This window comes from Larimichthys crocea, chromosome VIII (assembly GCF_000972845.2).
Source record: "Larimichthys crocea isolate SSNF chromosome VIII, L_crocea_2.0, whole genome shotgun sequence".
In the NCBI taxonomy this organism is placed as follows: Eukaryota; Metazoa; Chordata; class Actinopteri; family Sciaenidae; genus Larimichthys; species Larimichthys crocea.
In genome coordinates, this window is record NC_040018.1 from 25,653,784 (window position 1) to 25,942,141 (window position 288,358).

At 39.2% G+C, this 288,358-nt stretch overlaps 4 protein-coding genes and 1 long non-coding RNA gene across 8 annotated transcripts; all 5 read right to left on the minus strand.

Moving 5' to 3' along the window:
* Window positions 1–39,703: 39,703 nt before the first annotated feature.
* cdh8 (cadherin 8) lies at window positions 39,704–125,510 on the minus strand. Of its 4 annotated transcripts, none has more exons than XM_019254043.2 (12): window positions 124,914–125,510; window positions 122,326–122,851; window positions 91,233–91,527; window positions 68,173–68,292; window positions 62,768–62,935; window positions 62,319–62,506; window positions 55,690–55,937; window positions 49,142–49,278; window positions 46,686–46,807; window positions 45,832–45,949; window positions 42,337–42,588; window positions 39,704–42,157 (listed from the first exon to the last, which is right to left on the minus strand). In XM_019254043.2, exons 2-12 carry the CDS (start codon window positions 122,581–122,583, stop codon window positions 41,670–41,672), a joined length of 2,394 nt encoding a protein of 797 aa, XP_019109588.1. In that variant the 5' UTR covers window positions 122,584–122,851; window positions 124,914–125,510; the 3' UTR covers window positions 39,704–41,669. The 4 variants fall into 4 exon arrangements, with proteins under 4 accessions (XP_019109588.1, XP_010730276.1, XP_019109589.1 ...); XM_010731974.3 differs by having other exon boundaries at window positions 39,704–42,163; window positions 124,914–125,504; XM_019254044.2 differs by lacking the exons at window positions 91,233–91,527; window positions 122,326–122,851; window positions 124,914–125,510 and adding an exon at window positions 88,438–88,652 and having other exon boundaries at window positions 39,704–42,163.
* Window positions 125,511–132,031: 6,521 nt separating this feature from the next.
* Window positions 132,032–159,669, minus strand: LOC113746383 (uncharacterized). The gene is made up of 3 exons (XR_003462823.1): window positions 159,572–159,669; window positions 132,461–132,586; window positions 132,032–132,135 (listed from the first exon to the last, which is right to left on the minus strand). It is a non-coding gene; the product is annotated as an uncharacterized LOC113746383 (long non-coding RNA).
* A 111,629-nt stretch (window positions 159,670–271,298) lies between these two features.
* On the minus strand, window positions 271,299–277,087 carry LOC104920137 (kelch-like protein 23). The gene is made up of 7 exons (XM_010732308.3): window positions 277,083–277,087; window positions 276,602–276,853; window positions 274,906–275,163; window positions 273,972–274,541; window positions 273,046–273,182; window positions 272,106–272,258; window positions 271,299–271,905 (listed from the first exon to the last, which is right to left on the minus strand). The coding sequence occupies exons 1-7, from the start codon at window positions 277,085–277,087 to the stop codon at window positions 271,592–271,594; spliced, it is 1,689 nt and encodes a 562-aa protein (XP_010730610.3). The 3' UTR covers window positions 271,299–271,591.
* A 6,333-nt stretch (window positions 277,088–283,420) lies between these two features.
* On the minus strand, window positions 283,421–285,762 carry phospho2 (phosphatase, orphan 2). The gene is made up of 4 exons (XM_027281544.1): window positions 285,691–285,762; window positions 285,131–285,208; window positions 284,541–284,635; window positions 283,421–284,441 (listed from the first exon to the last, which is right to left on the minus strand). Exons 2-4 carry the CDS (start codon window positions 285,199–285,201, stop codon window positions 283,876–283,878), a joined length of 732 nt encoding a protein of 243 aa, XP_027137345.1. The 5' UTR covers window positions 285,202–285,208; window positions 285,691–285,762; the 3' UTR covers window positions 283,421–283,875.
* Window positions 285,763–287,481: 1,719 nt separating this feature from the next.
* LOC113746305 (synapse-associated protein 1-like) lies at window positions 287,482–288,345 on the minus strand. The gene is made up of 3 exons (XM_027281359.1): window positions 288,157–288,345; window positions 287,735–287,853; window positions 287,482–287,550 (listed from the first exon to the last, which is right to left on the minus strand). Exons 1-3 carry the CDS (start codon window positions 288,293–288,295, stop codon window positions 287,482–287,484), a joined length of 327 nt encoding a protein of 108 aa, XP_027137160.1. The 5' UTR covers window positions 288,296–288,345.
* Between the last annotated feature and the right edge of the window lie 13 nt (window positions 288,346–288,358).

Below are 288,358 nucleotides of genomic sequence, written 5' to 3' on the forward strand. Positions count from 1 at the left end.
TGTGATTTAATCACATTTTGTGAAAGTCAGGTTTGCAATCTTCAGGAGAATCCGTTTTGCCCCCTATGTTCAATAACTCCATATAATTTCATTTTGGCAGAGTTGACAATAATGCATCAGCAGCTTTGGACAAATTATTGATTCTCGACTCAGTATGCATTAAATTCACGGTAACTGTGTGACAGAAGGCATAATTCAATTCTCTTTGCACAGAGAGCTCTTTAGTCATGACTATACGGCCTCGGAATGGCAATGCACGCGGCTACGTTATTATACCTATCAAGCACACTAATGATCTATCTCAGGGGCACAGGTACAGCCCAGTAATTTATGGGAGCTGGCAGAATTCTACAGGTTAATGCCCTCCATCAAATGTCCACAGAGAAATATACAACACAGCACCCTGTATGCACATGTGACTTTGTGCTCCTCTCTAAACAAAACTGTATCATGGCATTTTGCCTGATTGCCACTTGTGTTATCTTTTTTTTTTCTTGAAATACCACATGCCACTTGACAGGAGAGCAAATGACATGTTGATGGGGGCTGAGTGTTCCTGTCAGTTCGTTGTTGGTTTCTTAGTGTGAAATGAAAGATCCGTTTTGGGAGACAGCTTAGGTGTGGTAGCTATCACAATAACCTTGCCACTCCCCGTACACCCCCCCCCCCCCCCCCCCCCCCCCCCCCCCCCACTACAACCCATCCCCCTCCACCTCTCGTTAATTCTTCTCGCTGCGGTACGGTTGAATGGACAAAATCCCTGGACAGATTGATACATCGTGCTTGCCAGAGTGACGTGAAAAGAGCGCCCCCCCTCCCCACCCTGCTTTATGCTGTCACCACCATTACCTTACCCTCCTTCCTCCTCTCCACCCTCCCATCCCTATGAGCTGCTGAGGTGACAGGTCATAAATCCCTGCAGACATGGGCGTAGAGGGGTTTCTGAGGGTGGGGGTGGGGGGGGTCGGTAGCTGCAACACAAACCTGAAGGAGATTTCTCCTCATGCATAGAAAGCTGTTTCCCCCTCACCGACAATGTCTCCCTCAGGGATGCTACTGCCAACTCACTGCATGCAAAGTAGTCTCTCTCTCTCTCCGTCACCCTCTCTCTCTCTCTCTCTCTCTCTTCCTTTCGCTCCCTCAATCTTTCCCTCTCTGTGCAAATGGGGTACGGGTCTTGGGGAACTTTGTGGCGCGGGATAAAAGGCAGGGAGCGGCGTCTCACAGAATTCGCCACCCTCCCTATCATCCAGATGATCCTGAATGCCAATTACCCTCCCCAGCTCTGCAGGGAGCAGCCTGTCACTCAGGATGCGGCTCGTGTGTGTCGGGCATTGAGGAGCCAGGCGCTAAGAGTTTGCCGCTGGAGGAGTCAAAAGCTACAATATACTGTTTGTTGCTGGACAGATGCAGGACAACTCATAACACACTACCAGCATGCTCACATAGAGAGGACACACAAGCATATCAGCGATGCCTAACATAGACAGGCTACATCAGCTGGTCAGGGAGGAATTTTTGCTTTGAGTCTGGATCCAGTGGTGACATCTAAACCTGTTTCTTTGGGAGAGCCCAATAAAATCCATACAACTAGAAAAGCAAGAACAGAAAAAGAGTTTTTAAATGTTGGACTGTTACAAAATAATGGGTTGGGATAAGCATAACTAAAATGAAGTTATCCAAATGTATTGTGGTTATACGTTTAAAGTTTGATATACTACAGCACACACACATAATCAAGAATAGCAAGGAGTGAATTTTGAATAAATTAACAAAAAAAGGCCCGTTGCTGATCTAATTTATATTTTTATATAGGCCTAAGCAATGGGTCGACAATATTACCTCAGAAGGTCAGCAGTTAACTAAGTGGTAGGCCAGAGATCTGAATGTCATGTCTTAGGCTAATTACTGTATATAACATACTGCACCTATCCTAATGCAATAAATCTACATTCATCATTTTAACACATGGGTAAAATGTGTCTTTATTATATTACCCTTTCTCCTCTCTTGCTTTTTTCACTTCACGTCAGTCTAGTGTTATGTAACCATTAGCCAATAAGATTATCTGAATGTATGCAGGTCTGTCTCTCAAGAATGATGAACTATAACTTCAACTGCAGAATAAGGACATAAAAGAAAACAGACAGATATACAATGCCATCCTAAGATGCTTTAATCTTTAAGTTATGGAATGTCACGGCAACATATAAAAGAATGAAAAAAAAGGATCATTAGGAATCAACATCAAAAAGTGATTCTTTCTTTTTGACCTGACAGGCCTTAACGTTGACATTTCCTTACCTAAACCGCTGTTAGGACAGCCTGCATTATCTCTCCCTCATCATTTTTTCAACCATATTTTGATGATTCAAACAGCACTGCGCTATCGGTCATTCTTGTGAGCAGATGCTGCCCAGATCCCTTCATGTATTGCCATTTCGTCTTTATTGCCAGCCGGCTTATCCGGCACTGATGGAATTGTTAAAAAGCAGATATGAGCAGAATCTAGGAGGACCAGCCTTTGTCAGAGCATGCGTTCCCATCAGATGAGAGCATGACGATAAGAATCTGAGCAACGCCTGCAGGTCGTGTCACTCTATGCATAACAATCTACGGCTGTGTGGCTGAAAGAAAAACACTTTGAGACAGCAGAGAAGGGGCTGTTATGGCAATGAATATGTATAAGATGTCTTGAATCTTCTTTTTTGACAAACTTGATTGATCAATATTGCATACCCCTCAGTTTCAAACAAAGAGGCAAATCAAGATTTTCTTCATACTTTCTGAAGCTATTTAAAGGTTGCTAAGGTATTCATGCGTGTCTGTGTATGTACCGTTTTAAGATCAAAGAATAGATAGTAAACACATTTCATATATAAAATGAATACCCAACTTACATGTTATTTAATATCTTATATCATCTAAATACATCTAAAAATCCATTTCTTTTGTCCAAAGACCTGTCTAGGGTGTACCCTGTCTATTGCCCAATTTCAGTTGGGATTGGCTCCAGCCCTCATATGGCTCCCAAAGGAAATGTGGTTATTGATAATGGATGGATTGGTTAAAGCACATCACTTAATGATTAAACCACATGGAACAACTGTGGAGCCCAGAACGGACAAATGAAATACCAGCTCTAGTTAGAGCATGTTGTGTTTTCACAGGTTTTGCTGCCAAGTGTCTCATATATACTTGATAGGGGAGGGTGAAGCGAGGGTATTTTGGTTGCAATCTGCAGCCACACATTTGGTCCTTTAAATCTTATAGAAAAATACAGACATGGCATAAAAATAACAGTTTCAAAACACACAATAAATATTGGTCAAACATGCAAGTTTACACGTTTTTGCTTTTAAGACGTTATGAATAAAAAAAATAGCACTCCTAATGTTTTTTGCTTCAGTTAATGCTACAATAAATGTATTTTTGGCCATTTGGGGACAGTTGAAACAAGCTGGAACTACAACATTAAAATATTGTTGCCTCTGGTTTGCTTTCCACCAGCTCCTTAAGGAAATATCTGACTCTACAGCTGCCAAATGCTCCACTATGTTTAGCAATCCCCAGCTATGTCTGTCTGCTGTTTGGGGTTTTTAGCTCAGTTGCCTGTTGTGGCTGAAAAAAGCGCTGATGACACCAATGAGAGTGAACCAGAACAGTAACGTTTCAGGCTGTAAAACCAAAACAATTAGCTGAAAAATGCTATGAAGCTCCACAGAGAGTAACTGCAGAGTTGGCTGATAATTCTCTGTGGGTTCATCACTAGGAGTGACCCATTTTCATGTACAAATAATCCATTCATTTAATATAAAAATATGAACTACGGCTGCTTTAACTTCTTGACTTCAGACTGTTTTACTTCAGTCATTGCTCATCTTTGACCTATAATTCTCAAGGTTAACAACAAGAGAACTATTTTCCCTCTCTCACTTTCTCAACTCAGAAATAGCACCAAAAAAACTACTTGTCAGTTTTAGTAGGAGGTGGGCCTGATGTGGGAATCTGAGTGGCTTATCGCACCTCTGCTGTTTAATTAGGAAAATATAAGCATTAACTTAAAACTGAATGAATAATTAATTAACTTTTCTTTTGTTCATAAAATTCACGATTAATTTATTTTAACCCTGTCTGGATATGATGCTCTCACATTGTAAATTAGGTTTTGCTGTCATCAATTGCTCTATTTTGCCAAGAAAGACATAATAGTGTACAGAAGTAAGAAAATCACTGCTGTAATTTAACATATATATCAAAATACATCACATTATCAATTCAAAAAATCAATCAATGAACCAAACAGTGAATCCAAGCATGTCATTTTTTTTGCAAAACAAGAAGGCACAAGAAAAAGTTTGGGGAAATATGAAACAGCATTGCTTAAAGCTTCTACAGGTTTTGGATTCCTCTCCACATACCTTTGCTGTTGAACATTTTGAAACACAAGTAATGTCATTCTGACCTTTGGGTTTTGCCATCGCCTCTCCATTCTCCTGCACATGCAGGCAGAACTCCGTCTGGGAGGAGAATACAAGCTGGCATGCCAAACACCCTACACAAAACAGGGTTTTAATGGCGCAACAGGACGTACACAAGTGATCAATAGAGACAGTTGCATGTAAAGGTCAGGCGGGGCTGTTGGTAAACACTGCAGTGAAACTTGTGATGAGCCTTGACTTTGCCTCTTGATCAGCACCCAGCACTCGCCTGGTGTATTGTGCCTGGGGAGCAGTTTGGAGCATTGCTGGATAGTTGTTGGCTCTTCGGTAGCGCTTGATTGGAGCATGACTGCAGGGCAGACAGAGGCAATGCCAGGAAATAAAGACAAGATTGATTAGTTTTACTTTGACACACCTCCAGCAAACCCCCACACCACCCACGCCTCCACTGCCAGAACAACAGCCAGCCTGAGTGGACACACACACACGGATAAATAGACAGTGATGTGCTGGTAGACAGAAAGGTGTGTGAACTGGATCTGTCTTTATAACGTGTGATTCTAATGTTTTTGATTCTACCCTGGTAGGAAAAAAATTAAATCTAATGCTTGTGTGTAATAAAAAAAATATTAGTAAAATAAAATAAATTATGAAGAAACTGAAGGATCATTGTTTAGAACTCCGACAGGGGGTTTCTGATCAAAACCAGTATGACTGGTAGGAGTAGTTGGGTTTGGTCAAATATGTGCTTCTCTGATACATCCAACAGTGATCACTCACTGAAGTACACTTTAACATTAATTCAGCAGGGTAAGACGTTAAAGCATTGGAGGTCAGCAAAACTATGATTTTTAATTTTCTGTTAAGTGGCTCTTTAATGACATATTGCAAGTAGTGACTTTAGTGTCCAAAATGAAGGACTTCAGGATTTCAGGATTTCAGGATTTCCTGCGTCACACTATCCATTTTTACTCACTGAGGTACTCTTCCTAGTCTTCTGAATGAGAAGCAATGCAAAGCTTTTGTCTTTGAACAAAATTTGCCACAATCAACGGTTCTCACTGCATGAGTCAAATATCTATATATGTCAGCAACAGTGTGGTAATGATTTTATTTATTAAGTTTATTTGATTTGACTCAACAGGATTAATTCTGGTTTAGTTTACAGACAGAATAACATCATGAGGCTCCTTGCAAATAGAAGGAGCTCCAGAGTACACTGCAAACATTGCAAGGAGAACATGCATCATCAAGCTTATACACTTCATCCACACCTCAGAGACTGCAGCCTGACAGCCTGTAACACACACGTTAGTTGGACAGTAACAGCCAACCTGTCCGTGTAAACACATGAATGCATGTGGCAATGAGCATTTTGTCAAGCTGTTTATTCTTTTCCTTCCTTGTCAAGGTGCCGTGTGCCGTGAGGCAGCCTGCTGCAGACAAGGCAGGCATGCACTGGCTGGTCCTATGTGCTTTTCAACATGGCAATGCCACACACAGGTTAATATGATAGTCTCCTGCCTTATCTAATGTGACGAGGGGCCTTTCTTGGCTGTGCCACAAAGCTGCTTTGAAGCATCTGTCAATGCCCTCCCCTGGATAAATGTCGTGTGTGGAATATCTCAGGTGGCAGCTGCACCATTGCAATTGCAACGGCAGGAAGCCAGAAAACAGCCCAAAGCCTTACACTCCTACACTATTGGGACAAGGGAGGAGGTTTCTTTATTTTTCCGTCTCTCTCAACCTCTTCTCTCTCTCTCTCTCTCTCTCTCTCTCTCTCTCTCTCTTTCTTTTTTAGAACAATCTGCAAGGTCACACATCAACAAAGTGACAAGAAAAAAATAAATAAATAAAAGGTTTATTTAAACTCTATTTCTCTCAGAGACAAAAGCATGTAGTGGACCTATTCCTATATTGCTGCTTTACATTTTTCCATCCATTTATTACTTTCTATTTTTATCTGGAAAAAGGGATGTTTGTGTCTACAAAACACGATGATTCGCCATTTGCAGATATTCTACCAAGCATCTGTCTCAGACATTTATAAGAGGCCATTTTATTCACAGGGCCATTCACATAATGTCCTTTTAAATGGAGAAAGCCCTCTGATACCAATGGTCGGCAAGCCTCTCATTGAAGCTCACTGAGCCTTGTATATTCATTGTAATCTTTGTTACCTGCCATTAGACTGAGGTGGTGAAATGGAGGAAGCCTTGAGATACTAATCTGATTGTCTTGGTGCTGCATTCAAACAGAGACTTCTTTTGCAGCTTGACAACATTCACTTAGAGAGCTTTTAATGTTTCTATCGTCACATACTTAAATGGAGTACATCATTTATGTCCTAAGCCCTGAATGACACACTGTTTGTCACCAAAAAGAAAGCAGCATTACCTCTATTAATATCAATAATAAAGTTTTTTAAAACCTGTAATGTGGCCATGGCTTATGTGGCCATTATGTCTTCATAATGAAGCTCATAAGCGCCAACTGATCATTCCTCAGTGAAGGCGATGCCATCTTTCATGGAAAGAAACTACTTCAAAACTATTTTTGCATTGCATCTTTCCAAAATGAACACATTTTTTCAAATCATCATCAATCATCATAAGGCAGGTCAGATTAAGATTAACATAACTAACATTATGACAATAACATATAACATATCAGAGTAATGTAGCCATACACTGGGCCGTTGTTATAGCCAGACAGTTTCAGCAGAGCAAGTAGAGAGCCGTGAAATTATTTCAGCTCAGTGTGAATGTAGATTGCTGTTGTTCTACTTATCCAGGGAGGATGGAGAAGCCTTTCCACTCCAGTAAAGGCTTGGATAATTGGAGTTTTGTATTAAGATTGACACCAGATGAAAGTTGGTTATTAACACAGGGTGAAGCGTGGCAGATTGTTTATTAGAATCCTGTCACTATTTACAACCCAAAATGGCAGTGCCTTGACATTGAGAGTTCAATTGAAAATGCGGTATCAAATTGATATTCTGGCAAAGGCGAGTTTTCGCTGTGGACTTTGTAAGTTTGAGTCAGTTGACTGAAATTCAGACAGGAAACAAAGTGTTACAAGTGTGACTCAAAGTGTACAATAAACACTATAAGATATCCGTTGTCAAAATCAAATAGCTATAATTTACCACAACAGGAGCTGCTGCGTCGTTGATTTGTGAAGAAAATATTTTGTATTGTGAATATTTGCCTTCCGAATTTCAAATTCAATCAAGGAGGTGGAACAGAGATAAATCAACTGCAGTCACAAACAAATAGCACTGACATTTACAGTAAGATGAAGCTAAAATTTATACTAGTATCAGAACTGGGACTGAAAATACATTTAAAAATACGCATACCAATTATTTTGCAGAAAATGTGAAATAGGACAAAAAAATATATATTACCTCTTCATTTTTAGGCTTTTTTTCAGCAGGCCCTTTTTCATGGATTAGGCATAATGTCATTGGAAGAAGAACAAAAAAAAAAACAATTTCCCTTTCCATTAAACACTTAAAGGTTTCAGTCTTCAGGCTTGTAAACTTCAGTAGAGAAAAAGGGGTGATAGTTCTGAGAATAGAACCAAACTTCCCTTTGCAATCCGACGCTTTTAGTATATCGCTGTTAAAAGGACACTCCACATTCAGATTTTTTTTCACTGTGCACAAAATCACATAAATTCTTGTTGGCATATTGATGTGAATACAGGAAGATTCATATTGTGTTTTTAAAAAAAAGTAGAATAAAAATGTGGTTTAAACATTTTTTCCTTGCCCTTCCATATCAGTGATAAGCAAGATGCTAAAATATTGTTTATGTTCACAAACCCCGTCAGTGTACGTTGCTGATATGCTGTGTAGTGGTCAATCAGTCTCCCCCATATCACCTGCCCCCAGAATTGCAAACAAAGCTCTGTTAAACCAGCACCAAACATGAGAGTCCTGTCTGTCAAAGTGGAGCCCTAAACAAAATTACTCTTCAGATTTATACAAATCACATGGGTGCAATATTTTTCATTGAAAGTGGTGAATATGCTAAAGGATGAGAGTTTCTCACACTGAAAAAACAAACAGGACAGTGGAGCTTTTCAAATCACAAATACATGCTGTTTGGTTGTTGGGAGATATAGTATACTATATATATGCATGCATGTATGTGCACACCTATATTTACTGTATTCAGACATATACTGTATATACTTATACAATGTGAAAGCATTTGCATGTGAGCAGGGTCTTGTTTCAAACTTTTTTTTTTTTCTTTTTACATCTCAGCACTGTCTCACCCAACTCAAGATCCTTTGCAAAGCTCAAAGCTGTCCTTGGTGTGGGGGTGTAGGGATGGAGTTGGTGATGGCGTGTATGTGTGTGTGTGTGTCAGTGTGTGTGTAAGGCAGGTGGTGTCTGGCTTAGCGGCTGAGTGTGTCTGCTTTACCCTCCCAGTAAGTCAACGTGCAGCGATCTGCCATAGGTAAGCCAAGTCTGACTCAATCTCTTTCACTTGCACCGGTACTGACTTCTTTTCTTATTCTTAATCTCTTTTTCTCCTTCACACACTCACGCACACACACACACACACTGACACAGGCAAGTGAAAATGTTAGAACAACCTTATCTGAAGCACACCAGCCTCATAAAAAGCGCCACGACATGCCTAATGAATCTGCATGGATTTTGCGAATCAGAATCCGCTCCTACAGTATGAAATCACTTGATGTGTTTTGTATTTGCTCTGTTAAATCTTCAGCAGCTTCCTGACTTCAGCCTAGGAGCTTCAGTTTCTAGTAACTGATAATGACATGAAGCTTGAGGCTTTGGCACAGCAAACATGAGACCAAATTGGCTTATCTATCATGCTACACAATAAAGATTTACAAAAAAAAAAAAGTGCAATGTTCTGCATCCCTCCACCCTCCACCCTGCTGTCTCTTTTTTTCCCTTCTTCACAATATATAGCCTGATTTCCTCTGATGACTGGTGAAAAGAAATGGGAGCATTGCTAAATTATGCACTATGGGGATATCTACTTTCCTGTTTTCTCATAAGATAACGGGTTGTTGTTCCATCCTTTGTTATGGACTGTGCGTGCCCATGGGATGATTAGTAGAACAAAGGATGGGAGAAAGCAGACCTGCTTGTAGTTCAAAACAAGTTCTTCATGCCTTTGAAGATGCACATTTACTTCAGGCAAAAGTGGGTTTGGAAGAGATGTGCATGCTGTCAGACATGCATAAACACACACACACACACACACACACACACACACACACACTTACATTCCTATACCCAGAGCAGAGTGATAGCCAAGACCTTTGACCAGTTTGATCCCGAACCTGCTGCCTGGTGACATCCACGTGCAATTAAGAAAGCGCTTGAAAGTGAACAGATAGTGTGCACCCTCAAGGTGAAGGTTATGAGAGCGCTGTTTAGCAAAGATATTTGATCCATTATACATTGTTTGTGTCTACAGCTGGTACAACGAGAATAATAAATATTGTATTAGCTGTGGGACCTACATCTCCGTCTCCCAGACAAGTTCATAACATTCTCGGCAGGGAAGGGCGGGACCTCCTGTGGCTTTTTTTTCAATCCTCTTCTGTTCTTTTCCCTCCTGCTCACTGAGATCGCTTACAGAAAAGACTACATTACAACATGCAACATGTGCACCACAGCCAGGCGATCGTTGCATATTTCATTCGGCCAATGAGCAACCGGAACACCTGCATCAGCAGCTTGTTAAAAATGGCGATCACTTTGTCACAAATCAAACTGCTGTTACTCGCGTCGTCTCTCAATCCCTCTGAGATTTTGATGTTTGCTATTTAGACTGTTGGCTGTGTTAAAGTGTGAGGTATGTACTGTATGCTGGCAATTCCCTGCTTATATTGGGGGCTGACAAATGTAATTAATACACCCAAAAAAAATGCAATATTGTAGATAGTAAAATCACACTTACCCACCACTTTATTTGTGAAACTGGGTTCACACCCCTCATAAATCTGCATGACATAACTCTACAGTACAAATCACACTTCTGCCTCTTTAATCTGACACTTAAAAAGTGTTACATTAAGTTTTATAAATTGACATTTAGTTTGAATTCAGCAAATATAATCCCTACCCTGGGTGAACAGATGAGTGAGAACCTCAGTATAATTGACTGCAATGTTGCTCTGCTATTTCCTCCCAAAGTAGATTTTTTGTGGCTCAAGCATCTGACCAAAACTCTGGAGAGCGACGGCTTCACCACAGCCTGTCAGTCAGTCTGTACATTAACTGCTATTGGCTGGAGGGATAGACAGAGAAAGATGGATTACACCTCTACTATCCTTCAAACTTACTCTCTGTGGCTTTGAGGTAAAAGCATCAGGTTAAGCTGTTATGCACGTGTAATTGATTTTTTTTTTTTTCATGTTGCTGTAATTCACAGTGATGATCATCACGGTTTTACTGTGCTTACTATCACAGCATTTATTATTCATCATTAATGCAGTAGTGGCTGTGCATATGTCCAGCTGTCTCCGTACATCTGTTGTTAGACGCAGTTCCTACATATGGTGGATCCTACACCATGCTTGTCATGCATACTGCCTTGTTTATCGTGGACTGCTATGCCATGACAAAGGTGTTGACATTCCTCTGCACTGTTTTCTCACAAAAACTCCTATCAACTTTAAAATGAACCAAAAGACAGAGCACTGACAAAAAACATTTTTTACATTTTTTTTTACTATTTTGCAAAGAAATGTAAGAGTGTAAAGGCTATGATGACAATGAGATGAGAAATGAGAAATATCTTACAAAAAAAACGTTGATATACTGCACACAAATCAAAGAGAAAGTGCAGATATAAACCATAAAACAATGACACTAGGGACCAAATTGTAATCATTAGCTGAGCAATGGTTATTTATGAAAAACATTTTGTCTCTACATCACCACTTTCCCCTTTTATTGAGGAGGTGGACCATGTGACCTTGATACAGTAATTGGTCAGCAATGATTCATTAAAAAAAACAAAAAACAAACAAATTAGACACTGGGGTAATTACTTCTTTAAAATGACTAGCTTCACATTATTAGTGAAGAAGATTGAAGACAACTCTCATGAACCTGAAGCTTGGAGTCAATAGCTTGTATTACCAAAGAATGTAGGCAAGGGGAAACAGCTAATATATAGTTCACTATAGTTCACAACTAAATTACAATCATGAAAGGGACAAACGAAAAAAAATGGCTCTTTAAATTAATTTTGTAATGGTAAATTGGTCAGTTTTGAAAAGAACTGCAAATGTCGTTTTGCCTGCAAAATCACAAAATCACAAAACACAAGGCAATGACAAATAATAATAATAATAATAATAACAATAATAATCATAATAATAATAATAATAATTTTACATTTTTTATTTAGGTTGCAGAATTTGTTGTGTACGGTCTTTATTTAGAGATAAGAAAATCCATAGAAAAGCAGTAGATTTGATTAAATTCAACGTATCTAACCATAAGTGCAAAAATCAGAGGAAGTGCAGCATAATGTACATATGTAGGGCGATATATAACTAACGAGGTGATAACCGCCAACTTATCACCTCGGTGTAGAGTTTAGCAAGGTAACAGCTGATGGGAAAAAGCTGTTGCTGAGCCTGCTGGTTTTGGAATGGAGAATCCTGTTGCAACTCCCAGATGGAAGGAGGGCAAACAGTTTGTGACCTGGGTGAAAGGTAATACCCTTCACAGACACTGCTTGTGTTTAGGGAGCAGAGAACCGGTAGTGAGCCGGGCAGTTTTAATTGCGCTCTGCAGTTCTTCCGAGACAGAGCAGTTGCCATACCAGACTGTGATGGGTAAGTTGGTAAGAATGCTCTTGATGGTGCAGTGGCAGAATTTTATCAAAATCCAAGGAGACAGATGGACCTTATTGAATCTACTCCTCTTCTGGAGGTAGTCAGGTTGAAGTGTACCCAGTGTAGATGATAATCAAGGTTTGAGACAGGACCTGCCTTTCAAACCACTGAGTGCAACACAGCAAAGGTGTGTCTAGGCACCAATAAGATGGATGTGGTTTTGAAGCATATGGGGACATCTGCTTGGGGCCAGTGACAGGTTGAAGATGTCAGTCAGGACAGGCCAGGACCAGCACAGGCGCTGAGCATGCATGCAGAGATCCCATCAGGTCCAGCAGCCTTATGTGCATTAGTTGTGCTCAGTGCAGCTCCCAAGTTGGTAGGGGAGAGTAGTGTGCATGGTTGGTGGTCTGCAAAGAGCACAGCCTTGGTAACAGTGAGCATAAAAGCTGTTAAGCTGGGGAGGAGGCATTGCTGTTGCCATTTGGTGGCACCAGGTTACGGAATAGTTGTTGAAATGCTCATCAATCCTTAGTCTGTGGCTGTGCCTGGTCCTCCTGAAGCCCATCTTCAGCTTAGTCCTGGATGTACTGGAAGCTTGCATGTCACCTGATCTGACATTGGTGTTATGTGCCTTAAGCAGTAGGCCGACATCTTGGTTCATTCATAGCTTCCGATTTGGGAACAGTGTGATCTTTTTAAGCAGTTGTACTGTTGATGTTAATGTTGATGCTTATGTAGTCCAGAACAAAGACGGCGTAGGAATCAACGTCAGTGTGGAAGTCCAGGGTGGCCTGAGTGGCAAACACACTCCTGTCTGTGTTTTTAAACCGGTGCTGCTCCCTTTGGCTACACTTTAACAGTTCTCACAGAGGGTTTAACACATTTGATGAGTGGTGTGTATTTAGGGAGTAGGAACAAAGAGAGGTGGTTCGACTGTGAGGCAGGAGACATGGTGGTAGAATTTGGGGAGTGCAGTTTTCAAGCTGGTGTGGTTGAAGTTACCTGCAACTATAAAGGCTACCACAGATTGTGTGGTTTGTTTGCTAATGGCAGCGTGTAGTTCTTACATGGCGAGTTTAGCATTAACATTCAGTCACAATAGTAGACGTAAACTCTCTGGGCAGATAGAAAGGTTTCCACTTAACCACAGGAACTCTTCTTCTGTCCACCCAGGGGACACAGCGCTTCCGTAAGCTCAATAGTGCTTTTGGGAATGCCACTGTTTTGCCATGTCTCTATGAAAATCTCATGTTAATTCGTTTGTGGGAGATGATCCTCAGCCGCAGCTCATCCATTTTGTTCACCGGAGACTGAACCTTAAGGGAAATTCTGGGTAGAGATAAGGAGTTAGCTTTAACTTAACCATTAGTCCTTCTTTCTTCCATTGCCTTTGTTTTCATGATCACAACGCCACCTGTGAGCACTTTTGGCTGGGTTGGCAACCTCCAAAGCCTCAGCGATCTCTGGCATGCAACTAAATCATTGATAAAAGTGTCCAGGTCATGAGATCTAATGTCCAAATGTCCATGTTTACTGTAGAAGACATATGCAAGCCTGTTCTGAATAAAAAGGCTTTGAACAAAATGGCAGATAACTACTAATTTGAGAGACACGTGTTGCATTGTACACCATCAGAGTGAACCAACAGTGCTGTATTTATGTATGACATTATTTTGCTAGCATAACGTTTCATATGAATGTCATATATAGGACTTTTTTTTTTTCCCTTTTTTTTCCTTTGGCCAAACTACAGCTTCTGTCCGGGGTCATGTTCATGTTTCAATATCCAAGAGAAAATCCAGGAATATGGTATTTACCTGTGGTCCTCAACTATATAAGATAAGTAAAATGTAATTTCCCTGTGCAAATATGTGTGAAATTAAATACACAAAAAAAGACAGCTTTACAGGCCCTGGATTTATCCTGACCATATTTACTTAGTATTTTATTGCATGTTCAGTTTAAGAGAGAGAAATATCACAAATGAGTTTATGACATTTCATGTCTGGGTGGTTCTGCATTTCTGTCAGGAGTCAGCTGAGAAGGAGATATGGAGTAAGTAGTTCTCTATTGGTAGTGATAGACCACTCTATCAACAGGCTGAAGGAGAGTTGTGATTGAAACAAGCCACATATTCCCTTAAACTACATTTTTATATCAATGATAAGTTGTAGATGATAAAGAGGTTGGTGTATCGTGTTTAAATCTCATCAGAGGTCGGGCATGGAGTTTTCAGAGGAGCAGTCCCCTGTATACATCACAAGTCGAGCCACTTACATGCCAACTTCTGCTGGTTTCCAATCCATTTTGAGAGTTAGTCACATTTCCAAGTCTGGATCATATTTTTCTGCCCTGGGACGTTGCCAGCTACAATCAAACTGCCTTGAACTTTAACCAGTCCAACCATTTTCATAAGCTCCATTTTCTATCTGAGGTGGCAAGAGCACATTTATCACTTGAACCGTCCAGAAGTGTTTTTTTTTTGTATTTTATTTATTTTTTTCTTAACAAAAAGCCAGCTTGCATAGCCAATTCAACATCTTGAGTGTAACTGGCACCCGATTTTCAACTCTCATATGCTGAAGTCATCCTGTGGGTGGTTAAACATGAGGAAATGTAAATCACTGGCTCCAATAAATACAAGTAGTTAAATGCTGCATAAATGGCACATGGTGCTAGGCAAGCCTTCGAAATAAATCAAACAATTGCCTGAAGTGGTGAACGAAATCAATATACTACTGAAGAATCTTCCAAATTACAAGCCACTCACTTTTTTCTACCAAAGCATTGCTGTCCAAAGCTTGAAATAGTGCTTTTAAGATATGTCCTTTTACTTTTCTTAAGGCTATTGGACAAATAAAAAAAACGTATATCCTTCAACAGCATGACACTGAAGAAAGGATGTGCTATACAGCTCCAATAAGGAGACAGCTTAATACGTATTTCATTGGCAGCTATGTATCTCTTCCCCGACACAACTAAATTTAAAAAAAAAAAATTGATATCATACATCTGCACTTCCTAGAGTAATGCAGTGCAATAAACAGTGATTATAGGCCCAATTTCCTCTGGGAACCCCATGTAGTGCTGTGAATATACAATCCACTTGATTGATCAGTCTGAACGAAAGGAAAAACTAATCAAACGGTGAATAATGCAGAATAAGTCCCTGATGGAGCCATCAATTGAATCATTTTGTGTACTTCCTAACATGCCTGCCTTTATAGCACACACTTCTTCATGTGGGCTGCTCAGAGAAGGATCTGATGCAATAAATTTATTCAGCTACAATCCTTCTATTACTTCACACAATAGCTGTTTCACTTTGAAAATCAATTTCAAGCAACTCAATTCTAAAAAGTTTCACCTTAGGTACCACAGAACAGATCTAAAAAAAAATACTGGGCAGCCAGGACATGTTACAATAAATAAAATAAATCTGCATTATGTTAATATAGATCCACCTGAGTTAGAAGTTAGAACCTAGGTGGCCAGACTGACAAATGTTTCCATACAGAGCATGAAAGGTCACTGGATGTTTGATTATAAAAAATGACATGAATCATATATTGTGTCGTTCACAGTCAAGAGATCAGAGACAGTTTTGTTGCCCTGCTGGATCTATTTGTTACGATGTTCCCAGATATGGCCATATTCTATTAATTATAACGTAGCATTAATTGCTGAGTGAAAAATGTCATCATATCTGATAGAAACAATGGCCAGAGAGAAACTGTTTTTGTTTCAAGTCAGAGTTAAACCGCAGTTAGAGTTAATATATTATGTAATTATATAATCATAATTATGAGAGTGGTTTAATCCAGAACCTTCAGATTTCTTTGGATCAATCAAAGTAGGTGTGACAATATGGAGTGATATAGAGCAGGACAGCTGGCCTCAGCCCACAGCTCTCTCACAGTTTTTGACATTTTCACATACATTTTTACATGTATCATACATTTTGTAAGTAAGCCTTTCTGCTCTTACACAGACATCCATTGTATGCCTGTTCATCCTGGTAGAGGGATCTCTCTTCAGTTGCACTTCCTGAGGTTTCTTCCTTCCCTCCTCCCTTCTTCATTTTCTAAGAGAGTTTTTTTCTTACCCAATTCAAGGGAGATAGAGAGATAGAGACAGAGAGAGACAGAGAGAGAGACAGACAGAGAGACAGAGATTAATAATAGAAAACACACCTCTCACCCATGATGGTGTTTTGCAAGCTACAATGACCCACAAGATGATTGTGAATTTCTATGATGTGCCAGGTGAGCAAGTTGCATAAAAATCAAATTTAAGTGGGTGTATGTGTACACCCCTGAGATCAAGACTTTATACTGTTATACATTTGGCATATAACAGTATAAAACTGAACAAGTAACACATGGACAAAGGGGTTATAAAAGCTAGAGAAAGAAAAGGTCTCCATTTGGATTCAAACCAATAAATTTGCCAGTCAAGGCCAGCGGCTTCAAGCAATGAGGGTGCCCCAAATTTCGTTCTTGGCACCAGAATGTTAATGCTAACATCCCTATGGTTTATGATAGTGCTGCAGTATCATGTACAGCAGACGAAATACAGAAGATACAAGAGAGAAGATTGTCGGGCCAATCCTTTTGCAACATTCTGAGTGTAAGGTGAGAAATGAGCCAAACTCTCATAAACTGGTCGCCCTTCAAGGCAGATCTACACTCGTAAAGCTGTTAAGTAAAATCCCCCAAATCCCCCCACAACAGTAACAATAAAACCAGACCTACTTGCTGTGATCGAAAAACCTCTATTTTGTCCGACATCAGAATGTCAATAAGAGGACATCATCAGCAAACTAATACATCAGTGTAAGTGAAAAATGATTCCGGGAGAAGATGTTTAGCAATTTTTATGTGTGTATATGTGAGTGAGTGATTGAGACTGGAAGAGAGACAGAGTGAAGAGAATGGGAGGAGAAAAGAGTATGGAAAGGAAAGCAATTTGTACATCTCCGCCCACAGCGCTGCCAGCTCTGTGATGTGAGGGTCAGAGTGTGACTAACCTACTAGCACTGGCTGGGCTGCCCTTTCTGTCTCGCTGCACCTGTTTCACCACATTAAACACTTCAGATGTTCCTCAGGGTCCCAGCTCCACACTGTTCTGTATACTCATAAACACAGACTTGAAACAATGCTCATACACACATATGCACACTTACACCAAAACACACACACGCACACAAATGTAGGGCTACTATAAAATGGAGTGAGAATGAAGGTCGAGAATAATAAAGATGATGTATTGAGTAAAGGTTACCCTGTCTCTAAGATGCTAATTGTTCTGTCAACAGTATTCATTTGCCAGGACTCCCAAAGGGCATGCATCCATTTTGTTTGTTCCAAGCAGATGGGTTCTGTGTATGCCTGTGTGTGTGTCTATGTGTAACAATGGTAACTCCATGATGATATGTGATTTTATTTATGCATATGTTGTGTGTTTGTCTTCGTGATGTGCACACATTAGCATGTGTCTCTGTGTACCAAAGAATGCAAGTTTAAATTAACAGCCGAAGATGTATGCATACGTCCATTTGCACAGCGTAGAAAGAATGAACTCACTCAACTATGAATAATATGTCTTGATGGTTTTATCAGGGGCATGTCTAAGTTTTGAAGACACTGAAGGATTGTTACCTGTAAATCAGTCCAACAAATGATTCTAAGTCTCAACAAAATGGAACGCTTAGCTTCAAAAAGAGAAGATTTATCGTAGAGGTTGTTCACTAAATTGTACAGGTGATCACGAGTGTTGAAGGGGAGCGGTAGGACCCCAACATGGGGAGGGCCTTAAACAAATCCTACAATTTTTTAACTATTCTGTTATCATAGTGAAAAGTGCTATAATCAGAAAAGAGGTATGAATAATGGAAGGTCTGCATACTGTAGTATCCATTCCTGCAGTGGAGTGGACAAAATCATTAGTTTCCAAAACCTGTAACTGAGATGATGCTAATATTGAGGACTTCAGGGGAACTGTCATGTAATATATAATACATAAATAAATAAAGAGAAAATCAGTGCATACAAATGAAACCAAACACTGAGAAAGCATTTGTTTTCTAAACACGAATTGTTGGTGATATTTCAGCAGAAAATAGTTCGTGCTGTTACATGAAGCAGCACTGCCCTCGATTCCAGAAATTATGGCAGATCATGTGGGAAGAAATGCCAATCATGCATCATACTTTAAACCATGTGTTCATATAGTAGGATAAGCCTACTGTAAACTGTATACTGTAGTGGAGTGGGAATTAAACATATGTAGAGTAGAGAACATCATTTATAAAGATGCATGAACTTAGTTTTAATAATTGCATGATTAATGCTGATTTTATTCCCTTTTTGACTTTTATGATTATGTCACATCTGTTGATGATGGGGTAAGTGATTCTATTGTAGAAAAATACAGTACCCTGACAAACACCGTAATATAGTGTGACACACCAAGAAATATAATGTTAGTTATGTTGTGGGTTTGTAAACTGTTGCTAAACTTGTTAATGGTCAGTTAACAAGAAACTTTGATCAGAGGTTGCACACCAATTAGTCAATAATTATTATCAATATTAATGCGAGTTAGGTGTATGAGCAGGTGTAGTGTTAAGTAAAACTACAATCGTCAGGTGTGTTGCACTAACAAGCAACATCTGACCCTAACACTTTGAAAATAGAACATTTCTAGATACATGTAGGGGCATGTGTGGTGCTGTGGCGTGTAGTGTGTGAGTATCAGTACAGGTTAAGTGGAGCTGATGGCAGCAGGCTATCTGTATATGTTGTTTTTATAGGCTACGTGTGATTTTATTTAAAGAAAGATTATTTTCTGATTTTAACTCACTCACTAGTTTGTTCCACAAAGATTGAGATTTATAGAACACAATCCTGCGCTGCATGACTTTATACATCTGATGAAAAGTGAGTTTTAGTCTGAGCCCACACATGCATCTGTGTAAGTTGTGAGCAAATAACTGTATAGCACTAAATGAATAACTCCTTTTCACCACACTCATCATACTCAGGTTTAAGAATGTTACTATTCAATACTTAATTTTGCATGTTATTGGTTTGCCTGTTCTCGAGAGGACTGTCTGAGAGATCTTGATTGTTTGACTTGGTCATATAACAAAAAATAATTATTGACTTAATTGTTATTTTTGAAGTCGCTGTCCCAGCATAAACAAGAACAAAACCAACTCAAACCATTGTTCTTTATCTCCATCACCACAGCTTTCACTTCACTATTTCTCTCTTGTAACCAACTCAAACCATTGTTCTTTATCTCCATCACCACAGCTTTCACTTCACTATTTCTCTCTTGTAAATGTTAAGCCAGCCATCATCGTGACTTTCTTGCACTGCACTTCGCAAAGATCACCTGTCAATCAAGTCGAGTGTGATGTCTTACCGCTTGGAGCTTTTTGTGTGTTTATTCAAATTGGCTATCACTGCTCACATTAACCAACTATTTCCTCTTCAGACTATTACAAATATATCCAAAAAAATGTATTTTCATTGATAAAAGTTTGACAAAATCTGCATGCCCTCTACATGTACTGTAGGACCATATACATCTCATACATACGCATAAGAAAAGCGTTGAGATGAATGACAGTAAGACATAAGGTTGAGTCTTCAATTTGGCGGTCATATGTTCAGAGGCAGGGATGGAAGTAATGGATCTAGGAACAGAAGGTTAGTCCCTTTGCCACAGGCTTGCTTTCAGTTAAGAGACCACTCTGTCAGAGTGTGGCCGGTAATGAGGGGCACACAGCGACACAGCTCACACTTAACACTGTACAGTCTTAAGGTTAAATGATATGACAGTCTCTAACTAAGTCTTTTTTGCCTTAAAGGTCAGCTGAATATTTTATTGCCAGCCAGGCCTGGCAGTGTATTGAAATGGTAATGTAAATACCACTACAGGGCAGCTTCAGTGAGGGAGGTCCCCTGAAAGGTCAGTCCCCCCACTGCGCCCTCATATTCATACACAGACATGTACACACATACACTGGTACAGAAACACTCACAATAACACATTGATTCACTACATGTTGATGAGGCACAAAAGAAATATTCTAACACACACACACACAAAGTGTAAGGGTACACACAAATACATGAGTCCATGTGTTTTTGTCCTTGTACATTTTTATTAGTTTCCCCCTTTTCATTTCTATTACAATCTGTGTTAAACTTCAGTGCACTGATTCATTTCGTTGCATCATTAGAGCACAAGACAATTTCCTGCGCAGAGTCCAGGCATGGACATGAAATGGAAATCAAAATGACAATGACTCTGATTGGCTTCTGTAAAAGATGTAAGCTTAAGGGCAGTTTCTGAGGTTGTGTCTAGTGAGACTTTTTTTTTTTCCTTTATTGCAGGATGTGTGGGTCAGAAAGTAATCTAGAAATGCACATTTCATTGCAGTGGATTGACGATTTCACGGTTAGACAGAGCAAGCAGAAGATAATGCAAATACTGGCTCAAATGACTTGGTAGTAGGTGTTTCTGTACCGTTACATTGCATCTAATAGGTGGAGATGCTTGATTGTACTGGTAAATTAACTCTGACAGTTGGAAATGATGATGGGTTCTTAATATTGAAGGAACAAGCCACAGTGGGCTGGTAACTAAAACAGTGAAGTTAATACATATAAGGGCTGCATCCCATTGAGATGTGCAGATTCCAGGACAATGGTTTTGCCTTGGCTGGTTCGCTGTCATACTGGAACTTGCAAATGTCTTTAGTTACACCTATGCTTTTTCTGTTATATCCTCTTTTCAAAAGGTATATTGTACTGCAGGTGCTGCATGCCTCCAGTACACCAGCATCATTAATAATTAACAAATAATATAATTTTATATTACCTTCTTTGTCAGTATTCACACACATGTTCCCCCAAGTCTTTGTCTGCCTTTGTCAAAGAAATTGAACAGCTAAACAAGTATTGCCATCCATGTTACTGGAGCCAGTGGGCTGGTGTTTTGAAGTTACAGTTGCCATCTCGTTATTTGGCCTTCATACTTCATACCAGTGAATCATCATCTATACAGAAATGCAGGAATAGCTAATGGCATGCAGTCTATAAGGAGAATGTCAAGTGCCAGTGCATAGTTTGATTTCTGTCGGATTCAAGCTGTGTTCATTGAATTTACTGATCAGTTATATTCCCTAGGTGTAAAGATATGCTCCATATTCATGGATGTCTCCACAAGGAACGTTATGTTAATTATTTCTGATCTGGTCCAGGTAGGATTCTTATCTTGGCTTTGCAAGATGATTTGATACGTGTATCTGAAATTGTCTACATAAGTGCATAATTCATGTTTTGGCATTGTGATTTTGTTTTGCCTGTGCAGGTTCCTAAGACCACAGGTTCACCTTTGATGGAGCCAGTGGGCTTCCGCAGGGGGTTGGATCGTTAACTAGCCTCTGGAGGGTCTGTCGATGTTGTCACTGCAAACTGAGCCCCTTCAGTAAGGAAACCCATGAGGGGCTCCTAATCTGACCTCAGACATGAGTTTGATGCACAGGATGTATCAAAACCTTTTTGTCAATCAGTATTGTTCTATGCAAACTTTGTGAAGGATACATGGCTTCAGTGGAAAGGTGAGACGTTTTTTTTTTCCCTCTTTGTACTACAGATGGGGTAGTTTGAAGCCTCTGATGTTTTGAGGAAGTGCATGGTTAATATTAAACGTTAATTTGTTATAGCTTTAAAGCGGTCTGTTTTATTAAACCGGTTTTGTGTGCACTGTCTGTCAGTGGTTATTTATAGGCTCAGTGTCTTGTGCTGCTCATCAAGGTAGGTGTTGATTTGTGTGTCACATTGGAGTGTGTCCCCCCTGTTAGGCTTACAGCTTTTTCCCTTTGGGATCTGCTGGTGTGTCTCTATAGTGTGGGTTGACAGCGGTGAGAGCAGTTGTCTCGGGAGCACGTCCATGGTTGTTGGTGGCGTTGCCAGATGTGGTTGCGTCACCATACCAGTGGGTTTTAGTGCATAAGTACCCGCCGCCAGATTCCCTGAAGACTAGGGTTGAGTTGAGCGAGGTTAGTAAAGGTCAGGCAGTTTGGTTAGGAGGGGGGAACACAAATACCTGGTACTGTAGGCTGAGTGTTTACCCTTGGCACACTAGCTGCACTTGCTTTGGTGTGCAGCACATGCTTTGTTAGAGTACCTAGTTTCCTGTGGGAAATTGAGTATGTGTAAGTGGAATGAAAATAAATGAGTAATGTGACAACTGGGTAAATAGGTCACTTGTCCTTTATTTTTCTCTTCTCAACTAGTATTTGTCTTGTGTGTTGGTGATTGTATTTTAGCTTTGATATGTACATTTATCAGTGGTTACAAAAATGTACTACATATTACAATTACAAAATCAAGGCACATTTGTCGGTATCATACAAGAGCTGTTTTCAGTTATATTCTCACTCAATTACAACATTACATTGTATTTTTTTATTCACTAAAAGTTGACAGGGAGAGTAAAAATATATATATATAATTTGTTATTTCATACTGATAGCAATGACTGAGCGTTTAGAGATTATTAATTACTTGAGAAAATGTAATCAATATTCTGCAACCTCCTTTTAGGTTACTTCTATTCTATTCTCTAACTTCTATTCATGTAGGTTTGAAATAAAGCAAGAGTTGAAGTAAGACAAAGAACATCCTGGAAGCATGGATCAAGTTCATCGGAAATCAGACTCGCATTGGACAAGAAAAACTTCTGTGTGGCTCTATTCATTCATAAGGCATTTGATACTGTGGATCACAATCTTGTTATAAATTTTCTTCAAGAATGGCATCTTCAAACAAGCTGTCCCTTGGTTTGCTGATAATTTGGCAAGTAGGACACAATGTGTTCAGATGGCTGGAGTTAGTTCCACTTTTCTTGAGGTCACAAAAGGTGTACCTCAAGGCTCAGTCTTAGGACCCATTTTGTTCACAATTAATTTTTTTGATCTGTGTGCAAACATGTCAAATGCATCATACCATCTTTATGCGGATGATACTGTAATTTCCTGCTGCTCACATTCTATTGCTCAGGCATTTGAATTTTTGCAGTCCGCCTTTGATGCAGTGCAGATTCGCCTGGAGAAACTGAAACTGGTTTGGATTGCTCATAAATCCAAACTAATGATTTTTTCAAATTCATCTGTTCACTTGGAGAATATCCCCTCATCACTGTGAACTGTATGCAAAAGCTGGCATGCCTTCCGTTAATATAAGACGCTATACACACTGGATAACTCTAGTTTATAAGGCTCTTCTTGGCTTGGTTCCCACATTTATGCACTTTTCTTCTGAGAACTGCAAGCCGTTATGCCCTACGATCAAATGACATTCTGCATTTTTCTGCTCCTTGTGTTTGAACATAAACGGGTAAAAAAGTATTCAGTTTCTCTGCTCCCTCTGCTTGGACTGCCCTCCAATCTGAACATGAAAATGTCAGAACTTGTTTCACTGGAAGCATTCCACTCTAGTTTAAGAAAGCGACAATGAAAATCTTTTGAACAGTGCCTATAGTATGTTCTTAAATTGTTACTGTACATAAAACTTCTGCACTTTATTTGCCTATTTCCTCACATCTTAATATTTTAATATTTTAATGTTTGATTTTTACTGATTGTTTGTTGTTGTTGTTCGTCTGTCTTGATCATTATGGCGTGTGCTACTGCCTTTCTTGGCCAGGTCACCCTCGTGAAAGATGTCTTCATCTCAATGGGTTTTTATCTGGTTAAATAAAGGTTGCAATGATAATGGATCAAGTTCGTCAAAAATCACATCTGGTGGTCTTACAGTTCCTGTGGCAGTGATGAAACGGTGATGCCTGTTTTCTGGCTCAGAGTGACTTCAAGTAACATCTTTGTGTTATTTGGTAAATATCTAAACATTGTGCTATGAAATTTTTTTAATTTTTTTTAATAACAAATGAGACAAACAGACCTCCTGCATCATATGTCGTGTTAAAGCACACATTAAAGCACACATAGACACAAGATAGAGTGGCAAATTCAAGAGTACTTTACTATTATCATGTGAGTCCGAAGATGTGGGAGCGAAAATACATTGTGGGGTCACTTTGTTTTTCCTTATGGGGATACTTGTCACTTTAGTCAAATGTCCATATTTCTTCTACCCAAGGTAAGAAAAAAAAATCAAATCACTGGGTTATCAAAGCAATATATGAGCCAACGAGTCAGGACATCAGAAAATACCTCATGGAGCATGTCTTCCAGTGTAGACACGGCATTCAGCAAATAACAGATGATCAGCAGCTTGGCATCCATCCACCAGCAAACATACCAATCCATATCACTCCCACTCCAAAGCCAGACAAAGAATCATTGGTGACACAACATACATTACATTTCGAAAGCCAAGTTTCATCATTTGGTGTGAACAATGTTTTTTGAGGTACTGTTTCAGATTTTTATTTGTATATTGTTTTGTCATATTAATTTTGTCCAGATCTAATTTAGAGAAGTCTTCAAGGAGCTGTGTGTTACTCTGGCAGTTCTTCTGTATACTAAAGGTACATAAAGATGTCCTCTTGCCTCCACGGTGAAAGGTATTTCATTGCTGCTGTCATAATTACTAATTTTTTTTTCTTTTCTTTTTTTCTTTCATAAACCACCTTTACCCCAGTTCAAATGGCGGATCTCTGGCGTAATATGCCATGCGTGGCCAAGTTGGACTCCTTGAATACTGAAATTCTACAGCTGAGACAATGTAGTACCAAAGGAAAGAGCTCTCTGAAGGCAAGGTAAAGCAGTGAGATTGCTCACTATAGCGTACACTTAAACAGATATTGATTTTCTTTTTTTTTTTTTAGGTGGGCCTTTTTTACGTGGCTAAAATAAATTTTTTCTGCTGACCTTGTCCACAGCAGTGCTTTGCTATACTTCTGTGCCCAGACTTCTGTCTGCTTCTCCAAACTGGGGACACACTGACTACTGTATGCACAGTGTGTCATACGACCTCTCTTCAATAAATTAACTATCCCCGCATTTATGAATTCAGTTATATCATATTTAGAGATATACATGCTATTGATATGCAAACAAGACACACAAATTATTACATTTTCAACAAAGCTCTACAGTGTTATATCTTTTTTTCTATAACTGCATGATATGCAACTCTGAGTGTGTGATATGTGGGTAGTGAGTAAGTAGTGGACAGTAACGTGGTCGTTTTGTGGACAGACAGGGAATCATTAAAGTTTTACAGTCACACTTTAATCCTCTGAAAATGTAAGCCCACCCGCTCCCATTGCACTCAACACTCCCCCACACACAGTGCTCTCCATTCTCCATCCCTCTCTTCATCCCTCACCTCCCTCCATTTGATTTTGTCTGGGGTCAGCAAAGCTTCCTTTGCTCTCTTCCTCATGGATGGATTCCAGGCTGAGTTTCCACATATGCTAGGTGGTAGGGAAAGTTGCTGACGCTTGTGTAACAATGTGGAGCCCTGTAGAGCACATCTGTGATTTCAGCCCTCACTGAGACCATGCAGCGCAGCAGAAATTAACCTACTCTTGTACACACTGGTGGAAAGCTACAATACAAAGTCAGTTTTTCACAAATACCACCATGTTTTTCTTTATTTTATTGTTGATTTTTGTTAAAGCTGCTCTCATGTAAAACTGCACCAATTGCACCCCCCCATAACACTGCAGATTTGGTTTATTTCTCACAATGAATCTCTGATGTCATATTTCTTTCACCTTAAAGAACCGATGAATTACGTATTAAAAGGGAAGAAGATGAACTCACAGAGATTTACCACCTGACTTTACAGTTCCCCACAGATCTATAGCATGGGTAGCACCAGGGGCTGGCCCCACATCTTTAGTGTTCACTGTGCATGGTATTTTTTGTACTAAACCAAGATGATAGCTGCTTAGGAACAAAGGTGTTTCAATATGGAATAGATGAACCAAAGCGCCAACAAAACAAAACAAAAAAAAAGATCCCCTCCAGTCTAGTCTTTTTCTCTAAGCTCATCTTATAAAGAGGGTTTCCAATGGCCAGCTAGGTTGCGAAATGAAGCAAGTATACACAACACATGACAACTATGTTTACTTAGAAGTGAGTTGTAAAAAACATAAGAAAAATGGTGACTTTTCCATGGTATTAGTTGGCGTTGGAGTATAAATACCAAAGCAAGTCCTGGCCAGTAAAATGTTCTTGAAAGCTGAATAACATAACAGACGCTACCTTACCATGATAATGATTGTTCGGATTTTTTTTTTCTGAAGTTACAGCAGGCTACATCTATCCTGCTCAGCTTTCTCTAAAGTCTTTCAAGTCTTGTTTTCAAGTCCTTCAGCTCATGTTTTGGTTTTATATCCCATATATGTACTTACTATGTGTACTATGTACTACCAGACCAAACCAGGGCTGGTTTATTGGTGGACAAAAACTTTGTTTTGCTATGTTCACCAAGTAGCAGTTACAGTGGCTTTAAAGTTTAAATTCCTTTCTGCTATTTGAGCTAGTTGCTCGCTAGTTTGTCTGTCTGTAATATGGTGCTGGACAGGCAGTGTACATTGATTTATCAGTGTTTTTTTTTTTTTGTTTTGTTTATTTTTTTTTGCTAAAAAAAAGCTACTTTCTACAAATGACAGCTGAGTTTTTAGGATAAAAAAACAAAACACAGTGGTAAAAGGCGCTAATGCGCGTCATAGACCTTTAAAGGGTTCCAGAGTTGGGTGCTAAAACATTGATCGTGCAAAAAAAAAAAAAAAAATCCATTAGAAAAATAATTGTTATAATTTAATTTGACATAGAGCTCCTAAGTGATTCCCAATCAGACTGGAAACAAAACAGCACCAAGCCATCTTTTCAGCCGTTGCTCCTAACAGCAGCTCTGTGGCCACACATATTTAGATCAATAAGACAAATAGGGATGGTCTGAAAACAAAGAGTGTGCCGCCCAAGAACTCCATGAACCTATTTATAACTGAGGCTTTGTCCATCGGAATAATGATCCCACAGCAAGGCTGAGACATCTCCTCAGGCCGGGATCCATATCCCTGTTAAGGCTGCCATCGCTGCAGCCAAACAGATGCCAGGAGCAAGAAAATAACCCCTGGCTGTGGCCTCTGTCATGTCTTACACATTATTCAAACATGCACGGTGGGCGTCATCAATTTTCTCAGACCTGAGACCTAAGAGGTTGTTTGTTAGTTTGAAATCCCAAAACTTGACTTCATCAAACCTGATAGATGGAACATGTGAGTAAAGACAGTTATTTGGCTATTGTGGAAATAAATACCAAATATCTAATTCATGCAGGCTAAGTAAAGTGAAAAAGAAATATAGAGGAATGGCTCAATGCAAATGTTTCATTCATGCACAGAGTAATGTGGTTTTCGGGGAGGACGAAGCACTTAAATATTAGTAAATTTAATAAATGGTCTCATCTACTGTGGTCCCTATGAGAAACCAAACACAGACAATTAAATTACATACTGTAGGTTTTTCTCTTTATTTCCTTAATGTGGACCTCTAATGGAATTACTTCACTAAGAGCAGGATTTCCATTTATCATTTGAAATTCAGATGGGTGCATTGTGGGGAAACTTGCTGACAAAATTGAAACACATAAAAGTGAAACACAAGGCTGTTTCACCCCATTTAATTAGAGACAGCAGAGGAGGACAGAAAGATAGAGAAGTCATAAAGACATTCGGAGGGTGCTTACAGAGAAATATTAATAATCACAGTTTTTTTTTCTCTACAATTCTGTAGAAAATTAAGACTAAATAGCCTGCTTGATTTCTGTTATGTCGCTATCTTTTATGTCGGGGCAAACACACACTGGTGGATAAAGCTATTGGATTTATAATGCATCAAGCTAATATACTTGCACAGTCTAATCATTAAAGCCAAGGCCGAAGCTTTGACATATTGATCATGCAAGGATTGTTCAGGGTTAATGTGTCTCATTTTCCTCTCTCTCTACACAAGTACATTTTATCAGACTATTAGACTTTTACTATTAGTTTATTCCAATGATCTTTTTTCTGTATAATGATCTGTATACAAATAATAGTGGGGGAGGTGGGGTTAGCAAAATTAGATGGTAATGTGTTTTTATAGTTTGTATTAATCTGTATGGATTTATTTTACACTTTACACTATAGCTTTAGTCTTGGTCTGACCGCTAATGCTAGCCAATAGTTGCCCTCGCTTTCTGTATCTTAACATAACTATGAGTCTGTCAAATGCATCATCTAAGGCTAGCCTATAATATATTTTGTGTTCATTTCAACCCCACTTGTTCTTGCTTCAGCACTGAACATATTACAGTGCTGAAGCCCCTCAGTAAAGACAAAGCTGTTGCCTGTGCCCCGTTTGCTTGTTCAGTGACAGTGGTAATAACTGCTCATTTAGTAGCTATTGGTACAAAAATAAGAAAGCGTGCATCCTGTTTGCCAAGCTGGAAAGCTTGGCAAACAGGATGCACCATTTGTTATTTCAACCATAATTTTGCCATTTCTTATCCCATTCCCAATGTTTGATTTTGCTATGTAAACATCATTGTTCCACTAAAATAGCTAAAACAGTCAGCTTGCAAGGGTGATGGAGTTTTTAGAAAGTCAAACATAATTTAGTAGAAAGAAAAAATGTGAGAATGACATATTTTTCTTCAGTGGTAAAGACCACTATAGATGCAAGCTCGCCATTTTCTAAATGAACACTCTTTGGTGGGTTCTAATGATACTTCACATAAAATACACTAGACCTTTAAAATGCACATATATGCATTTAGCATAACATGTAAAATGATCATGTTCTGAAAGGTATGGAGAGCAATATACAGCGACTGAAGCATTTTGCACACTTAGTCAATCAGCGGACACTCACTTCAGTTCTGCTCTGTCGATTGGCGCACCAATTCATGGCACATTCTGCAGTCATCTAAGTAATCGGTTAGTACTTCCACCCTCCACACACTCCCAGAACTGCGTTTAGAGAATGTGCCATTTAGACCTAGAAGAACACAATTAAAATTTAAATGTGAAGCTAAACTCTTTGCCTTTTCTTATGTGTCACTTACCCTTGCGCAATGATCACAGTGATGAATGTTATAATTCTGTGTCTTCAAGCTGTGCCTTTAAGCATTGGAAAAATCATGGGATACTTGAGATTTTTTCTGAAAAGCAATCAAACTGCAATCACCACAGCTTCATGACATGTTATTGGCGTCAGGGTAGTGTTACACTTTTCACTTTCACTTTATATTCAGCCCATTAGAGATGATAATTTCTTTCCGAATGCACAAACTAAGATGTTTTGCCCACTTCAGGCACAGATTTACTTCATTTTGAACGGAAAAAAATGAAAAATCATGAAAGAAAATTGATATGGGCTTTTTCTGAAACAGGAAATTCATATACTGTAGATACAAAACATGTCGATGTCTATGGCTTCTAATGTTTACGAAAATATCTAAAGGCCACTTCCATCAACTCATTTATGAAAACATGTTGTGTTTTCGTTACTTTAGAATGAGCCCTTTATATCTGGGAGGGGGCTCATCAAGCTACAATGGACAAACCAAATATTAGCTCTAGAGAGGGCCTGTCACATTTTAATGAGTTTTGCTGCCACTATACATTCTCCTTTGCTTGGAAAGGGAGGATAAGGCAAGGGGTTTCAGTTGGTTTTGGTTATAATTTGTAATTTCAACATCTTAAGGCCACTAAATCCTTGTTACAACAAATCTCATGCAGGGAAAAGGTAGTAGGCTATCGGTAACATAAAACCAGGTGTACTTGGTAAAACAAAGTTATTTAATGTCAGGAGTTAGGATGAATAATACAAATAAAAGAGGTGAGGCAAGGGAAGAATAAAGGCAAGCAGATGCTCCCCAAACCAAATAAATAAATATAACCAAAAGAGTACGCCATACAAATCAGTTAAAGAGTCTCCCTAAACCTAGTGCTTCTAAACAGAATGATTTTAATGTGTTTATTAACTACATTTTACCCAGTACCCAGGCAAGCACCGCCAGGAATTTTGGGCCCCATGACCCCATCTCTAGGACCTAACTATCCCATCATAAGCTTTACATAACTAATACTAATTAAAGGCTTGCAACTGTTTTGCGTGTTGTAGTTGTTATTTACTGCTAGTGATTTGTACATGCATACAAGTCTGCATACAGTATGCAGTGCAGTTCACTATTTGATGCGAGATTAAAAGCCACCATAAAAATGTGCTAAAGGACATTTTTTATTTAACTTTTACTGCCCAAAACATGTAAAAACAAAGAGAAAATTAATTTAATTATTATATTTGATATATATATATATACTCAGTGATGATGGTTTAATAATTTTATATTGGTGTTTACCTATACCTTTACCTGGTATTTAATTCTGTATCCTATGTTAGGTGGCACTTATTTATGTCCACTGTGGGTACACACTGTGTGATGTTTTTATAAGGCCACTTCCTTTTTGTTTATGTTTTAGTCAATGCTGTGTCTGCAGTAGAAGAAACAGGAGCAGGTCTAGCAAGATTGTTTTCTATCAGTATTCACATTTACTGTGTTGCTTTTGGTTTGGTTATATCTGCATTATCCACTCTGATCAAACCATTGAATGCATAAACATGAAGTCATAAAAGGAGGTGACATGATATGAGCTATTAATCGACATAGATACAAATTTAAGCAACCACTTCTATGTATGTGAAAACTATAACCAAGGTTAAGCTTAGGGTAGAAAAAATAATGTTGATCAATACTGTGATGAAATGAATAGATGCTGGTGCTGAATTCCTTCAGGCTACAGAAAACACCTATACCTGCATTCAGCTATGATGGTCACTAATTCCTGCACTGGCACCAAATGTCCTGGCTGGCTCTTTGCCCAAAACAGAATCGCTGATGCAGAAGAGATGTGAATGTGACTTTTAGAAGATGAAGGGTTTTCTGGCTAAGGGTACAGAAGCAGCCATCAATAACTGCATGGTACTATAGCAGCATGTTAACTATTCCATTTAATATTAGCTTTGTTTCCACAATGACCCTTTTATTCATATTTATTTATCATCCTCATACTAATGTGTAAATCTAAACTAAATAAAAGTAACATCCACAATATTAAAATTACTGAAACGGTTTATGTTCGTGTACAAGTTGAGCATCCATTATTTTTCCCAAAAAAAATGAGTTGCTTCTTTTTAACTCCTTCAACTTGACTTTATCTTTTAGAAATAAAGAGCAAAGTGCAGAATGTGTTACAGAAGAACCCGGTTTATCACCCCAAAAGGCGTCATGTTTATACTGGATGATTACCATCACACTGCACTCATAACAGCATGCCAAATGGGCATCTGTTGAGTGGGAGCCCCACCTCTAGAAGTTTAGAGGGGCCAGTGAGCCTTTATGACAGCCTTGAACTATAAAGCAGAGAGCATGTTTTATTCAGATTTCAGACCGAGGTGGAATCGGGTTCCCTTCACTTCCATCTGCAGCTGAGAGATAGCCAGGGATTGATGCACAATCAAGGGAGGAGGGTTTCAATGTAGTGAAAATCATTTCTCTCTCCTTTTTTCCCCTTTTCTTCATGTGTGTTGCTCTCAAAAATCAGCAAGGTTCATGTAGTTTTCTGCTGCTTGTCTGCCTATCTGTACCTCTCTTTCACTCTTTTACACATACACCACTGCAGACAGTTCAGGCTGACTTGGGGAAAAGGGTCTGTGAATGCACGCTGCTCATGTTGAAAGAAAAATAAATCTAGAGTGTCTACTACCTGAGAGAGAGAAAGAAAGGGACTGCTGATAGTGGTAGGTGGAGTAAGAAAAAAGGAGGAATGAAAAAAAATGAGAGGAAAGAAGAAAAAGGGGAAAAGGGTTTTGAGCGAAGAGGAGAGGAGTGCCGCTATCCCCAGGGATATAATTAGGTCTAAGAGGGCTAATCATTGGACATAAAATACAACCTCTCTTCCTGTATTAACACATAACCTCTTCCCTTCACTGCCAGGGGGGATGGAGGACCCCATAATCATTTATCTGGTGTCACATCACTTCCAAAGACCCTGTGCAGAGGGTTGGGACAAGGCGCTTTGAGGCAAAAATCATCTGCATCAAAAGCTTCCAAAGAATCAAACGCATTTCCATGGGTATGCGTGACTGAAGTGCTCTTTCTTCCCCAGCTGGGTGGGTTGGAGGGGTGGGGAAAGTGTGAAGAAGACAGGAAGGATAAAGAGGAATCCTATAGTCTGGCAAATTAATCTGCTTCATATGTTCTGTCTTCCTCTGAATGAGTATTTTATATCTGGCTGCCGGTTTGGTTGCTGTGCTTCCCTGCTGTTCCGTTGCGTGGTAGGTATCAGCCATTTGCCAGCTCACCGGGGTGTCTTTAGATCTGTCTCCCAGTGGCCATATTGGAAAATAAATGATCTTGGGGTGAGAACATATTTGTAATGATTTAAACATGCAGCGGTTATAAAAGATTCAAACACATTTATTTATTTTTTTTTAACTTTCAGTCTGTTTCATCAATTCAAGGTTGTTTGAGGAAATTAATTGATTTTAATGATGCATGGAGATGAGTCAATAATGAAACACGCTGCTGTTGACCTGAATACTGTATGCTGTCAGGGTCAATATAGCAAAGAAAATGTAAACTTGACAGAAATTCAGCTCAACCAGCATTCAGTGTCTCTGGACAGCAACGTTTGGCCTACAATAACCTTAGCCCTATTCACTTCTTCCTCCACTATCTCTCTGTGTCTGCTTCATTCTTTCCTTCAAATACTCTTTCTGGCTATGCTTCCTGATATCTCACCTACCGTTCACGCGGTGTCCCTTGGCCCCCGTCGTGTCTTTCTTTCTCCTTCTCGTAAAATACAATATTTATCTCAGTCTGTTTGAGTTCACTCACCCTTATCATTGGGTGAGCTCCCCCTGGCTCCGAGGTGGATTAGTCTAGGACTCATTGACATTACATTGGTCATGAAATATGCATATCACGATCAAAGGTGATGGCAGGAGAGACAGCATCTCTACAAGAGCTCAAAACCTGGAGTTGGGGTGCTCCTTGAAACCATAAGTGTCGATGGATCACGTTGTGCAAAGCTTCAGTGTTACAAATAAATTACTTAAATAAAACATTTGAGTGGATGGTTGTGTGCGGGCTCATGTGTGTGAAGGAGGAGAGAGAGACAATGGATGTATCTATTTCCCACGCACATGTGCATAACACTTTGGTTTGGGTACTTTGATTTTGATTTGAATTTAATGGTATTGATCGTTTATAACAGAGCTCAGCTGGAGGTTAGTTCTAGTCATCTTTTTTTACCTGAGGCTTTGGATGTTGAACCCTGCCAACTCTTTCATTTCCCACATCAAAAACATCTCACAGGATGAATAATACATTTGGGAGGGTATTAGGTTTAAACCAACAGGATTACAACCCAAGGAACGTGAATAGATGCATAAAGCCTGTGAAAATAGTCTGTACAATATAGTATACATGTTCAATCAAAGATCTGACATTTACCTTGATTCATAGTTCCATAAATAAAATATAATGTTTAGGGATTAAGAGTCAGGTATACACGTGGTGCATTGCTATTTGAATGGCGGATTTGGCAAGTTAAAGAAGTGAACGGTTTCCTGAGTCATACCTACAATAGAGGATGCTGGGGATGCATGAATAGGATGATGCTGGGATGACCCACTTGCAAAGAACTGCAGCACAGGAGTGAATTTGACAGCAACAGGGAGGGACAGCTCACATTAGTCTCCAAATCATCTGACTGGATTTCACAGATATGTGTTACAGCCTGTCAGGATAAACAACGTTTACGGCGGCACTCATCTACAATGAGGGGCAAGTATGTGGTCCCTGTCCAGTGCTCTGTCTCCTCTGTCCCATCTACATCTCCGTTTGACTGCATAAGAGAAAATGTACCGATATTTACCTGAGGAGGAGAAGCACTGCACTGTGTGTGTAACAAGTATAGTGTACAAAATGTGTGGCCTTGAAATAGTGTAAAAAAAGACCAGAGTCATGCTACTGGTGTCGCTAAAAACAGTCTAGCTTTCAACAACAGAACCAATATGACGCTTTATTGTGTGCTTCATTCTTGGGTATTGACACTGTTGTTCATCAACACCCATGTAGACTGTCTAAAACAGCTCTTATTGTTCTGTTAGTCTTGTTTAAATTCAGAAAGTGTCACATAATTTGCCATACAGACAAGGCCTTTTGATATATTTTGCTTTGATTTGTCTACACTTCCCTACTTAGGAACTATTGCCTGATCTAGCAAACTTTACCAATCTGTCACATAAGTAAGTTAAACTAAAATAAAATAAAAAAACAGCTTTATATAGTCTAATCTTGCATCTTTATTATGTATAGATTAGTTGCTTTTTTGTGTTTTGTGTTTTGTTTTCCTTCCAGTAAAGTTTCAGAAAAGCATTGTTACTTCATCACTGCTTTACCATCATTAACGTTAATATCATTAATGTTCCTTGTTAACATATGTATTGTATTTAATAGGAAAGGGTTAACATATAAGCATAAAACTGATTGCATACCAACATGCATGCATCATCAAAACTACCAGACAGCATGAGTTCAGACGGCAATTATAAAAGCCTCCATGCCACAGTATCGCCATAGTGATAAAGTAAAGCAAGCATTTATTTACACACCCAAGGCCATTATGATATACTGTCTCAGGTTTGTGAGTGGATAATGGACATAAAACAGTTGGCCTGCTGGTTGTAAACTGAGCTTCACATTAATACAATATTGCAGTTAGATTGAAACAGTTAAATTGAAACAAGTATTAGTCTATTTAAGATGGGAAACCTGGGTCCTGGATAGAGATATATAAGATAATAGAACAATATAGAGAGATAATTAGATATATATATATATAAAATATATATATATAGATATCTTATATTATATATTATAATATATATATATATATATAAGGATGTTTTTTCTGGTCACTACATATTTAGCACAAGCATTTATTTGTATATCATTACACTGCAGTGCCTAGCACATTAAACATTTTTGAAACCCCATAGATTGGGTATTTTAACATATATTTAATTATTATTTATTATTATTATTATTATATATATAATATATTTCAGTATAAAGCCTCTTATTTTTAAGGAGTTATCTCTGAAATGAAAATGAAAAAAAGAAACTCACGATGTTGCTATAAAATAACCAGCCATAATAACTTCCAGCAGTGTAGTGTCAAACAAAGATAATCCAAACACAGCCCCATGCATCTGCTCATGAGACACGCTCTGTAGTCCAGCAGGGCCAGGCTTCCTTCATCCCATGAGCAGCTGTGAAGAGGCCGGCTGGCTCAGGAACTGATTTAGGTCCCAGCAGTTATTTGGCTGAAGCCAAGACAGCGGTGCACCGTAGAAACGGCAGGACAGTTATGGTGCAATTCTGCTGGCTGTGCTATCCACCAACAGAGGTGCTAATTAATGCTAATTGCAAGGGGGGGTCAATTATACACTCCATGGTGCATGATTAGGACCACCGTGTTAGCGACCAATGAATCAAAACAACAGCCATCCACTCCTCGGCTCAAACCAAAACACAAAAAACATATTGATGTTGAATTAAAGGTGCAATAACAGGGATTTGCTCTTCTCCTATACACAAAATTAACATAATATGTTTCCAGGGAGAGGATATAGTTGTAACTCAAAACCAATAATTTAACAATTACTTGGATTTGTGCACAGATTTCTGGCTTTTAAAACTTACTTTCTTGCCTTTACTGTATTGTGTTTTGGAACAATAACTTCACACCCACGGCGACACCAAGACAGTGATGTTCCTACTGGCCCCCACCCACCTGCACTGCTGCTGCTCAGCAGCTGAGGATGCTGAGGCAAAGATTCAGTATACACATACTGTACATTGTCTTTTTACTAGACACTTCTTTTGGACACATTGCATTATAAAAACATGACATTATGTCATTTTAATTACCAGCTGCGATAGGTTAAGCAAGCAATATGAGCCGAGGGAAGTTCCTACTTCAGTTTAACTGGATGTCAGAGTTTGCTGAATTAACTTTGGCCACGTAGTTCTTCATGTCAACAAAACTTTGAGAACTGCTAGCAGAATGAATTAGACCAGCAGCTGCGACCATATGGTGTTTACGTGGTTTGGCGGTTCAGTGACCAATGCTGAAAACACAAGATTGGTTACACCATTAGTGTGATTCTTTTCCAGTACAGAACATTTAATGGGCCCCAAAATTCTTTGTCCACTTTGGAAACTAACTTTGAGACAGGCCGCCTTTAATCTTTGATGATTTTCATTATTCTTTGTTTAGACCAGTCCACTTGCTCCACTTCATATAGCTCTACCTGATCGCACTGTTTACTTTGATTTTTCTTTTGTAGTGATGTTGTGGAACATTTCTCGCAGCAACCTCAGAAGATGAAAGTGGACTAAATTAGATATGTAAACACTGTTTGATGGAACTTAATTAAAAAGTTACAGTTAAGGTTATTCTGCCTGAATAAGTTCAATCATAATGAGAGAATAAATTCATATAATAAAGAAATTGGTTTATTTGTGAATTCTCTTGGGACTTTGTTATTGAGAGGAAAGGTAAGAAAACTATTTCTATAAGAGAAGTTGCACAGGTCTTCTTTTTAATACTGGTATGTATGTGTTTGCAGATGCTAATGAACTAGTTCTAGCTAATACAAAGCCTTTTAGAATAGTGCTGTGAATTAGATTACAGATATTAATTATAGTCATTTCTAAACACAGAAAAACCAAAGTGGGATATGCTGTATTACATTTCCCTAAAGGCAAAAGAAGGACCCAGATTGTGCTTCATTTGGAGATACAGACACTGTATCTCCACAATCAGTGACAATTGGCTCTTATAGCCGTGTCATAATCGCAGGATATCCATCAAGGATGTCAAGAATTATGCACCTTCTACAGTAAAAATGGTGAAGATTTGCCAAAAAATTGAAATCGAATGGGATATAGTCCAATGACCTCAAAAAAAAAGTGTGTGCTAATGGGGCAAGGAAGCCAGATTTTTGTTAATAGCTTTTGCTTCTTTTTATAGACATTTGAAAGAAACTTTTTTTTCATCCGGACCTACTGACACTGCATGCGCAAACTTCCTTTTTTTAAGATAAAACATTGGTCCCATTTATTGTCAATACAAATCTTAGCACTCAGCTGTCAGCTGTACTGTAGTTGATAAGGAATAAACAGCCGCAGCAGCCCAGGGTTCGAACCTGTGGCCATTTACTGCATGTCATTCCCCCTCTCTCTCTGCACTTTCCTGTCACTCTTCTTCTGCTACTATACAAAAACAAACAAACAAAAAATAATAATCTTGAGCTCTTATTTGCACATTTGCATACAGTCAACAGAAATCGAAAGACAATACTTTTGTTTTGGGGGCGTCCAGACTTGTTAAAATCTGTGTCAGTGTGCACTTCTTAGTTGCCAAGCTGACTCATCCACATATGCTTACTTGGTTTTAACAAAATATACTTGAAAAAATTCTCTCATGTGTAGTCTGCTGTGTGCTTGATAGCTACATGAAGCGGTCAGGTTAGAAAGGCTCTACAATGCAGAGAATTATAGGAGCAGGGATCAGTGAGGGCCCACTGCTCATTTTTGACTTAGGGCACCCTATAGGGGTTAATCCAACTATGAAAACATTACTATGGTAAAAAAAAAATATATATATATATATATATAAATAAAACATGTTATCCATATTGCAGAATCCAGAACAGAAAGTCATTTTTTTAATTTGTATGCACCGAACTTCATTTGTAATTGAGGGCATCTCTGCCAGGCAACAGTAATTACAGTTTCTACACCACACAAGTTGGAGCCACAGGCCTGCCTTATAAAATCTGGCACATATCAGCAGGGAACAACAAGTGCAAGGTTGTCACCCGAGGGACACTTCCATTACGTGACAAAAGTGAGAAGATAATTTGATTTACTGTTTAGTTAGGCAACCTCTGTCAGACCTGCAGCCATACACAGCAGTGGGGGTGCATGAAGATTGACTACAAATGAGTCTGCTGACCTGCCAGGGTGGCACATTCCCAAAAACAATTTGTGCTATCATTTAGTGAGAGATATTAGTTGGTAAAATGTGTTCCATGGCTGATTTTTGACTAATGGATCAGGTGTATAAAGATAGCAGTCTCTAGGTTTAACATCACTTCCAATTCCAGAGGGAAAAGGCATCTGAAACATCAACACCACCATGGCAAGTTTGGAAAAGGTAGATTTATGTTGCAATGTGGAATCAGATGATAAGACGACTGATTTTTGACATCACCTCATCTTTGAGACTTGTGTCCCTATTGTTATAAAGACAAGAACATTATCAAGTTTTCTGTCTTCATCTTGTGTGTGTCCCATAAGCTCTATAGGAGAAGGTGCAAGTGGATTCGTGTGATTTTGTGTCTTTGAGTTCAGTGAGGCACAGCGGTTAATTGATACGATCAAAAGCTTCTGTTATTTAGGAGAAACCTCAATATCAGATAAAGCTGAACAAAAGTATAATCTTTCAACGAGATTAACAAAGAGGAGACAATGTTCAAAGAAAAAAAAAAGAATAAGACAAGAAGATTGGAAATTGCGTTACATCTAATCTCCTTTGCTCTTTAAAAAATGAAAAATTTAAATAAACAAAACACAAATAGCACGGATAGATCAGTGTTACTGTAACACAACACCACAATTTACACCCTGGACTAATTAATATAATGAAGGCCTTTCTTATCCAAAACTTTTATCTCCCTGGGTACATAGTCTCTGAGATAGAAATAACAAACCAGGATTAATACACAATGGTCTCCAAGCATTATCCACCCATTACTTTGATGAGATATAATTAATGTTTTATTAATCTGATTATACAGTATGTTAAAAAAAAAGGTTTTAGAATTAGCGTTATTATTCTATACTGTCTTGAATGGTGACAAATTAGGTGACAAGAATACACACCACATTTAAAGTGTGCTGATTTTAGCCTTGATTCCCTTCATTGTGTCCACAGCACTGTCAGCTTATACCAATTTAAAAGTTTCATTGTCCAAACTTTATAATGTCAAAGTGATAAAGTACATCCTTTAGACTATTAAGAGTATTTCTGAGCAAGCAAAACAGCTACTTTTTTTTAAAGATTTTCTTTTTTTTTTGGTGACACATAAGCTACCTGAAGCATTTTTAGAGACTCGGCACAGCCGTCCTATTATTTTGAAGAAGGGTCCGGTTGTTCTTCCTGCTCTTAGATTCTGTTGTTGGACATTATTATATGATGTTCCAGGTTTTCAAGGAGATATTTTGTGATGAAATATTGCAATATGTTTATTTGGTGCATCCACTTTCGTCAAACTTTCCCTTTTCCATGAGAAGAAATAGACCACCAAACACCAAAATACAACCAGGAATTGATTGCAGGGTACATTGTTACACTACACATTTTTTTAGAAGACATTATACATTTTTTTTTTTACAGGCTAAGCAGTACTAGTCATGACAGGTAAAATGACACTCTGCAAAATTGATAGACTGCCCCTTTAACAGTTGACTTCTGATTGTCCATGTCCTCTCATCCACATAAGAAAACCACACACATTCAGCGATATTTATAAAAATATATTTCACAAAGTAGGAAACAATACAGGGTATCTTAGATTACAGTACAGGGAGTAAATAATTGAACATACACATTTATAAGCATTAAAGCACAGTAGAAAATATGATCTGCATGTGGGACTATTCCATATATATTGTTTAGTCTACCGAGAACTGCCATAATACTGTATCAGTACAAACTGAGTATGCACGCAGCTGTAGTGCCATTGAAATTCTCATTATGTGCAAGAGCTAACGTGCAGAGACAAAACCTACCACCTCATTGAAAGCTAATGACATTAGCAATAACTCTATGTACAGTACAAGTCTTTTTTTTTATTGATATCATACAGTGTAAGCAGAATATGCACATGGTCTGGATTTGTGTCTTCATTTTTCTCGGGCTATTGCGACCTGATGTTCCTAAATGAGATTTGATGTTTGGAGGGAGTCACATACTCATATAACAATTGGACTATTGTGCTCAGACACTCACTGGCTGTGCCTCAGAATATATTATGAGATATATTTTACACAGAATTAACATGTGTCAGAAAGGTCTCATTCCTGCAGTCCCAATTAATCAGATCATCTGTTTTGTAAGACTAACTTAGAGCTCTTGTCTGCCTGCTTACATCTAGTCTATATTATCAACTGCAATATTCATGATATGGTTTGGCTGTTATGAAATAGTGTTCAAGTGGTTGAAAAAACAGCTGAATGTGAAATAATCTAAACACACTCACTTCAAATTGTCAGCACAGAAAAAAAATTATTCAGGAACAGAAATACAAAAACTCATAGAACAATAATGAAGAATCAACACGTCTCTTGTCAAAAAACAGTAGATTACAATTGTATTTAACGTTGCTTCTGTAAAAAGAAGGCCTCAGAGTTTCTACATTTCTCTTTTTTGTCTTCACGTCAGTCTTTTATAGGCTAGTAACACTTGTGACCCACACCTGTAGCGTGTAAATACAAAGAGTTGTATAAAGCAAGCCTTTCTGGGCTTTAGATAGTTTATAAATGTGGCCACCAGAGAAGATATCAAATGATAACAAATTCACCTTAAAGCCAATCCTGGTTTGTCTTTTTGCTTTTTTTTTTTTCGAATCATACATACATTCATCATAGTAATGTAGACCATGTATTGCTTTTTCATTTTGTTTCAGATCACCGATCAGCTTGGTGGCTTAGGGAGACATGAAACAAGAGTCCCTCTGCAGCTTCTGCTGTCCAGCTTGCTGTCCATGGTGCATGGAGTATGGTGTCCGCTCAAGCTTCAGAAAACCCAACGATACTCATTATTTCCATTCACTGGGCAGCTACCAGCAATCCCAGGGTTTTTCTGCTACTGGCAGTCACAGCAAATGACTAACACCCAAAATACTGCTAGACACTCCACAACGGAATCTAAGTTACACTCCACAAGAATCATAGATCTCCTAATAAAGACATTGTTTGGCTCAACAATTACAATGCGCTTGACATAGTGGATGACGACCGCTAAACCTCACTCTAAGAAGAATACAAAAAAGTGGCCTCCCTTGTTATTAACTGTTTTTTTTTTTCTTTTTAAACACCTGTTTCTAAAAGCCAGCAAACCTCCTAGCGTTTAATACACAAATATGTGGACAGAAAAAAAATCGGAAAGGTCTTTTTTCTAACAAGCCAAAGGTCAGGTCTCGCGGTCGCTCTCACCCACAGAGTAGAGCTCCCCAAGTCTTCTGAAGCGTGGACCCCACTCTCTGAGATAGTCATAGTTCTGGTCCGAGTCTGACGATGCCGTCTCCAGTGAGCTGAGGGAGCCAGCAATGGATCCCCGGCCCTCGTATCCATAGATCTGGATGGAGTCGTAAGGCGGCGCTGTGGGATCATTGTCTGCCTCATGGAGCCGTACGTTGATAAATTCATCCACGTCCACACCATTCGGCCCAGAGTGTTGGCCCGCCCGGGGCATAAACTGCAGGTCAGGCTTGATGTCCTTACGTGGCAGGTAACCATTGATGCCATCTGGATTCTGCAGCGTTGCAATGTCGAAAGCTTCTGTGTCCTCCTCACCGCCTCCTTCATCATCGTAACGAATAATATTTTCCCTCACATCTTCGTCATCCTTTATAATCAGGGGCTCATTCTTGTGTCTCCTCAGGGTCACAAATAGTACTACTATTACTGTCGGAAAGAAAGAAGAAAAGAAAGAAAGAAAAAAAGAGGAACAAGTCTAGGTCAAGCTTTGACAAGTGGAATTTCTGAAAGTATAAGCAGATCATGGTCAGATTTCCTTAAGTTTTTTCATCTAAAGTCTATGGTAATGATGTTAAACTACAAAAAAAGAAATACCTCACCTAACAGCAGTATAATGCAGGCCAGGATGGCAATAAGAGCTCCCATACTGAGGCCAATAGGTAAAACGTAGGCCTCCACGTTGCAGGACTGGACAATACCGTCCTTACTGCATCCACAGACTCGGATGGTCAAGGTGTTCGTGCTGCTCATCGGTGGATTCCCATTGTCTGTCACAATGATTGGCAGGAAGTACATCTCCTGTTTCTGTCGTCTGAAGGTATCATGCTTGGCTAGAACACTGATTGAATTATCTGTGAGACAGAGGTAAAGCCAGAGATGAATTTTTTTGCGAGAAAGTGTGAAAAACTGATTATTATTTATAGTGGCAACAGACTGAAGTTCTATTATTAAATTGTGTGAAGAGCAGTGCAGCATGAGCGTAAACTAATTTCACATCAATCGTCACTAGGCTTTCTAGCACTCTGACGTGGATGAATTTCAGCCACCTTCCTTTTTCTCGACAGTCCAATTTCTGGAATTCTGAAGGAAGGAAAGCCCGAGATTGCTGTACTCCTTTGAAAGCTGAGGAAATGAAGGGACCACGGCAGGCGGCAGTGACTTAGAAGATGGCACATGTCGACCCAGAAAGGTGCCAGCTGCTCTTTGATGACACTTCTGTGAAGCTGTCTGCTCATTAGCTGGCTCTCCTTAGCCTACTCACATTATCAAACACTTGCATTCCCATAAGAATCTACTCCTGCTGATCTTATGGAAAATGTACAAGATTTCTGATAGTCTAACCTTTGCCTCTCTTCTTCTGCACTGGAAAGCGAGGGAAAATATAACTGGTTATGCACTTTTTGGAGAGACAGCCATGTTGAAACATTCACATTGACGGAGCAAACTTGATCAAAAGATGGAATGTTTCATGATAGAATTATTTGCTTTGCACGATCTGTAATTGATGTGAACATATGCTCATATGTTCAGATATATTTTCTTATGAGTGCTGCCACAAAGTGGTAGGCCATGCTTTGTGAGCACAAAAATGTCCTATTTCATTTGGATCATTCCCAGTGCATAGTGAGTATATAAGTATTTTCTGTGCTGTAGTAATATTTTATGGCTAGTCCTCATATACAGGTCATTGTCATCTTCTAGGAAACTATTAATGGTAAGAATAGAGCTAAGTATTTCAGCCCATCCACAAGAAAATGACAACTGTGCAAATAACCTTCAAAAGGACTGAATTTACTGTTACAAAAAAAAAGCGCTTTTTATTATGTTTTATATATTAGAGCATATCGAAAGTGTTTCATCTAACTACTGATCTTAAGAAAAACAGGACATATCGAAATTTTGATCATCACCATAACAAAATCACTTTTAATAACTTTTGGAGGTCCAAATGACAGCAGTGGCAGCATAAGTGACAACAACTTTCTCACTCAGATTAACACCAGTCACATAGTGTCTGTGACAATACCTGTACAATAACCATGTGTCTCAGGGACTCATAACATAGTATTTGCATTAATTATTTGTAGATTGTAGATTAATGAATGTTCCTACTGTTTTGCTTTAGATATATACCCGGAATATCACTTAAGAGCTCTAGGGACATTTGGCAGGTAGGTTTTTAGGCTGTTCAGTGTGAAAGTCATGGTACAACAAAAAACATGACTCTATGATTGTTGGAGCAGAAGGGTATTAGCTACAAAGCTACAGCCAGTTGGGTTATGTGTCTGTAGCTGATTTTAGGTTGTGATGTGGTTGTTGACTGATTATTAGCCAGTGTCGCTGTCACCCAATAATTGAACAATGACAGGTACTGCCACAGGATGTGACAGAAAAAAACGTGAGCCCACAAGTACCAGTATGGGATAATGCTACAGGCTGAAACATGTAACATTGGTATTAGTAGCAAGGAGTCTTAAATTCAATGAACAGATCAGTAATATCAGGTATGAAGCTATTAAGATTTTGCTTAGATTAGCCACCACAAGTTACTGGTCATACTACACCAAGTTAGACTATGACTGTATTGAATTGAGCAAGGGCTCATTTTATTATCCATGTATGAGTTACCTTTACATTTGTAAGAGAAGGTCTGAATAATAATGTAATTAAAAAGTTAAGCATGGAGTTTGAATTTGATTGTCGGCAGTACGGTGAATGCATGTTGTCTCACTGACAATGGGATGCTCTGCTCTGTTGCAACCCTGCCTCCTGAACAGTTGTCAGAGTGCTCCATATCTTGTATACAGCTGGCCGGAGCCTTAGCCATTTTCCACAGTGTGGACAACCCCTAACCTCTTCACTGTTCAATCCCTACAATTAGACTCATCATCACAAACAAAAGCAGCACACAGAGGCTCAGAGGAGCCTGACGCTCTTCAGTGAAGTGTCTCCCACAGCTGCCGATTCAGATAGAAATAGTCACTGAAGTGCTGGGGGATATGCTGCGATGGGCTTCTTTCCTCTGTTCGAAATTAGCAATACCATAGATAAGTGATTGGTGTGGTATGTAATATATAGAGTTGAGCCACAACACATATTTACTTTGCTTTTAGGGCAGTGAGAAAAATACTGTCTTTGTTATTTGGACTAACGCAGAGCTGTGTTTATAGTTGTGTGACATTTTTAATAGGGTTCCATCTGTTAAGTCATATTAAAAAACTATTACATCTCCTTTTAACAAAAAGGCCAGGGTTCAGGAATCTGTATGTTTTATACACATCGATGTTGATCTGCAATTAGGATGAGTATTTTGCATTTTTGACTTTTAATCTTATGACAGGATTTCTGCACATATGATAGGATAAATATAATCTTTATACCTTTTAGTTATTGCTCAATGTGTCAAAAGAGATATGAATATAATTAGCCAAGGCAATTTTCTCACTGAATGAACACTAGCATCTTGTGTCCCTGCCTGCTAAGGTACTTATTCAAAAGCAAAATGTTTTTATTTTTGCCAAAAGATGGCTCGTCCGTTTGATGACCTGATTTTTATGGACTCCGTTAGAAAGAGGTTGTAGTAAGTTAGCCTGCAGCCTCTACATCGCAACAGAAGGCTAGTACCATATGAAGATTTTTTGCCCCAAGCTGAAAACATTACACAATGTCATCATGAACACAGCCTGTTCAGAGCCATCCATGGATGCAGGAGAGGAGGAATGGAATAAAGACAGCAAAAACTGGCAAATAAACCAATCAGAGTATTTAGCAAATAAATGTAGTACCATCTGCCACGTGGTAACAGCTCCTAAGAAGTCACCCTACATTGAGCTGCAAGACTAGCAGGAAAAGCCATTTGGATCCCATTCATTTAGTTTCCCTCAAAACGCACTGGGGAGTAAAAAGAAGCTGGTGTCCAGACAATTTCACATCTGCTAATTGTGAGCTACACTGATCCACCAGATTTCATCTCGAGTACGGATAACATGCCGCGGGTTAGAGATTAGACTGGAAAGCCATTGGAGAAATTTACAGAAACTTCAGTCATTCTGCCACAGAAGACTAACTTATCTGTGATTTATTTTGTTACTCACCTTGGTTGTTTTTGATGGTAAAATTGGGATTGTTGAGCATCTCTGGAACTAGACGATAGTCAAAGTAGTGGCCCTGGATTGGGTCGTCTTTGTCCACTGCGCTGACAGTCTGGATCACCTGTGTTGAAAACAGAGAGACAAGAAGATACAGAGGAGGGCTCAAAGCCATTAGAGGCGGCAGCCTATTCATTACCCTGTTTTTGCCGCTGCAGATTGCCTCAGTCTAATACTGACTGGATCACACCTGATGAAATATATGCCCTATTCATTCCTGGATTTTGAGATTATTATCAATGAGGTCCTGTCTAGTCTGGCACACTTTCAGGCTCCTGGCTCTATCTGTTAATCTGTCATCATAGGTCTTATCGTGCTGTATGTCTTTATGATTGATTGGAAATTAGAATTCAAGCCCTGCAGGACGGTTTCCCTTTTTTCAGTTCCCCCCTTCTTTCCCTTCCTTTCAATAAAGCTCCCTATTGTACATATGCAGGTCCCCTGAATGAGGTCGATTGATGAGAAGGAGAATGCTAAGTACTTGTCCAGAATTTTTGGCTGGGGGAAGCATTATGCCATCTGGAGGAAGACGTGAAAGACAGTCTTGAATTATGATCCACTCTGATCAATCCTGACTGCTCTCATTTCCCCTTTGCTCCGCACACACAGTGTCAAGGGAGGACTGTTGCAGGGAGAAAGGACCATACTCCCACCTCTGTAGTTTCCCAGTGAAATAAATAGGCTATAATTCACCGTGGCCAATCATTACAGGGGAGGAGAGAGAAAGAGAAAGAAAGGGAGAGAGAAAGAGAGAGAAAGATACATCACTGGTTTGATGAATGAGCCACTTCTTTCTTTACCTGTCCAGGTTTTCCATTTTCACACAAGAAGGCCTCGTACTCGGTGGCAAATTCAGGGGCATTGTCATTAATGTCCATTACTCTGATGGCAACAATTGCTCGCGATATCTGACTGTGGTTTCCTATAAGATAGATAGATAGATAGATAGATAGATAGATAGATAGATAGATAGATAGATAGATAGATAGATAGATAGATAGATAGATAGATAGATAGATAGATAAAATAAAGAGAAAAGAGGAGATAAATGAGAAAAGACAAAATGGAAAACTGAGACAAAAATGGTCACATGTGAAATCCCAGGTAAATTCTGTGACCTAGTTTTAATTTCCTTTATTTTCCATCTTTATTTCTCCCTTCATTTCCTGAGCTGATGGGAGGACAGATGATAAGCCACATCAATCTATATTTCAGCTGGTATCAGTGATGCAAAACAGGATTCTAGGCAACAGAGAAAGAAAAAAAAGAAAAAGCCCATTCAAAGTGCTTTTGAAAATCCCCTGTACACTGTAATGTTTAAAACATGAGGGTTAAAACATGCATATTAATGAGTCACTGGTAACTGAAGTCTAAAAAGACAATAAAAGGCAGTTTAATTGGATTAGATTTTGATTGGAATTATTCATCACTGGTAATTGACAGTCCCTTTCGAGAGTCCCCGTAAACGGTTGTATTTATTAATCAGCAGTGCAAATGCCAACTTTTAAAGCAATTATCTATTAATGTGGGTGCAGATGACTGTGTCACAGTGGTCAATGACACTGGTGTGCGTTGTTTTTTTATTTTATTTGTCCATTTATTTTTTTGAGGCGATGCAGTTTATTATAAAATGAATGAAGGCAACAGAAAATGCATCGTCTTGATGTTTTGGACATAAATCTATATTTCCCGAGCAGTGAGTTCTTAGCCAATCGCAAGTGGCAAGACTTAGATTTTAAATCATATTTTATCCACAGTGCCAAAAGTCTGACATGGTTGGTTTGAACCTGTGTTTAAAGCTCGTCTGACTTTTGCTGAACGGTGGCCACTACAATTACAAGATGATGGCAAATTGAATGAAAATAAAATATATATTGGCATGAAAATGTTATAGGATTACTTCCACAGGAAAATATTTGTGTCCTAGTTTCTCTAATTTAATTTAATTTTAATTAAATATGAACATAAGAGCACCGGACAGAACACCAGACGAGCTAAGAGATGAGTTGAAAAAGAGGTAAGCAGTGAGGAGAGTGGGAATTGACAGTCTGATAGACAGTGATAGATGGATTAGGGCAGAGGGAGACAGAACCCCCTCCTCCCATTACAAAAGTGACTTTCCCCCAGCAGCAGTCAGGGAATAGAATCTGATTAGTCAGATGTCAACTGGTGCGAGGCGGCAGAACGCGCCTCCGTTTGGGTGGCAAATGGCATCGGGATAGAACTGGGAACACATCTCTTCCTCTTCACGCCAGAGAAGACACCGGCTTCTCCTCCCCATCCGTGAAGAATAGCAAAACTGCCATATTTATTTTGGCAAATTCCTATTAGGTGTTCTCAGAGATGCCACTATCTCAAGCCACAGTTACTTTGCCAAGAGGCATGAAGATGTGCTTTAAATGTATGGGTGCAAAAAAATGACAAGGCAACCAGCTTATCAAATGAGACACATTCAATTCCTCCAAAGGGCTGCTACGATGGTGGGATTTATCTGTACTACATGGCCAAAACATTATGACAGCGCTTTGGTTTTCATTTATTCTGACAATTAATGTGTGTTTCCTTTGATTAAGGAAAGAAAGGGACAGATAGAGGATGAGACAGAGAGAGAAGGCAAGAGAGATTGGAAGAGGACAGGGAAAAAGTTACAAGCTGTGTCAATTTCTATTCCAGTAGCTTTAAGGGGTACATTAGGCTTTATCACAACATACAGCCCCCCTGAAACAATCTGTATGCAAATAAAGCCTTACATATGGTTTGAGCTGTTTGTAGCTCTGCCGGCAAGATTTTCTACGTAGTCAGTGAGTTTTGCGGTTCGCAGATGTTCTTTAATCTGTAATGGATGCTGGCGTTGGAGCAATCCACTCTGGAGCATGTCTTTAAAACTGTTTATTTGATACGTCTTAATGTTCTTGCACTTCCACAAATTGACTACTGAGCTGTTTAATTCAATCAAAACTCAGCAAATCAACGTATTAAATGCCTCTGTGGATTCAAATGCTAATTGTTTGTGCCATATTCTGGGAGCAATTAAAAGACATGGTTTACAAAGCGGTATACTGTTCAGCAGTGGTTTGTGTGTAGCAGGTCAGTGATTCCTTTGGCAAAAACAACTCACAAAGTCACTCTGAAAAAGAAGATATTGTACGTGCCTTGCTGAAATTCTCAGTTTGTAAAACTTTTCATGCCAATGAATGTCTAATTATAGGAACAATGTTCACAGCAGGGGTGAACAGAGTCAGGAGAGGTTACTTACTGACTTCTGTGGCAGTGACTGTGATGTTGTGCCACATGTCCGTCTCCCGGTCGAGTGGCTTGGCTAGTGTGATCTTCCCATCATCCACATTGATGTTGAACTGCCTCTCCAGGTCTGTGTGCCGATCGATGAAGTACCTGCAAAGAGAATCGATTATCAGAGTTTTGAGCCGAAACTCTTTGCAGTCCCTTGGGTGTTGTGGCTAGCAGGGCCTTATCCATCAAGAGAAACCTGTAGATTAATGCACATAAAAAATAAAAAATAAATGAAGGAAATCAATAATTATATGGGAAATAATTGGAGCCTTCACATGAGCAGCAGGGACCCTAATAAGGTCAGAGAAGCCCTCCCTCTGATCACAGTGATGCCTCCCTGCTGCAACAAAGACCATTAGTACATGTTGTGTCAGGGTAAGAGAGGGGGTCTTGATAACTCAGTTCGCTATCTGTCAACACTCAATGGCTCCCAAAAGCTATGCATTAATGACTTAGGACAATATTGTGCCCTAACAGCACAGGGGATAGGAGGAAACCAACCATGAGCCCGTTATGTATGACCATGTCTGATCTTATGCAAAATGATAGTACCAGTATTAGCTTTGTGTCAATAACGCAGCGCACTTCCTAAACTACTCAAACACTGTTTCAAAGAACAACTTCTCTTCTCCTAATTCTATTTCTCTGTGACCCCGCCTGTGACATACTGACTTTCTGAGTACAGTCTCAAAAATACAGTGGCAAGACATAAAACTCTCCAGAAAAAAAAAAAAAAAAACTCCAGTAGTGGGTATGAAATTGGAATGCACATAAAAGAGAATTTTCCGATGCCACTCGAAGCTGTGAAATCGCTCTTTCATGTTGCAACGTGCAGAGCGCCAATTCTGGGGACAAGCCCACACAAAACAGACTAAAAAAGAATCTGTCATTATGGGTCATCTTTGGTTTCACACGTTTCATTTGCCATTATGTGTGACTATCATAAACATCCTACTCATCCAAAACACAAGAACGCAGGGATTCACGTGAGCTAACTACAGCGTGTGCGGCGGCACAAGGGTTTCGATACCTCCAGGACAAATTGTCCTTGTTCCTTTCCTTCTCACTCTCACATCTTCCCTCACAATCTATTTGCTCACTGTACTTTTTTTTTCTTCTCCATCCAGCTGGGTCTCAAGCTCTTTCTAAATCCAATCCCCCTATCTAATTCTTTGCAGACCCCTTCCCCCACATAGACATCCCTCGACCACCAGACGCCCTGCTCACCCTGTCTCCCTTCCTTCCTAACCCCGGGTCTTGTACCATCTCACAGTGGAACCGCTCATCCCTATCAGTCTAGACCTGTTGGCAGGAGCCCTACAGTGTTTAGACACAAGAGAAAGGGAGGAAAGAACAGATACATAGGGATGGATAGAGAAATAGAGAAAGCGCATCAGGGAAAGACAAAGTCACAACAACAATTTATATGAAGGAGGATGCGGCTTATACAAGAATGGTAGGAAATTAAATAAATAAACCACTGGCCCAGATTCCAATTGTTGGGGAGATGTACCGAGCCGTGACATTTCCATTTTTGAGATGAAATGGTGTAAAATCCTCTAGACGCCGGGCTGGGAGAGGTCCATGCGGACCCCCAACACCCCCGCATCCAACCCCCCTTTCTCTTTCTCTCTTGGCCTGCAGACGCAGAGCACTTTCAAGACAGGCAGACAGCAGTAAGCCACCTGGGAGCAGCCTCTCTCCTGCAGACTGAGTGGATCCCAGTCAAACTCTGACAGCCTCACGTGGAAGCGAGGAGACAGACCCTGAAATGTTCTGCCACCTGTCACTCAAACTGACAACGTGATGTGAAAAGAATTAAAAGCAAATAAAAAATGATATCCAGTGTGATACGTGCGTAGTTTTCCTGAGTGTGATGTTAGAATGTGTGTGAATGCGCGCACCTATGACTGCGTGTGTGTGTGTATCGTCTCGTTTCAGCTTTGGTTTACTCTTCACAGGCCTTTAAACTGTGTTGGGCTGACCCCAGTCTAACAGTTAAACATCACGTAGACGCTGTTTGTGAAGCATTTTTACAACTGATGCAGCAGACATATAAAACTCAATCTCAATATAAAACAATATGCTAATCAAAATACGTCAGTGTGACAGAAGCTGTGCGTGGGAAAAAAAAAAAAAAAACTGCAATCAGTGAGATCATTATTCTTTTCTCCATTCATTTATGGTCCTTTTGTGCATTTCTTACAGATCACCTGTCAATCAAACAGTATGGCCAGGACGTCTTCTCTGTTAGACTTGCCTGTGGGTGGTTATCTTTTGTCTCTGTAGCCCCGTTGACTATCATTCCTCATGCTAACTACCCAGCGATCTTTCTTTTCCATTACATAATGTGTGTCAAATGATTTTCTCCAGGAAAGATGTACTAGACACTGCTCAGCAAGGGTAAAAGCTTTCATCAGGCCTAAATGTACAATAATAGCTCGTTAGTGTAAATGCTATCGTGCTACATCAGCCGGCAACAAGTAGCAACACAGAGTCCTATTATGAAAATTTTAAATTTAATCTTAAAATGAACAGTAAAATATTAAATTACCTTTTTTTTTTACTTATGTTGAAACCTCAGTGGAAGCACATAATGAACCAAGCTGGGAACACAACAACAAATTCACTGTGGCAGTCCACAACATCTGCTACCAGGTAACCTTGAGCATTTATCATGTTCCTGTAGAATAAGTGAATGACATGTTGCAAACTGACAATGATGGGACTTAACGAAAAAGCACTGAATTAACAAAGAAATCCTCTGTGACCTCTTGTGATATGGATTAATGTCAACAAGAGACACTACAGCCCACGTTAGTGTATTCAACATCAACTTAAAATTGCCATAATAAATTGCTGGAGTACCACTTTGATAAAAAAAAAAAAAAAATTGTCCCTGACAGAAAGTGTATGTTATTATTAATATAATATGAAAAGACATTACTTCACATAAGCTATTGGTCATACTAGATGAGCTGTGTCTTTGTTTTTTAAAGAGGAAATTCATTTGTTGTGTTGTCCTTTCAAAAATACAGTTTCACTTTAAATTTGGTTATTTAAGAATAATTTATTATTTAAAAATAATGTAATGTCAGCACTGCATTTGTCAACTTGTATTAGACATATAAATATACAGTGTATGTCATGAGTTAATGACAGAAGCCTAAAGGTTAAACAGCCAAGGAAAGGTTTCTGCAGATGAATGTGTGTTCTTTTTTTACACCTGCGTGCATATTAGATGTGGTGTGTATTTTGTTCTCTCTGTTACTCTGTTAGAGTGTGAATGTGTGTGAATGTGACTGAGTGCCTTTACAAGTTGGAGGGAGAAGAGGTGAAAAGATCAAGAACAAATGCATTTCTTTTTTTTCTTTTTTTCCTACACAGAACAAAATGCCTATGTGACATTCCTCCTTGTTATTAGGTCAGTAATTCCTCTGGGAGGATCACAGATGTAGAACTAATTTTTCCTGTCCCCTGCATGCTGACCGGTTGTGTTTTAACACTTTATTTTATTCGGGCTGGCTCTCAGGCTCTCTTTACCTGGGAGGTGATTTTCCTGGAGAGTCCAAAATAAATAATAAATTACAAATATATTGCAAGTGAAAAAAAAAAAGTCCTGAGCAATAAGCCGTATTAAATTTCCATCCATTTGAAAACCACCTCCTTTCCATGACTGCTTGTATTACCATATGCAGCATGTCTGCTGTCAGGTGTGCTAAAACAACATATGGGAGCCTGCAGAAAGAAACAACCTTTACAGAATTGCATTATGTTCCTGCAATTCCCCTCAACAATACAATAAAAAAAAGAAGAAAAGAAAAGGGAGAATGAAGACAAGGATTTTAACCACACCTGTTTAAAATCAGATTTTGGCAATGTCACAGTACTATTATTTTGGAGTGAAATACAGCCATGCCTGCTCATGTCATACAGCCATAGTGATGGCCAGATGTCACATTGCTTTTTATTTGTGATCAGTCAGGTAGAAAACGACAGAGCACAGGCTCCAGAGCGAAGCAATACTGAGGGAGTATTTCATGGAGTGCACCTGAAATGTTGTTGGTTGGATGCATTAAGTACAGCTAAGGGGTTGTTTGTCTCCTGAGAGCAGAGGACATGGCAACCCACCAGAGCACTCGCCCCGAGTGGTTTAGACTCAGACTGGTTTTGTCTGGTCCAGCTGGAGGGGGGATTGAGACGGAGAGCGATTCTAATCAAAGGGGTCGACTGGAGAGCTTGTTTAGGTGGTGGTCAGGACAAAGTCCACATTAATTCTGCTATTACTGCTGCCACTCCTCCAGTATAGATCCACTTTCAATGACTGCAGCTTTCTTTTAGGGCACTCACTTTCTTACCAACTGTTGAAGGAGAACATTAAAGAATAAAAGAAGAGATTTGTCGGCTGCTAATGAGTATTATTTACGGGTAATTCAAGTGTAAAGATCAACAAGCTGCATGTGTCCTCATTCACTATTGTTTTCACTATTGCAGCAGTGTATACACTGCAAACTTTGGCTAATTGTCTAATGAGGTCTTTGTCCAGATTATCACTAAGAAGATACTTAGGATCTTGTCAGATGTATTTTCGAAGCTGCAGCTTTTATCAGGCCAAAGCTCAAAGTTACAGGCTGATACAAACCCTAGCTGGAAGTAAAATCAAATGGTTTTCTTGTGAGGGTGATGCATCATATGAAGCCCTTAATGACAAAAGTTTGTCTCATCTCATTCCCCACAAAGAAAACACTTGACATCTGTGAGAGATCACACTCATCTTGAAAATTTACAGGGGGGATAAAAATTGTACATTTGGACTTCAAAGAAAATCACATGGTAAGGTACAAGTTGAAACAAAATGCAAACTAGGGAGAAAATGTCTGTGTGTGTGTGTAATCTTTGAGCACTGATTTCCAATCCTGATGATCAGCGGCTTTACAGGAGTTGGCAGATGATTAATGCAACACTGTTACTACTGTTACTCTCTCAAAATAAAATGAAATGTTTGGAAATGATCTTTATTAAAAAAATTCTAACAGCTCTTTAAAGCATAAAGAGCTCTATTCTACTTCCCTCTACTCTCTACTCTACTATTGTACGTCCCTGCAGTGGCTTTTTATTCTTTATTCTTTTTGGGGGGGATGGGGTGAGGGGGGTCTGACAGTCACACAAAGCCCTTGAGCAACAATCCATCCTGAAAATAACACCTCCACAAAATTGTAAAATTAGTGATTAAAAGCATAATGAACAGTGTGAGTGTAAGTGAATGACCTCAGGACAGATTTTAAAAAAAAATAAATAATAAAAAAAGAAAGAGAAATAGACTGCACAAAAAGACAAATGACCCTATGCATAAAAATGACAGTCTATGACTCAATTTGCACTTGTATCTTGCTCAAAACATTTAACTAGTGCCAAGACAGGGTGTTGATATCTGGACAGCTTCATGACATCAAATAAGAGAGATCATGTCAGCAGGGTTCTGCCATTTGCATGCACACTCATTCAGTCACTTTTTTTTTTCCAATAAAGATGCACTGAAGGAGGCAGATAACTAGGAAGCAAACAAAGATAACTGAATATGCATATAACAAAACATTTTTTAATTTTAATGATGACTTTTATAAATTTGAGATGTAAAAAAAACAAAACAAAACAGTAATTTACCAAACTGGTCTCACTAACTTTGACTCTTTGCTTCCTCTAACACAGACTTGTTTAACACACAGAGGAAGCACCATGACACAAAATAAGGACAGCGAGAGGCAAAAAGATACTATTATACATAAAATATACTTCTTTTTTTTTTTTTTTTTTTTACCAGGGGAGGGACATCACGCAACCTCAGGGCTCAATTCCTTTTGGCAATCTCATCACTAAACATGAGGATGCCACCAGAAAAGGGGGAGAAAAAAAAGAAAAGAGTAAAATAAACCAGCCCTGCTCTATAGCCTCAGCCAATCTATGAAACCCAGCCTGCTCTCTGCTCGTCATGCAATTACACACAACCTGTTGAGTGTTGTCCCGGGAATGCGGTCAGCAAGTCACTAGAGAATTAATGAAATGCCAAGATGGAGGGAGAGAAATTGCCTGTATAACCTATCCTCAAGGTGCCCTTGTGGTATTTCCAAGAATAAGTCACACAAGAGGAGAATATAGCAGGACTGGTCACACATTGAAAAAGAAAGTTGTGCTGCCTTCAACTCATAATCTACTTCTTTTTTTTTTTGTACATCTGTGGAAATGAGCGCTTCCTCACTGCTAATGGCACTACCAGAGACTCCAAAGGTCACATACATGAAGAGGTTTAATTGCATGCCTCAATGTCAAGGTTTTTATTAAAACAACTCATTATGGCCTGAAAAGGCTCATTTGTTAACCTATTCTCTCCATCAGCTTTTTTTTTCTTTTTCAAGTTTTGTTACTGTATTTCTCTGTTCAGTCATGGCATTTGGTTAAGAACTAAAGTTTCAGGCTTATTTTTAAAAGCTCTGTTCACTTTATTCACTTTCTTACCTGACAAGGCTCCCAGAAGAGTCCGGATCCCTGGCGGTGACTGTCCCTATGACCGTGTTAATGGGAGCGTTCTCATTCACTTCCAGAAAGTACATGGGTTTGGAGAAAACAGGAGGTTCATCAGAATCTTCTACCACGATCTTTACTGTAGCTGTGTCCTTGAAGGGTCCATTGCTGCCCGGCTCAAAGCGAGTGTTTGTGGCTTCAACTTTCAAGGTGTAGGCTCTCTTGCTCTCATAGTCTATGGGCTGTAAACAGGAAGGGAGGACACAAAAAGAGGGAAATCATGCCCTTATGCTCAACAATGTTTATCTGACAACTATAGGCCTACTTTTCAGATTAATGTCCACAGTGGAATCTTGCTGAATTTCTCAAACCAGTCAAAGAATTAGGCCAATATACATTTTTCAACACGCTTTGTTACAGAGAATCTTCTAGAACGATCGCTTCCCTACCTAAACAGAATATTTTATGATATAAGCTATTACTATGGGATAAAATGAGTAACTCCTAGTAACTAATGACTCAATATACTGTAGTTGGGTACAGAAATGGCTGTACAAATGTGTGGGACACATGAATTATAGTTGTTAGTCATCAAGGGGTTAAAAAAGTCAGACAGCTGAAAGCATGTGTTACAAATAATGTGGGTGCAACAGGGAGGGTGTAATGAAAGTGTCATTATAGAGAGTGTATAGAATACAGTGTTTCTGGATTGTGACCCATACTACAAGTAGAGATTTTGGCTTTCTGCTGCTTAGATTCTTTCTTTTTTTTTCTGTATTACTTGGCTAAAATGAAAAAAATATAATTTTAACAGTTAAACCTGTAAACATTTGTTTTGTGATATTGCTACTTACGCACATTTGGCCCCAAATTAACAAGTATTTTTTTTCACTACTGTTAAAATTAGCTTTTTTACTCAAAGGACCAGTGTGTAGGACTTAGTGGCATCTAGCGGTGCAGTCCTCCTGTTCCAAGTTTGAGGGCACAAACTACATTGCCGAAAAACACAAATGACCCTATCCTATAAGAATCAGTGTTTTTTTCTCAGTTCTGGGCAACTGCAGAAACACATACACAAACACAAACACACACACAAGAGGACATTTATCAATATGAAAGGCTTATTCTAAGGTAACAAATGCATAACAATTCTCATTTTTAGGTGATTATACACATAATTATGCATATTTAATTCCATTTCTGCCATATTCTGCAAATTCCACACTGGACCTTTCTACAATATGATCATGATTTTAACATCATATGCATCTTAACCAGTATGAAAGAATTGGCATTTACAGGGATTCACATTTTTCTAATTTTAAAGGTCCAGTGTGTAAGATTTAGAAGTATATATTCGCAGGAATGGAATATAATATTCATTAGTATGTTTTCTTTAGTGTATAATCACCTGAATATAGAATTGTTGTGTTTTCGTTGTCTCAAAATTAACCCTTTATATCTACAGTGAGAGCGGGTCCTCTTCCATGGAGTCCGCCATGTTGATTTTTGCCATTTTTCTACAGTAGCCCAGAACAGACAAACTAATCACTAATCTTGCTTTATTTGTTATGTTTGCAACTTCACTGCTGGATGCCACTAAGTCCTACACACTGGACCTTTAAAGAAGATGATTTGTGTAAGATTTCAATATATCTAACTTTGATGCCAACATGCTGCTACACCATCCCCACCCCTGCACAGACCCAACCGGGGGGAACAATGTATGAGATGAGGCGAGTGAGCCTCCATACTGTAAACTATGTTTAGCTTTATCAACTAAAAAGAATCACATCATTATAATCATTTAAAAGAAGATGCAATCCCAAACTTACACACACAGGAGGCTTTAATCTCAAGAGATGGAGTTTGTGAGTGGCTGTGATAATGCCTATATGCTATTTGTTTATTACAGCAAACAGAATTTATTTGATCCTCATTTTGATCTAAATCAATGTTATTGTGATTTTCAGTTTTGGAAATATTTATCGTCTTTATCGGCATGAAATGACATAAATCTCTCTGCTAATGCTTTCAGTGACAGCAGATTATTGGAGCTTTTATGCTGCTACCTCAACCAGATCACATAAAATAGATGAGAACAGGTGCTTATTCAAGACTATCAACAAAAAGCATAATTTTCCAACAAGAAATAAAAATATTTCGTAGAGAACATATCACTGTGTGACTGACATATCTGTTTAATTACTATTTTCAATTGCTGTACAGAATTTCCATTACAGATGGCTCATCATTAATATTTAAAAGACAGAGGAGAGTCACAATTTTACTCTCTTGGCATCTCCGAGGACATCCCAGACTGTCACAATTTCATTCTGAATCACCTCTGGTCGCTCTCATACTACTAGAATAATGGGATCAAGTCACTTCCACGCTCCATAACCAGGATTTATAGGGAAATCAAAACTGGGCCTTGCCGCTTGAGGGGATAGGAGCTGGCTTGGGGAGAGAGGAGTACTAAGAAGAGGGATATGAACAAAACGAGAAATGTATTCAGTTAGTGAAAGCGGGAGAGAGTGAGAGGAATAGTCCCTTAGGTCAGACAGGACCAGTGCTGAGTGCTCAGGGGGGAAGAGAGGGCAGGAGGGTGGGGGGTCGTCTGGGGGTCCAGCTGTGAGACAGTAGCAGCAGCCAGGGGGACGTGGGAGGCGACCCATGGCTTTGACTTCCACACTGCTATATTCCTGGCATCAGGGCACAAGCAGACAGACCGAAGCCCCTGAAGCCTCTCCAAGCCCCAGTCCTCCATGGTGAAGCTATTTGGAACACTTTCATTATTAACCTCCCCTCCTTCTTCTCCTCCTCCCCCTCCCTCTTTTCTTCACTCCTGACACCCAACCTCCACCCCGATTCCTCCTCTCCTCTCTCTCTCTCTCTCTCTCTCTCTCTCTCTCTGATCCTGCAGTCTGTGCTGACAAAGTAAATGGTGTGGCAGGACCTCAAGCCAATGGATTACACTTAAATTCAGATGGTAGTGGAGAGTAAGCATGTTATTGTGGCTAGAGAGTCAAAATGATTATATGAAAATGCAGAGATGGGAATTAATATTGAATTATCGTTTTAAAGTAATTTATTGGTACAATCATTGTTTTTTACTGGTTGGTGTCCAAAAATGTGAATCTAACTGGAACTATATTTTTTAGGCATGTTGTTTCAATTTTTATTTTCACACAAATGCTGGTGACTAATGACTACAGTCAAATCTGAATATTGTAATTCTAGCCATTCCACTGGCAAATGGTATGAACCAACACTGGGTATGGCATACTGGAAATTGTACAAAATTCCATTTTAAAAATTAAAACTGCATAGTCTCATAAAAACTAAGAGATGTTTGTTATCGGGGCAGGATAATCAGCTATAACCACAACACTTGATGGAAGTCCAACATTCACTCTACTTTTATCTTTATTTTGTCCTGAGACAAAATCACTTTCGAGCTGCTAAATGAAAGGCTGTGAGCCGTAAATAAATAGTTAGACTACGCTAAAATGCTCCATAGCTGAGGGAAAATTTAGAGGTGAATGCTAAATCCCTGTGGTCACAATGAGCTCAGTAATTTGATATTTCTTAATTATAATATATATATATATATTATTATATATATAGAGTATATATATATCTATATTATATATATTATATATTATATCTATCTCTATATCTATATATATATAATAAAGTTTTGTGAGTTTTTTTTGCTAGTTGTATTTCACCTTTAAGTAGTATAGAACATATATTACATATATATTTTAGCACTCCATATTTAATACATCCAGGAAAATTGGCTCAGATTGCTTTGCTCCTACCTTAATAACACATTTCAGTATCATTCCCACTTGGCAGTGTGCAGAAACAATTCATTGTATTTGTTCCAAGTGTCATAACATAGGGAGAGGAAAGGGGAGAGAATACCCATGGAATTAGAAAACAAGTCATATTTTGACCTGTTCAAATTATTAATTCAATGAATGCACATAGTGCTTTGACTGAATATTCCAGGGAGAGCCACTCAGATTTTTATCAGTATGCATGGCACTGCTGTTGTACAGCTAAGGTTGATTGTTAACAGATTCATGAATGCAAAAGGAAAACAGTAGAGCTATTTTCAAGACATTTTGGAGCCAAGGTTGCATAGCAAGTTTCCAGTCTTATATGATCTCAGTAAACAATATGGCTTAACTGAATGAGACTAAATTTCTAAATGGGGGACAACAGACTCATTGCTCAGCAACAAAGAAGCATTCTCGTTTCCCCTGTGTTAAAAGCCCCTCACCGTTGTGTCCCAGCCCACAACCATGCTGTGTCATTTTTTCGGTTTCTCTCAAGCGTTAGCATCAAATCAGTATGTACACACAGGCCATTTAGAGACTTCAAAGTTCAGCGTTGGCTGCAGGGGTGAAAGCTCAGCATCCCACTAACATCCCTCGACAGGCCTGGGGGCTGGCAGATAAAAAGCTTAAAACCCAAACAGCAAAGCATCTCTCCCCTGTTTGTGCCTCTCCAGCCTCAGTTAGATCAATGTGTTTTAACCTTGCCGCAAAGGATCTTTAATAATTCCAATTCCACGTTATATGGTGTATAGACACGTACAACTGTCGACAGGGACAGGGTGTGTTGGGGAAAGAGTTACTGAATCTTCTCTCCTGTCACCCTCGTTGGAGGATAACACTGGCGAGGATGCTGAACAAAAGAGCAAAACATAACAATTGTTCCTTTTAACGCATCTCAACTTGAGACGCTGTCGTCTGGAGGGATGCAAAAACACTAAGTGTGCAAATGCCTTGCTACTTTCCCAACATGTTATCATCTATCCTGCTTTAGTAATGTAGGCAACCAACTCAGAGCTACAGAGAGAGAGCTAAGCAGACATGGGAAGAGCGAGTCTCTCCGCGGGACATGGAAGTGGAGGTTGCCTAAAAGACTAACACATCTGACATTTGCTTTGTCAACTGTTAGAGATTTTATGACTTTCTGTCAAGTTTGTTCTCCAGCACTGATGTTTTCTTTAGTGGCAGTGAATAGTAGTCCCGACAGATTGCCTTAGCTCTTATACATTCCACCTCCCACACAGTTCATTGTTCACACTTTGACAAAGTCACACCACACGTCCTTGGGGTAATGTCATTTTACCTCACAACACAATGGCCCTCTACAATTGAGTGATGTATAGCTTCTCTCTACAGACACTGTACCCACCATGACTCAAGACTTAAGAATGCCCATCCATCAGTCAAGTGTATGATTTAATATATGCAAACATTCCCAGCCAAGCAGAGCATTTACAGACTTATATAGAATACATGCATGTATAAGCATGTGATTTGGTATCTTTGATGTGTGCAAATTTCTGTTTTATTTTCCACAAATGTCCTTGAGATACGGCTATGTCTAACCTTGCTTGCAGGACACAATGTTATTAAAATGCATTGCTGTTTTCAAGTGAAAGTTTCACACACTTCCATATTGAGCAAAATATGGGATTTGGTGCTCTAAATGACTACAGGCAAGCAATGGTATACAGGATCAAACCTCTGGAGATTTTATCCTGGAGGAAATATTCATACTGCGTTTGTACTGCATATCTACAAACATATTACATTGTGTGAAAATCACTGAGATCCTGGGATAATATCAGCAGCAAAGGACAAGGCCCCTGTTATACTTTCGAATTAGCTGATGAATGCAATGCTACTGATGCAAACACATTGTACCCTGCTATTATACGCTAATGTTTGCCTCAAGGTTAGAAATTCAGGTTTTGTGATCGGAACGTGGCTAGCTTGCTTTCCTCAGGACCATACACCTGGGAACATCTTGATGAACAAGTTTAATGAGCATTGTCTTTTCTTTTTGTGAACGACCACTGTTCCCTTGAGCAAGGCAATTAACCAGCAACTGCTTCACTGAAGTTACCTTGGGGCCAGCAGCTCTAACATGTTGATGTGTTAGAATTGCAAAGAACAACAGGCAACTTTAGATTCAGCCCATCTGTTCTTATAGTGATGGTAATGTGGGTATCAGCAAAACTGAATTTAACCAAAGTTACAATGAGGGCTGAAACAATTTACAATGTGTAACAATTTGCCTTGAGCTGAGACAGCTACATCTAAATGGGCAAGACTGTAAAGTGAAAATAAGATTATCTTTTCTATAAAAAACAAAAAAGGATTTCAGATCTCTTAGTTTCTTCTGCAGAATTTTTTACATTTGCTTTTTCAGCAACAATAGAAAACTCATACTTATGAATAAAAATCAGTTATTTGAATATTGTTACCTTCGTAGATATTTTAAATGGAATAAAAGTAGGTTTCAGCAATATATCATGATATATCAAAATTTCTGCTTATGTTTAGAATGAATATGACTTTTAGGGCTCAGACCAGCCAGGATAACTGTACGGCTATTCTTCATCACCACCATCACCAAGGACAAGATGACTTCTGTTTCATTCTCCTTTCTGGACATACTTTGGTAAGTAAGTTTAAAAGTTTTTCTTTAATTAATTTCTAAAACTAACTACCTTTCTCCATGTAGCTCTTGCAGCCTGAATAAGACATTCAACTAACGGTCACTGTATTAGCCATTTTCATATTCTGCATTACCTTTTTCAGTCGAAGAATTCCTTCTTGTGTCTGCGCGTCTGTAATAATCTCAAACATGCCTTGGTCATCTCCCTCCACAATGCTGTATGTTGACTTGGAATTCTCACCGATGTCTCTATCATTTGCTTTCACCTTGCCACCCATTTTCTCTGTCGGTAAGTCTTCAGGGATCACAAACTCATACAAACCTGGGGAGAGGGGAACAGACATTGCCTTTTCTAGCCATTTTCAGAAATGTTGATCAAATTAGACAAAATTATGTAAGAATATTACACTACTACATCATCATTATACATTACTGCGGTTAGAGGAATTGGTTTCCAAGAAGCTTGTTTGATGAAATTTACAAAATAACTTTTTTTTTTCCCAATTATGGCCAATCAGAGCAGCAGTAATTTGTTTCTCTTCCTAATTTGATTTGGGATATTTAAGGTGGTGACGTTACTCACTTTTAGAGAACTTTGGTGGATTGTCGTTGATGTCCGTGAGGGTGACGGTGACAGTCGTAGTTCCAGACAAGCCCCCCATGTGACCTCCCATGTCCTTAGCCTGAATGACCACCAGGTACTCCTCTCTCATCTCCCGATCCATCCCATGGAGAGCAACTTTTATGGTCGCTGGAGGTGGAAACAGTTCATAACACATTAATGCAATTATAAACATGACTGATATACTCTGCACATCATTTTAATGATGCTCATGCAACTATGCACAGGCAAGCACAAGTGAGGCATACTGTAACCTTCACATCCACCTTACTCCTATTATTTTAGACCATGACTTTACAAATCAAGGTCTCCATACCAACCACAGGTAAAACATTTTATGCAGGTTCATTCTATTAAAAAGTATGGTCTGTTTTAGCATGGCAAGGTGGTCATGATTGAGCCTGCCCCAGCACTGAAAATCAGCTGTATTTGTTTTCAAATGTGTTGTTCCGTAGTCTGCAGTCATTTGTATTCTGATTGAGTGTGAATTATGCTGTCTGTCTTGTATAATCTTGAATATTGTATGCAGAATGGACCTTATTGACTCTGCCACAGCGCTGAATATAAAAAGGGCTCAGCACTGGCATATACGGATAATCCACTCAGGAAACAGAGGCCTGCAGGATCATCAAATGAATATAAAACCCCTCATAAAAGCCAGGCTTTGGCGTGACACCCTGCCGTGGTCCTGAGCTGCTTCAGACAATGAGAATATGCTTGGCTATGATGAAAAATGTGGGAGGGGTTAGGATGTTGTCTGTGCCTGCATTTTCTATCCTTGAGATAGATTTTCCTTAGAGATGCAGCACAATTTCAGGGTCAGCTTCGCTTTTGGAGGTCACGCACAACACTGATGATCCAAACAATCAGAGGATGTGATGGAGAAGAGTTATTTTAAACAAAATAGCTACCTCTCATGTGAGACTGCATTGGAAAAAGAAGCAATAACCTTGTTCATATAATTTATATATCTTAAATAGATGTTGGGGCCAGTGGTATAACATTGTGAATGTAGTACTGTAATAGATCCCAGAACACAATAACCTATTTTATAAATGAATGTCCTCGTTTAAAGATCTTTCAAAAAGCTACAGAGTGTTAACACAAGATAGTCCGTCATATTTTTTATTTGACCTATTTTACTACTAATACTGCTACTACCAAGCATAATTATGATTATAATACAGACAATTAATAACACAGATAGCCAATTTTACAGAGAATCTGAAGGTGTTCTCAGAGAGGAGAAAGAAGAGAGGTTTTCTAAGCACTCTTAAGCAGGGCCAGGAGAAATGGAATATTAAAAAAACATTATTTAGTCAGGCATAATAGTTCCCAGGTTTAAGGAAATATAAAGCAAAACAGTTATTAATTGAAGCAGCACATAGCTATGAGATGTAGTGTATCATCTCACTTGTCTTTGACAGAACATACAATCAGTATCAAAAAAAGACAAACGACTTTGTTTCTCTTATTCTAATATTTGCTCTGCTTGTGTAATTGATCAACTTTATGCATGCGCGTGAGCAACATTAATAGTCTACATATACTTATAAGCAGTAAAAATGTGCAACAAGTCTAATTTTAGCACAAGCTCTGGCATCAACAAGGTAGGCCTACCTATCCTCTAGTCAGTCAAACAATGAATCCATATATAAAAAGAGCAACACAAACAAGTCACTCATACTCCCTCTTCCATGCATGCCCCCACACACACACACGCACACACACACACACACACACGCACACACACACACACACACACACACAAACATAATTCAGTCATCCTGCTAGAAGCAACACTCTCATCTCTGTTGATCATCGTTAATTATTCAAATTAATTCCTAATCACTGAAAAGGGAGGATAGACAAACACTCATTTCCATAGATATTTGCTTCAACTTTTTTTCTTTTTTCACCGACCATTAACCAAGTGATGAATTGGGGCATGATGTTTATTTATTTATTGAATGCTTTTCACTTCCAATATGACGTTGTAAGTGTCAAATGCATTCTAATGGTTGTTTTCCCCTTACCTTTTATTTTTCATTAACATTCATTAAAACATCTGGCTCACTTGAATGAGCCATCTGCATGTGCTCTGCAATCAGACAAAGCATGAATGCTAATCCTTAAATTGTCCGTTCCGTGGGTTTTCTATAGCCACGTTCCGGCTGCAGATGCTTCACGATTGTTCGCGCCTATAGCGGTAAGGATGAGCCCAATTTCTATGTGTCGAACTCAGTGTTCATCCTAATTATGTACATAAATTTTGAGACTTCTTTTTTTTTTTTTACGCTTGTTTATTGTTTGCTGTTTTCCAAATAGTGAGCAGTCGATTTCCATCTCATTTCTTATTAATGTAATTTCGCCATTATTTAATCATATTGCTTACAGACACATGTTAAAAAGTCAGCTGAAAAAAGCAATTAAAGATCCAATCTGGAATCTGTTTTGAGATATCTTTATGCATGATGACCCTGCTGAAGAGTTTGCCTTGTGAAAGGAAGAAGTAATTATCATTATTGTTATTATTATTATTATTATTTCGAATTCATAACACAGTGTTACACAGCAGCATATGAGAACTGGCCCATTTAGTATTTAGGACGTCCAATCACACAACTCAGCAATGCCCAGCTCTGCTCATATGAATTTTATAATTTGGTAGTTTTAATAATGAAATTCATGCAGCCCATTGTTGAACCATACAGTATATCATTAATGATTAGTTGACCCAGCTTAAACTAGGACAAGCATGGTAGAGAAAGCATTGCATTCGTCTTGACGTATCCCACTGATACAGACAAACTTTTGTCCTCACTAACCTGAAGCCTTGTCTATACTTCCTGTTGTGAAAGGCTAGATGCGTATCAGTCTTACTAGGCACTGTCATGACTGCAAGTAATATTGTGTGTGTATTATACTTTCTTTTTGTGATGTCATTAACTGTTGTCTGACAAGCCTGACAAAGATCTGAGATCAAAATGTTACCTTATTAAATTTATCGGGAGTCACTGACACAATGTGCTGATCTTATTTCTGTTCAGCATATGAGCCGTGCAGCTGTTTCCTTTCTGTTTTAACTTATTCAAATGTTTGCCTTACCATTTGGCTGCATTATGTCATGTTTCTAATTAAAACTATACTCTCCTCATTTTGGTTGTAATGCTCCCAGAAATACACATTTTAATAATAAACACGCATACTGTTCGTGTTTTCAAACATAAGTCTGCGTGAGTGTGCAGCTGTAGAAAGAAAGGGAGCCAGTCTGCGAGCCTGTGAGTGTGAGTTAACAGCAGACTCATGCAGTGATAATCTACAAGCATAAAAAAACAGATGGGCTGAGTTACCTGCAGTCCTGTTGTTACACAACTTTTAAACAACAACCAACATTGTCAGCTCGCTCGTAGCATGCATTTGCTAATGTTGTCCCTGATGGGCTTGCTGAAAAGAGGTGGTTACATAATAATGTAGGTATTTATACCATACAGCGGTGAACACACTCGCTAACATAGTTGCCTGTGGTCTTCTGATTTTAGTTTTTCTCCTGTAAATACTTTTTTTTTTTTTGTCCTCTCAGAAACTGCATGCATCTTTCCTTGTATGTGAACACCTACTTGGCAGTGGACCAGATTCTTTAGCCTAATGCACAGCAACAGAGTGAGATCACCTCAGGTAGGCCAGCAGGTGGGGAAGCTATTGCATTTCCACCTGCTGGAACCTGTACAACCTGTAACACCTGGCAGCGGTGTAACTGTACATTACAAAATCCAGCCACTCATTTACTGCTGCCACCTCTGTCTTTTTTTTTTTCAGTCTCATTCAAATGTGCATTATCGGCAGCACAGAGAGCTCTGCTGCCAAAATTCAAGCAACATTATAAATGTATTCAAATTGCCTTAAATCTATACATATTACTAAAATATTAATGAACTGTAGTAAAAAAAAAATGATCAGACTTCACGGCCAAAAGGAACGACTGATTTCATAAATCAGTTTTTTTTAATCGATTAGAGGAGATCTTCAAATTAATAATTATCTATTTAATTTTTTTTTTTTTTTATCATCTACATAACTGTCAATCTCTCTGACTTCAATTTTGGTTTGTATATAATTTCTGTCCAAATAACAGTTTAGATTTTTAAATGGATTATTCTGTTCAAGAAGTCATACAAATAGCTCAAGGCATGAATGAAAACGTATCTGTCTGCCTGAAATTATTAAAATCCACAAGTTTGAGGAGGGCAGAGACTTTTTAGAAATCCTTGATACTTCAGATGACTAAGAATAGTTTGGGTCAGCATCTGTCAACATTTGTAATACTACCATAATAACTACTGTGACAAAATGACACTAATAAGATATGAACTATTGTTTGAGTGAATGTTAAAGTATTTATCTCAATAATACAAACTTGTATCAGAATTTTCCACTCATACAACTGACTATGCTTTCCATTCCACTGCATACAGCTTATTCAAAAGTGGCCGCAGCAATCAACAATCAGTTGCTTGTGGGGGTCTGATAGTTTAGATAGTTTGGTCCTGACAGCTTGCATGCTTGAGGTCAGACCTCGCAGTAAATATTTGCACCATTCATGTACAATAAGTTGACCCTCCTAAAGTCAGCTTATTCTTAACAGTCAGTTGGATGTACAGTATTTACCCTGAGATAAGCCACAACTTGACCCAGGGTAACCTTGTAAGCTCATTTATCTAAGCTGAAGGAGGTGATGAAAAAGGACAGAGGTTTAAATACTAAAGAGGTTCTGGTCTGATGTACCTGCCCCGGCCTAGAAGAAAAAAGACTATTGAAATAATCCTCAGATGTAATCATTGTCTCACTGTAAAGACTTTATTTCTTTCCTTTTTTGTCCCATTCTGGGCGTGGCATTCATTCATTACATTCTGTAATACATTATGCTCTCCATTGGTTAGAAACAGACAAAGGATTTGCACGCCGTATTAATAGCACCCATTAAATTTAATGAAGCAATGTTTCGATCTCACAGAAATCTTCGTCAGGCTTTGTCAGGCAAACAATGAATAACGGCACAAAGAGCTTTGGTGTCCTCCTTTTGTGTCCCCCTCTTTTAAAGTCATAGTGATCACACTGGACCTCTGTATTAGTGTGTGTATAGTATTTAGTATGCCATTTAGAGTGAAATACTTGGCCCTCCTGCACAGGTGACTCTTGAATCCAAGGTGTCAAACATGCTTCGAAATGGCCTCCATTATGTGCTGCTATGTCTTCTGTAATCAAATTTTAGTTGGAGGGAAACAACCCTGACAACGTTTGTGCCCACAGAACAGAGATTACCGGTAAGATTAGAATTGTAAAACACAGCACAGAACTGCACTTACCTGAGTTGGGGTCTATGGAGAAATATGGTTGTCCCTCCAGTATGCTGTAGACTAGTTTAGCGCTGTTCCCGTACACTGGATCATCAGCATCTGTAGCTGTTACCCGGGTAACTGGGGTACCTGTGGGGCACAAAGACAGCGTTATGAACTATAACTCTATAGGCAATCATCACTACATAGCTGTGAACTGACTTCTGGAAGTGCTGAGCCAATCAGGATGAGACAGTTTAACCCAATGTGGGGTTGATTTGTTCAAAAATACGATCCCGTCTGTATCGGATGTTCACAACACATTGCCATATGTGTTTTTTTCTGAAATAGCAGCAGCATACATGACACCTGACTTATTTTTTTTTCCCCCTGTATTTTTAATTGAATAGGTAAGAAACTGTATTTGACATATTAAGATGTGGAGGGCTAAACATCAGCAGAATTTTGTGGTTCACTTGTTTTTAAAATAAAGTTTCTCCCTAGCTACAGCCTCCCTCTAATATCTCATAATAATATACCACTTGAATTGGTGCAATTTAATAATAAAAAAAATTTGATGCATAAAGAATTTCACATGGTGTACTAACTCTCACAATTTCCACCAAATTTCAACATAGATATTATGGCAAAAATAGAATAATAGTCTCAAACACTGCAGCCACGCTATTTTTGAACGAACTGTCACTCAGCAAATGAGCTGGGCACAGGCGGCAGTTCTGTGAAATACAAAGGTGGAAATAAAAAAAATAAATCTTGTAGGAGACAAATTTAAAAAAAAAAAATCCTTCAATGTTTTTCAACAAATTTCACACTCCCCTCCCTCCAGCACACAACCGTGCCTCGATAATCTCTTGTACAGTCTTAACCACAATGAAATAAACAAATACTTCTTTAGCTTGACATCAAAACAACATATCTGAATGAGCGTGTGTGTACTGCGCTACCCCATGCACATAATTTGTGTGTACGGTTCTGGCGTCAAAGTGTCAATTACTTGAGGCAAATGTGACATGACTTCAGATGAAATATGGTATAATGGGTGTTTGGACTAACTGAGCAAAACCAGTCATGTCAGCGTTGATTAGTCATTTAGCCTCTTGTAATGCTAGCTTCTGCTGGACATATTAGCTAGTGTGCAAATCAACATGACAGTGATGGATGTGTCGCATACGTATTGTAACACAGCAGAGTAAGTAACTGTATCACCATTCTAATGGGCGTGTGTGCATACTTTATACTATTGTGTCCTCAAAAACTCTAGTATATGATCCAAAAGTTTTGCTGCATTAAGCTTGAAAAAACTCAAACTGTTAAAGGTTATAAGATACCTGAATGTATGTCTTTGAGCTTTTGAGCAAAATTCGACAAAAGCCTCAGAAAGAAAAACACTTTACCTTCTGAGAAGAGTTTGCTCAATTAAAAGTTTGGCTATAGGATAATGTAACTGTTGGCACTAATCCGGTATTATGCCTTTAACACTAGAGCAATTAGCTATTACCTTCACCCCAACAATACTCAATGTAGCAGAAATGTGTCTCTTTATTAAACCAACTCTCTGAGGTTTGCAGAAAATGTATGCAAGGTCCTTCATCAATATATCAGCTAAATGCTCAGGGCAAATCAGACAATTCAATCAACCATTCAGGGCTCTATTATGGGGTGGTGACCCCTGCTGTTGTGGCAGTGGCCTTCCGGTGGGATTTCGGTCTGTGGGCTAGGTTTGGTGATTGGGGCACCTGAGCCCATTGCCCTGAGATTATAAAGGATGATTCATTGTCTCTCTCCCTCTCCAGCAGACGTTCGTGGAGTGGTGTGGCAGCTGCAGGGTTAACCCTTATTTTCCTTTTTAGTTAAATGCACTTGACAACACACATTCACCACATTTTACACACATGCACACCCTACACCACTGATAACTACTGACGTCCACATCCCATTTGTAACATTTGTTCTATTTTCCGTTGCTTTATGTTAAATAAAAACAACTGTGCAACTCCGGTTCTATCATGGCCCAAAGATCCAGGTTGTGACAAAACTGAATATAAACAGACTTATTCATCTATTTTAATTCACAGTGACCCAGCTCTTTATCAGTCTCACTATGAGGGAGGGTATATGAGAGAAGGAGGCAGAGAAAATAAGCTGACAGTGAGCAACACACTGGCAGGAAGCTACAGATGGTATGGTAATTGTTTCTGTGAAAGATGTTTAGAGGTGTTCTGACAACAAAGAGAGACGTCCCTCGTCGCCGACGGCACAGGTCCTGCCACAGGCACCTATGTCTGTCCGATGCTGACAAAAAGCTTGAAGTAAAGACCTGTGCCAAGTATGTGTTTTGGCTTCGATATTGTGATTCAGAGGTTTCAGTCTTTAATTAAAACATGAAAATAAAAAGTGCCAGATGTGTTGGAAACAGTCCCTGCCTAGTCTGTAGTGTGTAACCCATAAGTCAGCCATATATGCTGTTGATGTATAGTCTTTTGCTGTCTCTACAAACGCTGAAATAACCCCAGGCTGATCTGCTGACCAATGCACTGGACCAATGCAGTTGCATCTAACCTACAAGAAGTTAAAAAAGCAAACCCCTGGGAATACAAATGTTGTCTCCAAACCAAAGCATCCCAGTGTGACCGCTGCAAAACAGAAAGGGCTTTTCATAAATTGCACTATGAAGACATGTTTTTCAGACCCATGTGGTACAGTTTTTTTAACTTATCTGTGTCTTTATGACGCCAGCTACATGTGTCAACCATTGATTAATAGTCAACGCAGTGTCTACGGTCTTGTGACAGCGAAACAAAGCAAAAAGCCACCTTTGCACTCTAACTGGAGTAGCAGTTTCACTGTTGCAACCCAATTATTTCACACTGAGAGAGCCTCAAGTGGTCCTCTGAGACAGAGGTGTTCCAGTAATTCATTGTCTTATGATGACCCATGCTGTTGTGTTGCCAAAGCTTACCTTGTAAATTTCAAACTGCTTGTTACACCCCATGCCTTTTGCAGTGTTTAGATCACAGCAGATCAATGAGCTCTCTCCGTATTTCTGCTTGCTGTGATAACAGTGGCAAAAAAACAGCATGTTAGAACTTGATGTCAGCTGCTGATAGACTTGGAATTTTCTCTACTTGAATCCACTTAAGTGCCACTCGGGTCACTTAATCTCAATTTGCATGGAATAAATAGTGAGCATGTTATTCTAGTCATCACATTTCAGTAGCTATTTATACCGTATATCATAAGCTGCATGTTTGCTGCTGAAAATATCACATTACTTTCAATCTACACACCATATAGGATGACACCTCAGTATGACATTATCCATGCGTGCTCACCAGAGTTCTGCCTACCATGGCATAATGCAAAAAGATTCCCACAAACATGTTAAATTATATAATAAAAATAATAAAATATCAAATAAATTGGTTGACAGAATAAAGGGAAATATAATTATAGAAATTGTGTCCCAAATGTGTGGAATAATCCAAATTGTTGCACTCATGCAGCACATTATATCCTGTATGCCGTACTGTAGGTGTTTGCCAATTATCAAATGAATAAAATGAGAGACAGCTAAGGAAATTGCACCTCCTTTTTTTTCACAGATACAGAGCCTTATCTGCCTTAAAGTTAAATTACTAGCACTATAGAGGGAGAAGGCAGTCATCTACACATCCCTAATTATGAAAAGTACCTTCGCACTTCTAAAAGGTGTCTGACTATTGCAAACAGGCTTTATAAATTCAGTTACACTATGGACTGAAGTGGAGGGTAGGAAAAAATCTTCATAAAAACAGTGGAACCGGTGAAGCATGAAATAGCTCCCTCTTTCTTTCCCTCCCACAGGGGTAAAATGCTCCTCACCACCCCTGATAAAAAAATGAGGGATTAGGAAAGCTAGTGTTTTGGTCCTGTTTCAAATCAGCGCAGATTAGCTTGTCCTTCCCCTTGATAATGCACAGAAATTTCAGGGACACTGCAGAAATGGATGCAGCTGTAGGCCGGGCAATGGGTACAGAAACTCAATTGTAGGAGGAATATTGTCTCTGGCTTTTATTCGAAGCCTGTAAGCATTGTGGCGATTACAATAATAGCAACACAATACCGATAAACTTCTAGGGATGAAAAAGCTGAATGGTTGCTAAAAACAAAAACCATGCAGGGAGGAATTAGGTATGTAAAAAAGCTTACAGAATACAGAGTGGTGTTTTGTGCAGTCCACAGCTTTTGTATCTTTTTTTGCCTGAAAAATGTTACTTCCATTCTTGGTCAGACCTGTTAGAGATGTGCAAGTAGGTGCAATCATGCTATTTCCTGTCTAAATGGATTAGTCTCACTTCTCTCCTGCTGTCTAGCAGATGTCCAGACACTGAAAGATTGCATATGACCTGGGAAAGCAAATCCCCCTCTGTTGGTTTGGGCAGTAGCCCACAGAGTGACACGCATTAAACATGTATGAAAATACAGCTTGCTTTTACGGTTGTTTTCACACACTAAGTGTAATCTCATTAATCACGCCCTGTAGTTCACAGGATTTAATACCACACCAATAATATAAACACACATCATTTCCAAAGGATGCCATTACTGTATATGAGGCATTTCCATCAAATTTACAGCTGTTGTTTTTTGTTTGAAGGGCCTATGGTTTCTAGAATAAAGACACGGGGGTCTTGCCTTTCCGTTTTATCAGCCGACAGAAATAATAGGGCACACACTTCCTATTTACTCTGTACACTGGCCCCGTGATAGGAAATCAATAGGAATCTTCCTTGAACCAGAGAGGGGATAAATTGGGAGATGCAGCCCGATGTGACACACAATGGCTGCAGAAGGACATTGCAGCTTATTTCTCAAACACATTATCTCACAACACAGCTTCATCTGTATAGCCTTCTTATTTCCTTAGAAGTATTGCAAGGATAATCAAACAGTGGAAGGTCATAAAGATGTAGCTTTGAGACATCGTGTGATGCTCATTTGCAGACACGTACTGTAGGCTGGGTGGCACGCGGCAGGAACGGAAGTGAATTTACAAACGCTGTTCTTGTCTACAGCCTTATCTGCAAACAGAATTTTTTTTAGATTTGTCAGGAGTATCTCTGACATTTAAATAAAGTCAGTTGACATACAGCAAAGTGTCCAAAATATAAAATTTTAAGATGATGTTAGTACCTTTAAAAAAATGCTGCTTGATGAAAATGAAATGAAAATAAGGAAGACTATTTTCAAAGTAACACATTTGTTTGGAACCATGTGGGATGGGCCCCCACACACAATTAAGTGTCTTAGAAACTGTATGAAATAAAACACCAAACTACTGTACAAAGAAATATTATGCAAAGTTACAGCTCACTTTGTGAGTTCTTCTGCAAAGTGCAAAAACCCTGTGTTGAACAAAACTATTACAAAGTCTTCATTACAATGTTTGTATGCATGGAGGTTCTATTTTCCAGTTGATCTAACAAGCACATGAGCTGCCCCCCCCCCTTTTTCCCAGAATTCATCCTCAGCATGCTTAGTACAACTCAGCAATCCGCACAGCAGGGAAGCACTCTCAGCTCAAGTACCATCATACCTATAATCACTCAGAAAATGTGTCATTACAGTTCATTTACTATTGCTGAAATGCTAGACTTCTCCTTCATACCCATCCATACAACAAGAATGGCAGCTGTGTAACATCTCAGCTCTGCTCAACTTGGACCAGCTCAGAAGCGTGAAGGGTAGAAGACAGGGGGCATTCATATGTATGCAGGCACTGAGCCATAGAGAGGGGATATCACTGAGGCATGGGGAGAGCTGTGGGCTGCATGAGGCGTGGGGCTAACAGTGCCCTGCTGTGAGCCCTACCCGGGTAAAACAATACTGTTTATGTCTGACTGGCTTTACACCATGGGGGTCGAAAGAGAGAGGGAGAAACGCAGGGATAAATAAAGAAAAGGGGCATAGGGGCAGTAGTGTTCATAACAGCAATAGTTTTTGGTGGTTTATTGCAACACTATGCACAAAGCAAATATTAGAAAAGAGGTGTTTTTCATGAGCACATCATACCCTTTAAGCTGGTTAGCCGGAGGGCTCTTCTGTACTCTTTGGATGTGCTTAGGGACTTTCTGCGTGAGCTGGTCTTGTAGGGTTCCTCCACCCTCCTGCTGGCAGGCAGCTGGTAAACAGGGTGGATAGTGGGAGCCATGTAATGATTATTGGACTGCAGGGGGACTGCCTAATGGCAGAGGCACAACCTAAACCGGTGTAGTCCAATTCATGTAGCAGCACCATGATGATGTCTAATAGAAGATAGCAGGAAAACACAGAAATATGTCATTGCCAAAAGTAACCATTGCGGAGGTCTAAAGCTCCTAATCAATACCAACTCTGGAACATTTAGCAGCTAAAGAGAGGACTTGGTGGAGACCAAAACAGAGTGAAGGGTGAGTATTTAGGAGTTACTTTAAACACTCCTAATAGGTTATAACATGGTTCTGTGTCTGCTGCATATTTAAAAAGGCAACTCTTTGACTGCTACAGGTTTGCCAGAAACACTTTTTGACAAAGCTTTTTACTCAGCCCACATGTGGTCCAAGAAATGAATGCATGCCGGTTTAAAAAGTAATGCACAATATCAATCCATAAAGTTACAAAATAAATTTGAATGTGATATTAGCAGAGCTAAAACCTTAGTCTGAACAATGTGTATGTAATTCACAAAACAATATTTCTCATTCCTGTCTGACCTATTTACTCCTAAAAGGTCATGTCACGGACTAGGTACCGTTGCAATGGTGTTAGACAGTAGCTTGATAATAAACAAGCAAGAGCTTGTGAACCTGTTAACATGTAAGTACTAACAAACCATGCAATTATGATGCATACCTGTTTTTAATTGTTTAATTGAACATTGTATTGTTCATGTTTGTTTTGTTTTTTTTTGTTCCCTTACATAATACATAAAATGTCTGTTTATTTCACAAAATTATCAGATTTTTTTGTTTGCCTACAGTCATTTCAAAATCTGTTGTAAGCTGTCTGAAATGCGGAAAGACTGCTGAGCCTCTAACTGGCATTATAATGTTTCATGCACTCAGGTAAATTTGACATTGTGCTGGAAAATCTTCACAGTCAATGCATTTTCCCCTCACTTGCTGGCAGTGTTAATTTAATTACTATCAACACAAATAGACTTCTTGACTTTGATAGAAATAAATGCGCAATGTGAAAAACGCTGTCTATTATTTATAAATTGCAAACCTCAGAATGCATTCATTGGCCCATTAGACAATTGTTCAACAAAGCTATGTAATAAATGATGTTAACTTCATGCTTATTGTAGCTGCTTCCCTGTCATTTAGAAAAAAAAGAGACAGCAGTCAGGCTGTCTGTTGGTCAGTGAATATTTTTCTGGCCTTGTGACTGTCTATTTTCTTGCAACCTAATGTAATGAACCCAAGCATAGTGAAATGTAATAATGCATCCCATGGCAATGACTGTTTAAATGAGTCCAGCTTTCACTTAGACACTGCTCACCCCACCTCCCGTTTTACTAGGTCTGAAAGATGGCATGCCAAACCCTTTTTCTAAAATGGCTGGTCGGTGGTGCTGGACTGTCCCCTGATAGCGCCATTGTGGTGACAGGAAAGTGATTATGTATTGATCATGATCACGTAGACACTGGTGCAGCTCTCTCTCTCTCTCTCTCTGTCTGTGGGCAGAGAGGATAATAGCTCATGATCAGACAGGGAGACTGACAGCCCATCTCTCCAGGCAGTGCCACCAGCACTATTTTTGGACAGTACTACCTATTTGATTGAAATGCATGTGCACGGATGGGGAATAACGCAAGAATTAAGAGGCGATTAGCTCTGTGAGGCAGAGTATTGTCAAATACAAAGTGTAGCGCTGTGCTGTAGTGTGGCAGGCCAAAGCTCTTGATAACACAGAAATGGTTGTAACGAGGTGGAGAAAACAAGCGTGTCGAGGCATCCTTTCATCCATCCATCCATCCCCGTCCGTCTACTCTCTCAGAGGAAAAGATGACATACTTGGAGCACTGCCAGTTGATTTTCCTACAGTAGTCAAAGCCAGTTTTAGATTCCTGGGCTGCAGATGGGCATTTATGGCAACACTACAGATGGGCATTAAGGGAAACCCTTAATCAAATAAGCATGCTCATAAACAACTGGCATGTGTGAACTTTTTGCCATTGCCAGTGTAGCTTCCCAGCCCTTCATTTGTTTCCATTCCCACCAAGCACTCACATGATCTACAGCACGGGCCATAACTAAAAGTGGTGTTGCTCCTCTACCAGGATGTTTTATATTTATATCAGGAAGATGTAAGTATTTCAGATTGCAGGGAGGCACAGTAAATAATTGCATGGCAGGAAAAAACATGGTCTTCCCAAGCCCATCAGTCTTCATAACAGGACTAATGTATACTCATGGTAAACTGCGTGTTTCAGCAGGACCGCAGAACGCAGCTGAGGAACAGGGCAAATGAATGAGGAACACCATGCTGAGGCTGAAAAGATCAGGATATATGTGTTTGTACCAGGCCCGAACACACTTTTCAAAATTAGACTTGGCCAAACACAACATGGGCCAGAGGAAGGGGCCTTACGACAGAAAATATCTATTATATATATATATCATATTATATCTATATATATATATATATTATATATCTATTCATATAATATATATATATATATATATCTTGAAGATAAGATATGGTAGTCAGATTGTTCCCCAGAGCCGATGATGGATAAGGGACGCTGCACTTTTGAAAAGTAAGGGGACCGTCACACTTAAGCACTTACATTGTCATTGTTGTAGTACAATTACTAGTCTTCTATAAGACAGAGAGGGAGTCATCACAGAGAAACTGGGGACAGTGTTTGTGTGTTCGTGTGCTTGTCTATGTGTGTGTGCATACAATATGTGTCTGTGTGTGAACATGACATCCCTATTTCAAGGAGTCAGCTACTGAGTCTGCCGTCTTGACAAGCCGTTTACAGGAACGCCAGGAACAAAATAATTAAGAGGGTCCTTTGTTCCCCACTGATGGCCGTGACATATGCTGCCATTTTAAAGGGTTGTGTCATTGATTCACTTTAATTAGCTCATAGGAAATGTGTGCAACATGTAGATAGAGTTCAGGACTGAAAGTCGAGGACGGAAAATTGGGCACTTCACATGTTTAATTGCTCCCAAGGCATTTACTGTGGCAAGGTAATAACAAAGAATAAGGCAAAGTATATTGTCTAATGAACAACTTTATCATGGGTAAATGAACAAAATGTTGCTTAATTTGAAAACTCTGCCACAGGGGCGAGGGTGTTTAATGTGAATTATGCCTCCTCAATAAAAAATAAAAAAAAAAGGAAAAAAGAAGAGAGAGAAAAAAAAACAAGTTCCAGCATAATGCAAAACTGTGGTGGGAAATGAACTTGTGGTTAATATTTTTGCCACACTACATCAGCACTTACTTACAGAGTGCTAAACCAGAGATCAAAGTTATTATCTAATACCAGAATTGAATTTCTTATGTACACACACTTGCCAAAATGCCCTTAACGAGGCATGTAGCCCAAACCGGTTCCAGCTGAGCTGCTCAGTGGCCAACAGCAGACAACTCCCATTTTTCTGCGTGAGTGCCAAGGTACTGTACACTATGAAATAACCCAACTACACTCATATATGAAGAGATATATAACAAGACAGGAGTTAGGATGAATGGATTGATATCCAATAAAACCAAAACATGTCCTGCAGACTCCTACTTCCTACTGCAGTCTTGTTTAACTACAAACTTTGCAATTTGCCAGCTGGTCTATCAAGTTCAAGCTTCTCAAAGCAGGTTAGCAGCAAATGTCCTCAGTATGAAATCCTCCTGCAAACCATTATGCCACATCAATATGGAGAAAAAGAACAAAAGATATGAAACTTCACTTAAAACCCAGACAAGAAAAAAGAAAAAACAGCACTGACAGGGAGGAAGCTCTACCAATTTAAGTCAGGGAAACGACACTACCAATTTATCAAAAATCAACTAAGAGATATTTTTTTGCCACGGTGAGTTCATTTTCCATTGTTAGCTTGTGATTATTTTTAGGCTTTTTGTGAGTTGTTGGGTCCTAGATGAACACAAAATAATCTGCCAAAGCTAGAACAGTTTCAGATTTCTGATTTTTTGTAGGCCCTCTTATCGCTAGTTTAAAATATTCAGGGTTCATTTATTAAAGTTCCATCCAATTAATTGAGTGAAAACTGTTGGTGTGTTGTTTTTGCTCATACAGTCCTGATGAAGCAGATTATATTTTAGCATTAAATTCACTGTATATTGTTGCTTATTTCATCCTAAATATTGAATGTAATTGTAAAACACTTGAAATAAACAAAAACGTTGACAACATACAACCCATGACAACCCAAGTATGTGTCTAAAAATGTGAATAAAATAAAAAAAAAAAAATCAAAAGAAAATGTCTAAATTGGCTAAATAAGTACATTTTAACTTGCACTAATGCATTACAACTTGTTGAAAAATAAAAATCTTGATCCACAGTCCCTTCTAAATACATAGACTGAGTTTAAATGTAACACTCAGGGGTGTTTTTTAGCTATCTGTTACAGAAAAACTAAATTTTCTTTAGGCGCAGTGTGAACATTCACATTCTTTCAGAGTGTGCTATTTTCATATTCTGGGGGCAGCACCAACACTGAGGATGACGTTGCATTAAAAACAAAGGACAGAGTTGGAGAGAAGTGTTGCCATCCCTCCCTCAGCAACGACTCCCCCAGGCTGCCGCAGTGCAAGAACATGTTCTCAGTCAATTACAGATTTTCTATTCTTACAGCTTGCAGGGCTAAAATTTAAGAAAAAAAAAAAAACAAAGAAAGAAAAAACAACAACCCAAAGCCTCCAAATTACAGTGTTAGCACACAGCCTGTTGCCCGCAACCCCAACAATTGGCCCATCTAAAGGCAACCTGTGACAGAGGTCCTCCACCTCCCACACAACTGCATTAAGGCACAGGACTCCACTGGATCCAGCCACGCCATTTGTTTTAGCACCAGAGCACCTTCTAAGTAATACACTCTGTCATCTGACAGCTGTCCTGGAGCGAGAAGGGTTAAAGCGTTTTCCCAGGGGAATGTCGAAATGTACTACGTGACTGGTGACTTAATGTCTTCGTCAGCCGGTGAGAGCGGTGCTATGCTGCCGTCTGACAAGCAATCCATCACAGAGAACACACAGACAGAAAGCCGCATGCTGCCACATAAAGTGTCTGTACGACAGACATGCTAAAATACACGCCAGCCAAGGCACACCGAGACACACACATGCACGTGTACCTCAACGGAGACAGACACACATTGGTGCACTTGTTAACATGCTGACAGTTATACAACACAGGAAGACAGACAGAGGCACCAAATACTGAGCAAACACCTAACCTACGCCTAAACTCTCAAAGTAGGTGTCCAACAGAAAGAAGAAAAAAAATGGAGGGAGAAAAATGACTGAGGAGGAGGAGAGCGACAGAAATGGTGGAATGTGGATTTACACCCCTAGTAATCCCAAGGTTTGTTTACACTCCCAGAAGTGAAGTGAAATTTTAAAGGGCTATCTCTGTAGCGTGCTGGAGAGCAGATTCACCCAATTACACAGCAGCCCCCAGTGTGACATAGTAAACCTGCTGTAGGATCGACTGTGTGTGTGTGTTTGTGCACGTGGCTTTGTGCGTATGTGTGTGCACACCAGACTGTGACTGTGGTAAAACCACAAACTGACTAAATCCATACTGCAGCGTTGAGAGCAATACAACTGCAGATGCTCCAATACACAAACAGTCAGAGCAAAAGAAAGCTGTGTGATGCCACAAATCAGTCGCCTGCATGACAGCAAGACGGGAGGGTAAAACACACACACACACACACACACAGCCGGACCTGAACTTGGTATCAGTCTGCAATAAAACACAATAATAACAGAACATTTAAAGTAATACCTGGAAGGGAAATGAGAAAATAAATAAATAATTAAAAGGTTAAAAAACTAAATTACAAGCAGGTCCATTCATTCTGATGACAAAATAAAAGCAGTAAAAAGCATGGCAGACAAGTCTTCTTCTTTTTTTTTTTCTTCCCTTTCTTTTTTTCTTTTTTGTTCATTGTATCAGACAGCTGAGGCGTGGCAGTAACTGTGCGAGCCAGGCGAGGGCTTTAGTTAATGGGGACAGACATGAAGAGAAGGGCCCTCGTCTGTACTGGAGATTTGATCCTTTCGTCTTATCAGCTTCTTTTTCAAATGACCTTGCTGTACGGACTTTGATGCCTCTCCCCTTTATTCTCTGCCAGTGATTGGATGGGCCTTTCTTCTCTCAAATCTCTGCCACCTTGATGAATGTGTTCCACCCCCATTTATGTTGTATTGACCAATCCCCTTCAGCTACAGTGTGGCACATGAATTTTAGCTGTAGCCACTTGGATATGTACTCACACACACAATCGCACATAAAAACAGCTAATAAAGATAATTGCCTTGTTTTTGTTTCACTGTCATTTTCAGTTTCGCTTGAAGTTAAATTAAGCCTACACAAAACTTTAAAGAGTGTTATTATGTCTTCCAGTGGGATGCAATCACTGCTTTTAATTTTAGGTACTGAGTGCTGGGTGCCTGCAGGGTCAAAATAGCTATGGTTGGTACCTCAGACAATTAATAATGCAGACATGGAGGGATAAGAGTACAGGGGATCCTGTGCTTGCTGTTCAACACTGTAAAATCACCTGAAGCATGAAAAGGAAGCACAGTCTCCATCACACACACACGCACACACACACACATTTATGTTGACTTTTGGCTGCAGAGCCAGAGAAAAAAAGTTCTTGCTTTTTTGAAAAAAGCAAAGCGTAAGTGGGAATGACGGGCCGCACGATACAAGATACAGCGAGAAGGAGACGCAGAGGAGCAAAGAGGGATGAATGCAGAGCAGGGAAAGTGCACAGAGGGAAAAAAAAGGCCCTACAACACAACATTAAATATCCACAACTCTCTTCTTGAATAATTAATAGGTGAGCAGTGGCTGTGTACTGAAGAATGTGTATGAGAAAGCGTCCTGGCATCTTAACAGATATGAGTAAGCATTTGCCAAGTCAGAGGTGTGAACTGAAGCCCTCCTCATTTTGTCGGTTATATGGAGACAGGACATCCCACTCACCAGCCTGACTTCAAACAGCCCCTTGTCACTTCTGGCTGATATGTAACACAGCTGATAAGGACACACACTCACACACACACACACACACACACACACACACACACACAGGCCCACACACAGGAAAGTTAGAGTACTTCCACAAATCTTTGAAATGGAACTTTTTTCATGTAACACAATTGCATAATAAGATGTGTCTTAATCGTCAGAAATAAGGCCATCCATAAGCTCTAATATAACAGAGCTATGATGGGTACTCACAAATAAATGAAGATCAACAGCAAATTATTTATTTTTTTTGTTGCTGTTGTTTTTTAAAGTCCTCCATCTAACATCGTAAAGACAGACATGCTGTTAAGCAGAAGAGGAGTGAGAAAGTGCAGCGAATGATCTGTGGAATAGGGGGCCAATAGGCAATTAGTGAGTAAGTGTCTGACAGAGTGAGTGAGAAAATGTATGTTTGAGCTGAGCTACACCAGATCTGCCTCCAGTAAGATGTGATATGTACCTAACAGCCTAATCAATGCAGCTGGTGGTGTCTGTGGCAAACATCACTGATCTCACAGACAGGTGAGGTCGCGGTAAAGCACTTTAATGACACGTTAGACTATAACAACACAGCGGTTGAGCTCACTCATGCTGTCACATGAATATTTTGACTTTTTTTGTCATCTGCATGTCAAAAAATGTCATTGGCGTCACAGGTTTGAAACCAGTTTGATGGAGCAATTAATTACATGTGAATCTACGGGACACATCTTTGGCTGTGAATGGTTATATGTTGTATAAAGCAATAACATACTCAAGGCCATGTTATACTATGTGGTACTGGTGTATTGGGGGTCATAGGGTCACAGGCTGAAGGCCAGCTGCTGTAGATCAGTGCAAGTACTGTAAATACCACACCTGTGTTACTGATATTTTTTGCTGTTGAGAGGCTTGTAAAAAGCTTTATTTATAGCACACAAACAAGAGGAAGTTACATAAAATAGGTTAAATCCTTTAAAGATGGATGAAAAAATAAAAAATAAAATGTCCCAACCTCCTCCACACAACAACACTGTTCTGCTCTGTGTGTACTTACATGTGCAGCCGCATCCACTCTTGCTTCCAATGCAGAATCAGAAGAGCTCTCAGTCCAGGCAGACTGTAAGCTGGTGGTCAGTGCAAAACACAGGATGTGCTTTTTGACAACAGGTTGACTTTAGGGGTCAAAAATGAAGACCACTGAATTTATTAACTGAAGTAGCAAAAGCTCAATTGAATAGCACTCCATTAATAGTAGGGCTGCATGTTAGAAGGTGAGAACACACAACGTGTGAAAACCGTTTTATAATGTCTTCCGCGGCTGTGGAGGAGTTTGGAAAGCTTGAGAAAATCCTCTGCCTATAGGCATCGAGACTAACATTTCGATTTTTTTAGCATAAAGCCTGCATTACTGGGAGTGATGTTCAAAAGATGTGGGCATTTTCCAGGCAAGTGTGTGCAAAGAAAGACCGAGTTGTATTATGGGGAATTTGGGAGTGTTTTTTGGCCAGATGAGGGACAAAAAAAGATTTATTTTTTTGTCCCCAGCTTTATGGGATACAATGCCACATTGTTGCGGTGGTCTGTTACAATGAAAAGTACTTGTAATAAATGTCCCCTTCACGGCGTGAAATTATTCTTTCATTTTGCTCAGGCTGTCTCTGTTACTGCTACTTACAATGGCAGATCAGAAGCACACAGATATGAATCAAAGCCAATGGATGACAAAGGCTTCAGGACACATTTTGGCCTAGTAGAAACCCAGTGATGGTACAGCTGGGGCTTTTTTCATTATTGATTAATATGCTAATTACCCTTTCAAATAATTAATTTATAAATCAATATTTTTTCGCTTGAAAAATGATTAAAACAATTCATCTTTATCATATTATTTGCTGGTTCATTTTCTGCCAATCCAACAAACAGTCCAACTGCAAAACTGTTCAAACTTTGACTTATTTTCAGAAAGTAGCTTCCTCAAACATTCACTCACTCACTCACTCACTCACAGTAAGCCTATCTGCCCACCAATGGCCATGAGATGGAATTACAGTGTCTTCATCTAACACACTGAACGGGGATCAGTCCCTCTCCTCCCCTGCAGTACTGCTTAAGGGAGGATGCTGTGTCCTTGTTTTCACTCTCAGATTGATTAACTGACCTTGACACAGTGATCAGCAGCGTGTGACGGTATGACAGCGAAATATGAGTCTTACATGGATTCCAGGGCTGCAAAAACTTTCATTACAAACATTTAAATTAAACATGAAAATTATCCAGGACTCGTGACAGGTTACATATTTTTAACAAAAAAAGTATTTTCATGTATTAATTCTAACTTTTGAAGTCTTAGAAAAATTTTTTTTATTAAATCAATTCAGCCAAATGCATTTCATTTTTAACCTTTGCATCGCTCGTGCCCCATTGTACAACTGCTGACCCTGTTGCATGAAATCCATTTAATCACATCCACTCAGCACGACAACACAGAGGGTGGCATTTGTGACAGTCTCGGCTATTCACATCCTTCTCTCCCTCATCATTACAAATACGGGCACACAGCAGCTTGCACACATGCTCTGACACACAAACGCAACATGAACTGTGTTATTTAGTTCTTTCATTTTACATTTCTCTTCTCTTAGTACTTCATGGGCACAGCAAAAAAAAAAAGAAAAAAGAAAGAAACAACTTTGTTTGAGAAACGGCACTGTGGCTAAGGAGAAGGCTGCCTTTTGTCCTTAGTCTCATTGAGAGTCTTTTGCTATTCATCGGGGCAAGGCAGCCAAGCCAGCAAGGGAGGCAATCTTATGCAGATCACATTGAAGGGCTTCATTACCTAGGAGCCAGCTACTTTTTGTTCTCCCTCAAGGGAAGAATGAGAGAGAGAGAGAGCATTAGCTTAGCAAAAGAGAAGATGGGCGAGTAAAAAGCAGAGGAGAGCGAGGGGGAAGGAAGGAGTACAGGGAAGGAGAAAAAAAAAAGTGTGTGCACGGGAGAAAGAGAAGGAGTGAGTTACAAAGAGAGTACGTCTCTGTGGGCTACACAGGGGAGCGGGGACAAATTACACCTGAACAGCATCTTTACAACTGCATGGTGGCTTTATGCTAACACAGAAAAGGTACATGTTTTAGTGTACATGTGCACTCATATTGTGTGTGTGTGTGTGTGTGTGTGTGTGTGATCTGTGTGTGTACATGAGATACACATTGGAGTTAGTGCGCAGTGTGTGTATATATGCCTGCCTGCATGCTCCAGAAAAAAAAAAAAAAAATTCCCCAGGAGGCTCTAAAGGGCTTATATTACTGTATCTGGACCAATGACTGATGATGCTGCATACATAATTCAGAGGTACATTGGATAATAAATAACATTTGATGAATTAGTAATACACATTCGTGTGTGATATTGAGCAGCTGTGACTGTGCGTGTGTGTTTGTTTTGATGTGTTGTTGTTGTTTTTTTTGTTTTTTTTTACTCAACACGTGTTAGCTGGGGAATATCTGACGTGCCCTTTTTTCTTATATAGGCTATGTAATGGCGAAACAAAGAGATGCTGAATTAGCAATGACTCTATTAGCTGCTGGTTGCAGTGACATGCAGACACAGTGAAAAAAAATGGATCTATAAAAAAAAAAAAAAGGGCGGGAGTTACTGGGTTATTGACAGGTGACAAATATAACATATGAATTAAGCCAGGAAATAAACCCGCATACAGTACACAGAAAATCGCACATACACACAAAGGGAAGCACAAGTGCAGATGCTTTTGCCAAATGAGGTGAGATAGATAGGAAGAGCAGGTTATTTACAGAGAAACTCCAGCATGTCAGTTAAATCCTTTCTGCCTCGGAGGTCTGTCCTATCCCCATTTAGCACGGCCACAGAAAAGGGCAGGCTGGCACGCACGGTGTCTGGCAGTTAGACAGGCCTGAGAGAGTCAGTGCCTTGGCCAGGTTCATTGCTTTGACCCTTTCTCACCCTAGCTCAGCCTGTGAGCCGCCCACCACCATCACCACAGCCCTGGTCTGCCACGTCCCTAACCAGCCCAAGAGCGTGCTCGTCAGATGTGCCCCGGCCCAGCACTGGCCCAGCTCTGGCCCAGCTGCCCACTATGTTAAAGGGCCAGGGGCCCCCTGCCACTCAGTCCATCTGCCAAGCTGCAGACCAGAGTCTAGGATCAGAGAAGAGAGAGACACAAACACCAGACACCCTCGCTTTTAGCTCTGTGCTCAAAGCTCAACAGAGAAATGCCAGATAAAAGATGCACTATAAATGTGCTTCTTTTACTTATGTGGGTTGCTGTGACCCTGAAATACTGCTAGGGTTTATTCAAGTTAAACTGTGTTTAATGCATTCAGAGTCAAGACCAAGATATGTTCAAGATTTACTGTGAGATCAGCATGGTACAATAATAGTTATCGTATAGTATATCGGGAGGGGGATTTTTATAGAACATCTGGTCCAAGCGGAGCATGAAATGTTTGCAAAATAGCTCAGCTTTCTCTGTATTGATCTGTGAGATGCCAATGTGTACAAGATAGATAGATAGATAGATAGATAGATAGATAGATAGATAGATAGATAGATAGATAGATAGATAGATAGATAGATAGATAGATAGATAGATGGATAGATGGATAGATGGATAGATTGATAGATGGATAGATGGATAGATCGATCAATAGAAACAGATGCTTAGATGAAGCATGTTTAACAATGTTATCCTTCATGCATGATTATATATCAGTCCATCACTTATAAATATGTGTATTAAATCGTGTGCGATCACAGTCAGCTTTCTGCTGTATGTTGGGAAGTCTGAGATGATCAGCTCTGATAAAGGTCTGCATCTTGCTCATTTCCATACGTCTCCCCTTGATCAAGTCTGCTCATTTATCGTCCAAATCTGTGATGACAAGCCTTTACTTATTTTCCCAGCTGCCGGTGGTGATGAGAGCGTAATCAGAAACATCATTAAAGCCCCACATAGACGGCTGTGCCTGTTAGTCCTGTTACCCACACCCATAATAACTCTGAAAATGCAAATCAACTCCAGGTAATCTATTAATGTCACTTCAATTTTATGTCTGCGCTCCAATTTGGCAGATCCTGACATATTTGGCGAGGATCCGTGCTTCCGTACAGGTATTCATTTTGCTGGGGTTTCAGAGAGCACGGCCCGCGCGAAGAGGAGATGGGCCATCTGTCTACGCACCCGTTTATTAATTGCCCTGATAATGAAGCACACTCACAGCCTCACAACACTCACAACACTCCTGGGGCATCTCTCGCATGAGTTCCATCCGGCAAAACAACTTTCAGCAAGTTTGTTTCGCAGTGTAGCAATTATTGTCATTCACACCCCCCTTAGCGCAGGGAGGATGGTCTAGCGACCTCCTTCTAATTACCTGAAGCGTTACTTCAAGCAGACTTTGTAATTTCCAACTACATCACAACCCCCTTGTTAGCTGCAGAAGGGTAACAGAGCCTCATAATTCCAGCATATGGTCGACAGACATACGGGGGGAATTTGTCAGCTTGTACTGGCCTTAAAGTCGAAGACCCCATTAACAGGAAAACAGGATACTAATCCTATGAGATCTGTGCAATCCGTGGAAATGAATTATAATTCTCATCATGGCTAGCTTGTACAAATAAGCAATAAACTCAATTTTAATTGAAGTGACAGTGAAATATAATTACCTAATGAATATGAAACTATGAATATAGCATAGATATGGAAAGGTGGAGTATATCAAATATTAATTAGATTAAATGAATTGATAATGATTCTAATTTTTATCCTTCAATTAAAAGAAAAGATCACATGGGCCTTTACTAGCCTGCAGATTAGAAGCAGAGGAAATTACACAACCTGTGGATTTGTAAAACACATAAAACAAAATCAATTAGATCATCTAAAATAATGCCATATGCGGATAAAGCTGCACTAATTAATGTTTTTCATATTAACATTGGATCAAATGAGTAGGCTAGGTGTAATGTGAAAACAGAGCTCCAACTCTGTAGTTCCCCACATAACCCTGTCTCCAAGGAATTATATTTAAATACGACTTTGCAACAGTAAACACGCTTTGGAAAGGCTAATATGAGTGTATAGTTAATATCTCAGTCATGTAATGAAAATGTTACATCCAAAAATAACATGGTTAACTGAGGTTTGACAATTATTGACAAGCAGTCTGCATATTCATCAGTTTCCAGTGTCTCCCTAAGTGTACATTTCCATTTTGTTGCGCTGGACATTTCTATTTGCAGCCAGTTCCTTTGTGGCATGTAGGTGTTTTCTTTCTCAAAGTTGCAGTGTGTTGAGCTACAAACAGACCTTTAGTTGCTCAGGGAGGGGGGTTGTGCAAAAAGACTAAAAAGAGTTGAAATTAAAGAGGAAATTTGACATTTGCCACGTTGTCAGAGTCACAACTCATAATCACTGTTAATGTTATTGCAAGTCTGCTGAATGTGTAAACATGCCACTGTTTGCTTACCGTAGTAACTCCATAAGTTAATACCTTCATGCTGTGTTAGATTGCTTTATGAAAATGGCCCCCCAAAAAAAAATTTTCAATTCATGTAGCTACTATTGATGCAACATGGGTGTTAGGCAGAACAAGTCTTCATCCAGTCTGCATGTGGAAGTCTTCTTTAAAAAGATACTGAACCCCAAATTGCTCCCGAAATGTGCCATCAGTGTGTGTGTGTGTGTGTGTGTGTGTGTGAATGAGCATTAGTTATTTTCTGATGAGCAGTTGGCACCCTGTATGGAAGCCTCTTCCATCAGCATATGAATGTGTGTGTGGGTGAATGTGACATGCAGTGTAAAGTGCTTTGAGTGGTCGGGAGACTAGAAAAGTACTATATAAATGCAAGTCCATTTATCATTTACCAAGTTACTAAAAAGTTGACATTTTAGAGATGCATTTTTCCCCCTTGACAACACCATATATTTATATATACCCCACATAGTAATTCAAGCACAGCGGTCACAAAGTCTCCACTGACAACAGACTTACCCCAGCTCCTTACACTAATGAGATCCAACTGGCCGTCTCTCCTGCAGCACAGCCACCACCTTTGCTCCCCGCTCCCTCTCACTGTTGCACTGTACTTTGAGAGACGATCCACTAAACAATTAAAATGGTAGTCACCTCCATTCTCAGCCATTCAGGAAAATGAAAGTCACAGAAAAGTCACAGAAAGCCACACATCTTATCCGACTGGTCCTTTTAAAGGAAGAACAAAAGGTCTTCCTCCTTCATTTCCCATTAACCTCTATGCTCCTCCGCACACAGGAAACATGGCGACCCCAGTGGCCCATGTCACATATCTCATCCGGCTGTGTGGGCCGCTTCCTATGGGGGATGGTGACATTCAATGAGGGGGTTTTCTATCTGGCCACAGTCCTTGACAGATAAAAGGTGGGTGTTGATATTTGTCTCTGGTCCCACTGATACGCTGTGGATACACTCTTGATAAGCGAGAAGCCGGTAGGACATTGATGAAGTCTGGAGCGGAACTGACAACCTCTCTAAGTGGATAACGTTGTCAAGAGAACCAGCCTGGTATGGCCCGGATTAGATTTTTGATTATTCAATGCAGGTGGCTTCTCGCTAAGCTGAGCTACATCAGCACACTCAGCATTGTCTGGACTCAATACCTGATAATGCAGCATCTCTTAACATGTGCCATAATTACACTTTAATGCTTCCCAGTTTCATGTTGTGGTGGAGATTTGCTCATATGCAGCATCCATTTATTCTCTACTCCCTTTCCTGTGGACTTTATTAGTTATCCACTGCTCAGCACACTTTCAGTAATCCTCTGAGTCCTGCACAAATTCTCATTTCGGCACGATAAAGATGAAACACCACTGTAAAGAAACCGGTGATTTATGAATATGAGGCGAGAGAGATGAATGACTTATTGTTTGTTTGTCCGGAGTGTCTGAGTCTTGCCGCAGCACATGAAAACTTAACAAGAGGGAAGCTAGTAGCTGAAAGGAAAGCCTTTCAAGCAAACAACTGAGCATTCGTGAATGTTTAATTAATCAGTAGTGACAAAAGGGAACAACAATCAACAAAGAGATGCCGATTTCCATTTCTTATGCATTATTCCCACTGGCAAATCACAGAGTGCTGTCAACTACCACTTTGCTCTCTACCCCGTCACTAAGGCTGTCCCTGCACTGCACCGCACTGACAAACCCCTTGGAGAGCTCCAGTACATTTCAACTGAGATCCAAAACAATGAGCAGCAGGGATCAAGTAACGGAGTTCAGACAACAAGTTCACTGTTATTCTGTGTTTACATGGATTCTTTTGCATTGTGTTTTGTTCCTTTTTGCTGCCACCACAGCAGCAGCAGCAAATCTGAATCAGCCACAACGATCATGAGAAGATGAAGCAAAATCACTGTTACGTCAAAGAACTGACGAAAAGGCTCCTGCAGATGGGATTTACCGAGCAGATTCCATTACATACCTAACACCATCTGCCCTAGCATGTTATGTCAGCTTTGTGACAGGTAACAAGAGGAAGCTCGATGAGGAAACACAATAACAAGCGCATACCGCCCAACAACAGACCTCAGCACCCTCGCTGAACTCCTCCAATGTCAAAACGGCATAAAGACACACTCTGATCTCTTTCCTGCTACTGATAGAAACATTTTCTACAAGACTCCAGCTGCTCTGGGGTCAGTGGTGAGGCTCCCCTGAAGAAAAAAAAAAAAAAAAAAGCACAGTGTACAGGCTTCTGTCAATCCTATATGAGCTACATGAGCAATACATTTGAGAAGAATTATGTGATCATCATGCAGTGGTCATTTAAATGCATTGACAGAGTAAGAATGTGAATATATGAATACATTACCATAAGGTGAAATGGAAAGTGTTTGCAGTGGTTTACTAGTTTGTGGTATATTCTAGAATGCCTGTGGCATCAATGTGTTGTCAAGCAAAGTGACAGTGTGATGCTAACAGTTTTATGCTTTTATTTGGCTTCCTCTGTGAACACTTGAGTGTTTAATTAAAAACTAACAATGCACACACAAACTAATTTGTTAAGAAGTGGGGAAAAAAAAGAGCAATTCATAACCATTGTGATACAAAATAAGGTAATTTACACATATTCCCAAATGCTCCACATCAAAAAGGTAGTGTGGCCCCTGATCTACGTGGATATATATATATTATATATATATATCTATATATATTATATATATATATATTATATTATTTATTTATTTATTTATTTATTTTTTTTTTTTTTTATTATTTTTTTTTTTTCTATGCTTGCCAGAAGTGTGAGTGCTGTATCTACATATGCTGATGTTGCTGTAGCATTTCTAAAATGTGCTAATAGTGCTTTTTCAAGTTGTGGGTGCAATAGTTTTAGTACGACATTCCCTGCCATGATCTGGTGAGTTGTTTCGTTTTATGATATAAGACTGGCTTACGTTTTGCATTTAAGTACTTGGACTTCTTTGTTAGTAGATGTACTGTAGAGGATGCAACATCAACATCACACCGCCCACTTAAGAGTATGTTGACACTGACGCCAGTTGTTCAGTTTCAGCACCGTGCTATGGGTGAAGTCCTAGTGATTTGATTTATCATTCTTGTATTTTCATTTGCCAAGATACTCATTGCAAGCATGTAAATAGGCGCACTCATTTCCTCTGGTTCTTATTCAGTCATTATTTTTATGCAATAGCCCATTAGAGATCAGCCATCTCTGAAATATCACACACTGATTAGGCTGCTGTGTGCGGTGGAGAACAGAATGGAAGTCTGGCTATTGTGACTCACCAACAGCAGACATTTCTGGAACGGAGGCTCGGTACGGGCCCTCAATGAACTGCGGTGGATTGTCGTTAATGTCCTGGACTTTGATGATGAACTCGGACGGTGGCTCCAAGGGCTCGTCTGTGTCGGCATTAACAACCTGGGCTGTTAGTGTGTACTCTGCCTTCTCCTCCCGGTCCAGCCTCTTCATGGCGTGGATGTCTCCTGTTAACTCGTTGATAGCGAAGATGGTGCCTGCCCCCTCACCTGCTAGGACGTACTTTATGTTCTTGCCGCCCACATCCAAGTCTGTGTGTAGCTGCAATCAGAAGAAAAAGGAAAATAATAGATAAAGTTAAAAGGAGCAGTGGAGTTTTCAGTTTGGCCCCACTGTGTATACAGAGACAGGGGGCACTAATGAATGCAAGCTGATATGCTCAGCAGATTCCAGAAGTTCTCGCCATGTAAATGCAGATAAGTGTACAGCATAACTGTAATGTGTTGTTTTTGTTACGGCAACTAGTGTAGCAGGGATACTAAACGTGGCTCAACATAGCCTACACTTTGCTAAATGAGGCCCACTGGGGACAATAACTAGCAAGTAGCACAGGAAATGGACCTTAGCCTACATTGTTCCTCGTTATACATTGCAAATATATCATACAAACACACGTTGTGGGGGATATTGCTCCCTACAGTCTAAAATTCAGAGAAATGAAGAAGCGTATTCCATAACACTGCAAGAATAGAAAAATATCAGAATCCATAAAAAATTAAAGAGGAAACTCTGCACACGATGATTCATGCTCACAAATAACTAGGCCCAAAGTTATTGGACGATCCTGAATGTTCCTCATTATTTTTGTAATTACGGTTTCATTAACTCACTAAAGCTGCATTACGTGCTAGGCTGAGTGGTTGGCTCCCACTCTCCGCACGGGCTGAGTATAACTAATGACTCTGACAATGCTACATAAGGCTGTTGAAACATCTGAGGACATAAGAACAGGCAAAACCGTCTGCAGTTTTTAGTTAAAAAGGTAAGTTTGAAGGGCCGGAGACAACGGTCCGTAAAGAAAGAGGTCAGAGAAAAGGAGAAAGACCGGGGCTTTGACACGAGGGAAGCAGAGAACTTTGGTTTTATCCACATAAACAGAAAGAGCATTTATTTTTCTGTAAGTCACCTTTCATATAAGCCTCTTGATCCCAAAGGTGAGTGACTTCCAGCGGGGAGGAAAGAGGTACTGAATAGAACATTTGCAAATCCAACAATGTTCAGTTTCGCTCTGATACGGCTGGCAGGGCTCTTCTTTTCAGTTTGTATTACTATTAATATACATGCCTCTCAAAAACACACGACCACACACACATGCACACACAACCAGGCATGCTTCAAAACATCTGTATTCAGCAGCTTTAATTTCATTTCCTGCCATAGTGTTTCAACAGAGAGTCCTGTGGGACAGTGGTTAGGGTGCACAATAGCAAGGTAAAAATCTGTCTGTGAAAAACCTGACCTCTAAACCCCCCGCAATGTTTTTATAAGCCGGCTTTTATGCATATACTGTCTCGGAGGTGTTGTTTGCAGACACTGACAAAGCACATTCGCTTAAATTGTCACACCTTGCACTTTTGTTTTCCTAATTGTGCCATCATTTCACATGAATGATGTAGCTCATTAACACAAATGCCTCGCAACATCCTGCACACTGAGAAACTCTTTAAATGAGCTAAAATTAATGATGGTCTGTCACTGTTTTGTTTTTTTTATCCTATGTGTGATTTCTTGCATGTAGTGGTATGCCTGCAGCTCAGCATATATGACTGCATGTGTCTATAGTTACCTCACTGGGGTGCAAATGGACTATTTTAGCTTGCATATTGGTTTTGCTTATGACACATATCATACATATTTTCATGATTTAATCCTAGTGTGCTTGGCAATGACACGCCACTTGGCACTAATACTATCAGATGAGGTCACACAAGTACACATGAATGCACAGATTATGTAGAAACAAGTCTAAATCTGTTCAAGCTTCAAGTTTTAAGTCATTCAGGGAAAGTTTGAACATTTCCACAGAAACTATGCAAACTTAGCTCACTGATGAAGTCATGTGACACACTCAAACACAGTACAGACAAGTAAGTAGACGTTAAACATGGTTTTGCCAACAGCTATTTCCAAGGTCATGGATAAACTATCAAACACTATTATGTTAATCAAGTGACATAACTATATAAAAGCATGTAAATGCTGAATGGGATTGCATTTGCCTAACACCCAGAGTGCACTTTTGAGATTAAATGGAATTTAGATTTGGGTTTGTTGCCATTGCTGATTATTTGGCATTCAATTTGTGATATCATCTTAATGTTTATTGAGCGTGACAAAAGTGAAGCAATAAAAAATGACAAAAACAGATAACAGACAGTACAAAAATAAACAACAGATAATTCAAAAACAGGTTCAAGAAGTAAGTTATGTAGTAGATATCACTCACAGCTACTCTCAGATCCTCAGGATCTGTACAGGCAATCACCAAAAGTTTATGGCCTGTACTTTGGAACAACTGCAAGACTTGTGCCACATTTATTACTATGTGTAGCTGTCTGGGTAGCATAGGCCAGTTAAAAAACATTACAGGTGCAAGGATAAATCATCTACTTGACATACTGTAAATGGCACACTGTGCTTTCTCTTGGGAAAAAAAAACACACAATCATCATTTTACTAGAAACTTGACTTTACATTTCTTTAAAGTTGCAATGGCTGTAGCCATCTGCAGTCCTCACTGAAGTCTCCTCTAAATGCCATGGCTGTCAACTTCTTAGACAGCCTTCACACTGGAGTGCACAATCGGTCATCAAGGATGACAATTACTGAAGTGGGGGGAGGGGTTTGTCACAGGTCCCTGTCATTAACAGAGTTGTCTGGACAACAAAAAGAGCACCCACAATCAGTGATATGGACTGTTTCATTCAGGAAACAAGTGGATAATGGATAAAGACATACTGTAGTTATGATGAATTTGTGTTACAGTGCAGAGTGCAGTCAAAAAACACCAGTACAGTATTCTGAACACAGGATGAATTTGGTTTAGACACAGATCATTTGCACACACACACACCCACACACAACACACACACACACACATTATATATATTATATATAATATATAATATATATATATATATATATATATATATATAATATATTATATATATATATATATATATAAATCTACATTGTTTCCTTAAATAATACTGAAATATATTACAGCCATTGCGTGTAGTTTCATTCTTATGACCAAAGTAAACAGTGTAATTGTATTAGTGTATTCATGTAAAGACAATAATGCAGTGTGTGTATACAGACTGGAAAAGTTATTACTCCTGCCTTGGTCGCTGTGCTCAAGCTGTTGAAAAGACAGACATCCATATATATTGAAGCTGCAGTTCAGAATGATAAAGAAAGCCTTGGCTCACTGAAGAAATACAGTTGTGCACACACACACACATCCATGTGCACACCTCCATTTGCCAACCACAACTCCCAATCAGGGGCTGCATGGGACTGCTTATCCTGTCAGCAGAGGAGGAAATATGTCAGTCCTTGCTCAAGATGAGCTTTTACTGCAATCACTTGAACAATCACTGTGTCCTAATGAGGAAGATTCTACAGATTCTACCTCCACCCCCAACCCCCCCGCCCCCGCCTCGAGCCTGGATTCCACATACTTAAGTGTAGCCCTACAGAGGGAACTAATGATTTTGCTCCTTGTCAGGGTAAATGGTAGATAGGACATGTGCTCCTCCTCTATATGTAACCAGTAGGACCGGAAAAGAGCAGGGAGAAGAGCAGGAGGGAGGAGATGCTGTCACTGTGATGCAACTTGTCAGCTACTGTCTGCTAGAACAGACTGCACACAGTACGTCGGACTACCTTCTCCAGATTCTACTTCAGTTAGTCCTTGGTAAAGGTCAGAGATTACTTCTTTTGCTGGATTTACAGTTACACATATATGTACACAATTTATCAGGGAAGACATAATCAGATAAGTACACTTGCCGTGACAGGAATGCAAAAATACTCCTGCAATCCTGCATTATGCACTTCAAGCATCAACCGCCTGGAAACAAATACTAATTAATAGTTCAAGAAAAATGGCCCCTGCGAATTATGTGTTATTATATATGACATCATTAGATTGTTACGGATGATGCAACATTGCACAAGTAGCATTGTATTTTGCTTGTTTAGACTATCTTATGTACAGTATAGAAGAAAGAAGAAAAACATTTGGATACATTTCATGATTTCATTCTTCTTTTTCTCTTCTATTCAATTCTAAAGCAACATTCAAAGTTAACTTGGAAGTCTGGGGGGGGTGAACTACACACCTGCTTCTATGCTCATAAGTGTTCACAAGCCAGATAGATTGGGAACGGCTGGTTTAATCCCTTGTATTCATAAGCTTGTTATATATTTTTGATGTAAAAAACTTGTTACTAATTACAGAAATGTAATATTCAAGATACTATTTGAGTTATGTATATTAGTTGGAACAAAATGTAGCATTTCTATGTTATTTAATGTAGCAAATTATGTAAAATGACATCAGGCTTCATGAAAACGTGCTGTATAATGCAGTGCTGTGTTGACTCTAGATGTCATGTTAGTTGTCATCATGCCTGATAAAGATGATGAGCTTGTTCAACGAAGGCTGCACAACCAGCCCAGGTGACCACACTGTAGTAGATAGATACTTCATTAAATATGTAGTAGATTGCATGTTGTTATGTAAAATGTATGGGAACCCCAAGGCCATGCACTGTGTGAACTAGTTTACATAGCACCTTTTGTTACAACCAGATGTTAACCCTTTTCTGTTCTGTTCATTCGGTTATTATGGCCCTGCTCTCCTCATCTAGAGATGATGTGACCCAGTCTCACAGGGTGAATCTAAAGAATTCATTGAACAGGCCTTCATGCTGCAATGAGGGATCAACAGAGGGTAATTCATTGCCAAACTGGTAAAATTAGAGCTACCATTTTTCCCCATCTGTACAGCCTTGGGCAACTGTAGCCTAAATAGTTACTCCAGATAGACTATGCTCAAACATGTCTGGAAATTAATTGTAGCTTCCTCCCATTTGTTGAATTTTGACTCTGTTAATTACACCTACATGAATAATCTGTAATTCTAAATATTGCAATAACATTTTGAATGTACGGAGCAGATGGTGCAATACATGATATATGATTCACTTAGCTATTCTTGGGAACGTTTTCCCTCCAGTCGGTCTCATGGCACGTAGCGTTTTATCAAATTGGACAGAAAAGTTCCCTTCTGGTGTGAACCACAACAGACTTCAAACCATATAGTGAACATGTATGGTGCAGGGACATTGGAAATTAACCACTTGGGTAACACTCTTTATGAAGACCACATCTTCAAATTTTAGGGAAAATGAGTGCAAATGCTGAAGAAAATAATTTTATCAATATATATAACATATAGAAATCTAATTTCCCATGCACATCCTTCTTATTGCCTGCCAGTCAAAACATCATTCATCGCTTAAACAGTCATTAATGACCAGATAAAGCACTGTGCCTGCCACACAACTGCTGCACAGTTTCCCACATATTGTTAGCACTAACTCAAATAAATGTACACATTTTTAAATAAGAATTATGACAGCGGACAAACAAAAGCACACACAATGTCTGAGGATTGAAAAACAAATGTAATTATTACTGAATTAATATGGAAGCAACCGTGTGCAGCCACTGTAAGTTACACCAATTATAACCCCCTCTTCATTCACATGCACACCTACACACACACAGACATTCAATTTTACTTGCACTGTAAAAATTACAATTTAAATATAGGTTATTTGAACTGGACAAAGAAGGTATTGTTAAAGTACATACTACCCATATTTTAAAGGCATATTTTAGTATTGTTAAATGAATGAATTATGAATTTGCTTGTGTTTATGCAAATCAAACATAATTAAAAAGTAAGCTGTATTTTCTATCTAAACATTTAACTTGTGTTTTTGAAAATGATATTGAACACATTACAAGGCAAAACTGTTATTGAGAGAACAATGGTCTCTTCTTATTGTTTAATTCATTTTGTAGAAACAGCTTTAACCACACCAAAGTTTGCTGTGCTGCTGGATGTCAATGATACTAATTATTTAATTTATTTTATTATTAAATATAAATGATTGAATATTAACATGTTGGCAGTTGTTTTTCAGTTGTAAAAATGTCAATTTTGTAAACACAAACTAATTATTCAATGTAGAGATAAAGCACAACACACACAAAAAATTTAAAAAAATAAATATAGGGAAAATGTTAGAAATTGACTGTTACAGTTGGTACAACAATTGTTTTTGCAGCAACTGTCTTTGACTGTAATCAAGTCTGATGTTTTTCACATGTTCACCATGATAGAGTTGGTTGAACTCATTGTCTTAGCTTTTCCGTGCTGACTATTAGTCTTACAGTGTATATTGGATTAGATATTAGAGTTTTCCTAATTTAAATGCAACAAAATACATCACACTTTACTCAGCACTAATGATGAAATGTTACCATGAAGCATGCATTTTATAGATACATCAATATGTACTTCATTTTTCATAGCGCACACAATGATATCTCAGGATATTGCATGGACTACTATGGCATACTGTGAGGCCTTACATTGACTGTTGAAGTGTGTGTATAGGTGAGTACAGGAAGTCACAAGGTATTATAAACCCCATCAGTCAACCTCTACTATATCAAGTCGAGAGCATCCATTAGACACTTGAATGTATAATTCAGTATAAGGCACATCTGTAATGTTTTATGACTGTTGATATGGTGCATAAGCCATAAAATATTATTAATGCATTATAACTCATTGTAAATGCCCCCATAACATAGTGTAGATGTGGTCTTCATTCAAAGTGTTAACAAAGTCTCATTTCAGGAATACTGTAGTCTGAAATGTTGTACGCTTCCTGAACACAAATGAGGCCAGATTGTTAAGTGTTGAATAAATGGCTTACTGTTACTGTTGGGAACAGATCTTTACCTATAACTCAGTTAGAATAAAACTATTTCAATGTTTGGTCATCTATTGTTGTTCTCTTGCATTGGTCACAAGGGATTAAAATCCATGGGGATTTGTGGGTATCTCTTACAACAGAACAGTAATCAATATTGCTCTTCTGAGAGGTCAAATGGAGTATTCAGGGAGGCCAAAAAGGGGAAAGAATGCCTTGCATGTTTCCCTGTTCATTTATTATCACTGCAGACACTCTTCCTTGATTGAGACAATGGAGAAGAGATGGTGTCATGACCCACATACAAGCAAGGTGATGCTTTGTAATTGAAGGCAGCTCCACTCAGAAGAGGTACAGTGATTACAATCAGTAGAGAGACTCCTAGTGTTATACCTACTCCATACAGCTATTTTTTTTTCTTTTATTGGTCAAAGAACTGAATCATTGGTAAGCTTTCACCTTCTGCTTTTATTGTGTTTTATTTTCCTCTTGGACAATCATGAATTAATGAGACAAAAAACCCAAGACAATTTGTACTGGATTTGTGTGCAATCTGTACCAAGGTCAATCAGGGCTAATGTGTTCTGTGTCCATCCCTGCACTTTGAGCAATGGCACATGTGTTGCATTCACTGCCACCGGCGTATTATTGCTTCTGGAGAATAAGTCAAAGTCAAAGCAGCTACCTTTAATACAAGAGGGCAGCACAATTAGATTTAGCCACCCGTGAAAAGCCTTTTGTTTGTGAATGTGGATGCATGGGAGGATGCATTTTAATCATAGGAGGGTACAGTGTCACCAAAGAGAGAGAATGGGAAAATAAAAACAATTCTGCATAATACATCCAGGCTGCCGGCAACAACAGCTCTCACTTCAAGAATGACCTATTGTATGTAAGCAATCTTCAGTATAGATTTTTACCGCCTGCTCATTACATCCTGTTGTTAGAACAAGAGAGCATTAGATAAGTCTGTTCATTGTTGTGTGCCTGATGCAACCGTCAATGCCATAAAACAAAGGTGTAAAAAAAACAAAAACAGGACAGCATAAAGCATTTGTCCAATTCATGGCAGCTCTACATGTGTCCTCTGAAGTACTCAGACTGCAGATAAAATTAAGCCGGAAAGCAAAACCTGTGATTTGAACAAAACAAATAAATAAACAAAAAAGAAAGAAAGAAATGTTCTAAACAATATAGAGACAGAGCAGAACAACAGAAAAAGTGTAAATGAGCTCAGCTACGGGGGCTGTGGCGCACATGCTGAGTGTTAAATAGAGGGAGATTTTTTAGCATTAACCTCGACTACTGTCATTACCCTACCTGTGGGCCCAAAACTCATCGGTATACACAGCATGTCGAAGGTGGGTGGCTGTGGAGGAGCGCAAAACAAAACAAGCTTAATCAAGGAGCACAACAGTTTTCCCTTTCTTCTGTGCGGCTGACCTAATCAAATCAAGGAATGAGATTGATTTCACGAGGTGCAGATGGATCCCGTAGCAAGTCTAATTCAATGTGCCGGCTCTCCACTATGATGTGTGTTTTCTCGGTCCAGATGGTGCAGCTTGGGTTTGTAATTCATATTTCAGCATTTTAACCCCCCCACCTCCTCCTCCTCCTCCCTCCCTCCCTCCCTCCCTCCCCCTCCCTCCTTCTTTCACTCTCTCACAGGTTTTTTTTTTTTTTTTTTCCTTTGCTCATAGTTTAACAACTGACTAAATGAGAGTTGATATGGACAAGTATCACAAACTCATCTGTCAACCATGTGATCCTGTGATCTTGTTAAATGTCACAAACAACACATGCTGACTACTGAGTTTCATGGTGGAGATGTTGTAGTTCATATTTAGCAGTATTTAATACAGCAATGGAAATGGAAATGTATTCTACAATTAAGGGGACTGTATGAAAATAATTTTGATGGGGGTTTGGTACCTTGGTATTTTTATCTAGGCATATCTGAGAATGTCTGTTATTTTTGTCTGGTCCTAATATATATTTTATTGCAGCCTCCCCTTGCAATATCATTAAAAGTTAGACAAATAGTAAAAAAAGACAACTTTCCACTGCTTCATAAAGGTGAACTTTGCTTTATGCACAGGACAACAGTTCAGTCTATCAGAGTTTTATCAGTGTTTACATTGATATTGTATATTAAAAGCACTATTAAGAGAATTTGTTTTAAAATCAGGGTACAAACAAGTTCAAATACAGCCCGTTTATACTTTTCCAGATGTCGGGGGAGGGTTCAAAAAAAGGGGTTTCTTTTTTTTGGGTTTTACTAAAATAAAGACACAGAAGTTATGTATCAAGATATAGAAGTTAAAAAAAAAGTTTAAAAAATATAATTTTACTACTTTCTTTGCTGTTGAAGTGATTTAAATGATAAATCAATATATATATATAAATAATATTAAGTGAAAGAAAAGATTACTGCCATGATAGAAAATTAGTGAAACAACCTGACAAACCTTTTCCTCTCTCTCTCTCTCTCTCTCTCTCTCTTTTATTACTTTTTTGCATTTCTATCAGCATGTTTCGAGAGATGTTTCATATATATATATATATATTATAATATTATATATATTATATATATATATATGTTGCACAAATTTCCATAATTGGAAGAAATGCTGTGCCATAGTTTTGGGCTTATTCCTGCGGAAAAATGCAGATGTACTCCACAGTGCCTGTTCAAGCTGTCAAAGTCATTGTTCTCAACCTGAGAAGCCTTACAAATTAGCCAGTTTCAATGCCAACTGCCACAGCTGGAAAGGCATGCATTGCTGGTGTTAAAATTCTGCAGGTATAGAGTACGTTTTCTGTATGGGGACTTGAATAATGGGCCCTGGCAGCTTTTGCTAAGCACTTTTGTTTGCCTTATAGCAAATCGCTACAGAAGGCACGTTCTCTGAACACCACTGCAGGCTACAGTAATAATATAGTTATTATATCAATTGTTAGTGTGCAATAAATGCAGGCGATCAGTCAAATCCTTATACCTTAGCATGCCAAAACTTGCACCATGATATTAGTAAAGCTGATTTATTAGCAAGTTATAGGGCAAGACCAATTGCTGCCAAAAAGGATCATGACCTGTATGTGTAAAATATCGAAGAATAGTACTGATCTCATATCCAGGAGAATCAATATCTCGTCTACGTTTTTCTGACAAGGTTTTTTTTTTTTTTTTGCACATTGATAGGCTATCTTATGCCAGTGTTCAAACTGACAAAGACAGACACACACAGGCTTACCCATATCTGCTTTAGTTTTTCCGCATTCAAAGCCAACATATCTCTCCATGGGATACGGCTTTTAATAGGCAGGTATTGGAAAGCAGTATTTGCACAGGCGTAAGAACAAAAGGCAGTATAAATGAGTGCTTCATTGGCTATATTAATAATCATCTGTGCCTTCTCCTTTGAGAGGCCTGTGATATTGAGTATCATTAGACATGCAAATAACAGCTCCATTTTCCCATCCCTGGGATTAGGAAGGAAAGAGAGAAAAATGAAGAAGAGGCATGGCTGTGGCAGAAACAATTAAGCCATCCTCTTCGCGGAAGCACTTGGCAGCCAGCTTCAGACTGGTAAGGGGGGACAGGAGGGGTCCTTTGGCTAGGCAGCAACGTCAACACGCTTGTCTGAGTGAATGTGCAATTGCGCAGAGCATCGCTTTAAGATGTCAGATCACCTTGGAGTGGACGGCAGCTACAAGCGCAAGCACTCTTTCTGTGCGTCATGATGCCACTATAAGTGTTTCACACTCTGTCTGGAACACGGACCCAGAGAGAGAGACAGAGAGGGTGGAGGGAGGGAGGAAGAGAGGAAGAACAAAGGAGCAAGGAGCGGAGAAAAAGTAGACCAGAGAGAGGAGACAGTCATCTCTGTTGTTTTATGCAGCGGACAGTGATGACACGTTCCTTTTATCCCTACACTCACCCCACACGGGCGAACATCGAGTGCATTACCACGTCGCTCAGAAACAAAATTCCCCAGCCTTCCTCCGCGACATTAGACAAATATCCAAGGCCTCTCTCAGTTACATAATCATATCCTTTGGCTACAAGGCAAACCTTTACATCCCATTGCACCACTTCAATAGAACAAAACCAAGAATCAGCAAGAGAAATGATACCAAAGCCATCCTGGAATGCTGCACTTGAGAAGAAGTACAACTAAATATTTTCATACACTAAAGTAAAAGTAATTTACTCTTCCCCTCAGTGCATGGGAAGGGGGAGTGGGCATGGAAATTGCCTCTCATAACCCATTTCCCTGATTCCCTTGTTACCTTCACTTCATTTTCAAGTTATCTTCATCTTTACACTTCTTGCTATCACATAACAAAGCTACCAGAGCTGGAAAAAAATCAATCTTTGTCTGTTAAAAGGTTACCTAAAGAAAAGTAAGAAAGCAGGTTAGGCCTAGAGGGTATTATAGCTGTAAGATCCAGCGGCTGAATTAAAGGTGCTTTTTTAAGACCAGTAAAAAACAGGTAGTTTCTCTGTGTCAGTCTATAAAAGAGAGAAGAAAAAATCATTAAACATGCCAGATCTCAATAAGAGACTGGGGATAAAAGCGCACAACCCACTGAGCTCAGTCCATCAACCTGGAGACGAAGACAAGACAGTGAGTCTAAAAGTAAGAAAGTCAAAAGTGACTCCCTGAAATGCTCACGTCTCCTCACATCTCTCTCTCTTTTTTCACTCTCTTCTCCTCTTTATCGCTCTCTTCCTCCTCTCCTGCTCTCGCTCTGTGTCTTTTCTGGAATCGCCCGTCGGTAATGTCAACAGAGATTTCACGGCACAGTGCCGGTGCATCAGCCGGGCTCACATTTCCCCTACCTGTGATTTACATCAGAGAAGAGACTCATGGGGGATTTTCCATGCCAGCGAAGGGAGGGGAGTACCGATGGTTGTGGTGGAGGTGGAGGTGGCTGGGTGGTGGTGGTGGTGGTGATGGTGGCTAGTACCCTGGGGCTTGACACACTGAGGGACTCTAACAATGGTGGCACAGACCACCCAGCTGAGAGATGCTTTTACGGCAAAGAAAACCTGCATGACTGCATTCAGGCCCCATTCCTTAAATGTCACCATCCTCCTTATACAGCATACAGGTCTGAGGTATTTCCAGCATTATTTGAGCAGCCTGCATGTTTGCATGTCCATACTATAACATGTACTGATGTTGCAATATGTGGTATGTGTGCTTATATTTTGACCATGCATACATGCATGCATACACACACACACACACACACACAAACCAGTCAGTTTTATTCCCATTTCATTATGGTGAAAACCTTCAGAAACGCATCATGATCAAAATTGTAATCATAATGGATGGATCATAATTAAAATGGAAATCAAAAAGGCAATTAAATACCACACATTCACAGTTTTTTGCTTTATTTTGGCGTTTTGAATAATAACTTACACTTAACCCACCTTATGAGTTAGTAAATTGCATGTGCAGTCACTTTATCACACTACCTTCTGATCCTGGTCCAATTTTGAATCGTATGATGCAACAGAATTAATTCTCCTTCTTCCAGAGAAATTCTGTCTATGTGACCAAAAATTTAATAAAATGTTTCACGGACATACAAATAGGAGTTTGTGAAGGGAATGTGTCAGAGCTAAAATGTGATGTTAAGCTGTTCTTTAAAAAAATATCACACAAGCTGCATCATAAGCTGTTGTTACAAGGCAGTCGTTTTGGTCTAAGGGGAGCCTCTATCACATACCTGAAGTGTCAAGGACCAGCTAATATCTATTTTATCAGCCTGATAGAGCTTTGATTACATTTTGAATCCCAACATGCGTGCTGTCTGTGCATGTGAAGTGTTTCACACATTCTACCAAGAGACGGGGACACAGTTTAGTGAGATGTGTTGCAATGGTTGTCATGTCCACAGCTAATGAGTTGGGACACAGCCTTAGTACGACATGCCATTTGTCTCCCATAATAAGACGTGAGAGCTCTCAGACATTTGAAGGAAGTCAGCATCGCAAAACGACTCCTTCCTGGAAAGACAAGCAGTAAAGCTTGCCAGGAAGGCTTTTTTTTGTGTGTGTGTGTGTGTGTGTGTGTGTGTGTGTGTGTGTGTGTGTGTGTGTGTGTGTGTGTGTGTGTGCCTGAATGAGAGTGTGCATGCTTGCCTCGCTTACTGGCTTGTGTGTGTGTGCGCAACAGATATATGTGTGCATCCCTGCTTGCTAAAAGGTGTGGAAAACACAGGCTGTAGTGTGTTTGTGTTGTGTGCCTGCATATGTGTGTGTTTTGTGCATGAGTGTGTGTTGGTGCTTGTGCGCATTTGTGTGTCCCGGTACAAATGCCCCCTCCCTATTACAGCTGACTAGTAGATGGATGCTGGCTGTCACACCTGCCTGACTTTGTTCCTGCCAGATGCGGTGGGGTCACAGGGAAAGCGCCCAAACAGTCATCAATCTCAACCATTGTCCAACATTCTTTCGGCTCCGGCAACAGCTTCCAATATCCATTTAGTCTTTCCAGATGCTGGCAAAAATGCTTACATACACAGAAACAGGGTGGCCAAACCTATTGACCTGTCTTGTCAGTACGGGTGGATGAAAAAACAAAGGACGTCATAGGAGCAAGAATAATCTCTAAGAGCTTGTGGAAAATAAAAGTTTAACTTTACATTTACTATGTGAGGTCGTCACCGTCATTAGACTGGCAGTAATAGAAATTGAATTTGGTGAGTTCCCAAATGGTTCTGTCAAGTGCAATGCTGTGAGCAAGCGCTGGTATACTCCCTGCAACCTCAGGTCTTTTCATTTAATAACATCAAAGCCAAATGGAAGCGCTTGGGAGTCACTTTGGGAAGAGTGGAGGGGAAACTGGAAGGTCTAAAGGACTCATGTATAAAACAAAACCAATTGTTTGATATTGCCAACCAGTTTCAGGTAAATTTGGAAGGAGGTGAATATAGCTGTGTTAAAAGTTTGGCCACATATCCAAAAGCGAAATAATGTGCACCGTTTTGGTCACAAACACACCATTTTGCCTTTGTGTACGCACCCAACTCAATTACATTTGAAATACTCTCTTGGCCTTACACTAGCGCAACACAGAGAAGCCAGAAAAGTAATTTCCATCATTCTGGCTCGTGCAGAGTTTTGCAGTTCCCTTGATAGGAAGCAGCACTTGAGCAGCCAATCCGCTAATGCGAGGGAGGCAAATGGCGATAGAAAGTATAAACTAGACAAATAAATTTTATCTTTGAGTTTTTGTTTGATACTTTTCCCAAAAAAAGCAAAAAAAGGGGAAGAAAGACGTTTGAGTGAAATATTTACAGCGCGTAACGTAAAGACGAAGAAGCAAACACTGAAAAAACACAAGCTACAGTTAAGTCTTTAAGCATGAACAGTAATTCATGTTGTGCTTATACTTTGTTGGTCAACTGCTATTGCTATAGGTCAGACTGTCATATTCCTGAAAGATGTTTTCTTAGAGCAGCACATCATTTTTTTTTTTTTTTTTGACATAGCGTAGTTACCCAGGGTGCTAAAACGCTCTACAAGCAATAATGGTGTGAAAATCCAGCTCTCCCTGCACTGCCTGCTTCTCTCTGTCTTCCTCTCAGCAGTGTTTCTCATGGTGTCTTTTCTACATTTTCACTCCTCAGCTCTTTCTCTTCCCTTTTAATTCTCCCTCTCCTCTCCTCTCCTCTCCTATCCTCTTCTCTGGGCCTCCTGAGGGTTGGGAAATAATGTACACAAACATAACAGGCGGACTGGATAAGCACTCATGTTGTTTACGGGAGGAAAGTGGAAAGAGAAGGGAGAGAGATAGAGATGCGGGAAGGGGGAGAAATCATCACAGCGTGTGTTTCCATTCCTGCACCCACTTTAATTGTGAAGAAATCAGAAAGTTGGGAGAATTCCCCGCAGTATGCAGATGCACTTTGATGCTGTCACTCACACGGTGTGAGGCTTTTGATTAGGCCTTGTCTGTGCACTGGAGGCTCATGACCACACTTGGCAAGCAGAAGCCATTAAAATCCCAGCAACTCTGGCTCCCCCCTCAGTCTCTCTGTCTCTCTTTGTCTTTCTCCTTCTCCCAACTGGGTCACCCACTGAGAGAGACTTGATAGTGAAGGTAACACTATTAATAAGTAGTGCTTGTAGTGCAAGAATGTAAATGTAACTAAGTACATTTACTGTACTGTAAGTATTTACAATTTGTGCCACTTTATCCACTCCACTACATTTATTTACTAAATTAAAAATCTAAAACGCATCATATGTTTCTAAAATATAGTGCAAAGTTACAAATGAAACCTATACTTAAGTACAATTCACTACCATGCCTCTGAATATATATATATATATATATATATATATATATATATAATATATCTATATATATAAAACAAATGTCCCTTGTAGCTTCAGTTCTTGCCTGATGAACATCGAATTTAGACATTTTCTTCAGTATGAGAAAGAGTTACTGCACGTGTCAATTGTTCAGGTGGAGAACGCAGCCTACTCAGTGACTTCATGTGAGTATGAACTCCCTGTTTAGGTCACCTAAAGCATTAGAGTTGTAAGAAATACATATTTATCTTTAATGTAATTAGGAAAAAGATAAAACTGATTTTCTTATTTGCTTTGTTTTAGGAATGTGTTATTTGACAGCACTAAGACTCAGAATGTCCTTTAAATGTAGTGGTACTAAGGCTCTCTGCCCTATACGTTGATATACTGCTATAATATTTGTTTGTGTCTTGTTTTTTAGTAGGTTTTGTGCTTCACCTAGTTATCTGCAATCCCATGCAGTGACTATGCCAGAGGCCTGTACAAAAGGTGTGTAAAGGCATCTCAGGGTTCAACAGGTTGAAAAAACGTTTGCGTATTACCATCGTCGAACATTTGGGAAGCGACAGCAAGTGCGAAGCAAAGATACAGTGTCCATGTGCGACAGACAGACAGTGAACCAGAGACAGAGTGACACTTACGGATAGGATGACACTTCCACTCTGCCGCCCACTCCCCTGCACGACCACACTTCCTCTCTGCCTTGCCGAGTCCCGGGGACATCTTCCATGCACGCTGGGTGTCACAGCAGACGGATGACTAGCTTCAGCAGCACCGTGCCATTTCCCCTTTTCACACTAAACTGTCCCCCCCCCCCCCCCACACCTCCTCCACGCCATCCCGGCCTGCCGGGCCTTACTGTTTCTTGGCCCAGACTGAGATTCACGCACTCATAGACAAAAAGGGACACGCACACAATTTCATACATGCTCACTCACACAAGTGAAAAAACATCCATGCCTCTCTCTATCTTTCTGTCTGTGATTTACACCCAGTAGGAAGCTGCGTGGCCAGTCATAACCAACCCACTAACCGGCTCTAGGAGCTGCTTCTGCTAGCCTGAGTGAGTAACTCCACCAGATTCACACGCTAAAGGCCACACAGCCCGAATGGCTGAAAACAACAGAAGACTTTTATCGTCACTATTGGATTATAAACTTTGGTGTGATAGACGATTTGAAGAGCGATGTCTTCTGTGAATGAATGCAACAGACAAGACATTCTGTCATGTATGCACACATGCCCTTAAGCTGTGTGCCCAAGCAGCTCCCACTACTAGTAATTATTAGGACAGTTGCAACCACTGCCAGGAAATTATCGTAAGCAGCCTAAACTGCCTTCCAATGACTGGAGAATGAAATTGAGAAAAAAACAAAATCAAGCATAGAACAAACACTACCCCCAAGACAGCACACAACAAATGGAATATTCAAGAGAGGAGAAAACTATGGAAAGGGCTAACGGAAAAGCCCAGAGAATTTACCCATATGAAAGCAGCAAACTCTTACAAATCAAAATCTGCCAATGATTTGTTCTTGTTCAGACTTGTGGAGGGGACAGAGAGGCTTGTTTGTGCCCCCAGTCAGAGTTCAGAGGGTTCTGAAATTAAGCCTGTGACAAAACATGCACAGTTATGGTACTGTAAAGAGGGGATCTAGCAGAACTGCAGAGCACCATTTATTCTTATCAATACTTGCGCATTAGACTTCATTTGTAAAACCGCATTAGCGCCTCTGGTGAGATCTACTACTGTGTCTCTTCTTTAAATCTTTCATGAATCTCAGAGCATCCCTTCTTCCACAAGCGTCATCACAGAGAGCCACACTTTTCAATTTCTGGAGTGAGAAAAGGACAGGGGGTAAAAAGCCTCTTCCAGTATTACATCTTTTCTACTTTATTACCAGTCTTCTGGGAAAATGGGGGCAGCTTTGCAGCCTGGCTATCTGTTTACATTTTCTTTACAAGACTATATTGGAATTATAATTGTGTTCTATGGCGCCTTCTTTTGGTGCCTTGCTCTGTTTAAAGGTCCTGTGGACCTGGGGAGATGAAGAAAAATGGACCCCTTTTGAGGGATTCGATTACTGAGGAAGAAAATGCAGCTGCACACTGGCCCTTTTTTTTTTCTTTTCCCCTTTCTGTTTTCCTCCAGGTGCCAATCTCTCAGGATGCTCGATATTAGAGCTGCAATGGCACTGAGGCAAACACAAACAGCATCAAAGCATTGGGAAATAATTTCTTTCCACAATTAAGATGGGTACACACAGAAGGAAATACAGTTGCGAGATAGGGCATTGTGAATAATATAATTAAATTCATGTGACTGACCTCTTATCCTGCTGGAGTGATACTAATTGTTTTATTGACTTTGGTGGCTCTGGGTGTTCTGTTTGTTTTTTTCCCCCTCAAGGTTACCAGAAGTCACAGTGTTGAAGTGCCACATCTTGATTGCTTTGACTTGTAGTGCTTTGACTTGTTTGCCTTCAAGTTGAAATAGCTGTGCTGAAAATTGGTCTTATAAGTATATATACAAAACATGAATCCAGCCTTTGATTTATAATTACACAGAGAGTCTCTTGTGTTAAAACAAATCCCAGCCATAATTTAACATGATGTCCATCTAAGTATTACCTTTTCCACTTGGGGGTACTGTACTGAATTACTGTTGTTTTAATGATTTATCATCAACTCTAAATGTAACGACACTGTGAGAAATTAACTTGTTTCCAAAATATTTTTCAACTCTTTCCTTAAAAAGGATTTATCACTGCTCACGACACACAATGTGACACAGAGGTTATACAAACAGAGCATAAATATTGCATCACAACTGCTGATATTCCTGTAGCTCAACTACATTGTGTAGTGCAGTGGGGTGAGACAGTGAATTTGTATCTTTAATAATGTTTGGAATTAATTCAAATGCAAAGCCACAAGCCCAGAGTGCAACCACAGGTGATGATGAAGAGCAGGCAGTGAGAACAGCCGTGATGAGTGCAAGCCTCCATAACTCATGTCCATTTAACTGATGATTTCTAATTTTATTATTGTTATTCCTATTGTTTTGCTACCATTTCAATGAGATGGGTTTGCCATTTCATACAACAATTTCCTGTGTAATATAATTCTATCAATAAGTAATTACTTGCTTGGCAAATTGCTGTGCAAAATGTTCATCGGAGGGGAGAAGATCCATATCAATTGTTCATTTGCATAATGCAAATGAATCAACAGAGAGGAGGGGGTGGGGGGGGGACAACAACTTTGCTGTCATTGCTGACAGTTGGATACCAGCACTGCTGCTGGAAAAGCATAAGTGCCATTACTACGGTGCAGCACAAAGGTCTACAGCATTTTGCTGGTAGGAGCAGGAAAGTAAACAGAGCCCAAGCCTCAAGCTGATGGAATGATTTTTTGCTGCTGTTTTTTTTTTTTTACTTTTTTACTTTTTTCAAGATACAATTTCAACTGGTGGGAGAAAAAAAAATGGAACCAATATTTGACAAGTGGGTGGGCGAGTGAGCAGTTGTCCATTTGTTGGAGCTCAGGCATTAGCAGAGGATGAGCTCCCTGCCACTCCATTAGGCTTTCCCCTGATAGAGTAACACCATTTTAGCCCCCTGTTTACTTAATATGCAGGATCCGGCCCCGTCTATTTGCTTCTAATCAACTGATAAGACGAAAGGCCTTTTCTAAGGCCCCTGGAGGATGAAAACCAAACTACTAATGGTCATTAGTAGCAATTATGTTCCGTAACTGGCACCCCCCTCTCTGCTTTTGCTGTATTGGCTGCTTAGGGCGCATGTGGATCCGCTGTGCACCCTGAACGCAACTCCGGAGCTTTTCACGATTCACTTTGACCATCTGATGCTGACCACGGCTCATATTTGATGATGGATATGTTTAGTTTCCTGTCTGATTTCCTGCTGCGATCGGGATAAATTGCTATTTGAGCTCACGTGTGCACAATACAGCGTGTGTGCGTGCGTGTGTGTCCGTTTGAAAGCATTGTTACATTGTCTTAATTTCTGTATGACTCAAAAAAAAAAAAAAAAGCCTTCTTCTTTCCTGCACTCTGAGAGCATCAATAACACAGCGCTCCAACTTTACTGTAATTGCAGTGCTGCCAAAGGCATCTTGAGGACACCACATGAAGCTATAGTGTGTCCATCCCGGCATGCAGCAGCACCTCCCAATTAGCTAACTCAGCTCCTTTGCAAACGGGTTCAAGAGACTTGTGATTTTTATGCAAAACCACCAAGATCAAACGGCCTCTGCCCTAATCCCCGGAGTCGAACCTGGGGAGTGTGATCCTTATCGACAAATGTTGAGGCGCTGCAGAGTAGGATCCCATTACATATGCACAGAGACCTTTTTGACATGCGTTTTCCCTCCGAACCAGTGATGCAACAAAGACAAGAATCCTGCTCCCATTTTTGCATTGTAAATGTTAGCACGCATATCCTGTGCAAAGATCCTGCTCAAGAAACCTGATCCCAATTCCTTCTTGATCTGATGTGGTATTTGTTGAAGTAATTTAGTGCACTCAGATATCCGCTCTTTTAAATCCCTTCATGCTTTTTTTCATCTACGTGTTGGACTGGATATGATCCATTTATGAATCCCCTGAGATCACTTCTAAGAAGCTTTCTAAGTAAATAGGTATTATGGATATTATGACTATTGTTGAGCTAAATTGACATGGACGTAACATCACACACTCCATCCTTTGTCTTTATCAGATGTGTGTGAGCAGCAGCATGTGCTATGAGGACTGATAGTGTAGGATTCAGCTGTGTAAACAGGTCAACAGAAGAGCCTTGCATACACCACGACACACACACACAGCACTCAGCGATGACGAGGAAGGCCATTGTCAGAAAACTAATAAAGAGGCAGTGTGTTTCTGCCGTGCGGTAATTACACAACCCAGGATATCAGCTCGATATTTTTAAAAAAAAACATCTGGCATCAACAAAGAAGAAAAGGTCATCAAGACAGATACGACATTAGCATTTTGACTGCACACACAATGTGTGGACAAATGGGTGCACGCTCACGGACTGACACACATGCATGTGTGTGTGTTTGTGTATGAGAGTACATGTGCACAGGTACACAGACAAACCAAAAAGATAATGTCATGTTCTCTTATCTGGCTACTCAATGAGACACATAGACATTGTGTGTTTGTGTTTGCATGTGCATCTGTGTTTATGTGCCTGTGTGTTACTGTGTGCAGAAAGAGACACTGATAAACATGCCACATCTTGGCAAGTGGTGATTCAAGCGGGCGCCGGCTTCTGTAAACACTGGGAGTGCAGCACAGATTGAGATGAAGGGAAATGAGGACCTGTGTGACTGTTTCCATCCAGATGGAGGCTACAATGGTTTGGGGGTTGGCCCAGGTCGTTTCCCCCCTATGACAAACCATTCAAAGATCTTTGGAGCCATTAAAATATTGCTGCCTCACCACAGCTGCTCCTCGTCTTCATCAGCTAACAGCAGCAACGCGGCTTCATGACGCAGATAAAGCACAGAAAGTAACATAAAAGGGCACTGTGCCATTTGGCAGAGTGTTCCTCTTCTTAGAGGCGAGGAGAGTCATCTCATGAGACTTGCAGTGGGGTTTCCCTCCAAGACACAGCTCCTTGATTTTTCTTTTTTTGTGTGGGGGGGGGGGTGATTTTCAAAGTATCTTTACACTTCTTGTTCATTATTTAACGGCATTCTTAATCACACAAATGAATAACAAATCAAGCTTTTGTCTTGATTTTAACTGTCCTTCAGGCAGCTTTTACTAACACATTAAAAAAACAACAACTAAAAAAACCTTTAATTAATAAAATCAGCACAGTGGTTCTATGTGGACTTTTCCTGTGTCTGCCCACAGACATGCAGGTTAACTGGTGAACTGGAAATTTTAAATTGCTTGCAGGTGTGAATGATAGTGTGAACATGTGTTAGCCCCATGATAGCATGGCAGCCTGTAAGGGTATACCCTCTTGCCCAGTGCATGCTGGGATAGGTGCCAGCCCCCTGTGACCCTGCAGGAAAAGCAGAATAAGTTTAGAAAATGAATAGCTCCTTTTACAACAAAGCAATACTTAGAATTATTGAAATGCCTTATAATATTTAAAGTTGAAGTGAAGTTAAAATCACTACATACTGTAGATTATGTTTTTTTTTTTCTCTTTTGCTCTTAAAACTTCCAAAAAAGAGAAAATGTACATTTGATTTATTAGAAGAATAAGAGTGCCCTTGACAGTAGTGTTCTGCAGTGGGTGTGAATTTTTGGTCCTGACTGACATTGGTACAATAATTTGTTCGCTGCAAATTCAAATAATTTGAAAAATTAGTGAATTAGTAAAAATAATTTGTTATCTCACATAATTTCCAATGGCCCTAAACTGTTTGCTGTTGTCTCAGTCCCATCTATAATTTCTGTATGTTACTCCATGTAATGATGCAATCACTGCTGAGGTTAAAGGACTTCTTGTTGCTGGTTATTTGTCACTACCACAACTAAACCCATAAAAAGAAATAGTGAACACTAAACTAAACCTCTTCCTTTGCATTATGTGGGATGAACTCTACCATCGAGTGGGAATCATGGCTAATGCTAGCAAGTGGAATACAAACTTAAATGTACCATATTTGCAAGATGAAAAAAAAGAAAAATGTATCTTCAATCAACATTGTAGAGAGTATTATTTTCTCCAGTTTGCGTCTTGATAGCTCTGAAATCAGTCATTGGAGCTTTAGGCATGATTTCCACACATATTCATACAAATCATTGATCTCATCCCAAAAAATATGCTAAAAAGCTGCAGTGCTGAGGTTACAGGTTTATGCTATAGTTGAATTTTAACAGTCCGGACATTGGTTATCACCACTTTGAGTAGAATACAAATTTGACCATATCCTCCAAAATGTTACATTTAATAAAATGACAGATCGCTTGTAGTAATATATGAGGAATATGCAAAGATGCTGCACTATCATCATAGTGTACATTTCTGTACTCTAAAAGGTACTCTGCATGGTTTAATCTTGTATGACATCATGATCAAATCATAAGCAATCAACCTACACAACCATACTACATTCAAACACTGATAACTTAACTAAATGTTCACTCTTCTCCAACATTACACCAGTCCAGTCTTTCATCAAACTCCTCTGCGATGATGTTACACTAATTGGATGTTCTATTATTCATAATAGCAGAAGTTTTTCTTGGAACTCTGCCTTTCATTAAAACACAATAGAGAAAACCGGGTGTTAGCAAAGATTTGTTCATATTTCATCAGATAGACCATCAGTGCATGTCCAATCCACAAGCACAACAACAGTCAGTTGTGGCTAGGATAAAGGCAATTAGCCAGACTTCGATAACAGACGGCCTCTACCCCCTAAAAGCTTTTCACATGTTTCTGGCATCCTCTGTTCAGTGTCCCTCAACACCTCATTTCATTGCCATCAAGAGAGGAGAGAGCAGCTGAGAGAGGCGACGTTAACATGGCATGTTACTCATTGTGCACGCGCTGGCAGACAATGCACATACGCCAGGATTCTTTGAGAATAATTTCAACATCCTGCACACTCGGCCCTGATTCCCATTAAGCATTCATGATTCATCTGGATTTTATATTATAACGTTTTGAATTTTTCATGCATGTAAGAAGCCCCCCCCCCCTCCACTTCCCACCCCCCTTTCTGATCCGGCTGTAAAAAAAAAAAAAAAAAAAAAAGAGGAATTAATCAAACATTGGAGGAGGAAAGAAAAAAAAATCCAAAGTGTCACTTTCACACACACAAAGGAGCGCATGTTTCCATCATCACCACCTGCTTGTGACATCCAGGGTATTTTTTTTCTTGTAGTCAGTTCATTTGTAATGCTCAGGCTAGATGTATCACATACACCTTGGAGACACAAACACAAGGAAGAGGCATTATTAGAAAGATACAGGTGTCCTCACAGGTAGGGTGTAAGTAAGGTTGGAGAATAAAGTACGGGGTGTGTGTGGGTGCTGCCCTTTTACGTTCCCGCCTCTCCTCCCGTGGCTATTATTTCATCTTTTTGTTCTTTCTGCAGAAGGGATCATTAAACCGAAATAATTCATTTGTGAGAAAGGTCAAAGCCACAGTCTGTTGGCACCCAGATACCAGAGTTAGGAGTGGTTGCACTGAGAAAGAGAGAAGAGTAAAGGATGGAACCATTGATTCTTCTTGTGTGTGTGTGTGTGTTTTTTTATTGTCAACTCAATGATTGAGGTGAGCAACCCCCTGCCTTCTGCTCAGCAGTGATGATAATCATCATCTTTAATACCTGTTATAGGTGAAGACACTGATCTTCAAGTAAATGTCATATCCACTGTTTACTGAGGCCGCTTTGTTGTTATTATGTTGTATGAGGCGGTTGGGAAATATAGAGAGGCGCCTGAGAAGGACTGAGAAGAGAAAGCAAGGAGGCGGAGGAAGAGGGTTGAGGACTGTCATCTTTTAAGTGCCAGAAATAGGCACTCACTCCCCCCACTGATCCAAAACTCCCTCCCCATTGTCTCTCCTCCTCAAGCCCACGTGTGCTCCAAGCTAACCGTGAAGCCAAATGCACATACAGTCGCACAATAACAACATCCATTCTTAACAAGATTACTCCGGCAGTCCCAGTTTGGCTGATGGGACGTGTATGGGAGCAGAGGCGCAGGGATAAGCTGCCTGCAGCAGCCTGCAGCATTTCACATACGCTGGGCTCTATCCATAGGAAAGGAGATGACTGGGGAGTTGAGCCAAACATCGAGCCCACAAGAGCACGCTGGCACAGGGAGCAGGAATCTTTAGCTGCTACTGCTGCTGTGGCTTATACCAACAACTACGATGTCAGAGGCAAGGGCCAATTAGCAGGTTTCAGATAATCATAATCTTTTACATTTGAATAATCAGATTTGAATAATTGTAACCTCATTTATTGCTACTGATGCTTGGCCGGTCTTTCGACTGGGAAAAACAGTCCAGATTCATCAGAACGCATGATGTCCAACATCAGGCTCGAAAATATTGCCTTAATTTAGTTGTCTTGCTGCCTATTTAAAATATGATTATTCACGGGTCTGTGTTTTGTCTCAGAAATCAACAATCCTTTAAATGTCAGTACAAGACAAAGGCCAAGATACTTAAGCCTGTTAAATTGCAAATGCATCTCTTGATGCTTTGATGGAGATATAATCCAAACAAAGCAAAATCCCCTGTTTTATAAAGAAACTAGACTAATTTAGCCATAGCAGCACCCGGGGCAAGCGTCTGAGGTGAACTGCTTTAATTCCTATAAATTAGTTAGAGCAAAGTTCGAGGCAGAGTGCCAGATGATTTAGCCTGCTAAGCGCTCCACCTCCGCACAGCCAACCCAGGCCAAGCCCGGTGAGCCAGGGAGTGTGAGGGAGGCAGGAGGAGAGGAGAGAAAAAGGGAAAGAAAGCAGTTAAATCGGAGCAGGGGCGGAAGGAGAGTTGTGCTTAATGAGAGGAGAGGGCTTTTCAGGATTTCCAATGGAAGAGTTTGACACCGTTGACTGACAAACACTGACATGGGAAAGAGCTAATCGCAGCATCGCAGTCCACGGTGAAACCATAAAGGGGCCATTTGCTATGAATTAGCAGTGATGTAGAAGCTCAGGAAAGTGGCCCCCGCGTGAGCTACTCACTGTACAACATGGATTTAATCACGCTGAGCCACAGATGTGAGTGATAGCAGCAAGCTTGTTATTTTGCTCAGGGACTCTGAAGCTGTGTGAATGGATGTGCTTTCATGTAAAATTATAATTGCAGCTGATGCATGTACACAAGAGAGCTTCCAGGGATCACGGACGGGACGCGTCATCTGCCTCCTCACGATACACTGAGCTGAGACATGATTTCTGCTCCCTTATGAAAATACACGGGGGAAATACAGTAAATGATTTAATGCACAGCGGTCGCCAGGTACATATGAGAAGAAGATGGATGTGTATGCTACATGTTTATATGAGTGGGTGTGTTCAGACAGACACACAGAGGGAAACAAGTGACTTTCAAAAAAAATAAAATAAAATAAAACATCTGCCAATGATAAAATCTGAACATTCACTACAGTACTTCTATTAAATGATCACTGACAGGCAGGTAAAAACAAAATGACTTGGCAATAACATTTAAGATACAAGCAACAATAATACATTTCCTGGAAAAGTAATAATGCCAGTGAGGATGAGGTGACCTGTAAATTTGAAATACCACATATTTCAGTTTTTGCAATTTCGGCTCAAATCATATATAGAGCAATTTGGAGAGGAATCTGTCATAAATATGACTGCGTGGACAACCCAGCCAATGTTTACACAGATACACCAGCTATAAAGCTTCACAGACACACCGTATTTACTGTTACACACATAACCCGCATGTCTAAATATACTCCATTCAAGCCTGTGTCCAATCATCTCATTTTAGTCTATAACACTCCCGAATGGACTACTGTACGACACACACGTGCACATACACATACGCAGCTTGTAAATGGGAACCAGGATGACAACACAGAGCCATAGACAACCTGTCAAGCTCTTCGAGGGCAGCACTAATGTGATCCCACAGCTCTATCAGAGCCACCGCTGGGCCCAGTGTTTTATTACAGACCGGGAGGGACAGACAGAGGGAGAGATTGGAAAGGAAGAGGGAGACTGTGACCATGGCCCATTGATATAATGGCCCTGCCGGCATTAGTGATATACTGTACAGGTGAGCCTCTGGGAAAGAGAGGTGTGTGGTAACAAAGGAGGGAAAGGAGGTAGAAGCAGAGGACAGAGGGATGTTAGCATGTTTTTTTTTTCTTTGTTTTTTTTTTTGTTTTTTTCTAAACTACACGAGAGGAGGCAATGGAGATCTAAGGGCTGAGAGACAGAGGAGCTACTGCTAGACTGCAGCTCAATACGGATCTTTGCAGTGCTGCCTGAAGAGAGATTACAGAGCTGTATTCCAGGAGCTGTTGTGGGTGTGAGAAACCAAATGGAATGAAATTAAGTCCAACAAACATTGATGGGTTTTCCTTTCCTGGACAGCTTTTTGATACAACCCTCTCACTATGGCTCCGGAACCTGTGTCTAATTTGGGCTATATTTCAGAATTTATTATATCCGAGCCAGTGCTTATAATTTATCTGTCAAATTGGCCATCAATCACTGGCAATAATTTAGCTAATATTCACGTTAACTCCCACTCCACGTCCATCAATCAAAGGCAGAGCCAGATATCCGCTCAATTGCTGCAGCTGAAGTAAATGCAGATTAAGATGGGGGGATCCCTGCTAATCAGAGGACACGTTGGCACGACGAGTCAAGACCAACCTTTGATCTGCTGTAAACCAGCAGCAGTAGGGCGGCTGGCAGGAGTCTCAGGATGTAGCTTACTGTAGCTTTGGTGATGTCAGGCAGCAGAGTGACAACACTCAGAGAATTTTTTAACAATATCATTGAACCACACCCCATCAGCCCCGGAGGCAAGCTTACTTGGGCTCAAGAGTCACTCTCTCCATAATCACCCCGTCACACAGCGAGAGACAGACAGAGAGCGAGAGAGAGAGTGGGGCGGAGGTGGAGGTAGGGGCCAGATGAGAGGCAATCTAGCCGAGCAGAAGTTGTGCGCATCAGTATTTATAGACTGATGTCCCACATCTTGTACTAGCAGACCAAAGTGCAGAAAGCCACAAAAGCAACAAAAAGGTCTGAATTGAATTTGGAAAAAAGACTTTCCCAGAAAAAAAAGATGGTTTATTCAGGTCCACTTCGAGGTGGTAAACAGACAAAATAAAAGAACTCCAATCTTAACTTATATCATAGTGAGATAATCAGATACACCATTCAGTAAATAAATACATATGGGGGGCACCTGCTTTTTCCAAAGAACACACAGAAGCAGTGCATCCAAATTGTTCTCTCTTATCAGCTTCACCTGAATGTACCTCTGAAGGGGAAAACAAGAACAAAGGATCGTATCAATTCAGACAAGTCAGTAGAAGAAAATGGTCTTCTTTTTTTTTTGGGGGGGGGGCACAGCAAATATCACATATACTACAGAATATCATTTCTAGCTTCGAGCAAACACCCTGCAGATTACACCACCAATCTGATACTACTGTGGTCCTTCTTGTTGGGAATCCTGTCAAACAGCTTGTTTGGAAGAACGAAGCTTGTGTTTCTTTTTTCCCCACAGCACATACACACACAAAGACAAAGACTTTTTTTCTCTCTCTCTCCTTCCGGACATATCAGTTTCCTTTGGTGAATCAATAATCAAAGGCTCTTTTTTTTTTCTTTTTCCTTTTCTGTATCACTGTCAGCCCTTGCAATCTTGCTGTTCAGCCTGAATTGATGAATATTAATGGTTGATTATCAATTCTCTTTGTGCAACAACACATACAATGCTGTGCCGGATAAAAGTGTTGGACAATGGGATGAGGGATCAGTCAATTTACTACATCTGCACTACAATTCAGCCTGAAATCCATCATTATCAGTCCTCACACACCATATGCTAAATGATCGCTGGGAAGTAAAAGGAGTCTGGAGAAGTTACTTCTGAGGCTGTGAGACAATTCCAGCGCTAACTGCCATCAATCTGCCTCACACCACAAAGAAAACACATTCTGATCTCTCTTTGGTGCAAACACAGCAATTTGTTCACTGTTTGTCTTTTGTTCTAAGACAACATTTTGCCTTTAATGGCCTGATGTAAATGAGCTGCGTCTGTGTATGTTTGAATAATTGAAACAGCTTTGATTGAAGAGGCAGACCGCTTGGAAATCTTGGCTGATTTTGCAGAAGGTTTGGACGGGCTTCATGCCAAATTGAAGAAAGGTCTTCAACAAGAGCACGGCGACCATATATTCTACAAGACTCTCATTTTATTTTAAAACCCAGGCTACACTTTTTCATTATGGTTGTGCAATGGTAAATCAAGAGCTACTTTGCCTAAAATTACCCTCTGCTTGCCTTACAATGGTCTACATGAGAGTCTTTACACATTGAAGTGGAGTGGTATCTCCCACTCGTCATCAACAATGCGCAAACGTCCCCAGCTCAATCCGCGTGAGTGATATGCTCAAACCTATCTACCTTCACACTCCATTTGCCTATTTCTATTCTTAATGATGGGTTATTTCTGAACGGTCCCTGGCTCATGATGAGTAATCCTAAAATCCCTTCCAACACCATGTTCGTTTTAAGCTACAGCCGAGCAACAAGCTTTCACAGCTGTCTCCCCTGCTTCACTTTAACAGGTACTGCATGTCTGCTTCCCCGACGCCAACGGGACTGACGGGGGTTGACGAGCACGCCGCTCAGTGAATCACAATGTCAAGAAACGACGCGCTGAAGAAGAACAGCAAAAGGGAAGGGTGCTGTCACGCCTTGTGGCCGTCCTTCTCACTCTTCCACACCTCCGCCTCCCCTAACCCTTCTCCCCCCGCTTTCCTGCATTTATGCTAATAGTCTCTGCTGAGAGAGAACACAGAGAATGACATGCCGCTAAAAATCGATGGCACAATCTCTCTCTGTCCCTCACACAAACACTATCTCTCACTCTCGTTGTTCATGTAGTTGAGGGGAGCCCGGTCGCAGACAAAGATTGGGGATGCACGTATAATTAAACCTCAGAGTACACCAGCACAAGCAAACCACGGGATGGAGAGAGTCCAATCTTGGCTTGGACTTCCTTGATAATAGGCCCACAATCACAGACACAGACAGCCTCGCACACAGCGAAGGAAATTGTGCAAAATACACAGAGAGCTGTATGACCCACTTGAATCACACCACCCACCCATTTGATTCATTTTTTAATTAAGTGTGAGAAACACAGAGAAAGGGGAAGAAAAGGAGACACGGGGACTGAGAGGAAGAAAGATTTATAGTCTTAAACCAATACAGTGCCATCTTGGTTTAACATAGGACTTATCTTAGCTCTGCCAGGCACACTCACGAGCACTTAACCTTGCAATGAACGCAACCCATCATCATCGCCTCGCAAAAGGCAAGCGGAGTTCTTCTTCACCGAGTTGCCCCCCTACTCAGCACCCAATCCTTGCTTGTCCTTCAGCAGGAATATGTGGGTACCTATGACTAACCTATCCTACAGTCAGGTTTCTTGCAAAGCTTTAACTGAGGCCTTGAAAGAAAGCATCCTTCCTCCATGAACTGGAAAACAACTTTCTTGTGCCACCAATCCTTGACAATCTCAAGAACATTTCACACTGGGGCCAGAGGCACCCAGCACGGTATTCCACACAAGAGTGTGTGTCAGGCTAGAATTATGAATCACAGCTCTGTTATCCATGTTTGACATTATTAGATGAAATCTTGGGCTTGTGTTTGTTTTTGTTTTTTTTGTGTCTTTTTTTAAGAAACAGATTAATTGTCTGTAAATATATAACAGTTTGCCAGATGATATCATATCTTCGATGCTCAGTATCCTAATTCCTAGCTCACGTATGGTCACCGTGGCCCTGGTGAGTGTTTGTTTGTTTCAGAATTCTGATGAGCAGCCACTGTCAAATCCAGCAGAGGCTGCCTAATTGACTCGCTTGAAAAATTAATGCATCACTTAACAGCATTTTTGTGTTCGTATCGTATTTAGCAAACACAGGTGCAAATCCCGCATGGTGGCAAATGTTTAATTGATGCAGCCATATGACAATGCTTGGGGATAGAATAATAAAACAAAACAAAACAAAAAAAAAAAACAAGAGGAAGTAAAAGTATTAAAAGTATTTACTTAGACCACAGATGACTAATTTTTCTTGTGCAACCAGCTTTTTTATTTTAATGCAACCAGACGTCATGGCCTGAAGGGTTGAAAAGATAAAATTCAATGTACTACAACAGCAATATGTCATAAACAAGAAAGTCAGACCCACCAATTATCAAATATTAGGCACAAAACATTGTTTGCAGAAGCTATTACTGAACAAGATCAAATATTATGCTTGATGGCCTGCATTCCTGCCCATGCCAGAGTGGCTGGGTGATATTCTGGGGGAGGGACGTGAGCGGTTGCCAGGCTGACTCTCCCCAGGTGAGTCCCAGCAATGAGCTGTGAACAAGCTGCTTTGGCCAGGCTGGCCAGCAGCCTTCCCCTCCCTTGAAACCTGCCTGACACAGGCCAGGGAGCAGGTGGCCCTTAGCCGCAGGATTAGCCTGCAGTTCTGTTCATTACAGAGCCACAACGGAAAAACTAACCATAACTAAAATAAGCATCTCTTATCCATGTTATGAACAATTTGTAAACCTTGACTTGGCAAGAAAAAAAAAAGCGTGTGAAGGGTAAAAAGGAGAGACATGCATCTGTATCTTGCATGGAAGATTGTAACTGTAAGTACACACATAACAATCTGTGTGACTGCTACACAATGTCTTGGATTTCAAGGACATCCAACACAGCAAAAAATGTTTCCACCATTATTTAATGGGAGTTTAATTATTTCCAAAAGCATTTCGCCTTCGCCTCTCTCTCTCTCTCTTGTCCCCATATCTCTGCTTCCCCTTGACAACCAAAACCCTCCCACTGCCCATGGGAAGACGAAAAAATGGAGGGAGCATTCAAATGGCCGAATTAATGTTTCCACACGATAAGCAAGCTTAATATAATGCTGACAATCACAGCACTCACCCTGCCAACTAGAATTGGATCGGGTCCAGAAAATTCCTCCAGCACAAACATTTGATTCCAAACCCATCCTCTCTTGGCGCGGCTCAGTAATCTTTGTCCTTCGCCAAGACCGCTCGCCACCACTGCAGACCCACCAGTTTGTGTACTTTTGGACTGGCCTATGATAGGAGTCATAGACACGCAGGGAACACAAGTAATCCACACCAGCAGCAAGGACATCCACAGATCCACAAGCATCTCCTCGGACCGCTTTGGCATCCTGTCGTTGTGTGTTTTGTTTGTTTGTTTGCTTGTTTGTTTTACGAGACTTTTCTCTCTCGGTCTCTCGTCTCCAACTCCACTATTTAGATCAACAGCTCCTTCTTAGATAACAAGAAAAGGTTACTTGTGTCCTCTTTGAACGGTAGAGCTTGCATTCATGGTGTGATAAAGGTCACTTGCATGGTTTGGCATGCCTCCATAGCAGTTGGTGAGGGGGTGAGGCGCTCAGCACAGCATCCATTTGGCGTTATTCCGAGGGGGAGACCTAGGAGGGAGCAATCACAGTTTGTTAGTTTTCTTTTAGTCTTGTGAGAAGTTGTCACAAGGTGGGAAAGAAAGAGGAAGGCAGGAATATGAAAGAAAGGTTAAATAAACATTTGGATAAATCAGTGGAGACGGCCAGGATGAGAGACAAAATACATCTGCCTCTAAGGAAAACAAAAAGACAAAAGAAAAAGGATTAAAAAACAGGAATAAAGGAATAAACAAGGATTAAAATTCTCATTTTAGTTTAAGAAGCAAGATGGCACTTCATCATAAAAAAAGATCTATCTGTGGTCACCATGGCCCTTTATTGCATTCATGTTATCCTACAACAATTGAAATAACAAATGGGTATGTCTGTACTCTAAGGCTATTCAGCCCACAACATCAGATTGCTTTGCTTTAATCTGTTGTTCTGCGGATTATCCTGGAAAGATTTTGACCAATTACATGTTGCTTATGATTAATGTTTTCATGATACATTCTGGGTGAAATATTGTTACATGCTTCAATAAAATTCCTTAAACATCCATGCGTGCAATAGTGTCAGCTTTGGATAGAGAGTGTGGCTGCAAGTGAGATCGCTCTACAATGTCAACAGCGCTGTAGCTCACTGATATAATACTAATCCAGATGAGATCATTGTAAAGGTATTTAATAACACATTTAATCTTTGAATCGAGTATGTTGTATTACATCTGGACTGCTGTTTTCTGATAAGTAACTTTTTCTTTAGCAGACTAATCAAATACAAATAACCAAATTAAAAAACAACAGAGTGACATGACTGTAAAATAAGATAAAAGGGCTCAGCCTGATGTAAATTTTGCCCCTTTAATCCAAAAAACAGCTTTAACATTCACTGAATCAGCTCAGTCGTTTCAGTGTACAGCACACCAATGTGCATTATTCACCAAAATGCAAAACCAGAGAGGTGAAAAAAAAAAAGCCCAGACACAAAGGGCTGAGCTTTGGCTTGTCCTCAGCGAAAACGGATGCAGGTGGACATGCTATCACAGCACAGTGTCAGTGTTAGTTCTGGTAAGTTTTACTCCACACAGTATGTCACTGCGGACATGTGCTGCTGCGTGGTTCCAGCTATGCAATTCCAAGGACAATAAGCTGTAATGTAATTCACCTTAAGCCAACTGCAATATCATGAAGTGTGGAGTGAACCGAGTTACTGTGACATTGTCTAACTACAAGCACTATAAAACCCAGAGATTAAAAGATGCAGGGGCATGTTAATTAAAACAAGAGAAGAGAGGTGAAAGAAGATGAAGAGAATGTAAAGCTGGTAAAATACAAATTTAGAGATATTTTTTTGATTTAAACGAGTAAAACCTGACATGAAAATGTGTTTCTCTCTCTCTTTTTAGTGCATTTAAGTCACTGTGATGCGTGACTAAGCAGGCAGTTTCAGCACCACGGGGATAGGACAGCTCCCCGCCAGAAAGCAGCCGGTCCAGACAGCTGAGCCGAAAACAGAGCGCCGGCAGCGGAGGAGCTGTCCAAGGTACACAGAGAGAATATATTTTTGCAATTTCTATACACAGGATAGAAAAAAATAAATAAATGAATGAAACCAGAAATCAACCCACAAAGTTTGAAGCTTCTAATTTCCTTTTACGCCCCTGCAATAGTCTGCAGCACATACCCCGATTACCCAAAATTCACCCTCTTTCTCTCTCTGAAGTTTTATGCTTTGAGGAGACATTGTTTCCAACCAGTCCTCCTCTGTGCAGTAAATGTGGCACCAGAGCGCATAAGCAGTTTAAATTCAAGGGGAAACTAATCATATTCAGGCAGCATATGTGCGCCTTGTACCGCGACAGATGCAAGTGAAATGTGAATAAAGAAGGTAGCCTAAGTTGCAGACCTTTCTGTAGACTTGCTCTGTCGCTGTCATTCTCGCTCCTGTAAATTTGCCGGGGAAAACGTTCCGTATCCCCGCGATGGAGGAAGGAAGCTTTGCCAAGTCCTGTAAAAGCCCTTTACTAAAGACTAATGTAAAGCAGTAATACCTGTTAGGTTTATATAGCATGGTGGAGGGCTGTACTTACTCGTGAGACTTGCATCCTTTCCTCCTGCTGCATCATTTCACCGTTGTTGTTTCCCCCTCTCCTTCAAAATACGCAAAAGAAAGTCCAATGCCTTTCATGCGAGGCGGTGGGAAATTAACAGAAACGCGGAGAGGCGAGAGGCTAGAAATCCTTCCTGCAGTTTGTCAAGGCGGAGTGACAGTGTTGGGGTTTTTGTAGTTAAGAGCTCCGACAGGCTTGCTGGCCGACTGGAAAAGTGAGGAGGAGATGGAGGAGAGATGCACGGTGGCGAAGAGAGCCTCCCCTCCGCGCCGCTCATTGGGTTGATGAGGAGCCGGGTCAACAGGCGCACAAATGAACGCGTGCCGCTCTTCCCAGGCACGGACGCGCAGAGATTATCGTTTCAAATTGCCGACTATAGCTGTGGCTCCTATATAGGTGTGCGTGCTGCTATTTTTTTTTATTATTTCATCACTGTATTTTTTTTAATCCTCTGTTTTTCCTCTGTATTACAACTCTTTGTTGAGGCAACGGCACATGAGTTCGCTCTCACTTCTTTCTGTAATTAAATAGGCCGTGCGATCAGTGAAACGAAACCGAGGCTGCTCATTTACGCTGTCATTTGATAGGGTAAAGAAATGGACAGATGGACACACGCACACTCTGGCCCTGTTGTCACAACAGAAAGTAAAACCAGTCATGTCTTACTACATTTCCTAGCCCTCACACTGACAGGTTTATGGTTTGCTGTATTTGTATTCTTGACACATTAATGTGGAGGAAGGAAAAAAAAAAAAGAAAACTAAAGCCGAGACCATTAAAAGACAAGGAGGTGGTAAAGTGTTACACAGGTCTTATTAAGACTGTTAGTGAAAAGGTCATGCTCATCATTGCATAGCTGAATGTGAGTGCTTGTGTGTGAGAGCAGGAGAGTGTATGAGTGACAGTAGAAGGGCCCCATGTTGCTGTCCACAGAGAGAGCCCTCTAGTGTTTGCCTGGCTACTTGTCAGCAACCAGGTAGGCCTTGAGGGAGCAGGGTTTATTAGCGTAGCAGGAGAGGATGGTCAGTATACTGTCTGACACACGCATGATTGAAAATTTTCAGCAGTGAGATTGAAACTTGAGGAGTGAAAGTTTGTTTGCAACCACAACATGTTATTGTACCTCACCACCCCTACACGGCAGAGCTGTTCCTCTCTTAGGCATTGCCTGTTGGAGGCCTTTTGACCCATGTGCCAGGGATCCCAATTAGCAAAGACATCAAGTCTACCATTATTTTTTTCTGTACCATTTAATTTCCCTCCTACTCATGCTTTGATGTTGCAGCTGCGTTTCAGATGGGAATTCTCCAATCATCTTTTTTAAAAGCTTCTGCTGCATAATACATTAGACTGTAAATGTTGAGCCATGTTTCTCTTGCTCGATGGGAATGAGGATTTCATTGACGGACACTTTGAGCTCATGTGTGGATGGAGTTAAATATATAAAAAAAAAAAACCTGCTTAGGGGGCTGATCGTTTAACATCACTGTAAATGTTTAAGTTAATAAACAGCGAAAAAGCACATGCCAGTAACTGAACCTGTCGACGCGGTGCAATTATGTTTAAGATGCCGTCACATATGCACTGTCTAAATTACTGATGCTGAATACAACAATACTCTTAGAAGACCATGCATTAATGTTATTTATGGCATGTTCTTTCAAGTAAAAGTTCCACTGACATCAGATGAATCTGAAAATAACTAATCATTCAAAATCACCTTATGTGAGCGGAGTTTGGAGCAAATGAAAAGGTTCCAGCTTTAAATTAGTGATTAATTCCACCGACATGGCCCTTGCCAATGATCAAAATATCAGATGGCTTTGAAAAAGGCAAAGTAAGTGAAGGGGAAATGGTCTTTAGAATCCAAGAATCCTCAATCGATCATTAGTTACTGCTTTGTCAGTGGTATTAATCACAGAGCTGTTGCAGTGTGCGCCACAGACTTCAACATCTGAAACTCCGCACAACAAGTCCCCATCACAGGGATTGTTGCTGTATGAAGGTTGTGTTTCTTGATTGAGATTTTCTTGTATGTTATTTGCTATTTTTTCAAGCACAAGCATGTCCACTCTCAGGGTATTTCCAGTTGCAAGTATATGCCTGTTAAAGCAGATGCAAATGTCATCAAAGACACATTTTTGCAATTATATCCCCACCACCACTACCACCACTATCGCCCCCACACTCTAATTTGGCCAGTTTTTCAACTCAACTCAACTCAACACTATCACCTATTTTGATGAGCAGCCTACTTTGAAAATGCATCCAGCCTGAGATAACCGGCAGCCGGAAACCATACGTTTAGCTTGATGTTCCTTCTTTACTTTGATTTACTTTTCCTTTATAGCTGTCGTTGCTGGTAAGCCCCCCTGCTGTGTGCCCACTAGCCTCATCCTGACAGCTACAATTGGCTTGTGACTGGCCAAGCTCATCTATGGCAAAGGCTGGAAAATATGTTCCTCTTTGGAAAGATGCCTTCAAGAGAAAACTGTAATGACGAGAAAAAACAACCTTATTTTTACACTTTCGTGATCATGGTCATGCAAATGATGAATCTTCTCAAGGTGGTCAATTCAGGTCAAACAAAGCATAAAACAGTTTGTCTCCTCCACCTTGACTATTGTAATAGACTGTGGTTTAAATTAAAGCAATGTTTAGATTTTTATTTTGATTTTTTTAAGTAGGGATGTATTTGTTACCTGCAGTAGACCACAGGCTCCCAGTTTGGAGAAGGAGACAGGAGTCATGGCATAGAAGTAGAGCAAAGCACTGCTGTGGACAAGGTCAACAGAAAAACAGGAAAAAAAGTAGTAATAAAATAATATAATCAGTGTATGCTATAGTGAGCATTTTATCACCACTTCACCTTGACGTCAGATCTGTGCTGTAATGCATTGTGCACAACACAGGTGTAGAAATATGTTAATCCTACAGCTGAGACAATGTAGCGCCAAGAGAACGGGCTGTCTGACAGCATAGTAAAATAGTGACAATATGCACTATATGTACACTTAAACAGATATTGATTTTTTTTTTTTTTTTTTAGGTGAGCCTTTTTGTTACGGGCCTTGGTGTGTGTGTGGCTTGTTGTCTTTTGTTTCTCTTTGTTTTAAGGTATCGCCCTTTCTCTCTCCTCCACAATCAGCTGATTAACTGATTAACAGCTGGAGGCTATAAACTCCTACCGGGTGTTTCAGTGGTGGTGTGGTCCTGCAGCCAGTGGTTCGTTGTGCACGGTGTAATCGTTTCTGGCCGGCATCGCTTTGTTGGAGGAAGCCTTCTACTTATGTTGTATGAGTTTTTGTTGCTGAATAAATCCCTGCGATTGCAGACGGTCCTTGGTTCATCCTTTTGTTTGTGGTCTTTACTTCAATTGTTACCTCCCTATGTTCGCCTAGTTCAATATCTGCCCTGTCGGGGTCATAACACTTTTTTATGTGGTTAAACCACATTATTGTGCTGATCCTGTCCACAGGACTTTGCTGTACGTACTTACCGTGGCAAGACTGTTTGGTTCTCCAAACTGCATGCTGACCACAATCTACTATATGTCGGTAATACAATTCCTACCCATAAGTTCCTCATACAAACCCACTTCAAAAAACCCAAACCATCCTGTTAAGCCAGGTAACTGAATGAGTATATCTACATGCAGTGCTTTACAATTACTAAGCACAACTCCACAGTGTTTACAATTTGGCTCTACTATATATCAGTGTGTAGTTGATCTTATATACAGTAGGTCCAGGGGAATATTTAATCACATGCTTTTTAGCATTGTTTTTTCAGTGACATATTCAAATGTTTTGTAGTTTACAATTACATAAAACAGAGAAACATGGTAAATCCTTGCACAGGACAAAAAAGAGAAAGACAGAAAATCAATATTATATTATTCTGGCCAAAAACAATACAAATGATGAATCAGTCATCATAAGTGTTGCTAATTTGTTTTCTGTCAAATGACTAATTCCTTTCAGCATCTAAAATGAGTTTTACACAGTTTCATTACTTCTCTCTTAGAAGCAAAGTAGGAAGTAGCATGACATTGTTATGATGAGTTAGTTTTAGTTGTCTATATGTCTACATAGCAAATTATTCAGCCATATACGTGGCATATCAGATAATGCTCAGCATTACACCTTGCAGTTATTGAGGCATTAAAACACTGATGGTGACTGAACACATTCTGAATGGACCTGGGTCATATATCAAACTCATCTGGTACCACTTTACTGTTAAAAGAAATCTCACACTGCAGTTTTAAAGGAAGTGGGACCACTGGGACCAATGCTCATTCATTTCTTCCTCCCAGGATTTCCCAGCTGATCAAGAGATTGAAACTGCTGCCGTTTCCCTCCAGTTACAAATGTGTATCACTCATGTTTGGGTTACTGTTTGGGTCAACGGGAGAAGGATTACAAAGACATTATCAGTTTCAATACAGTTCAGGGGTTAGTGTGGTGTGGGAGATGAAAGTGGGGGGCAATAGCTCTGTGTTTAAATTAAACAAATTGTCTCTTCCGTCTCCCTCCTCCTCCTCACCCCCCTGTCTTGGTCAATAAAACATTTAAATAGAATATCAGTAAAAGAGCTCTATTCAATAGGCATATGCCTGGTAAACATAAAAGGCTTGGAAATACTCATTGTTCTTCACTGTCAAGTGATGCCCTCTACATTTTGACAGTATAATAGTAACAGCACAATTGAGTACCCTGGCTGGTTCCTTCCATTCAGCTCCTTCAAAACCGCTGTGGCTGATTTCAGGCATGTTTTTTAATTCTTCTTTGAGCTACTGTGAATTGTTTAAAATGTCAATATATGCAAATCACTCCTGACCTCCTTTGAATCATAATAAGGCAGCATAAAATCAAACTCAATTCAAATTTAATATGAGAAAAATTAGGGAAAAAATATAGTTTCTGCCTAAACACTTTGAGTATTCCTGTTCAGACAATATGCAAAGAGCACAAGCAATCTGTCTTTGACGCCTGCCTTTAAGCAAGCCGAAATATAAGTACAGCATGTGGCACATTAGCATTCCTAAAAGTCACACTTTAATTGGTTGCAGATTGAAGTTAATTGATTTAGCTGATAGTTTTAAATCTCCTGAAGATAATTAAGTGCAGTGTTGAGAATTCTGATATGTTGACATTTTGAGAATGAACAACCTGTAACGTGTGGGTACAACATAACGTTAACTAACATCTTAATCATGCAAATTGAAAAACACGGCAGATTTAATTATCACCGGTCGAATCATTGGTCCTCATTAATTACATTGGGCTTATTTATTCACATTCACATATCTATTCCACTTACTTTCCCAATTATGCAGGACAGTCCTCAGACCCCTGCTGATATAACAAACAGTAATTCCATTCCTGCTTCATTAGGGCATGCATGTAATAAGACGCTGAGGGGATGGAGGGACAAATGAGTATCCAAGGTTGAAGATGTGCAGCAACAAGAATCCAGAGCATCAGAAATCATTATTATACTTTCTTACATATCATACTTACATATTTATATACACTGACTCTACTGTAGGGATAATGAAATGTGTGGCAAGGAGCCTCATCTTATATCTCCAGTGACACACACGAATTAACAATGCACAATGCACACAGCTCATCCATAATATTAGAGTATTGTTTATTGTGTGCGTGATTATTCTGTTTATTTCTGTTTGCAAGTTGACTCAACAGTTGTAGTTCACATACGGAAAAAATTAATTGACTGAACTTAATTTAACACTTTAGATCAGCAGATGTTGAACTATCTAAAGCATAAACTAGACTAATTAATGAACAGTTTCAAGTTATATTTGTCAGAAGACAGAAAACAGTTCCTGGAAACTAAAAAAAAGAAAATATTTAAAAGTAGTAGTAGTGTAGTGTTTAAGGAATCAGACTTGAATTGGGGTTTTACTTCCAATTCAATTGAAAATGGATCTGAATATCTTCGATAAAGACTTCATTAATGTAAATCACCTAAAATGTCTTCATGACAAATAACTCCGTGCCTTCATAACATCCTAAATAATTCAAACTTTGAAAAAAGTCACATCAAAATGACAATCACATTTTGACTGTAACATAACCATAGCCAAATAAAATGGCATATAAATGACCCAAAGTACAGATGACATGTATAGAGATGTCATTAATTTACAAAGTATTAGACCAACTGAATATTTAACCTGAGGAAAAGTCGATATGATTCATCATCTTAGGACCATGAATGTATAACATGTGACAGCAATCTATCTGTGGATCAGCTGCCACCCCAGAACCACCACACTGTTTTTAATCGATGGGATGGTGTTATACTGTTTTCAAAAGCCTTAGTTTTAAAGCTACTGTGCACTTGTAAAAGCATATACGCAAATCAAAAAGTGATGCAAATAGATGCATTGTTATATCACTGTACCAAAACCAGAGTTATTGTAACTTGCAGAGGACTGTGAGAATTGTTAAATACAGTAAAGGACACAGTTTTGCTTGTGGTTTAAACTTTAGTTTGACAATGTTTCCATTCCTCTATTTATGTTCACTGGGCACTAAAGTATTGTTATGGTTATGGATATGGTTACCCTAAAGTAAGATATCTCCGTAGGTGCTTAAAATTGTTCAAAATTGGTGTCTATGACAGCAAATGTTTGGTAATTATGTACAGTTCTGTGAATAAGATATCCAGACAGTACCTGTAAGTTGAAATGGACATACCCATTAGTATACACTGATTTGATTAAAGGTGAGTTTGTTTTAGTAAAACTGCAGTTTTTTTCAAACAGTTCTTTATAGAAACTTGCAAGAGAAAGTCACACCAGAACTTTTCATGAACTAGCTATATTTATTAACACCAGGCGGTCTCTCCATTTCCATCAGCCTCTCTGACAGTCATAATGCTTTATGAGGATGGGGATACAATAGCAAAACTGAATGTGGCAAAAAAGGAAGCAATTTGACATTAATCTAGTGTAATGTGAGACAAGTGCTAGCAGAAGAGTCCTATGATGAGATGAAGACAGACATCAATAGACATTGATGGTTGTAATGAATAGACAGAGTGCTGCGGTAATGACACTTTACCTTTAATAGTGCTCATTAAGAAGACTAGCCACTTGGTTAACGAGGATGAGAAATGAGCGCCGCCATTTGTCGTCAGGCCATAGACAGAGGAAGGGTCTTCTGAGCTGATGGAATGTAAAAAAAATAATAATAATATATATATTTTTTAAAAACTATAATATCTGGAAGGTTCTTGTAGTCAAGTGTAAGCCCAGAGGTTTAGAAAATTTTCAATGAGGATGAAACCTGACCTCATAAATGTGGGTCTCATTTGGAAAACATTACATTACATTACTGTAACACAATGTGTAACTCCAAAAATATAAACAGTAAGCAAAAGCGTTTTCAACCCAGATCTTACTGATGTTTTTTATGATTTTTTGTCTAATTTATAAAAGCATACAGGACAATCTAACTGACAGCTGCAGAATAAAAAAGAAGCCAACTAACCTCAATGTGAGGTCAGTGAGAAGCTGCAGCCTGTTCTTGTTCTCAGATCATCGTTTTGCCATGTTCCTTTAGCATCTGTATGAGATGTACTGGCCTGTCAGAAAGCCTTGAGGAAGTCAGGATAGTCTGCATAGAGAAGGAAGGAGGTTGGGGTGAATAGATGTGTCCAACAAACACAAGACTTTCACCCAGGAGACAGCTGTAAACCAAAAAGTCAACGTCCACTTATTTAATAATAATACAATAATAATTTATCACATATGTAACATAACCTAACTGATGTACCTAACATACCTGTATGATACTATGATTATGGTACATGTAATCATGTTTTGCTAAATTTACCTAAACCAAAGGACACTAAAAGGGACAGCGTGCACCTGTATGCAAATGAGAATGGGTCCATCATTACTACAACTATTAGTTGTCCTTTGCACAGGTTGACCTTTTTTTAAGGTCACAAATGGAAAATGCATAATGTTCTTTCAAGTCTTGGTTATATGCAATAAATGACCATTAACAGATGAACTGCTTTTTAACAAAACATAAATATACATGTACAAATATTCTCCCAGAAACACCTTTAATCTTGAAGACAGGACAGATACCTTAGCAAAGAGGCAAAAACAACAGCAATGTATACTTAAATTAAGCGTCTCCATGTGCCTTTACTCAAGTCAATACAATGGATGCAATTAGTTAGCGATACAGTTGTACATGCTCCCTGTTGGTTGTGTGGAGAAATTGCTGAAGTCAAGGGTCAATGGTGAGGTCAGGAGGGAAGTAGGTGTTCAGAAGCCTCTGATGTCTTATGCTGTAATATTTATTGATGCTTGGCCAAGGAGAATGAGAGACACTCTCAAAGTATATCAGAAGTGTCTGAGTCAGTCTTACATTCTGCACAACTCATCCTGGTGGATAGACTTTAAACCCCAAGATAACACCACAAATACTATACACCCAGAATTTAGTCAAAGAAAATGTTTTTATTCATGCAGGTGTTATTGTCAGTATATTCTAGTCTGGAGACACAGATGTCTGTTTACGTAGATTGGACTGTCAATGGCAAGCTATCTATTATGACTAAGAACCCTGGCCAGCACAGTGTTGAGATAGACTGGCACCTACTGTTCCCAAACAAAGCCAAACAACTAATACTGCTGAGGACCTCTAGGCCCACACATAACCTTGTGTAACCTAAGGATAGAAAATTGCTCCAGCACAGTGAGTATGAAACACAAAAACTGAAGATCTCCATGAATGTTCCTCTTAACATGACGGATCAATATCTTGTTTGACCACAGAAAATTGTATTTAGAGTTCACATGTTAGCCCTAATGGACCAGATGATTCATCATGATTCACTGTAATGATGAACTCTATGTCTGTAATACCATATCGGTCTAGAAAGCACTTATCCTGGTGCCCTGTCAGATAACTCAGATAATTAAGATACGGGTCCTGTGTGATCTGTGTACATTTTTGCACTAAACCTCTCTCAAATTGGGCAATGTATGAAGTTCATTTATCATTCATAACTCATTAAAAGTTACTTCAGACTTCAATCTTTCTCACATGTGTGCACATATCTGCCAACTAAAGCCACATAGGGAAAAACAGCACATCCCATTTGTCTCTCAGTCCTGGTTTTAACTGCATCAAGCACTACAAGACTGTTAGATAACAAAATTAAAAGCAGCTATAATCAGTAGTTTCATAATGAAAATGTACTGTATCAAATGACAATGATAAAACAATGTGACAATATGAGAGGGGCTTCTTGTACTTATGAACCTACAGACAGTTATTACATGAATCTGCAGCCCCCCATGGCACAGAGCTTTATAATGAGTCTCTCCCACAATTACACTATTTTTATTCACTCTCACAGCTCTCATAGTGCCAGTTTTTGCAGCAGCAGGCGGCTGCATTCAGCGAAATCTCTAAAAGCATTTTATTTTATGATTAATAATGACTATGACTTATTTACTTCTCATTTATAGTGATAATACCTAATTTCAGTTTCAAATTAGGTTTCTTTTTGTACCAGTTTTTGTAGGTTTTGTAGGCAGTTAAAGAAGCATGTTAATTTGTAACTACAACCCATAAATAAAAGCTCATGTGACTATATCAATGCCTATAAATACACTATATATTCTGAGTAAAGATGTTTTGATTTAAGTGTCTATACATCTCTTGTGGATACTTGGCAGTACACTCTGCATTTGAAGATGGACTTGAAATGGCTTGCAGCTTGGCAACTAGGGGACTACCTAATTCTTTTTTTCTTGCACCAAGACAAGATCTCTGAGGAATTTCCAGTTTCTAATTAATAATTGGTATATGTGGCTGACGCTCTGTGAGATTATTTGAAGTCATTAGAAAACACCCCCTTTCACTGAATCTAGGAGAGAAAGAAGGGGACCAGCAATCCTGCAGGGATTGCAATGCCGCACCAAAAGTGTTTTGTTGAGGAAATTTAATTGCGGCATCTACAAACTTGTTCCTATGAGTATTACAAAATAATGACTCTGTTCTAACATGAAATTAAAAGCAAAAATGTGTTTTTTTTCTTCAGGCTGGAATAATCTTAATGGAAAAATATTAACACTAACACCCTAAGTTCTGTTGTTCTCAGTGACTTACTTCATTGTTTGATGATAAATTGCCACTTGTCCCGACTCTCAATCAAATTCCCTCTGTGTTTGGTTTTCCATATCTTGTAGCTTCCACAGTCCAAAAAAGCTTTTCCCTTGGTGCTGCGTACAGAAAGTTCCCTTTGTTCTCGATAAAATTAACCAAAACAGACAGCCAAGTGTGAAGTACTGTTTGATGACAAACACTGGGAAATACTGGGAAATACTGTATCATGACAAATTAGCAGACGGCGCAATGTGCAACAGCTTTTAGACCACGTCTAAGAAAAAGGCAAAAAAATTATATGTAAAAGGAGAACAAAGAGCCATTAATATCAAAGATGATGTGTCGAGAGTAGCAATAGAGAAGAAAGGTACTTCAGGAAAGGAGCGTATGGAAAGAGCTTGCGGAGAATGGAAAGCACCAGGGCAAACACATCTAGGTTATTGATTTATTGGGGGTATAGTCTTAGAGACGGGTGCAGGATTGATCAAATGGAAGGTTATCCTTACTCACAGAGGCAAGCTGTTTGCCAATATCCATCACTGGAAACTCAAAATGGCTCAAAGGATCCTTGACATTCCCCAACACTGCAGAGGAAGGATCTGGCCAGGTTAGGAGATTCTCTGTCTGAGGAAGTTGTTTTAGTCTCCATAACCAATGGAAGGCTGTACAGGATCCTTCATGCAGATAAAACCAAGTGGCAGTGTCTTTTTATCAGAGAGCAAAGACAGAAGGAGATTTATTGTTTTGTTGTCAGGAAATGTGTTGTATTATTTAATATCTGCATATCTATCAACCTATATCCATCTACTTTTCTATCAACAACTGGTTGTTGGTACATTGTCAAGTGATAAATCTTACAATACTTCTTTCCAAAACAAGGAAATACTTCAGTTGAAGTGTTCATGTCATTGTTGTACTATCACTATCACATCCATTCATTGAGCAACCCCTAAAACAGTTTGGAGCCCCCCATGGGGAGGTCCACTTCCTGCTTTGAAAACCTCTGATCAAGGTTATTTATCCAGTTAGTCAACTGGAATCTAATGTGGTACTTGCCTAGTCTACTAGTCCTTTGTGGACCAAACCAGGTAGACAACAAATACCAGTTACTGTCAGGTACTGTGCAGGATGAAACGTGTGGTTTTGTAGAGGTAGTAGTATATGTAGAGACATTAAGTTGATGCATGCACTGTACACAACATTTTGACCCTAACTCTGAGAACAAGTGAAGGAGAAAACCAACAAAACAATGTTTTAGTGCCATAACTCTGAGAGCGCTTTGTGCATATCCGCTATATCTTCAACCTGCCCAGACTGCTCTGGGAAGTTATGGCCTGTTGAGCATCTATTAATTTGCATCTGCACTCGTGTTGACAAGAATCACCACCAGGTTTACTGCCCTGATTGTTTCATCTGTCGGGGCATGGGAGTAAAATGAGACACAATTAATTCCTGTGAACCAAAATCCACCCTGTCCATTAATCTTGTAATTGTAACAGAACACAGCAGTGGAGGCAGCGGTGGCAGCTTGTCAAGTGGGGAATGTGAGGTGAAGGAGATCCAGTCATCCTATAGATTGACTCTGAAAGCTTTAACACGGCAGTGATCTTTTTAAAAATGTTTAGTCCATGTCTTATGTTTTTTTTTTTTTTTAAGATTCATAGAGCTGAAAGCAGCAGTACATGAATTAATGTACATAGACTTCACATGTATTCTACAAATGCACTTAAAGGCTTCCTACAACCAGGTCTAATGACTATTATTCTTTTATTATTAATGGTATCCAATTGATTTTTATCATTATTATTATTTTCATTTTGTATGTAAAATGCATCAAATCATCGCACACATGCTTATTCTTACGAGATAGTGAAAAGACAGAGATTGACTATGATAAGATAGGGAAACACTGTAAATCCTCACAGTGGAGATAATGGAGCCAACAAATGTTTGGTATTTTGTATGTAATAATTCACTGCACTTTAGCATTTATAGGCATATTATGTAAAGGTTTACTGTTTATGCACATGTAAAAATCAATCATAGGCAGCTTAAAAGGTAAGCTCCTGAAGACATGTTCAGTTTGTGGAGATTGCTCAGCTGTCATGGAGAGTGTTCACTATTTTAATAATACATATAAAAGATACTATATACTGTATATCATATTCATATAAAACATTAAGACCTAATTTATATGAACAGTTAGCAGTGCTATGATATTATTAAGCATGTATTATCTGTCTATGCACCAGATTCAGAGGTTTGACAGAAAAGAGGAGTGAAATGTATCACTGATTAAGGGATTATTAAAATAGTTAGCTAAATGATTAATCAGCTAATTGCGGGCGCTGTTAAATGGAGCTGTCATAATTACAAAAACACATTTATGATGTAATGCTGCATAAACTGTATAGACATGACATCTAATACAAGTATAAGACAAGTACACAGGCCACCACTGTTAAAGGCAAATAACACCTGTGTTGTATGCAATGTAAAGATTTTAAATCATTTGTGAGCGATGTAGTTAGTCCAACCCGTGTCATTTCCTCTTTTCTTGCAACTGCAAAAACAGAATACTATTGTAAGTAGCAGTCTGTAAAGGTTCTTGGTCGTCCAGGTCATCTTTCTTCAAGAAGAGTAGAATCTGGGGTAAGTGGACTTGTTTGTATATCCGTGATGATGTTTTTACTTCTAATCCAAGAGGCTTCTTCAGTTATGACTGCTTGGTGGGGAAACCCAGGTATTTAGTCTTGCTAGGTTGATAAGCAGGTCATTGATTCCACTTGGTTCGTAGCATGTAGTACATACTCTATACAATTAGTATGTAAAATGTGCTATGCATGAACTCCATGTTGCCAATGAAAATAAATCACTAATGCAAAATAGTTGCACATGAATAGGATAAAACTGTTGGCCACGACCTCTGTTCATCACCCAGAATATAACTTCTGTTTCTAGAAGGACACGCTGTGATTGAGTCTTTTTATATGTAATTTTCCAATGCTATGAGCACCACAAACAAAACTCCAGTCACCTCCATTGTTTTGGGGTGGAGGAATAAATCTCAGAGACAAAATCTCAGCGCACCTAACCATAATCATCTGCATGGGTAGATACTGCAAAAGGTGATAAAATATGTTGTTGTTGTTTTTTTGTTGTTTTTTCAGATTTGATTGATATGACCCCTAAAAGAGACAGTAGTGACACATTAAAATTGAGAGCTTACAACCAATGACAATGACATCACAACCAAGGGTGCTAGGTTCAAAAACAATCGTAGATGAGTCTCATGATTATATTCTATATTTTGAGATATTAAAAACATTTTCTTGCCTACAGAAAAAGCTTTATAAACACGAGGGTGCATATTTGATTGCTTTGTTGTCATTCATTTTAGTAATCTTTGACTTGTTATATATGCTTTACCTGTGTATGCTGCATTTGATGAAATTATAATGTCTCTTTACCCTGAATCTCTCAAAGAGAAGCGCCAGGTGTTTCACAGATAGTGTGATTTGTCATCTGGTATGTTCTGTTGGTGTGTAGGCCGCTATGTCATCGGAAAAGTCCCACAGTTTCCACTGCAGGCGCTTGTGTCACGCTCATCACGTTTGACAGCTGTTCAAACTTCACCACATCTGCTTATTTGGATGAGAAGTCTGCTGCTATCATTAGCACATTCACAACATTGCCATATTGCCCTTTTTTGCATCTGTTCTCAGAAGTAAACTGTAACTGATGGTATTATCTAAAACCGTGATTCAATAATCTGGCTAATCCTTTGGGACTTCTTAGTACTGGGTGTTGTACTGAACACTTGCTGTGCTCTTGGAAAAGTAAGGAGCCTTAGAGTCAAGAGTTGAAATTATGGTGTGCAGGATTAAGCTATTTTTGGGATTAGGAATATTTAATTTTGAAAATTAATGAACAGACTTTGCAGAGTTTTATGCTGGTTTACAGATAATGAACACAATATTTAAACCATGAATGATTATGGACTGAAATATATGATTTTATCAAAAGAAAATCTCCAGACTATTCCCATTAAACACAAACAGCAGTGTTGCAGTGTGACTGTGATTAAAATGCATGCTTGTTTAGGGGATGCTCTGGATTGGAAGGCTCCATTGTATTTGGAGTGAGGCTATGTTTAGACTGGAGGAACACTAAGGTCATAAGAAGCTTTGGGGTGAAAAAAAAAACACATATACCACCTCCTACCCTCCATCCCTTATTCCTTCACACTTTACTGCAAACCCTGCCATTTCAGAGATTTATAAATAGTATTAAGCCTGTTCTTGGCTCTCTTGTCGTTATGGGCCGCTCAGTTTGAGTGGCGGTTGTCACAGACAATTTCTATCATACTTTTATAGAAAAAGGCTGTTCACCGAGGAGTAGAAAATTCCCTTTGAGGAGGCAAAGTCTTAGTTGGGAGAAAATTGAGCACAACAAATGCTGATCTATTTTGGCAAGTAATTGTAAAAAAGCATAAATATTCCAATGTTGCAAAGGTCGCTGAAGTTTTCAGGTAAACACAAGCAAATGATTTCAACTGGTAAGATAACAGCGGAGTATGATTTGATAACCTGCAGCCATTGTAACCTACTTTATATTCCTTTACATCTCATGATTTATGCATTTGCAGGTGGTTACTCTCGCAAAGACGGCAGGAAAAAAAAAATCCTGGATTATATAATCAAACCTATAGTATATTTTCATCATTAGCTGGAAGTCAGTCTGAATCATTTTTATATTTTACCTCTAATTATGCTGAAAATTCAGAAGGAGTGACTGGAATCAAGCCTGGCTCATGTATCAATAAAAAAATATGGCTATACACATCATGTACCTAATTGCTAGAGAGGTAAAACAAATTCAAAACAAAGCTGTAATGTATATTTAATTGCTCTGTTGGAAGGGTTTAGGCAGAAACTCAATGCACAATCTGACAGGCATCGGGGAATATCAGAATGGCAAATCCCTTTTAGACTCAGAACTGGGAGAAATAAATGATGTAATTGGCAGAAAATGTCTGCGGTGTGAAGGCTTGTGTTTTGCAGAAGTTCTCCATTCGTTCTGACAGAGGAGTCAAATTTATACATATACTGCAACAACTAAGAAATAGCCCTGGCTCTGGGAAGGTTGCATGGAGCTCTGCTGTTCGCGAAGCTCTTTGCCCTCAGGTCCATGAGATACCCTGAGATCTAACACTAAAGACACCTACTCCGCTCCTATACTTTTCAACTGTGTTTGCCTGCAGTCAAAACACACATTATTTCACTGCTTACATTATTCAACATCGCATACTTCAGCAATGGAACAAGTACAAGAATATTATACTCCAATAAAAGTATTACTTTTAATAAAACTCTGAAAATGAAATGAAATGAGACATTTAAACAGAGATTCTTGATGCAGCAAACATTATTAAGCCATATGAATTAAATAGCTTGATACTTCTTATGGAAGTAACAGCGGAAACCCATCACACAGAGATGTATAACATAATAATACACACCAGTGTGACTCCACAGTGACTGCAGTCACAAACAAACATACTATATACAGTATCAGAAAAGGAAGTAACTGCACAGTTTAACACACGCACGCACACACACACACACACACACACACACACACACACACACACACACACACACACACACACATACACACACACACACACACACACACACACACACTCACACACACACAATATATTGTTGCTAGGCAACATAGTGTTTGCGGATACTCTTATCTGTACAGCAAGTTACAACAATAAGTAATATTGTTATTATACTCACCTGCAGCAAGTTTTTTTTTGTCCCACTTAAACAGACCACTTAACCTCGTGAGAGTTGAATGAGGCTTTACAGTCACAATGTGCCAGGGAAAAAAAGAGCAGAAAGGCCTTACAAACCTCACTGAAGATAAAAGGAGGACCCAGTATGAGCATTTTAGCATTTAGCATTGAGCCAGATCGAGCGTGCACCTAATGGTCTCTCAACATTATGGGTGTGTTTGATTTGGGTCATTTAGTTCTCACCAGGCGGTGTATTAAGTCAATGATTAATTATATGATAGGTGCAGCTATGCTGATGTGCAACATTGCTAACCATAACCCATAATGACAACATCCTCATTTTTTGTTGTTGTATTGTTGTGCATTGATTAAACTGTTCACTAACTAAAAGCCCTGGCCCAGGTGCCCTGACTGCGCTCCCCATACCCCCCGGACTCTCGGCCAGTGAACATTCACATTTAGAACATGTATCTGTTACAGAGTGTCTCCTCTCTGGACATGGAGCTTTCTGGACTCCTACAGTTTCTTCTCTGCTGCAACTGTTGATTTTCTCACATACTCACTGACTTTTTCATCTAACTTTTTTTTTTTTACTCTCTAAAGGATGTGACTTGAAAAGTGGCAAAGTACAATACTTGTTATAAAAAGTAGATTAGTGTATTACAGGCCCTGTTAATCAACCTGTAGTTTCTAAATATTTAAGATGATGTTAATGTGATGACATTACATGTTGTCTATGACCCGACTTCAAACGAAGGATTTGATGTTAGCATCTTTCCCAATTTAGGATAATTTCAGTGGCCAAGAGTTTCTTGGGTTGACTACAGCCATAAAAAAAATAAAAAAAAAATAAAAAAACTCTGCCTGTGCCCTTTTGACATAGACTTCATCTGAAGTCAGAACTCCCTCCAAGCTATGAAGCTCAAACAAACAAAAACAATTTTCCAAACAAGAATGACTATCTAACTATCCACTTATCATGCAAAGTCAATTTTAAATGTGTGATAGTTTAATTTAATTGCCATTCAAATGGAATATCTTAAAAAGGATTTGACAGCTCTTGACATTTTAGTGTTCTGCCCATGTTGTTGGTGTTCAACAAGTGGTGACAAATCAATGGCACCAGCTCAAAACCTATTTGCAGCTTTCTTTACACAGGTCTGTTTCCTACTGTGTCAAAACAACAAGAGCAGGAAAATACTAAAAATATGTTGACAAGGCCAGCTGCCTACGCAGCCTCTGGACAAAAAATAAATAAATAAATAATAATAAGAAGAAGAAGAAGAAGGAAAAAAAACTCATCTTCACCTCCCACCAGCCCATTGGAGTCTGACCCCCCCCCCCCACCATCCTCCATTTGGATCACTTGCTCCTTGTTAAAAGGACCCAGCCCTGGACGGAGCGGGGGTGGTGATACCCCTAATGAAGATGAATATTCAGCTGCTTTAGAAAGGCTCCTGGAAGGCTGCCCGGCCTGCACTCGCTGTTCCAGTCAAATTGGCGGCACGGTGAGGGAGAAAGGGAGGGGTCCTTATGCACTGGACTGAAAAGGGGAAGTTTGGTGGAGGGGGCCAGTGGAGATGATCGGGGTGGCAGACAGGCAGAGGAGACATGCGTGCTTCTCTGGCAAATGATAAAAACTGTGTTTGCATACACACAAGCATACACATACATGTAGACACATAGCACAGTCCACATATCTCAGGATGAAAGCTACATACCTACAATTGTTGACTGTTCAACACCTTTAATTCAAGATTACTTGTTGGATTGTGCATTAATCTTTGGAAAAGTTATTGCTTAAAGACATGTTTTTCCAATACTGCGACTTTCCATTTGTTACCTTAAGGCAACGCTGTACTGTACAGTTAGGTTTGTTGTTAGGATAATACAGTGCTCAGTGCCGGAGGTATATGATGATAAGCCTGGTCAATGTGTTTTCTGTCTATATGTATAAATATACTCCCTTTGCAACAATAGACAGAGGCACAAGTTATGGCCTAAAGGGGCAAAAAGACAGGATTACAATCAGGTTTGAGAGGCAGTTCTGTAGGTTTTACCAGTCTACAGCCAACACACAGAAACCACACATTCTTGGTCTTCATAGAATTAGACCAAGAACATTCTATCAAGAATGATACATATTTATTCACAAACAAGTGAAATAATCCTGACATTTTACCCATATTCCATGCACTGTACATTATTTGTGTAGGTGCATGTCAGAGATGATTATTGGAGAACATACAAATATATTTTATTTCTTAAGCTGGAATTAAGTGGGTGGCACGGTGGTGCAGTGGTTAACACTGACGCCTCACAGCAACACGGTTCTGGGTTTGGATAAGCGGTTCTGGAAAAAAAAAATTAAAAAATGATTTGAATTACGATACCGTGGGCTGCAAATAAACATGAATATCGTTCACATATGTTTTTATTTTACACTTCAATGAATTGGATGTATGTCGTAGAAATTCAAAGCAGTATCATATAGCGAACCATAGTATGAAATAAATGCAGGAAATGAAAGACACTGACACACTGACAAACTTTCAGTAAAGAAACCGATATCAACAATCAGATATAATAAAGGCTTTGAAGAGATGCTTTGGTAGAAGATCACTTGTGGCAGTAAGCTAAAAACTACAAAAGAATACAAAAAGAGAAAGAAAAAAAGAAAGAATGAAAAAAATAATTCCTGCTGGATTAACCAATCAGCTTTCCAGATGTAAAGTATACATTGATGATGTATACATTGGTCCAAACTATATGTCGCTGACATTTTGCAGTCCACTGCAACCCATAACATTCTCTGCATAGTTTTCCAATGCTTTCATGTATCTGCCTGATGAGATTCCACACAGAAAGACATTTAATGTTTTAATAAATGTCTCTAATGAATACGTTGCTGTTTTTTATACTTTCATTATGGCACATTGTTGGTCTGAGACAAAAATAAAAATAAAAACGTATACTATTGGGAGTAAATTATCAGCAAACATGGTGTTGGAAATCAATCTCCCCTTCTTTTTTACTATTGTTTGTATGTTTTGTCACTGTCCTGTGAAAACCAAATATGTCCACTTTTGATGATTTTTTTACCTTTTTTTGCATAAAGAGCGTGCGTATTCTCCTTATCTACAGTCGGCATTAGAATCCTATTGACCAATGAAAATATGTCTTGTTACATCATGTACGTAGGATAGAAAGAAGAAGGAAAGATTTGGATAAATAATGTTTTGAGTTTTGATTCACAAATAAACACTAAGCTCTGTGATCTATCTGAAACAAGTCAGATTGATTATGTTGATTTCAATCAACATCAATTATTCAAGATATAAAAAATAGCTTTGATAAGGCTAGTGTGCCATTTGGAAACATGTAGGACAGCTTTGCTATTGATAGTTTATCAACTGAGGTTGATATATGCATAGCTGCTTTGGGTCACAATCCACGTAAATCACGTAAAATAATGAACTATATAGGAAAATGGTTCACTTATAACTTCGTAAGCATACATTTCTATTTTTGATGCTGAATGTGTCTACATGTTTTTTCATCCTCCTGAAAAAAAGATTTTTGGGCAAACATTGTTTTCATCGAACAGATATTTTGTTTCACACAGACCTCGATTACAATAAACTGTGACCAACAGCATGGCTTTGGAGTACAAAAAAAAAAAGTAATCTGAGTATGTAAAAAGGCTATTTATATTTTCAGTGGGAAAATGCTGAACATAATTTCTAGGTGAATGTTCATGTGGCTGTGTTTAAAAGCCCAGTGCTGTGCCACGTGCTGTCACGGTTCAGGCTACCTTTGGCCGAGGCTGCGAGCACACTCTTGTTGCCAGGTGGAGAGGGGAGATGGAGAGAGCCGCCGGCCATTAGCGGAGTTGGCTATTGGAAGTGAAAAGAGAAGAAATGTGGGGCAGCTTTGCCACCCGTTTGAAGTACGGACAGCTTGTTTGTGAAGTGGAGGCTGAGCGCTTGGCTTTCATGTCCTGCTCTCATGTGACCTGGGGAGACCTCAACTTCATAAACCATATTGACTATATTGCCCGAAAAAAAAAAAAAAAAACACTGACACAATCTATTCCAGCATTTATGGGGCTCGGAAGCCTGAAGCTTTATGAAGTAAGATGAATGAAAGAGCGCTGGGAGTTTCAAGGCCAGCCCATGACACATCTTAGAAACAGACAAATATTGAAATGTTCTTGAGTATTGACTCATTACCTGAGGAATAGTAAGAGGTTTAAGGGAATGATGTGACAGCTAATTTCAAGCTGCATAATAGTACCAACGATGTGACATTTGTTCACGATTCTTTTAACGATACTGTCACACTCCATCAGTATTCGCTCTGTGATCCTGTAAACGATTGTGTGATTAAACATGAATTAAAAGTGAAACCATGAAATTGCAAGTCCCCTCACCATCTTCTCTAAAGTTGAAAATCTTGTGCTCTTAACGGGAGTTTTTGACACAACTGCTGATCCAGCTCTCAGGGATGAGGGCTTGAGAGACTTAGACGTTTTTTTGTCGTCTCTGCATTTCTTGGGAGGGAATTGGCAGATTATTTGGTCAACCTCGATCAGTTCCACCACAGCTTAGGGGGATACATGCTCGCTGACTAATATTGCCCGGAAATCCATCAAAGTCAGAGGGCTTGTCCCCCTTTTAAAACTTGTGTGTTCCAATCAAGCGCTCAGCAAGTCAAAGCAAACACAAACAGAGGCCATACTCTGCTTGCAACTGATGCTGACAGATCCCGATGAAAATAAATTATGGTGTCTCTGAGCATGAAAGTACCTACTGTAATGTCGAATGAGACGACACTTAACTTTAATCTTCAAAGCTCCTATAACTTGATGCAGGTTTATTTGCTGGTTTAATATCCCAAAAATAAAATGTTGGGATGTTTTGACACTTGCAGTGGTTTTGATGTAGGTTACGTAAGTATGCAATCATGTGTCCCATAAATGTAGGTGCAATTCTGGAGAAGCGATTGCAGGAAGGAAAACAGTATTTCCATTCATTCATCCACTAACATGTAGGGTCACTTAGAGACAGGACAATGGCTCTGATGCATGCCATTAAATCCATTTTAAGGAGCAGGTAGAGCTGTGGAGGTGGATGATGTCACTGTCCTACATTGCTTGCAAAGTTATAAGCAGGCTCAGAATGAAAACGTTCTTACATCATGACTTTCAACCATATCTGAAAAACTGTAACAATACCTCTGTCCTTTTTTCTTACACTTACACTCCTGAAATATAATAAGAATGTTTGGGATTTTTTTTTCTCCATCTAACAAGCAAAGAAAGAAAGTTCACCAGACTTTTAGGTGAGCTTTAATTTGACAAAGCCTGTGGTTAAAAATAAAAGATCCTTTGTAAGAGGATGAATTGTAATGGGAAGGTTTTTTATTTTTAATATTTTTTTTTCTAAAACTCAAATAAATTTAAGTTTGAAGCAGAAATGATGAGTCAAGGTAAAATGCACTGTATTACAGATCTTTGCATTCACACATCTCAGATACATTAACTATTCTCTTTTTCACCTCTAACCATTACAGATATCAGTACTCTGCTTTGTTCGGCAGACTGCTTAACACACAAGCACAGGTGTGCAGAAAAATCACACACTCTTTCACAAAATTTCCTTCTGGTCCTCAGCTGCAGCACGTGACAGAAAAACAGTTATTCAGCACAGGTCCCGCGGGTTGGTTGTCTGCTCGTTTGTTAATGACAAGCATTTGGGGTAACCATCGATTTCCTGTGGCACTAATTAAGAGTAGACTCATTAAAATGTTTGAAATACATCCTGTGTTAACTTTTTTCTCTCTTTCTCTTTCATTATACTTTGATCGTTATTTGTCTCTTTTTCTTTTTGAGGCTTTCTGATCAGAGAGAATAACAGGGCCGCTATGATCCTCTGTCCTCTGCCCAGTCAAACTGCAGCTAAGTTAGATGTAAAGGCAGATACATAAATGCCTTGTGGGTGTTTAATAACTTTCAAACATTGACCAAGTGCCTTTGGGCTGAATTTGTTCAATACATTTGGCATGATAATAGTAAACACAGCTAATTTTGTCTGTTTTACCCCAAATATTTATGCACCTGAGGGGAAGCACTACGGGTTTAATATGAGTGAGAGATAAAGACAGAAAAGTCTTGGCACTGACTCCACCTAAGCCGACTAACACTGCGAGGTATTTGAGCAGACGTTCACATCCATTTAGGAGTGCAATCTGTATTAAAAGCACAGTACTTCTTATTCCAAGCAGCCATATTGATCCAACCAACTGTCCTCCCTGTGTGTGTTTACCTCTGGTGCCAGGTTAGATATCTGTTCCTTGTGCCTGCTGATGTCCATGCATTGCCGCCAGATCAGAGTTCACTGGGTAATTTTGTGGTAGTCTGGTTATTTCAATTTTTAAAGGGTTGGTTTAAAAACACTCTCTCTCTCAACCATGCTTTGTGGTATTTAAGTTTTGGTTAGATAGTTTTTTTTAATGTAGATGGATGTGAGATATTTATCCACCTCTTAGCCTTGTAAAACAGAGGCGAAAGTAATTTTGTTTGTGGCGCATAAATATTTGAAAAATGGCATTTTTTAAGAACGTCGGTGTGTCTTTTGAGTCACCTGTTTCCCTGCAGACACCTTTCACTAAAACTACTTTTTCACTAAAGAAATTGCGAGATATTTTGATTATCCTGCTATATTGTTATAGGAGAAACTTGACGATGATGACTAAACTCCACTAACCTCCATTGTACTGAAGTGGGTATTTTTTGAGGTGGGTATTTTTAAAAATGTAACACATGAAACTTAATAATTACTTTTATTATGTTCCTCAGTCTAAAGTCATCAAATGCTTCCCATAACAAAAACTTGCTTGGTGATGTACAACCAGTGCATTAACTAATTTTTTTAACCTAAGCTAGATGTTTCTGTATAAGTGATTTGAAGTCTGTTGTTTTTCTATATTTTAAATTTTTTCAGATAACCATGCTAACACCAGAAATGAACATATCTCACAACACATAAAGTTTTTCTTGTGTTAGCTGTTACACACTCTCATGCTCCATTGTTGAGATTGACAGCATAGGAAAACTTCCCGTTATTCCATCATGGGTGGGTTTGTATGTTCCTTTAAGATCAAAAGTGATTGCATTTTTGTAGCAGAAAAGAAATCAGATGCAAACAAACCGTGTATTCATTTTTGATTGGCAAAATCCGTTGCGTTAGAGTAAATACTTTATTGTATTTCAATGTAATGCCAGTTATGATAGTTTTGCAACCTTTCTGCAACCTGTTTCTTGACACTTCTGTAGTATTACATTTTGTAGCTGACATTTGTTTAAATACTACAACTAGAAGGGTGATGAACATTTCCCCACTCAGCTGCTCATAATTATGGTCTTTACATAAATGGCAGCCTACCTTACGAAGACAATATTTGAATTACTGACTTAGAGAATATGGGTGATTCATGCTAACATAATCCTGTGACAACAGTAGCTCCTCTTCAGCCAGCATTGCACAGGATTGCTTTATATGTATTCATATTCTGACAAGTTATTGTCTCACACATATTTAAATCATATTTTAAGAGAGCCTATTGTCCTGTTCAGTGTCTTTAAACCAGAATAATCAATTAGTGAAACAAAAGGAATGACATTCTTCATGACATGCCACCTTTTCACAGTTCTCATGATGAACTGTTGGTTCCGTTGGCACTTTGTGAACACAACATTTGTCCCATTATAATGGCAGGCACTCTTTTTCTCCAATCATGCTCTGCTACTGGGCAGCACTTGGAAATGTGTGGAATGAACAGCCTGCAACAATATCAAGTGTTAGCATTCAACTCAACAGAAAGCTAATGAACCATAGCAAACAGCTTGTGGGGTGTAGCAAGAGAGAGCAGTTGCATCAAAAGTCCTTCATCGGCGACTTGAGCATGCTTAAGTGAATAAACTATATCCTAAGGCTGGTAGGAAACAGACATAATCCGCTGACATGTATACAAGTCAAAGTGAGCGAAATGGCAGTGATGCACTAAAAAATAGACAACATACATGACAAAGATTACACTTGAATAACTGTGGAAATTAATTACATTTGACTGTTATACAGTGTAGCAGCATGTTTCTGTGATTATGTTTGTGTACAGTATTAGGAGAATAAACAAGGACACAGATTAATTAATAGTAGTGGCACTCACTGGTTATGCATTTTTTCCCCTTTTCATCATAAATAAAACAACTTGGTATTAGAATAAAATGTTAAATCCAACTACTCAGGTCAGGGCAATATTGCTTCTTTTGCAGTATAATTTCTTTCTCCATTCAAGATATGAACCTAGTACCCCGTTCACTCTGCCATCCATTTTAGTGTCATACAGATTGTCTGCTCTGGTGTCTTCTACATAAAATGCTTCACTTACAGGAGCATGCAATATTCTGTGTTCTTCATATTGTCAACAATTTCTTCCCAAAAAGACTAAATCCAACAATAGAAGTATGCAAATAATAAGCACCGGCTAACCCTTTATTACATACTTCTGCAGCTCTTCATCTAAGCAATTCAGTTTTTGTTTTTTTTCTGGTTTTGTCTCTCCAACTAGAATCAAATTGCAAAACTACAAACAGCTGCATTAGTCGTTCCTCTGTGGTGTTTTTTGACCTGAGTATCTAAAAGTTTGTGGTTAGTCAACTCCAATGATGTTCATTGCAACTGAGCTTTTGTGCTTCATCAAGCTTTGTTAACCATGTGATTAAATCTAACATGACTTAATTCATGCAGTGTTTCCAAAATTAAGAAGAACTATACCAAGTCAAATGTACCTAACATTAGCAGGCCATGAATAAAATAACAGCTCTTCAAAGTACTTTAATGGTACTTTGTTTACTTTGTTGGTATTTTAGTTTTGGCGTTTTTTTTGTTTTTTTTAATTTGTTTGAGTTCATTTGTTGACGGCAAGAAAATTATAGAATAATAGTATACTTTAAGAAGTATGAAATTTTTAGGAGAACAAAGAAACATGCTGAAAAACAATATTATGCATTTTCTTTCTTCTCCGCAATCAACATTGTAGTATTCAGACAGTGGCATTAATTAGAATTCATGTCTTGTGACTGCTCACTCTGAAAAGTATCCTCCTCCTCAAGTCATCTTCCCTAGTGCTGTGATCCTCAGCTAGTCCTCCTTGCAGCAAATCGTGGTGCTGTTTCCCATGCAGGTGTTGGACTCGCGATGTGAATGGCAGCATGAATGCTAATAGGCCGTTGTAATAAGGTCTTTGAAGTATGCCATACACTGTTGCAGAATCATAATGTGAAAATCCCTCTTTGAATTGGGAGCCCTGCTTGACACTAGTGGGGCCTCCTCTATTCCCTCCCCCTCTCTCTCCAGCCCCTGTCTTTCTTATTGCATTGCTTCTGCTCTCCACCTTCGCTACACCCCAACCCTCCCTCCTCCCCATCTTTCCTACATCTTTTAATAATCACTTCTGGCAGGAAGACTTGCCTTGCTCTGATAGGTCTTAGATGACAAGCAGGGTATCTAAATACCAACATGTGGGATGTAGCGATCCGTGGGAAAAAAGTGAGGGAGTGGACCCAACAGGGAGGGGGGTGGATTATTGGTTTAGGAGAGAAATAGTGTAGGTTTAGTAGGGGGGTAGGATGGGGTGTGGTTGGTCGGAAGGTGCATTACAATCATAACGTTCTAGTTGAAGATGCAGTGGTTATTCTGTAAGTATATATTTTTCCCCCCACTTAGTGTATTTATATAACCTGAATCAGCTCAGAATGAATCAATAGTGAAAGTATATTCTTAAATAATTTGAAACAGATATAGAAAGTGCACCATCACACTGTAATGTTTGACCGTGCTCTAAAATCTGTTAGCATGGATTCTATTCTTATGTATGACCTTGAAATGTTTTAAGAGCTTCACTAGAAGACTGTCTAATTATGTGACTAACCTCTGAAGCTTGGACTACCATTGCAGTAAGAGGAATCTGAAACCATTTCAGTCTTGATAAACCCGCGCCTACAGCAGGGACTCGTCAAACCGCTTGAAGACCACTTCAGATTTCAAAAGGCATCTGTACCTATTATTAACTTACTTTTTGTGCCCCTGAAGATTTCTAAAGCAATGGGAAATATAATATTTAATAGAATTAGTCTTCTTTCATTTTATCTGTCGTTATCTGTCATTTTTCAAAAGATCCTTTTTATTTCTGTGTTTAAACAAAGTAAAAATGATGTACAGGACGTGATTTTCACACATACTCTATATTTAACATTTAAAAATGATCATTTCTGTGTGCTAACTATAACTATAAGTAACTGGAAAACCATACATTTTAATTAAAACTTACACCAATACTGCAGCGTTGATGTACAATGCAGAATATTTTATCACCAACATTTCAGTGATTTTATTTTTGTAGTGAGGCCGTTGTTACTGTCATGAAAGTTGTGGCATTACAAAGATTTTGAGTGACGTTTCCTTGAAGCTGCAATAGGAACAGTTATACAGTTGCCTATCAACATTAGTATTCATTTGGGGGTTGCGTTCCACTTGACTAATCTTAGTCAAAAAACCACTCTCTTTTCTGTTTTGATCACCACCAACTCCTCAAAAGTATCTGGCTCTGTTAAATGCTCCACTGTGTTCCCCAGTGTGCCTCTGACTGTGTCCGTCTGCTGTTTAGTGCTGAGCAGGTAATGTACAGTGGGGTTTATAGAGCTTTTTCACTAGAACACTGTGCCTGCTGAGGATGAAACAACTTGATGATTGTGGTGAGCGGAAATTAAAAAATATAGTTGAAAATAGAAACAATGAGCTGAACGATGCTAAAATATATACCCCACAGAGATGAGAGGAACTGCAACGGCGACTATTCTCTGTGGGGTCAGATTATGAGTCAATTATGATGGGATCAGACTATGGGCAACTCCATATAAAACAACACAAAGCATATACTAGAAACTTTTTGTAACTTCAACTATGTGTGGAAAATGTTCTCGTCCAAACTTTTTCTTCTCCACCAGGAGCAACCTGAGGTGCACCAAGAATAAGGTTCTCCTGAAGTGAAACATGCTTAGAATCTAGCAGAGACTGATGTCAAATGCAATGAAACTCATATTTATTGATTGTGGAGTGGAAGACACACGTTACTGTTCTTCATGCAAAATAAATGGATTGTCATGTACCCATTTAAAATGTATGCCAATTTGATTTAGACTATTAAATACGATAATTCACGTATGTACCAAGTAAGTCAATCTTTACACTTCTACCTATTTTTCCAATATTTACGGTAGTTTAACTGTATTTTCATATCTTATAAATCTGAATTTTCACACAAAGTGAGTTACTTTTGGAGTCAATGAATGTGTGCATTAAGTCCACTCTACAATTATTCTGGACTAAATGTGAATTGATTTAAAATAAATAAATTGCGAGTGCTTCATTTGTTGTACTTTCTCTCATCCTCCATTGTCTACATGTACTTCAGGATGCTAACTTGTACTTTCCTCAGAAATGTGTTTTTGACAAGCTCTCACTATAAAGAGTTCCCTGTGCTGTCTACATGTAGGTGGAGAGAGTGGTAACAGCAGTCGAGGGTTTTCTGCAGTTGAGAAAAAAAAAAGTGAGAACAGACAGAAAACCACTGTTGTAATGTGTCATGTCCAATTGTTGTAATTGTAATGCTTTTCAAGTTGGATTTTTTGCTTCCAAATTCCAATTATATCTGCCACCGTCTATCTGCCTATTTGCCTTCCTTTCACACTCATCTGTGCTCTTCTTCCCATCCATCTTTGCTGTTGCTTCATCACTTATGCCACTGTCAATCACCCAGTCACGCTTATAAAGCGGCTGAGTTATGAAGTGCTTTTATTTGCCAGGAGTGCCATTGAACTTGACCTGTGATAAAGCCTTGACAGAGAACGTGTTAATGATGAAGCCACGCTGACTGATGTTTAGCTATACAGGAGTCAGGAGGGGAAGTTATGAGAGGTTGACCTTTGGCAACTAAATGCATTGTGGGCCTCCACTTCTCCGCTCACTTGTTGGCTGGCGGAATATCGACCTCATCGACACCATCACCGAAATGATTATAGCCATCTCTGTCATACGTCATTCTGTCGGTAGCTGTAGTCTTGATTTCTCCACTCCTATCTTCTTTTTCTTTTCTTCACTGATTTCCCTTCCTGTGTGCTATTGTGAACAGATGACTCATTTGTCATTCATTCACTGTCTTCTAGAGCTTTTCTATTCTTTCTTTTATCTCTCTGAACAGGTGATTCGCCCTGTCTCTCTGTTGCAGCCTTGCACTTCTTGCTATCTTTCAGTCATTCTCATTCAAAAAGGTGATCACCCATTGAGCTCATCAGCCTTGAGTGAACTCCCTTCACCTGCTGACTGATGAGTCTGAGAAGGGGACTGTCACCAAAGTGACAGCTTCTTCTGAGGAGAAACATATTAATGGCTCGGCTTCAGACTAAAATGCTACGCGTCGACCGACTCGTCCCACCCACCCTGCCGATACCGTGCCGCTCTTCGCTGGTATTTCTTAAATGCCAACGTCAGTCATGAATAGGTCAGGACAACAAGCACTTAAATAAGGCTTTGTCACTGATTAATGAGAGGTGGAGAGGACTGTGAAGGCCTCTGACTGCCTCACACAGATAAAACAATGAATGTTTTGTAAATAGCCACGGGTGCTTCTCCCGCTCTCTCTCTCTCTGTTCTTTCCTTCCACTGGTGGAAAGAAACATCACTGACAGACGCTCTGGGGATCGCAGAAACACATGTTCCCAGCCGCAGGACTGGGGGAAATCCAATCAGATCCCAGCGAGCCTATAGTGGCTCAATTTGCAAAGCCAACAGGCCTTTTACCAGTATTGTTGTAATGGTATTAACAGGTTGGATCTCAGCCAAGGAGCACTATGGCAGTAACATGCTGATGTTATTGACTACTTATCCATAAAAATGCATCCCTTCTCACTGCATTATACTCACGCGTGGTACAAATCGACTAATCTGAGCAGATTAAAGTCACTTAGAGGAGATTGGAGTTCACCCATGGTTTTATTAAAATGCACAAATCTAATCAGAGACGATGTGTAAATTGGCTGGCTAAAAGGCAAAGATGTTGCATGGTGTAAAATGTGGCGGGGGAAGAAAGCATGTTTATTTTGTTAAGACTTGGCTATCAATCAACATTTATAAAAAATCATTTAGCTGAAAACACAGATGAAATTAGATAACAAAATGAGATCTGAGTTTTAATAGCGCCTTAAAAGAATATAAAATGCAGTGTCTTGGAGTTTTTTTTAAAGTCAGAATGATCCATAATCTGCAGCAAACACAGAGCAGTTTGTGTGGTCCATCAGTCAGTAAGTAGTGGTGTTCCCTCAGTTGAGACCTGGCTCCCACAATCTGTACAGATGCTTCAGAGTTTCAGCCGTGTTATTATTATTATTTTTTTTGTTCTCTCTCTCTTCCAAAGTAATTAACTTGTGGAAATGATTTACCCTTGGATGGTTGTCAGATCAATTTCTCATTGGAGGTCTTTGTAAACCTGCTGTGGCACCCGTAGCCTGTCAGATCCCCGCCACTGGGCACATCAGGTCCCACTTGAGTGGTTTTAGAGTGTAACACAGTACAGCGAGCCTTTAAACAAAGACTGGACTCCTGTAGGTTTGTAGTGAGAATTTGCAAATGGCTTGAAGTATTGTCAGGGTAACTTGCTGCTGGGAAAGTTTGTTAACAATGTCTGCACTGTTAGAATAGAAACATTTTTAAAATAAAGAATACCAAACAAGTTGTTCTGCTCTCAGTTTCTGTAGACATCTAATCAATATTATGTCAGGTACCTTAAAATTATTGCTCGTAGAGTTTTGTTGTTTTTACCTCCAACTGTCTCCCCCCTGCAAAGAGTACAGTATACAGAGGATATGGTGTAAAATTGTTAAATTTAATGGAAAGTGAATACAAATCTATCAGGAATTACCTTGCCCTTATATCCAAGGAAGAGTTACATAAAAGACATCTGTTTTGGCCGACAATGTATTAATAATTGTAGTTTTCCTGATAGTAGTTCAGATAGTAATCTGAAATCCTGATCTAATCTGTTCATTTTATTTCATGAGATTTTTGTTGCAACAAAGCTCCAGTGAATATTCAATTATTTGAATTTGTTGATTTCAAATCATATACAGCTGCTGGTAAATTGCAATCCAGTCGCAAAAAAAGTTATTATTGGACAATTCTGCAGAATCCCAGTGTGCAGTAGTCAGAAAATCAAAACATATATGCAAAAATTATTGCACTATCTCCTACACTGGCACTGAATGTTGGCATTGGATGTAAAACATGAATGTATTTTCTGGGTATACTAGGATGCAAATTATCCAGTGACAGCTATTTATGTGATTCGTCACTGTTTTATGCACAGTCCTGCATATAGTTAGGCTGCTGACATTCAAAATGCATTTTGCGCTTAGTTTGCAGAAGATTATTTCTTGTTCAGTGTTACATAATTTGCATCACTCCCCTGATGGGAATCAACTTTCTTCATCAACAGAGTTTGCCTGCCTAGTTTACAGTTTTTGCAAAAAGCTACATCCTATAAAAGTTAGACTGTTTTGATTTAGGCTGATGTGACGCCACAAACTCAACAAATCCTTCAAAATTAACAAAGAAATAGTTCTCTCTCTAGAACGAATTGTGCAGTCATTTTCAGATCTGACAATGCTCTGACGTAACGTTTGTAGCTGTACAATGTATCTGTGTCCAGTGTTAAAGTCTGATGGTTTATTAACTTATCCATCCAACCTGACCTCCTCCATCTTGTCAGTCTATAAAACACCATCACCTGACTTCCTCCTCCTTTGCTCCCATTACTATGCCTGTAAGAGGGCTTTGTCAGTTGAGCATATATGTGTCATTTTGGGGCACTTGTTGAGTCAACGTATCCTGTCGTTTTAGAAGGACAGTCTTCACAAATCACCATACATAGCCAATAATTTATGAGAAATCATCAATAGGAAAAAAAAGTATTCTCCCGTTATCTTGGTTCATAATTACATTATAATTTTAGCATATTATGTTGGTTTAAATCTCTTTCTGTTTGTTTGACAGTGCATTTGTACTTTTATATCCTTGGTAACCGACACAAAATGGACACAAACCAAGTTATGCTTTGTCCTGTTATGATTTAGCTTGCCAAGCTTACATGGAGCCGAGCAGTCTATTTCAGACACATGGATGTTTCAGCTGCTTCATTTGACAATTCCATGCCTGTGGGGTGAAAAGTAATCGGTCATATTGGGTGGAAGTGTCTCTGCAAGCTGAGAGCTGCTTTGAGTCTAGATAGAGTCAAGGTCTTTCTCGCATTCACATCATCTCAGTCTCTGAGTCTTGACTGAAGGACACGCGTTTAAACCTCTTCTCTTTTGAATAAAACATGCTGCCAAAGATAATTACAAGACTGTGTTTGTGTGCTTGTATCTGTGTGGTCCTTGTATGTGCTTTTATTATGAACAGAATGATTTAGTGCACTATGGTGTTGAGACATTAGGATGATACTTCTTACCCTCTCACAGTCTTCCTGGCAGCTTCCCAAGGACAGGCAGCAGAAAGCAATTGCTATTAGTGCACATATATAGTCCGAGCAGATAAATATAGGCTGCTTTTAGCAGATGAGCCACAGCACCATCAATTAAGATTAGGGCAAGTGCTATCACAGTCTCATAAAGAACAACAAGATGGCATTCCCTCAATGTCAAAGGTATGATGAACATGTACAAGCCGTTGGGAAAAATCAAAGAGAACCCGATAGCTCATATACATAATGCTCGCATTGACAAATAGCTATTGATATTTTTTTTTTCATCAATGAGAGTGACATGGCTCAAACAGCTTGGAGGGGATCCCGATCACAGCAGTGAAATGAAATTATGCAGAAATTTGGCGAGGATGAGTCTAATTTATTTTTTCAGGCGTCAGTGTTATTTTCTCTTGATACAATGGGGTGGGAGGCTGAAATCTTGGACTTCTTCATGCAGCTAGGGAACATTGTCTAGTCTGAGTTGAAGTCTGCTTCCATCCTACTTTTTGAGAAGAAAACTTGTGAAACATGGACAGGGAGAGCACAAATAGAGCAGCTGTTTGTGTGTGAAAATGAGAAATGGCAGGGATGGAATTCATCTTTGCTCTGTTGTCCAATCACAGTCCACAGTCGCCCACTGACCACAGCGACCCTGTTGTTGCCTGGTGCTCTTGTCTCATTCCCCTGTAGTGTCCTCTTTTCACTGCCCTGGTTGTAGGAAAGAGCATGGCAGCAATCTCCATGCCAGGCCAGAGGGACGTGGACAATGTGTGTGCCCTGTGACTCTCCAGTGGTTTCCAAGTAAAGGCCATCACTCTCCCTAATTAGCTGGTCTCTTTTGGGCTGTGACTAAAATCACCTCTGTGGCTCCTTCCTCCATCGGATCACACCTAATTTTAATTAGACCCCTCGGAATATTAGCCGGGGTCTTTGTTCCGCTTCCTCTCATTAAGGAGCCAGACAAATGAGTCTTTAAAATCCTTTATACATTTCCTCTATATCCCCCCTCTCTCTCTGACTATCGTCCTCATCATTCTCTTGTGCATGCTTTTTACTGTGATATACTGTATATAATCAACCCCCGGCCCAGCTAAAACCATGTGAGTAGTGACTGCACATTCTGCTCAAATATCCCAGCAAAGTCACAGCCTGCGAGGGCTACAGATACAGTGTCACATGGACCATACAAACCTGTAGTGCAGAACAGCATAGACTTGTTGAACAGACACAAGAAGAGGAAAGAAAAATGGACTAACAAAATATTAAGCTATAAATATATAAAATATGAATTTTGATTTGGTTTTAGAAAAAGATTACAGGACAAATCACATAACATTTCACACAGATTTTTCTCTAAGATTACATATGATCATTTTCTGATCAGGACATGATGTGTCAGCACCTTCAGAAAGTAGTACGGTACCTTACCAAATCTATGCAATTTTCAAGGATTTGTTAGGTTAAGGCACTACATGGTTACAGGTACCCCTGTGGAGTTTTTGACCTTGACAATAGAATCTATATATATATCTATAATATAAGGCTTCAGTTGACTTAGCAGGTCCTGTCTTAATTTGTTTACATCTAACTTAAAAGGAGTTTCTGTGTTTCAGTAAGTTGTTTTAAATCTGCAGACATTTTCTCTGGGACTCCACAAGGATCAATCCTTGAGTCACTACTCTTCAAATTATGCATGCTTTATAAAAAAAAAAAAAAAAAAAAAACATTACGGTAAGGGTTCCTTCACAAGTCTGTCACAACATTGTCTCGTGTTCAAACCGTTGATCTTATGATGCCAAGAAAACAAAAACAATTGTTACAAATATGACAAAGTATACTGACTGCAGGTTCTTAAAAGCAAAACAACAGGTTTCACAATCTAATACTGTCTCCATTCAACAGCTACACCCACAAATTTTCTCAATTTTATGGGATTTCTTTGACTTATATTTTGATATGAGAATTTGATAAAACTGACTTTTTTAGATATAAATGTGTAAGCACACTGAAAGTCAAAGGGGTCGCAACAATTTTAGAATTGCAAAAGCCTGGGCCAGCTGGGCATCTTCCCTAGTGACTTCCATATAGCCATTTGTTTCCATCACAGGATCTGCATCTTTAAAACTTAATTGTTTGTCAATTTAAGTTCTTGTTACCAACTGTGGGTTGTAGTCTATGTAGAGCTAAAAGGAGCAATAATTGTAGCTCATTAAGAAAATATGAGCATAGAGAGAAAACAAGGCCATGGCGCCATGCCCAGTTCGAATTACAAAAAAAAGCATTTGTGTGCTTTGTGGCTGCTGGAGAAATGTGTGTCTCTAGTGTCTTCCCTTGTATGACTGTTGAATAATGATGTTTAGTGAAACATACCTTGGCTTTTACGTAGGTTACTCTGCACTGTCGATATTGTAGAGCATTGATTCTCAACCTTTTTGCCTTGTGACCCTAAAATTGTGCACTATCTACTTGTTGTCTCTTGTTACAGGTTATGGCCTCAGTAAAAGCTTGATTAGTGTTTTTTTGTTTGTTTGTTTGTTTTTTTTGTCTTAGTGCATTTCATTTGAATATCTGCTAAGGCCCACGAGGGATTGAAGTGAATAATATTTAAAAAAATATTAATTTTTTTTGACAAAAAGCACAAATTAAATCTAAAAATGTGCCTATTTTGGAAAATAATGTTTATCTTCTTACCCTTCAGGATTACCGCTGGTAGAGTTTAGCTGCATGTTCTGCTTTTGAAGGCCTTCATAGATTTACTTAAAAATCTTAAAACCCATCAATTATCCACTCAAGGGTCAGTGTTTTTGAGGCTTCTGGACTTCGTATGCTGGCCAAGATGTATTCTGTACTCCGATAAGCAGTTTCATACACGAGAATGATGAGATTTCAGCTAATCTCTATAAACAGACAGATGTCATGTATACATATATACTCAAACAGGTGAGGTAAATTAGTGGATCAAGAGAAATGTGGACAGGGGGTACACAACAGAAAATATACTTATCAGTAAGCACAGACAGACTCACAGACAGCCTCAAGCATGTAGTGCAGTTCTTCTTTATGGCCAATGTTGTTAACAGTGAACATGTTGCCTCCCCACCAGCTGCCAATCTTTTCTGATGGCAGCAGCACCTGTAGGAAAAAAACAACAGTCAACAACATTAGTATCTCCCAGTGGCAACTCATGAGAGTTCAAGTTCATAATCTTTCTCACCTACAATAATAACATCTGCAACCATTTAACCCAAGTGCATTTCCAGGCTTTGTGTCTGTCTTTGTGTGTGTGTGGAAACACACACATGTTTACTATTTGTCTATGTAGAGCTAGTGTGAGGATGCACTCATGGGTGGTTGAGTAATAGATGCTGGTGCTCTGCCAGTGCCTCACGCCCTTGTTCATGAATTATGAAACCAAGAGCAATTATGGCTTTTACACAAATTAACCAAAGCATGTTGGATGCAAACTGTAATTGGGTCAGTGGTTATTTCCTGCAACACACCTGGGCTTGCAGTAAACGTTGGGTATCAATTATGAATGACTTCTGTCCTACCCAGGGTGGGTAGTAGACCATGGCGTAACACAGCATATACAAGTGCATTAGCATATCCATGATGACTGTAATAATCGCCTCTCTGTGTGGATTCCTGGGTCAAAGGGAATGATGTGTATATGCTTTGCTTTGTTTGTACTGATTTTGAGTCACTTTTATTATGTACAGCTATTCTAATGTATCACTTGTCTATGTTTATGTTGAATTACGGTAATTGTATTCAAAAAATGTCTCATTGCCTCAGTCTTACAAACTAATAAATCCAGAGATAAATTGAGTAATGGACTCTTAACAAGCTTAGGTTTCACTTTTGTTTCTTTTAATTATTATCAGCAATAAACACATTTAATTAAAAAATAGATCCACAATCCAGTGCAGATTAAAATTGTATTTAAAAGCAGAAGTGTAGTTTTAAATTGTGTTGTAAAAACATGCAGAACTTGCCAAACATGATGATGTCAAACAAAACAACCAATGCACTTATCACACACATGTCATAAATATTACCTAAAATGTCAAAAACATTTTGCTTTGGTAGCATTAAATGCATCGAACTTCTCGTGTATTGCAACATTAAGTTTTAAATGGACCATACAGTATCTTACCTGTGGCATTTAACCACCGCATGTGACCCAAAAGTACAGTACATGGAATGGTATATGAATAGAGGCACAGCGGGTGACACCATGAACCACTTTATCACACTTTAAGCTGAATTACAACATGACTCCCATTGTGCTGTACTGTATGCGTTTAGAACTTGTTCCATCCACAGCCATAATCTAAAAACTGTTCCCAAATTCAATGTCACAAAACAGCATAGATAATCAGATTCGGACCGCAGGTTTGGTTTCACATATGACAGCTCTTTCACACTTTTTATTCTTTACACTTGTGTTACAAATATGTTGGCCTGATTGTATTCAGTATTGGTCTTACACCCAAAGGTTTTCTATTACTCTTTGCTTTCTTAAGTTGGAACACACATGGTAGAATATCTCTCACAGGCTGAGGTGTCATGGCTGTAACCCCACATCTGACACTGAGAGATGACCACCAGCCATCCTTTCAGGCATTTGACATTCTGGCGGGACATGCTTTGGAGCAAAGAACACTGCTTGGGGCAGTTGATGCACCAAGGTATTTTCTATGTTTGACATTAACTACTTTAAGCAATGTGCTCCTGTGAGGGAATTTATCATGAGAGTGGTCTATGAAATGGGAAGAAGTGAGCCTTTTTTTCACAGTAATAATTATGTACATGTTATGGTAGTAATACTATAGTAAAATTCCGACATTGCTTAAGTGTGCTGCTTATCCCAAAGGTGTATGGTGTGCTTTACCAAATCTTAGGTGTATTTCATAATATTGAAATTTGAAATTAATGAATTAATTAAAATAACTAATAGACTACACTAATGTGTAAATGTGGAAGCATGAACCAGTATTTGGACTGAATATTAAAAAAAAAACAAAACAAAAAAAAACTCTTGTTGTGTTAAATTAACCCATGTGAGGTTAGTTCAACAGCTACCCAGCTGTGTGGTCAAAAATTAACCAGATTTGCCCAGATCATTTAACCCTGATCAACTGCCTCAGTGATATTTAATCATGGATGTAAGACAACTTCCCCAAACTAAAGTTTGATGAATCAGACATGGTCCAAAATCCCTTTCCAAAACAACTCAGAACCTCTGCCTGCCTGACCTCTGTATTTACCAAACAGACTACAGCAAATAGATCTACTCGATATGCCAGATGTCTTATTTCAGTACAAAACCTTGTATTAGATGACTACAGTGTATATTGATACAGCTAGCTTTGTTTGTACTAGAATAAGTAAGTATTATTTATTAGCCATAAAGAGAGACTTTGCACACCTATAATTGTTTCTTTGAAAAATTGAAAGTGTAACAATCCAAATCCAGCTGACAGCATTCAGCTGTCACAGAGGTAAATGCTGAAACTCTAAAAACACATCAAATTGCTCTTCAAAGCTGGATGGATCACAGAGCCTGACAAACTCTTGCACTATTTAATTAACAGCACCAAACACAACCATTGTGTGAGCTGTTTTTTTTTTTAAATGTATGTTTCCTCCTTCCCAGTTTTTTATGCAAAACGATCCACTTGTCATCCACCTGCTTAAAATCCAGGGCTCTAACCAATTTAATACATGCCAGCTAAATATATACTCTGAGCTAACAGGGAGGTTCTTCTTGGCATAGTTATTACTAATACGATGTTACAGCCATTACATACACATATCACATTTCATGCAGTTTAAAAAGTTTGTTTTGTATCCCTATATTTGTGCAATGACATTGCTTTAAATCCATCTATTGGAGAACAAATATATACCTTGAACCAAAAACAAGACCTGCAATCTTGTACGTACTATATAAGAATGTATAGGTTTACATAGAGAGGATTGCTTGCTCTGAAATGTAACCTTCATGTACCGTTTGGCTGCTTGAACTACACCTACAGCACACTGTATCCTATTCTACCATTAATTTATGCATTTAGGAGTTTTAGACCCTTTGATAGTTGAAGTGAACGTCTTCAGTAATGTCTTTATATCAGGATGTGTAAACACTCAAAAAAAAATTTTGACCTCAGGCTCAGTAACAAAATTGTCAAATATACTCGAGAATTGTTCATCGAGCAAGTCAAGACCCCGAGGAAAGTTTCCATATTTAAATTCATAAATTCATTCTTATTTATAAAAGAATCATTAGATGATTTTAATTTTCTGTGCTCCCTTAGTTGCACAGTGTAACTAAAAAATGGATGCTTCAGAAAAGTACAAATAATGTATTTTAGCATCTGGAAATCTGAGTTTATCAAAGTCATAGCCTTTGGTTGAGTAATTATCCAAAGAAATAACAAATGGGATGTCAAATTGGCAACAGAATATATCTGTTTTTATAACCATTAAAATGGGATCAAGTAAATGAAAAATGGTTCCACTCTTGGTTTAAAGGAACATAATGAGCAGACAGCCCAATGAGCCCCATGGCTACAGTGTGCTGGATTTTCCAAACAATTTCTCCAATATTGCTTGTACTTTCCAGATAATAGTGTGATTAGACTGGGACATAAGTGGGAAATGTTCTTAGGTCTTGACAAGTTGGTGAATCACACGCAACTCGATGTTCTAATTTGGATATTAAAGCTGGAGTCTTTGTAAGACCTGTAAGACATTATGTCAGTGTCCTCTACACTATTCAAGTAGGAATTACTTATCCAAATACCTTGTTATTACATAAACAACATTATATAACTACTACTACTGCCAGGATTGTGTTCATGGAAGTAGTTTAAGTGAAGAATGTACTATATTCATGCAGGCGGTAGAGGTGAATATTCTATCCTGAGTGAAGGTTAAACACCTTGTGTTAACAGTGACATGAAAGACTACTCTTGCATATTTAGCTCACCCAAAAATGGGCCAGTAGTATTTGCACATTGTCACTTAACTTCTGCTTATGGTCTTCACGGAGTAGGAACTGTTATGAAATCAACATTAAGCAAAGAAGAGTTGTGGCTCACATACAGGTGTCACTACAGAAACTACAGAACTTTGCAATTTGAATATAAAACATTTCTCATTCCTTACTCTACCCTCTTATGGAAATTGGACAAGTGTGTTATGCCTTTGCCATCCTAGTAAAAAGGTCAAAGAATGCTTCTGACTGAATAATGGCCATGAAAAAAAAATCAGTAGGTATACTTTACCACACTGCACACTTACTGATGGGCATGGATTAGGGTTGTCATTTTAAATCTTGTTTTGGAATAGATAAAATAAGAAACATCACATTAGCCCTCTGATGAACTGGCGACCTGTCCAGGGAGTACCCTACCTCTTGCCCAATGTTAGCTGGTACTCTCTGGTCTCAAGCCCTCTACCCTGATAAGGATAAAAAGTTACGGAAAATGGAATATAAAATGAGTGTATAACCAATTTGAATCAAATATAAAAGACAAAATTGAGACAAAAACTGGTGTTTGTGAGTGCTGTGAGACAAAGGCTACCAGTCAGCCATAGTCTCATTTGTTCACAGTAATTATAACAAGCAACCTAATTCGACAGTGATGCATTAATGTTTAAAATGTTACTGATAGAAGTTTTACTGATCCATAAGAATCAGTACAAAAAACACCATGATGAATTAGTGATACCACTGCTACAGAAGGCTCGTAGGCTTGAAAAGGCTATGACAAACTAGATGAACATATTCAAAGACTGGGCTTTGCCAATGCATTGCATTCTAATATTAATCATACGATGTAACTGAACTGTAGCTGTTTATGTTGAAAGGCTGTAAAAGTAAATGACCAACTAACTTTTCAAAAATCAACTGTAACTGAATAACGTCCCGTCCCTTCCTCCTTGTCAGGTTCTGATGTGTCTATACCAGCTGAGGTAACTTTTTTGCTCCCTTTGAGGCCAACAAGCAAAAACAGCTGAAGCAGAGGTTACTAGATGGGAGAGGGCACCTTCCACGTTTATCACTCTTGAAGCATGATGTCAGGAGGGCTTGCAAGCATGTGAACACCAGGAAGGCAGCAGGACCAGATGGTATCAGTGGGCAGGCCCTAAAATTTTGTGCTGACCAACAAGCGCCGGTGTGATATTCAACCTGTTACTGGTTTAGTCTTGTCAGACCTTCAGAAATGCTTAAAAATTGTAGCCATTATTTCTGTGAAAACAAGACCATCATGTCTGAATGACTTACACACAGTGGCACTCCACCAACCACCTAGAGTTAAGACAACTACCTGATGATAGTGGACTTTGGGAAGCATGGGAGGGACTACAACTTTCTTAAAATCAATGTAGTACAAGAATCTTGCTGTCCACATATCTAAGGGCCTGACCTGGGTGCTGCATTGTGTGGTGAGAAAGGCAGGGCAAGCTGCAGGGCTTCACCTCAGACCCATGAGAAAAATCTAGGTACCCCCTTGAATACTGGGGAATATCTACTCCTGCACCATCAAGAACATCCTGACATTACTTTCATAATAACCATTATTATTTATTACATTTTCAATTGTTATTACTTTCCAATTTTATACCATTTTTAGGTGGTGGTAAACTGTAGGCACTTACATATAGAAAAAATATCATGACAATATGAAAATGTATGAAATGAGCCTTTAGTTACATCTTAACAGGGCAAAACTACTTTTTGATTTAAGACTCCGGAGATGTGAAATGGAACAGAGAAAATACTTTTAGTTGTACATCCACGAATGCATCTGTGTACAGGGAGTAAAAAGCTTTGAAGCAAATAAACTAGAGCAGAGCACTTTATTGATTTGAAAGGGATCATGATTAAATTCAGTTCTAAATTCTAGTGTAATATAAAACCGCAAGAACATACCTGGAAGTTATTACTTTTATTCAGACAAGACTCTGATATAGTATATGATCGCTAATCACTGTGATTTTACCATTCAGAACCATCTCCAAAAATACAGTCAGGGAAGACTAAAATGTTATTATATGTACATCATGGGAATCAAGAAACAAGTTTGTTTTTGTATTTTCAGATATCTCCAGGTGTATTTAGCCTTTTTTGCAGCTGGTTTTCAGATCTTGCTTCCCTGCAACTACTTTACATGTATTGATCTGGGCTTTCACAGGCAAAAAAAAACAACACAAAACATAATACAGGAGTTTTAAAGCATCAAATGTAAGAGTTGCAACTGGATTGTAACCGTAATGATTTTGCAGCCACAGATCCCTGTTGAGCTACAGTCTATTGTATCGCCAGGTAGTCCCATATGAGGCCTCTGGCAGAAAAGCCATTGTGCCTTCTCCAAAAAGCCCATCTACTGCTCGGCAGGTGCATGAGTATAAAACTGAGCATGTTTTCAGATCAAAATGAATCAAATAATTCTTCCCTCAAACATCTTTCTCCCCTTTTTCTAGCATTGGCACTGTAACCTAGGTTTTTGGATATTACAAAATCACTCATGAAACCTAATTAAATACCATACTGTTTCTCCTTTGTAATTCAAACTCTACAGAAATGCATGACATTGAATAGACAGGCTATTAGAGGCACTGTATTAAAAAGGTGACATTTTGTATCCTGGAAGAAAGGCAGTGATGACGCTTTGCTGTATTAATATAACAACATGAGATGGGAGCAAGCAGTGAAAGCTGAATTGGTTTGTGAAGAAAGAAGGCACGAAAGCTAAAGTTAAATCATAACTACAGTGCTTTCACCCCAGCCATTTTTCTTGTGTTCCTGTACAAGCCAACATCAAAGTAAAAAAAAATAAGACATGAGGCCAAAAAAGGTTGCAATGCAAGGCGGCTTTACAGCTGGATTATTTCCCTTCTAGCAATTCAAGAGAGCCACTGTCACAGCTGTCATATCTGAATTACAGTAAAGCATTTCCACAGCCTGGGATTCATCCTATATTAATAGTGACCAAGTTTGGTTCTTCTACAGAAAGCTCAGACAATGAATATTTCAACCCAATAAATAAAACCTAATATAAAATGTATATTAGTTTTCGAAAGGAAGCACCATATTTAAATTTAAAACTGCCCTTGGGGGCACAGAAAACTTTAGATTTTACTTACTGTGTTTTATAACCAATGGGGGCAAAAGGCAACTTTACATTGATAAAATTCCTCATACACTGTACATTACAAGATTTTTAGTGGATGGTGTTGGAAATACAATTCTCTCATATGTCTTGTGAATAAGCAAAAGCTGAACAAAAGTCTTTTACTTTAGTCGGTGGTTTATTTATGAATGTGGGATTGATGCTAAAAAAATATGAAGCTCCAAAGATCTCACAACAATTTGTGCTGTATATTGATCATACACATTTCAAATTGCCCTTTTTCAAAAGTATGATTTAATTTCATTATGGCATTTTCTGGTAAGGGGGTGGCATGGTGGTGCAGTTGTTGTCACACCGTGGTGAGGTCAAGTTGGGTTTTTGTTCTGTCTCGTCATTTCCTGTTTTATTTTGATATTTACCTGCCCTCTCATTTCAGGTCACTTGCCCTTCCTCATGTGTCACCGGTCTGATTGTCTTCCCCACCCTGATTGTTTCCACCTGTTCTCCATTACCCTGTGTATATATTGTCTGCGTCCCCCTTTGTCCTGTGCCAAAGTGTTTCGTCCTTGGATCGTTCACCTAAGCCTTTTTCCTAGCCTTGTCATAGCCACAGCATTTTTGCATTTTTGAGTGTTTTTTTTTGTTTTCTCCTCGATTGAGGGATTTTATTTTTTTGTTGTAAATTTCTTAGTATTGCCATTTGTTTCATAGTGCTGAGTTTAGTTGTTTTTTCAGCCTCCCTAGGAGAGATTTTCAGTTAATGTTTTGCAGCCTTTTGATTTTCCCTTTTTGTGAGTGATTTTGATTTTGATAATTTTTCATAACGCAGTTTAGAGTTTTTTCCTCCCTTTGGAGTGATTTTTCGTTTTCCTTAGTTTAGGCCTGTTTTTCATAGCCTGCCTTTGCATCACTCTGTCAAGGGTTTTGTTATTTCTAAATAAAACAGCTCACTGACACCTCTGCGTCTGAGTCCTGCTTTGAGTCCGGCCTGATAGTGGTTAGCGCTGTTGCCTCACAGCAACGCCTCTTGTGTTTCCCATAAGTTTCTTCGTTCAAGTCAAGAACAAGAAGTGATATTTCGGTGTGGAGTTTGCATGTGTTCTTTTGGGTACTCCAGATTCCAAAGAAATGCAGGTTAACTGGTAACTGTAAATTGCTCGTAAGTGTAAATATAAGCATGACTGGTTGTTTGTCTCTATGTGTCAGCCCTGTAATGAACTGGCAACCTCCGGGTGGTCCAGCTGTGTAGTCCACCACAACCTTGATAAAGATCAGTGGATGGATGGATGGAGACGTATATTCTTAATTTATGCCTGTTTTTTTGTAAACGGACAACAAAGGATAAATACACTGTGTTATAAAAAATAACATGTAAGACTACACTTGCATTATTTAGCTTACCCAAAATGGGTCATCTTTTGTACGTTGTCAGTTTGCTTCTGCTGTGTGACTTAAGGGAGGAATATTATGAAATTAACATTAGCCATGGAAGAGATGCAGATTTTGTAATAAATACTGGCCCACAGATAGGTGAGATAAATACATAATTATGCGTTTTCAGTGAACTATTCCTTATTCCTTACTTCATCCATAAAATTAGACAACTGTTTTGCTTCTTTGCCATCCTAAGAAAAACATTCAGCTTGCACAACACTACTGAATGATGTACATTAGAGGGGATTTAGAAGGGGGTACCCAATGCAGACAGAAAAATAAGTAGGTGTGCTCTTTATACTGTGCGATACACCACTGTGGTTGTCACAATACAATAATAGTATTAAAAAATGATACTCGATAACTTTTTCACTACCACAGACAAAGAAAAAGTCCTAAGCCCACTTTTTTTTTTAAATAACAACCTGCACACAGAAAAGACACTCGACACATTTTGAGGACCAGTAGCAGTGTTTCCCACTGGGATGGATGTTGAATACATTACCCTATTTCTTAGTGGCTTATTTCTAATGTCTATCTAATCTGCTCACCTTGCTTTACCTTCTCTTTACTCCACACACAATCTCTGTCTCTTTACACATGCTTGCCCTGCCTCTCAGTTTCACTTTCCCTGTATCATACAAGAACAGCAGTATCCTTCAATTGAAAGCAGGTGAGCCACATGGAGGAGGCCTGTTAACGCTTTGAAATAACGAGACATCAGCACACATGTGTGTTCACTGCTACTGTACCTGGTCCATGGTTGTCAATTAAACACTGCGTTTGCATCTCTCTCTCTCTCTCTCCAGTAGAGCAGATCACACAGGAGGAGGACAACAAGGTGGAGATTGTCCAGTTAATTGATCACAGATGGCATTGTTCTTATTGTAGATCTGTTTTTATTACTGTCAGTACTTTAGATACTATTGAATGTATAAATAATGGACATCGTATAGCTTTAAACATGTGGCATTGAAAAGTATCAATGTTTTTGAGTTACGGTTGTCAAAAATATTGATCATACACACATAGCTTTGTTGAGCTAAATAGGATCAAAGTAGAGGTTGGCTGCTGTCTCTGAGCACTGCGTTTGTTTGGTATTGTCAGTGCTCAAGAAAACTGGAGCTATTTGACTACACTGGGAGAAACTGTTAAGCTTGATGCAATTAAATAAATACAAATGAACAAAACTGTAACTTTGTGAATAAGAATTGTATGATGATTTAATGATTTAAGTTTTAACAATGTCCCAAACTGTTGGTTCCTTTTTATTGCATAATGTCTTGTCTCTATATACTTCTGTCAAGGGAAGCAAAGCAAAACATTTATGTACAACATGATAATAGGATTCATTTCAGCTATTTTTTACTTCTGTGAAAGACTACAAAAACTGAAATACCTCTCTGACATGACAAGAGCATAACAAGCATTTGGATTTCTGCCTTTAAGTTATTTTGGTAAGCTAAGTATCATGTGTCTCCACGGATTTATCTGTATACTGGTGGCACTGTGAAATCTGATGCTTTGGGCTATATGGACAGACGTCAGACACTTCAGTGTTACAACTGCAAACTCCTTCTTCCTGTAGGAAACAAGATCGCGAATCATCAGGGGTTCTCAGTTATGTGGGTCAGTAAGCTTAAAGAACAACTGAGGCATAGAATCTGTAAATCAGCTTTCACATTTCCAAAGGCACAATCCCTTCTCTGCAAATATGATATGGCAATATGGCAATTTGCACACAGTTGGATTAGTGTCCAACTTACATTGAGGGCGAGTAGGACCAGAAGCATACCTTGAACCCGATGAGCCATCTGACACATATCCATGGTAAACATCCATAAACTTCAGAATGCACTTTGGCTGTCCCCACCTCCACAAAGCATTGTTTCTCTTGCTGTTTGGAGAGAAGCTCACCTTGAGCTGTTCATCTGTTTCTATGGTGATTCTGCTTTTCTCACGTTTTCTCACTTTTTATGGTTGTTATGTTTTGGTAGTTTTGATCTGTGCAGTGCAGGTGTTGACATTTTGGATAGTTGATAATTAGTATATTATTTTTACCACATTAGGCAAAACTGACAAAATACAGGATTAGTTTGTGTCTCTGCTCAAAGACAATAGATCACTATTCTCAAACCTCATCACTGTGCACATAAAACCATAAAACTGACAGGTGGAACACATACATTGGACCAACACATAACTTGTAAAGATATAGCAAAATTCTAAAATGTGTTTAAAATAGCACGAAAGAGAATAAGAAAAAGAAAAAGAATCTATGTAGGCTGCATTTATTCAGACTTTTTTCTGCCCTAGGCGGCCTAGAGGCAATGTTCCAGAGATGAAGACATGTTAATAAGATGGAAATCACTCGAATATCCTCTATGAGGAATACCGTCTTTAGTGTCATCATCATTCTCTGGATGTCATGTTGGGCTTGCCAGGAGGTCAGTTTAGGTTATGGAGGAGGAATGAAGGCAAAATTAATCTCATGCAATGACTCCAAATAATGAATATGTGAAGCTTACATCTGTGGCAATAATGGAAACTGAAGATCATTCAAGCTTTTAAAAAAAAAAAAAAAGTTTATTTGTATTACCACTTTCAGCTTGAAGGTAGGTGTCCATAACATCAATTCATAAACTACTCTACTGTACATGCCCCCGACCAAGTTTGCAATACCAAATTTGCCAAGAAGAAAGTTAGATTTTCAAGTCTTGAGAGTTGGATTAAATATATTCAAAAATCTGGGCAAAACCACTAACTAGAGGTAAATATGATTTAATACAGTACTTCACAAGGCTTAAATACAGACCGGAACTGGACCTGCTGCTACTGCAATATTTAAGGCTATCTTTTAGCTTTCTTTTCTCTTTTACAAGTAGTAGCACCATGGAGCACTGTGTTTTAAGAGTGGGTGCCTTTTTGTCTAATATCTTATGCCTGCAGTTAACATAATATGCAGTTCTGCCAATGCTTTATCTCTATATTTGATTGACTGACAGGTCCAGACATTAGGGATCAAGAATACATAAAAAAAAATGAACTCACTGCTTAGAAAATATAAAAACATAAATTTGTTTGCAAGAGACTTCAAAGAGTTAGCTCACCAGGCTAATGCTACACTATTGTCCATGTCCTATGTTATCAACCTGCAACACATTAAGTGGGTGTATTGAGATGATGATGCCACAGTTGGGATCATTCGTAATTATTGCATTTTAAAAATAACAAAGCAAAATGTCCCTGGTCAGGTAAAAGAAGAAGAACTCTAGTAGGCAACTCTTGTCACCGAAGGAAGAACATAGAACATAAAATGTTTTAAAACATTGCCCAAATATTCTTTTTAATTTGCTGAAGTTGCTGCCATTGAGAAGGAAGGAAGAGGGAAAATAAGATGTCCAAGTTATGGTATTTAAAAAAAGTATAACTTGGAAGAAGTTTGAATGTGAAGATGTCCCCTTGTCCTCAGTATCCTCTAAAGTTTAATGTCTGTTTTCGCCTACAACCCACGGACCCCTGCTGCTTATGAAAGTCATTCAGAACAATTTAGCTCCATCGTCTCTCAGCCCCATTGTTCAGTACACTATGAATACACTGCTAGATAATGCTAGCGCAGCAAGCCAATCTCCACAGAGAGACACCTCAAGCGTGAATCAATACCCCTGACTTCTATGAGACAAAAGCTAAGACCTTGCCAAGCCAAGAGCTACTTTGCCAGGGACATGTACTCATGACTTTCCCATGTATGGCAAAAGTCCAAAGACACTGGATCGACTACTGCATCAAACAGTAACAAAGCCTGGCTTAGTTCAAATCCACTTTCATTTCAGTCCATTCAAGAAGCTGACATTCAGTAATATGACATGGAGTATTGAATACTTTGTTGCACAAATTGCCCCATCATCTATAGTAAACATACATAAAACTTTGATTGAATGCTCCTTTGATTATTGCTTGATGTTACAGTTTGTCACCCTATTTTCCGGCTTTCTTTTTCTGAGAGTGAAGTAAACTACACTACCTGTGCTTTAATACAACATAGCATTCCACAAAAATAAGACTACAAATATACACCCACACAGGGACAGAGAAGGCAGCAGAGACAGGAACACAAGGAAATCCTGCAGAAGTGAGTTATAAAACACTGAAATCACTTCTTACTCGTACTCCCTATGGAATTCTAGAGAAAACAAAAACACATGAAATACACAAAAGTTGGAAAACAGATCGATTTGATTGAAAATCAGATAATGTAGGAATAGATCTTTTTTTGTTGTTGTTCTGAAGTGCAAAGAATGGCACTGGATACAGTTTTTCAGCCAATAACTGCTTGTCACAAGTACAGAAAAAGTGTGCGGGAGGCAGGATTGTGTGGGTGGGTGCGTGGGTCGATGGGGGAGCTACAAATCTGGGGTGCTCTGATGAGTTTGTTTGGAGCCCAGCTGTGTGTTTGCCTGTGACGCCTAAAATCCATTAGAAATCTGCTGGGGGTCAGGGCTCCACTTTGACTGCAATGGCTCTGTGCCTTGGAGAGGCCCGAGTGGCCCACCTCAACCTCATTTTCTCCACAGAGCGGGGGCTGTGAGGCAATCAGGCTCCACAGGACAGATGCCTGGAGAGCCCTGAAGCATCAAAACATGCTGTCTAACCATCCCCAAAGAGTCTAACACGGAGTGGCCGGCTTGAAAAAGATCTTTAGGTGAAGACTGATTATGTGCTGGTGGGTCTGTGCCATGCATCAATGGCTTTGTGGAATATCATGTTAGAAGTCTTTTTTTTCAACTGGGGGAAAAGGGGGGGGTTGAGAGTTTTTCTTTTATGTGGTATTTTTAAGTTGAAAATAATCCAGAAGGAGGCCCATTTTAAAACTAACTGGAAAAAATGTGGAAAAGGAGCTCTATTCAAAACACAAACTATTATTCTACTGATTTATATTATCATCGTTATTATCTTGTTGAAGGATAATTCCAGTTTATAATTACAATTCGGGTCCTATTTCTGACATTTCATTCCAAAAGCAAAGAGTAAAATGATTACCCAAACTGTTCTTTGAAAATATCCAACCCAACTTCTTCGTTCAACTTTGACCTGTTGACCTACTGTATTTTCCATATAGTTTTACTTTGTGAGATTATTGCTTGCATTTTCAATGTGTAAAACTTTGGTTTTACCTTTAACTAAAGTGGTTCAAATAATCTAAACTGTTGCCTTGTTTACGACTCGTCTGAATGGGTGTGTTTCTTGCCCATTTAGACTTAATTGCAGTAATCTTGCTATGTTCCCAGATCCCAGCAATTGCTTTGATAATTGCAATTTTATCATAAGGTACAGCAATGATGGCCAAAGGGGTAACTTATTTTATAGGTCTGTGATTTCCTGCTAATTTCCTACAAAGTTAGACAGCTAAACTCCCATGGACTGACTAAAAGACACTCCATGCTATGCCAGCACTCAATTGGAAAGAATTAATTGCAATTTTATTAACTGCATCATTTTCCCTAAGAAACTTGTTGTAAATGTTAAAGCATTGGCATCGAAACTACAGTATAAGAACTGTTTTTTTTAATTAAATTATCCTATAACCAATGAAGTTGTTGATACTTGGCTCCATCTAAGACTTAAATAGTAAGAATATATCTGCCTTCAGAGTAGCTCTGCTCCTAAAATATATTTGTAGACCTCAAACAAGGGCTAAGATGTTTACTTTGCATCCAGTTCAAATGATTATATAAAGTAATCAAAGTATAAAAAATGCATTCTGAACATTAAAGCATGACCTAAACATCAGCAATGGTGATACTTCCGATCGATCGGATGTGTTGACATCCAATCCGACTGATAGCGTCTCCTTTCATCCCTACTGCAAATTATTGGCAGGGCTGGTAGCTAATGCCAGGTTTCCTTGGGCAGTCCTTGAGCCATCACAGGGACAAGTTGACAAGTGAGGGATATATGCAGGAGCCAATCAGTGCCACCTGCTGTGCAGAAGAGGCAGAAAGCATTTTTAGGAGTGGCAGATTTACTAGGAGCCCTCCCGTCTGTGTTGAGAGCTGGTAAAATGACCAGGTCTTGACAAGACTTCAATTCACGGGTCACAAAACATGTCAGAGTAATGGCAGAAAGGTTGAGAAGCACACTTAGCTTGACAGGTTCCTTTTAATGCTAGCTGCCTCCGAGGTGTGATCCACATGATACGGTGCACATACAGATTAACTTTCAACAGACTTGGTTTGCATGTCAATTTCCTCTCTAATGTCAATCTGAGGCAGTGGAGGGATCAGTGGTGTTTTCACCCTGCTAACAGTACGCATATATCCATGAATCTTTACACCAGATAAATTGCTCCAAATTAAAAAACACTTATATGTTTACAGAGTCACCAACACTGTCTTACGGGAAGAGATTAAAAGGCTTAAAAAATGACTTTTACATATAAAGGTTTTTCAGAATAGTCCCACTAATCGATGGTTATCCAGCATAGTTAGATAGCAAATGATTTCTCTCTCATTTATGGCCCTTTCAGAGGTGACTTCATCATTGGTGCCTGAAAGACACGGTGCCCCTGAGTAACAAATAATTACCTCTGAATGAATCCCTAAAGTCTCGCTGCTAATGCAGAACAATAGGTTGTGAGAATAGGGAGGCTGTGCTTTGCTTCAAGATCTATTTTTTATACCCAGCATCATTTTTTGCTTCACTGATCTATCACTAAACAACAGCTGCTGAGCAGGAGCCAGCGAGACGCACTGCGGGGAGGATGAGGCAAAGTGCGAGAGGGAGAGACATGGAGAAAGCAACTGAAAGGGAGACGGACAGAGGAGTTTTAAGATGGGAGGTCACTGGTGATAGCCCGAAGCACTTAGGTATGGTGGCCCACTGAGAAGGAGAGTGAGAAGAGGGATCCTGGCAGGTCTGCCTCTCTCATGACGGATAACAAGTCACCTGAAATGGCTTCCTGGGTGGCAGCCATTAGACAGACAATTTGCAATCATCCCTGGCCCAATTTCTCTCACCTTCTCTCCCTCTCTTTCTCTCTCGCTTTTTCGCCTATTACTCGGCTTCTTGCTCTGGTGCCCCATAGACCTTGGCATCTTGAGTGACAGGGACTTAACTAGTCTAGTCACACAAATGTGAGAGGGGAAATGAGGAAAAGAGAGGGGAGAATTTCATTCATCTCACAAATACCAAATAACCTCTGCTGCCTGGCTCATTTACATATTCTCTCCACATTCTCTGTTGGCCAGGTGCACTATCCTGTTTCCAAGTCATCTCATCTGGAACTCGCCGACGCCGTGTGACACCATGGAGGCATAAAGCGGAGGTGTAACAGTACAGTAGCAGATGCAAGAGCGCAAAGGCCTGGACACTATGTCTGCATTGTCATAAATACAAGATGCTATATGATGCTACATGCCTAGTGGGGTGCTGTACAATGTCCTGCACTGGTACATATACTATATGGTCAGAAGTATGTGGGCACCAGAACAACATTCAGTATACTACAGTATATGTCATTCCTGAACGCTCTTCTAGTAGGCTGCCAGACAGATAGTAGTGTTCCAGCTTACAGGTGCTTGTGCTTGATCTATATATACTACTACATTTCACAGTATAACTTCACAGTATCTATACTGTATAACACTTCCCAACAGTGTTTAACTTCCAACTACATGCAAAATGCTACATGCACATTTATGTTAACCAACATAATTGATTATAGAACAACAATGGAAGCATTATTTTATGAACTGCAAGCACATTTTAGTCCAAATATTAATGTTTATGGCCTCATTATCGTTGTTATCAGACAGTATTTTTCTTGTTAATAAAATTGAATTATATACATTGGTGTGCTTGTTTAGTATTTGTAGGTAAGTATGTGTCTGATTATACCAACTAGAGTTCAACTGCACATTTCATCCGCCTCCATTGATGTTGTGGGTTATGATCATGTAGAGACAGCAAGGAAAGGGACATTTTGTTCCCAGAGCTTGTTCTTTAGGCAGCACTTCCCTCCAGACTTAGTGCAGTTTTATGGAGTAATTATGTTTTCTGGGAGGAGGCACTGCCGGCTGAAGTCAGAGAGCCAAAGTTTGTCGTGTGCATTAAACACCAAAGTTTATAAGAAACATGGTAACATGATTGGTCGCAGCTTTGCTCTTCATGATGTGTACTGATATGCTATTTGTCAGTAAGTACACAGTAAATCTCCCTGGCCAGAGGTGGGTATTTGCTTTATATCGGCCTGTACGCACCACTACACTTCTGCATTCAGCCACAAGAGCATTAGTAAGGTCAGCCACTGATGTCGGGTGATAGGGTCTGGCTTACAGTTGGCATTCCAATTTATTCTAAAGGTGTTAGATGGTGTTGGGGTCAGGGCTCTGAACAGACCAGTCAACTTCTACTACACCTACTGGGAAAACCATTTATTTATGGATCTGGCTTTTTGCAGAGAGCACTAAAATAGGAAAGGAAAAAGCCTTCCCCAAGCTGTTGCCACTATTATCTGAAATGGTATTGTGTATGATAGCATTGAAATTGGAACTAAAAGCCCACTAAAAACATGTTTTTAAATGTGAAGTAATTCTCTGTAATATTAAATTTCCACGACTAAATAAACAACAGTCAAAGTTAAAGTTATGGTGTTAGTGTGATTATTATGATTGCCACTTTGGTATGGTTTTGTCAGATTTAATTGATTGTGACCTAGCAGCATGAACAAACAACCCATGAACTGTCATCACGTTGATTCAAATATTTCCAAACTCTGAGTGGATCACAAGACATCTACTTTGTCTAGCTGAGTCAGGGCCATTTCAAACAGAAAGACAGAAGTCTCTCATGTCATCTGGCCAAAACTGTTCCAATTTTGGAAGAAACTATCTTATTATTAAAGCAAAAGTACAACGTAAGTATATGGGCGGTAGTGTCCACATATGGCCATACAGAGTAAACCACACCATTATCAAACGGGCATCAGGTTTGGTTTTAATGTTCTTCCCTGGTAGTTTTTCATTGTACTGTAACATGATATGTGATAGTTGAAAATTGGTTGTCAAGAACTACGGGAGTGCTATGTTATGAAGTGTCAGCAAACGGGTGCAGCCGGAGTGATGAGGCACACAAAAGCCAATTGCCTTCTTTTAGCCAGACAGTTGCTAGACGAGACATAAATTCCACCCATGACTACCTACAGTCGCCAGTTTGATCTTCTACTTGTTGCAAAGTCCACTTTTAAAATGAACACTTAGTAGACAAGTAGCTGAGACATGTTTGGGCCTTAAAAAAAAGAGCAGTACTAATCAGAAGCAGAACTCACTTTTTTTATAGTCAGAGCTCCATGAGGTGAGCAAGATCCTCTGACTCAACTGGTAATCCAGATGTTGTCCTGTTATTCAGTATGTGGCAGCACTCCGTGGCGCTGACACTGTTTCATCTTGTCGGAGCAAAGCAGTGTGTGGTGTGATTATGTTGGTGGTTTTGTGTTGTAGGAGCACCCTGCTACAATAACAACGGGTATGTTAGCAGTGTGCACTGTACTGATAAATCTCACTTAAAAAGAGAAAACTCCCAGGCAGCTCTGCCCTGTTGCTGTCTACAGTGATGAAGATGTTCTTGACAATGAACACAAACACCAAATGCAGGATATGAGCGAGAACGAGTGAGAGTTAAGGCCTAGGTTCAGTGTATTGGATAACTCTAACCAGAAAGAAGGTGATTTTATGTTTAATAAAGACAAGCTGACTGCTCATATGCTACACTACACAAAAAAAAGATGATCCAGCTGTTTTTGAAATGTCAAATTGTCCTGAGATGAGCATCAGCGGAGGAACAGCTATCGGGCCTGATGTAGTCTTACTTCAAAGGTTCAGCCGTCTGTTACTGCCTGCTGTTGTACCCCCCACGCCACACCCTACATGTCCCTACTCCCATCTCCACACAATACATACACACATGCTTGCTCACAGTGATGATAATGTCTCAAGAAGAGCAAGCAAATGTCGGGCAATGGATTAACACATCATTAATACCTGACCCAACACAGAGACAGTGCATGCAAGACCAAATACTTGTTTTCAACGTTTTATTTTTGTTCCCTTCTCTGACTTTTAGCAGGTCTGCCATTTCTCCTCCTCCCCCGTGTTGTGTTTGTCAGTGCAGGAATGCAGCACACTGCAGACTGAGTCATACTTGTCTTCCACTTTCAAAACATTTCTAAGCGCTTTATAAAGGAACACACTGCGTTGTGAGTGTTCATTTCCTTTAATAGCACTTGAGATGTGCAAAACAGAGGATTGCGAACACTGTATGGAAAACAACTAATAGAACAAAATGGCAGTTAACAGCAGTGTTGAAAATAACAGCCGATAGAGAGATAGAGACAAAGAGAGCGATAGAGACAGAGGTGAATGGTAACAGTTTTCCATTAAGAGCAATTTACAGTAGTACGCTATTGTCCACTAAAATTGCATTCTATGACATTGGATTAAACAAGAATAGTGACTTCTGCAAATATGGAGATGCATATAAGGTTTAGAACAGTTTAATGTATTTAGAGACAGACCTTAAGAATGATCTCATTTACGATGAAACATCCACTAAGGATTGTCCCACTAATTGATCAATTTTCCTACCCAGTTCTTGAAGAGTCATAAACTGAGCATCAATTTGTCTTTGTTCCAAATGGCAGTAAGAGCTAGGCCTGCCAGTCTAAATATGTTGAATATATAAAATAATAATAATAATAATAAAAACCACTTACATTTCAGCCAATGAGAAAAGAGTCACACTTAAGTGCATTATATTTTCTTACAGTGAACCTGTATAAAGGCAAGTTAACCTGGTTTGTTGTCCATCCAACCTTTACATATATCTGATCCTGCTGGTTTTGATATCTTACTGGATGTAAATTAATAGTGATGAACCCACAAAGAATTACTACCTGACTTTTGAGTTCCTCCCTGTTCTACTGAACTTTAGCTGTAACGTCTTTCAGCTAATTGTTTTGGGCTTCTGGCCCACCACTGTACACCTGTCCAGCATCAAAAAGCAGACAGACAAAGTTAGCAACTATCTTGTGAAGTCAGAAGAACATTTAGCAGTTAAATATCCATATATTTCCCCCAGGAGTTGATGGAGAGTTAATATTGGACCTACATTCACCAGGTGGACACAAACACGACAAATTAATACAAATGTTGCTCCATATGTGCTGGATGTGTAAACAAGTAGCTGTTTGCTAACAAACTCACCATATATTTTTTGAAGAAGATAATATGCCGTCTATATGTTGTTTTAGCTGCCCCCAGGTAACCAAAGAATTAGTTAGTTTAGGTCTGAGGTCCATTTAACAGTTTTTTATGTATTAAGAAACCTGTGTTTGTGCCTTAAGCCACATTCAAACACAATTAGATACTATTTTGCAGTGTAAATTGCAAGCCAGACACAGATTTAGAAGCTGGGTATATGAAATGAATAAAATCAGAACACAACAGGTAGAGTATCAGAGTTTAGTCCATGAACCTCAGTTTCAGAGACATTTCATGCTGACAGTAGAGGGTTTGACTGGTCTAATCGTTTGATTGTCAACTACAGAATGACGTCAAGCTCCCCAACTCCCACTTAAATGAATGGAAAAACTTGCATTTTCGCAGCAGTGCTGGATCCTGCCTGAATGCGGCCTTACAGTCTTTTAGTCAGTGTTATTCTATTACACTGTGTAATTGCCCACTGCACTACCAATCACCAAATTCGAACAAAAAATGTTTTATGAAAGGAAACATGAGGTCAGGGCTTGTTGTGGCACTAGAAATTGAGTATGCAGCCTGCTGTGACTGAATGAATGTGGTTTTAGTAGTAACAGCGAATTTTATAATGACACTGACAAAGTAACTAAATTGATCACATCATGACAGATACCAGATCCTCTTAATAAGGTCAGGATCAGCGCCGTCAGGATCGAGTGTGTCCGATCAATGCACCATAGATGGAAACGTCTATCATATCAGCTTGTGCATGTCGATCCTTGTGCATATGGATGAAGATTGCATATTGCATTTAAAATGTTGTTTTGCAGCCATTATAAGTGGTCAAATACTCCACAGGACGCCTTGATGATGACCAGAGTCTCTCCACAATGTTTGGCTCAAGGGGGGTGTTGCAGTGTTTGAATTAGTGACGAGCCAATGCACTGCAAAGTACCACTGTGGGATATGACATGTTAATTGTTGCCTGTTAACTTAAAAAATATCATGGTGGTGGCTCAAATGAAATGTAAATTATAGTAAAGACTTGAGAGATGTTTGGCAGCTTTATAAATAACTTGATTTTGTGTTTCTCAGCTTTAGCTATCATGCCAGTCACATTGACATGTACAAGGGTGGGTAGTAATAGATTACAAGTAACACATATGGTGTGGTTATGTTCCTTTTTTTCAACTGTACTCTTTACTCAATTTTACTTCACTATTTGCATTTATGTGTACGTTACAACTGGTCTGCTCTAAATGTGGGGGATTGAGTGTAGTGGGGAAGAGTGTGCAAGGAGCACCTTTACTGCAGATGCCAAGTCCACCAGCTGCCTGAAAAAAAAAAGCACCACCTGTCTTTTGACCATGATGTGATGATGATGGAGCAAAACCCAGACGAAGAGGCAGCTTCTAGTGGCATCCCTTGCAACATCTGGCCACTTTTCATACCAAATTCTAAAAAAAAAAAAACACACAACAGTTACATCATCGGCTTGGTGCTTCCCGAAAAATACTCTGCATATACTGTAGGTGAAAATGTAGTTAGCTAATGTTGGCTTTTTAAAATTTTCATGTGTTACATTAATCTTTAATGTTATGATAATAACATTAACTTAACCTTTGGCTAGTGGTCTGCTGAGCTTTTAATTACTATTTTTACTTGGGTAGGTTTCTCAAATGGTAATTTTCACTTCTACTTGAGCAATTTGTCATGGCCGTAATTGTACTTATAGTGAGTATAGATTTTCAATATACGTGTGAATGTCACGATCCACATTGCACTTGCAAACCAGCCGTAGCCAAAAGATGACACATTGCACAGACATTGCACTTGTCTCAGTTCAATTTGCATCTTGTCTGATGTGGAGACCACCCACTGCAGAGCAGGCAGGGGGGCTGCTTCCCAGGAATGTTTAGTGAGCATCTGGCACTCCCTGATGTCACTGTACTATTTAGCCATTTTTCAAGGACTTAAAGTTACATGGATAATGCTTTTAATACCACCTTAATTACTGTGCAGTGCACTCTAAAGCTCGACTAGATTGTGCTATCTGGTGTTATTTCCCAATGGTGTGATTTACTGCATAATATTGCTTATTCTTTGATACTTTGAAGCCTATATCTCAGTGTTATTTCTATCTATCTATCTATCTATCTATCTATCTATCTATCTATCTATCTATCTATCTATCTATCTATCTATCTATCTATCTATCTATCTATCTATCTCAGATCATAGTAGTAGTAGAGTAGTTTAATTGTTAATGTAAATGAAATAGTTTGCTGCCATCATTAATAGTTAAAACAAATACAAAAAAACACTTGACTAAGTATATAGGTGATAGAACCAGATTTCATAACACTGATTATAGTTGTCTAATATAGTACTGTTTCACCAAAGTATTTGCAAAAACTAAAACAAGCTTGTTTTTATTGCTAAAAGTGTATCTTGTACTTTACTTTGTCTCCACCTTTGGTGTTAAAGATCAGTGCTGCAGGGTGTCTGGATTGTATTTCCAGGTAATGTCAGGCCTGTGTGCAAAAAACATGAAGGGGTGCTTCATTGAATTCAAATGCTGAAAGTGCCCTGTGGAGTTTTTTTGTAAACAAACAAAGTTATAAATATTTTTATACTCAGAGTAACGCACCAAAACTCAAACTCACTGCCTATTGTCAGTGCATTGCTGTGTTTTGTTGCACTTTACAGCATAACTCTAGTCATCTTCACCGCTTGCACATTTTAGCCAGCTAAGTCATCTACCAAAGGAACACCTGTATTAGTAAGTTAAAAAGTCTTTAAATATTTAGATACTAAGAAATGTAGCACTTCACATAATGGAGGATGTGATTTGTATCATACTTTCCATCCTCAGATCCTGGAATGTTTAAGCTGCATAATGTGCTAAATGCATGTGCTAACACATTATCTATACATGTACAACAAGTGTAACATTATGTTTAGAAAGTTTATGTATAAATTCTAAGCTAACATTATGTGACATTGAGATGCTGTATTGCTAAATAGTGTTAGTTGTACTTAACAGGAAAAAAAAAACATTTAAACCAAATACGACTACTATAAATTTATGTAGTCGTATTAATATGAATAAGTATTTTATGAGCCCCTTATTACCTATTAACTAATGCTTATTACAGGCACCCTGATATAAAGTGTAACTGAACAACTTTATCAGACCAACACATTTCAGTGTGTGACTTTCATCAAGTCATCCCAGTCAGACAATAAAGTTGTTGTTGTTGTTGTTTCCTATATACAAGTGTTGCTGGAGTTTTGACCTCTTAAAATCCATCCACTCACAGTGCTGTAAAACACTTTCTAAAGTCCCAAATGGCAGATATAAATGTGTATGTGAAAATGTGAATCTGTAATTACCAGGTGATATGTGCTTATGATGAGCTGTTTGATGGCTTACGGCCCCTCTCAGCACATTATTAATCATATCTAACGACTTCAGATACTGCACTAAACAGTTTGCCCTACAGGATTTCCCCACTGCTGCAGCCAGCGCTCAATATGCTGCCCAAGGCATGACTGTGTAACACACGATAAGATGTGTGTAAGTGTGTGCTTGCATGGGAGAGAGAAAAAGATGGTGAAGAAGAGAGAGGGAGGAAAAGGGGAGAGAGAGAGAGGGAGAGAGCTGCCTGATCTCAAGCGGCAAATTAGGGCCTCACTGAAATCGATAACAGGGGAGCCATGCACGGATTTCATTAGTTGGCAAACGTGTGCGGCTAAAGGGATGCAAACGGATATTGATGTTTGAGATTGATTGATCTCTTCTTTTCTCAAAAATGTACACACTGAGTTGCAATGCAGAGTTTGTTTTGGGTTTGTTTGCTTTCTGAGTGCACATTCAATCTTAAATACCAGTTTGTCCATGACCTTTTCCCCCAGAAAAACAAACTCACTTTTTATTCAACAGATAGTCATCTGTTGAAAGTTGATATCACAGATATCTAAAATGGACTTGCTAGGTCAAATGACAGTCATACCCAGCCTGCCCCGCCCCGCCTCTATTTTCCACTACCGGCCGCAGAATATTTCTTCCATGAGATTTAAAAATCAATAAACAAAAGTGACATTCAGGCCTTTTGCATCTTAAGCAAGTCCACCTTGTCACAGAGGTGGCATTACAAAATACATCTAATGCACCCTCTCAAGTAAATGTAACAGATAGGCCTACATGGCTCAAATTCTATTTGCTATTACATTTTAGCCTAATTAGGTCCCAGATGGGTGTGGTTTGCCTCAAAGGGAAAACCTGAAGGGCTAGAAAGGTTAGGCAATCACAGGAAAGCCAATGTGGGATAACATTAAGTGATGGACTACTTCCTTAATATTATCTGAATTTCCCAGATGAATTAAAAGTCCACTCATGTGGTGGTTAGAGCAGGTTAAAACAATGGACAAACACAGGCAGACAGACCAGCAATGCTCAGTGCAATATTTAGAATAAAAAGGATTAATGTAGGATTCATAGTTGAACTGTATATAGTGCCAGTCAAAAGTTTGGACACATCTTGTCATTTAATGTTTTTTTTTTCTTTATTTGTATTACTTTAACGTTTGAGATTAACACTGAAGACACCATAACTTCCAAGTAACATATATAGAATTGTTTGTTAAACAAAGTGAAATATGTATTACATTCTAGATTCTCTCTGTCATCTTCATGACATAGTCACCTGGAATGGTTTTCCAACAGTGCTGAGCACTTGTTGGCTTTTCCTTCACCCCGAGGGCCAACTGATCTTAAACCATCTCATTTAGGTCAGGTGATTGTGGAGGCAAGGTCATCTGATGCAGCACTCCATCAATCTTCATCTTGGTCAAATAGCCTTTACATAGCCTGGAAGTGTGATTTGGGTCATTGACCTATTGAAAAACAAATGATAGTCCCTCTAAGCGCATACCAAATGGGATGGCATGTTGCAGCAAAATCTGTAGCCAAGCTGGTCTTAAATTATGAATAATCGACAACAGTGTCACCAGCAAAGCGCCCCCACATCACATACTACATGCTTTATGGTGGGAACAACACATGCAGATACCATCTATTGACCTTCTGTCTCAAGGATATGGTGTTTGGAGCAAAAAATCTCAAATTTGAGTCATCGGACCAAAGTTCTGACTTCCACTGATCTACTCTATCCCTGCGTTTCTTGGCCCTCTGGTGTGGTTTCTTTGCAGCAATTTGACCATTAAGGAATTTATGCAGTCTCCTCCAAACAGTTGATGTTGAGATGTGTCTGCTACTTCAACTCTGTGAATCATTTAGGTGGGCGCTAATCTGGGTGGAGTTGCTTTGCAATTTCTGAGACTGATAACTATAAATGAACCTATCTGCTGCAGCAGAGGAAACTCTTGGTCTTTCTTTCCTGGGGCAGTCATCAGAAAATGCCAACCGCGCAGAGCTGCCATTACAGCAAAAGGTGACTGTACTAAACATATTTAACTTTACACTTTTTTTTGCTTAACACATAATTACATATTTGTTATTTCATAATAATGAGAGACATGACTTGATGTCAACATCCCAACTCCTGCGTGTCAGCTTGCTCCGCAGTCTTCAGCTACGATATTTGACTTGGGTATAGGAATGGGCTGATTATGACCCAGAGTTTGGTTATTTTATCGTAATTATTCATTTACATTATTCTTAAGAACCTTTTGTGCCACTTTTTCCTACATTTCTATAAAGTTATGACTACTCTATTAAATGTTACTGTCCTTGTGTCAGGTACATTTACATCATCCTTACATTTTAGATGCACACACCCAAAAGATTTGGCCAGTGCTGCAGCAATGTGCTATTCTACCATCTTAATTTTTCATCACTCCTTTGATTTCCTGCAGCCATCTGATAAACGTGACATTGTGATAGTCTTAAATGATTAATTGAGCTTGAATATGTGCTTTAAAATTTCCATTCATTATGCTGCGTCACATTTTATCTGTGGCACATTTAATCATTTGCCATATGCATATTAATGATTACAGTGGTACCTGTGTAATGGGAGAGAGTCACTTGATGTAAGTGTCTGCTTCTGTACAGTCACACTGCCCACAGCGCTGTCTGTGACACATATTCCCTCAGTGGAGAATTCTCAGCTTCATTGTTTGAGTTTTATAATTACAGTGAGATGACTAATGGCTTTCTCACCTTGTTAGCTGAAGCTGGTTGTCATAATCTACACTTAGCTGACCATAGATGCTAAAAGATATATAACGTTTATTTATACTATACCATGCTTCCTTTAAACTCCCATTCTTCCGATTATATGTTTATAAATGTTGCATTATATAATGTTAAATCTGTAACCTGGAAACTTTCAAAAAGACACCAAGAGACCTATTGTGGTGGTGTTGCATGTGGCTGAGTTTTTTCCTTTGTAAGCTTAAGATTACAATATGATCAAAGTATTGAGTCACTGTCCGTGTTGATTCTGGTGCCACCTGCTCAATTTTAATCAGCCTGTCTTTGATTATTGTCCTGCCACAACATCCTGACTCAACAGGAAATTGGTTGAATTACCATCTGAATGACATCATCTTGAAATATCCTAAAATATGGACAATCTAACATAGCAAATCATAAATCACATTATAGAAAAATTATTTAAATCTGTTTACTTATTAAAGAACATTTTATGTTTTGGATAGAAAGAGGTGGGAAGTAATTGGTGCAACCAATCAGTACATCCCCTTTACTGAAAATACTGTAAATATACAAGGAGAAGCTCATGAGAGAAACTGATTATCTGGCACCATTTGTGAGTAAGAAATCTTTCCTGACGTCCAGTTATTCTCAGAGTAAGGCTTGTTTGCTTCCACTCTTGTGTCTAGGAATAAAATCGTATTCTCACCTGCCTTAATTTAGGAAATTACTCTGGTCTTATATTAAGGAGAGCTCCAGGGGAGTCCAATCCGGTTAGGGAGATGGCATTTAAGCAGAGACATGCACATGCATTCTGTATGAGGAGAGAGATTCATTGATGACTACGAACCTATTACCATTTCAGCAAGGATGTAAAAAAGAGCACATGCTCTCCACAAGACCCTCATAACCTCTCATCATCTTTGCAACAATGATCTGGATCTGTGACAACCAATAATTTCTTATGTAATAAACCAAACTTTGATCGCTTATACCTGTACAGCTCTGGAGATAATGCACAAAATGATTTCCCTCCACTAAAGTTATAATTTGTCTTCAGACAAATTGTGGGTTTATTAATTTAATAATTTAAAATAACACATGAAAGAGGTATATGTAAGAAATGTTATTGTTGCAGTGGATGACTATAAATAAATAATGTAAGGGCATATTGTTGATTAATAATGTGTTGTATAGACTATATACTAGTCTATAATAGGCTGACTCATGCAGCTGAATTTAAATAATTCATTTAGTGGTATACCTCCACCTACCGTGAATAACCTATTGGGCTTATTGTTGTGAAAAATATCATTATAGGATTTAAGATATTTACTGATTGTGGTGTCTAACATTCCAGATAATTAGTAGCATTGACATATGGAAAGCTTAAAAGTGATGCTATTTTCTGCAAGTGAAAAATGAAAGTAATGGTAAGTGTGGGAAGCTTCATAAATAAAAGTTTCTGAGGTTGAAAGGTTTTTATTTCTGGGTTAACAATGTTTTCAAGAAATTCTTAGACGTTTGATAATCTATATTCATAGTCTGTCAAATTTGCATTAGCACCAGTCCAGTGGATGTTTTAGATCAAATACAACTCTTTGTATTTTCACTTGGCAAGCTTTCCTTAATTAATCATCACTTATATAATCATAGTTTACACACACATATGCAGGCACTTTTTCATCATTATTCTCAACCTACGGTTCCTTGCTGAATTATAAATTGTTAAGGGTATAGTCGTGGGTGTGGAAAGGTGAAAATATAGATGTATGCTACAGAAGCCTTTGATAATCAAGTAACAGCTTTTGTATTTTAAATGAGAGTCATGCTCATAAACAATTTCCAGATATGACAATAATCTTTTTTGCAGTAAATGTCTTCATTCAATTCATGTATTAGTTTCCACAGTGGTATTTGGTACATGGCCAGACTTTTACATAACACATCCTACAATTTCACACCATAAGAAAATATCTTTGCAATCCAGTAAATCCTAAATCCTAAAAAAAAAAGACCACAAGAAGTATTCAGTATTTTTTTTAAGCATTTTAAACATTTTAAAAAGTAAACACTGCAAGTTTTTTTTTTCTTGCAGTTATAAAGATCTGTGAAAACAGTCATTCTTTCGTCTGGAGCGTCTTCTGCGTGACTGAATGTGTGTTCAGTATTTTGCAACTGAGGTTTTTCTTATTTCTAGAGAAGCGCAGAGAAAAATAATTGATGGTGACATGAAAAACAGGAGGTGGGAATAGAAAGTGGTGGGGTCGGTGGTGGAGTGTGGGATAGAGGGGATAAATACCTAAGTATTTAGCCTGAGTTGGAACCACCACCACTCCCACCCAGAAGAAGAAGATTTTCTCTGTGGGACATCAATCCCATTTCTTCATGCCTCCTGCTGGGCACAGGTCAATTATATCTTTATTACAGTAAAATGCAGATCATTTTCCTGCAGAATGTAGGCGCAGAAAGACTGATGATCGGGGAAGGTTGCAGAATCTCTTATTTCTGGGATATGTGCTGCTTATATAGTAGGCTTGTTGTGAACGGGGAGTTCACGGTCATAAACAAAGGCAGGATTTCACTAATCTAATCGTGACCTACTCTGAAACCCAGCCATAACCTTAAAACACATTAGTGTGGATTCAGCTTGACACTTTGAAGCATCAGCACCTTTGCCTGGGTGCGGAAAAGGTGTTGTTTTTGGCACCTCACACCATAGGATTGATGCCAGAGCTCAGAAGCTAAAGGTTCCTGGGTGGTGCTTTTTATTCATTTCACGCAATATTTAAAGATCAAGGGTTCGGAGAACAGTATGGAAATGGGCACTTGCAAAAGGCCCCACTTTTAAGAAGATATGACCCCTAAATTTGTCAATGGGAAATATGGGCCATTCAGCAGTTTTTAATGCTGTTCTTCACCTGTCAGCATGTCTATCATACCAATAGTCCTGGAAATCCTGGAAAAGTTGAAGAATTCAAAAGTTACAGCTCTGGGAAAAACAAACACTGGAAAAGGTCATAACTGTGTGCTCACAATCTTTTTTGTTTATGTTTTTTTTCAGCTGTGGAAAGTGTTTAATGTCAAGCTTGTCTGTTGGTAGATTTAATTAGTCTTGAAGGAATAACAACCCATAAACATGTTTATGTTTACAAAATGAGGCAACTAAGCCTCCAACATTCAGATCAGCTTGATGAAAACAAATATTGGTAACAGAAATTACCCTACATGTCAGGTAGTGCTTACAAAAAAAGTCAATTGCTTTCAATAGCCACTCTGTGCAGGATTCTTTCCCAGTGGCCGCATTGGACCAATGAGTCATAAAATGACAGGCCTCTTAATTTTTACTAGACCTATTATCCACACATTCATTTCCTACACCTGCCTGTCATGTTTAGGATTGAGAGGAGTGAAGCCTTTCCCAGTAAGCATTAGACACAAGGTAAGTTTCCAGTTCATCAACATGTTTTTAACATTTAAGTTAACATTAGTTCATTTGGTAGAATATCTGCCCCATGTACAAAGGCTCAGTCCTTGCCAGGGTTCAAATCCGACCTGCAGCCCTTTGCTACATGTCATTCCCCATATCTCACTCCCCACATTCCTGGCCATATATATATCTAGATATATATATATATATATATATTATATATATATATGGGTGGCACGGGGTTCAGTGGTTAGCACTGTCGTACACACTTTCTGTGTAGAGTTTGCATGTCCCCCTGTGTCTGCATGCATTCTCTCCAAGCACTGTGGCTTCCTCCCACAGACCAAAGACATGCACTCGATAGGTTAATGGGTGACTCTAAATTGCCTGTAGGTGTGAATGTGAGTGTGAATGTTTGTTGATGTGCCCTGTGGCCTGATATGTCCTGTGATGAGCTGGCAACCTGTTCATTGTGTACCTCGCCCCAAAGTCAGCTGGGATACGCTCCAACCCCACTGTGACCCTGATGAGGATAAGTAGTTACAGATAATGGATGGATATTATTGGCTTATATATTAATGTATACACCCCTGAGCAGTTTCCCCAGGGAGAGGATACCATCCTTACAGCTATGAACATAATCAGGGAATTTATGAACGTGGGCTTACCAGTGGCAAGGCAGCTAGGAAAACACAACATGTAAATACAATAACTTTAGATTTACTAGAAGTTTCTTGTTTTTAGTATCAGCCAAGCATTTCCCCTTCACCTCTAGCTCCTGAACCAAGCTAACCTATAGCTATAATAAACCAGTCAGTCTACTATCAGATTAACTGTTGGATTTAACTGATATAACTGTTGAATTCAAAACGTAATCTTACATAACGTGTAATTGCCCTAGACCTTCCTCGAGTATAGTCATGTTTCCATAAATGTATTTGCACATTTTGAAGGATCATATGAGAAAAGTTTGATGGGAAAAAAGCAACATTTTTCGTCTTTTTTTTTTTTTTTAAAAAGAGAGTGTTTTTTGGAAAATTAAAATCATGGGAGAATGTAATTCATTTGTCTATTGATTAATATTTGACCTGCACTTGAATCGGACAGTGAAGTTTACTGTCCTGGTTTACTGTGGTGTTAAAGTGACAAAATAACTATAAATCTTAAACTGCAGTAAAATATTGTTTTGTTCCTAAATTTAATACTTACATTCACACTGTAGTAAAAATCCTTTTACAGTTCATATTGCTACAGCAATATGAATGTTGTCAATATCACTGGAAGAAATTAGACTTGAAATAATTCCACACGATTGTGTGAAATTATAATTAAAGGCATTAACTGTAGCCTACTCTCTATGTATTTTTAGAACTCTTATCAGGTGAATCTGTTTCTCCATGTGTGAATATGTGCAAGCGTTCAAAAGTGTGACTATGATTGTGTTGTCTTTATTCACAGGCTCATTACATTAATCTGGGCTGGTGACCCAGAATGCCATGTGTCTTGTGTGCTGCTGCTGCGGCTGCTTTCTTGTCCTTGTTATGCCGGATGCCTCATGCACTACAGATGTTTACAGAGCACGTGCATCAGCTTCCCCACGGTGATTGAGCCGGTATGAGGATAGATGGGAAGATGGGAAAAGAAAGCCTGCCTCCCCCTCCTGCACAAGGTTAATCTCGTCCTCATCCGCAACTAGCATGTCACCCTAATGAAGCCCCAACAGACGAACACTTAATAAGAGTTAAGAGTAAATTAACCTTGAAGACTTTGCACGCATCTCTCCTTTTTTCATACACTTTATGCATCCATTTCCCACGATCAAGGACGAGTGTTCATTTAGCCAGAGGAGGTCAGAACAAAAACATTCCCTTGACGGTTGCAAATTTCTCTCTGACATCTATGTTCCAGACAGATCAGCGAAGAGAGGATGAGCCTCTGTTTCCCTCTTTAATGTTGTCTGAGGCAGATAAAAAGCTACAAGCTGCTCCCCCACCCACACTCTGTTTTTTTCTTCTTGCTACTGATCAATGCTCTTAATGACGGTAATCAATCAAGAAAATGAAAGATTTACTCTCCAATATTAATTTTGCTCAGCATCGATTGAGGAGCAAAGAGTATTACTGCCATTAATGCCTTTTGAGGTGCTGTATTGAGTTGCTTGCCTCTAAAAACAAGTCGTTCATCTTTCATTTCAACAGTTTTATTACACCTTTAAACATAATTAGAAACAGATAACAGTCACCTGAGGTGATATTTAGTAAACTGTTTGATGGTCTTGTTTTTTTTTTTCATTTTCAAGATAATTGAGTTAAAATCAGATGTCAATTCCCAAGTGTAAATATTTTGCTACATTGAATTTGTTCATCTTGCTAAAATCCCTTTTTACTGTACAGTATTGTGTAGAGACTTGACTTAACTTTTTTGCCAACATGAAAGCTTTTCACAAGCTATGAAAACAAGCCTTATTTTTATCATGATGGCCATGCATTTACTGTTTTTTATTTACTTATCCTGCTGTTTCAAGTTTCTCACCAGACAATCATCATTTTCTGTTTTCATCACACCATAATGCACGTGTAGAAACACAATGATCTCAGCCTGCCGTGCTTACTCGGGGTATAGTGATGACAGCCGGTGCTAATGATACGCCACTCAATGAACCACCAGGGGCAGACAACATGCCAAACCGGCGAAAGGACTGATGCCATAAGCTGATTGTGTCTGCAATATGGTGTTCTGCTATCGTATCAACTGATCAAAGGCTGGTAAAGAGCAGCACAACAGCACTTTAAGTCAGAGTTTAAGCCATCTAATAGCCACATGGTATATAAACCCGTATCCACCAGAAGCAAACCTTATCATATATTTGATTATTTGGTTATTTTTAACTATGTTCATTTACAAAGTGAACTGTGGAAAAACAAAATATAATGGTTTTGTTGTTGTAGATGTCAATAATGTGCAGATAATGATGCCAATTATGGCTACTTTTATGTTATCTTCACACCGGTAGAGTGCCTTTTCGCTCTGTTATTCACTAGTATAACACAGCATAATACTTTTAATCCAGGTTGCCAGAGCGTCCTCTTTATCCCTGTCTTTCCTTTCTTTTGTCAGTAGTATACATGCTCCTCAGCCACAGTGAGAAAAGTGGAGCAGGTTTTGTTGATGACTTAAGGGATGGAAAGCACACCGGGCTTCTAATGCACCTAGTATTTAAATAATCCCTGGGTCTCCTCCATCCTTTTGATGCCTTTGTTCACTTTGAAAAGTTATCACTACACAGCCTGTACTGTTGGCTTGGGGATGAAGAGAGAGAGAGAGAGAGAGAGAGAGAGAGAGAGAGAGAGAGAAGGAAATGTTGAATCGCGCAGCCATACCTTTTCTTCTGCATCCAGTTCCCAGAGCGTGAAAGAACATCTGAATACACATTCGAAATCTTATCTCACTCCAGCTGTACTGCTGAATTCTTCCTTTTCCAGACACTCTAGAAAGCAAGGCTAAAGGGAACCCAGAAATAATCAGCCATGCTTATCTTTCTGCAGTACTGAGGGGAGTTATAATGAGACTCACTCATCCATAGTGGAGAGCTTAATAATTCATTGTGGTAGCTTTGCAGGTGAACCCTATCACATTACAATTTAAAAGCTCTAAAGCTAGTATTGCTGAAGGGGGGAGCAGCTAGGATGAATGCTAGGCTGAAAAGCCTATGTGCATACAGGTATATGGACACTATGCATACTCGCTCTCTCTCTTTCTCACATACACACCGACATGCACACACACGAAAACTCTTAATGAGCTTTGTATTGCAGCGTACAAGCTTCCTCACAAGACTATCAACACCATAAGCAACAGCCAAGTGATACTTTAAAGTGGCAAACACAAACAGCATTTACTGTGAAGTGGCCCTCCTTTTCTTCTTAATTTGAGAAGCGCTCATCATATTAGCAAGTGTAAATTCCCCTGGGAACAAAAGTTAACATTCTGTAGGCACAGAATCTGGAAGAGAAAAAGACATAAAACACAGCATTTTACTTGTTTTTTTTTTCTCTCAAGGGCAAAAGAGTTACTGTCCAGTTCTTTTATAATGCCACCCACCAACCCCATCTCACCCCTCTGCTGGCAGGGTGCCATAAAACCTCTTGCAAGGAGGGGGGACATTAGTATTTCTGTGCTTTGACACCCTTGTTTTCATGTGGACCTTTGCTCTGATTAAGGATCTAGAACAGCCTGCTGGCATTTTTTATTCCCTCCTAAAACTCATTTTCTCGCAGGGAACCTTCAGACATTCTACAAAGATGGGGTCGGCTTTGTCAGTGACCTCTGGCACTGACTGTCTGTGGAGCGCATCCCAGATGGGCTGGACCGTGGCCCACACTTTTTCCAGCTCCCTCTCTCTCTCTCTGTGTCGCTCTCTATCTGTTGCTCTCTCTGTTTTTCTCCCTCTCCTGCCTCCCTCTAGGACAGACCAAAGAGCCTGGGTCGCTTGGCACAAGGACTGCATACTGGAGTGACCTTGCAGGGCTTCCTAATGGAGAACTTGGCATTGTTCCACTGTTTCTCAGCCAGCAGACATGCACCCCACCACCACCTCTTCTTGGTCTATAGATCCAGGCTATACTCACCTCTAACCCATTCCCCCCCCCCACATCCCCACCCAAGAGCTGGGACACATCACATCACTGACATTAATTGTCACCAGCGACAGCAGCTGATAAAAGCTCCATGCCCTGTTTCACTGCAGGGATACTGCCGAGTCACGCGGGAATTCAAAACGCTCAGAGGAAGCTGTACAATAAGATGACAGAAAAAGTGCTCTTGTCTGTGTGTGTGTGTGTGTGTGAAAGTGTGTGTGTGCTTGCATGCATGTGTGCTCAACATGATAGTGTGTTTGCACATGCAATGATGAGAAATGTCAAAACATGTTGGAATCACCCGAGCCCACTGTAACCCTCAGGAAATAAGTGTGATGGGATTAACTGATAAGTAGATAATTCGCATCTAAGAGTATTATCTCTGGATAAAACAGTGTTTAAGTCATCTTAGATGATACGCTGTTAGAACACACTCCCTACAGTGAACCAACAATAATATAATGATGTATCTTTTGTGCAGATGAATTATCAAAGCCAGTATTTAATGTGGTTGATGAAGTGCAAGAAAATGTGGTGGAATTAATATGAATATTTGATAACCTAATTAAGGTTGTACTATAATATACAATATTGCTTAAACAATGAGCACATAAAGTACTGTCAGAGTCTAACTGATGAATTTCTGGAATTAAGAATCTTCAGCTGAGTTTATCAAAGCTCCAAATTCCCATTTAGTCTGTGTCAAATACAAAATCAAAAACCACAACGATACAGATCCTGTAGAACCTGTTACATGTTGAAGATGGTCATCGAAGGTTGCGATCTAAAACATAACATTTTGAATGAATGTGAAAATGGGTCACTCGTCACAGGTTTCTGCTACATCTAATTGATTTAAATTGACCTCATGTTCATGTTTATGATTTTGATTCTAGTATTTATCTTATTAACCATGTGAGAAGACTGTGGAGATCAGACAAAAACATTTTTGTGTTTTTTTTTTGTTGTTTGTTTAGTTTTTTTTCCCCCTGAGAACTGTCATAACCAATCTTTTACACTTTTACATGGGTTATTTTAATCTGCCACAGGGGGCAACAGCCAACCATGATCAGCATTTCTGCTTTCATTGTCAATGAATGTGATATGTTTGATTTTGTCACTTCTGAAATGGCAAAGTTTCGAGACAACAGTACAACATATAAATCAGCTGCTTCATTTATAGAAGGGTTAGATTTCCAATTGTATAGATGTCTTGTGACAAGTCAGCCATAGCGTCAGCCTGGCCTCAAAAGCAATTCAAATCACTACATGCCACAGCAAAAAATAATCAAATTTTGTGTCAACTGACCTTGACACATGTGTGACATGGTTTCACAAACCTTAGGTCAGATTTGTATCAGTATCACACTGGGCCAAAATGGAAGGTTGTGTGGTTCATTTCAATGAATGACTCTCTTTTGAGGCCCTCGCACCAAAGTCATCCTCTCATTTTGATTTAACACAGTCCAAGGAGAATGAGGCTACAGATTGGAAAGCATCATAAATCTGTGATATAAAGTTGTTCTCAGTGGGACCGACATGAATACATTCCTTTAACCAGAATCGGATTTGAAGGTCAAATTCTCTAATGATTTGGGTAAAAGATATGAAAATGTTACCTTTGAACAAGTCCTTTACTTTGCTCTATCTTTTCTGGACCACAGCTGTAATTCTGTCCAGCCATTGGAGGTGTAAATAATGGACTTTTTTATAAATAGCAAAGAGGAGAATACTTTTTTTAGTCCAAAATGAGTGCACAGACTAAAGATTATAAGATTAGATGTTTGCATGCAGACTGGTGCCCAGTAGATCAGCGCGGTCAAATTTTAGTATTTGTCAGATTTCTGTTTTTATATTCCTTACATACTGTATGATGGCTATAGAAAATCGAAATGTATTCTTTTCAATCAAGACCTTGGAACAACCAAAAAGGCCCAGTCTAAGGACCTCGAACTGTACTCTGGCTTGCACAGGACTTCAAGGATTGTGATATAGCCATGGGACATAGCCAGCTGAGCCATGAAAGTAGAATCTTAAAAAATCAATTCTGAAACTCACAGGAAGCTGCAGCAGAGATTTCTCCTTCAAGCATTGCTGCAGCATTTTGGATGAGTTGTAAGGGGGGAAGAAACACTTTTCAGAAACTGCAGAGACGAACAGAGTGAGTCACAGTAATCCAAATGAGAAAAAAAAAATATGGAGGACTTTCTCCAGGTGTTCCTGGGATAAAAAGGCCGCAGTTTAGATACATTTCTGCTGTTGGCAGGTGGTTCGCTTGGATGTGCAGGTCAGCTAGGTAGATTAGACACAGCTTTAGCCTACTGTCACCATCGACTGGTTGGGAAATCACTAAGGCGATATAAATAGGAAAAGGTAAATGAGCCATATATATGACATCTCACATTTGATGTAGATGCACTTTTCTTGTGATTTGAATGTGACGTGGTGGAGAAAAGAGAGATGCAGGGTTTGCTCTTTCCCCCAGATAATCTGTGCAATCTTCAACCAGTTTTACAGTTATAGAAAAAAGTAAAAGGCAATGAGGAACAGTGCATCTTTCCAGACAAGAAAATCACACATCAGCGTTATTTTTTTTTTTGCTGGCAGCGAAAGGAAAATGTGACAATGTCCAATGTCCCCACAGCAACTGTCAATTGAGTTGTTGTTCAGTCAGAAGCTAAAGTTGAAATAGAGCTACACTGTGAATGCATAGCCTTTTGAATTGACTCAAAATTTGTCAGTAGGTTAATGGATACAGTTACGGCACTTACATACAGCATATATATATATATATATATATAGATATTATATATAAGATATATATATATATATATATAAATGTTTCTGAAGTAATAAAAGGGTCACTGTCTACACATAGCATCTGCTGACATATTGACTGACAGATGTACAGTGCGTTGCAAAGGTTTCCTTTGTGGCTGACTTAACCACTTCCTAACTATGTGCATATTAAGTGACATTAATGACCTGCCAGTAATTACTTTTGAGAGCATCGTCTTTCAACTCAAGTTTTGCAGATTTGTTTCAGACAGAGTTTTAAAGCACAGAACAACAGAGAGCAAAGAGAAAAGAATGATGCATTAACTTAATCCTTAACTTAATGTAAACTGTAAAGATTTATAACATTAAGCACTGACTATTTTTGGTGTGTGACTGTGTGTGCGAGTGTGTGTTGTGTGACAGTTATTATCATTAATAAATAACTGGCCAGAACTATCTCCAGACTAGTCTGTTACTCACCGTGTACCCGAGGAGCAACCCCAATATTGTTATCTTAAATTAGATGTCCCAGTATAGTAATATACTAGTCTTAGTTGTTAAGCACCTCGCACCAGCTCAGGGTCATTGAAAATATACCTACATGCAAAAATGTACTTCTTTCTAGGAACTCTGAGATGACATTTGCTACAGCTGTAATTCTGTAAATCATAATTTTGCTACCACCGTCTTTCAGTACACTGTAGCAGTTTATGCTGTTTGATGGTTGATGGTCTTGGCAATAAAACAGATTTTTGTGTCCTGGCCAACTGAGTCATCAGGATATAATGTTTCATATCCTATAGACATGATGGAAAGACATGACTGATATGACTCAGACAACTTGTTCTGTATGCTTTCCAAAAATCCCATGTTATGTTCAGTTCTGCTCCAACAGAACCACCAACTCCATGAAACAAGTTCTGGATCCATGCAAAAGATTAAAGCAATGTTGTGTAACTCTTCTATCATAAAATAATAGATTTCTACGCTGACATGTTATGGGGTGACTATTGTCATTCCCTGTGCTGAATGTAACAGCTACAAAACAATCAGAAAATAACTTTTTATTTCACTGATTCACTGGCGTTCTCCATGCCAGTACTCCTTCACTCTAATTCATTGTTTATGTCACTCGACCACTTTTCCTGTTTAGTCCATGAACTCCACCTGTATTGTGTTTTGTTTCATATATATTTCAGACTGTGACAGGCCTTAATTGGTGCATTGGCCACCAAAGCATTACATCAGGTTGCGTTTCTTCAAAAGTGGAATCTGTCTCAACTTCTGCTAGTTGCTGAGTTACTTTAGCAGCCCCAGTGGCCCTAATTGCTGTAGACAAAACACAATACTCTCGTCCAAATGAATAAAAAAAACAGCCAGTCTTAAATATTTTATTTTTGACACTCCTGAGAGCCGAGAAAAATGATGATGATAGAAGATGGACTGCGACTGGTTGATTGACAGACACTGTTTTTTAGTCTACCAGAGTCGTTAGTGTGAATGCTCTCCTCCCCTCTAACAGACAGCCGACTATGACAAGCCATTTGCCTGCAGCATTGCCATTTCCAATCAGTGCTGGTCTGTTAAAATCAAACACGACACTAAAATAAAAACCTGCATGACAGAAACCAAACATACAGAAGTTTCTGTTGAGTAATCCTCGTAGAGATGACTTTGCCATGAGAGGGATTTGTGGTTGAAAGTGAAACTTTATAAGATCAATAATGTCATGAACTGTCAATAATGACTTGCTTACTTGTATTGATATGCTGACAACTCAAAGAATGTCTTGTTTGTCCAACGGCTTACGTCAAATCAATACACTTGTCTAAGTTCAGCGACATTATGTTCACTGGCCACGGACTTAATGATGTGTTTCTGCACAGTCATATGTCTAAAAGTATTTCCCCTCTGGTATTAGCCGTTGATGTAACCATGGCCACAGCTACAGTCATACTTGTAGCACCTGTATTTTTAGGACAGATTCATTCACAGCTGGCAAATCAAATCAATCAACCCACTGACTAATCTGACAAGAGCCTGCTCTGAGATCCAGATAATCTCTAATGGAAGCATAAACCCCCTAACCTGGATATGGTTACAGAATCTACCTGATACCTGATGTCCTGCATTTCTCTGCAGCCATGTTGCTTATGAATTTTTGTAAACAATTTTGTCTGACTGGGGCAACAATTGATCTAAAAAAGTTAAGAAGGTTTTGTAAAAGAGTGTTTTCTAAAATTGTTTCTATGAATGTCTTTATACACTTAAGAGTGAATACACGCCATTGGCTTTAAGAGCTTCTTTGTTTTCAATGTATTAGACCCATATAACTATATACTAAATAGTATACAGGCCTTAGAAAACAACAAAAAATAAACTCCTTGAACTCAATATAATTAACCTTTTTGGGGGAAGAAAATGCATTTAAGCACCAGCTGTTATTTTACATTAAAGGTAACTTTAGCAACAATATTCATGATGAATAAGTATGAACTTAAAGATGCAACTCAATGTACAAAAACAAACAAAAAAAAGCTTCAATGAAACATGCAGTTTCTTTCTTAGATCTGGGTTTTGTCCTATCATTGGGGTGGTTTCCCCCAATGAAAAGTTAGGCTGAACTTCAATAAAGCCTGTGCTCCAATCACAATTGACATTGACAGGGCACTGAGTTCAGTAGGTTCAACGCACAATGACTGATAACAGATGACCGACAAAACCAAATGACATTTCTGTTCATTAGAATGAGCTGACACTATTTTCATATTCAGATTAATATTTAGTGATAGCTGTGTGGTAAAGGCTCACATCTATTCATATAACTAATGACTTTTTAGATTTAATGTGATGTTATCAAAAAAGACGAAGATAATTTTTCATCCACAATTTTTGTCAAATTGGGTGGGTTTGAGGCTCTTATAGGGCTACTGTTAACCTCAACAGAGCTATTCATAAAACTACCCTGTCAGTATACCTGATGTCTAAGACAACAGCCTATGTGTTAGAATATGAGAAAATCTACATATAATCTGATTCCCAAGACACCTGACATGTTTAAGATAATATAAATATTGCAATGGGAAGTTATGGATTCGGCAATCTTATTTCACGAAGAGAAAAATCAATGCAATTTCAGCATGGACAGCGGAGATGCATTTAAAAGTCAGCCTGTGGATGAAATCAGACTAAATCATATCTAGACAGAGCCCGGTACGTGTACATGTTCAATGCAAAAGATGACATTGATTTTGATTTTGTAATAACATTCGGCAGGTCATAATATCAGCGCAAGCTTTATTTAATCTGTGCAACTAAATGTCATCAGTCACCATCCTCATGCATCTCATTCCTCTCAGATATTCCAGGTAGTTTTTTTTTTATCCTAAACACATGCTAGGATTAGCTGAGAGTGTCACGGACAGATATTATTCTTTGTCACATGATTGTTCCCCCGGGTCCGTAGTGAGCTTTGCCAGACTTAATTATAAAACTATATGAACTTCTATGGGAGAAAGCCCGACACCATGTCAGTTTAAAATTCATTTATCGCGATGGGAAAAAAAAAGAAAAAGACTTGAAAAGGAACGAAGCAAAAAAGAAAGGAAGGAAACAGACAGGATGAAAGAAAGAAAGAAAAGAGGGAGCGAATGAAAAGGAAGTGGCTCTCCACGGATGGCTTGTCATCTGAAGTGCAGAACAGAGGTAAACAAAAAGGGAGAAGCAGTCAGTCAGGCAGTAATAAAAAATAAAAAAAAAGAGGAAAAAATAAAAAACAGCCGCAAGTCTTTCTGAGGGGAAGCTGCCAGACTCCATTTGTCTGAGCGTGCAGCACATTCTGTCACCTGCCATAACTACCCATCAACCCCCTGGATTTTTCAGCCCCAACAATCCTCTGTAGTTGAGTTCTGTGTGTATGTGCATATACCGTATGTATGTGTTTACATGAGTCTGTGTGTGTGTGTGCGCGCGTGCATTTCACATGGTCCAGACTGGTGTGAGGGCTTGTTTTGAAGTGCATGAGAGAGACGCAGGTACTGATACCAGATGACAGTCTTGACTACGTTGCAGTGCCTTGGGTGCTGACCTGCTAAGATGGCTGTGCCAACGCAAAGCTTCTGTCTTGCTTTATCTAGACCTTCACTTTCTCTTGCTCAGAGACTAAGCAAGAGGAATGTTTTCATTTTCTGTGTACATCAAGTTATTAAATGAACACGTTACGTAGAAATAACATAATCTAAGTAAAGTAAAAACGATGAAATGAAAGCACACACTTATGCGTTGTGGAAAAATTATAAATTATAAGAAGAAGAAGAAGTTTCACAAAAAAGCAATTACAATTTGCTTCAACATAAGAACATAATACAGTATATAAACCTAAATATTACATTCATGGACAGAATCATTTTTTATCAACATGATGACAAAACACAATAAACATGTCTGCGACACATTACCGGACAACAGCAGAGTGTCCTGTCAGTGACAGGAGTTGGTTACCTCTTCATCTAACAGCTCACTGTGGTGGGGTCCTTCATTATTCCCTGCAATATTTAAAATTGATCTTTGCAGGAAACGCTTTATGGACATGCAATTTTAATGAAGAGACAAGGTCATAGGGTTTTGATTTTATTAAAGTCTTAAGAAGCGTAAAATTTTAGGGTTAGGGAAAGATTGGGGTTTTGGCAAAATTACAGGACATATTGACTTTTAAAGACAGAAAAATGAAGCCTGATATCCAGTGTCAGGGGTCTGTTAATGACTGATCATCCCCCGTAAGGCAGTCACACTTCTTGAATTAGAAAAATGGGCTTATCTGCAGTGGTGTAAGAATGAGTTTTGAAGTAGGGGGCATCCAGCTTTGGTTGCTGTAGAAGACTTTCACTTCTACTTCCTTTCAGCATAGCCTATTGTTTTTGCACAACTGAAATATGTTAACAGATCTGTAGTGGAGAGAAACATTGAGAGAAACAGATGTGAATGGTCACTACAACTACTACACATAAACACAGAGACATAGATGTTCACAGAGATATTGCAGAAAGTGATTAAATCAATATATGACCAGGGGTGGGCCAAGACAAACATGACACACATAATGCCTAAAAAAACACTGTACATTTTTTGAGTTGAACAACATTTTAGTCTACTCAGACCACAGTAGCATAAGAGTCAGCAACAGATCATCTGTGCTACTCAAACGCGAGAGAGGATGAAATCAAAACACAACAAAGTCAGCACAGTTTCCAGATTGACTCAATTACTAAAACTAAATTCAAACTCACTTTTTTTTTTTTTTTTTAAAGCAGCATAATCTTGTGGCTGTTGTTGAAAAGCCAACATGTAGCACTTTTTGTGTCCAAGGACATTTAAAAACAAATCCATTCACAATACAATTTCCAAACATAAATAGCTAACTAAGAAATAAAGGCTGCTAGATTCTAGCATCCTCGCAGGTGTGCTCACATAAGTGACATGGCGTGTGACAGAGTAAAGCTTCCTCACTGATCTCCAGACAGTGACAGCCTTACTTTGAATACCAATGGGGATAATAAATGGTGAATCTACTACTGAACTGATCATCATTATATCAAACCGCATCATGCTGTCAGGATGTGGAGGCCCCGATGGGCCAATATTATTGTTCCATGACCGTAAAACCTGTCTTAAACATTACAACTATAACTATAACAGCTGAAAGTGGTGGGACAAAAAGTCTCGTTGGACCACAAGTGGATATTTGTAAATGTAATTCTTGGGTGGCAGAAAAGGCCTAGGCCTACAGTACACTCTGCTATTGAGAAATGGTCATCAGTTTGTCGTGTCACACCTGTCTTTCACACAACGGCAATAATAATTATGTATGTACAAAACAGAGCAAGCACATTCACACCAGACCTTCATTTTCACACATAAAAATCAACAGCATAAGACCAGTATGACACTTTGCTAGCTGGCATACTTTTCAGATTTGATATAAACAGAGGGCTTCAACAAAACCTTTCATTCCTGTACTTCCAATGTCATTTCAGCTACTGCTCACCTCTGGAGAGGATGACAATGTTTAAGTTATACACTTCCAGTGTAAAAATTTTTGTCAGGAGTTGGGAACGGAACCTACTGTAGGTTGTGAGATTGAAGCTAAGTGTACCATTTCTGACTTGCACACACTATATTTCAGTGTCAGACTGCTGTTTGTGTCTAGACCTAATTCTTCAAGGATAAAAAAGAGATTTCTGGACACATACCTCAAATAACACATCCCATAGTGTTTTCTTTCCCAGTATTAGCTTATAATACCTGCTGTCATGTAGTGTTCACCCACCTGGTTTGTTCCTGTGAAGGACAGCAATTCCAGGTGCAGCAAGGAGCGATGCAAATCAATCATTTTAGTCTGAGAGAGATAATTTATGATGTGCTCGGAGGGTTACAGATTCAATCTCCACCATGTTCCTACTGTCATGTCCCATGTTTAGGGCTGTCATCAGTCTTCATCAGGCGCCCGGCTTCACTCCTGCCACCCTTATCTCCAGAGTCACGATTTATCCCACAAATAATTGATTATGACAGGTTGCATGCAAACAGAGAGGTAGCTAAATGTGATTAATCACTTTGTTCGATTAATTGCAGCTGATTATGCATTTTAAGTGCCAATCTCACAGCTGATGATCACTGGAGAGGCGCCCATATATTCATTAGAAATTCACCTGGGATTGACCATCCATATGTGGAAAAGTCAAACAGCATGGCTCATGTGCCAAAGGTTTGGCAGACTCTTTCAGGGGAGAAAATAGTCTTTTTTTATCATTTCAGTAAATTGAGTTAGAAATAAAGGTAACATGTTAATGCTATTTTTTGAAAAGAACAATTTAACTCGTCTTTTTTTTTGACAGTCATAATCCTTGAATCCTTTGAACTACATTCTATGCCATTAAAAATGTCCAACAGAAAATTGCGGAAAGCATGTTGCCCTGTCTTCCTTCCTTTAGTATTCAAAGTAATACAATACCATTCCCACTGAAAATTGCAAATCAGATCACATAAGCAGGTTCACAAAAAAAGCAATTAAGATTCAGTGAAACATGTAATTTAATCAGACAAAAAAATGAAATATATTAAGGTTAAGAGTGGAATATTCAGACCCTTTTTCCTTGCCTATTATTCAAATGAAGTCACCGTGCAAATGGTGGCTTTGACATGCACACACCTGTCTTGAGTGACAGACAGTGCCAACTGATTGAGAAGACAAGAAAATAACTGAGGCCAAGCATGCGTCATGCCTCTTAAGTCGTTGTGTCTCCAATAACACGATCGTGAAGAAGAGGAGCAGTTCTACAGAGGCAGGTTGTCAAGCATCCACTTGTTTCATCGCTTTTTCATTGAGAATTCTGCTGCAATGCTCAGCATCAATTAAGCTTGCCTTACAACAATCTATATCAGTAAAACGTGTTCTTGTCGGACGAGGCATTAAGTCGATTCCTTCCAAATTACAACAAATTAAAGGAAAATAGACAACAGCTGCCGATATGTAAGGAATAGCTTCACTAACTTCTAATTGTAACAATAGACTACTGAGGATGGTTAATTTGATGAGCGTCAATTCTTGAGGGGGAATTTACATCCTGTCCGCCTCTTCAGAAAGCTGTTTCTTATTTGTCTTAAGAAAAAAAAACGTAGTGATAGCCGCATAGGATAATTTAAAAACAATGATTTACAATTAATAAGTGCTCTGAGGTAATATCCTGTGTTGTATACAGTTTAAACGCCCACACATAGACTGACAGAAAGTCTCTTGCCATCAATTGTGATGTGTTTGTTGAGATATGCTGTACTCAAACGCCTATCAGCAAGATAAGTTGTAATGCTGCTGTATAGATCTGTGCAGGTTCCTGTAATCCTTAAACACTTCCTCATTGTATCAACACTATCAGCTAGAGAGGGCATTTGGAGTTCATGGCATGGGTGGACAGAAACAGCAGCAACAAAACTCTCAGAAAAGGAAGCCCAGGACTATAAATTAAAAGGTTGTTGAGAGGATAAGGAAAAAAGCTGAGTGCCTGTCGTCTCTCGTGAATGCTCCAGACTGCTGATCTAGTGAGTCTGTGAAGTCTGTCTTGAAGTCGAGTCCTATTCCTCAGAGTCTGTCACAAGGAGCCAATACTTAGTCTCATCACAATGATAGATGGAGGTATAATCACGCGCTGACACTCTTGACTGAGAATTGCACTCGTAAAAACACTTGAGTCAGCTCGATTGATCATGCGTTTTTGGAGGCTGGATACTTGAGAGAACTTAGTTTGTGACAGTTTTCCTTTGTAAGGTCAAGCCGCTCAAGCTAATGGCTGTTTCATCATGACTGTGACCCACCTTGTAGGCAGCTGGCTGTATGATAAGAACAAGTTAAGGTTAAAAGGATTTTGTTAGATTGACCTTCTGTCCTGCAGTTGCTTACATCTGCCAGTTCTCGACAGAGTTAGATTGAAACACTGAATAGTGGAATGACAACTTGGATATTGGAGCCTTCCAGTATAAAATATTGCAGCTTCTAAAGCAATGATTAAGGAGACGTGAGCAATTCAAAAGATTATAGTGAGCAAGATGGCTGTAGTGAATCATTCTTGTTTGACAACTCTTTATTGATCCATCAGTCAGGCTTTAACTATAAGGGACCTTGTGTGCAATACTGCAATATAAGACGTTTAGAAAATGACATTTAAACACAATCTGTAAGGGACCTTTTTCTGGAAGCCAGTTTCCACTGAGGTGACGTTCCACCAGCTTGCAATGTCGGGAAAAAGGACATCCTGCTTTTCCGTGCTGCCCCGCTGGCACAACACCCAACCCCTGTCTTTCGTTTTTGTGGGTGGTGGGCCTTCAGGGTGGCGGCTCCATGTCGCTTTTGTGTTCGGTGTTTGGTGGCCAGAACACTCACCCACAAGCTCCCTTATTAGGTCTGGCTCCAGATAGGGGTCCCATTTTGCCTGATCCGGTTGAGGCCCTACAGCTCCTTGAGTTCTGGTTTATACAGGTATTTGTCGTTAGACATAATAACACTTGGCTATAATAACAGTAAATGTCTTTTTTTTCATATATCTACAGACTGTAGGTCCTCTTTCATGGAGTGTGCCATGTTAAACCAGGAGTGGCCCAAAACGGACAAACCAAATGTTGACTGTGTTGGGCATTTCCCATTTTTTTCACATTTCGCAGCCACCATAGTTTCTTCCTCACACCTTGAACAGAAGGGTGAGTGGAGGGGGTTGCAATCCACAACTACACAGCTAGATGGCACTAACATTGCTGTCATAGAGTTGCTCTGACCTGACTATGTATAAAAGGGACACTTGTAGTTAATAATACAAATATCACCACACTCTCTACAGTCTTCCTCAGCTCCACAGTGATTTAATATCTTTTTACTCAGTGACATGGTTTCCCAGCACTCAGCTATACTGTTTTGTTTCACTCCCACCTATCTCATCAGTGTGATTTCTAGAAGCACCAGGCAGCTGTTTTGATGTAAAAGCTCTGCTAAGCCAGCTGTACATTACTCGCCCTCCACCGAACAACAGACAGTCAAAGTTAGCAATTAGCTGGTGAACGTACTGTAGTGCCGCATTCAGTTGCTAAAGCCAAACATTTTCCTCAGGAGGAAAGCAAAACAGAGCTAAAAGGAAAGTGAACACTGAATGCTAATGTTGTGACGTGCCTGCTGGATGTGTAAATAGGCAAACAACTTTGCCATATGACCTCAAATGATGTTAGTGTCGTGTTTACAGCTTGTTATGCTTCTCCCAGTTGGACGGTGACCAGACGTTCTAGTTTGTCTTGTCCTGGTTTCAAGCTGGGTGTCCCAAGTCTTGACAAGTATCTGTAAAACACTAAAATGACAACAACAAAAAAATCAACCAAAGAAAACAAATTGCTAAGCAGCACAAATAAAATACTAATCATTTCTTTACTTTATATAAGATTGTTATGAATTCTAACATGATAACATCCAGAAGTCATCACATATCCACACATTTTACTCTTTTGTAATGTTTATCTCAGAGGCATCAGTATGCAGCGTTAAAATGTCAGTGTGGTGACCCTTTACCTGTGATTTGAGGCATCTCATAATGATGGTGGCTACTAATGATGAAGGGAAACAGTCTTGCAGCTGCACAGGACCATTTTTAGCCTCAATTAGAAACCAGAGTGCATTTGCTAAATGAAAGCAGGCATTTATTAAAGAGCATACGAAGTCAGATCAAAGGCAAGTAAGATAGAAGCACTACATGATAAACACAACAACAAGTCAACCTTATGATCCAAGGAGAGATCTTTGAAAATACAATTAAACACCGGGAACAAACCAACATGCCAATCAAAGATTTGTGTCTTTGAAATCCAGAAAAAAATAAGAATCCATGCTGTGGTGAAAATGTGCTTTGTAATAACCCACTGAAGAGAGAACAGAACCAGCATATTTATAAATGTACTTTGGTTTTGCAGGATAACCCCTGTCCCTTTTTAGCAAAAAGTACTACTGTTGTAGCGTTGTGTTTTCTTTGTAACAGAGCCTCTTTTTTTTTTTTTTTTTGCTCAAAGTGCAATTTATTATTTTCCTGTTTGTTCACTATTTATAATATCTACCTAATCCTAGTCAAGCACGAAACAAGTTGGTGAAAACAGCCACTTAAGACAAATGACGTATCGCCGGGACTCACGACACAAGCATTTGACTCATCGGATTAATAAAATCATTAAACTGCATAAAAGCCCTTGCCATTCAACTCGGGTCCCCACAGTGTTTCACCTTGTCTGCTTGGCAGCGAGGAGCCTTCTGTCTTATTGAGAAATGAGAGGAGGTTAGTCTCAGCTCTTACAGCTCTCGTCGAGCCCCTGCACTGGCCGGCACGTCTGCCTCGCTCAACGCCATTGATTCCGTGATGCACGCAAAAGCCAAGTTTCCCGGTCTGATCATTAATCCTGTTGCAGCCTCACACTTAAACAACAGCACCACTTCTTTCCTGCCTTTTCCACGTATCTGGCATTTATTGAAGTCGCAGGGGCACTGGCTAAATGAGGCCTGAGTGATGGAGGAAAAATCCTCCATCCCCATCAACTGAAAATTCCCACTGAAATCAATATTTTATGGCAGTGGAGGTTCCTTGCTTAACAGATATCAGACAGATGTTTAGATCTTCATTTTGCAAAATGATGGAAATGCTGAGCCAGACAAGACTGGAGCCTGTATTTATCAAACATTAAGAATTACACTCGGCTAACTTTTACTAAAGGAGTAAAAGAGTTCCTTATTGTTAGTCTGTGCACTAAGATACATTTATCAAACTACTTAGTCCTACTTAAAGCAGCTACATGGACTTTTCATTTTGTCTCGATTCTGGCGGCCCCTGTGGATAAAAGTGGTGGCGTTTCCACTGCCTTGTTTCATCTGTTTCAAGGGCAATCCAACTGAATCCGACCCGATAGCAGGCATTAGGAATAAATGAATAGAATATAGCCAATCTTCTTGCTGATTGTCTTGTTTGTTTACGTAGGTAATATAGAGCCATCAGTATTAAATTGGGACTGTTTCATAAGAAGTTAAAAAAAATCCTTGTAGTATGTGTGATTAATACATACGGATGATTAATCACATGTACTCTCTCAGTAGAAATAGCCAATAATATATAAAGTATTTACTGAACGTCCTAGCCACACCAGAGGGGAAAGCAATTCTTAGCTCTGCAATGACTTTGTATGTGAAGGTGCCTCTTTGTCACTTTAGACTCCTAGCCAACAACAGAAAATGCCTTGAAGCTGCTTTGCGGCAGGATGCACTACCAACAGAGTAAAGAACTCAAGTTTTTATTAGCTGAACTGGAAAAAAACAAAAAAAACAACTGAGAATTTACAGGACAAAAGAGGATACGGAAAATAAAATGCAAGACAGGAAGAATGGGATAACTATAGAGGTTGAAGCTAACCAAGCAAGGCCTGGTCTTAATCTTTGTTAGAAGAAAAAAAAAAGTCTTACCCAGTGATTTGATGAAAAAGTTGTAACTATCAAAGTATTTCACTTCTGGCAGTGTCATCATTTCTCCAAGAAAAGCAAGAAGAGGGGACAGTGAGATCGAAAGACAATCTAAAGTTACCTTTGACATGCTGAAATCAAATATTTTCACTAGCTACAGGCAAATTGTGGAGCAGATTGTTTTCCCCTCTGCTGGGTAGGAGACAACCATCTCTATCTCTATATCAGAAATTCTTTTAAAAAGCATTTCTTCCAAAGTATATCTAATTGTGTGGAAAATACCTCCAGTGGCAATTAAAATGTAAAATTACCAACAAAGTACTATATTTTATGAACATAATTTATAAATAGGTAATAATAATTGACAGAAATAAAACTATCCATGAGGGGGAAAGAAATTCTTTGGCTGACAAGATAAATCTAACTTATATAACAAGGAGAACTTAATTCCACACTGACAAGTGCAGACAATGAAATGGCATGGAAGGTTATTGCAAATAAAATCACTGCCAGAAATACTGTGGCTGTCAGCACAAAACTGATAGACCACTGAAGAAGAAGTTATGTAACATCCAGGCAAATGTCTCAATTAAATGTAGAACACATGTGAAGAACACATATTGCTAAAACTAACATAATGTTTATCAAGGCCAATAATATTTCAACAATAACTGCAAGGTCTCTGAAGGTTTCTGCTCACTTTTGTTTATACTGCAGCCGTCAACTCTCAACTAACCTAAGAAAGTTATGGAGTATTTTAGATAATGAGAAATTTGATAGATAGCTTTTATTTTCATTTTTCTGAGTGGGAGTTGAAGTTCTTTACCTTTATCTTTGACTTATGCCCAGACAACTGCATAACTTTTTTTGATTTTGGTGCTACAGATATGAATAAGCACAGGCTATTGTTTCAACATCTTTTCAAAGTCAAAACATGTTACAGGCTTTTTTTACCTGTTATCTTTTTTTAAAGAAAAGGAAATCAAAAAGGAGAACCATTATTTTTAGAATTGCTCCTTTACCCCTGGGAGAGCACCTCCAACACAAGCATCAACACAATAGCCGTGTTGCATGTCCTCAAAACCGCAGTCAAATATGAGTTCTGTGACACCCACACATAGTGTGGCGGAGACACTGTCTGCGAGGAAATTTCACACCAGGTAATTATCTACTGTTTTTCTTTGCCTTTGGGGGGAAGGTGGGTGAGGCCAGCAGAGGAGGGAAGGAGGGGGTGAGGTCTCCCTTACACCCTTAGATGTGAGGGTGAAAATTACACAGATTCCTCCGTGGGCTTGGAGAGCCACCAGACCTCATCAAACAGCAGGTGAGTGCTTTTTTGCATCTTTCCCCACAATGTCGTCCCATCCAGTATAAATAGAACAGTATGGCGGCACAAGTCACATCTCATTTGGTGTGTTGTGTTTCAGAGCACCTCCACTGAGACGGTGGGCACCGAGGGCAGCTGGGAGAAAGCAGAGGCTCGCTAATGGACAGGAGCCAGGCCTGGAATTTACAGACCCCGCCGAGAAACCATTCTTCGGGCCCTTCAGTTATACCCTGATGTGTACAAACACACACTGAGCGACATTCAGGGATTTTTTTTCCTGTTCCCTTTTGTGTTTGTGGAGTGTAGGCGCTATCTCAACGATCTCAACGATTTCTTTGGTGTCTGCTTGCAGAGATATACTGCATGTTAGTGTTCAGAAATTGGCCTTTTATTAAAAAAATCAGGTCAGCAGCATATGATTAGACTCAACAACTGCATTGCGTTTTCAGTCAGCAGAATCAAACTTCACACTGTTAGATTGGCCTCTGTGGTGTATTTATTAATAAGAAATCAACAAAGTTGGATCCTAAACAAATCTCAATCATGAAATGAAAGGAAATGTGATCAGAATGTTAATGATCTCTCATTAATACACACAATGTGGGGGCAAATCTAACAGTGCGAAAGCCTATTGAATTGATTGTGATGTTCCATCTGTCGTGAAATTGAGTGTGTTCTGCTTTTTTGGAGGGTTTTTTTTTCCTCCTATAGCTCTGTCCATTGTTCTACCTTGAAGCAAGAAGACTCCAGTGTGATTTGATTAAAGAATTAAATCAAATAATCAAATATTTGGAAAAAACAAAACAAAACAAAAACAAGGTTGAATAGAAGATATCTACTTAAAGAGAAACTGTCATGAAAACGTACTGAGACTTCCTTTTTGATACTGGACCCTGACTGCTCATTATCAACTTCCAACCTATCGTAACCTACTGTAGCACTGACATATCAACATTTCAAGTTTTTATAGCCAACTTATTAGCAAGCAGTTGACTGTTTACACGTCCAACAGACCAACATTAGCATTCATGTGAAGTAACAGGTCCAATATTGACCCTCCTTTTACTTCATTTACTCTGTTTTTGGTCTCCACCAACTCCTGAGAAAACAATTATCTCTTCATCTGCTGTGTGCTCCATTATGTTCTCCAACTAGTCGCCGACATTGTCTGGCTGCTGCTTCTTTCTGGGCAGTACGAGTTTTTAGAGCTTTTGTTTACTGAATATCAGCTGCCTGCTGAATCGGTGAGATTGAACCACAACGTTAAAGCTGCAGGCTAACATTGAGTCAAAAGATGCCAAAGGACTCCGTAGAGCTGATCAATTGTAAATTCAATATTATTAACACATTTGTAGTATAGCATTGATGACTCTGAGATTTTTGTTTTGTAATCTCCTCATTGTTTGTATGCAGCACATATGTCATCCATCATTCAATCAGGTACCTAGAGCAAAAATGGTTAAGCTAAATGATAGAGGCAATGTCAAAGGGACAGGCTCCACCTGACAAAAATTTGATTTATCAAAATATCAAAAGCTTCTGCAACCAGAGAAAATATGCTGTTTTGATGATTCACCACACTTCATCATACAGGCAGATATTATAACAATAAACACATTTAAACTGTATATTGCCTTACCTTGCTTTAATACCGAAGGTATTTGGCAAAGCACTTCTTCCACATTTTAGTTGCTTCATTTTTATGCTTGGGGTTTTGCTACCGTGTTTTTGAGATGATGCAAAATCACCTTTACTTTCTACTAAAGACAGAAAAACACACACACAAACACACACAACCAAACAAAAAAAAAACAGGACAACCACAGCAAATCATATCAAACCCTAGTGAGTCAAAATTTGTTTGCCCAAAAGTTGATGCATACCTTCAGGCTTCATCAGATAAACACTGCACCATAGTAAGTATAGCTATGAGCCAACGGGGGGTAATACCGTCAGTCTCCTTCATTAGATATACAGTAGGTGCAGGAGAGAACAGGAGAACAATAGAGGACTCACCAGCATCTCAAGAGGCTCCCAGCAAAACATGGATTAGGTGGAGATTATTAAATGTCAGCTCTTAAGACGAATACTTTTTACAGCCTCAAAGTAAATCAATACTACTTATCTTTGATAAAAGAGGCAGAGTAGATGTGCCAGCATAGCAGTCTGACAGCTCTTTCTTTCTCTCCTCTCAAAACCTTTACTAATCGAATTGAAAAATCCCATAGGAGTGTTTTCAAAATGCATTATAGTGCATTTGTGATTTTTTTTACATATGTATGTGTTTGTTTCTTTGTTATATTAGTGTGTTGTCCAAAATCTCCCTTTTCATTTTTGCTGCTTGACAGTCTCGCTCTTTGTTTTTCATTTAAAAAAGGCTTTACAAATCAAATTTGAAATTCTACTGGCATGTTTCCAGCATGCAACACAAAAGCACTCGGAATCTGTCATTTTTGAGACAACAAACGCTTTCGGGATATTATTGGGTAGTTCAAAATCTCTTCTGCTCAGTCTGTCTGTCTTTCTTGTCTGCCTTGCTGTGATATTTTCAGGTGCACATGTGCACCTCCTGGTGTACTGCATTTGTCTCTCTGTATATATATTTCTGTCTCTTCCTCGGTCTGTAGCAGCGCTAATACCAATGATTTCTCTGAACATTCTGCTTCATGCTGAAAAAATCCATTTTCTCAAAGGCGCCCAGATTGACATCTGCAAATATTGATGGTAAACAAACCAATCAGTACGGCTCTGTCGATAACTATATGGAGCCTGCTCGCGGACCTCATCTCCGCGCTTTCAAAAGAAGTGCAGGATGCTCTGCGCTCCGCCTGATCCCACATTACTCTTGCAATGATGCAGGCATTGGCAGTTTGAAGTTTGAAGTGCCTCCACCCAAAGAGTGTGTGCCATTACTGCACCTGTTTTGCATGTGTGTGTGTGTGGGGGGGGGTATGTGTGCATACATTTTTGAACATTTGTAGTGCACCCTCAGTGCTTCCTCAGTGCCTGCATCCAAATCATAATTACAATGTAATATCACGCGTAAGGCAGTGCCCCTGCTGTTGTTTCACTTTCTCCTTCTCTTCCCTTCTATGAATATCAAATGCTCTCATGCTGTGCCCTGAAAGCTGCACAGCTCTTTCCCAGACACACACATACGTTGAGTGTGTGTGTGTGTGTGTGTGTGCGTCTTAGAGGGGAGGGGTGGGTAGTTGGATAGTACTTTCCTCCTCCAGCTTTGACAGGAAAAGCCAGCGGCGGGACCTCGATTTTAAAAATACGCCTAGAATCCCTCTGGTCTGTTGTTACCCCTGTCCAAGCAAGACAACCTTACATCCTATTCAGCTGTCCTCTGTAGGGTGTACATGATATTTCTTATTCATGTCACATAAACTGCAGAAATCACAAAGGCTATCTCAGATGCAGTGTGAGGCTATATGCCAGAGTCTTGGCATGGCTGTGATATCAAATAGATGAAGCCTGTGAGGTTGTAGCTATGCCAGAGAAGAGGACATCTGTCAAGCGCTCACTCAAAAGAGTCATTCTTTGTGAAAGACTACTGAATGGATTTTGTTTTTTTGGTATCTGAAATTCTTGTTTGTTATTCAGTTGTCGACCATGTAGTACTGTACTGTGCATGCATTGGTTTTCCAGTGTATTTCCTTGAATAGTTTCTTTTGATTCGAGGGTTTTTTGTTCCCTCGTAGAATAGATTTTTCAAGGGATCGTTTGACAGATGTTGTCTTTTCAACCCACATTTTCAAGAAGAAAGTAGCACTTTTTCACACTTTGCAGTGTGTATTGAGTAAAGCATTAATTCAAAGAAAGTGCCTGAAGCAGTAATATAAACAGATTATCCATTCAGCTCAGGACTGGTCTCTTTTATCTATGAATCAGAATCGACAAACACATAGTACACATTCTAATGTTTTCTCTGCAGGCAACAAACAGATGTAAACACAAACAAATTCATTGCTGTTTGTGGAGACAGATAATATCAATTTGTGTGAAATGGAGGATGTTTAACTTTGTTAAAGTGGTGACTGACAGGCAGGAAAGACCATTTTTAGACGTGGATCTCAGTAAACCCGGCAAAAATCAATCAATGTCCAGGCATTTTTCACTGGTTGCAATAAAACCAGGAGAGAAGACTTTATTTGGGTCTATTTTTTTCTGTTATGCCACCATGGCATATTGAATGACAAGATACCACCGTATATCAAACATCTTCTGGAAACACATAGATGTGAAAATGTTCACAAAAATTATACACTCTTCTCTGAATCTTTTTTTTTTTATCACTGTAGTTCCATCTTCTAAATATTATGTTTATATACAATTATTTTGCAACAGCAAATGCAGCCAAACATTTTTTATTTTTTATTTTCCTTTTTTCTGCAAGTTGCAAAATGTTGACAGTCTATTGAATGTGTCAGCAAAATGTAGTTGCTATAGCATCATTGAACTGCATGTTTACTTACTTGCAGCACTTAAGAGAAAGACTGTGGTCTTGTTTGATACAGAAAAAGTCTGCAGTGGCTTGAAGCTTGACACAGCTGGCTGTATTAACATTTAACCAAAACACATTTTTTTCCTAACCTTAAAGGGAACTTGTGATACTTTTCAAACCGCAATGGATCCCGACAGAGTTAGACACAAGATCTGTTTTGTTTAAATAGAAACAAATAACAGAGAGAACCAATTGAGGCAGCGGTAAACCAGCAACTTCTCTGTTCTGCCACGTAAAATTACTGTTTCTTTTTTCAATTGAATTTGGTTGCCTTGAACAGAGCAATATAGTGTCTCTGTCTGGTGAAACAAAAATGATCTTACTCTGTAACAAAATGCCGATCTCTGTAGGGATCCTTTTAATAATGTTGTCAGACACTTATAATAACAATCTGAGCCTGTCAGTGGTAAAAACAAGCACTTTTAGTGGATGTACACAGATGGTGCACAATTGCCCCGAAGGACTACACATTGCAGCCTTCTCACTCAATACTGGACCAATTTCAAAAATTGTTGTTCCCATTAGTCACTTAGACACAAAAACATGTGAAAATAGGTTCCACGTCGGAAAATACCTAAGTCTCCCTGTAACCGAAGTGCTTTTGTTGCTTAAACCTAAACACAATTTGGATTCAGCAACAGCAATAATATAATAAATAACATGCAACATAAGTATCTGGAACATATTCATATCAAATGTACATTTTGTCCATTTCTCCACTGCTCTTTACTCCCACTATTAAATTATCTATAAATCAAATTATCAAATGAAATCTATATGCCACAACAGCAAGAAAATAAAACATATTTTACTTTTAATAATCTTGACTGCAGCGCTTAGTTTGCCATATTCTGTGACTGTAAGACATTAACTGAACCTTACAGGATTCAGTCATGTGACAGAGATGCTGCGGTGCGAGTCCAAATCCATTTGGCTGTGATTTAGTTGAAAATGCCAGAATATCAAATCAGATTAATCTAATGAGGAACATTACAAGGAAAAAACATCCACACTACTTGGCTGCAAATACATAAACATTTTGGCTATAGTTCGTGTCTGCTGCTTCGCTTTAACCATGTGCTTTGTTGTAAGTGTGTTAATAATTGTGTCACACCTAAATCTGACTAAGTAAAAAAATATAACAGAAGCACAGATTTCACACAGGTACATGCTCATTCTTCTGGCACAGCATTACATTAACATACTTCATTAGATGTGGAAGATATGGAAAAATAAATCAATTCAGCAGCATTCTCCACATTAGTAAGGTGCTTCTGTTGCATGATGTCTCGTGGGAACAAGTGAGATGATGGCTGCAAATTAATTTGTGACACTTGGAATTGATTTTCTAATCCCGCATGGTATTTGATAAATAACCCTTCAGAAAACGAACACCTCAGACGATAAATACAGTTATTATCTCTTCGAGGGATAATTAGTGCTTCCTGCAAAGACGGAGCACCCTTGGTCCTCTGCTGCATCACTGCAACCCCAAAAGTAACACAACTAATAAAAGTAACATTATTCAGTGATCCACAAACAAAAGGAACATTATATCATTTCGGCCGTAGGTGATGCTGGATTGCTTCATGGTCACAGGTGGTGTGAGAGATGAATGTATAAACAGCAACAGCTTTCCCAGAAGGTACTAAAGTATAAGGAGTAATATTTAGCCAATTATGAAGTGTGGTTGTGAAGTTATTAAACTCACCTGAGGGCACGTTCTGACAATTAAATAACTTTTGGATGCTGTCATTAGACTGGTTTTCTGTGCCTCCGCACTCTCATTAATGGACTTGTCATATCCTTCCTGCCTTAATTGACAAATTGTTTATTTGTCGTTGCTGAAGGTATAAGTCAAATCATCTTTAATGGTCCTACTAACTGTTCTATTTTGGTGAAGTCACCAAGTGCTTTTACCAAAAAGGGGTCTTGTAAACATCCAGCATGTAAGTAGGTTCTCCTAGGGCAAGGTGAGGTTAGCATCACCGCAAGATGCCACTAAATCACATTTAAATTTTATTCATATTAAGCACAAGATTGAAAATGCATTATCAGCCTGCCCAATTCTAAAGTGGGGAACATGTGTGAGGGAGGTTTTCTGAAGCTGTTTGACCATCCAAAAAAAAGTACTAGCCTCACAGAGAAGACTCTTCATATTGTTTTGTGATTGCTATCTTTCTTCAGTGTTATCTCTGCACCTGCAGTTAAAGCATCGTGGGTCATCGGGGTTCAACTAAACGATCAAACATGTGCAGCAAAATGTCCTCAAATGGTCTCTGTCATCTGATGTGGCTCCATTTTGGGGTTCTGAATATGAGAAAAGTTTAAGTACCCCTAGAGTAAAGTATATCGACTCCTTCTAGCTCTCATTTTAAAATTCATGGAAAAAAAGTTCCCTTTAGCCCGTTTCGACACACTGAGATTTAGTCTTTTCGATCCACCCTGCAAAATAATACTTATCATTCTGGTAAGGACTTTTGCCATAATGCCAAATTAGTGTGTCTGATGCCTCCCTATCACAACAACTATTGTTTTACTCTCTGTGTACTGCAAAGTAGCAGGCTGAGAGGCTGTGAGGGGCTTTGTCCGAGTGGAATGGAGCCTCACTGACAGTATGGCATTCACTCTAAATGTAAATGAGAGGGTTTTAGGCGCATGCTGGTCAGGTAACATATGCCTACAGTAGAACGTGCTCCTTTAGTCTGGTCTCAAAGATGACAAATGCTGTTATCCAAAAGGAGGCCCACCGATTGCCATCACACTCCAATGTCATACATAAAATGCATGTAGTATGAAGGGGAGGCAGAGTAGGCTACACACGAGTGGAGACAGAGGGGCAGAGATGTAGATGCGTACTAGCACATGGACACTTGAGTATAGAGGCAAACAATGCAGTATTCATCAGCATCTACACGCATGCTCACATTTGCAAATATAAATACACAGACACAATTGGTATAATCCGACACTCCCAGTCATCAGATGAAAAACATAGTATCTTCAGATCACAGCAGGCAGGTAGAAGAGAACAGCTGCTTATTTCTGTTTTGGTTAAAATCACCATCCCTGACTGCCAACTCTTTTCTCTACTGCATCATGTATACACTTCACAACACCCTTTTTATGGGTTTTATATTTCTTTAATGGCTTGGGTGGATGGTCTGTCAGCTTTCAGAGTATTTTATCATCACATTTGCATTCTTAATTATTCACAAAAAGATGTTTATTTAATTTAAATGACCTGGTGAATCCATTAGAAAGCTACTCTCCCTTAAGAAAAAATCCAATTCAGTCAGGATGCTCTTATTTTGTGCATTCAAAAAAAAGAAAGAAAGAAAGAAAGAAAGAAAGAAAGAAAGAAAGAAAGAAACCTTGCATTATATTGGCTTAAATTAAAGGAATCTTGAGTTATATAATATTTCAAAATAATTGGAAAAATACTGCATATTGCATTTCCATTAATCTACATGGAGAGACAAGAACGACTTTAAGGTATTCAAATCTGTTTCTCAGAACACAATGTGTTTTCTCAGCAGTACATCTCCTCTATTAAGAAGCATTTTGCTATTGAGCAAAATCAAGATTACATAACATTGTAGTACACCTCCTGGTAAAAACAAGAAATATGGCTATCCATAAACTGAGCTGTTGCTGATGATGAAGCATCTAGTTAAATTTCAAAATATGTAATTTATTGTATATTGTCCTACATTGCAGCTAAATAAATATAATAGATACAACAGATACAAATATATTATCATCTCATGTGCAAGGCTGGCAGTAAGTTCCCCGATGAATTAGGTGTGTTTCTAACCTTAGCTTTCCTTTTGTCCCAGTCAGCCCCCTTTTTGGAAACATGGTGTCATGCAAGAATTCAAATAAAAATACAGCATTCAAATAAATGATGAGTGAAAGAAGTGAGGTTATGAAGAGGCAGAGCAGGGGGTCACAGAACTGTAATGCAGTTTAAATGAAGGATACTTTCTTTATTGTGCTCATTGAAACATGAGGCAGCTTTATGAACAGAAATTCCTTTAATAGATTCAATGTGATGACATATTATTGTACAAATGGAAAGTATGCCTACTGCTCCCTAATGACAGCTTAGTGATATGAGTGTTTACTGTATTTACGCATCTGCAATTTACCTCCAATTAATGGTAGCAGAGATACTATTTACCGTTATAGCTCCATCCATTCATCTATTTATCTCATCTGCTATTTTATATTCAGGGTCAGGAGGAGGCTGAAACTTCACACAGACTGGATTTTCACAAAAGAAACTCCCTGAACAGATCATCATTCTATCATGGGTTAACAACTATAGAAAGACATACACATTCACACTAACTTGCATGTTTTTGGACCATGTTTTTGTCCATGTGCATCTCTTTGCTACAAAGCAGAGTCCAGTCTTGAATGTTGGTTAACTTTGTATGAATGTGTCCAGAGCTTATTTATACTGTAAGCCTATTAAGATGCACATAAACCAGGAAATAGCAAGTAAATAAAAGTCTGGCAGGCTAAACACCCCACTTCTGAAATGCTCCCGGTGGGGTTTGAAGTCGCATAGAGGGTGGACCAGAGATGGGGAGTCCAGTGACTTGACTCGAGTCAGACTTAAGTCGCCAGATTGAAGACTTGTGACTTGACCTATCACTTGATTAACAGTGATAAAAGACTTGACTTGACTTTGACTTGCATGAAATGACTCGACAAGTCATTGCTGATATTTTTTCCGTGGCCGGATAATTTCATACGTCTATTATTAATGGCCCGCCGGTAAATCGCACTCCCACCAATCATACTACAAATCCCACAATGCACTGCAACAGCTGACACACAGGTCAAGACCTGTGCACCACCCCTAACCCCGCTGCTTCAGTTGTTTATTGACACACTAATCAGTGGTCCAGTGTTGTCAACTTAGCGACTTTGTCACTGGAGACTCTGACGTGATGACGTCAACAAGCAGTGGGAGACCTGGACAGAGGGAGAGGAGAAATAAAAGCGAATTGGCATCATTTTAATGCAAAAAAAAAAAATGTTATATCAATTATAACAATATGGTCTCGTGCTATATCGTGTAATGTATCGCCCAGCCTTGGAAGCTCATTGCAATTCTAGTTTTATGTTTGACAGACAGTGACATAATTCATGTGCTCAGCCTAAAACAGTCTATGGTTTTGCTTTACCACATACTGTATATGTCCACATAACAGTGAGGGGCTGTATATTTAATCAGAAATTAGAGATGACAGTTTAGTAGAGAGGCATGGAAATCATTTTCAAATGTTAACATCTTTAATTGATATTTGATTATTGATATTTTAATTGCAGTGTTACCTATGTATTTAATTGAATACTATGCAATGAAAACATGAACCATAGACATGGACATAGAAATCATACTTGTTCAAGTTCATTCTTTGATGCAATGTTTTTTGCGACATATTGAAATATTGGCTGCAAATAAAAGTCCAGCACTTTAAGACGGTTGTCATCCAGCTCATTATATTTCTATGACTTGACTTGTAACTTGCTTGACCTAAGATATGACTTGACTGAACCTGACTCGACTCTCACAAAAATGACTCGGGACTTGCCTGAGATTTGAAGGTTAAGACTTGAGACTTGCTTGAAACTTGACCATGTGTGACTTACTCCCACCTCTGGGGCAGACCAAAACTACGTTGCAGGCGCAATGTGACAGATATGTGCCCGGTGAGATTTCGAGGTTATGGGTTTTTTTTAGAAGAAAGGGTCAAGATTCACTTCAGTAGGAATTGATTATTTAAAGTTATTGAATGTGTAGCTCTGTCACAAAAGGTTTTCACCAGCTCTGTTTGGAATTTCAGATAAAAAAGCACAGCTCAATGCCATCATAGTGCATAAAAAGTGTTTCTAATAATAATGTCCCAGCAGGTCATAACAGTGTGACGGTGAGCGAGCATGAACAATACCAGGACCCTAAAACTAAAGCAACCAAATGGAATTCAACCATCATTCATTTTACTTTACACCTGTGCTTTTTCTACTACAGACATGTTAAAATGTCTTCAGTGAACACAGTCAGTTAAAGATTAAAGCAGTCCTTCTAGCTATATTTTGACTATTGTTAAAAAATACTACAAATTAACTCTATGTCTATTTCTTTACTCTGTAGTATGATACCATAGCTTGCAATACCCACTTTTACAGCGGGCAAAGCATTCATTGTGGTTGCACCAATGTGACTGTGACTTCAGCCTGAAATTTCAAAGGTGACGAACATATGTGCCTTTTACAGACAGTTCCAGACTTGGTGGATCAGAGGACTATGAAGTTCCCTGAGGGCAGGACTGATGATACATTCAAAGCCAGAAAATCTCTGTGTGCTGTTAAAATGCATTGTGTAATGCAAACAAATGATCAAAAAGCAGTGCAGAGAGTTGCTATCCAAAGAACAGAGCGAAGCCTGGCAGGCAGGGCCACAACCCTAACTGCAGGTGTGCTCCTGCAGAGGGGAGGACGGAGCGCGGAGTGGGGGGGGGTAATGGAGGGCCTCAGCCAGGTTGAAGGCTGACACAGGGACATGATTGTATGTGCTGTGAGTTGTCTGTGTGAGTGTGTGTTCATAAAGGAAAGAATCAGCACGAGAACACACATAGCACCTCCCTGAAGGCAACCAGATAGGTAGGAGGTTGAGTGGCAGTGAACTGCCTTCTAGTTCCCAGTTCCATCAGAGCACCACCTGCAGGAGAAAAACTTTCACAACACACACTTCCACAAAGTGTCAATGGGCACACACACACACATTCTCCTACCTACACACACACATACACACATGCTGAGGCCTCCTCTGGGCACCTTTCTTCAGACTGTCAATCTGTAGGCCCCCCTCCCTTCTTTGTCCCGTTGGCCTATTGAAGAATTTTATCTTGCAAGAGGCACCTAGAGAGGATATACACAGCACTAAGTATGAAGAAAACAAATTTCCTATCATAAACAGCCTGTGGCTAATCTTTGAAGACTCCTTTGAGTATTCAATTCAAACATGAGCTTGTGCCATGCTGTCAAACAAATAATCTGTGTTAAGGTAGTGCTCAGTGACACAAAATGGGAGGGATAGAAGTAATTAAGCTTAAATAAAACTTAGTGTTAAGACTCTTAAGAGATTTCCAAATAGCAAAGCGTTTTGCAGCTATAACTTCATCATAGATTTTTCAGTTTTTAAGAGGACCAAAAATTCCACATTTTCTCAAAAAAGGGTCGATTTAAACAGGAGCAACCATGAAGTACATTACCTTAACGTTTCAATTAGCACTGAGCTGTTCGTGTCAGTGTGCATGTGCCGGGTTATTGTTGCACTGGAAAACAAAAGTCCTCTGAGTACCTTTGTTGGGGAGGACGTTTAATCCAAATTTATGCAGCTCAGGTAGAGCTTCAGGTCAAGGACAGTGTGGGCTTGGATCCGACGGCCATGTTGTAAACAGAGCAGCCACTTAACTGCCAATCACCAGCTCATCGCTGGAGGACCGGACACGGATCTGCAATATCCACAGTCAGCAGGCAAACAAGATGTGTATGTGTGTGTGTGTGTGGGTGTGTGTGTGTGTGCAGAGAGAGCTTTGCATCCAGAGTGCTTTTGACCTCCAGGGTGAGACAATTTGGAGTTCCTTCAGGCTGTATGAGTGGAGACAGCGTGGCAGACCTCACTGAACCGTCCTCCTCTATCACACCGCCGGTTAGTCTTAATCAGAACCGACATATTGTCTGTCTGTCAGTTCATTCAGCGGCCATGTTGCCTTCAAAGTTTGCGCTATTGCCAGAAATTGCTTTCTGAGCTATGGGATGAAGGACAAAATAAGAGTTGCACAATGTGAAAGTGCAGCTATAAATTGCCTTCCTGTGTTTGAAGGCTTTCATAATAGTCATAATGCTTGAAATACAGATGCAAAGAATATAGCTCACACAAAGGCAGTGCCATTATTTTCAGCAGTGCTCCCATGTTAAATTAAAATTCCTCGTTCTCTGCCTAACCTCGCTTTCCATCTCTCTTGTCTGGGCCTGATTGGTAGATGGGATCCATTAAAATGTCCAAATGAGATTTGTCTTGCATTACTTTTCAGAGAGACAAGTGAAAATGACTAAAAATACAGTAAATAGAAAAGCGACCTAGATGTAGATGCAATAAAGCCTTGAGCTAAGCAGGGGCTTTTAAATTATTAGGTGAGCACTGGGCACAGTGCGTGATGATATTTGCATTTTTATTTTTGATTTAAATTCTCACAAACCTAATCATTTCATTTCTGCAAATGTGAGCCATTTATAAGACTCCTACATGATAAAGCTTTCCAGTCTCCCACAGGCAGAGAATGGCAGACTAAAGAAACAAGTTAGTCCGCATGGTATTTTAGTCCCTTTTTTTTTATTATTATTTATATATTTCTCCATTATGCAGATGCTTGCTGCAGTGCAGACGGCTGCAAAATCTAGAGGTGCAAAATGTTTTTACCAGTGCCTGTGAGCAAGGCTTCAGAGTTACTGGAATAAACACACATGAAAAGGACACCCACACATCCACTGTCACATGACAAATGTTTTTACTGCCAGCTACCCAAAGGAAACTTTTAAATAAGTTCATTAAAATGTAGACATTCTTTGGCAATTTCCATTGCGAGGATTAGTTGGAAAATTGTAATGGAATTTATTATAACCGGAAATAAAATGTTCTTCACAACTGAGATATTGCAACAAAGTTTTAAAGTTTTGAGTGCCCTTCTTCACCAGAGCTAAAACAATATGCAATCATTTCTGTGATTTACTGGGTCTAAAAATCAAATTGAGATTGCATATCCATATAATAGATCTAGTCATTATTACCATGGGGAGATATAAGGACTTGGAGTTCCATTCCCCTACAGCTGCAGTACAGCTTTCATCTCGGTGTGATTGCTCAATTGCATGTTTATCATCCATGACATTGGGGAAATGTTTCTTTCTCAGAGTCACCTCATAAAACCCTCATTTACAAAAGTTTAGCTGAGATTAGTCCATTAGCCAAATTACCTAGCCAAGCAGTTGATTTCCAAACGCAGTGTCTTCAATCTGCAGCACAGCATGGGACCTCACTCTGAGAAGAAATAAGAGGGAGTGAGAGGAAGAAGCTCAAAGTACATGGGAAAGCACTCGGGCCGGGGGAACTATCTGTGAACTCTGCAGTGGTGCACAAGTTAGACAACCTTTACCTTTTTCTTGGGTTCAACTTTGAGGAGTAAAACATGCACTATATTTAATGTCAGCTACTTTCCAGTTCTGGCACATCCTGCTTGCACTTAATTGAAGGATCACATGAGGTAAGAGTTCGTTCTGAGTGTTCTTCACAGCCAGGGGTAAATATCAGTATGATGCCGGGCGTATGCGGCATGAATTTTAGTAACCCTCTCACCTCTCTGATTACAAGTCTGATTTCTGACTGCACGGTTGTAGTGGGCAGGGACTCCTTAAAACGGGTTTGTTAAGGGCTCTTTTTAGAAGTCTCAGTTTGGTTGCCCTCGTATAAGGTTAATAAGTTGTTTTTTTTTTGTTTTTTTTTTGCAAAGGCACATTCACCACACTGCAAACACAGTACTGTCTGTCTTCTTCTTATTTTTTCATTATCACTCAGCGACTAAGGGAGAGATTAAAAGGCATTCATTTAAAAGTACAATTACTCTTTACTTCAGCTCTTTCTCAGTTGAGTCTCTCTTCCTGCTCTGCTCTTCGGGACAGTTCTGGTGTCTAAACTAAGGCTTGACCTCCTCTTTAAATAAGTTAATGCAGTGGCCTGTTTGTGGGAAGAGAAATAGGGGGGAAGCCTGTATCAGTTCCATACAGTTGGCTCCTGGGAGAATTTGATTCCTTTTCATCTGTCACTCTCAAGGTGTCATTCTCAACCCCAGGTTGTTATCACCGCAGAGGCCCTGACAGTTTCAAGCCGCTTCCTCAGGGGAAAAAAAGAAAAGGAAAAAAATCGTCACAAAGCTCGGCAATGAATGCTTCTGGAAGGAGACGAAAGTGACATATCATTTGTGCACAGACGTCGACTGATGCTGCATTACACACCGTTCTAATAAACAGAGAGAACCAAAGCACAATGTTCATTTTGTGGTGTTTAAGGGTATTTCATGGATTTGTTTGTAAGGTATTCCTAATACCCATTGTAATAGTTATAATAACAGTTTGTTACGCATTAGAAGGCCAGTGTAAACAAAGCCATACATAGTATGGGTTTTCCAGTATGCTGTTGCAAGATATGGTGTTTAGCTGACATATGCACAGAAACAGCAGCCGTATGAGAGCACAGCACTGAGCTGACATTTCAAGTCAAGAGTAGACCACAACATGATTGAATCATAATAATGTTTTGCTAAACTATAACTGATATAAAAGTGTGCAGTGATTTTATAATGAAAATGTGCAATCTCTTCAATCTGTAATAGCTAGCCTTTTTTTTGGCTGGCTGCTTAGGAGCAGTGGAAACAAGCTTTTAAACACAATACTGACATAATAACCTTTTAAATTGATATAAACAGTTGGCTATTTACAGATCCAGGGAAATAATATTTATTTATTTTCAGTCATGTTTCTGACCACCTGATGAATTCCTTCACCCCAAATCTTCAGTCCAATATTTGCTCTCTGTGTTCACTGTCTAGTTGTTAAGTCTGTCTCTTGCTTTGTGTTGGGTAAGCATGCAGTGTGTTGCATGAGACCATCTCTCTAAAACTGTATCTGGCTTTATCAGCTAAGGCACACCACAGATCATTTTCATTGATGCAATAATATGTGAGAATGTGGAAACATTTTTCACCTCATCGACCTCGTCTGCCGCATGGGTGTGTTGATCAGACTGCAATATATTGCATTTTATTCATTAATTCCAGCACACTTAATATGCAACATATTGCATTTATTATTGATAACTACAGTTGGATAATATAAGCTACCTGCAAAGGAATAGAAGTCTGTGTTTATGGCCAGACTGGGCAAGTAGCCTGAAAATGAAACAAACATTTTTTATACCTCTGATCATCAGACTGAACCTCATGACACCAGTGTTGAATCCCCTGTGCTATTTGGTAGAAATTCAATAGTATGCTTCTGTACAGTCTAATTCATTTGTCATTAATTTGCATGCAATTTTCTTGTACATATCAAGGAGGATTTTTATACATCTGGATCCCACAGCTTGGAGTAGAGCCCTCTCCAGACAAATATAGCTTTAGTTACAACAGTAATGTACCCGATTTAAAAGTGAGCCATCACTGTCAGAGCATGGAGATCACAATTACGCGTGCAGTGGCACAGCTTTAAATTTAAGCAGTAATAGTTATAGCATTTCATCTTCCTCTCAATATTTAATGAAAAACTCTAACAGATCCTCCTAATTCAGTCATATATCAACAATGTGCGCAGGTCAACATACAGTGCATACAGTACATGACTTGTGGTCATTTGTTTAACTTTCCAAGAAAAATATGAAGACTGCTCTTTTCTAGGACTGTCTATCAGACTTTTTAGGCCTACTGTTTGGTGTTGTTTGTGTGTGGCTGTGAATCAGCTGACTGTATGCTCTTGCTGAGAGCACTTATGTGTCTGTATTCCCCTGCCATAGAGACATCGTAAGGACCCGTCACCTTCATACAGAACTGCTTCTGTCGCCTGACAATACACGTCCATGATTCGCAGTAGCACAACTTACTGATCCAGTTTTATTTTGGACTGCAGCAGAAAGCTTTGTTGTGCATAAATGCTTAGGAAAACGTAGCTTGTGTCGATGCTACCAAAGTACTTGATCAATAAAAGAGCTAATCTACTGAAAGGCTATTTGATTCAGAAAAAAAGTAATGATACCACCACACTACTGAGAAATGGAGTTAAACTAGTAACTTCTGACGCAACACTGGTCCGCTTTTGACGAGAAAACTTTGAGTAAAATACTAGACTCTGTGGGAGAGATAACAGAATGACTTACCTTTTTTCTTTGCTCAACCTGATCTGATATGATGACTGGATCAGCTAATCATGACATCAGTCTTGCCTCCATTTGGCACATCTTTGGTCAATCTCATATTATCCACTACTAAGATGAGAGAGTGCCATCTTCAGCGGAGAATCCCTCCTCTGCCCTCCCTGACACTTCCCTTCCGTCTTCGCATCTCTCCAGGAGAAGAAAAATAGAAACACACAGTGACGCGAGAAATCCCCTGACACCCAGAGATTGTCATAATCTCTTCTCTTCTTTACATTCTTCGATTCCTAATACGTTCCCACAAAAACAAATTTATGGTAATCCCCCGTCGCATATCCATTGCTGTTGTCAAATCCACATGAGGGCAGCCAAACATGCTTTTTCTCTCCGTTCTGTATCCGTAAGTACAGAAGCACAGCGGCATTGTGCTCTATAATAATTACTTTAAGCACACTTTCAATCACATACTTTTGGAGCCGTATTTAATGTAGATTTTGGATTACCATATCACTGCAGTGATTTTGAAGTTCACATAATTCAACACTCCCTGGATCTAATGCCTGAATTCCTTATAGTGCAAGATGAACACGTGCTAATCTTCTTTGATGTTCAAGGGATGTATGTACATGTGTATAGCTCACAGAATGGCCTGTGTTGTTAGTCACAGTCCGAAGCTAGCAGACTGGCAAAATCAACTTATGTGAAGAGGGTTGTATGTAATTAATGGAGCAACACTACTGTTGGCTTGGCAGATTATGACTACAAGCTCAGTGTTTTCCTCTCGGTTAACCACCGGCAGCCAAATTCATGTACATGCATGTGTGTTCACGTGTGTGTGTGTGTGTTTGTAAGAGAGAAAGAGAGAGACTATGGCAGTGATATAAATGCCTTTAAAATGGTGAATTGTCATTTACACTTTATTTTATGTAGCGACCAAACAAATGAGATATAACATGTCTATTAACATGTTTTTGTGCTAAGCTGCTCTTGGCTACAGCTACAAATTTAGCATGCAGACTTCAGTGGTATCGAAGCTGCAACCTCCAACCGTGGCTGTGAGGAGAAGCCTATGTAGAAGTACCAAAAACTGCAGTTCCTCAAACGTCCACTTGAGGCTGGCTATAGGATAAGTCAATCTACATGTTGAAATGTCCAACTTCACAGCAGAAATAAACATGTTTACAGCCTGGTACAAAAAATGGTTTTGGTCTCTACAGCTAATTTCCCTGTTCATGACAACTGTACTGAGGGTGAATTTTTTTATAGAACTACCAATTTAAATTATGGTATGGCTTAAAGTTACGCAGAATTAACAGCATAGCCACTTTTTATTGACAGACAGGTCCCATTACAGGTGGCTTGTTTGACCAACCAGGCGTCATTCAGGCCACTTCAGCTCCACTTACGATCCACATCATTGCTGATTTTTATATAAGCCAGGAGGTGGCGGAGGCAGGGCTGTCTAGATGGAGACAGCCAGAGCTACCACATTCTGAGCTTTGCATATGGCTCAACATAAACCTATGGGAAGTCAAGTAGCAACGTCCATATTTATGTCGTCTATGGTGGGTATCAATCTTGTCATCTAAATGTTAATTACCACTTTAAGACAGAGCCTGGTTGAATATGAATCTGCATGTTTGCGTATCACCATGTGTGCGCGCATTGTGGTTAATATGTGTGCACACGCATGTACGGTAAAACGTAAGTGCACGCTGCCAGTAAAGGCACCGTGGTAGCTTTCATATACAGCTGAGCTGTGTGCGGTTTGGCTGCTAATAGGTTTTATGTGAGTGGCCCTGCTGCTGCTCTCTAAAGGTAATATGTCACAGTCCAAGTCCCCCTGGCCGTGCGGTCTGTCTCACCAGCGTCCTGCTCCACTCCATCAAGTCGTCCCTCTGCACAGACTAGCCTCTGGGGGAGACGCCTGCCCAGGAGTGTCTAGAAGTCTTTAGGTAATGCTAGATAGAGATATAGGGCTGCAGTAGTGTGTTTGTGTGTGTGTGTTTGAGAGAAAGGGAGAAAGGCTCAGAGGTTTTCATAGTGTGTGTAAAGCACAGGCATGTGTGTGTGGTTGCAGAAACCACTTTCCTGCAAACTGCTTTCTGTTGAAGAAAAGAATATTGCCTTGACTGTCACGTAAAAGAAAGAGACACAGAGACAAATGAAATGGGTAATTATTGTAAGGTCTCACATTCAAGACCATCTGCTGCTTGTATTTTCTTTTTTTTTTCTTTTTAGCTTGAAGCCTCTGTTTATCTGAATGTCATAATTAATCACTCGGATTCGAGGTCATTGACATTTGGAAGTTCACCATCAAGCCTTTGTTCTGACATTGATTCTCTGTCAATTCGTGATGCCTAAATACCCAAGAACGTGTCTACAATATTAACAAAAGTGTAAATTTGTTATTGACACATTATGGGAAGTTTGTCAACCAGGGTTTTACTGTCAAATTTTAGAATCAGACATCATGACTGTTGGTCAAGACTACACTGTGGGACTTAGTGAACAAGACTCTGACAAGAAACATGTCCAGCAAAATAATATCCAAAAGAATAAACAGAAATCATCTTAACTCTTTAAAGCAGTTAGTTAGAAATGACATGTATTCATTTATTTTATGTGTCTTTGTCAAATGTTTTTATTATTTATTCAGTGAATATTTTGTTTTTGATTATCATTAATTATTATGTGTTGTGTTACTACATCATGGGTCAAAAAATTACCCACATGTATCACTGTGGAACTTTTGACACTTGGAAATGTTTGCACTGCCGACAACTAATCACCTGCCACACGTTTCACAAATCAACACAGCTGCTCAAACCAATGCATCATGGGATTGACAGTGGATATCTAACAACAACTCTTTTCTTTCAAGACGGAAACTTGGATAAATAATCACAGAAGACTTTTGATGTTCATTGTTCGAAGAACTGAGCTCCTTCAACAGATGAGACAGTGTGTAGTGTGTGTGTGTGTGGAGCAAGTGTGTGGATCAGCAAGTGAGAGACAGTGAATGTGAGTCAAGCAGAGGAAAAGGTTGGCATTGAAGTTGTCAATCTGGCGGTAAATGTATAGTGTAGATTACAGTGTGTAGTTAAGAATTGCTGCAGCTTCTCAAGACCAAGAAAAGTCTTGACTGTTTCCCAACTGTTGGAAAAGTAAAGGTGGTTCACAGTTAGCTCTGGCCTTTGAGGAAAACAACATCCACTGTGCTTTCCAACAACACCCTAGTAGCTGAGCAGGAAAGGCTGTTAGTATTTTTGGTAAGTAAAATGTTATCAGAAGTGAACAAAAATAAACTGTAATCAACCATGCTTCTCTTTACACAAACAGAAAGTAGTGTCCTGGAAATCCCTGGAGCTGCTGAAGCAAACAAAACATCAGTTGCAATTTGTGAGACATCAAACATTTTCTGAAGTAAAATGTTCAGTGTTTTGTGCTGTAACATTATGTTGAAAACTCTGCCTGTGCCTTGTGAACCGTGGCTGACATTTATCATCCTGGAAATCAGTATGTCATGACTGATGCACTGGTAACAAAAGCAGATGCAAGGTAGGTGTTGTTGTACACCTTTATCTGTCAGCTGTGGTATTAGCCAACACACCCTCACTCTCCTTTTTCTTTCAGCAGAAGCCTTGAATTGGATTGATTCTCTCTCCCTTTTCTTTCTGTTCCACTAGAGATATTGAAGGGCGTTGATTCCCTCGCAGTTCAGGCGAGACCAGCCGCTGTGTTGCTCGGCAAGAGGCAGAGATGTAGTCAAGCAAGAGAGAGGTCACCGATATGATTATCCCCGAGTGTCAATACAAAAGGGAGACGCGAGAAAGGTCCCCGCTGAGCTGGAAAATGAATGGCTTTGACCTCATCAAACCTGCGGAAGCATCTCCACTTGCTAATTAAGATTGAGTGGAAAAAAGTCATCAGTGTACAGGGCCGGCCATCTTAGCTGAAGTTAATCAAGTGCACTTCACTTCACTGCTCTTTGTATTTATCAAAAGAGAACGTTCCGGGCAGCAAAGGAAAGGGGTGATGCATTTGGCAGAGTTTTATAATCATGATAACAACATTTTCTCACTAACAATATCCATCCCACCATTTAGTCTTTAGATTCACGGCGCTGGGTTGTGTGTTTGTCACGTGTGCTCCCTTCATACACATGGTAAGAGAATGATGTCCCAATAACAGGCTCGTTATTCCCAATTAAATTCTTTAACATTTATCATAAACTGCCACTGTAAACCAAGCACAGGGCCATTATTGGCTCCCATTAATACTGTATATACAAGCAGATGGCAATGGAGTGGGAAATATGTACATGTGTACGTGTGTGTGTGTGGGCATAATCCAGCTCCATAACTGTATAAATATTCTAGAGTTTGCAAAGCCAAGAATTTTAAATTATGACACAGATGCACATGCAAACGAAAGCACGCAGACACACTCTGCCACATTATAATATGCATTGAGCAATTAGTTCAACAAATAGCCTGTCATCATCCATGTGCCACCAGCCACAGAGCGAGGTCTCTACCCCTGGTTGGGAAGGTAAAAATCCCTGGCTGATACCTCATACAACACAGTCACCCTGCTTCTGACACCTTTTAGAAGCTCTCAGCGGGTGTCTTGCTTTCACCTCTGCAGATGTGTAGTAATCACACTTCCAGCGTCAGAGTGCACTACAACAGACAAGAGACACTGCCCAGCCTTATCAGAGGAAAAACATGGATGACCTGGATCACACGAGGCACCCAGTGATCCACGAGGAAGGTGTCCTCCCTACAAAGTGCTCTGTATGAGTAATGGGGATATTGGAGGTTGGATCTGATTATGGTACCCCTCTATGACTTCCCCCCCCCAACAAGAAAAGTAAAAATAACAGCTCCGGTGTCAAAGCAGCAGTCAGATGACAGCTAACGCAGTGAGGTGCCCAAGGCAGCCACCCGTCCGTTCCTTTCGTTCGCTTTTCTGAAGGTCAATCTTCAACTGCCCTCCACGTGGCTGCAGTCCTGTTTACCTCTCTCTGAAAGCCAATTACATCGCCGCGGTGCTGTGCTAGTCAATGCTGTTATATTTCACACACAGACACGCGTAAGCATGCACTTACACAGATGCACCGCGCGCACCCACACACACACACAGACAAGCACCTGCAGCAGCAAGTCTTCTTGGCTGCGGTAGAAGGCACGGATAATGCCTTTTGACCTGTCTGTGGTGAAATATATCGACGTGCACACATGGAACGATTATTTACAGCTCAGGCACATCAGTTGGCAAGTTAGTGAGGATGAAAAACGATGGTTTATTTACCATGGGGTTTTATATTGGGTTGAATGTGAGATGATTATAAACCTGTCTTCATTATCTGAAAAATGGAGAGGCCTTACTAATGTTTGCTGATTTATTCTATAACCTCAAGGGTTTAGTTCTTGATTTATGCTTCTCAATGGCAGCTTGTGTAATCATACAAGTGTTGGTAAAATAGTGATGGATGGCAGGATGTTGTCCTCTGCTGTACTTTGGCTTTTACCTATTACACTGAATGATGGCAACCTTAAGTATGATCATGTAAAGGGTAGAAAATCGTCTCTATCTTCCTTAGATAGCAGATGTTTAGACTGAAAAAACCTTGTCATGTTATTATAATTCTCAGCATTTCAAAGGAGATTTAATCAGCTTTGTTCAGTTATCACCCATGTGGTAATGGCCAACAGTCAAATATATGGGAAAAATGTGCTGCTGCTGCTGCTACTGCTGCTGCCCCGTTCTTCTCTGCCATCTACAGATAGTATAAGGGAGTGCTGGACTGTCAGATGAGCACCTGCAAAGACTTCTGCCTCTTTAATATGTATGCTTTCCTGTGCAGTATACCTGCCTCTGTCTCACCAGCTCACTCACGTCTTATAACTTTCAGGTATTTTATGAAGTTGTAAAAAAAAAATGAATTTTTATTCACTTTTATGGACTTCTTAATATTTAATGCAACATTTGCACACATGCATCAAGAGACGTGTAGATTCACTGATATCCTGTAGCATCAGTGTGTATCAGCAGAAGTAGGGCAGCAGATGAGTATAAGTATCCAAACCAGATGACCGCCATCTGCTATTTGTGGTGTTGCTGTTGCTGTGCGGACCAGAGATGTTGCAGGAGCACACAGTGGAAATGCACAGGTTTCTGTCAAAGTAAATGAACAAAAACATTCTTGTCTTTCAGTCATAAATCCTCAGATAACCTTGGATAGAAGTTCTGAGGGAGAATGATGAGAACAAACAACAAGGGAGGTTTTGCATGCAGAAAGAGTGTGATAACATCATTATGTTAAAAATCAAAAATTGTCTTTCATTGAACTGAGCAGCTATACAGACTTCACCATTATTTGAGGACAATAAGGGCGCTCACTAAATGAGCATGTGAAAGCGACAAAGGAAAAAAAAGGAAAAGGTAGACAGTCCGTGTGTGTGTGTGTGTGTGTGTGTGTGTGTGTGTGTATGTGTTGGCCACGGTGGTGTAAACAGGTCTTGCTCTACCTACTCAAAAGGAGAGAAAGAGCCCCGGGGTGGAGCAGAGACGACGGGCTCCATCTGGCAACTGGGCAGCAATTGAAAAAAAATACAGAACTGTGGGAGCCAAGAAGAAGAGGAACATCATGAAAATCTCCAATTGGATTTGTCGTCCAGTTCATTGGCACTGGCTGCAAGGTGGCTAACGAGGCAGGTGGCTAAACAGGAAGGACAGGTATTATCAGCAGCATCAACTCTTCACACAAATATTGCCTGTTTTTTTTCTGCTCGTGTTCTTTGATGCTCTAGAAGGGCAAAAAAAAAATAGCGAGAGAACTGGGATTGGGTATCTGGTAAACAATTAGGGCTCCTGTGCGGTGCTTGTTCGCTCCTTAAAAATGACTACCCTGTAGCTACTCCTTCCCACGGGGGAGACAGAGTGTAGTGTGTGCACCGTGCGCTTCACTTCTGAAGCATTATGGGAGAGGAAATGATGGTAAGCAGAGAGCCATCTGCTTTGCCACTTGCTACGTCTGTCTGTGCCAATACCACCGCCTTCCTTCTATTTTTCAGGTGGGGAGTGGAGTGGATCCACACTGTCTGTACACACACACACACACACATGCAGACTAGATCCTCGGACTTGAAATTGCCAGATGTGCAGACACAGAATGGCACTGTAGAGGAATCTCACATTTTTAGACACCTTAACCTCCCCTCATGGTTCACACGTCTGCCGTGTCATGCATTATTCCTGGCTATGATGATCGACAACTGATGTGGAGGTGTGGTGATGTTGTCCACAGACAGATAGCTTCTCATTGATAATGGACCTAACAGAATGGAGCAAGGTTTTTTTTTTTTTTTTAACCACTAATCTGTTTTCATTTTATCGGAGCAGGAGTGCAGCAGAGATAGGCCCCAGTGTCCTTGACAGTAGTGACACTGAAGAGATGGATGTACAGCCGGTCAAAGGAAAGTCATTTATTTCCGTTGACCCACTCGGTCAAGTGGATTGAAGCTGAGCCTTTTGATTTGGCTTTTACTTTGCCTTTTTCCCCCCGCAGAGTCCACACTGCTCCCGCAATTACTGCAAACAGAGAAGGTGACGGGTCTAAGATTTTGTCCAGATAAAGGAGTCAGGACCCTATCTCTCCTGTTGACACCATTAAGCCATCAATGAGACCAAGAACGTAGCGGAGAGGGGGGTGCACTGAGGGACTGTCAGTCAAAGCTTACCACCCAGCTCCTGTTTAAAACCATCTGCCACTGAACTCCCACTGGCCTCTTTGTATCTGATCCCAAAACCAGCAGTGGAGGGTCGACGGACTTGGTCGACGGGAGGCATATTTACCATTTACTGTCTTATCAAATGCAAGCAAGAGACTGCAGAAGCGCACATATTCTTGGATCGGGTAGTAGGTGGAAAGTGCTTAAGGGTTATTTATCAAGCCAGGCGGCTCTGACTGCCAGCACTGGAATAGAAAGCCGTTCCAAGTAGTGATCGTCTGACTGAGAGAACTGAAACAACTGCAATCCAGCTGTCACGCTTTGAAAATACATGCGGATAGAGGAGCATCATGTAAAAGGGTGCGGTTAATTTTAAGGCTTCAGCTCAGGAGCATGAAGGAGTTTTCTTTTTTTTTTCCTTTTTTTTTTTTATTTAACCTAGATAGTGTTGCGCAATTTAGTCACTCTAGATCCAGTTCAACTCCTAAGCCAATGTCAGTGTCAGACAGCCAACCCAAATCTCTTCATGGTGTGACAATAACAGACGCTTTGCAGATCCATTTATAGCTGTAAGAGATGAATATTGTGTTCTGACTTCAGGGAGGTTGCGGCACATGTGTCAACTTGTTGTAATACCCTAATATTTGATCTATTGCATAAATGCATGAGGAGTTGTCACAAGCGTTTTATTTTCACATTTTGTTCAAACGCTTGTGAGGAGATTATGTCAGAAATTGAATCACTGATTACGCTTGAATTCATCTAATTCCACCTCAGGTGACAATTTAGGTCTGAAAAAAAGAACTAAAACAATCTCACACAACGTCCTAAGACAGCTGTCTCAAATCAAAGCAAAACGCCCCCCTCTGCCTTTCACATGGAATCATCTCGTAGAATAGTGCTTTTTTTTTATTTGAAGTTGTATAACGACTATGTTCTGTCAGACTCGAAATGGAATGGAAATGGAAGTGAAACAGAGCACACTGGTGGTTGAGACAGCATTGAAATAAGTTTTCATATCAGCATGGACTGTCCATAACAATTTCGACTTCTCTGCTCAACAAAAATATCAAAGTTTTGGTTTATTTTACATTTTGATGAGGAGGAACTGTATTTGGAAGAAAAACACCATCTGCTCAGTTTAATTAATGTTAATGTTTTAGGATATACCATAAATGGCCTCATTTAAAAGTAACACTGTGAGATTTTAATTTATTCTATTTTTATTACTATTAAATTTATTGAATATCAATCAAAGTCCTAGTCAACTTAGGAATGTATCGCTATGGTGACTGGTCAGTCCACCACTTTTTTTAGAACTAAAACAACAATTGGATGGATTGCAATGAAACTTTCTGCAGACATGCATGGTCTTCCGAGGATGAATCATAATTAGTGATGACTGACTTTATTTTTTATGTTAATGTTGTGGATGTGATAGAAATGTCTGAATAACTATTGCCATTAAATTTAGTATAGTATATAGTATATCTATATGCACAGAGCTCACAGAGCTGTTATCAAGACTGTAGCCTCTTTGTCCTGTTTTCTGTTAACAAGTGTCGCCATAGCCTGAAGTATCATATGTGTTTGTGGCATCAACCTTCATTGTTGTCTAGAAAATATTCAAAACACATCAGTGAGCCTCATCATTGCCTTGGGTGACATGTTCTGCCACCACCACAAACATGCCCACTGTATTTTTATTTTGACTCAATCCAACATACACCGCTGATACTCACCAGACGAATTAATCCATGCCTAAAAAAAGTCCCCAGCAAATGCACCATTTAGTCCTATCTAAGTAATGCTAATTAAATAAGTATTAGCGGTAAGCCTTTTTTAGATATGAAACTATTGTGCGTCACATCTTCAGTAGAAATAAACAGGCCTGAGGCTGTAAAGAGGTCGGAAAGAAATGACAGATGAAGTAACACATTGTTAGTTTTGTTCTTTTCTTGATCTTTGTTCGCCACATTCTTTAAATAAACATGCCTTGGTTTGACCCCCACGCAAACACACAGAACCACCTCAACAGAATAACAACACTCCGGTTTCTATCTTGTCTTTTTCTACTATAGCTAATTACTACAGACAGAAAATAAAAAGTGCTTAGATGTGTGTTCCAAATTCAAGCACCTTTTCATGATGAAAGCCTGTGTGAGAGAGAGAGAGATGAGACCATCTAAATAGCCGGTGCTGGTAAAGGAGTCAGAGCAATATGGGATAGGATGAGCCTCTCCATCTCTTGTGTAATGAAGAATGACTGAGAGGGATTGCATGGGCCAACAGCATCTGAAGACAGGGCCATTGCTATGCACCGCGTGTTACATTTCAGAATGAGCAAGTTGAGACCTACAGCGCGTGAGGTTAGACTGCAAAAAGACGAGAGGAGTGCGAGGTTAAATGTCTCTCCTCTTGCTCTTTATCCCTTAAATGACATGGCTCATCCATACAAGCAGCTCGCATTCAAGGACACAAGTGGGCCTAGTGAAAGAATAACAACAGACTTGGATGGCAGAACAAACAAAAAGAGATAGGATAAAAAAAAAGCTGGCAGTGGGAAATTACATTTAAAGACTAAATCATCATTGCTATCCAAAAAAAAGAGAACAAGGCAGCTGTAGGAAACCTTGCTTTTTTCTTTATATAAATGACAAGGGTTAAAGGTAGACCATTCTTGCTAACATTTCCCTCATGTATAGAGCAGCAGGGATTTGGAAGGCAATAAAAATAAACGTTGTTTTCGTTCTCACTGTAATTTTTCAAAACTGTTGGCAAACACGTGAGACATTTAGTTTTCACAGTTGTTAACATAGAACTGAGCTGTCTCAACCCATTTGGTTTTCACACTAAATCAGTGCTGATTGCTAAACAAGACTGTACCAAAATACATAAGAAAGAGCTGTGCAGATAAGAAAGAATGTGCATAATCTATGGAAAATCAGGCTTATGGCTTCATACACCTGTGTGACTAGATATACCTGTGTGTATTTTTTAGATATTTGATATGCAGTCCTTGAGGAGCTACAGTAAGTCACTGGTTTATTATAGAGAGGGATAACTAAATGAAAGCGCGCTACAGGCCTTTCTCTTCTCCAGATTTCAATCCTGGGAACCAAAATCATTTATTCACATCAAGAGGCTGCTTTGTAAACCACCCGAAGGGATTGCATTTGACAGTGAGTTTATTTATTCATAACACATTCCCACAGACGCTTACACAAGTGGATTTTTTTTACAGCTGCCTATAGCAAGGTGCACTTACATCTGCACTTTGAAACTTTTGTACACTGGGGAAGGGAACATCTCCTGCCATGAATTGCTATAATGTGACGTTTTTTTTTCCTCGATTAGAAGTCCTTTACGGTAAAATGATTCCATTCATTGCGAGAGGCAGAGAAATAATTAAGGTGAAACTCACTAAGGATTTCTTTTCTAATTGGCCATATGGACTGGAAAGAAAAGTTTTATTGTTTTCTTTTGTCTTTCAAAGCAGATGTGCAGGGTCTTAGACTTTTGGCTTTAGAGACACTGTCATGTCTCCCTTGGTGATTTCAACCATAATTACTATACCATGTATTATGCTATTTTAGTCCATGCTAAGGTGAGAAAGTTAAGTACAGCCACAGTTTTCCTTCCATGGCTTCCTCTCCGTGTTATCAACAGGCTGCTCCAATGAGACACAACGTGATGTATATGTTTATAGACTCTTATACTCTAACATCCTTGATGTCCTCCTAGGAGGCTATTTCTGAACGCATAAAAAAAAGTTAAAGAAATACACTTTTATATGGGCTATTTTTTTCACCACAGTTTTTTTTTTATTTTTTTTTTTTGAACAGTGTTGCGAAAGCACAGATCCCAAATTGTCACATTTTGTCCTTGGGATCCATATGGTTCTTTTTGTAATTTCCTTCTTATTATGCCTGACATTTGTGCAGATAACAAAGTTACTTTGTTATTCCTTTACAAATTAAAATTGGAAATGATTTCACATGAATTAGTTATATAAGCAGCGCAAGGCTGGAGCTATATGTACCCCCAACAGGACTTCCCATCTGATTTTCTATTGTTTGGTTGTTGGTTTTCATATTCCTACCTGGTCCAAAAGTGCCCCCAAATTGACATAACAAGCTTCTATGCACTGGAATCACTCGGTGCAGCTCACATTGCTCACATTACATGAGATGTGTTTATAGGTTGTTCAGTTTGCTTTGTTATGTCAGCAACGTGATATAAATACATTGTTTTATCATCAACTGATCTTGTCAAAGTGCCAAGTGAGATGGGAAAGTAGAAGCGAGCATTGAGGAAAAAAGTTAGAGGCCTCAGGTAAACACCACCTTTGACCTGTTACAGCATCTCCACCTTGGTGTTGGCACTCCTGGCAGTGCTATTAGGCATGTTAGCGAGCGTGCATCGAGAGGAAGAACCACAAAACCTTGAAAAAGCACGTCCTAGTTAGTCCTAACACAGTGCTGATATTGTTTGTTTTAGTCTCTTTTAAAGGTGATTGCTATTATTAGTGTGTCATGCTTTGTGTTTATAGCAGTCATGTGATATATGTCCTTCTAATACCACACATCTACGTATAGCCTTGTTTATTAATATCTTTATGAAAAACTCCATAGATACTCCAGTTTAAGCCCTGAACTACCACTAGCATAAAAAAAAGTCTCTGCTTCTTCTGATTATTCTTACTCTGTCTTCTGCTACTTACCATTGGACCTTTATCATAAACTCCTGGGGATCCCTTGAAGAAAACAAGCACTCTTCTTTAATACTTGTACTCGTCGAGGTGAATGTGATTTATCATGCAAGAAACTCCAACGCAGTCCAGATTTTGACGTTATAAAGGGGCAAAGAAAAATAACTCACAGATGTTTTTTTTTTTGTTTTTTTTAAGTATTTCAATATGTTAAGCTATGATTTTGGCTTGAAGTACAGAAAAAAGGGAGTGTTCCTGGCCCACATGATTCCTTATAATTGAACAGAAATCGCCACAAGCAAGACCTGAATAGAGATTAGTCCCATTTTTTCGTCTTTGATGTAGGAATCTAAAGCCAAGCCAACATTTTTAAATGACTGTCACCTGCTGTGCTGCTGTATATCCCCCAGGGATGATGTGATCATTGGCAGGTTGCTGCAAATCAGACAGACACTTGACTACCTCTTAATGACAGAACCATAGCTGCTGGGGGAGAAGTTGCTCTTTTTATTTATGTCTTTCCGTATAGATCTCAATAAGACCGGTGAGTGTCCAAACATGAATACATGAATACATAAAGGTGATGGATGTCCTGGCGCCAAGAGAGTATCCAGAATACAGAATTGATTCCTTTCTGTGCTATAAGCAAAGATTCGAGGACAGTATGTGTGTATGTTGGCACCTCAGTTGCAGCATGTTTGACTCAATTTCCCCCAATGAAATTATGTAAATCAAGTTGTGATTGCAAACAAGCCCCTGAAAAGTGCAAGAAAATAGCTCCTTCATTACAAATTACAAGTGCAAATTGCCTCAGCTTTAAAATTAATCCACCAAAGCTGGCACCTTTGCACCCTAAAGCCTCTTTATAAATGAAGCATTCTCTGATCTTATCTGAGTTTTCTAGGATGGAAAAATCTCTCTTGCTTACCTGACTTGCTGGTGACAATACTGTGTCTTAGCAGCAGTGGTAGGAGTTATTCTCAACAGGGAAAAAAATTATTGTGGAAAGTCGTCACACTGTCTTTGCTAAGAATCTTTTAGGGAGTGTGGGTGGTGAGTGTTAGTGGATTAGACACAATCTCAATTTGCCTAACCTCGACTGAAAATCACTATTAAGCAGGCAGATTTACATGTCATTTACATATGTATGGTTATGACAGACACAAAGAGGCTTTTTTATCAGTAATATTAGACAACTTGTTTTGCACAGTTTTGTTATTAGTCATTCAAGTGAGCTCTTTTCTTCATTCTTCTGGTGCTTTTTTATTATGCAAACTAATTCTTCCTTGCATCCTCTCTCCTCGTGTGAACTGGAAATTGTCCCCTCTTTGCCATCGGAACTTCCAATCCTTTAAATGCATCTCAAGATGACAAGGAGCATAGCATATAGCGTACAAGGATCTATGGATAATATGAAAAAACACACTTAGATAGATCCAATGTAATGCACCATCAACTTCCCGGTGGTCCAAAACAACTGTGGTACAAACATTAACCTCCCCCCAGTGCTCTAAACTAATAGTACAGGCAGCCCATCTAAAAACTGAGCCAATATTAGCTAACAGCAGCTATGGTTTACTAAAGTTTACTTTAGTAAATTATAAAGTTGATGCGGAGCAGCCAGAGGACAGGGTAAGAATACACACACTGAGTTTTGGTGAGTAACACTTCCACAGGGCACCTTTAAATACATAATATAAATCTACTACGTTCCTCCACAGCTCAGCACAGTGGTTAGTACTGTGGGAAACACTAGCAGGACAATATAACATCACTTCTGCTTATATTATTATACACATGGTCATTGATCAGAAAGGTTTAAGCAGCTCACAGAGCTTGGATGTAGAGATAAGGGAAGTGTTTTACAGTGCGTCTTTAGCCATTATTCACAGACGCTACAAAGACAAGTATGTTGTTTTACATCTTTACCAAGTGCGAAGAAGTCCAGCAACAGCCAATATAGTTTGCAATGACTGTGGGTTTTCCACTCCTGACTATGCATTTGCATAATGGAATTATGGGCTCAGCCATGCTATGTCTTTAGTGGACCATTAGGCAGGCCTTTACTGGATTGTAATTAGTGGCTTCTGCCCTTCACCTTCATTAGCATGCAAATGAAAATTCTGAACACCAAGAAATATTTGGCACATTGGGAGAAAAATGCCAAAGTGATTAACAGGCAATCCGTAGTGGAATTGTCTATTTCTATCTATCACAGTTTAGAGCACTTGAAATGAGACATTGCAAAGTGGTTGAGTCCTAACAGGTTGATCTGAACAAGCAGCTGTTGAAATGATTTTGACATGACTGGTGACTAAGAGTTCATTTTGACCAAAGGGTCTTTGTTTTTTCATTGGGGGGAAAAAATCAACTGATGTTCTCGCTATTTAGCCTCTAATCTTCTAGTTTATTCTGTGTTAAATAAAGGCCATTTCTGACATGCTTACATCTTATAATACACCTTTTTCACACTCCTTTCTTCCTTTGAATTCACACACACACACACACACACACACACATACACAGAGTACTACCTAGATATTTTTAACCCTACCTAATAAGACAATGTACTTGAACTTCTAAACCATCTTGCAGAATTTGCAATTCTAATGTACTCATTTGAATTAAACGCTGCTTACCATGAATACAATTGAACTTTCAAGACATGTCAGACAAGACCCTGCCAAAAGTAGCCCATGACATATACACATTAATCACAGGAGGTAGCCACTGGGCTGGCGAGTGAAAACATCCTTCGAGCAGTGGCACATGCCAGAGAGGGGTGAAGCCTGGGGTCACTCTTCTTTTGTTAACCCTGTCTAATTAAGAGTCGAAAGTCAATGTGAGGAGACAGGTTGAAGGCGGCACTGGTTGCTTTACTCTAACAAATTATCGACTGTATATAGGTGTAATTGATTTAAATATGTGGAGCCCATCTGTTAGGATAGATAAGTTTGCAGGGCCCATGTACAGCTCATTTATTCGTAACCCTTAATTTACATTTTCAGAAGGGCAAGCAATGGCAGTGCTGTCACTGTACAGGAAAATAGCATACTTACAATTCACAGGATTCATAATTAAACAAATTAAACAATTATAACAGAAGAATTCTGCTTATTTCTAACATGAAGCCCTCTAAAGCTACACCGTCAGAAACTCAGAGGCAGAAGACAAACGATAAACAAACATGGACATTTTTTATGAGAAATGTGAGTTTGACAGCTCCTTGTATTAAAAATGGGTCAGTTCAGCGGCCAATTGCTTTTTATTGTTTGCTCATTATTGTAATAGGTGCTTGTAGAATAATGGCTTTAATGCATCAATATGACTAAATGACTCAGTCACTAAATAAATAAATGAATTAAAAAATAATTAAGGAAAATAAGGACAAAATACAAATGTAGGTGCAAATACAAATACTGATGAACCCCTAGCAGGTAGTAACCTAACCTGAATATTAATTATACATTCATCTCTGACAAGCAAAGTTTCCAAATTATATTCATACTGAAAGATTTACGGGTCACAAGCTACAATATATTTCATGACATTCAGTGCCACTGCAGGAAGTAGTGTAAGGAGGACAGAAAATAAAGATCAGTCTTCACTAAAGACTGAATGTTAATATTTAAATATTTAATCCTTGGTTTTAGGTTGGCTTTACCTCCTAATTGTTTAGGCATCAGACAGCCTTAAACATAATGTAGTTTCCATGCTCACACATCGTAGTTGTTATTATGATTAATGCAGTGAACATTCACATACAGCAGATGTATAAAAGATGTATGTGTAAAAGCGGTTAATTACCTGTATGTTGTAATTCAGGATTTTTCAAAGTCTGAACCTCTGAGGAAGAATATAAGGAAGAGTTATGCACTTTTACAAAGATGGCTCCAATTAACCCACCAGCGGGTTGTTTGTGTAATACTGAACTATCAAGAAAGCTTGGTTTTCTTCTGTATCTGTTGAAATATTTATCATAAATACTTTTATTTGATGTTTAGGCAACTACTGAGGCTGCAGATAGCATCACATAAGAATAGCTTTGTTATATTTGCTCAGGAATACAAAAACAATTGTTTAGGTCAATGTATAATTCTATTTATGTGCAGGTTCATGCATGGAGTGTTAAACCTACATGCATAATGAGAGGGTGAAATAACCATTACAGAGCCCCTGCACCTGCGTGCAAACATTTAAAGCATGTGCCTCAATAATTAGTCTTCATGGTTTCTAATGTCTGATCGCTGAATCAACCATTTCAAACACTGATTAGAAAATATACAATTGTACACATATATAATTTAATCAGTCACGCATTATCTGTTATGTTTTTTTTTTTATCTAAGAAAGATTTTATGCATTATTAAGCATAGCAAGTGAGACATTCAAGTATGTGGAAAAGCAGTTAACTACCTGTGTGTTAGAGGAGGAGCAGCAAATTTCTGTGAACCTGCTGCCCTCTTATACATCTGCTGTATTCAAAATCTTCTGAAGTATTTCAAGAGCTTCTTATTTTTCACCAGTCATGCTGTGGTTTCCATCTGAATAGCAGCGGCAGCACATTACTGACAAGCTGTGGTTTAAACACATTTTCTAGAGATTGGTTTTCACAGTCAGCCACTACAGGAAGTTGCACTAAATAAATTGGATTAAAAAGAATTTAAGTATTTGATATGAAAGAGGCATTACGCCTAGTCATCACACAGGAAGTGCTCCAAACTTGTCAGTAAATGATTTCTGTCAACTTCCCATCATCTGTCATGAATAAGGGATTCATTTTCATTGATTTTCACAGATGAGCAATCAGCCTTAATTACATGTCTTTTTAATTACAAATCTAAAACCATTAATTGGATTGGTAAATGTATGACAAATAATCCATGTTAGCTTGCAACAACACTATAACCACCACTTATTTTCCTTTCACTGTACAGATGAATGCTCATTTGAGGTGTGTTGCCCCATGACGGGCAGGATGGTACTAGTTACTCCTCTAAATTAGACTCTGGACTGGCCAGATTACACCATTCAACAGTTCAGACACCCCAAAAAAAAGACCAAAATGGGCCAAATTATTTCACAGAGTGAAAAGTAAGATCTTGTTACCAGTCAGTCTGTCCATGGCCTCTCATTAAAGTATTAAGCTTCTGCAGTCAGAGAGAAATGTTCATTCACCCACCACGGCCCTTATACAGTAAATCAAGTTAAAGAAATTTTTAGGTCCAGTGGGTACATTTCATTTTATTATTTATTTAATTTTTTTTTTTCTCAAAAAAATCCAATTGCATCATTGCTCAGAATGGACAGCATGCTCAATAATTCATACAATTAGTTTTTCTCCTTAAGCAAGCCCTCTTGTTTCAGTAACCTGCCCCAACCTTCGCACTGGCCCCTGTCTTATTAATCAGCCCCCATCGATTTAGTGTTGAAACTAATTAAAGTCCTGACATGTGCAGTTCATTCCAGACATCTGTATGTGTCACGAATGCAAAAGCACGCCCTTTCTGCCACTCTCTAACTCACTGCACTGACACCCACTGAGTAACTTGTTCTACTAAAGCCAAAGAGAAGTGTTAGTGTTTTTTAGCAGATTCATGGCTGCTGTAACATGATGTCTGAATACTAACAAGCCTTTTGTTTTGTGTTGATTCTTCTTGCTAATAATCACTCACTGCACAAGAAAACCGTGACTGCACACAACTACGGACAAGTTCAGTCAGTATTTAGAAAAACATAAAGATCCCCTCCAGCTATGATTTAGATTAACAAAATATTCTGCTTTGAATAATAAATGCTCAATTAGTAAAATTCTTAAAATTGCATACTTATTCTCCTTTGTTGAAAAATTATCAGATTAACATTAAGTTTTCCTAAAAGTCCGTTCTCAGTTTATGTGCACTGGATGCTTCAGGTTTTCACATCATAATTGTCATACTGGACTATGATAGGCTTCTTTTGTGATATCACTAATGTTTGCACATCAACTGAAATTCATGATGAGCAGGTGATGAAGAGTTTTTAAGAACAGAAAAAAGGGATCACATTACTCCAGTTTCAGCATCATTACACCGACTGCCTGTGTCGCTGAGGAGTGATTTTTAAATTCATGTTCTTGTTTATAATACTCAGGTTTATAAGTTTAAGGTTCAGCACCTTCATACATTTCTGATTACTTATTTGAGTATGTTCCAAACTGTCCCCTTAGGTCTTGTAGCACAAGGCTGCTAAATGTTCCAAAAATGAACTGCAGAAACTATGATCCCCTCTTCTTTTACGCACCAAAGGTCTGGAACACCACAAATTAGATGAGAAACTTCTGCTGATAGTTTTAAGAAACAGCTGAAGACCTAATATTTATTAGTTATTATCTTGCTCTAATGATTTTTTTTTTAACCTTATTGTTTCTTTACCCCTTTATACCAGTTTTAAATACTGCTAATATCATTAATAACTTGTTTTTATTAACTGTGTTATTTATTTGATTACAAGCTGCATTTTTATGCATGAAAGGGGCTATATAAAAAGTGTATTATTATTATTATTATTATTATTATTATTATTATTATTATTATTATTATCATTATTATTATAGTAAACCTGTCCTCTAGAGTCAAAATCTGCTCATACACAACTGTGCGCAGTGAAGTTCAAACATCCCAGTGAAGTAACATAACGTAAAACACATTTTCAGTGGAGGGAGGGTTGTATTTGAAAAGCTTACAAGGGCTGTGGGGTTGCAGAGATTGAATATTACCCTCTGATAAATATTGGGGGCACAGAAAATATCATTCTTGCTAATATGGTTTTATATAATCAAAAAAATCCACACAGAATGTGTTGATTACTCATATTTAGTGCTTAGGTCTAAAAACAAGTTGTAAAATATATATGATATAAGAGACATTTTCTATAGCTTGCAGCTATACGGATGCATTTAATTATTGTGCTGCCTGTAAAGCTGCTGACTCACGTCAGTTCTGAAAGGCTACAGAGCCTGCAATAAGCAGTAATGCGATGCACTAATTATCTCATATACGATACAGAAGAAATGAAGTCAAGGCTAAATAGTTGAGCCTTTGCTCGGGGCTGTTTTACACTGGCTCTGTGTCTTTTGAAATGTATAGTTTGTGTAGTAAATGTTCCCTGCCATGATAAACACTCAACACCATTCATTAAGTAGTATAAACATGCATAACTAGACTTCATGCCCCTAAAATGAATATGTGCTACTTAAAGTAGCAGTGGTGGGTAAACAATTAGTGTATTCAGCCCTTCAATGATGAAGCTTCCCACTACCCCTATTAAGACATGGCATCTTTATACAGTTTATCCCTGCTGTTTTATGAATTCACAATTACACCTCATTAATGTGTCATTTGCATAATTACAAGGAATGGGGACACCGTTCACAGTGGGAATACACACTACCTTGAAGAAGAAAAAGATGCAACACAATGTTGTGAGCTGTAGCAGCACAGATATTTGGATGCTGTATTGTTCAGGATTTTAGGTGGGTTGATTATTAATGAATTTGCAGCTTAAAAACTGGGACAAAATTCACGAATGTGTGCAGCAAGGTTTTTTGTTCCACCAATAATTGACAGCTGGAATTCACAAAGCTGAAGTCACCTTTGTTCATATTTTATTTTCCCTAATATTTTTCAGCTGCATTAATTCCCACAATTTAATTCTGTCTCATCATGAGCATGAAATAGGGTGTGAAAAAGCGATATCTGCAATAAAAGCTATGTGAGAAATTCAGCGAAAGAGCTTATTTGGCCTGCACAGGTACTTTAACCCACCCTCTCTAGGTTATTTGTAAGATAAATGAAACCACAGAAACAGATGACAGGTCTTTAGCTCAACTATAAAATGCAATTAACCAGCAAATGAGGCCAGGCAAGCCACTCTGACCATTCGGCATGAGCAACAGCTAGAGGGGAAGGAGGAGAATGGTAATTCATACCCAATCGGCAAACTGCTCTGCTGAATTTACTAGGTTGATAAATAGCATTTGACATTTTAACTGCTGCTGATTTGGGTATTCAAATGCATCTAATCCAGATTTCTAAGAATTTTTGTCATTGCTTGCCAGCAGAAATGATTAGATGTGGACTCTTTTGTTGCAGTCTGTTTGTTTTTTTAAAATAGATTTTTGCATGTTGTTCTGAAATGCACCGAGTCACCCTAAGTTCTCTACTACAGAAATGTACTTTATAAAGCGTTAGAATTTATAATGCTCATGTTTTAGTCAAGACTACGAATCTACGGCCACGCTTGCGGCTCTCCGAGGCTGCACTTAGACACTGTAGTGCTGTGAGCTTAATGCTAATGTCAGCTAACATTCTCACAATGACAATACCAACATGGTATAATGTTATTTGAAAAGAAGAAGCAGATTAACTTTTTTCACTCACATAGACATAGACATAGACATGCAAACATGGTAAGATGATTGAGTGATGGGCAGTCACATGGCAGCGCTCTGGGAGCAGTTAAGGGTTCAGTGCCTTGCTTAAGGAGGTGACCTGGCACCTCTCCAGCTACGAGTCCACACTCCATATTGTGGTCTGTGCTGGACTTGAACAGGCCAAGCCATGTCCCTTAAAGGGTCCTGCTGCCATTTGGTCAAAAGCCAATGTAAATTTAAAAAAATACAAATTTGACCTGATGATGGCGCTAGATAAATCTTCGGGGGATCAACGGAGACGTCAGAAATCATCCTCTGAGCACCATAGATCTGTATCAGATCCTGGCAATCCATTCAACAGTTGGTGAGACATTTCATTAAAAACATTGATCAAAACATCATCCAGTGGAGAGTTAAGTCTTTGTTAAATTACATGGAAATCCAGTACTTCACTACATCGCCATCCCTATAGAGCCACACTGCTAGCATGGCTAAAAGATAGCTGTTTATTTAGAGAAATACACAAAATCTAATCATCATCATGGTTGCTTTTCCATCAGTCACTGTGTTCAGTGTATAATCTCTAATATCACTGCAAAGCATGCCTACATTTCATCAGGGAAAATGCACAGCTCGGTGCGTACCGCCCACCTTCCCTATCCACAAGCAACCCACAAGCCCAAGTGGTCGGATACCTTGCCAAGGCCTTTTGTTCTCAGCTATAATACATCTTTATTAGTATAATCCTGTTGCTCCTGTGCTTTGCTCACACTCCATTAGTCTTTATCCAAATCATGTAGTTACAAACAGACTGTCATTGAAGGCAGGAGAAATACTCTCCGGACAGCAGCGATGGATAATTGCTTTAACTTTTCGTCTAACTGTTTAGTGCATCAAGTCTGAAAAGCCTTTGGCAAAGAGACAACAAGCAGCCCACATTTGGAACTAAGCGCTGAAATGAAAAGCCTCCTTGTGACAGTTACACTGTAACCATGTGGAAGAAACCTGGCTCTGCTGAGTTCCCGTTTCTCTTCCCCAGTCTGGATACAACTGTGTGCACAGGGGTCCTGAGATTTATGGCAGCAGCTCAACGTAGCTGGTGGGGGAAAGTCTTTGGGGGTTTTCACATCCCTCCATTTGTTTTGCACATTACTGATGTTTCCCTTAATGTGCTCCGAGCATCCCCTTGAGAAGCTTAGATGGGGCTGTTCTCAAGTTCAGGCTTCATTTAGTTTTCCCCCTGTTCTTCTCTGGAGATAAAACCTGACATACAGACCTCTCTGGCTCTCCTGAGGAGCTATTAATACGGGAAAAGGAACAGAGGAGAGGAGGTGGTGAGCCTCAGATCCACCTGGCAGACCAAGCACTGCCATGTTTATTTGGATCGTACATGGGAAATGGATGAATAGGCAAGCAATAGCTTTTAGTAATGGTGGAAAACTGATGGTTCCAAGGTCCCTGATGAGCAGTGGATCTTTCTGCCAGCCAGAGTTCTCCCTCACTAATCATATCTCTAAACATCATTAATATAACTGTGCTGTTTAAATCACCCCAAAAGGTTTTGTAAAATTGTTGATCATCTGTGATGTATGATCTGTAATATTTAAGAGAATCCACAATGTAATAACAATAGGTCGGTTTTGTGCCAGTATATGAAATATTATCAGTATCCTTAGCATGACCAAAAAACAAAACAAAACACATACACATGAAAAGTTGGGATGTTAATGATACATTTGCTTGGATTTTGTAGTGAAGGTGGCTGACCTCATTCCCTAGTTCCTTCACACAGAATTTATATACCATGAACATACTGTTCACACTAAACCACATCAGATGAAAGTCAGTAAACACTCTGACCTGACCTGAAGATCTTCTTATGCTGATTGTTGGTGGACATGGAGCAAAGGTTATGCCTCCATGCTGAATCCAGCTCTCACTGGACAAGCTCTCACTGTTGTTTAGCTGTAAGCAGTGATGCCCATGACCATACTGTACAAATCACTCAAAATTAATTGGAGCAATAATGGACAATATTATGATCTTAACTGACCCTTCACTTAATCTCTAGCCTGGAAAGCAATGGCACAATCATAGCTTAGCAAGTGGAAGTACATTAAATACACTGTAAGAAAAAATGAAGTTGACTGACTAGCAGCAGCGGCTGCCAAACAAAGAGCATAAAATGATGTAATAAATGTCAAAAACTATACATTTCTCAAAACACAAATTATCTCCTGAAAAGTTACAGATATCAAGCACAATACTTTTGCCACAACCTGGTTAGCTTAGACGCAGAAGGCTATTCTTTCTTAAAATGAAACATAATTCTTGAAAATATGAATAACCATATCGAACTCTTGTAGGGAACATGCAAGTGAGGCTGGTTGCTGGACACTTCAAAGGTCCATAGCACATTAGATAAAAAGAGACATAATACACAATAAATAATAACAGTAAATACATAACACATACGCAGCTGAAAATACAGAAAGTCAGAAATCAGCTGACTGTATCCACATACAGACTCGAGCACCTCAGCTCAGTATTGGTCAATGCCACAGTAATTCAGTTTTGTGATGCAGACAGCCTGCACATGTATCTGTACATAAGATTTCATAGGTAGGCACACTTGCATTTACAACCATTTGGCCATTGTTACACCATTATGGAGATTTAAGGAGCATTCTCATACTATCATTATTGGCCACATTGACCCTTCTTTTAGAAGCACCACAGGTGGACAGTATACTGTGGACAGTAGAACCACCTGCACAGTCTCTGAACACATGCTAGACTTACATGCAAACATATTAGCGTGTGCATACAGACTAAGACACTGTCTGTGAATGTCTTAATATTAAAACTATGGACTAATATTGTGTTTTCATATTTAACTCTGTGAGTTTTTGTTGTTGTTTTGTCACTAAGCCATCAGCCAGATCAACTCACACAATTAATGGCAATTAATTAACTAGCTAACAGCTGATGAAATCTGGCAGTGTGAGTTGTTATTTCAGCCAGCAAAATCAATCAGTGGTCGCTGGCTAGGATTGAGGAGGCAGCATTTATCTATTTCCATCTTAAATCAAGGACACATTATTACAAAACTTCACAATCCACTGTTACCGTTGTGAGTTATAGACAAGTCAATAGACACCAAGGCAGCCATGAACTGGGGATACTCATGATATATTGGAATTTTGTTTTCAGAGCAAGACTGCATTTGACTTAATTTTCATCAGTGATGATAATAATTAGTGTGACTGCCCTTGCTGCTTTGTTTTTTTTTTTTTCCTTTTAGATTTCCCCATCTAACCCAGGTAAAATACACAATACCTAATTGACATCCAGTCATAGATAACACACACAAGCACAGCCAGAACAGTCTATACTACAATCAGCAGTGTGCCCTGTCTTCACAACTCAGTCTCCTCTGGCTAGCCCCGCAATGCCTTAACATAAGGACAATGAAGAGAAGACGATAAATCTTTATTGAAGCAATTATAGAGCAAATGTTATTTACACCACCTAATTGGGCCTGGGTATCTCTCTGCTCATAGAAATTAAGGCTCGGGGGGAGTTAAAATGGACACCAATTAATTTTTGCTGACAGAATCAGCAAAACAGCAAATGGCAACAAAGGGAGTTTCCCCAGGAGGTAGTGACTTTAGAGGGAGGTGAGAATAACTCGACTAATGTAGTCACAACATCACACCATTTCCATATAAATAACTTCCAAAGAAATAAGAAACTCATTTGCGCAGCTGAAAAGAAATCAATTACAGCAACAAACAGGCTAGCTCCTTTCCCCAAGACCTTGAAAAGCACGAATGACATGGTTATAGTACATTCTAATGCTTTGCTTGGTTTCTAGTAAAATATGCATAATATGCACTGACGGACAGGGAGGGGTAACGTCAGCTAGTAAATGTCAAGTACACATACAGGACCACACACAGCTTATTAAAAAGCTGTCACTAGGAGAGAAGAAGCTAACAGGATGTACCAGACTTGATGAGGATTTATTACCTACTGCCATCTTTACTAAATGGCATTCTTAGACTCTCAGAGTCTTAAAATAAATCACCCTGCCGATGTGAGTGTGTGTGTGTCTGCGTGTGTCCGTGGGTATGTATGTGTGTTATTGGGTCACTTTTGAAAAGTTGTTTTGTTTAGCATAGTTTTTGACAAGGTAAGGAATTACAAAGGGCACAAAGAGTTGCCTCAGTTTAACTTCTGCGTCATTGCACAGTAAATCAAATGATCACTAGTAAACAGAGGTGGCATGATTCATCCTTTCGCAAACTTTGTCTCCATTTGATAGCTCATGTATGGATATCAAATCGTGTAATGTCTCCACTTAAATGCACAATGCTCACAGTAAGTTCCAGCAATCAAGAACACCACAGGAGTTAGGTGTACCCTGAACAATTTAGGGAGCCCAGAGCTGAGCGGGGGACCCTGTGGTTTAGATATTTATTGTTTGAGAGCTCTTGAGTTGTTGTCATGGGGTCTGAAATTTCAGCACCCTGCAGGCAATTAAGACAAGCTTCTTCTTTGACACACACAGTAATTCATAAAATAAATGTGTCTAAAATTGTGAATAACTTCCCTGTTAGACAAAAGGTGAAGTCTCACCATATTTCTCACCGCAAAAAGACTGATGAATCGACTTCCAGGAACAGGCAGACAAGCAAGCAGAGGTGGAAAGCATCCCACTCAAATAAAAGTGCTGTGTTTCCACTATTCTGCAACCACACAGTTTCCACCAGTTTTCTCTGAGATTGGGTTCAGGTTGATGACTTGTGCCTCGGGGGCATACCTTCACCTGTATGGCAAGCCCCAAGGAACAATGTTAACAAACACAGCACAATAAGGACCTGACAAAGCTCCCTATAATTTAGAAAAGTGTGTTATATCTGGACTGCAGCTGCTGGGCTACATCCCTTCTCTACTCCCCCTTTTACAGATGTAAAATTGTTATATTTACAGTTACTTTATGTTTAGGAACATGAATGTATAACTGGGTCAAAAACCTACAGCAGCATACCGATTTCACCATCTGATCAAATCAAATCAAATTTTATTTGTATAGCCCAAAGTCACAAAACACATTTTGCCTCTGAGGGCTTACAATCTGTACATGGAGTAACACCCTCTGTCCTTAGACCCTCGGTTCGAGTGAGGAAAAACTTGCCCACAAAAAACTTTAACAGAGAAAAAAGGTGGAAGAAACCTCAGGAAGAGTCACAGAGGAGGGATCCCTCTTCCAGGACAGACAGACGTGCAATAGATGTCACGTGTACAGAACAAATCAACAGAGACATATTGTACAATTACAATGGATGATAAAATAACAATGAATTACAATGAATGATAAAATGATTACAGTAGCAGTGGAACCTGTGATAGAGATAGAGAGACACAGATGCACAACGGCAGCAAATCATCAACTAACTATGAACTGTAATGGAGATATGGCAGCAATAATGACAGTAATAATATATGTAGTGAACGTCAGGCAGGATCACAGCAGCAGCCACGACCCACGAGAACCTGCTGGACGAGAGAGCACAGAAACTCCGGGGAAGAAGTTTAGTTAGTAACATTCATTAACATGCATTAATGAGACATGTATGTTTACAGATGGTGGTTGTGATGGGGAGAGAGAGAGAGAGAGAGAGAGAGAGAGAGAGAGAGAGAGAGTTTTCAGTAAAGGGAGATGTGACTGCATCTTCAACCAATACTGTGCCTGATTAGCCATAACCCTGAAAGAGACAGACAGAGACAGCCCAGGGCACAAATGTGTCCAGAACCGGCGCTGCCAGAGCCAGCCCTAACTATAAGCTCTATCAAAAAGGTCTTAAGTCTGCTCTTAAAAGTGTTGATCGTGTCTGCCTCCCGAACCCAGAATGGTAGTTTGTTCGACAGAGGAGGAGCTTGTCCTGCACGAGTGACTTATGTGCTGGATGAAAACGTTAATTTGTGGAGGAAAGGCAAGTTTTATTGAGGACTCTGTTGTGTTAACCTGTGCAACGGGTATTAAATTATAAAATATTAACAGACGAAGAAACAGCTTTTAAACTGTATGAACACACATGTTATAATAATTAGGACGGGAAATGTTTTAATATATTTGTTTTAAAAGCAACAATCTAATATGTATATCCCTGTATCCCCATGTAAAAATCCAATTTATACAACCATTTAGCCTTAGCAAATATTTTTGGTACAAACATAATGCAGCCTGGCGTACATTTTCCATCAAAATAATGTATGTATGTATTGAACAAATAATTTATCTATATCAAACATTTAAACAAGAAGCATTTCAACTTTACAGGGTTGCATGGCAAGAATGTCACATTTCTTGGTTTAGAAAAATATTGTCTGTAAACAGAATTACAAGCAAAGGAATTACACTTGCTCAAAAACATATTTGGAAAAGTAAATAAGTAAACATCTATTGAAAGAGACAGGGCTATAGATGTTAATGTTAATGTCATTACAGAATCATACAAAATAACAAGAATTGGCACATAAACCAACCATTATGAGAAATCTTTGCATTCATTTTCTGAAGGCATGGGGTGCTATCAGAAAAGTTAAATATAGGAAGACATATTACTATATTTCTTGTGGAATAAAGGCTAAATAAATACAGAACAATTAAACAAATTAAAGGAAGACTAATCTAATTAAAAAAAAGCTTAATCTCGCCTGTAGATGCTGTCACTCACAATTACTGTGACACAGTTATCACTAGTGAAACAGTGATAATACGTATTCTTGCACAATGTTGCTGTAAATAAATTGCTTCATTGAGGAGAAAGAGAGAAATTTGAAGAGCGTGTATTGAAAATCATCATTTCTGCAGGATAGAAGTGGTGGAACCAGATAGATTATGCAGTTGGACCAGTTGGACAGCGATAGAGATTTTTTTTCATTTCTCAGTTTGTTGTTTTTGGCATTACTTTGGTCATTGTTAGAATTTAATGATGCTTGATAAAACTAAAAAAAATATTTCTGACTTTTCAGGAGCCCTCTACACTATTCAGAATGGATGCTGAGTCAGCCAGCATTGACCCCACTTGGTATATACATTACTTCACCACATACAGCCAAATTAAAGATATCATTCACACAAATAAAAACACATTTTCTGTTGTAAGTGTTAAAATGACAACTTTTTCATTTGTTTTTATTGGATGCCGGTAAGGATTTTGCACATTCAATAACTTTAAATTGAAGCAGCATGTGTGTCAGCTGTTTAAAGGATAAAGTGATGGAATTCAATCTGCTGAACAAACTGGGAGCAGTCTTCATTTGGAGTTGAAATGAGTGGGGCACCAGTGGGAAAACGCAATATTGTCTGCTCTTCCCTCACTGGACAAGGTCAATTAGAGAAGGACATGGATTGGCAATCAAACCTGACACCAAAGATTGACTATGGTGATTATAACCATGCAGATGGGGGGCTTTAAAGGTTATTAATAATGATTTATGGAATTAATTAAAGAAGTAAGATAGGATTTCGTGCTTTAAATACATTATATAAGTCCAGCTGAGGGAACATTTACCACTTGCGGGAACTCCAGTTAAAAATGTAATATGCTCTATGACTGGATGGTTTGTCATTTGGGCTGTGGTGGAGTTATGATTATGATTACAGAGAGTGAAGATGGATTAGCAGAAGGGATGCAACATAAATATCAGATATGAGATTCCTTGGATTTATTCTGCACATATTTGTGTCAGCATTATGCATTTATCACATATGACACATGCATTGTCTATTAATAAAGACATGGTTTATTTTTAGTCATTAGATATCAAAATGATTTTTTTCAGACTTCATGTGCTTCACTCCATTGGGATTGTTTGCTTGTTAACTATGTTTTCAGCACTGTGGTGTCTTTTGCTGATGAATCTGAGTTTCTAAATGTGTTTTTTTTTTGTGTGTGTGTGTGTGTGTGTGTGTGTGTGTGTGTGTGTGTGTGTGTGTGTGTGTGTTCAGATTTCACTGCTAATGTGAGCTGCAAAGGTTTTGTTGGTGGCATTATGCGCAGGCAAGGAGTGTCACAATATTTGTTCTTTTACACTTTTTATTGCACATTTTAATAATGTTTCACCACTTTAAAAAATGCATTTCTGATCCCTATATCCATTTTGAACTACATTTTTATCCATCCATTTTCCATAACTGCTTATCATTATCAGGGGGGTCACAAGTCGACATTTCATCACAAGGCTGGCACATAGAGACAGACAACCATTCACGCTGACATTCACACCTACAGGCAATTTAGAGTCACCAATTAACCTATAAACCTGCATATCTTTGGACTGTGTACCCAGAGAGAGCCCACACAGACACAGGGAGACAATGTAAACTCCACTACACTTTTATATTATCTTTAAACATGTCACAACAGAAGAAATAAGCAATAAATATCAAAATCACAATAGTAAAAAAACATGTTAAATGGAAGCTACGCTGCAGCTAATGATATGACAGCTTACTGACTTTTCCAGGTACACAGCAGTCAGGCATAACAACCGTCAGAGCAGTGATGGAAAGACTTGTCACTGAGCTCAGAGAAATGTTATATGCCAGCCTTCAAAGTAGTCTGAGATGACCCAACCTGAGCCAGCCAAATGAGATGACATTAAAAAAAAAATCATGGAGGGGTGCCATTGTTTTAAGATGTTTGGGAACCACAGGGTATAACAAGAAGAGAGGCGAAGAGCATACACTACATTCTTTATATGACCCTGTCAGTGTCCATTGCATCATTAGGAACCTTATAGCCCACACAGAAGAAGTACATTTAGAAGTGCATCCAGGAAAATGAATTATTATCTATGCTGTCTATGTTACCTATGCTGTAGGCTGTTCCTCTGACCTGTTATACGTCACAGGTACAGCTGTCTTCAGGCACTGTAGTCAAGGCAATGTGTACCTTTCTCCCCTCTCTCCTCTCTAACAACACAGCAAAGCTCACAGCCCAGACATTTATTTTATTTTATTTATTTATTTGAAAATGTTATATGTTATTACCTTAAAGGAAAGTGCACTCCTGAAGTGAAGTGAAGTCCGTTTTCCTCCAGTGGCCATTTCATACTGCGAGACAGCTCCTCTAGCTTGTTAATCATTCCCCATACACAGTCAAAACTGACATGATCATTTGATGCATTACTGTGTAATGCTCCAGTAATTATTCTTTCCTTTAACAAGGCAGGCAAGCGAAGCCAGGCTGCCCTTCTCCCCTCCCATGTCTCAGTCATTTATTTCTTCATTTTCTCTCAACTTAGGAACAATCTCAGCCGTAGTGGAGCATGGAGGAAATGTGACCAAGGGAGTGGTGCTCTTTAGCTAATCCAGGATGGCTAATCGGTGTTATTGCACACTAAGCTACACTTTTCGAATACGCATGATTGTTGTTTTTAGTGTTTATGTATTCAGGGAAGCTTGACTTAGCAGAGATATTATTATTGTGTGCTGAATTGTTACAGACACCCACGTGTGCTAGCCACTGAGTCAAAAAACGTCTTCTAATGTTGTCTCCATGGGAAAAGATGGGGGTTGAAAGGCCTTGCTCAAAAGCACCTGATTGGTTGTTTCCTGATGAAGGTCAAAATGTGACTTATTCGCTTCCTACGCAGAGTTTTTTCCCTGCCAGTCCTGGAATTTGAACCTCAAGATTGCATGGTTGCTTTTACCATGTGGTAAATTGTGTTTCTTGCTGCATCTCTTAGACGATTGTAAGAGGCAGCAGATATACACTGGGTGTAATTACAGGTCGAAGTATAAGATTTACAGGATACACTAAATGTCTGATATGTTTGTGACTTTTGATCTTTCTGCCTTAACCATCTAATTTCTTTACCTTTCTATGCCTACATTCACATCTATAGAGCTGTAAAGGGGGACAATTTATTCAGGGGTTAGGGTTCTGGATATAGCACTATAGTAGAAATAGTCCTGTTAATTTGCTGCATAGACTATGTTAGTTGACAAGCAGTTGGAGCACTTCCAAGGCTTAGATGAACATGAAGCTCTCCTGGTTGAATTACCAGTACAAAAGATATAAAACTGTTTTTAAATTTTTCTGATTTACTTGATACAAAGTTAAAGGTACAAGCTTATTCATATATATAAAAACTTCCTGGGGAACTTTTTCACTTGCATGATTAATGAAGCGTAAACTCCGCAGACTGCTGTTTAAATCACCCTGTCAGCGTGCCTTCATACATTTGATAAAAAGGAAGCATATCTATTGTATAAGACAGACAAATGACGGACGTCAAAAATGCCTCTGAAAACGCTTTCTTTGTGGATTGGTCTTTAGTCTTGCTTAATCATCAGTGACAGTTAAACTTCTGGGTTTGATTTTGTAGGAACACTACATTCTTGTAAAAGAGTTTCTCAAAAGGAAGTTGAGCTAGTTTAACATTGAGCAACGTCTATGCACTGTTTCATTGTCATCCGAAGGTCAGTAGCAACAAAACAATTCAAACCAGCACCGAATGTCTTGAAGCTTGTGCTTGGATTTTGACAATTACTCTGTCTTTTGTGTGTGTGTGTGTGTGTGTGTGTGTGTGTGTGTGTGTGTGTGTGTGTGTGTGTGTGTCTGTGGTCTTGGGAGAATAAGAAAAGGGGAGGGTCAGTGAGAGAAAAAGAGGAAGAGATAGATGAACAGGTATAAGCGAAAGTAGAGGAGGTGAGCCATCGAGAAACACATCCTACATGGTTCAGGAGACTAATTATACAAGAAGGCCAAGCTAAGTCGACCACTTCAGAGAGTCTGCAGGCTACACAGGGACCAAACGACATGGATACCCCATTCAGAGGAGGGAAACAGCTTCTCATGCATGCCTTATTACCCCAAAGACCTACGTCTGTGGCAGATAAGTCACCTACTCCTTCTAGCCTTGCTCCTCTGCGGACACAGATCCTGTAATGATACATTTCACTTCTGGCGATTTGCAGTTTGATGGGTAGAAATGTGAAAACAAAAAAAGGAAAAAGTGGGCAATATGGGACATCATCTCTGACCCCCATCAAAGAGTTCCCTCCTCACATCCTGTAGTAAGGCGACACAGTGCCAACCCCTCATTTTCCTGCAGTCCATCTCTAATGGGATTTGGGTTTTATATTAAGTCCACCTTCCCCTTCCCACCCTCCCCTTGTCCTGACACTGTGGTGTGAGTGATTTGAATTTAAAAAGTGGCTAAATCCATAGAGCAGGCTTCAAATAGGATTGTGTGCGCCTTTCACTGTTAAACAGGGCCTTCCAGGTAAGCCTGTCCTGTAAAATGACAGAAAAGGTGAGGGGTGCGGTTATGTAGGTCATCACTTACACACATGCTTGTTGAAAAGAGAAAGCTCTTTAAGATCGTCTTGTACAAATCAGTAAAGCAGACCTTCAGTCTCAGAATTACTGTTGGCCGGTTTCCATACAAAGGTTGCCTACCGACTGAAAGTCACCAGGGGCATTCCTTGAACACGAAAAGTCAATGCACTGTGTTTTTGCACTTCACTTTCATTATATGCAATAATGAAAGGGGATGAGATTCTGTTAAATAATTGATTCAAGGTCAGGTATGGAGTAACATCAGTTACATGAAGCGTTAAACTGCTTTCAGCTTGACCCTCTCTATCATATGAACCGTTGCAGTCATGTTCTAGCTGCATGATAGCAGCACAGGATAATACAGCATGTCCAAAGGTATGTTGCAGGTATATCGTGCTAGCACATGAATCTTTGAAGTCTTTGAAATGACTCCATATAAAACAACACAAAGAGTATCAAGCCATGCCTGAGGCTCTGTGTAATGAGGCACAAGGACAATGATGATATTGTTGTTTAGCAGGTAATATCCACCATGTTAATCATCTTAGCTTGGTGTGTTAGTAGAGGTAACATTCGTTAATTGCGCCAAGTACAGCTGAGACTGATATGTCATTAGTTTTGCAGTAATTTGGTCATAGTATGAAAATATGAAAGTATGAAAATGAAAGAAATGAAAGACAATGAGAGACAAATGAAAATTATGACATGTCAGACCAAAGTCAGAGTCACAATCTATCTAGTAGACATTGAGATATTTCACAGAATAAGTGAGCATTTTGACCTGATGATGGAAAAAACATTGCATCATAATGATGACAAATTTACATTCACATTTTTTGCAGTTGTTTGTTTATTTTAGAAGATGTTTGAGAAAATCTGACATAATGTGGCATAATGCTACAACTGATAAGATTTTGCAGTTATATTAGTTCTATAAGTTAGCAAGTTTTTAGCACCAACAAACTAAAATGAGACGAATAAAATCAAGACTTCAATGATATAAGCATGGATAACCTTGATCAAGGCACTATGCCAGAAGCCGCAGTTGAGTCTGAAGCTAAACAGACTGACCAATAAGGAGCCAAGTCGGAAAATAATGCCATCAGGAAGCAGCAGGGGCCAGCAAGACAGGTGTCCTCCAGCTTCTCTCAAAGACTATATCACCTCATTAGTGAGTATTCAACATGGACAGCATGCTTCTTGTCGAGCTGTACAGAACCAGGGAAGTAGCTCCACTTTCACTGGACACCATGGCCACACTTCCTCTTGTTTGAGGAGAAGCAGAACGTCTTCAAAAAGCTATTAGAGAAGCTACTGACCCCTTCCACTGTGGTTTGTTGGTTTGGTTTGTTAGTAGTTGTTGGAGAAATACAACAACAGTAAGAGGATAAGGAAGCTGCGAATTCATACAGGAGACTCAAGAACCAAGTGAGGCCACACAGGGGTTCTTAACCAATCAAACATCTAGAACCAGAGACCAACAATGTCTTTTTACAACTTCCTCCTCTTTCTCAGATCCAACTGAACAGATGACACTTTTTTCTCATCTAAATGAGAAAGCCCTCAAGTTTAAGTGAGATCAGTATGCTTTCCAGCTTCTTGAATAAATGCAACTCCACTGTTACGCTATCTCAATTTCCCCACTATGTCCGCCACCAAATGATCTGTTTTCCCACTGCTGACAAACTGCGGCTCAGGTTATTCTGGAGAGACATGAAGCAGCATGAGGAACCACGAATGTCTGGTTGCAGTCCTTGCTCTGCAATCTATGCTTTTAAACGTCATTCCAGAAACCATCAAGATTAAGAGATCTGAAACTGCATCGAACAATCTTTCTACGTGGACAATTGCATGCTGACAGTAGCCCAAGACCAGAAGCCGGTAGATGATCTGAAATCTTTCTTCTTCTCTAAATTAATTAATGGACAAGTAACTATAGTAACTGAACACCCCCTGCAGATGAAATTCTGCTTACGGTTCTCTAGCACTACTACTGATCCACAAGAGCCCACACTAGGATAACGTTGGAACTGTCGCACTGGTGTACTAGGACGATATCCTAGTACGATATCATGAGTCAGCCTCACCATAAAGCCAATCTACTAAACATTGGCCAATCAGTATGATCCAGTGTGATCAGTTTCCTTTCCTCACAATCCTGAAGTGATAGTACAAGATCTGTGGTGCACAGAGAGAGGATGAGATGATCCTATTCAGAAAGCAGAGGCAGCTAATCACGTGCATGCTTGTTTCAGAGCAGGTTTATGGTTCTGTAGCTTATCTCCTTTACACAGACCACCTCAGTCAAGTTTCTGTGCCATGCATCATGGTTTGATCAGAGATTAAACCAAAGAAACAGCTCTCAGTGCCATGTTTTGAGTTTTGTGCTGTTCTCTCTGATGCTCAGATGGCATTCTTGATTAAAGAAGGGTTAGCACATCTACTGTTACAAATGGTCATGAGGTTGGAGAATGAATTTTGTCATCACAATGTTCATGTTGTGGTTTACCTAATATCCTCAAAATGGTAGACTTACCTTCTAGACGCCACCATTTTGATCTACAGTAGTCAGTTGTGTCAGACCCTTCATTGTCTGCATCGGTACAGAAAAACACTAAGGGATCCTTTCTAAGTGTCTCACCACACACAGCTTACATCTTGACCATGTTTTTCCATATGGCATTAATCTCCAGTGTCCAACATTGTCAAGAGTCCTGTACTGTTCCCGTGTCTTGTTCTCTTTCATGAAGATTGGGTAATTTTAATAATCACATGGCAAAATGTCCTTTCCATAGCAGCACAACTCTCATTTCAAAGATAGTTATAAGGCTGACTTTTGTTCTCATTCCATGTTGTAAAGCTGCTTTCTTCCCCATTACACCAAATATTATGATCATTTTCATCTTTTTAGAGCTGAAATCCAGCAGAGTACTTGGTAACTGTGTGGTGCATCAACATTTATTCGTTTTTCTACAAGCAGACAGGTCAGTATGGTGCTCTCCTGCTGTACTTTGGGCCCCAGACCAGGTCTTTTGGAGTGGCACATGAACATATCTTCTCTGTTGGTGAGAAGCCTGCAGAAACAGAAGTTGAAAATAAAGTTTAGATGGCGATAAAGAGACTGGTGGAGATGCTTTTCATGATTCCCCAGAGGTGACTTACTTGACTAAATCTACATGCATTTTGCCAACTTCATTTGGAAAGTTCTACCATCACTCCCCTGACAATGGAGGAGTTGAAAACTAAAAACTGACCGATTATACCACTCACATTAATGTGGGATGGCATCAGAACACACACAATGAACAGACTGACACAGTGAAGGAAGTATTCAGTTTAATCTTCTCTTTTCTTTTCCCTTAATACTAAATGATAACTTGAATATATTTACTGTTTTATTTAGAGACAGTGAAAAGTACAAGCCTTTAAGATGTAGAGAAGTAGATTTTTTTAAATGGCATAAAATGTGGGGGCTAGTAAATCCAGAATTGTACTGTACTTAAAAAATGTGTAAAGTTTGGTATGTCATGTAAGGTATTTTTTTTACAATGCTCACAACTGTTTGAGATAACTCAGAGAACCAGCCAAAGCATTCCTTCCTTTTAGTCAAGTATGCTTTTTGCTATGTAAACTGTGAATCACCATCATCATGATCAAGGTCAAACAAGGCAATAAAGAGAACCTCTTTACTTTTCTTTGGATCACAGATCACTAAAACTTTATGTTCCAATGAACCACAGACAGTACAGGCTCAATCACAAATCACACAGTTAACAGGTGATTGAACGACCAATAAATGCAATACTGGAAAAATTCCAAATTACACAAATCCCAGCAGGCTCTCTCCCTGTGTCTATGTAGAAAACATATTGTAACACAACAGCTTCAGTGTCAGCTTCAGTAATTACAGCAAGTCTATTCTCATTTCTTTCATGTATATAGGATCTATATAATGCCCCACTGCATGTGTCACTGGAAGGATCATTTTCTTTGTCTGCTGACTAGTCTAACACAAATGCCGCAGCTGATATCATTAGCAATGCTGGAAAACAAGCTTTTAAAGATTACTTCTTGAGACCAGAGTATGACTGGCTTCATAAAACATTTCCAGAGATTTGTCCATTCACAGTGACATGACATTGGTATTTTGATAGTATGATTCGTAACTATTTTTTAGGATGCCAACTTTGAGAAAACTAAATCAGAAATGAAAAATAAAAAATTACAGTGAAAAATTGGGTCGACAACAACAAACTAATAAATGATCCCTGTGATTGTCAACCCTGGCCGCTAAAACTACCACAGGTCCAAAAGGAAGACAAGATTTAATTGCATCCTTCCACCCTTCACAGTTTGTAGGCTTTTATAGGTGTCTCTCTACCCAAAAATCTAGTACTAAGAAAGATCCAATAAATGGTTGGATTTATCACCCACTTTTAACATAGAGGTGACAGTTATCAGAGAATGAGAACAACACATTTGCATTCTCCAAAAGGGTCAATTTTAATTGAAAGTCTATCAATATTATGCAATATAATAAAGGCTTTGAATAAAAGCATAGACATTCTATTTTTAAAAAGAACACTTAATTTAGGACACTGCTTTTACCAGGATCTGTTTGGATGTAGAGCGGTGGATCAAAGTTAAAGCTACACGTGTATTACAAGGGCTCTTTGGCATCCATGAATACCCTATCCTGCTCTTCACCACAGGCCAACTTGGGTTTATTGGTAGAGAAGAAATGAAATGGCAGCAGAGTTTTAAAAAAAGAAAGAAAGCCACACCACCAGGGCCAAAAACATACATAACTGTCAACTGTATTTATGTGTCATCTTTCTAGTTGACTCCATTTCATCTCGTTGTCTGAAAACACTATCTCTGGATCTGAATGCAACTTTCAACTCCCAGAGACAACTTTTCTGGATTTATGGTGAGACTTGACAGTTCGACCTTTTGCAAGATGTCCTCCATGTGAATAAGTGCTCTTGCCATGAGTTTCCAAAAATGACAGCGTCACCCAGGTAAGCTGCTGAAATTGATTCTGTGCTAGAGAGAACTTTTTTCTATTAAGGTTAGAGAAACCTGGCCTCTCCGGAGAGTGTCATGAGGGCCTGTAAGTGTGGGGTGTCAGAGGAATTCTCTGTAGATGTGAACTCACACAGAAGCCTCTTACCTATCCCATCTACAACCTGAACAAAACAACTGTGTAATGACGGGGAATCGTCAGTTTTGCATGTAATGGCACCCAGTAGTTTGAGGGAAATACATTGGACCTATTTCTTTGCCAACAACTTTCCATCAGAGCAAAGGCGGGAAGCTCGAAAAAAATATGTTGCCTTATTTTTAAAACCAGAAGCCAGTTACACAAGCTCTTTGTAAGTTCAAACTACAACAGGTTGCACCACACAAGCTAGTGGAAAGTTTATTCTATTAAGTGAAATACTAAATTTTCAGACCAGTTAAGTTTCATATATCACTTATTCCCCTGAAACTGTAGTTATTTGAGATATGCTACTGCTGGTGATGCTGCAGTAACTTTCTTTTTACATGGTTGGTTGCTTTTAATTAGACAGTGTCTCCAAGCAACTGATTAACACATTTCAAAGTCTTCAAAGACTTTACTAAATATTTCTTAGACCTACAATAACTGAAAATGTATTTGTTTGTTTTGGCTCCATGGGGGCAGCAGAACAAGTCTGAATATTTGTGAGCACCACACTGACATATCATCACCTTTTCAGTTGATAGCAAACTTGATAGTAAACATTTGCTTATCCAAACATCAAGCACATACAGAGCAGCATTATCATTCATATAGAGTTGTATGTCTTGCCACTAAGCAAATGCAAATATTAATTTTCCTTTAGACTTTTTGGTCTCAACCACCTCCTGAGGCGGTTGAGGCAAATATCTGGTACTTTAGCTGTTAGATGCTCAAATGTGTTCACCAGCTAGTCACTGACTGAGTTTACCCACTCAGATTTGACTGTTATCAGTCTACTACCAGTCCATACTATATATGGGTTTCGTGTGCTAATAATGCCTATCAAATAGACTGATAACAGTCAAATCGGGTGGCCTGTTATTTGGTGCTGGGCAGGTAGTGTGTGGTGGGTTTTTAGAGCTTTTTTGCTGAAAACAGCTGCCAGCTCAAGGGGACTTCAGCAGGGTCTTACAGAAGTTGGTCTTGGTTTCTATTTCAAGGTAGGCCACAACTTTATTACCGTGTGAGCCATTTACTGATAATGTTCTTTGACCCATACTCCGACCTCTGGTGACAGCAAGCAACAGAACTGTTCAAGAATGAGAATCTCACCAACCTGGTTCTGCTTGGGCACATCCAGTTGTGGAAGAGTTCCCTTGGTGGCATATCTCCCAGGGGTCCTTGTCCTCCTTGATGTCAAGCTCTGTGGGGTTCAGTCTCAAGACCTCTACAATGATTTCACGCTTGGTTAACAGGGCTGTGCAATATAAAGAATATATCATATTTTTCTCAATGGACTGGTTGCACACCTGACATTTTGACATGTCATAGCAGGAAATTCACAGGTGTCTTAATGATGGCTGCATTCCACTTAGAGGAGATCCTGCTATTGTGCATGCTGGTTCACTGTCACTGATACTGGAACACTTCATGGAACTAAGCAGCCATTACTGTTATTAAATCCACCTGTGTTTTTCATGCTTGAGTCAAAATGTCTGTGCAACCAGTCCATTTACAAAGAGTGATCATATGGTGTTTGGCTTTTACACTTGAAATCATGCTAATGTGATGGCCTTCCTATTTCCTTGGAGTAAACCTGAAGACAGTTTGAGAAAACTATATATATTGCAATAGTATATTGTACATTGCACAGCTCTGTTGGTTTAACAGTCAAAGGTGTCAGAACAGCAGTGTTTGTGTTGTGGTGCCTTTCCAGCCCTTGGGTGAGAAACCTTAAAAAATGATGCCCAACATTAGTTGAAGTACAACTTGTTAAGCAAAATGTTATACGTAATGGGGAAGGCAAAGAACCACTGTGTAAGATTTAGGGTGATTCATTGGCAAAATGTGTTAGAATATAATATTCATAAGGTGTAATTAAGTGTAACACATAAGTGTAATTGTGTTTTTGTTGCCTTAGAATAAGCCCTTTATATTCATAGAGGGAGCAGGTCCTCCTCCATCTAGGCTGTCATGTTGTTTTTACAGTAGCCCAGAATGAACAAACCAAATACTGCCACTATAGTTTCTCTTGGAAGGAGAGGGTGAGGCGAGCATCTCTTCAATTGGTTGTAATAGTAACAGTCTCGGAAATCGTCAGCTATCATCTGACGATGATTTGGATTTTTATTAGCTTTTTTCCACTTTGTGTACTGGCTACTTGTGAAACAACATGGTTGTAGACGCCATCTCACAAATCTAACTCTATTCTTGCATCTCAAGTTGACAATTAGACTGTAAAAAATGACCAGCACACAGAAGCATCATTCAGGGCCTGGATATCTATGATCAGCTAAGCGGATATTACCTGGCTACATTGGAAGCACATTGGCTTTTGTGCCCAGAGGATGAATCATCATCAGACAATCACTGATGGGTATGAGGTATGGTTAACTTAAGCACTTAACCCTGATCAGATTTTTGTAGCTGCTGTAACCACAATCATCAATTAAATTCAGTCATAGCTGCGTTTTTTACAGTTTTGTGGAGAGATTTTTTTATTTTTTATTTTTATTTTTTTAATAAAGCATGTAAAATACATCAGAAAAATGTCATTTGATGTTTTTGCAAATCAGCATTCTTGTCTGGTGATATGGTTGCCAAAGCATACTGTGGGCTGAGTTTTGAGGTTTTAAACATCCTTATTGTCCACTGAAGCTTGAAATCTAAAAAAAAATTGACAAATATCACGAAATGGCAAATTAAGTATAGCATACCTCTAGGCTATTTCCCAATGAACTGGTGAACACACAGGGTTTCTTTGTTTATCACATACCACATTGCGTGCAGTGCTGCTGCCTGCTTGCCTGGTCTTGATGAACCTGCCACGATAACATGACATTTATATATTAAATTGTCAATTCTAAGGAGTACTTAGTTTACTTCAAGGATTAGTATACAGAAATGTTAAAACCAATTTGTTAAAGTGGCACTTTCGAGCTATTATCATGGCTTTGCATTGCAAACACTGTAAGTCTTCCATAAGATACAAATGTGTGTGTGTTTGTGTGAGTGTTCGATTGTGTGAGGATGCCTTGAGTGACAGTGATTATGAGTTCATAGAGGTACAGATGAGCAGAGAGTAAATGACAGCCTGCAGAGAAGGAAATGAAGGGAAAAAGACGACTGCCGGTACCTTAATTCACTTAATGCCATGTGATGGGAGACATGAGATGAGCCGTGCTTCATTCTAACCACAAAATAACTTCATCATTTGGAGTTTCCTTGTGGAGCTGGCCTACATCTCCCCGGTGTCTGCTCAGCCAAACAAAACTAAGGCAAATATCTGCTTCACTTCAGAAATGTAACGGTATTTTCAGTTCCCACTCATTCACATTGACAAATGATACATCACACTGACTTCAAGATGGTGTCAGTGAGTGGTGGGGGTCGGTATAGGCAACAAGAAAACACAAAATTAATGTATTTCTGTGATGATCTGGTGCAGATATTGTGAAAATTTACTGTATAAAACTCAAAACTTGTGATTCGTGACCTTTCAGGGCAGGCACAGTGACAGAGGGGTCATCTGTGACTGAGGAAGATGAAGTGTCAGGCACAGGTCATACTGTGTTTGGTGAATGTTTGAGACCTGGTCTTTGCAACTTTATCAAAAAAAGGGCACAGAACCTTCTGTTTCAAATCATCTTTTTTTTATTGTTTCTGTATGTATTATCTGTATTTCTGAAAGTCCTGCAATACTGTCATGGTCAAATATGGACATTTTTATAAGCATATAAAGAGGTGCATTATTACTGTCATGCTGCAGCCATGTCAGCCCTCGTGTGATATCCGAAACTTTAAATCAATATTTCACTTTTCTTTTTACTTCTTTACACACGACTCACCCACAGATATTGTTATCTATAACACCCAATTAGTGTTCAATTTGAAAAATCTAATCTTATACTCTTCTCACATACCAGCAACACTTTGAGGTGATGAGCTGACTAAAGTCATTTCCATCTGTAAACACCAGACATCCCAGTAAGCAAACAATGTACAAGAGTCCCATGCAATGAACCAAATACTGGTTTTATTATCATTTCCATTTTAACAAAACAACTAAGCAATGGCATCTGCTCTTGCCAACTCCTGGAAAGTCTGAATCTGTGTGATGAGCAGAGTGGACTGAATGACATCCAGCTTGAAAGCTGCAATTAATCTTGAGGCATAAAGCAAGCAACGTGAGAATATTTAGTCCAACACTAAGAGACTTATAGATTTAATGGCGAAGCCCTCAGGAAGATGAATTGTTGTAAGCAGACATGTTTTTAGAAGAACGGAAGCGTAACTTCTGATAAAGATTTTGGCAATACTGTAGAGATATACTATAACAGATTAGATAAGGATAAACCAAACAAACTGCAGTACAATGAGAATCAGTAACGAACTGTATACACTTATGCCATGTTCACATATTGATTTATCTATAGTTCTGATATATTTGTTTATGTTTGGCTGTTTTATCTTATTTTATTCTACATATGTTCAATTTCATTTTCTGTATCTGCTAAATGCTAATGCTTTTTTTTTTTTATCTTGACTTTAATAACTCTGTTTTTAAAGGTATTGTTTAAAGTTGATTGTTATTTTTAATATTCTAAATAGTATTGTAATACTATCATAGGACTATTATGAAAAAATATCATAAAGCTGCCAAATTTTACATTGAAGACAATGGACAAACTGTACCAATTTTTTTCGTTTCAGTGTAAAATATCACATGAAGATTACTGTGATGTTTTAAGTATAAAACCATTCTATTGTGCTACTTAATTGTCATCCCAGATTTAACAGCCCAGCAAACATGACACCAACAGCCCACCAGCAGCCTTTTTGTTGGCTGAGATGAGACATGATCGCCTCTGAAGTGTGAGGACATTTCGGCACCGGTTAATTAATTGTAATAAGGCAGGCTGGCACATACGTTGGCAATGACAGCCACGGGGTGAGTAGAGAGGGCTCAGCTTCCTTACTAAAGCCAGTATGGAGTTTGAGCCGTCAGGCCGCTGTGCTCCAGAGACTTGCTCTGGCACTCACCTAGATACACATCTGCTCTGATTAATCGCCTGCTTCGCCCAGTGCATACATTTCATTATCAGCTTTAAGTGGGCGAAAACAACAAGGATCGGGACATTGAGCAGAGCTGTGATGAGAGGAAAAGATGAAAGGGAGGAAATATGAGTGGAAAATGCTGGATTTGTAAAACAAGTGGGTTTCTAATGAGTCTCCTCATTTTCTTCTTAGTGACATTAAATAATGTGTGACCTTTATCAACCTCTATTGACAGCCTGTTACCACAGATTTTATCCAGAGTTTATCTCTTTTATCCTCTTGAGCCATGATGATTTGCCATTATTACTACAATCAATAGATACAAGAAAAACATCTAGTGAAGAGGTAATAAACCAAAAATAAATCACTGCTTTGTCATGAGAACTGTTTAGCCTTTGTGAGTGAAACATAGTATGACATAGGTTTCTCCCTAGTTGCAGTGTGCTGTACAATAGTAGCAGAGGGGTTGCTTAGCAATGTTAGAATCAGCAGTAAGGCCCATAAAACACCCACAGATATATTCACTACAGCTGCTCAGGGTTAAGAGCCTTGCTCAATGGCAACTTGACGAAAGATTTTGAGAAGGTGGTCAATGCCACATGCTTACCAGTCTTCAGAAGGTAGGGAAACTGAATTCTGCAAGTGAAAGCAGTTAAGATGCGGGAGCTTTACCCTCCACCACATAACTGATGAAGGATGGACACTTACTCATGCTACATCCAAAGGTAATTCACCTAGATCCTCTTGTCCATCAGCTCTTTCATTGATTTTACAATTGTTCGTGTCCTTGCTTGTCAAGAGTAAAGCTCCTTTGAGTCTAGTTACGAAATGTAAGAAAAACTCAAAAGAGCATGGCCCCGTTCCTCCTCACATAGACTTCTTGTTAAGCCTGTTCAGACATCCAACATAGAGCAACACTGCCATCCCTTGGCAGCCTGTGTTCACTACTCACTTCACCACTTTTATCCATACAGACTGTGCTGCAGAGGGCACCAAACTTGTAAGAAAGAGCAGAGAATAGAGCCTGTTATTCAGCCTTCAGAGCACAGCAGTGGAACTTGAAATGAAATGGGTCAAGGAGATTTAGATCTGGGCCATTATTGTCAAAGAGAACAATGAGCATAGACTTTAGAGTAATTGGTAGAAAAGGGTAAGCATTTGTCATGTTAGTTCAGACTGGGTTCTGTGCATACCTAATAGGGTTTCACATAATTTACAAAGACATATTAGTTTTATTGGAGCCAGTGCCATATTTGCAGTCTCAATGTATAATTAATATGTGTCACCCTTCAGTAGCTTGATGAAGACAAGCTGTTTCTGCAGTCTAAAACTCTTAAACAGACTTAAACAGTAAAGCTTTGAATTATATTAAATTTGACATGTTCCACATGTAAGAACTGCTTTTATGCATCAATCAGTTATTATTTAGCATTTTAGGCTTGCTGTCATTTAAACATTTATACTAAATATACATGCAAATATACATAAGATAAAATACAATACAGAAATTACTAAAATATTACATTTTGAACAGTACCTTAGTTTGCTTTACATTACATATAATTGTGTGTGGGTGTGTGTTTTATTATATAATATATATAATATTATATATATAGATAATAATATATATATATATATATATATCAACTTTTTTTTCCCATTACATATGCACCACCTCAGTCGAGGTTTCAAGTGAGCTGAGCTGATACTAAAAGGTGACAAAAAAGGTACAAACACCACATTTTTAAATAGCGTCTGGTCATATTCATTGTAGAAATTATGTAAAAATCAAGTCCAAATATAAAAAGGGAAATAAGATCAAATGAAGCTCCGGATACATTAAGATTTTCAGATGTATTTATGTGAAATAACACTCCTGTGCATGGTCTAATTTCTCTGTAATGGACTGAACAGAAATAAATATTCAGTTCAGACAAGGATGAGGTAGAAAGACACAGATGACCTAAGAGTGTCGCACACTGTCTGCTAGACTGCCTGTCAATCTGTCTTCATCTATCCTTTTCATTTCCTTTGCAAACTCTTGAATAGAAACACACACACACACACACACACACACAGTGCCTCCTCTTCAGAACAGATAAAACTTTAAATTGATTGGGAGTTATTTGCTCAAGGATACCCAGTAACCAGACCCTGGAAAGCAGATTGGCCTTATTGGAGAAGCTTTTCTGGAGGCAGAAACAATCTTAAGTTGGAGTTAAACCTCACTGAGCAAAGCCCAAGAGCCTCAAATTTCTGTCTGTCCATCTGTCTGTGTGTCTGTCTGTCTACATTCTTGCCAATAGTCAGATAAGAAGATTGATACTACTCTCATAACTGTTTATTAAATATGCAGCTACAGCCAGGAGGCGGTTCGTTTAGCATGAAGCCTGTGTCCAAATGTAAGAAAATCTGTCTAGTTGCATCTCTTAAGTTCACTAATTAATACATTATAACTCTTTTGCTTAGTCTGTACAAAAAAGAAAATGTACAAATGAGAAGTTGCAATTTTACAAGGCAGTGAATTGTCTGTTGTAATTAGTGAGCTTTAGAGGTGTCAATAGATTTTGTTATATTTGGACACAGGCCCTTCTTTAACCGCAGAGATAATGAAATGTACACTGACAGTAAATGTTCTCCTTCTAGTTTGTTTTCCAGTTTTTCTGCTGGTTTGGATGAGGCAGTTCAGGGTAGACCCTGGGAGAACCACATATACTAAAACAAAACTTAAACCAGCTGTTACATCACTGCCTGACTGGGAGCTATTAAACAAGTTCACCCACTTGGCACTATAATTGTTCCAAAATGAGGTGATGAAGTATCTTTGGGTTGCCTCTGCCCTTCGACACTATGTCCCATGATAAACACAGATGCAGCCATGCAAACGTGCTGCTTCGGGCAGATCTCCGACTATGTCCCATGTATCTGTGTGAGGGTCATACTTCTCCATGCTGTGCAGGTAAGTCCCTTTAGAGCAAGAATAGCCCCCAGTGACGTACACACAACCCAGCGTGGCCACCGCCCCGCACTCTATCCTCCTCTGCTTTGTTCTGGCAATCGGGATCCATTCCTCTGTGTCTGGGTCAAAGCGTTCAGCCAGAGTAGTTTGGCCCCCTACCAGGTACAGGCTGCTGTTCAGAGACACCAGGCCCATTCCATACTCTGCAGAGAGCAACAACATGACAAAAAACAGGTTAAAATCTGAACATTTTTATGTAAATACAGATTAAATTATATATAAAGGCTAAATTGGAAAAAAGCTACATTGGGGGTCTGCCTTTCTGTATGTACAATCACAAGAGGTTGTCTTTTTATCCTTGAGAAGTTTGTTATTTTACAATTAGATATGATATCAGAACTACCTGGATGGGGGCAGGTGGTTAGGATACTCCATTGGCCTATGTCCACTTTGTAACTCTGGATCTTGTTGTAGCTACAGCTGCTCTTGATGCCATAATTACCACCCGCTACATAGATGGTGTTTCCCAACACAGTTGCAGAGGCATTCCCTACACCTGTAAAAATAGACATAGACAATAATGATAATTATATATTATAAGAAGACTGATACCTTTTAGACTAACTAGTTCAGTGGTTCCCATCGCTGAGCTTATCACAGGTTTCGTCTGCTCTGAGGTTGTGAAAATTAGATCTGCAAACTGGCAAATGGATAATTAAATATAAAAGTTTGTACATACATTTTTTTTGTCCTTACTCTTACGCTACTTAGTAGGCCAACCTTCTGTGAGCTCAGTGAGAACACCACTATTAATGAATGAAACAACATGTCTGAGAAACATGAAAGTGCTGGTGACTCAGTAGTACCAAAAAAGAAACTACAGCTCTGTCTCAAGAGTTACTTTAACTTTGATTTTACTGAAAGGCAGGACAGGTGTCACCAGAGTGTGTCATTTTGGAAAGAAACTATGACAGCATGAAGCCAAGCAAAATGAAACAACGTCAGCAAAGAAAAATATCACACCTGACATGTTATTCTTGTGGTGTGTGTGTGCACAGGCTGGATTATCAATGTTTTGGTTATTACTCTTGCAACAAAGTAAATAAGCATATTTCATGATAATGGAATATTTATCACCTATAATTCACTGACAGTCTGTAAAGTCTTCCAATCAGTTGTGGTATTCTAGGTTCATCCTCAAACCTCTTAAATCAATGTGCATATAATTCTGAAATGTAACTATTGAATCATGAGTTTTACTATTGTTTTGATGAACTGCAAATGTTCATGTGACGACCTGCAATACAGAAATGTAAAACAACTGACATACTTGTAATACACACCTTGGACCATATCAGCTGCAGCCATCCATCTCCTCTTTAGTGGATCAAACAGTTCAGTCCTTGGCATTGCTGCATCTCCTCTGTAGCCTCCCAAAACATACACACAGCCACAGCAGGCCACAGAGCAGTGGTAGTATCTGCAGGGGGTTTTATGATTAGTATTATTATATAGTATATAAAGATAAAGAAATGAGCTGAAACTTTTGTGTATGGAGCCTTATAAGCAACAATGATTTGATCAGTAATGTGATCATGAAGAGCAAGCACTTTTACTCAAAGTCTTGAAACAGACATGAATAAATATGCACTTACAGATGCTTGATTTGCAGACACAGCATTGCGTTGTGTTCATGTTGTTGAGCCAGGCTTAACTGTTTTGCTGTGTCATTTCTGTTGTTGTTTTCTGTTTCATTTTGTCTTGTTCGGCATTTTTCCACACAGAGCTAATTTCTCTCTAAACTCAGCGTAAAGGACAATTTTTTTTTATTGTTTCTTTAGGGTACATTTCCCTTAATAAAAATTTGGAGGCTCTTAGAGGCAGCACAATAAGTTGTGAACGGAACTTTCACATTATAATCACCCTAATAATTTGGAGCATTCATTTGGAGTCCTGTCCGTGTTCACCTGATGAATCGCTCTTATTTTGGTCTCATCTGGGTTGTTCTCTGTGAACTTTTAAGGGAAATAGCTGATACTGATGAGAATGGTGGAGTCAACCAAAGCAGTGAGTTTAAAGATGTTAAAAAGCTCCAGAAATGTTCAGATTTTAGATTACACAAATATATATTTATCCACTGTTAATATAAAATATTGTCTAAATCAGTTTTAAGTAAAGAACCCTAACACCACTGCAGTTAGGAGAAGAAACCATCCCTTAAAACATAAGCTCAATAAGCTTCAATCAAAAACAACTCATTATATTTTACCTGGCAGTCAACATGGGCTGTCCTTCAGTCCAACAGTCATAATCGCAGTTGTACTCCCAGACTGTGTCCAACACCTTAGTGGTGTTGGTCCTGTACCCCCCGCTCACATAAACGGTACAGCCCAGCAAAGCGACTGCATAGCTCTCCTTGGAGTGATCTGGCATGTCTTCACCCTGTACCCACTTCCCACTCAACAGGTCCAAGCACTGAACCTCGGACAAAGGGTGCCAATGGTAACCCCCAGTTACAATGATCTTGGAGCTGGATTTCATCCTATTGAACTTCATGGAGGGCTGTTTGAACATTGGCGTTAAGGTGAATACAGGAAGGAGGCTGTCGAAGTTGTTTAGCTCATAATAACCACGGCTTTTCAGCAAGACATCATTAAGGCTTGTTGAGTTAATGTCCAGTGGCAAGGAGGAGAGATGTTTTGTTCGGATGAGAGGGTCATGACACAGCCACCTGCCCACTGCCTCTGCCACCACTTGTGGTTTCTCCTCGGCTAGGACAGCCCTCAGGCTGTCAGGATCCAGTTTAAGAAACTCCTCTTCTTTGATCACCTCCTGAAACCTGCAGCAAAGTGTTCAAAATGACCTGAAATTGAATTACTTGGGGATCTTTAACAGGGAATATAATTACTTTAAATGGAGAGTCAATTATTGTATCCTAGTAAAGAGTGGTTAAATAAGAATCAAGATTTTGGACTGTATTCATTTGTTCATGTGTGAAATTTCTTTGAAGAGCATCACCTGAACCTTTTTAATCACCTTTTTAATATCACAGCACAGTGGGAAAAATGTTCAATGAAATGAATGGCACAAAGTATAATTCAGGAAAGTACTGTTCTGCTTTCAGTTTGTCTTAAAAGTATAATTTCAACACTGCAACAAAAAAAACAAAAAAAAACACTAAACAGAAAGAGCTGATCTCTGACCTGCCGGCTAGCAGCCTGCAGGCTTCTTTCTCCAGGGTAAGGCATGCGTGGAGCTGGGAAAATGCCAGCATGCCAAGGCAGTTGTCTACATCCAGCAGGCGCACCAAAAAGGCCTCGCAGGCCCTCTTCACTGCTCCAAACTGGAACAGGTCAGCGGCTTTCAGCAAGCTCTCCACGCTCAGCTGGGTTATGGTGAGTTTGGAGGTGTAGATGTAGTCTACCAAGGCTGATAAAACTTCAAACTCCACCACCGGTAGCCTGAGAGGAGAGGAGAGGAGAGGAGAGGAGAGGAGAGGAGAGGAGAGGAGAGGTAATACTTGTAATACACTACCTGTAATGGTATCTTAAGTCATGTACCTTTATTTGGTTTTTTAAAAAATGCAGTTTTTGGGTGATGGCATAAGGCAGTTTTGGGTACACATGGGCACAGTGTGGGAAAAAAAGGTGGATAAGCATGATATAATATGCTAAGAAGTCAGCTGAGTCATGTATTAACAGTTTCTAAACATGTGAAGGAGGTATCAAGGTGGTTATGGTTGAGATTTATGACTTGGATCATCTTTAATAACACTGTGAGTTGTTAATATTTAAATAAGTAATCGTCGAAGGTCCTTTTCTTTTTTCACAAGATTGGACATGAGAAGTTCATGGACATGAGTCAAAATAAGACACACTCTGCAGACTAAGCAGCCTAGGAGCTTGTAGTAAAACGGCCACTACACTACCTGTACCAGAAATTACAGACTGCGATGTTAAGGAGTCAAAGTCATGTTAAAAACTTAACACAGTGCACACTTACAGCACAATAAACTTAGAAGCTCCCACACTTTGGCTTTTGAAACCTCTGCAAGTTGGAAGAATTATTATCCCCCCAAGTGTTACTTAAATCCATTAAGGGTTAATTGGGTCATCCACATCCTTCCCAATAATTTCATCATAGGCATAGACAATATGGAAGAAAAACGTGCAGCTTTTCCTTTTCATGAGAAAGGCTCCCTTGTAAACTATTACCATCTGGTCAGGCAGAAAACAAGACCCTGGATACACCATGTTGGTTTCAATGGTTTTTGTGATAATTTATTGATCCCTTAAAGAACCTTTTCTCTCTTTTCTCCTCCCCCATCGCTTACAGGGAGGCCAGAGGTCAGGGAGAGCTGGAGAACAGCACTGCTGGAGCTTCTTTGCCTCTCTAAAGGCATGTACAGCTCAGCAGATGTTTGCCAATATAAGCAACATGGGACATGAACCAAGGTTGTCCACTTGAATGGCAGCCTTTAAATCACGAAATCATTAAATGTGCAGTATGTCCTCAACTGAATAACTGAATGCCAACAAGGTGTTTGCAACACTGTGAGCCACAATATGAACTACAATACTGTGCTGTAGTTATTATTTTGTCATGACTTTATATTGCTTATTCATGCATGTGCTGTTGCCCTAAGTGATTTTTAGTCACTCATCCATACACATTTGCATAAAAGAATGTCTTCCCTAAATATTTAGTGTTGCTTACACAGATAAGGCAGACCTTTGACTGGTCCTTGATTGGCTTGATGCAGATGCACAAGGTGGGTCAATGCTGATTGCCTGCAGGTGGCAGTGGAGCATCAAATATGAGCACTTTAGTCTCTTTAATTGGCATAATCCATCTATGATGACCCCTTCCTCTCCCTTTCTTTCACATATTCATACATACCTGACAAGGCTATTGGTCCTCTCCCTCATGTCAGCAGTGAACATGACCCTGAAGTAAGAGCTTCGTGCACAGAGTGCCACCTTGTGGCAGTGTAAGACCTGGCCAGAGGAGCACTGCAGGGCAATGTCTGTGAACAGGCCTTCAGAGTAAAAGCCTCTCAGTGTAGCCAGCAGCTCCTCTGGGTGGCTTGCATCATGGAAATCGTACGTATAATGATCCTGGGATCTTCTGTGTGATCTGGCTGTAGTCTGTCTGTGGCATTATAAAGTTTGACTCAGTGTCAAAGCAACAAAATTGATATGCCATACATCAGTTTGAATGTTTACTTATGACAGAAACATTTTAAAATTACATGTTCTGTACATGTAAATTGCAATGGCAAAGTCATTGGGTTGTTTTATGGTGACATATTGTGTTTGGGGCAAAGTGTAATGTATCAGAAATAAAGAGATGTAAATTACTGTGTCCTACGGTCTCTTACCCCATTCTTCAGTTTGCTGTGCAAATGAGACAGTTGCCCGCCGAAATCAAGGATTGTTCCTTTAAATATTTATCAACACTTCATGCATAATAAATTGTGTTATGGTGATATAATACATATGCATGCATCATTTGTGGTGTTAAATTATGGTGTTGTGTTTCTCCTATAGATCTGGTTTCTTCCAAACAGCTCTTGTTAATATTATAACACACACATGGAAAACACATTGTAAAAATCATTAATAATACTATAGGTGAGCCCAGTCACACAGACATACAACACTGTCTCTTGTATTATGATTTCTAGCTTTGCAGCTCGTTGGCTTTAATATTTCTCCAATAAAATAAAAGGAGCATGACACGTGAGTGTGAAAGGCCATAACGTACCTGATCAACATGATCCAGGTTGTTTGATGATGTCGCTTCCACTGACTTTCAAAGGACTTTGTAAAAACAGCTGTTTGGTGTCTCTTGATATTGAAAATAATCGTGACAGTCTCTAAGAGTTATACTGAAGTGACACTGAAGTGAAATATGGAGACGTCGCACCGCCTTTATAATAAACACACCGCACAGATGACAATCCGTGTGGCCACAATGACTTCTGGTCGTGACTTTCAAAATAAGACGCTTGTTTACAGTTGCATGGATCGGATATTGGTTATTGGTCCGGAGCATGGACCAATCACCGGATTATCCATCTAAACTAGTTCATTTTTCAGGTATAGCACTTAAGTACAATTTATAAACCTAGTTCAGTTTTCTGTGTCTTTATACGTCTATTCCACTTTGCTACATTTCAGAAGGAAATGTTGTACTGTTTCCTAAAGTTATTATTTATTTGCATTTATTTACCAACTGATCAAGTAGGATGCATTGCAAACTATCCACACAGAAAGCTATAGGCTGCATCAAGTACCTATATACTGCTCACAGATAATCAGTTAATATCATTTAACTACATTATGTTAATTGTTCTGTAGTTTTACTTTGGAAATTTTGGGGAAAAAAAGAAAAGAAATGTAAGCATTTTATTCTAAAAAACAAGTTGCTAAATTTCTCATTTTGTGCGTCTTCCTTGACGCAGTGGTCCACCGTCCAGTTGCCAGTGGTTCGCTCCTAACCTCGGTGTCACAGCTCAGACCTAATGATAAAATCAAACAGTATCACATGCATGCATGCTACATAATTGGAAATAAGATTGTGTGGGGATGTGGTGTGAGGAGGATTCACTCAAGAGACCTTTAGGCTTGAACAGATTCATTCACAGATTCATGGATGAAGCTTCAAGGATTTAAGGATTCAAGGAGTTTTATTGTCATTACAGCACATGTAAAAACATGGGATGAAACGAAATTGGTTTCCCCTGGTCCCGATGCAGCCCGATATCAAATATAAAATAGAAAAAAAAGAATAATAAAAAAAAAAAAAAATATATATATATATTATATATATATATAATATATATATAAGGAGAGAGAGAGAGAGAGAGAGAGACAATAAAAATATAAAAGTAAAGGCAAATTTAAATTTAAATTTAAAAAAAGTATATACAATAAATAGAAGAACAACAACAGTATAACACCATGTTGAGGTAAGCTTGTTCCCAAACTCAACATAGACCCCATACATAATCAGATTTTTTCATCAATGTTATTGTTAAAACTCTGTTAATTGTGACATCACTGGCTTTGTCTGACCAACAGTCCAAAACCCAAAGATATTAATGACAAACATTCACATCTGAGAAGCTGGAATCATCATTCTTTCAAACTGCAAAATAATTGCCTATTGATCAACTAATCGAGTAATTGTTGCAGCTCTACACTCACGCAAAACTAAATGTCAATCTTTTTACCAACAAAACTCAAAATAGATCATGACTAAAACGATTTTAAACCAAAGTTGAATCATCTTTTCAAGATAGATCAGTCATGTTGTCATGAATGGTGTTTGTCACTGCTTTATGCTTTATCTGTATGTATCTTGGTGCTGCTGCAGGTCTGAGGCATCTCAGGCATTTGCACACTTTGTCTGGATGATATTCAAAATGTTTCTTTTTATTCCACAGTTGACGTTCTTCTGAAGATGTGCATATCTACCAGTACACAGTATACAGCCTCATGAAAATATTTCAAGTACTACAGAGTAATTAGAAACATACAAAGAGGAGGTAATCACCAGTTTATTCTGGCTTTGTAAGCCTGACTGTTCTTGATCCTGAAAGCTCCAGTCAGCTTTGGTCTGTGATAAGAAATAAAGTAACCATTGTACTCAATGAATCTCAGTAGATATGGGCAACAAAGAACTTTAGCAACATTTATTCCACCAATAAAACTGTGTTAATAAACAACTTCAGATGTCCTATGAAAATAAAATGACATCCAAAGGTCAGTTACGCTGTTAGATACCCCATGATTTTAAGTGTGGATAGGGGGAAATTGTTTTGCACTCACCTTATGTTTTATTACACATACTTGAAAATAATGCCCACAGCTTTTTAATAAAAACTTAACATGTCTTGTGGCTGGTTTGCATGCTGGTCTATTAACACTAATACTGCCTTGGACCCAATTTTACACAGCATAATTAATGTGCTGTAGCCACAAGCAGCAGGTTTATCCAAGGACAATGCTGCATTTGACTAGGCAAAAACAATGATTATTACCATGGCATGAAACCAATATTTCACAATATAATGGATTAAATCTCGGGGGATGCACAAACATCAGCTGTTTGTGGACCCTCTTTCTGACATCATCAAAGACTTATATTCCAGTTTGACAGCCTCACCTTTGAGCCTAGCTGTTTCTTATGCAACTAAGCATCTTCCTTTAATACAGCAAGCCTCATCTAAAGCTTCTTCCCACTGAAGAGTGAATTCAGGAAGTAAACAAAGCCTGCTGAGTCTTGGACCATAATACCAGGTTAGATCTTAGGCAAGAGCCGTCTCTGTGAGTTGTTGGCCCTGCATCTCTCGCCAAATCCATCTTCAAATCCCTCTACATTTGTGCCAATCTACTGATGTTTTTCTTTCTTTGTTTTTTTTTTTATGCTGTCAGTCTTGGGAAGGAATCTTTTGCATCTTCACACGATGTATCTGCCTATCGGAAAACAAAGGACACATTGGTTCTTCAGCTAAGCACTTAATGAAGTTTTGGCGGCAACAGCACGTAAGTTACATCAATAACCATCACTCAGTTTTATACAGTACCAGTAAAAAGTTTGGTTAATGTTTTTTTTTTTGTTTGTTTTTCTAAATGTTATCCTTACTTTATTCATTTTTACTCATTCAGTTGGCAAACAAACATTGTCAAATAGAGCGACCATCTGCTAGTGAGAGTTGTCAAGATGAGCATTTTGACCGATTGAATGGATATTTTTCTGAACAGGTTTAAACTACACTATTCTCCGTGATTAATGAAGGGCCAGTATACTGTTTATTGTCTCCAAAGTGCTGTCTGAAAGTGGTAACAAACATGATGCAGCTGTTTATGGCGACGTCTACATGGCTCAAATGTCCCTTTTAGACATCTAATGGGCTGCATATGGTGTAGTATTTTGACCGCTCCAGTTATATTTGCAGTAAAATCTAAAATATAATGCAATCCAACACCATCACAACCTCAAACTGGGTTGATAGACTGTTGTTTGATTGCAGTACGGTGTCTCCGGGGTAACTTTTCTAATGGTGAATATAAAGAAACAAAGAAAACAAACAGATACAAATGGTTACTGGTTTTAATTTCAACTTAGAACAACAAGATAAAGAATAAACAAACATTAGTTCACATGTTGACTCATGACTGTCAATAAAAAATCTCTCAGTGCACATTTCCACAAACGGTGAAGTTTAAAAACTCAATATTCAATATGTGTTTAATATTCTTGGGAAACCTGGATTAAGTCAGTGGATTACTCCAATACCATCCAAGAAAGATTCCTAGTTATCTAGTTAAGGTTGTCTCGATAAGCCTGGAACCTTCTTAAACACTTGAAGTGTGGATGGAGGTAAAAAAAAAAAGAAAAAAAAAAAAGATCTGGACGTCTTGTTCATTTGGCTTAAAGAAATAGTTGAGGTTTATGTTCATTCAATAGAGACAACTTAGAGTTATTGTGATCAGGTTAATCAAAACCTGGTTAAAACAATCCAGTTACCACTACAAAAAACAAGCCTGAGATAAAAACAGTTAAAATCACCTAAGGGCACCGATGAGTTTCTGTTGTAAGATTAAGTAACAACCTTGACATATTATGAAGAATTTACTTGACAAGATGGTTTGCACACAGTGATAATACTGTTTAATTTCCTTTACTGAGGTAAGTCTATTTAGTGGTGTTGCATGTTGCATAAAAATGGTGGCTACAGCCCTGATCTAAAATTCTATACATATATTAGCGATACTATAATGTGTCTTTTTCACTGTAGACAATGGTCATGTCACAGTAGGAAAGGTACAGGTGTGAATAAGAAAAATGAATGATGGCTGAATGCCATGGTGCGTGCTGAATCACTGTCACAGCCATTGTTCATATTTTAAGTTACACCTGCGAGTCGAAACATCTGCTGTAAGAACAGATGTGATTCAATATGCACTGATCATACATAAATAAAGTAATAATGTGTAAATGTGAGTTTTATAGAGTTAGGTTAGCTAACATGCCTTGCAAAGCCTTTACGGATGACTTCTAACTGATATTTTTAAACTTATACTGTAATGACATGAAGTACTGATTAGGGCTGGGTATCGGTACTCAATACTTTTCAGGTATCGACCGAAACAACCCGGTACCAAGTAGTATCGAAACTGCGCCTGTCAGACGATACTTGCAATCGGTTCTTTTTATACCCAGATCAAGAAAAAATTACTGTTTCTATGGTTTTGCTCGCAGCCAATCACCACAAGCGTTCTTCGATTCAATGCGCCGTGTGATTGGTCCACCAATAGTTTGTATGGCGTTAAAGCGGGTTGAAGCTGCGCAGAGTTGGCTGGTTATCATTACGAGATGCTGGTGACATTTACGCAACCGATTGCTTTCTTTTCACATGATTAATATCGAATCAAGTATGAAAAGAAGTATCGGATGAAGTACTTAGTTGGTATCGGTATCGTTTTAAGGGTTCTCGTATCTGTACTGGTATCGAAAAATTTTAAATGATACCCAGCCCTAGTACTGATGGGGTGGATAAAATGTTGTGTTGGCTTCATGGTTGAGGGCTGAGTTATATGAAAAGATAAATACTGTTATCAGGTTTGTCACCTAAAGCCATGGGTCAGTTAGTTAAGCTTGTCACAAAGATTGAAAGCAGGTGTAAACAGCTAGCCTGGCTCTGTCCAAAGGTAACAAAATCCACCTACCAGCACCAGTAAAGCTGCATATTATGTCTTTTTTCAACACATTTGTCATTTGTTTGGATTAAAGAGACAGGAAAAAGTAGACATTTGTTATTTAGTTTACATTATTTTACCTTTGAACAGAGCAAGGCTAGCTCTTAATGCCAAGCCAAGCTAATATTTAGTGTACAAACATGAGAGATGTGTCAATCTCACTGAATCTAACATCTAACTGCTGGCAAAAAAAAAAGCAAATACATGTTTCCTAAAATTACTTTTTTTTTTTTTAAACCTGCTTATATAGCAGGTCATTTTTAGGGCACCGCCTGCCATTATAAAAGATACTTGCTGTAAAAATGTCCCTGAGATTCAGTTCAATAGATCCAGTTGACTGGCTAATCATCCTTCTTTGAACTGGCTGCCAGAATTAAGTTTAAGATTCTCTAATTGGTTTTTAAATTGCTGAATGGCCTGGCACCGACCTATCTTTTAGACACTCTACAGAGATATGTCAGATCCTCAGATCCTCAGCTAGACTGTGTCGAGGACCTCCTCAAATGGTAAATGGACTTATGATATGTACTTATACAGCGCCTTTCTAGTCTTCCGACCACTCAAAGCGCTCATACAGCAATTTGTATTGTATATTACACTGGGGTTCAGTTTTTTGCCCAAGGACACTTCGACATACAGACAGGAGGGGATCAAACCGCTGATCTTCTGATTAGTGGACAACATGCTCTACGTCCAAGCCTCCAGAGCCCCTAAAGAAATGTGGGGAGTCTGCAACAGTCTGCCTGTGGATCTGAGAGACCTCTAGAGACATACCTATTTAGCCTGGCTTTTATTTAAGGTGCCTCGCCATTCACTGTCTTGATCATCCTTTCTTTTATTTTTATAATCACGTGTTTATTCACTTTGTAGGTTTTAATTTACTTTTTACATTTTATTCATTTTATTGTTTTTATGTTTGTTGATTTGGTTTGTAATTTTCACTTTTATTGTTTTTATGTTTGTTGATTTGGTTTGTAATTTTCACACAATATTTCTTAAACAATAAAATAAATAAATTATTTATACGGCCTAATTTTATCTGTTTTATTTTTGTTTTATCTATTTTGCTGGACTCTATTCATTGTTGATTATTTCTGTTTTTATTTTGCTCTGTGAAGCACTTTGGGCTGCATGTTTGTATGAAAGGTGCTATATAGATAAATAAAGTTTAAGCCCCAGATCTTGTACATTACACAGTCTCAAACATACACTGCACATGTAAACATTGTTTTTGTAATGCGTTTGATTGAATGACAAAGCCTTGAGCACCATTCATTACCATTCAAAATACTCTCTTGATAAAATATTTAAACAATAATAGGGAGTGTGTGCCTTCTACAGTGCAATTGCTACATGTGCAATATTTTGGTTACACCTGAGAAGCTGATCGTGTTCGGCCCTGGCCTACGACTGGATACTTGCTTTCAGTTCCTCGAGGATTTCAGTGCCATTGCTCCAGGCAATAACTTTAGCCCTGAGAGAACTGTTGTCTTCCTGGCTTTCCAGTTTGGCCAGCAGTTTCTCCAAGGTGAACCCTTTCCTGGGCATCGCCACATCATGCCCTCTTAGACAGGAAGTAGGGCAGAGATCATTCCCACCGTCCCCGACGTAGAATATCCGCTCATACTCCACACCTCCATCAGACTGCTCCGCCAGATACAGCTCCAGCACTTTTTTCTTACACAGATTGACAGGGCATCGATCGCAGTCGTGAGAGTGGTAGCACTGCACCTCCATGTACCCGAGCTCATTGAACTTAGCGGGGTTGGTGAAAACTTGATCGACAGCTCCCTGGAGACCAGATGCGCAGAGGATCCAGTCTATGAACATGGTGTTGGAGTCAGAGATGACTATGCAGTCAATGGTGCTTTTATGCTCCGATATGAATGTCAGCAGGTCTGTCATCCCAGCTGTGAAGGGGATGGTCTCCATCACACTGCGGACCTTCTCGGGGCTGACCTCCTGGTCTCCTGGATGGACAGACAGAAAAAGGATCAGAGGCCGGTTGGAGGCAGCAATGAAATGCTAATAAATAAATACTGTCATCGATGGACGGGCTGAATTATCACCTATGTAGTTCATCACTCTGCCCATGAACTCAGTCCAGTGGCCTTTTCTGTACGACTTCTTCACAGAGTCAGGAAGAGTCTGACCTGGGAGGCATCTAGGAAGAGAGAAAACAAAAAAACATCCACTGTGGATAAAGCGGTGATGTTGCTTGTGATTAAAACAGAGAATCTATTTCATCTCTGGTCCTATTCTATAAAATGATCATTTCAGTGTCTTATTCTGATCTCTGAGTATTAAAATAGTCTTGGAGTAGTACACAATCGATTTGTATGAATCTTCTTACACTATGCTCACTTTACATTACAATACTCTTTTTATATATCATGCCACTTTTATCCGCAGTACTTGTTTGAAGGTTGATTGTTTTTCGTGTTTATTATGTAGGTTATAGATATTTCTGTCTGTTTATTGTGTTTGTCTGTTTTTGCCTTTTCTACTTTTTTCTAATCCTGTAGTGTATGCTACACTTTCCTCTGCTGCTGTAACAAGTAAATTTCCCCGTAGTGGGATGAATAAAGTATATCTAATCTAATTTAACCTAATTTTGCAGCAATAAAACTTTTTTTTTCATAGTGATTAATTGATTTACCTAATCACCCAGGTGTCACTGTTGTCATCGACCACAGTGTGGTCAAAATCAAACACCATGAGAGTCTTCATATTTCACCTGGAGACAAAACAAATAATAAATAACAATATATAGTATGAAGCAGCTGAGCACCAAAACAAAGACTAAATACAGCTGTTATCTAATATTCTGGTTAAAACGTGTTGTTGTTTGCTCCGTCACATAAACAGGGTTTGGTTAAAAAAATATCTACAGCTTATCTCTCACCAGCACAAACTGTGACTGACAGATAAAACTGTATGCACTCCTCTGTATGCCGATTACACCACAACACCGCCTCGATCCTAAAACTTCTTTAAGTTATTTTCTTTTTTTACAATAAATGTCACTTTATAACTCGTCATGTTTTAAATGACTCTTTCTTTAGATGGAGTCTGGTGTAACATCGTCCTAGCAGCCCGGCTAACTCCAGAGGTTCAAGATCAAGATCAGCGTGGATAACAAAGACTATAGTGATCTGCTGACGTTAAATTAAGACACATAAAATAGATTAAATTGGATAAAACAGCGATCAGACTTACCTCAACACGCTTGACATTAGTTTACCGGTCTGACTTCCTCCTCGTCTCGTTGTGTTGTGTAGTGTGCAAAACAAATATGGGCTCGTTACAGCCCCCTGCTGGTGAGGTGGAGCTTTCATAGATAGATAGATAGATAGATAGATAGATAGATAGATAGATAGAATAGAAAGCTTTTATTGTCATTGTACAACAAAAATTACAGGAGGCTTCAACGAGGTGCTGGTCCTAATATAGGTAATAGTATAAAACCACAATATAAATACAAATGCAAAGATAAAATATATAAGCTATACAAAGAAAACAGGGTGTATTCATGAAAAGTGAATGATGCATTCTTGCTCGTATTTGCATAGCAAATGGTAAAAGCAGTTACACATTTATTGCACATGAAGTTATTGCACAAGAGATTTTGCATGTTGGGGGGCTAAGATATACTTTATTTATCCCTCAATGGGGAAATTCTTTTTTCACTCTATTTTTTATTTTTTGACATGCATCTCCTCCTCGTTATAGCCAACCCAGGGAGGCACTGCTGCTTCTATACACAAACATTATACACACAGGCACACCTTCAGTCGTGTACTGTGTAAAAACAACCCTCTAGACCAGGGGTCGGCAAATAGTTTGGACCCGGGCCAATTTTTTTTCTGACAATTCCATCGCGGGACATGATATTTGAGCCGACCTGTTTGTTTTGTTTTTTATTTATTTAATGAAACATATTGTCCATTGCATGAGGGCCACAGGACACTTTTATTTCCACAGGTTACAGCGCACGCACTGCCAATTAGTGTCCAACCTGTGCGTCAAGTAAAGAGGCTGCGAGGATGTTTTGGCTGCTGTGTCACGTTACTTATCAGCTACTTTTCAAAAATGTTGTGAAATCTGTGGAATTGTTGTATTTTTTGACAGAAACGAGGTCTAAAAGTATATTTAAAAATAATTACTGTATATATTTTTAAAATAAATCAACATCATCTAGCGGGCCAGATATATTGATGGCGGGCCAGTTTTGGCCCGCGGGCCGCTAATTGCCGACCCTGCTCTAGACCAACAGAGAAAAATGGGTTCAGAGACTGTCTTCTATCTCAGATGCATACAAGTAAATACCTGTATCTGTACAATAGAAGCTGTTGTCAGGCAGTTATATGATAGAAGTATTATACTGACAAGGACATGTTACGCAGCAATAAGTACTGTGACAGTACTCGGGGTACATTTAGCATGTCTAGTTGTTGGTGCTGGGAGAGGAGGTACTCTCTGAAGAGCCGGGTTTTTAAAGATAGAGAGGGACATTCCTGCTCTGGTAGGAACTGGTAGTGCATTCACCAACAGGGAACAACAGACAGAGAGAGTCTGGATTGCCTCCAGCAAACAGGTGACAGGTGTTGTTTATTGCAGGAGCGCCATTTCTGTGCTGGGACTTCACAACTGGTGTCTACTGTAGGTAATACACTGACTGCGTGTGGATAAGTACCTCATACAGCTTCACTTCAGAATGCACAAACTAACTTTCAACATGCCAATAAAGGTGTATTCTGCTTACTACACAGTATGTCTGTGTTTGGATTTAGCTGTAGCCTCTCCATAATATAAGATATCACTTGACTTTCCACTGTTTCACCATTTTCCCATCCAAGACCTAGAATCTTAGTGTTTTCCATAATAATAAATGGACTTAATTGGAAACTTGTTCGCCCTTCAAAGCAACAAAAACTTCGTATTTCCACTCAAATGGATTTTCCATTTGAGTGGAAATACGAAGTTTCTTGTTTTTTACTTTCTGTGATTTTACCTGATTTCTTTGCCTTCTTCTCTTGAGAACTTCTCTTGCTCCTTCTGGAAGTCTCCTAGAAAAGTCTGCAAATACAAACATGCGTGGAGGGGCGCGTTAAAAGGAGCAGGATATTGCCATGTCATGGCTGTGTTTGTCTTGTCAAGCGTGCACTTGACAATGTAGCGTGCGCGTGTTGTTCCACATTTCAAACCAGCGTCGTCCTCCAATGCAGCCAAACTTGTCAGACAAGCCAAAAGCACAACATGCCTTATCGATGATGCCGTCGATTTTCCCCTCTTCCACAGTCTTCTTGATGGTCTGAGCTGTCCCTACCACCGACTCGGAGATCTTCTTTGTGGCAGTGGAGGCAAAACTGAAGATGTAATCTGAGACGAGAAGACAGCATCATTATGTGGGATTTGTCCACAGCAACACTGCTGCAGCAACACAGTGCAAATAGGCTTTAAAATGATGAGACTGAGACGAAACCTTGGAGATAATAAAGAATAGAGTGTGAGACATTTGCACCATGATCTACAATATGCTGATTGGATGAGTTTATGGTGAATTTTATTGACCAGACTGACGTCAGGCTGAGTAAACACATGCTCGGGACACTGAGGAGCTGCATAAATTTATGTTATTTGGCAAAAACAACGACAGCAAAAGGGAATAATGTGTTTTCTCACCACCAAGCCCTTGGCCCTGCTCAGGGTTTTCCTGGTTGGCCTCTGGTCCTCCATCCTGATCAGCTGGTTGCTGTTTGTTTACCTCGTTTTGTGCCTCCACCACCTTTTTCTTCTTCTTCTTCGTCCTGCTGCTCCACATTCAGGTTTTCTGTGTCATCCGGTGACTTCGTGTACGTCGGTTCTCCAAACCCAGCCACTTCCC

Excerpts from the sequence above, each read along its gene's own strand:
- phospho2 (XM_027281544.1), bottom strand. The coding sequence starts at position 285,201 with ATGAAGACTCTCATGGTGTTTGATTTTGACCACACTGTGGTCGATGAC. Across the intron at positions 284,636-285,130 it reads AGTGACACCTGGGTGATTAG|ATGCCTCCCAGGTCAGACTC; the intron begins GTAAATCAATTA and ends CTCTCTTCCTAG. Across the intron at positions 284,442-284,540 it reads CAGAGTGATGAACTACATAG|GAGACCAGGAGGTCAGCCCC; the intron begins GTGATAATTCAG and ends CTGTCCATCCAG.
- LOC104920137 (XM_010732308.3), bottom strand. Across the intron at positions 272,259-273,045 it reads TGCAGCTGATATGGTCCAAG|GTGTAGGGAATGCCTCTGCA; the intron begins GTGTGTATTACA and ends CTATTTTTACAG. Across the intron at positions 271,906-272,105 it reads AACCACCTGCCCCCATCCAG|AGTATGGAATGGGCCTGGTG; the intron begins GTAGTTCTGATA and ends TGCTCTCTGCAG.
- LOC113746305 (XM_027281359.1), bottom strand. The coding sequence starts at position 288,295 with ATGTGGAGCAGCAGGACGAAGAAGAAGAAGAAAAAGGTGGTGGAGGCA. Across the intron at positions 287,854-288,156 it reads GCAGGGCCAAGGGCTTGGTG|ATTACATCTTCAGTTTTGCC; the intron begins GTGAGAAAACAC and ends TTCTCGTCTCAG. Across the intron at positions 287,551-287,734 it reads TCGACGGCATCATCGATAAG|ACTTTTCTAGGAGACTTCCA; the intron begins GCATGTTGTGCT and ends TTGTATTTGCAG.
- cdh8 (XM_010731974.3), bottom strand. The coding sequence starts at position 122,583 with ATGCCAAAGCGGTCCGAGGAGATGCTTGTGGATCTGTGGATGTCCTTG. Across the intron at positions 91,528-122,325 it reads ATCCAATTCTAGTTGGCAGG|CTACACACAGACTTGGATGT; the intron begins GTGAGTGCTGTG and ends TTCTGATTGCAG. Across the intron at positions 62,936-68,172 it reads CTCCATAGACCCCAACTCAG|CGACCATAAAAGTTGCTCTC; the intron begins GTAAGTGCAGTT and ends TTCCACCTCCAG.